The 288,358-nt window shown below is 43.4% G+C and overlaps 5 protein-coding genes across 7 annotated transcripts; 3 read left to right on the forward strand and 2 right to left on the reverse strand.

The window, feature by feature from the left end:
* Positions 1-3,066: 3,066 nt before the first annotated feature.
* Positions 3,067-76,785, reverse strand: LRRC1 (leucine rich repeat containing 1; the record flags this gene model as incomplete). Its single annotated transcript, XM_082481870.1, has 14 exons — positions 3,067-4,295; positions 6,210-6,346; positions 7,928-8,100; positions 8,980-9,095; positions 18,972-19,055; positions 20,136-20,254; positions 23,161-23,305; positions 25,154-25,228; positions 25,978-26,041; positions 27,602-27,658; positions 42,624-42,713; positions 45,876-45,954; positions 60,971-61,088; positions 76,627-76,785. The coding sequence occupies 14 exons, from the start codon at positions 76,783-76,785 to the stop codon at positions 4,137-4,139; spliced, it is 1,575 nt and encodes a 524-aa protein (XP_082337996.1). The 3' UTR covers positions 3,067-4,136.
* Positions 76,786-108,438: 31,653 nt separating this feature from the next.
* On the reverse strand, positions 108,439-126,669 carry LOC309669602 (elongin-A-like; the record flags this gene model as incomplete). Its single annotated transcript, XM_082480323.1, has 11 exons — positions 108,439-108,635; positions 108,774-108,892; positions 110,170-110,293; positions 110,800-110,980; positions 111,808-111,905; positions 112,511-112,684; positions 113,534-113,633; positions 115,101-115,797; positions 117,512-117,624; positions 119,354-119,410; positions 126,592-126,669. 11 exons carry the CDS (start codon positions 126,667-126,669, stop codon positions 108,574-108,576), a joined length of 1,803 nt encoding a protein of 600 aa, XP_082336449.1. The 3' UTR covers positions 108,439-108,573.
* Positions 126,670-130,883: 4,214 nt separating this feature from the next.
* KLHL31 (kelch like family member 31) lies at positions 130,884-138,700 on the forward strand. Its single transcript, XM_082481863.1, has 3 exons — positions 130,884-131,046; positions 133,360-134,563; positions 137,113-138,700. Exons 2-3 carry the CDS (start codon positions 133,392-133,394, stop codon positions 137,843-137,845), a joined length of 1,905 nt encoding a protein of 634 aa, XP_082337989.1. The 5' UTR covers positions 130,884-131,046; positions 133,360-133,391; the 3' UTR covers positions 137,846-138,700.
* A 36,871-nt stretch (positions 138,701-175,571) lies between these two features.
* GCLC (glutamate-cysteine ligase catalytic subunit) lies at positions 175,572-211,927 on the forward strand. 3 transcript variants are annotated; one of them, XM_082481399.1, is made up of 16 exons: positions 175,572-175,792; positions 190,493-190,605; positions 191,973-192,155; positions 194,950-195,063; positions 195,787-195,845; positions 195,935-196,071; positions 198,929-199,003; positions 199,892-200,008; positions 200,861-200,999; positions 201,536-201,648; positions 202,313-202,405; positions 203,129-203,233; positions 205,456-205,537; positions 205,634-205,737; positions 205,841-205,961; positions 210,212-211,927. In XM_082481399.1, exons 1-16 carry the CDS (start codon positions 175,643-175,645, stop codon positions 210,415-210,417), a joined length of 1,911 nt encoding a protein of 636 aa, XP_082337525.1. In that variant the 5' UTR covers positions 175,572-175,642; the 3' UTR covers positions 210,418-211,927. The 3 variants fall into 3 exon arrangements, with proteins under 3 accessions (XP_082337525.1, XP_082337526.1, XP_082337527.1); XM_082481401.1 differs by having other exon boundaries at positions 175,775-175,792; positions 190,493-190,594; XM_082481400.1 differs by lacking the exon at positions 203,129-203,233.
* A 37,176-nt stretch (positions 211,928-249,103) lies between these two features.
* Positions 249,104-285,346, forward strand: ELOVL5 (ELOVL fatty acid elongase 5; the record flags this gene model as incomplete). The annotated part of the gene is made up of 8 exons (XM_082480546.1): positions 249,104-249,143; positions 267,997-268,062; positions 269,999-270,186; positions 277,174-277,251; positions 277,876-278,047; positions 279,588-279,712; positions 281,603-281,737; positions 283,408-285,346. 8 exons carry the CDS (start codon positions 249,104-249,106, stop codon positions 283,537-283,539), a joined length of 936 nt encoding a protein of 311 aa, XP_082336672.1. The 3' UTR covers positions 283,540-285,346.
* Positions 285,347-288,358: the final 3,012 nt, after the last annotated feature.

The raw sequence follows: 288,358 nt of genomic DNA on the forward strand, positions 1-288,358 counted from the left end.
TCTCAAAAGCTGAATTTGTGAGCAGCAAGCAGTGAAACCTGTTAAGTAGCTAATCAGCTAAAAACGGTTCACCCAGCGCTTGTAAAGTACTCGTATTAGAGAAGCAGCAGGATGATCAGCGCGTCCTGGACACAAACAAGTCATTTGCTGGAAAGGACAGCGGTATGCAAGTTTCCAGTACGCACTTTCCCACAATACGCTGATTATCAAAAATATGGCATGGAAGCCAGAAAAATAATCTCAACACGCAATTTATATGGAAGTTGCAGAAAAAGCCTGGAGCAACACACAGGGGATGGAAAAATCTGTTGCTACGCTAACTACACCAACAATGGTAGCAAGGCTGCTTTTTTTTTTTTCCCTGTTCTTGTAAGACTACGGAATTGTGACTTTCAATAAAGAGAATCTGCATGCAGTAACTGACAGGTTAATATTAAATCCACTCCACCACTATGGTCAATTGGTTTTCCCTGGTTACCCGTTTATAGCGAATAAAGCAGCGTGCAAGTTTTGCAGTGTTTCTTTCCTTGCAGTAAACCCACCTCCCCAAAGACTTACTAAGCAATTGAAAAAGTAGAAGTTTATAGAGAGGAAAAAAAAAAAAAAAAGTTATGCTTACAAAATCATATTCACTTCTCCGTCTCCTGTTAGCATCAGCAAGAGAAAAGAAGCAGAGACTGGGAAGGACACACACTGCTTCAGCATAACAAGTATCATCGGCTTTTCCTGGTTATGAAATACAGGTAAAAGTGCCTGGAACTTTATTGACACTGCTGGGAGGAAAAGTGTATGTAAACCACTTTACAAAATGGCACACGTATGGACCATTCCAGAGAGGAGGGACTGCTGGAGGCTATGCTGCTGGAGGTTTGATCGGGTGGGATGACGCACAAGTCACTTTCATAATAAAAAGTGATGTGAACCAGACACTGAGCATTTGGGGGGGAGAGAGGGTAGCCAGCCACTTGTCGCTGTTTGCGCAGGGAGTATCCGAGCATCTTTTCAGCCCTGAAAACAAATGACACTTCAGCTGCCGTCATTCCACACCACCAGTAGCTGTTGTCATACCTCAAGTTTTTCCTAGCCTGGAAAAATGCACTTATTGCCAGACACAAACACCCTACACTAAATTGTGTACACCGCTGAACTACCTGCAGCAGAGCGGGATCTCAAATTGCCTCACTCACAGAGCATCAACAAAAGACATTAACGAGATACAGCGCTATACAGGGTTAGTGCAGAAGACTGAAAAATACACCTCCTCTTTCAGATCTCCCCAGATACTCACTGAAAAAAACACTGTAATGAAAATCCAGACTTTTCTCACACAGATTCACAAAGTGAAGACAGACGGCAGTGAAAGGCAAGGAGCACCAACACTCCTTTGGGGAGCGGGATGGGCTGATGATGGACTTCAGCTCCTCCAACCTCTCGTCAAGCAACTGTTGGATTCTGCTCCGAGCTCAATTTATTTTCTTTTACAAATGAACGGAGGCAAACACCTTCAATAAGCAATTCATACCACCTGCCTTTGGCTGAGAGGACCACAAGGAGATGATACTAGGGTGTAGGAACGTGAAACTGCCCCAAATGAAGGCAACGAGCTTGGATCACCCGTTTCTCTGTAGCTAGAGAAACCAAAACAAATATTCATTCCACTATTAAAAAATAAATCGATTGCTGAGCAGTTACTTCATGTCAAAGCCAATGCAGTAAGTAGTGCCTGTATTCTGCATAGTTTTGGGGCTGTGGTGCAGAGCTATAACGTTTATGTCTTGTTCCGACTTCAGCAGGAGGGAGTTAATTATTTTTATCCAGTGGCACATTAGGCAAAGCCCAAATCCAGGCTTTACACATTCATTTCATCTAGCTGATGGAGCTCTCCTCTTTATGCCTGGAGCAGATGCTGGGAAGACAAAAAAAAAAAACAACAAAAAAAAAAAAACCCAACAAACCAAACAACCCCAACCAACCAAACCACAGCCTCCAAATAAAAAACTGTCATCACAGAGCTCAGACTCTGCTGCCTTTGGCTTTGGTCTGTCTTTTTTAGGAACTCATTTTCATCTCAAATGGGTTTGCTGAGGTTTACTTGGGCTGCGGGTACAGTCTCCTACATTTTTAAACTTCTGTTATGTCGATCCCAGTAAGTACTTTAAAGAGAAAATTCTACCTAAGATTGGAGTCAACTGTACCAAAACCTCATTTTCTTTCTTGTTTTATTTTAAGAGCAGTTTGCCAAAAACAACAGGCAGAGCTCTGCCTTGGGAAGAATGAAATCGCGCTACCCCAGAACTAACCTAACACCTATCAACCTGCAGCAGCTCCTGCAAAGAGGAGACCATACCTCAAAGCTCAAATGAGGATCTTTGGGATGAGAAGAAATCATAAAAATGAATGTATTTTGCCAGGACAGATTTGAGTATTTGGAGATGGCTTGCCATACCCGCTTGTCCAATAGCAAGAAGAAAGCAGTGCCTTTTTTTAAAAGCTTAAAATCAAAATTTAGAAAGTTAAATTACAAAAATTATCACAGATTGCTGTCACTAATTTTAACACAGAAGTTAGAATGACTACCCTGATCTCCTCCTTTCCCATCTTCTCCCAGAAACCCTCATACCACCAACACTCACTGTAAGAAATGTTCAGCAGAAGGCGGCACGTGGTTAGCTGTATGTGAAGTGTCAGGTCTTTAATTTTGTTGAAATTTGGGTTCATTGCATTAGGTCACACTGAATATGTCAAATCTTTGCTCTGAAGTCAGACTGCTCGAGACCCTGCGCTTAACAAGTCAGTGGTCTTTGTTAACTCATGGCACACAGAGAACCCAGAGACACCAAAATCAATCTTTAGGAGCCTTTTGCAAAATTGTTACTTACTGAATTCAACTTGGTTAATACTTACCTTTATAAACAAACCATAACCCACAGATTTAACAAAACCTTGACATCAGCATTGGCCCACTGGACGTGCAACACAGTAACAATGATAGTAAATTGCAGTATCAATTCATACATACTTTAATTGCTATTTTAATGATACAATAAATCTACTGAAGCTTTTAAAGATTATGTTTTTATTATGGTTTTATATATTTATATAAAACCACCAAAGCACTTTAAAGAATCATGCTTTCTTGTGTAATACATAAAACTAGTTTCATACTGTGCTTCTGAAAGTCTATCGTGCTGTTTTTCAAGTTATTTTACAGATGGCACATTTAAAAAAAAAAAAAAAAGAGAGAACGGAAGCATGAATTTCTAGTGACTGCAATGCAACACAGCATCCAAAACAAGATGTTTCATTACAACTAAGTTAAAGTGTGAGTGCATTATGTAATAAACAATAGCAGTTTGGTCATTTTAATCTTAATTCTGCTTACAACAAAACTAACATTTGTGCTTCACGACCTAAAATCCCATGATATAAACATAAATTCTCTGTTGTAAAAATCCCAACAAATTATTGTTTGAAAAGAAAAACATATCTAAAACAGGAGACCAAGTTTAAATCTACTCACTTTCCTCGAGAATTGTTACATTTAAGACTAATATGACATACAGGACACAATAAGGCACAATGGGTGGTACAGACAAATGAATACAGTTGTCCATGAAATCATTCTCTTCCACAAATACTAAAATATGTACCGCTCAAGATAATTTTTCTCTTAAAAATGAAATACATCATTTTTGTTATGAAAGTCCTATACAAAAATTTAAAATTTACACCATCTGAGCTGCCAAAAAAATAAAAAAGTGTATCAATTTTCCACAAAACTATATTTCTCACCAGCACATCCAGCCACTGGGAAAAAGATACCCCAGCACTCTGGAAAAGAAAAGCATTATTCCCCCTGTGTTTAAGACAAAAATATTGTATTCTGCATACAGTAGTGTATTATACTTAAAAAAGCCTAGCACTAGTAAAATTACAATATCGATTTGGAAATTCTTGGTTCACTGCCTGGATGAAATAAGGCACTTTCTTCCAGTGGGCAGCACTTTTCACATATATGGAGATGATGAATCAGGTTCTGGTTAAAAACAAAAAGGGGCTCAGTGAGGTCCCAGAAGACGACAGGAACGTTTCAACAGCAGGGGAAGACACAGGAGGTAAAACCTGGAGATAAAACTCTACACAGAAGTGGTCACTCTGTCAATGGCATTATTGACCTCGTTTTTGTTTGAATCCAGTCCTTTAGCAGCATTCATATCATTCCGTAAATTCTCCACTGTCTTTTTCATGTTCTTTAATTCTCCAGGGTGTGGAGTGGCTCGCCTTAGAAGTGTTCTCTAAAAATAAACAGTGCAGTAAGTGGTTTTGCCTTCGTCTCTTTGAAAAACAACACACACTTTCAAGGCTTTAGAATTCACATACCAAATATTAGGTATTGCCTTTTTTCTCTTCCCCCCCCGCTTTTCCTTTTCTAACTACGATGCTCTGTGTTGAACATTATTTTCATAGCTGCTTGTTTATGAAGACAGTGAAAGAGGTTTTAAGAACTGTCTAGGAGCAAATTTTTTCCTCTCTTGACCAACTAATCTGAAAGCCACTCAAGTGAAGTACAATTACAAGTTATGATACGAAGATTCCTTCATAAATATAGTTGGGGATTATTTTTTTTCCCCTAAAACCACCCAAGTGATTTAAGATCACATTTCAAACAGAAAACATTCAGCTGGTTTTGAAAGAATCCCACAAGATCTCTTTACAGTGTCAAATACATGTTTGCGTGGAGCTCTGTATGTCTTCCAGCCCCACCACACAGTTTGGTTCTCCTGTCAATTGAGAACAAATATCTGAAGAAGAGGGAGCATTTCTCTCCCGTCTTAGGCACAAGAACATCTAACATCATTGTGCTGAAACCTTTACAAGGAAAACAAAATTTAAGAAAACCCCAGTTACCATCCAGAGTAGAGACCAACAGAGCACCAAGAATAATTGCACAAATATGTATCAGTATAATACGTACATACATGCAATTACTTTTCACTGGCATAAATGTAAACTGTGCAGATTACAGCGGAACTGATGACCCACAGATAGGTGCATTGGTCAAGACTGCTTTGGAAACGTGCCCTTCCTCCTCCCCAGTAGGATTGTAAACAACTTTTTCCCCTAAGAAGGTTCTTGCCTCAAGTCAAGCTGTAATACCATGACTAAAAGCAGTTATCATTAACACCTGAGCCCTCGTTATTGTATGGATATCCTCCGGTTGGCACAGTTGTTAAGAAGCATCCTTCTGAACTCCCTTATCAGGCAGCCTACAAACCACACTTGTCAGAGACATTTCGTTTCTGCTGCTTTGGATTAAGAAACCACCTTACTTGAAAACCTAAATGTTCATTTCCCTACTAACTAAGAATTTTTACAGCCGCTTTTTAAAGTAAGACCATGTTTCTCGTGTGCTACAGTCCAGAAAGTGCCCTGAAGTATCTCAAGATGAGCTCTAATAAGGACCACCCGCAAGTTTTTAGAGCATCAGAGAAGCGCGCTGAAAATCTGATTGAAGTAGTCTTAATCTTTACAAAGAGTTTTAATTGTTAATGAAAGTTAGTAAAGCTACAGATCACATTGCATTTTGATCTTCAGGACATGCAGAGCCGAACTTAATGGAGAGGTCTTATAAGTACAGTGACAGATGTTCCCACATCCTTTGTTTAAGTGGGAAACTAATGATCAACGTTCTTGCTGTTTATGGACACTATGGTTGTTACAACGCAAATGGTGGAGAAAAAAAAAAAAGAAGCAGCAAAGAGAGAGGGAAAGAAAGAGATTGGAAATAGAAACTAGAGAGACAAACAATGGCAAACTTAACAGAGACACATGCCAGAGTGCTGGATTCCTAAATTAGACCCTACATACTGTCAGGCAGTAAAGCTTCACAGATGCAGGGAAAGATTCTATCTTGTTTCTGGAAATAAACCATCCTGAGCAGACACAGGAAAACAAAGCAAAACAAAGACTGTCCTGCATCAGAAAATGAAAGTTATATTCAAAGCAGGGAAAAAAAAAACAAAAAACAAACGGCTTTTTAAGTCAGAATGAAAAGTTTCAGCAGTACACACGAACAGTTTCTGCTACAAACGTATGCAAAAAGCATGCAGTCACAGCTGAAATATTTGCAGCAAGACAGCTCAGATACTTTTACACTTTTGTGTTAAAGTCACAGTGTCTGCAGGGATCCAGAGGCTGGGAAAACATACCATTTCATTATCGTCTTCATCTTTTTCATCTTCTAAGAAGCGAATTGCACTGACTCTGTTCACTGCCCGCTCGTTCCATGTTTCATCTGACATTTCATTTACCAAACTCTCCAGTGCACCACATCGTGGTAGGTTATCTGTTAGAACAGCAGAACATAACTAAAGATTCCCAGCAAGTCTAAAACATCAACATGCTGTATTGTTAAAAATTGCAATATCCAACCAATTACTCATCCGGGATTTACAACTGGCTTTTTCTTTTTTTTTTTGAAAGAAAACAAAACTTGCATTAATTTTCTGTTATCAAGTACACACAATAAATAGTTTCTGTATACACAATAAATAGTTTCTGTATAAGAGAGAAATTTCTGCACTTGGACTGTTTCAAGTTTGTGGCCGTTTTAGAGTACTGATTATATAATTTAATATACTTGCCACTCGACATGCCTTTTTCCCTGACCATGGCTGCCATCTGACATTAGCCGTTTCCCTAAATGGCACTCCATAACGCAGGATCATTGCTTTCACTGACCTCTTCCTTTTAGTATTGCTAGGCGTACACGTCCAACAATCTAAATTCCAAGCCTTCTACCCTTGAAGTCACGAGATTCATTTGGACAAGAGGAAATCTGATTTCTAGTAGTGAGGCTTTTAGAGAAAGTCAGCCTGCCTCAGCTACTCCTCTTGAGCTAGCTTAATCTTCTCTACAGGTAAAGGAGTTAATTAATTTACTTATTTTAATTCTTAATGCAATTTGTATTCTTAAAATCCAGAAGCTGACACAAAACAGCCATTTGTACACTTCTACTGCTTTAATAGTTTCCATTTGCTCCAGCTGCAAAGTATTCCAAGAGTGGAATTAATCTAGGTAAGTTTGGGTTGGGTACCTACGATACAGATAATCTACAGTTGAGCTTTTCTCCTCAGACCCCCTTTGTACTCAGTGGAGAAGAATCCACGTGATTTCTTTTAAAAGTCTATTCTTGGATGGGATAAATTACTCTCCAGTGATTACAGCAAAAGTTTAAATATTAGCTCAGATGAATCCCCTTGAATGTTCACACATCGCTTGAGGACAAAAAACATCCAGAGGTTATTGGAGCAGCAATCCAGCCAACGGTGAAAAAGAGTTTATGGTTCCACCTGACCCAGAGGCAAGTTTCAGCACAAAAGGTAAAAGCAACTGATACTGCAATTCTACACTTGTTAAAGAACGTAATAAAGTTACTGTACAGCATCTTTGCTTGAAAAAAAAAAATTAGCTTGCTAAAAAATAAAATGACTACTGCTTATTACTAGCTATGCAACTATTTTTCTGCTAAAGAGATTGTAGTTGGAAAGCCACCAATTTTCACTACATATATATATATTTAAGATGTATAATCAATGGGCACAAATAGGGACAGTACTACTTGGCCCACTGGTTAGCCTCAGAACAATGATATTATCAAGAATTCCTCTTCCAGGTCTATATTTTATTTATTGTAGCTAGTGTCATTGTATTTTCAATAACACTCACAGCCACGTTTTTCAACTCTTCTGAAAACTAGTATGACTACAAAAAAAAAAAAAGTGTAAAAGTTAAAATTCAACCAGAACTTTGCCACTTTGCTCATTAGAGTTTATGCATGCTTTACAAACCTTTATGGAACAGACAACACGGTAAACAAAGATGAAGTACTTCTACACATAATGAAAAACTGACTGCAGGCACTTACCTTGGCAACCAGGCTCAGAAGGCATTTGAGGAAGTAATACACATGTTAAAATCTTCTCTCCTGTTTCAGGGTCTGTGTCAGTCTGAAACGTCAGCAAAGGCTGGGACTGGTTATCAGACAACCACAAAGCCTTCAGCTTTAAGGTAGTCAGTGAGAGGGGAAGATACGTCAACCTAGTTCAAAAAAGTAAAGTAAAAACGTCAAGGCAAGCTCCAGGAGATTTAACAGATAGTCATGAAGTTGACTCTTAAGTATATATCCCTGAGTTGGAATAAACAGCATTGCAGTGTTCACCAACTCCAACTACTCCATTCTTTTAAAAAGACTCTGCAGCTTGACTTTATACCATAATTCTCTGTAGCTGTGAGTAACAGATAAAGCCACGCTGAGCTCTTTCTCCTGCGGTAAAACACCCTGGAAGGCAGACAGCTGCTTCTGCTCTGGAGCCTTATATACATACAGTTGCCAGAACAGAAATATGTCAGTGCCTATGAGACAATTACATTGCTTAGATGAGAGGCCATTTGCTTTTCCTTTTTTCTGGCCCCTGTTTAACGTCCTACTAAGCAACTGAACTAATTTGCTGCTTTACGCTTCAATCCCCTCCTTTTTGCATTTTGATGTCTGAAGCATGTCAACTAAGATTCATGACAAGCCACAAGGTGAAAGTGGCATTATTTGTTACTTGGACTGTATCTCTGAGGTAAGAAACTCAGTATTAGTGTTACCTGACGTTAAGGCTGGTAGTTTCAGCTGAAGCTCTACCAAATTGCCTAGACTCTCAGTTTTAATTAAGAAATCCAGAGGGGTTTTTTTTTAAATCCCATCTTTTCCTCAGGGTCAAAGCAATTCAGAAAATGTACTCATGACAACACACAATTTATGCTACTTTGGGACAAAGGAGAAGACTACTTTGACAATTTCAACAGTAACACTAACACAAAAGTCATAACTGGTTTTTTGTTACTTCATTCTTGGATGTAGTGTCTTTTGTTGTTAGAAAGAATTAAGTAAATCCAGCAAAAGAAAGTGGCAATACAAAAACCTCTTACCTGTTTCCAGCAACATCCAGGACATGAAGTTCAGCGGCTTGTGAAATTTCAGAGGGAATTCGAGATAATCTGTTGTCACGTACAGAAAAGACGTTAAGACTGCAGCACCCCCCAATCTATATTAGAGAAGAGAGGGGGGGAAAAAAAAAAAAAAAAAAAAAAAAAGAGAGAAAGTCTGGTTTTGTTGCGGTACGATAGTATAAACAAAGGCATGCAGTACGGGTCACGTAATATGTCATAGCGCATTCAAGTTACGATGCCTGCCAGACGCTTCACCCAGAGGTACAGACTGCAAACAAGTGTCAGCTTAAAAGAAGCCTGACCTGAAGCAAATCTGTTGGAGCAGTTTCTTGAATATCTGTATCTGCAAATAACGTATATCTTTACGAGCAGGTCAGGTTCTAGCTACCTTGTAGAGCCTTCCACGCCAGGCAAGAGATCAGTAACCGCACAGACGGCACTGTGTAGACAGCCCCCCCCCAAAAATACTAACTTTAGCTTTCAACTTTTTCTAGCTCTACGTTTTACATATTAATTCTTTCTTTCCTCGTGGCAACTTTAGATACAAGCAAATGCAATGGGGCTTTAGGCAGGGCAAAATGCTAAATACACCGATCAACTCCCAAAGTTTATCGAGTCCGCAAAGAGTAAGGAAGCGTTCACAAAAAAGTAGACGACTTCATGAGTAACATCTTTGATGCCCTGTTTTATTAGGAGCATCTAATTTCAAGATGATTCCCAATTTAATCTAATATCCTCTGTCTCTACCAGTTTATCTGAACGTATTCCAAAGCTAATTTTCAGGTGCAAAAGATGGGATTTTTGAGTCTTTGCCTTTGATGCAAAATATAGATATTTTAAGGGTCATATTTTCAGTAAAAAAGAAACCCTCTAGATTTGATTAAAAAAATCCACATTCCACCTTTTTGTTCCAGATGGCAATTACTAGTCCGATAAACAAAGAGCCAGAGGAGAAGGATCTGGGGGTTGTGGTAGACAGTAAATTATCCATGAGCAAGCAATGTGCCCTTGTTGCCAAAAAGGCCAATGGAATCCTGGGCTGCATAGGGAAGAGTGTGGCCAGTAGGTCGAGGGAGGTCATTCTCCCCCTCTACTCTGCACTGCTGAGGCCACAACTGGAATACTGTGTCCAGTTTTGGGCTCCCCAGTTCAAGAGGGACAGGGAACTGCTGGAGCAAGTCCAGCGAAGGGCAACTAAGATGATTAAGGGATTGGAGCATCTCCCTTATGAGGAAAGGCTGAGAGAGCTGGGACTCTTTAGCCTGGAGAAGAGAAGGCTGAGGGGAGACCTTATTATGGCGTACAAGTATCTAAAGGGTGGGTTGAAGGAGGACGGAGCCAGGCTCTTTTCAATGGTTCCCAGTAACAGGACGAGGGGTAACGCGCACAAGTTAGAACACAGGAAGTTCCGTTCAAATACACGGAAACACTTCTTTACGATGAGGGTGACAGAGCACTGGCACAGGCTGCCCAGGGAGGTTGTGGAGTCCCCTTCTCTGGAGATTTTCAAGACCCGCCTGGATGCAGTCCTGAGTAATGTGCTCGGGCAATCCTGCTTTAGCAGGGGAGTTGGACTAGATGATCTCTAGAGGTCCCTTCCAACTCTGAAAATTCTGTGATTCTGTGAAACACTGAGATTATTAGTTTTAGCAACTTGAAAGCTGCTTCAAGTAGCTCTTTGTTCTTATTCACAAAGGAAACTTACCTTTGTTTGCTTATCATACAGAGCTTCAAAAAGCACTGCTGCTTGTTTGCCAGTTCCAAAACTCACCATGAGAAGGGGGAAAAAAAAGCATTTCTTCTCCTACTTATCAGAGGCGAAATATCCCAAAACCTTTTGAAGCTTTCAGGTTAAGCGGACTTAGAACCTAACTATAGACAGCAAACCTACTGAAAGATCTTAATTCAAGAATTAGAGGACTTCTATAGTCACACACACATAAGAAGGTTCTTCTGTCACAACAGAGCCAACATGTCACTACACCTTCGTCAGGAGTCCGCAGAACTGAGCTGAAATTATTTGTGTGCTGTAATTGTCAGTTCTGTCTTTGCAAAATCCACAATTCAGTCCAAACCCAAGTTTGAGATTGCAGAAAAATACCACAAAAGCTTTTCCGCGAGTCAAAGTAAAAATTGTGTTGATTTAACCTACACTATTGACCAAGAAAAAAAAAAGCCATTTTTAAAAGGATGCAACTGTGACTGAGAAAATAAAACAAACAAATGGAGCACTTACACCCCACTCACCTTCCTTTGTGTCATAAATACATGTTAATGGCAGAAAGCAGCAATCAGCTGCTCAAGGCTTCTGATTCACAAGCTATTTACAGTGCAAAGTTACAGCACAACATCCTCTTGACAAAACAAAATCTGTGATGGTTTCCCTTAAATCACTGCACTCTAAGACGCAGCTATTTCAGAAGAGTGTCAGCTGTCCCAGCCCTGAGCGTACACCAGGAGCAGCAACCTGCTTAGCCATTTTGGCTTGTGAATCAAAGCCTTTAGAAACCAGTGTTCAAATTGCAAGCAAATATTTCTTAGTACAATAATTCCACTATTCACTTTAAAACGAGTATAGATTCTTAAATAATGTGCCTTGACACATTCAGAGAATACAGTTCCATATAGGAAAACAATTTTTAAAAACAACAAAGCCCAACATATATATGCATATATACACACAGTAAGTGTCTACTTGGTGTATCTAACATGAGGAGCTGTGAAAAGCAAGAGGTACAACTAGTGAACGCTGATGAGCTGGCAAGTGATGCCCTAACTGACACAAAGTGTTCGCTTTTCCATGAATGAAGTTTGCGTTATTCAGTCTTGGAGTATGGAGATCCAAACAGTTTAGCCAAACAAACAAAGTAAAGCCATGCAGCCCTGATGAGACCAAAACTTCTATACTTTTGACAATGGAAAAAATGCAGCAGTGGAACCGGCCGGCCTGAGTCATCATGCATTTAAAGCAGTTTAATGAAAGGTAACAGTAGAACCGTGGACTGAATAATACTTACAGGGTTATCAATTTACCTGACCCATAATTTTCCAAGCGGCTAACAATTAAGAAAATACAAGAGATGTTCAATTTATTTTTCTTTATCCATACTGGACAAGAGCATGCCAACAACTGGAGACACAACATACATTCTTCTACTGCCAAAGAGGGTTAGAACTTCTAAATTATTTTAACTTCAGTTATTTTAACTTTGCTCTATCAGTCAATAGGCAATTGTGTAAAGGTGGTGTTTCATTCAGAGGTAGTGAAGACCTTTTCTTTTTTTAAAAGGGTAGTGGGGGGGAGATAACAGACAGCTACTGTTTTTTTTTTTTATGAAACTGTTTTTAGAAAACGCAGGCAGAATCTAACAAGCAGCATCGGGTGAGATATCACAGAGGGAAAAAAAGACAAGCTGTCAGTTTGAAAAAAAACCTACAATCTTTGTAATTTCCAAAAAAGATGGCACCCATCCAGCAGTACAGAAAGACATCAGGTCCAACGTTTGAAAACCTAAACATGAAGTGGTACCACTGAGGCAAAGTGCACACACTAAATGGCATGCTGAAAGGAAAACATCGTTGTGACCACCATGAAGTAATACGGTATCAGAATGCCGCTGGTTTGGCTGAGAGTCATTAACTGACAAAGAGCCATGCTTTCCAAGGGTTTGATCACATGCTTACAACAGACTTTGCCAAACCACCGCATAGGCACCAAGTACACACTTGAGACCACAAGCCCATTTAACGGTTAAGCACACAGTTCATTTTGAGCACAGACTTCCATTAATGGGGACAAGCGTGCTTAGTTCTAGGCACATGAGTAACTGTTCCCAAGACTGGTGGCTTAAAGAAGTCCTCACGTTCTTCCGTAGCGAGCTAGACATCAGGAAAAGGTCTCGAATGAGTTGTGCATGTCTAAGTCATACTCCTGAGATTTATTTCATTCTAGCAACTTTAATTTAATGGTTAGTCACTTGTCTCATCACACCATCTCCAAAGAACAGTCAGCCTAGATACAAAAAAAAAAAACAACCAACCAAACCAAAAACAAAACCACAACAACAAAACCCACACATCAGTCAGGCAGAAAATGATCATTACTACAAAGTGCGAGTTTTGAGATCACTGATTTTACAGTAAAGTCTCAACAAAACTGCTTATTTGTATTCAGATGGATTTGCTTCAGAGGATGAGCGTCACTAGAACCCCTCCGGGTTCTACACAAAACTCTACCCCTACGGAGGACTTTTTTTGCTCTTTTCTTCTGTCTCAATCTGAGGCTCATCCTTCTAACTGCTTCTTTGTTCTGGCGATGAAGTAAGACTTGGGCATACACAGAGAGAATGTGTCATGGTTTGAGCTGCGAGAACTCCCCTCTATGTTCTGATCATGACCCGCGTTCACCACCCAGCCTCCTGCTTTTTTGCCATCCACACACCCGCTGCCAGTCCATCTCAAAACAGTCCTCCAGAACCACAAGTCTTATCAACACCACTTCTCTACTGATGTTTCTCATGACTCCTCCTCTCTGCTGCAGACAGACTGTTGTTTTGACACCTGCATCAGTTCTGTATTTTTGGTCACCCGACACTTCCTGTGCTTCTCTGTTGCAATAACTGGGCTATTTGATTTTTCTTGCTGATGACACTGTCGCAGCTTTCTGGAGGTAAACCCAAGAAAAGTGTGCAGATTCATCCCTCTCCTCCCATTTAGATCCCTCCCAAAACCTCCTATTTGCCCCCTCTCTTGAGCCCAGCTCTCAGATACGGTCATTCATCACCACAGACCAAATTTCACTGATTATGATGGCGCATCCTCACATTCTTGGTGCTCTAAAGCCAAAACACAAATTAAAGTTGGGAAACTTAGAAGACTTTCAGGTTATGTTAGCTGAGTAACATCTTTTGATCTCAGCATCTGTTAACTGCTCAAAAGCTATGAATCAATTCTGCTGTCCTTTACCAGTTAGCATCTTTCACACAGGTATAAACAACGCAAAAAAACAAAAAGACATTATGACAAATACTACCATGATTATTCTTTAGCATGTGACTAACGTCCTGTGATACATCTCTTATTCAACGCCCAATACTTTATACAACTCTGATAAATGTATTGGGAATTTAAACACAGTTCCTATTGTGTTGTAAAACATTTTCCAGGGTGTCATAACCAAAATTTTGTTTGGATTCAAAGTAAATAAAGTCAGAATTTTCCTTGGTCCCAGACACAATAGATTAGTTCTTTAATTGCAAGCACAGAATACATTTAGAGGTGGAAGAAACTGCCCAATTCACTACTATTAGCTATTATTCAGTTATTATTAACTTTATATTGGCTAGGAAAACCTTCGGCAAACTCACTGCACCACCGGTGAATAGTAGGGGAGAAGCACAGCAATATTACTTCTCTGCCCTCTGACTCCAGACAAGTTTTCCTGCATTTTTGCTTAGTGCCTTTTTTCCCTTCGAGACACACAAACACATACTTCTACACAAATGAGGGTAAGGACGGGACATTGGAAATGAAATCCAGAAACAACAAAGCGGCCCCAAGTTATTTAAGAAAAAAAAAAGAAATGTAAAAAGCGCAGTTATTGCCAAAAAAACCCTTGAAGTTTTACCTACTGTAGTAATAATTCTCACAATATACCTCAGAGCCAGGAAGGACACATTACCAGATCTCTGCAGGTTGTAGAGACACATTAACAAAAGCACATGAACTGGAAAACATTCCAAGGAGGTTATTTATGCAAGTGCCAAAATCAACACACCAGTTTCACCAGCGTTCCAGTGCCAGGGTGGGATTTCAATACCAAAGAGTCACCAGGCAGGTCTTTCAAGTTTCAGGGGAAAAACATTTGTAACTATGAACAGGTTTAGACATCCTCAGTTCTTGCCGAAGTCCGTTTCACCACTCAGTTCAGTGAGAGAGGGATTGAGCTGCAAGATGAGATACTGAAGATGGAATCTGTCAGTGACTCAAGTCTTGTCAGCTGTTCCACGTTTTACCTTATCCATGAGCACCAGATACAGAAGAACCTTTGAACCAGGAAACCTTGAAGGGGTATTTGCATACAAATTCCTCAATAATCCCAAGTCAAGAAATCTTACACCAAAAGATAGAGACTGGTTTTACAAATGTGCACGGAAACAATCTGGCAATGTAATGGCTTGACAAGTTGACCCAAAGTCCGACCCTAGTAAACTGCTAACAAAACAACAACAACAAAAAAACAAACCACCAAACAACCCCCTTCCCCAAAACAGCAAAAAAAAACCCCAAACTATACCATCACAAAAAAAGCTAGAACTCGTAAGTTATCTCACCAGGTTATACTACAGCAGGCACATCATTTCTGCCATCATAACTATAAAAGCTCTCTTTGCTACAGGAATAATTCTGAAGGGAAGGACAGAGACACCAGCCAGTAGATGTGACATTGGTTACATGTACTCTCTCCCTAGTAGAGTTCCGTTTTTTCTATCCATGTTACCAGACTACATGCCTTTGTCCCTCTCCAACAGAAACCAGTAAAGGCCTGTCCCACGCCCATTTCTCAATAAGGATGAAGACCACAAATGCGCAGGTGTTCTAGCGCTCTGTGAGGCAGAGAAAGAACAAGAGAAAGAAGGAAGGAAAAGAGGGAAAGGAAAAGAGGGGGAGGATACCGACCAAGAATCTCTGCAGTGCACACTCTGCTTCTGCATCTGATTCTGCTTCTGTGAAGGGGGAACCAGTGTATCAGTAATGCTGATTGATGTGCAAAGGTCTGAGACCCCAATCTTCGCCATACTATCGCAGGAGACATCTTAAGCCGCGCATAGCAGGCAGGGGTGTTCAAAATCACTACCGTCAGAAGCTTGTGCCTGGCTTTAAATACTAATTAGTCAGTTTGAGATGAAAATAAATGGAAAATAAATAGATCTCACTGTCAAGCAGAACCTTCTAACAGACAGAGAAATGGTGACGCATTTTTCAGTTTTTCTTAAGTGCTCTACCATTGCATTTGTATTTATTTTTTTTCCAAGTCAGTAATGATGAGAAGGAAAATGAAAACTGAACATTTCACCAGGACACCAATTTGTTTCTGTCATCCAAATTGAAACTCACCATTGGGATCTTCGCCACTATCAGCACCCCTGAAGCTGCTCCTGCGGATGTTCTGCGTAACAGCAAACACTACTTGTGACACCTGTGCACTCTGTTTACGCAGAACATTTTTCTTTGAGAGCTATGAAATGTGACTCTTCACTGAATTCCTCTGAATTTTAACTGGAAAACTTGTACTAGAGAAATGTTCACGTTTGGTTTAAAGCAAAAAGCTACTGGTCAAGAAAAGTACTACACCAAAAAAACCCCACAGCTCCAGGACCAGATGAAACACGAGCAGAGAGCAGTAGATTTCTTTCTGTTTTCGAAACTAGCATTTCAACATTGTTAGAAGGTCATCTAAAGACTTTGAGGGAAAAGTGTTTTATTGCACAGCCGAAGCACAAGGAATTGAAACTGAAACTTGAAAAATTGAAACTGAAGTGTCTCATTAGCTAGAGAATAGGTTCTGCAATACGTGCATATTAACAGTATTTTTGAGACAAACCATTGCATCAGTTGTTTATGCTTTCTATTTATTACCATTACCACCTGGGAATTCACATCCACCGCTCTACAGGGTGGATATGACCCTCCAGCCTTCCTTTAAAAATAAAAAATAAAAGAATTTTAAAAATCCACAGAGCAAAACATACTTCAATGAAACATTCTGGAATTCTCACGCTAACGTATTTTCAAAGCTTTTGCTCTGATGACAAAGATAGATAGGTGGGGAGACCTTCACAGGAAAATAAAAAAGTCTGTTTCAGAGAAGTGGATGCCAAGGAGCTCTGTTTCCTCTGTTTCTCTGCCAAACTCCCAGGGAGCCACCCTCTCCCATCTTTATTTCCGGGACTTTCTACAGCTCCTCAGCTCACCTCATTCCAGATACCACGTTCCATTTCCTCATCACCCACCTTCTCCAAACACAGATTCATCCCTGACTTTATCCCACCCCCTGTGCAGATGTCCCCTCCCCTCTGTCCCACATGCACTAATGTTCTCCACACATGTTCTTCTTCACTTCACCCTTTGATATCTTCACCGACTCAGCAATGCTTTCCACCTCTGAAACCCATTTCTGGTTCCCAGTCCCCAGTTTCTTGTTCAGTATCAATCCCTTTATTGTTCTGCACTGAGCCCTTGATTCTCTTATTCCCCCTAGAAAGGCACATTCCATATTCACTCTGCTTTACCTGCTGCTGAAGCTGAGCCTTCTCCTCTCACCTGCTCCTGTCCCTGCTCCTTCCAAGCCACACTGCTCACCCTCATGCACCGTCCCCAATACCACGAACTTCATTAACTAAGAAAAGTGCTCACACACTACATAAGCTATGAATGGCCGTTCTGGAAATAAAGTGTGTCAGTAAAACTTTACACACAATAACAAACGCAGAACACTTCTGCTTAAAGGTGGACTAGACACAAAATTGTACGAGTCTCAAGTACAAATAGCTTAGCACACGTGTGTAATGTATTAAATTAAGTTCTTTGTACAGATGTGGAAAAGTTTTCTGCTGAATGAGCACAAGATCAAAACTGCCATCATATCCCAACCCAGAAACATGGTTTTCCCAAGGTCCTGCCTCTTGCTACCATTTATGCAACCCGTCCGAGTACGCCCTCTGCAATTTTCTGTTCAGAATCAGCACCACCTCTGCAGAGGAGCCACTGTCCTGCTGCAGTACTCACATTTCTTCCCTCCCTCACCTTCCCCTCCCGTCAAACACACACTTACAAGCCAGTCTGTAAAGGAGCAATAAGGGCTATCGTGGAGCCCCCATCAGGTGACAGACCTGTCGCAGCTCAGACCTGGGCCATCGGAATTGCTGCTGCCAGTGCCATGGCAGCATCCCCTGCCCCTGCTCGATCCCTCCGCTTCAGACCATCGACTCTGCCCCATCTCCTGGTTCCCAACCACTTTGCTTCCTCCTCACACCTTCTCCTCAAGCTGTCCAAGCTCCCAAAGTAAGCACGCCTGAGCAAGAGTGTGCGTTCACTCCTCTCAATTCCCACCCATCTGCTGCCACTTGCTCCTGAAGTGGCTGCAAGTGGTGAACAAATCCTACGACCTCAGAGTCCCTTGTTCGAAACAGATAGGAAAATGAAGGGGGAGCGCCACCTGGGCAAAAATTAGAGACAATCAGTAGCGCAAACAGAACCAACTCGCAGTCCCGTGCTCCAGTCAGGGGATGCTGCTTGCCCCGATCTCTTTCCAGAATTTACTGCTGAACTAAAGTAAGGCCTTCGTTATATTTAGTTTCACAACAGAAATTGTAGCCTCATTTCATTCTATATACTGTTACCATAGACAAGAATTCCTAGTGATCATAGCTGTAAGATTTGAGGTATCAGTGATCTTGGTCATATCAGGTCCTCATATTTAAAGGCAAAAGTAGTCCTGAGAGCTCCAAAACCAAAAAGGCTGTCAAAACAGCCTCTGAATCATTTTTCAGAATATAAAACTTTCCCTTTGCTATTGCTCACGAGAGTGAGGTAAGAAAGACTCCAGCAGTATTTTTATACTATACGCAGAAGAGGCATATTGATGTTCAAATGTATTCACCAACAGAACTCCCAGTCTTCAAAGAGTGCTGGACCGGTCACCCACACTGGGAATGACTAGTTACAAGCTAATTAGATCCAAGCCTTCTTGTTCAACTGCAAAGACATTTTGCACTTCCAAGCCACCAAATTACCACAGCTGCCGTTCAGATTTACGCTGTTCAGATCTAATGAACAAGTTTCTGGTTGTGATCAGTTTGGGAAGAATACCCAGTGGATCAAAGCTGCCTGCTACTTCTTGTAGGCATTTGAAATCAAGAGTTTTCTGTTTGTGTAATCACATCTGTGAGAGCTAATTATGCAAGACTTACCTCTTTGGGCAAAGATGTTAATTTGTTTCTATCGGCATTCAAATTGTTCAGCTTCTTTAGTTTTCCAATGCTCTTCGGCAATGACTGTGCCAACAAAACCAAAACAGAATTTGTAAATTCAGAGTCACAACAAATCTTATCTCACTTTAAAATTAATTAATTTTAATAGACTCAAAAGACTTATTCATAGATTTAATAAATTATTTATTGAATTTAATAGAATTTATTTAATTTAGTAGAATTAATAGACTGATCCATTTTCAAAATTGGAGTGTAGTTAACCCTCATTAGTACCAGGCCTTCCAAGGGAGATCCAAGGTTTTATCTTGCAAAAGAAATGTCCAGGAATGTCAGTTTCTAACACAAATTCACTCCTGAGTTATATCTGCACTAAGATTATAGATGCACAGCAGCTGTTAACAGAAGCATGTATGCAGAATGTCCATGTTATCTAACTTTAGGCTCCCTAAATAGCTAATCGAGAGGCCAGCATCTAACTTAGGTGCTATGAAATGACACCCGGAGAGGCATCTTTCCAACAGGCTTAAGCTCCTAACTCAACCAAGCACCAACTCAACTTAAGAAACACTCAAGCCTAGATTTTTGTAAACACTTCTACTCTCCGAGTGTCAGTGTCACATGAAGGCAGTTCCAAAATAAAGGATGGAGACACCTAATGGAAGGAAGCCTGAGATTTTATTTTAATTGACCACATGCCATATTTAATACTTGGCTGGAGCAGATCAGCAGAGCAAGGAACAGTAAAACAGCAGCTCTGCAGTGTTCCGGGCTTCTATTCAGTTCCAGCAAGTTTGATCCAGATAACGCACAGCAAAAATTTGCAACAACACAACGCGGCACAAACACCGCATTATAAACACAACAAAGTAAGTGAAACCTGCACTCCAGGTGCTACGATTCCCTTACTGGTCATGAAACATTCAAGAGTGAATATGTAATTGCAGAGGCCTTTGGAAGGGAGGACTGTTGCCACACACAACTTGATCTTCAGCATTCATTTAACAAGTTGGAAATAAGACGCGTTTAAAAGAAACTCGCTCCTTAGCGGTAGCAATGGTGAGCAGCCTTATGAGCTAAGTGATTCAGCACTTAGCAGGAGATCTTGTTACCACCAGCCACTTGAGCAGCCACGACCACGCTTACCTGCAGTTGGTTTTCTGTTAGAACTAATTCAGTAAGGCTTTCGCAGTCTCCAATTGAATCTGTTAGTTGAATAAGTTTGTTCTGGTCAACCTTCAAAATGGAGAGCCTCCTCAGTTTGCCTGGATAGAAAGAACAACAAATTTGTTTAGCTTAGTATCCTCTGATACCTGCCTTAATTACAAAAACTCATTCTGCTGCAAAACTTTTAGAAATTCTCTAACACAACGAAATATTTTTTTCACGTTAAAAAAAAGAATCCAAGCACTGCTTCGCTTGCTGCTTGCACTATTTTTGCAAGTTTACAACATCACTGAATTAATATTAAATATAAATATATATTTATATCCAGCATTCAAGCATATTGCAAAGTCTACCCAAAGGCCTACAAACAGGATAAAATTATCTATTTTTTTCCTCAATTATAAATGTTTATTAATGAAGAAGTGTTCAGAAGATCACCTACGCCTACACAGACACAGTAAGAAGGGCTTGCACTGAAGTGAGAGCCCAAACCCAAACAGGACTGAGGTCTCTTTGTCCTAATATAGAACCCAGTTAGTCAGACGTGAGACCCAAGTTTATTTTTTGGAATAGAAATCAAACTCCTTTGAAGGCCTTCTCCACAGGAAGGACAAAACACTATTTCAGAGCAGAAAGCTCACCTTGTTCTGCTCCTTTGTACCAGAATGGTCTTCAGTGCAAAGCAGAGCTGACCCAGGCAGAGCCCAAGGCAGAGAACTCAGGAGACATCACTAGGTGCTGACACCTCCCTGCCCACCCCAACATGGTCCAAAATAGCTGTCACAGGCTGGAACATCAAATTCACTGATGATGCTAAATCATGAAGAGATGACTGATATATAGAAAGATAGCAACCTAAACAGAAACCCGAGGTTCAGCGAGGAGAAGTGCAGAGCTCCACACCTGGGTGGAATAAACCCATGCACCAGTACAGGCTGGAAAGTGATGGGCTGTACAGGAGCCCTGCTGGAAAGGACCTGGCGGTTATGGTGGGCACCAGGTGGAATATGAACTAGCAGTGAGCTCTCACTGGAAATAAAGTAAACACTGGATGGACTATATTAGGAGAATTACAGCCAGCAGATCAATGGAAATTACTATATCCCATCTACTTGGCACCAGTGAGGCCACACCTGTAAAATAGTGCTCGGTTTCATGTCCTGTCCTGTCTTCCCCTCCCCGACTCCCCAGTTAAGTGAGATACTGATGGGGGTCCAGCACAAAGCTATCAAGATGACCAGGGCAAATGTGAGCTGAGGGTCAGAGCTGGCTTTGTTGACTCTAGCAAAGAAGCAGCCAAGGAAGCATCCCGGAACAAATCACAACTACTAGAGCCATTACAGAGATGGCAGAGCCAAATTCTTCTCCGCAGTGGCAGACAAGACAGCAATGGCCACAAATCACAGCAGGGGCGGTCCCAGCTGGACATGAGAAGAAGCTTCCTCACTGGGAGGTGGTGCAGCACTGTCACAGGCTGGCCAGGGGTGCTGGAGCCACCTCCATTAGGGGCTTGAGAGACCTGGTGAGACATGGCCACAGCCGACCTGATCCGCTGGTAAGACCCCTGCTTCAAGGGCTCTACAGATCCACCAATCTGACCAGGGATTTGGTGATCAGCTGAGCTCCTCCCAGGAGCTTCCACAGAAACCAGTGACGTTCATTTCAACCACAATACCAGATTCTCCCCTTTTCGCATAGTAAGTTCCAATATTACACAAAACGAGTAAGTGCTGTAGCCCTACCCAATGTTCCAAACACAAGTAAGCTATTATATTCAGATAAGGAGCAATTTTTTTTTTTTTGGCCTTTGTAACAAAATCACATCCATAAAATGTTACAAAACGCACGTGCAAACAAGGCCTGGCCTGAAACAGCCTGGCCCTTTACAGTCACCTTCCCCGGCAAAGGACCTCCATTTAACGGGCTTCTCGAGAAGCAGCAGCTCCTCTTGTTCACCAGCTGGTGTTACAGACGAGCTCCCCTGCAGCAGGATGCGTGGGCTGCAGCCTTTCAGAACGTACAGCTCTGTTTCTGATGTACCACAACTGTACTGGTCGGAGAGGGCCGCTACAACTCTCTACCAAACCCACAGTAGTTATCTATAGGACCCACAATAATCACCCCGCTCCCCCAAGTTCAACTTCTAGGAAAACATTTATCTTTTAGGCTCATATGGAGGCAAGGGGAAGGTCTGTCCATCCTTTTCCACATCCCTGGTTAAACCACATTCACAAGTCCTCCTTCCCCTACACCTTTATTTAAAAATAAATAAATAAATAAATAAATAAAAATCCTGGCAAGGAGAAGGCACGCTTTTGCAACATGAAACTCTCCAGAAAAACAGCTGATGAGTCCTGGAGAAACAATGCCTCGCTGGCTACTTGTCACAACTACTGCAGGGGTACAAACGTTTACCGTAAAAAAGGCACTGGTAATGCTTCAGAAAACATTCCTCAGTTATTAAACCTCTTTTAAGGGGTCAGGCACAGAAAGGCTGTAGTTTGGATCCTCAAGGGAGGGGAGCCACGGGCTGAAGCTGGAACAGCCTTCCACTGGGTTCAGTATAGGACTAATCACATTGTCCAACTGAAGATCATGACACATCCCCACTAAAAAGGAAGTCTTTTTTGTAGTGATACTGTCAATCAGTCTTATCAAGTGACCTACAGCATGTTACAAGCTAGAATTTTACAATGTTACAGAGTTATGATGGTAACGTGGACACAGTAGGAACAGAGAGGATATATTAACTTTTATTTTGTTGGGGTAGGTATCAAGTGAAGGCCAAAAAAGGATTACAAGATAGTCATTACGCAGACAATTAAAATGTGAAATTAATAGAGCTATGCATTTCATACTAAGCCAAAAAAAAAAAAAAAAAAAAGCTGAGACAAGCTCAAGCTCATCTCTTGCACAAAAAGACTTCGAAAGACTTGAAAACAAACGACTTCCAATTTACCGTGGATTAAATGGTTCTGTGTGATAGCATGCACCTTGTACTTACCAATACCATCAGGTAAGACCTGAAGTAAATTCTGAGAAACAAGCAAGTCTGTTAAAGAAGTCAGACCACTAATTTCTTCAGGAAGGCATTCCAATTTATTTTCAGAAACATCCAGGCAAAGCAGGTTTTTCAGGTTTCCTACTTCCTGCGATACAAGATGAAAAATTTAAGTCATGCCCAAACACGTAACAAAGCAATTTAAAAAATGTACCATCGCAATGAAATTCCAGAAAGAAAAACAATTCTCTGTATGACCTCTAAATTGGCCATTCTTTGTATGACTTCTAAATGCAAAAAAAAAAAAAAAAAAAAAAAATAATTGCATTTTATATATGATAAACCAGCCAAGTGATTCAGTCACAGTTTTTTGTTCTAGCCATTAAGGCTGGCTTCAGCAGTCAGACAAGGTATGCTGAGCACACCCAGGCAAGCACCAGCCAAAACTGGAGTTTTCCTCCAGTCAAGACTGCAAAGTTGTTTTTTCAGAACTGCAGATTATCAACCTTCACGTAATTAAAGTCTGCCCCTCCCAATTAACCCTAGGCAAATGAGGATTAGTTTCTCCTGGCTGATACAGCAACATGCCATGACATCTAGGGATTTCATATCTTCACATCTCCCAACTGCAACAAATGTAGAAATAGGAATTGGGAGTGTTGCTCTAGCAAGCATATTTGAACTGCCAAGTTATACTGCCATCACCTACAATTATTAATGATTAATTTTTTTACAATGGTAATCTGCCAATTAGCTTAAAAGTCTGACAGAGAAATACCTTTGTCCCGATTAGCCATCAGAGCACCCTCCCATTCCTCATGTACACAGACACCCCTTTACACGCTCTAGAATAGTTCTCGGTTTAGTCACACAAATCATCTTTCAGAGAACAGAACAGCGGCAGAAGTGTCCTTTAATTTTACATACATGAAATTTTCATACAGTGACAGCCTTGATCCTAACTCACACGATCGGTCCTTTTATTTTGGAAGCATTTGCCTCTCAAGAGGATCTTTCATTAAACACACACACACACACACACATCCTTTATCCTACAAGTTCATCTTTTGGACATTAGACAAAATACACAATAATGGCCAGCTTCAACAAAGGCAGCTGCTGAAGTCACACTTGACCTTTTATGAATGATTATCAGTGTTTAACTACATCTACTTAAAAAACTATTGGGCCAAGACAACAACAACAAACTCAACAAAGCCCACTAAACTGTAACTGATTTCCAAGTTACACTGTTGACAATGAGATCAATACAGCAAATAACTGCAAAGTGCGTGAGGAACAGGGGAAAACAGGTTTTAACTTGGCTCGAAAGGAAAAATAGGGAAATGAAACCATCCTACATGTTATCACAGTTCTTAAGAACGGGAATTTAGAGTACTGTAAGCTTTAAATGCTAAGGCCCCTCATCCCATGACTGATGTCAGATGGGGATTTGCCTGCATAAATCAAAATTTCTATTTATGGCAACAGTTCTATCACTGTATTTCTCCCAAACACTGTATTTGAATGGAAGAAGATGACTGCAAAAAAAACCCCAACAACTCATCCTCAAAATTGACAAAACTCCGACTTAGATACATACAACAGGTGAGAGTTAGTTCAGCCAATTAGTGGTTCCCTGATCATTGGGCCAGGACTGTAAACAGAGGATGTGTCATCCTCTAAACTGAACAATGTGCCTATCAGGAAACAATTCCTTTGCCAAAATGTTTTAAAGAAAATGTCCGAAAACATATGATATGATATGATATGATATGATATGATATGATATGATATGATATGATATGATATGATATGCAATCCTTTGCAGAGGAAATTATTAAGAGAAAATCCAAATCCTTACACATCCAAGACAAACACAGGCAAAGTTAACTGAGAAAACTATTCAATTTTAGACAACCTCCCTTTAGGTATGAATGAAAAGGTTTTCTTTTAAAAGCATCTTCAAAACAGTATTGGTGGAGCTCAACTTTACCTGAGGTATTTCGGCTAATTGGTTTCCATCCAACCAGAGGTCTTTAAGATTGAAAAGTGCACCAATTGTTTCTGGCTATAACATAAAAAGTAATAATGTTAAGTAATCAGGAGCTTCCAGTAAAAACCGAACGGCCACCCCGTAATTACAGTCTGAGTAAACCAATCCGTACTCTGAGCGCTATTTAGAGGTACCACAGTTAAATGCAACAAGGGTGACTGGAAGCATTTGGGAACTCTGTCATACAAATTAATTGTTATAGTTTAACAAGCTACCACACTTTACCTGACATGCACTAACAAATTGCACGCACACTCTTAATCCACTGCAAATCCAACATTTAATTGAGTCATCTTAAGGGAGATGACAGATATCTTTTGGTAGATCTATCTGCCACACAGCCCTCAACAGTTTGCCTCAGCCCTTCCCAAAGATTCCTACTCCCACCCTGGAAATAGCTGAGCTTTCATCTGTGCTCAGCCCGTCCAGCTCCCTGCAGAAGCCCGTGAGTTCACTGTAACTGCAAGTGCAGACAAGAGTTTCTGCCCTTCTTCCACTCCTTTTTCTTTCCGCAGAAAAAGTCTGTGCAGCGCTCCCATTTTCTAGAGATCAGCTGCAGTTTTTTGGGTTAAAGTAATATTGTACTGAGCAAGACTAAGCAGATACGGGAAGTACCAACTCACTGCCAAAATTCGTCTGTACATATAAAAAGACCTCCCTCCATACATTTTTCTTTCTTCAATTTTGGACATCCTACGACCTATTTAATCTAAATGATGCGTAAAACAAGACCAACGTGCACTTTCGGTGGCATGATCTCTTACCAAGTGATAAAGTTCATTGTTTCCTAAATCAAGTTCTTCTAGTCGCTGCAGCTGGGCAAGTGATCTGTGAGATGAGATAAGTCAAAACAAAACCACATCAGAAAAAACCCAACAGAAACCCCATGTATTTGAATGAGCTCATTTTACTGAAACTCGTACTTCAAATTACAACGTATTGTAGACAGACAGTTATTTTACTGCTCGTAGGCTATTTGCAGTAATATCTTACTGAAAAAATAATTTGGTTTGTCAGTATTACTGTACGCCCTTGAAACTTAAAACTTAGTATAGCAAATCAAGTCATTATTCTTTATTTTAACCATCGGTCCCTTGGGGTGGACAATGCCATAGAGTTTAGCACTGTTGGTCAGATTTATTTTTAGGGGAAATTTACAGTTACACACCTGGACAAAAATTCCCCACAGTGATCACATGTAACAGCATGACCCAAGACTCAGTAAATCCATAATTTATCTTCTCAACATGATCTATCCATTTCTGAAGTATTTCAGGTTGGATTTGAGGACGCAAACAGAGGGAAGGCCAAAAGGATGTAAAAGAAGTTCTCTGAACATTCTCCTCCTACTTCAAAAGCAGTCTGTTGTAGAGCTCTTGCTTACCTTCCCCAAAGCCGCCGCAGCACGAAAGCTAGTGAGATTCATCAGCTACATTACTGACAGTCAGAATTTTCCAGGAGCAATAAAACTGTCAACATTTGTGATAGCTTCATTCTGACACTGCACAGCAAAACTTAGCTCGCAATTCCTATCTTCTGGCCGCTGACATTTAAAGTGCCTTATGGCTCACTGCTATAAACAGCCACAACCACGGTACTGGGTAGATTGACAAGAAAAAAGGACCCCAAAGCAACTAGGCAACAGATTCTGATTAAAATAGGTTAAATCTATTACAGTATCTATTAGATTATCTAAACGAGCAGAACAGGAGTCACCAAAACTCTTGCAAGAAGCAGCCACGTAGCAAAGGAAGAAAACTCCTTCACTAGACAAAAAAAGAGGCAGCCAAAAAGGATCCCCAAACTGTAAGACACCCAACTAATCTTACAAAAGACCACTGATTCCTCTGCCACAATGCAGACAGTATCGAGACAGCCAGACCCTTCCCCCCGCCCTCCCAAAACCATTGTGGGTGGAGTCAGACTTCAGACATCAGCAGGCCTAATTTGTCACCAAGGCTTTGATGTCCAGGTTTTGGAAGTTCTTGCTTCCTGAGCCCCCAACACAAACGCTTATTTAAATGTTCTGAAGGTCTAGAGTTGAAATCTATTACCCTATTTTCCCAGGCATGGAATTTTATCATGAGAACAACCCAAACCACCACTCCCACTGCGATGTGCTCGTTCCATGCGTGCGGGAAGAAAGATTTGGTGCTGCTGTATTTTATAGTTACGTAGAGCAAAAGCAATTGATACAGACTGCAGGCTCCTGCAATCAGAAGTAATGGATGTAACCAGGTGTTGCTTAAATCAAAGCTGTATCTCATAAATGTTGTCAACAGACACCCAGTATTTTTTTCTAGCTGTCATTGAGTTTCATATGTTAGTAGATCTTAAGAATAAAAACATTTTATGTTAATATAATGAAACACATTAAATGCCACTTACTCAGGTAAATATGTCAGCAAATTTTCTCTAAGTTCCAGTGAAGCCAGGTTATAAAGACTAGAAAAAAAAAAAAAACCAACAAAGCACATTTTAATGGAAGAAAAGTGTGTGCTTACACCAGACCATCATGTTGAAAGGCAGCATACAAAGACTGGAAGTTTTTGCTTGTTTCTCTGTGATACTTCAACACACTAAAGCTAGAAAGTGAAGAGACAAAACACAAATTTCTATTTGTTAAAAGGTCAGCGGTGGCAGGTTACTGAACAGAGCACAGTCATATGAATTGCATTTACTTACTCGCTTGCAGAATCTGGCGCGGGCTACCAAAATTACAGAGCATCAGGTAAACCCATCACTGTTCTAACGACGGCATGCTCATTACTGTAAGTGACATTACGCTTCTAAGCGGCTCACTTACTCCATATCCCAGGCTTTTACTAACATCACCATAGCAACGTTGAGATTTTTTTCAGGGGTTTATTTATGACTAAATGGAACACAAGGAGTCAGACATTATCCCAACACTATAATCTGCTCTAATCCTCCAACGTCCCAGGGAAAAATAAAAATCAGATACGGTGACTGCAAATAAGTGGTTTCCTACAACAGAATATGTTCTGTCCTGGTGTGCAGGTGAGGGGGACAGCGTGCTAGGCCTTAAACAAAATCTAGATTAAAAAGGGAATTCCACTAAATCAGAAATATGTGTTAAATCTAAACCTACAATGTTTTTGTATGTACACCTTAGAAAAAAGAAAAAAACCAAGCTCTTGTGCTCGGACCACTTAAAACTGAAATATTTGTTTTAACTTCAAACAATACTCACATACTGAATTACAAGATCATCAGTTAGCCCCAATAAAAAAGCAGCTGATAATGTGAATAAAACTAAAGAAAAACCATCATATTGCAGCTCCAATACAACTATGTAAACAGGGAAAGCAACATAACTGATGTAACAAGTTATTAAAGGGAAAAGAAGATTTTTCACGGATTGACTTCAGATGGCGTCTGAAAAATACATCCTTATTTCAAGCACTGATTTCATACTGCGTTGAGAAAACAGTGAATTAAATTTCACAGGAGCTTTGATTATGGTCTGAACAGTACTCCCCAGCTTTTAAAATAATCACATTTTACCCAATGGGTTCTGCATTCCTCCAGAGGAAATACAGTTAAAAAATACCATGTAGGTGAAGACATTTTAATAGACACCTATTACCAATTCAATTAAAAGATAAGTGAGAATAACTCAGCTACTGCCACTCAAAATCATTGGACAGAAACCAGGTAGTAAGGAAGCCTTCGTTCCAATGACACAAGAGAAAACTCACATACAAATATTAACACTATAAAAAACAAGTCAAGATGGGACATGGTATCCGACATCCTCATGTAAACCAAACCAGTGGAGGAGGAGGAGAGGGAAGAGGCGATGGAGAATCGTTTCTCTCCGAGAGGAACGTGGGTCTGCTCTTACTCACATTGCCACCCGCAGACTGCCATTACATTTTTGTTTACAGGTTTGCCAGAAACCTATTCCAATTTTCCTTTGAATTTCACACTTTCTCTTCAGGCTCATATTAGGTGAGGCCCATGATTCACTTTTATCAAGAGAATACAAAAAGGACACGCACAGCGCCAAGCTACCTTGTAATCTTGTGTTTGCAGATCACCTCACATCTACTTATCTCCCTCCCCATCACGTTGAAGTGTCAATGAGTAAAACGGTGCAATCTCTTAATTTCTCTTCTTACATCAGATACCACTTCGGCTGTGGTTAAAAAGAAATCTTTGTCAGCAAAACCACGTTCAACAGCAAGGACTTGGGAACCACCACCTTAACCAGCCTCATCGTATCATTAAACTGGGGCAGACCAGTGAATCAGCTCAGGAAATTGATCCTGCTTAAAAATAACCCAGCAAAAAAGAGTAACGCAGATCCCTAATCCAACATAGAATAAATCCCCTTAAACACCTGGGCCAGTACGACTGCCAAGACGGTGCAAGGAAGGCATGTGGACTGCCCAAGGCAGCGGCGCTACGAGGACTCCCTGGGTGGCTGTGCCCTCGTGGGAACCCACCAACAGCTGGCTCGGCATCCAACTGCATACCGTGCGTTTCGGAGACCGACTGTGGCCGATCACAGTCCCAGGCTAAGTTATCTTCTTATAGGAGTCAGCTACCTACGGGATTACATTTTCACCTCTAGTGACACAGCTTTCTGGAGGAGAAATGCTTTATTCTACAGCTATTCTCACCCACAGCGTGCTCTACAACTCTACCCTGGAACAAAACAAAGACACTGCCCTCCACCCCTTTAATCTATCCCTTCTACTTCTTCCAAGGTCTTGAGTCCAAACCCAATGTAAGGGGACTCCAACAAGTAATGTAAAATAGCGACGAGGTCTGTGAAGTTTATGCCAGCAAAGACCCCATTAGACTGAAGTATTATGTTGAAGGTGGATCCATCTGAAAGCCAGGCCAGAAAACGAGAGGAAATTTTTGACTCATCACTCTTAAATTTCAACCAGTTACAGAAGCGGCTCCCAGCAAATCTACGTGCTACAATTTAAAATGGGAAACGTGACAGTTACCATATAAAATAACACCATATAAAATAACGCCATATAAAAGGCATGCCGATGTATTGAAGCACCAATCTTTGACACATTACAGAGCAGAGAGATAGCTCTTCCTTAAATTTACCAACGGGTTAACACATTGTATGTTCACTAACGTTTTTTCTGTTTTTAAGGTATGTGAAGAAACAGGATTTTTAGTCATTTGCACGAAAAATCCTACATTTCTTGCTATTGTTCAAATATCTTTTCTCATTCAGTAACACATTCTCTCCAGAAAGTGTAATTGTCATCCATATTCCAAAGGAGAAAGAAAAAAACAAGAAACTCAAAAAAACCCCTAAGCACTTTTCCAAGACTACTGTCATGAAGAGCTATTTCACAGAAGCTTGTAAAAAGCATTAATATCATAATAATTCTCACCGCAAAAGCCACCACACACACCTCAAATACTGAGCGTGTGTGTGAAATTACTGAGCAGAAGGCAACAGCCAAACCAGGCGGAGGATGCAGCAACTGAAATTATGACAAACTTTCACATCTCCGCTTCCCAGATGATTTCTAGTATAAGGGTGGAACCAAGTCAAATTTAAAGGTACAACATGGCTAAAAGCATCATTTTCAGTACAAACCAGATATACGCTTATTCAGAGCTGTACCTAAAGTAACTGTAGATACCGGTATCCATCATGTGAGCTAGAAGAATGAAAAGAAGAGTGTGAAATCAATAAGAACAAAACTAATAGCAACAAAGTAGTCCATAAATGCTGGAGATGTCTTCCCTGAGCGTTCCTGTCAGGATTTGAGAGAGAAACTCGGAATCCAACACAGTCTACAGATAGGGAACACCGCAAATAGTCCTTCATGTCAGCTGCAGCGGTCTCCTCCAAAATAAAGGTAAGACTAGAACCAGACACTAAGATCGGAACCAAAGCATGTTCTTCTTCTTCCACAGCAAGTCAGTTTTTCTTTGGATTAATTACAAAGGGATTATCAGTAGCAACATGCCCTATAAAACCATTTCAAAAGCGGACAACTCTCTGGACAACAGCAATTCACTGCAATAGGTAAAACAACATCAACTGCAGTTAAAAAAAAAAGGAAAGAAAAAAGACAGAGAGACATGTTTGCCTTGTTAGCTTGGATGAAATTACATTTTCAGTGTACCACAAACATTAAATATATTCTTGTAAAGTTATAAAATGCAAAACTGAGATGAGTTATCCTAGTGCTTTAACTTCATCAGGGAAAGCTGCATCATTACCCTATTCAAGAGGACAGAAAGTCAGCCTGAAGAGCGACAATAGACAACACTATATATCCCATTTTTATCCCAGTCTTATCTTTATACCAGTCCCTGCAAGAGGACTGGGAGCGTCCAAGCCCTTGGGGTACGCCTGCAAAGGCTTCTGAGGAAAGCAGTGGGAAGCACAGTAAGACATACGCTATGTTCTTGTGAAAATGAAGTTAAAAATACAAAGGTGGAAAGACAAACGTGGAAAAAGCTAGGAGAAAATGAAGACAGATGATAAAAGGACTAATAAAAAAGCTAAAGGTGCTCAGTCAATGGAACTGGACAACAGCCTTCTCTTCTTGGAGTAATAAAAGTCACATATTTTGACCTTATGTCAAGAGCACCGCACAGCCGAGCATGCAAGACAAGAAGTCGGGCTTTGGGAAACAAGGAAGCAAAGCTGGAAGAGATGAAGATCTAAACCACCTGCAGAAATGAATGGTCCCATCTGTACCCTTTCCAGCTAGTTTCATCTGGTTATGGGAATGTAAAATCCCAAATGTAGTTTTTCCTTATGTTTGTAAGACTGCAAAAAGAAGGCGAAGACAGGAGAACGGGCATGGTCCCCATACTTACACAGAACAAAGGAAGGTCCTACACAGTAAGGATGGCTAAGGTGAGAACACAGTACAGATTCTGAATTTGGTCTGGTATTACTTTTTCTATGCAGCAGTGGTGATGTCTACAGAACACAGTCCAAGGATGCAGCATACAGAAATGAGAGATGAAGCCCACGTTCTGGCTATTTCCACCAGTTCCAAAGGACTTCAAGTTCACTGGGCCAGCATCTGAAGATTACTGTTACTTTGATAATGCCTGCCCCTGCATCTCTACAGAGCACGTACGCTTTGAAACATTCATCATGATACTAGACTGGGAAGGAAGGGAGTTTAAACTAGGCAAACTCATTTTCTTTTTTTTTTTTTTGTGCAGAAAAAAACCTTTTTTTCTGTCTATCAAGGGTCTTCCAAGAGATGAGAAGGTAACTGTGGTACTCTGACAACAGCATACAGAATGCATGAAACTCACCACATTTGAATATATTACAGCCCATCACCACTGCCCAAATAAAACTACCAGTAACATGTATGACCCTGCCCCAGGACACACCAGTTAGGTGACCAGTCACTCATCTGACAGGATGCTATTAAGCTACTCCCATCCCACAAGGCTTCTAGCTACAGACCAACAATTCATTGAGAACCTGATGTTTAGCAGCGTTTTTCCCCCCAACGAAATGACAAGGTTAATCAGCCACTAGCCAGCTCTCAAATATCACTTACTCAGACCATAAGTATTTGAAGGTACAGCATATACCTTTGGGATAGGCTCCTGTTCCAAGTTACTCTCAAAAGAAGCCTCTCTCTCTCACCCTCTCTTTACTGACTGCATCATTTACTGCAGAAAGAGCCTGAAAAGAACAGTCTCCAAACTCCCAACTCCTACACTATTCAAATCCTGGGCTGCATCAGAAGCAGCGTGGCCAGCAGCTCGAGGGAAGTGATTCTGCCCCTCTACTCCGCTCCGGTGAGACCCTACCTGGAGTACTCCGTCCAGCTCTGGGGCCCCCAACATAGGAAGGACATGGACCCGCCCGGAGCAGGTCCAGAGGAGGGCCACAAAAATGATCACAGGGCTGGAATACCTCTCCTACGAAGAAAGGCTGAGACAATTGGGGTTGTTCAGCCTGGAGAAGAGAAGGCTCCACTGAGACCTTATTGTAGCCTTTCAAAATGTAAAGGAGGCTTAAAAGAAAGATAGAGAGAGACTTTTTACCAGGGCCTGTAGTGACAGGACAGGGGCTAATGGTTTTAAATTGAAAGAGGGTAGGTTTAGCTTGGGTATAAGGAAGAAATTTTTTACAATGAGGGTGGTGAGACACTGGAACAGGTTGCCCAGAGAAGCTGTGGATGCCCCATCCCTGGTAGTTTTCCAGGTCAGGTTGGATGGGGCTTTGAGCAACTGGATCTAATGAAAGGTGTCTCTGTCCACAACAGGAGGATTGGATTAGATGATCTTTGAAGGTCCTTTCCAACCCAAACCATTCTATGATTTTTTGAAATTAGGTGGTTAAACTTGGGTGGTTTCAAGAGCTTCTGTAGCACACACCCCTTTCCAGAGCTAACTACCACTTCACGTCTTCCCTGAGTCTGCCTTATTTCACCTACACACAGTTACATTACCTGCCAGCACCACATCTTTCCTCGGTGTATGAAGAACCAGTTCCATGTGGATTTTTCGTGTAACGACGCAACAAAAGCCAAAATTAGCCTTACAGGGATGGATTATGCTTCCTGAATTTCCTAAGGTTCTGTGAACATATAACCATGTAGTTCATGGTCTATACGCTCCCAGTATGCATTTTGCCCTCCTTTTTAAAACATTCAACACTATATGCTTATTTTGCTCCCAACTACTGCTTAATGCTGGCATATATTTAGACAAAGTTATCATGAAAGAACCTTAAAATTCATATCCATGAATTTTACCTACAAATAGTAGAGAATTGCAGCCAGTTTCCTTTTCTCAATAAAATCATTTCTCCAAAAAGTCTAGCTTAAGCTAAAAGCATTTTTTTTTTTTTCTAAATGTCAGCTTTAACCAGTCTCCTCCCTCTGTGGTTACACTTTGGTTATGGAAACCTGTTTTACAGTGTGAATGACAAAGAAGAGCACTAATGAATTTTTATGAGAATAATCCGATAGAATTTAAAGAGAGAGACCTTAAGCCCACACCATGGAATAGGGGAGAACAATTTTTGCAAATTCTTAGCTACTGAATCACAGAAATTCTTATGTGAGCCAGAAAAGACAGGAAGCATTAATTTCGTAAATGAGGGCACTTATCCATTTCAAAGCAAACTATCTTCACACGTTTTACAGTCTTACCTCAGAATACAAGGGATGCTGTTAAAACTGCTGCAAAGCAAGGTAACCAGATTTAGTTTTGATGAATCAGTTATTATGTCTCACCACTATTGCTAAAGACGGTTCTTCTAGGAGCCATCTTTGAGAGCATTCCCCCTCCTTCTTTTCGGAGGCAAAGCAACTTGAAGTAACTTGTATTCTTTCAAGTTTAGGTCTAAAGTGCACAAGGGAAAAGGCACATGAGGCTTTCCTTAGCAGTCCACTTCTGGAGCTTCACAAGCAGGACAGTACTCGAGTCAGAACAACTCTAGCAAGAAAACCTGAAAGCAAGGATTATGTTCCTAATACTTGCAATTTTCTACAGAGATAGGAAAAGTGGATGCAAATTATGGGAGGAAAATAGTCCTTTCTTGGAAGACTGATTTTAAATACGCAGAAAAGAAAGTTGACAATATCATCATCCTAGACTTAAAGGACAAAGACACTGAAAGCCAGAAGGAAGAGCATTTGCATAGTCAGTTACTTGAATTGAGCTGTTAATACCATTAATTGGCTGGTAAAAAGCTACAGATGTTCCACAAGTGAAAACAGAAGGATAAAAAACATTAGTATCCTGTCAGCCACTAACTGCAGGAAAGACTAAACAGATGGCCAGTAGTGCAAGTCACATCCTAATTTTAAAAACAGTTCTACAGTTCTACAGTTTATGGCCAAGGAATTCCCTCAATATTTAACAGAAATAGTCTAAACTGCTAATTAAGATTAGTTTTCTACATAAGATCGGTTTTCAAGTTGCTCGGATCAGTTCTAGTCTCTCTCTCCCACACACAGAGCAATGACCATGGTCCAAAAAACGGACAGGAACACTGAACTCCCTATGACCTTCAAAAGACATCATTAAGAACAGAGATTCATAACTACGGCTCAGCCTGTTCACTTTTGAATGCTTTAACTGAACATTCTCCAATTTGCTCATCAAGATGACTGAAACAGCTTGGGCCAATTCACTGTTACAACAAGATCTCACTTTTAAATTCTCTTCCATTCTACTCATGCAACGTCCATCTTCAGTGACTTAAACAAAAACCGAATTGCTTTATTTCAAAAAAATATTGCTAAACGTATCTTAAATATTTCTTCCTTGTGTAACATACAAGATGCACCATCTCTTATTTAAAGGCCAGATGGCACTGCATTCACTTTCACATTGTTTAGCAGTGTTCTCGAAATAAACTCTCCAGTTCCTTAACATTCAGTTTTGCCATTTAGCAAACAGCTGTGATTAACACCGAATGCTCTACCTACTCAAACTCTGTAAATATTACTTGCCATGCTAAATTCAGATAAGCCAGAGTGAGAGCTTTTAACACTATTTATATCAGCCTAGCCAGACCACCTGCAGTCGTCCTTCTATGTATTTGCAAGACAAGCCTCCCCATCACTTTTGTTGTTATCGTGTAGGACCGTATTTTCATCAGGCATTATTATGCTAAACCTTAAAACAGAATTACATTGTCCTGTTCCACACAATTTTAAGAGCATTTGCCATTCTGTGTTATGCTACCATTTGCGTAATCTACACCTGAGGCATCTTAGCGTACACTAAGAAAAACAGAGTCAAGGACTGGCCCAGGAATCCCTTACCAGAAGCAGCACGCCATTCTGATCTGCTTCTGGATCGTCTGCATTGAGCGCATCACCCTTGCCTTTGAGGAACTTTTATTCTCCAGCTACCCCTATTCAGATCAACGTTAAAGATTCTGAGTTCAGAAGTTGCTGAAAAACTTCAAAACCTCTAGAATTAAACACACACATATATAAAAAACCACCATGGTCAGTGACTTTGTTTCTCTAACACGAAATCTCTGGATATTTGTGGTTCCACAAATCTCGAAAAGCATGCCTATAACAAATCTTTCTGCAAAACAATGCTCGTGAGCGCAGTAACATTTGCTCTATTCTTTTCATTATGTCACTGTCATAATGAAATGCCCATTTCAGCATTCTACCTGCTAGCTGTAGATGTTAAGAGGAAAATTCCTCTGCTTACCTGGGAATTCCCTTTCAGTAGTAAGGTCCACAGATCCATGCAGCCTGCTTGCAGCTTGGGGGTAAACCAGACTCATCAGTCATCGGTATCAGAAGAATATCCTTCCCATCTAAGGAAATTCACCCCTCCCCACATCAAAAGTCTCTTAAGCCAAAGTAAAGCTATGCTACTTTCTCGCATCACGAACTGTACAGTTCTCTGAAAAAAAGGCAGGGAGGGAGGCTGTGAATGATGGGGATACTACGAATCATGATATTACTACGATCCTTTGTTGAATCCTCAGGATTTGGAGATCATGTCCAAGTAGGAGACCATCTGTACATCTTAGGAGGGGAATAAGCAAAGATTCTATGGCAGAGGAAAGCTTTTTTATTTGCCATGCTGGAGTTCAGGAAGGGAACTTCCAAAACGCTCTACCTGCCAGTCAGTAATAATCTCATAATTTAAACCTTAGCATCCAAAAAAAAAAAAAAAAGAGGTAATCTTTATCTTTTCCAGGCACAGACAAGACTGCTGAAAAAAAAGGTGAAAGCTAAAATCTGGATACGAGTTAGATGTTTGGCGTGCTGATGGGCAGCAGGCCTTAAATTATAATTTAAAGAACAGTAGTGAAGCTTGGCACTTTGCTTCAGCCGTTAAAGGAACTTGCTGATTTTGTTGTCCCCACAGAGTTTGACAGATAACTGTCTTTTTCAAACAGGCATTTCATGCTGGAAGGGCTGGGTTTTTAACTAGGGCCTATTCCTTGCGCAGCACCCATCTGAGAGTCCCATGCTAGATTAAACATCAGAGACTCACATAAAAGGCTTTCCAAAGAAGGTACCTGGACTTCATTCAAGCCTAAGAACCACAAATAGATAAATAAACACACAAAGCTGACACAATCTCTCTTCTCTTTCCAGATGTTAAGCCACGAGAGCACTGTATGGATCTCTAGGTTCCCACATCTTTGTGAGTAAAAAGCCAGCATCACAGGGGGTGTGGGGGGGTGGGGAACTAACCCTGAAGCCAACACTACAGAATGAACGCATATGGACAGAGAAGGTGCTGGGGACAGACAGGCATTAGATTATTCATACTACGGTAAGGTATGCCCTAGGAAACCTTACAGACAAACACCTTGATTTACCCAAATACCCTTACATGGAAATAATCTGATTTTGGAATTTCAGGAAAAAAGTCACGCCCCGTGTTTTAGGTGTTAACAGGAATAAGGAAGTATTGAAGAAAAATCCTGGAAGCAAGTGGAAATTCCTAAATGCTACCCACGCTGGGAGGAACAGGTTATGCTTGCTCGTTGGGCAGCTCTACAGACACACGCAGTCCTGCAGAATAGGCAAGTAAATTAGACTTGCTCTCATTAGGCTGAGAAATGCTGTAAGAGACACTCCCACTCGCAGCTTAAATTGTGTAACTTGTTTCTCCAAATGGTTCAGCTAGCCAACAGGACAACTCCTGCTCCAAGCTGCACCCACCTAATTATTAGCTAAATTATCTCACATGCATTAGCTTTCACTGTTTTACTCCAGACAGCAACCACACGCTGAGTTAAAGAGAACACAAATCACAGAGAAAGACAAAAAATAGCACCGGCAATATTAAGACATCTAGTCTGTTATCAAGTCCTAAAGAAATGCGCCACACATCTTTCTAGTGTGCCCTAAAACAATACATGAGCTTAAAAGAGGAATGCTTCACCTAACAAGGGAAAACTTTCAGCACATATGCCAGTCCTGGATAAGCAGGTTGAAGCGGTCACACAGAAGAAGAAAAATTGACACACACTGAGCGTGGCGACGCACAAGCAAGAGGAAAGCAAAAGGTTCAAGTGAGGCCTTGCCTACATTCTTCAAACATCCAGTTGGGACCTTTAAAAACACTCCTTTTGGCAACACAAAGGAAAAGAATAATATAACAGGTCTATGCAGAAGAATTGTTAATGGCACAGGAAAAATATTAACAGCAACTCTACATAGAGGGTGACAGAGCACTGGCACAGGCTGCCCAGGGAGGTGGTGGAGTCCCCTTCCCTGGAGATTTTCAAGACCCGCCTGGATGCAGTCCTGAGTAATGTGCTCTGGCAATCCTGCTTTGGCAGGGGAGTTGGACTAGATGATCTCTAGAGGTCCCTTCCAACTCTGAAAATTCCGTGATTCTGTGATATCAATGGCTTGAACAAGTTCAGACACCGGCCTGGGACAGTGGAGCTGAGCGCCGGCATTCATCTGACACATCAGACCATGTGAAAAACGAACTGGGTATCTGCATTCATGAGGAAGCCACGCTTCCACTCATGGTTCACCGCAAGGCAATTCAAGTCTATTATCTGCCATTAGGAAGAACGTCCTAACTAACCTTCAAAGTATTGCCGTTTGGAAAACATTTGCCATTACTTTTGTTGCTTTCCTCATTTAAGACAGTAGGGTAAATTTGCAGTGCCACAAGATTTTAAGTAGGTAGCTTAAAAAAAAAAAAAAAGGGATACTAAATACATACTGATCACTGCACTACATTAAGACAAATTAGTGATTTCACTGGCTGTATTAGGCAGTTTCCCAGACAAGAATATAAGACTAAGAATTTAGGATGATTTGCTCCAAGTTTCCATATACACTAGCAGCCAGAAGACTGGCAGCAAGCACCGGGACTTCAAGTTTTTCCCAAAACAAGCCCAAATGTAGTAGAATAAATCACCAGTATATATATATTTGCTCACTATTGACAGATCTCATATACAGCACATAGGTCCAGCTAAATTCCATCATATAACACCATGGATTATTATCCAAAGTACACAGAAACTTCAGTAAGGCATTTGTAAACATACCCAAACACCTCTAAGAGCTTTACCTGGTCTCTTCAGCCAGAAAGGCACAATTTTTTGGGTCCCAGCAAGTGCAGAGGGAAAAGAACAGAGAAGGGAATGAAGAGCGCAAGTAGGCAACCTTTGGAGAAGCCGCAGAGCATTCCACTGCTTTTACCAAATACAAGGTTGTCGCCTGCACCATCAAATCCACTTGTTTGAAAATTTTGTGAACTAAAAAAGGAAAGCTGCACTTGTTGGTGGCCACACTGAAAAAAAAAATAATCTATTACTTATAGATCTAATGCTAAAAATTAGCTAAAAATTCACTCTCAGAGGTAAGTGACCCATAAGGACTTCAGGTTGCAGTTCTAATTGGCTACAAACAAGACCCCCCCAATAATTTCCAACTCTAACCAGACAGGCTCCCCTTCTCTCTGTTGCCAAGACATTCCCCAACAGACTTCAGGAACAGTTACATTTTGGGTGGACACCCCAGGAGTTTCCCTCATGTTACGTTAATATTCTTCCGAGTCGGAAAGCATGCATCTTTAGCCCAAGCTTATCATCAACTTCCCAGCTGCCATATTCCCACCTATCGTGAATACCTGACGAACCAAAGACAACAGCCCCACGCATTTGTCTCTGTCCCTTTAAGCATAAACCTGATAGCAGAAATTTCTACTAATGAGATTAAAATGTTTTTGTAAAAATCATAGAATGGTTTGGGTTGGAAGGGACCTTCAAGACCATCCAGTTCCAACCCCCCCACCATGGGTAGGGACACCTTCTACTAGACCAGGTTACTCAAAGCCCCATCCAACCTGGCCTTGAACACCTCCAAATTACACTACTTGTATTCTAGATACCTAACCTGGGAGCACTTCCCAGATCAAAGCTGGCCTGTCAGACTTGAAAAAAAGTCTAGCCCTCCAGGAGAACTCACCAAGACCACCAGGACAAGCACATGGCTCTTCTCAAAGCAAGTGAGACACCCCGGGTTTTAGCTTCAGTATTGGGAATAAGATACAGACTTTGAGGGAGGATGGGTTACACTGCTCTGTTCTGCAACAGCTCACATAGAGCTGAAATAATATCGCAGCATTTCCCCAGATTGTTTAGGATCAACAATAGGTAATTTTTTACCCATATTCTTGCACAGCTCCACATACTGACATCTCTACAAATGTTTGGTATCACCATTTCAGCCAAAGTTGTTTCTAGTCAGTTGCTCCAAAACAGAGGCTATCACCACTCACACTACCAACCAACAGGCGGGACAAGCAAGAAGCCAGAGCCACCGCAGCCAGTGACCTCTCAGGAAAGCCAGCAACCTTCCCCTAGCTGCTGTCTGCAAAGCAGCAGTCCACCTCATGCTTTGGGAATCATTTCAGCTTGTCACGTTTCTTGTATTAGTTTTAAGAATCCGGCAGGATCCCAAATTTTTGCCCTTCGTTTTCAGTAACCGCAAAGTCTGAACACGTCTGTTCTTAGCTGCTGGTGCTGCAAAAAGCTGCATGAGAAGTTTTGTGAACTTTTACAGAAAACGAAGAATGTCACAAAAGCCCCGGCCCATGCAATTTTTAGGTAAGACTTTGCCATAGTCACTGGATGCACGTTAGCTGTACCTGTTAGTGCTTGTGGAAGGTTTCAAAAGACATTTTCCACTTCTGTTGCTGCTGGAGTGGTGCCAGCTGAGAGCTTTCATACCCATGGGAAGTGGCTAAAGCAATGCCGGTCTGAACATGACTACATCGCAGGAGCTCTTAATAATAAGATCCCTTCTGGAGGACTCCTCTGTTTAGAAACAGTTGGGTTTTACTGTTAGGGACTTTGCTGACTTTCCAAAGAATCCATGTTAGAAATATTCCACTTTATGAAAGGATGCCCAAGATTAATAGGCCTCTGCTGATACTCGTGACTCAACATCTCAGTGACTGTAGCTTTCTGAAGAAAGACGGAAGTGGTTTGGTACATGGCAACTTAGAACAATATGGGCGAGGTAACCATATAGGCAGGTACAGGTTAAAAAAAAAAAAAAAGCGGGGGCCAAGATAGAGAGATAGAGAACAATCAGGTGCCGCAAGACATCTCAAATTCTCTAAAATGGTACGTTTCTGAGTTAAAGCACAGATATCTTAAGTTCTGTGAAAACTGTTCATTCCTGAAGCTGGAATAGCAAGTTAGACTCTTCAGCCTGGAAAAAAGCACCTGGGGATACGGTAGAAAACTACAAAGGCATCTACGGCAGATCAAGTGCATAGGGATCAGCTGCTCACTGCCTCTTCCAATACAAGGGATCATAGGCAAGGTAGGTAGAACCAGGCTTAAAAAAAAACCAACAACAAATCAATGCAAGGGGCAATAGACCTGTGCAGCTATTTGGCAGGGGAGAATACTAAAGATGTCTACGTAAGCTCAAGGAGAAACTGGACAAGTACGTGGAAGAGAGATTCGTTATGGGCGACAAAGTAGACCAACCAAAATCCGAAGCTCAGGAAATCCTCTGAGCCAGAAACAGTCAGGAGATGGAAAGAGGAGTAATCAAACATGCTTTTCTTAATCCTCACTAGGCATCTACTTCCTGCAACTGTAGAAGGAAGCTGGGTTAGATGAGCCTTTGATCTGAACCAGCAAAGCCATTCTCACATACTCAAGTGTGGAGACATGGAATTACCTCTTCTCCTTCAAATTGGAAAAGATACCCTTCTCTCCAGTAGGAGGAGAGAGATTTCCCATCTGCAAGCGTGGATGTTCATTTCAGTCAAAATGAGACAGACAAACAGTGTTCACTTTACTTGCCATATGTCTCCACTTTGGAAGTCCGTCCTTGCAAGCCTGCTCTACTTTCGAGAGTTAACAAACACATCTTAAAAGCTTATCAAATTTCATCTTGAGAGCTGTTCCGTGAGTTTTCATCTCCACAGCTCCCACTGGAGGTTTTTTTTCAGAACCAGAGTGCTCCTATAGCTAGGAATCTTTTCATTTCCATCCTGATCACAGCCAGCTTTTACCCATCTGTTCTTGTGCCAACAATTGTCTGGTTTTGATCTAAGCTGCAAGCCCTCCGACATGTTCACAATAATGGATCAATGGTCTACTACAATGAAGGAAAGGTCAGATCTGCATCACCAATCGCCTATTTAATTTTGTATCTAACATTCCAAGTTACTCCAAATCCTGGAAAAGAGTCAAAACATACACACACACTTCAGATTCTGCATTAGCCTGCTAACGTCAAGTGAAAACGCAAAGGGATTTTTCTTAAACAGACCTCTCAAACTAGAAAGAATGTAAAAAATAAGTGCAGACCTGTAAACAACTTTATAGGTGTATTACACACAATTATGCAAGTCATTTATACATTAAGCATAACAATAAAGAGAAAATAAATTAAGATAGTAATAAAGTATAAAAAAAACTTACTTCCCAATGTTTTCAGGTAGTGCTTGCAGAGAGATGTCATTTACCGAAAGACACGTTAGATTCTGTAATTCAGGAAAGCTTTCAGGCAACCTATGGAGATATTAATTCAAATCAAGGACTTCCAGCAGAAGTATTCATATTCATGTAATACATACTGGAAAAAAGAACATGCAGTGGAAAACAAGTCTATTTAGCAAAGACACACAGAGGGGGGCATGCCCAGACTCCAGCATGACTCTCAGAAAGTTCTAAGAATCATAGTAAGAAAAAAAAAAATTACTTAGCGACTTTAAAGTTTCTTCTGCGTCAAAGAACAGGTAATATCCCTGTCTCCTAGCTCCTTTCTTCCCTGCCCCCAATTTGCAACTTTAAAAAGCTATAGGGTTTGAGAACATTTTAAGTATTTTACCATATTTTTTTTTAAATCAAACATATTCAAACATACTTTTACTATCACCTAGATGATTAAATAGTTATTTTTATTACAAATTATTTTTATTCAGTCTTCAGTTACATACATGATTACAGCATGGCCATTTCGTATTAGCTACTAGGCTTCTCTCCAATGGCTGCTTTTTGACGAAACAGTCTGTTCACTACGAAGACTGCTGTTACAGCATTTCACACTTACTGGTTCACAACACAACAGCATGTAATCCCTCCCTTCCTACACTACAAAAATGCAGCCATACGCAAAAAACTCCCAAAGTTCCCAAAGCCTTTGGGTCCATCACCCTGCAGGTCTTCTGCAAAGCCCGGCTTCCCCTCCTCTCGCACGGATGGATTCCTGTACCACTGCTTGCCAGCAGCCGGGTTGCACCAAGCAGCTCAGTTTGGAGGTGCACAGGAGACTGGGCAGGGTAAAAGGGGCAATGAGGTAGAGGAGGAGAAGCCCCTGGCCCAGCCATCCACCTTCTGCTCGACCCCCAGAGCACGCAACCTCAGCTCGAGCCGCAGCATTTGGTTTGGTTCCTGCCCTCCCCATCACCCAGGTCAAGGCACACGCTATGACCTGCAGGCAACTAGCCAAAAGCAGCCACGCACCAACAGGTACATACAACTGTGAATGATGGGGAAAGGGAAAAAGACAAATTTTGATAAGGGGGGGGGAGGGGGGCGGGGTGTCATATGCTCAACTCCGTACTGTATTGTCATTTTATGGACCTTATTAACAGAACATGCTCAATTATCTCCAAAATGTGCGCTCCGCTGTAACTATTCATTACCATTTAGGCTCTAACAGGTTTAAGACTGGAGTTAAATGGTCTGATTATCTTTTGGTCAGCCTTGAACCAGACAGGTAGTTGGACTAGACGATCATTGTAGGTCCCTTCCAACTGAAATATTCTATCTACAGCATCTAATGGACCTCCAGTCTAATTACAGTAAGTGAGCCTGCTTTTTATTAATATAAACCTGAAATCATCTGAAAACAGCTGGAAAAATCATCTGCCAGACATTTTTAATGCTGCATGTTCATGAATGATTAAGTTTGACAATGAGGCAACATACTCTATTAGTGGTAGGACATTGATTGGGAAGATCTCTAACTGGCTTTTAAACTTAGAGGAAATAAGGACAAGAATCAATGGCTAAAAAAAGTTCCAGGTTATCACAGAGAAAAGGAAATCACTACTAGACTTTCCCACTCTGCCTGGGCAAATTAGTGCCAAAACCTACAGCCTGTTGTACAAGCAAAACTGAAATTCTGGATCTCATCACAGAACACACCTGGCATTCATTTGTAAACAGCTCCCGGTATCTGTGTTTTCTCACTTAGTAAACTGCTTGGAGTGATGTTTTCCAGGACACGCGTACAGTTTGGAGCCACTTTATCAAGAATTTTTAAGAATCCCTTAAACTCTCAACAAAGAGATCTATTTCAACCCCGTATAAAGGCCTTTCAACTCTTCTGTGAATTCCACTGGGCTGTAGCTGTGCGCCACAACTACTGTTTAAGGCAACACACTATTTGGGACCCAGGCTTTACTTTGCATACAAAATGCAGAAGGATGACTAACACACTACTACGGACAATTTTGATTTCAGTGCCACGAGATGCAGCTCTGAGCTTTATGTACTGCACACTGATGCCTGGGAAAACGCTGTTTGGTGACTCTCGCCGCTTGCGTATCTAAGCATCCGTTCAGCCTTCAGTTTGCTTTACCGGATTTTTGTGGTATTCTTATCCTCGCTATATAAATGGGCTACAGCGGCAGAGGGATTAAGATCACAAGTGTCCCTTTAATGCTCAGAGATGTGACTTTCCACAGAACTTAGGACACGCTGTGGGCGACATTCAAATCGCGCTTCTGAAGAATCTCAGCTGCACACGCGGGAGAAGCCGTCTTGCAAAACCGCTGGAGCAGCTTAAGATATTACAGACACTCTCCTGTTTGTTAGCACTCCTGCGCCCCAGCCAGCCAGCTAATCGTGCAAGTATTCCCAGCCCATCTCAGCGCAAAGCAGAGCAGGTTGGCGAACACCCACTGCGAATACTCTTGGCTTATGTGACTTGCTCAGCATCACAAAGGAGCTCTGTGGCACGGGGTGGTTTAGGAAACAGTTCTGCAAATAGTATTCAAAGCCCGTGACTAGCAGATCACCTCTTTCTCCAGCCTCATTTCACTAGATAAATTCCAAATTCTTCAGCAAATGGAACAAAGAAATGTAAACAAAACTCCTATGCTAAAAGTCTGCGTAATCCCCAAACTCCGGCTCATCAGACCGCAGACTGGCAGCAGCTGTAGCAGCCACCGACATATGTGATGCATTTTTACCACATGTTACTGCATGTCACTGTGTCCCAATTGACGGGGCGGTGATGAAATGCTAGTCCAAGCTTTAATCATTAGTAAAAGCCATTATCGGCAGCAGCTGATCTGAAGTCTATTCTAAACTGTCAGGCACCTGGGCTTGTGCCAGTGCATTCGTGCTAACCACTGCCTTATCTCTCCCCAAGTATGAGCATGGTTTTCCTTTGCATTTAAAAAGAGGAATGAAAATTACTTAAGAGACAATCAGATTTACATTTTTCCTGGTTGGCTAACAAATTTCATCCCCTCCCAGGTAAGATGCACATCACTTTTTAAACCTGAACTTTTGCTGCAGTCCCTGCCAGAGACAGACATTGTTGGCAAGATTTCATAGAGATCCTAGATCACAATTTTTAAGGGCTTATTTAAAATTGTAATTGTTACAGCAAGTTTGTAATTCTGGTATGGCAAGTACTAAGAAGAAGGTAGAAGTTACCTAGTCAGTGGATTCCCACTGAAATCTGCTACCTGTAGCGCTCTGCAGAATGAGATGCTTTCTGGTATTTCAGGAATATCTGCAGAAGAAAAAAAAAAAAAGGAAAAAAAAAGGTCAAACAACTGTACTGCATCTACACTGAAATCATTGCCTCATTACATTCAGTAACTTGCTACTGCAAGGAGTTATCTTGGTATCTTTCAAGACATTTCAACATGCAAGACTGCTTCATGTCCAAGTACACGGCTGTTGTGGCAGAGCCATTTTGTGCTTTTTCACATCCCATTTCCCCCTTCTGCTCCACACTCGCCTTCCTGATCCTAAACTACTCACCTGTCCTTGGACTGATCTTTATCAGCCTCTGCCCATCGGAAAAACAGGTTCTCCATGTGCTAGGAATGTCCTAAAGAACCAACTAAATTCTGAAGTTCTTGTAATTTGATCAATACACGCCCACAATCTGTGCTGGCAGAAAGTAGGTGGGGAGGGAAAACAGGGGACGGAAGAAGAGAACGTGCAAGTCTGTCCACCTGTAACATACACTCATGCGAGCAGAACTGGCCTCCCTCACACTACAGCCAGGTAATTTGAAAATATTATTCAAATTGATGGGTCCTAAATAAGTGCTAGTGCACTATTTCAGATGGTCAGAAAGTAATCAGAGACATTTGTATGTGAAAACAGGTATTTTTTTCAAGTATCTTACACGTAACACATTTACCTACCAAAGTTCGGCATGCTATCTTTAAAATAGAACTGTCTTCTGTGCCTCTTACATCAAGTTGTATTTCCACGAAGAGGCAGTGGGTCCCCTGCTTAAGTCCTTCTTTGCTGTCATTGAGATCCAGCAAAAATGAAACAAGTAAGTTTGGTTTCCTTGTTTAACAACTCAGATTTTTATGATTCACTATGAAAACAATTTAAAAAAGAAAAAAAAAAGGCAAATCTTAAAGTAAAAACCAGACTTCTGTTTCCAAATTCTTTCGTATTTCCATCCTTTTTTTCTACAGATCATTACATCTACTCCATCTCCTCTTCCTGCTGTTCTCATCACAACAAATGCTTCAGGAAATTTCATAGATTTTCCTCATGCAAGTGGCATCACTGATCTCAGAAGCCATCAGTGTTCTAAATATGTTGAAAAATATTTGGAAATTAGATCTCTTCCTACCTAGCTGAGTAACTCAGAATTGACTACCTATGTGTTTCATTCAGCTCTTCTCTCCAAAAGCGGTGAGATGGAGGAAGAAGAGTACCTGCTCATCATGTTCATCTCTTGCCAGGTAATCTGAGCAAATGCATCTATTTTGAATGATTCCCAGCTCAGAATTGAACCCAGAGCCAGCAAGAACATCTTCCAAACCCAAAGGTCAGTTGTGAATGATCAGCAAAAGAGGGGTAGAGGAGCATCTCCTGGGAACCTTCTTCTGTTTCCTACATGAGTGGGAAGGGCTGGAGGGAAGGAGGGAGATGGGCACCCCCAAAGGGGTTTCACTCCATCCCAAGAGGTGCTTCCTCTTAGACTGGAAGCAAATCACTCTTGCCTCACAACTTCCAGTGCTCCCAGTACACTTACTAGGCACAGCTTTGAAAACAGCCGGGGCAGATGGAGAAACGGTTCCTAATGATTACGAGTAGCTCTGGAGTGGTCTCATCACCAACCCAAAATACGCTGCATATTCAGAAAATATATTCACTGTTTTTAAATACCAAAATAATGAATGAGAGGGGTGAATACCCACAGCCTGAGACATCAACCAACCAAGCTGTGCTTCCACACCACCAAACAAAGCCACCTGGGGTGAGGTTTGCACGGAGCCGTGTGCCCAGCACAAATAGTTCCCTCAGCACACCTGGTGAAGGAGAATAAACTACTTTTAAATCTAGACAAACCCTAAGGCCCGTCAACAGCAGTAGTTGTCCCATAAAATGTAATAGGTGACTTTAGAAACTAAGTCCCATCAGAGACGTTTCATATGTTCTTACCCACCCACCCCTTCATAACAGCCCTGGTATTTGAGGGGAAACAGTTGACCTTTCCTAGGAATCCAACAGCAATGAGATAAATTCAGAGTGAAACATCAGGCGAGGCCTTTGAGGGGAGAAGGAACAGGTCACACCAAGTCCCCAAATCAGGACTAAGAGAGCTCGCTCCCCTATGGCAGCTTGCTTCCCAGGAGGACCAGACCACGTGGCAGGACACCAGCCTGGCAGCAAGGCCAGAGAGGTGCCGGGGCCCCAATTCGGGACCCGGAGAGCAACCGAGCCTGGTGGTCAGGCTCTTCAAACCTCTTGATGGCTTTCACCTCATACACCCAGCAAAACACATGCCAGTGACGCAGTCAACAAGCAGATCCTTCATGAAGAACCTCAGAAGTAGCCATGCAGCTACTGCAGGAGCCGCAGGGCTCCTGAATTAAAATTGGGGACGCTTGAACAACCAGCCTATTGCAAAAAGCGTCACATTCACAAGCGTCTCTGCTGACCTCACTTCAGGAGTCAAAACCTCACACTTTATTCCTCTCATATGGTAGGGACAAACAGGTCTGAATAGTGGCACTTGAGCAACCTTAAAAAAAAAAAAAGTATCATTAAGATTGCCTGATAAAATGGTGACCTTAAAGCAATGAATTCTCAAAACACTCTAAGTGCTTTAAAGCATTTGCCTGTCACTAACGCTCCAGAAAGTAAAAGCACTGGTGTCATTGCAGGGACATTGCTCTGTCTTGCAAAACAGATGACAAATAAACTACTATTTTTTCTTTTTTCTTTTTCTTTTTTTTTAATTAAACATTCCTGTAGAAGCATTTGCTTTTGAAAGGGTGTTCTAAGAAATACAAAGGGTACACAGAAATGGAAACCTTCCCTTTCCCTACGTAGAAACACACATAAAATCAAAGCTGCATTTATATACAGAAATGGTTTTACCCATTCCAATCCTCTGTGACTGAGTGTCACCTGTAGAAGACTGAATTTGTACTACGGGGTTATTGAAGACAGAGGTCCTACATGCACTCGGATAGACGACGTTACTTCTACCTTGCATTACAGCCCGGGCCAACGCCGATACTGAGCTCTGCTATGCTAACCAGCAGCAAGTGAAGTGTTTGATCCACCATCTAGTCTTCAGACCATCCTTCCCTGGATAACTAGCTGCAGAAGTCCTGAAAGGGACATCACTATTTCAAAGCTTCTGAAGGTTCAGAATAACCCGTTTCTTTGCTACCAAGCCAGCGCCCACAACTTTTATACACGCTTTCCGTGGGTGTGAATCATTCTCCCAGATAAAAAAAACAAATAAAAAGCCCCACAAAAATCAAAGCTCAAGTAGAAGTAACTATGCTAATTTGTTTGGAAAAGAATTAAAATATATACACACACACACATAAAAATGTAACATATAAAAGCAGATGATAAACTTAAAGCCTCAATGACAAAGTTTCTGAAACTAATCATGCTACTGATTTCCTCTGCTAATGTGTAGTTTCACTGCCATATTGCGAATAATTTCTCTTCTACTTCTGTATGACAGACTATGAAAACCACAAAATAGGCCTTCTCAAAGACTATTTTGATAAGCTTTTTCTTTAAAAGTCTTGGGTATTACCCGCAAAAGCCAACAAGTATCTAAGCTAAGTAAAAATCGCTCCAATATAATATACTACTTGATATAAGACAGTATAGGCACCACTTATAGTTTGGATGCATTTGCAAATTACAAAATCTGTTCTGAAAATGAAATGCGCTTTCCCATACTGTGGGACTTCCAGACTATGAAGTCACTACCTGAGCAAAAATCTTCAATAAGAAACAGTAACAGGCACAGGGAAAAGAAGGGAAATTCCATTTCTATATTAACCCTTTTTTTTTTTTTTTGGCATGTAAAGTGCATTTTCCTTCCTGCATGGATACCTTTTTCTCTATCTGATTCATTTTTCTCCTCCACCTAACTGGATAAGGAACAGACAAAAATTCAGTACAACTCTTTGAGGATCATTATACATTTATTAAGTTCAACAAGGTTGAAATATAACTTGTTTTAATTGCGAGGCATCTTAAAAAGATTGCTCAGGCAAAACAAAACCGAGTTATGAGCAGATACTTTATCACTGCACGTGAAGACTGCTGTAACATTGCATTGATTAAATGAACTCAGAAGAGAAAGGGCAAGGAGCATTTTAGTATATGACAAAAAAAAACGGAGTGATTATTAAAGCTGAGAAGGTGATGGTCCATAGTAGAAGCATTGACATAATCAACTGAAATGCAACAGAGGATATTGAAACATATAAAGAAGTCCTCCGGTCTCTTGATGGATTGAGCAGCTTTCACCACTACTGTTGACTGCTCGATTTCCTTCCAGATGTCAACAGGTACATCTCTGCCAATATCGGCAGCAGTAAGGTTGAATGCTTTTCTTGCCATTGCTGCATGACCAGCTCAAATCCTACTTAAATATCTAGGATTCTTCTAATGCTACACACTGACGAACGCTCTACATTTACATGATGCCCCAGATGTTCTGGCATACAGATTGTGCAGCATTGCTAATAATAAAGCCATAAACCAAATATAAGCCCTGTGACGTGTGACAATACAAATACACTGGCAGCAAAAAGAAGTTGTGCCAGCAGAAGTGGATGAAAATCAAGCTTGGCAGTCATGTACATAAGAGGGCAGATTCCACACACACACACACCACAGCCCCCCCACCACCCCTTTCAAAATACCTCTTCAGATGTTTATCATTCTAGTTTGCACAAGAATTTGCTAATGATCTAGCAAGTCTTTTACAAGTCACTTAAGAGGTAAGTTTGACACTAGGGAATTCTCTACTGTCAGAATTTTGTTTGGTGCTAATCTGTTTTGGGTTTTTTTTTTGAAGATTTTTACAACAGTGACATCTCTCAGTCCCCATTCCCCCACCTTCCTTCTTCCGATGGTTGGGAGGGTGGGGGGAAAGACAGCCTTCATTTTATATGGATAAAACCTTTTGTACGGCACATTTTTACAGCATTGTATATCAAATTTCAAGAACTGGCAATATTTTTTTTCTGTCTACCCAAAGGCTACACGGCCATCATCCTTTACACATTCTGTAATAGTGACCATAATTTCCAATACCTAATCAATATCGAGGCCAGCAATGGCCAGGAAGGTCCTAGGCTGCGACAGGGCTACCAGACCAGAGCTATTCAAACAGCGGACTCCACCTCAAAGTAAAAAGTGTTTTTACAACAACTTAGCTGAAGTCTCAGACATGCCACGTTCCTGAGGGAGAGTTTACAATGTTCAAGAGTCTTTCAGGGAGCAACTACCGGACACTCTTATATTTTCCAGCTACGAAGGTGACGCAGAGCACTGTGCTTTAGGAGGGCTGGAGCTGGCACACCCCAGCAAAAGCCAACTGCAGAGTCCTGATCTAGACAGATCATAGCAGAAGGCCCACCACCAGACATGTACAACACAGGCAAAACACCTTAACCACTTAGCGATTAGTAATTCATCAATGTATTAAGCAGTTGATTAGTTTATACCAAATGTATAGCCAGGAAGCTCATTCCAGACTCCAAGAATGGAAATTCATGCAGCATTATCCCTCAGGAGAGAGAGAACCAGAGGTGAACCAGACCTCATCCATCCAATTGAATACACAGAAGAATTTTTTCCCTGCATCTTCTTACATATATAACATACAATATCTACTATAGTATATCACACATACACACACAAACAGAAGGTCCAATAAAGCATTAAACCCTGCAGCGCTCCAGTGAGAGCCCAGAGGTTCTCTTCCCACTTCCACGGAGGCTCCTCTGTGCCACCCACTGCAGAGGGCTCCCCAAGACTCCAGACTGCTCTCCACCTCCTCCATCTTCCCAACATGGGGAGAAGAAACCATCCACTTAGTCAAATACCTTGCAAGAAGGAATTTTTGGGGCAAATACTTGTTTGTCTTTACAAAGGGCTCTTCAGCTGCAAAGCCCAGCCGAGTGGGCTGTTGTCTCGCAGATGCCATCACCACATCTCTCTGCCTTCCTCAAAGCAGCCACGTGCAGCTCTGAGAGGTTCTGTCTCCGCAGAGGAAAGAGATGGAGGAAGATCACTCATCCTCTCCCTCTATTTCCTCATTAAAATCATGATGGTGATCTGACAGGCTTTTTTTTTTCTAGAAACCAGAAGGTTTTGCTGCTAGCCCTGAAGTCTGCAGTGATCAACCTCTTTAGATAAATCTTATAATTTCTGGGGCGCAATGTGACAGGAGTCAGGCGGTTCTTGCAAAGTCTATTGAGATGAAGTGGCTCTCCTACAGGTTGTAACATTTTCCTCTTCAAGCTCTGAGTCTGAGCATATACAAAATACAAGAGATACGGCTCTTTTAAGACCTGTCTGTACAACTTGAAGGAAAATTCACAAACAGGTTCAGGTTGGGTTTTCTGAACTAAATCCCTTACTGTATAATTAACAAGCAAGGTACACATCTCATTCCTCCTCCTCATTGCTTCTGGATACGTCCCTTTCCCAAGGGAGGAGAGGAGCAGGGAAAAACGATACTCACAAAACTGCATTTCGTGGATACATAGATATCGGGCAATTTACTTGAAAGAAAACTGCGCGGGGACATAAAAACAAGCTGTTTTTTTGAACAGATAGCAAGTGGTAAATCAACAGACTGTCCTTCTGGGCTGCAGGGAGAAGCAGTAACACAGGACCAGGAGCTGTAAATCGGAAACGGGAGGAAAAAGAAGTGGGGGGGAGAGGGGAGCTCAAAGATCAGATCACAAGGAAACAACGGTTCCAGGTGAATTAAGTGGAAGAGCCCAAGTCTGCCAAGGAATTTAGGTCTTCTACCTTTCTACTGATACATGCCAATGAAGAGGTAAACCAGGCTAGGAGACGTTTTTGTAAGGATTTCTATTTTGGACCTCGAGACTAGCAGGAATTAAATACTTTTAGTCTGAGAAGCAAGAAGAAAAAAGAAACTAAAAACTAGTATTCTACCTATGAAGCTGTGGATATTAAGTGTATTAAGTGTTTTAACAGCAAAGTTACAGATTTATTGGATTAATTCTTCAGTAACTTCATAGTCATGGCATCTAACCTTCTCAACAAAAAAGAAACCAAAATCCAAGCAACTCTGTGGATATAAGAACTAACAACGCCTGTTTGTAGATTGCCATTTTATGATCTCTAATCTAGACTATCCAGAAAACGAAGTATTTATTTTATGGCACTCCCATATAGATTGTCTGATGTTTAACACTTTAGCCGATACTTCAGCAGGCCAAAGGTTTCTGTCTCAAACTTGTCCTGCTGCTTTCAAAAAAGAAAAACCTCTCTAAAAACCCCCAAACCAAATAAAACCACACCCGCAAAAACCCAAACAAAAAAAACTCTTTCAAAATCCATAGCCTTCTTTTGAATTTGGATGAAGACAGACACTGTTGACAGATGCGCAAGCAAGAACGTTTGCAAAGTTTCCTTAGAAAAAAAACAGTTAAATCTGGCAGAACATACTATGATGGAAAAATCCACTTTTCTGTAATCCATTTAAAAATAACACCTTCTAAACTTCTCTAATTAGATTATTCCATCATGAGATTTCACTTATCTTCTCTTTCCCAATCACGGTCGGGACTTGCTGCTGCTTCCTTCCCTGCTCGGATGAGCCTCGCTCAGCAACGAGGTCCAGTCTTTTCTCTCTCACCTTACTTCTCCTGCTCCATATAAAGCTCATCTCCTCCTCCAACTCACCAAAGTAAAATTCATTATAGAGACACAGATTCACAAATTCCAATTTCTACATCACTTTTTCAAAGTGAGCAAGACCTGCTACACATCTGTGGGATTCTGCAGTGCTCCCAAATCCAAAAGCAATTTGCAGTACCTTTCTTTCTTCCCCAGTAGTACTTTGCTTTGTACATCGACCCCTAAACTTCATATGTAAGACATGAAGATGATAATGTTATTCAAGCACAGGTTTTACACTAACCTCAAGGGAGGGATGGGAGGCAGTACAAAGAAAATATATGTCACTAGCAATTAGATGAATAAAATAAACCCAAACAAACAAAACCAACCCCCTCCCCCCCCCCCAAAAAAAAACCAACCACCCAACACAACTGCTAGCAAGCAAACATCTAAAAGAGTGAAACATTCTGTTATCTCCAAGTCTGCAACAAGGGAGCTTTGCTTTCATTAGCACAAAAAAAAAAAGCACAAAACAAACAAACAAACAAACAAACAAACAAGAAATAGTCACTGGCCTGACCCAGGCTAAAGCTTAAGATCATCTGCAGTAGTGTTCTCCCACCATACAAACCACAGTAGTCTCTGGTGGGATGTCCTGTGGCTTTCAGGTGTTCACAACCAGCATTGCAGTGAGTGCATTCACAGGACACTTTCTCATACTGGGTAAGATGTGTCCATTGAAGAGTAGGACAGCAATTCCTGTCTGTCCCTCAGTACTCATCTGGACACAAAGCAGTTCAGAAAGCAAACAAGCATATGTCAACAAAAAAGATGCATTTGCCAACTACACTGCCTCACAGCACAGCTTGCTGGCTGCTTTTTCTTTTTTTTTTTTTTTTTTTTTTTTCCTTGTCCACCAAGCAAGAAAGTGTCAATTCACATTTATTTCTCAACATTCTGGGTTTTGCTATTTACCACCAGACTTGTACCAGCACATCTGCGTCAGGGCAGCTGGTGGCAGGCAGAGAAGAGGAGGATGTCACGGACGAGGTCTCTGCTCAGATGCTGTGGAAGTGCAGCAGAAGTGGACAGCCAGATCCGAGGTGAGAGCATGGGGCAAAAGGCAGCAGCTGTCAGACGAGAGAGCAGAGCCCACGTGGGGCTGCAGGACAGGATCAGAAGTGCTTCTGCCTAATTAGCTTATGTCCTCACTGTAAAATAGCTGGGTCACCAGCCCAGGCTGAACTGGAACAAGTGTTCAAACCTTTCCTCTGTCGGTATTTCTAGTTTGAAAACACCGGTTATTCCTGCTTTTGGTGGGGGAGAGGAAAAAGGGGACACTTACCCACCTTGTGGGCAGGTGGGAGGTAATCCTTTAGGACTACTTCAGGACCGATGACAGGTATGTCTTTGAGAGCAGACTGCTGAATTGAAAAGGGGGAAGCGCTGGCGTGCATGCACTGACACAAACAAGTGAGCCGAAGCCCCAGAGAGCGAAGCAAAGATCACACACCGCTCTTCAGTGGCATGGACTGATGCTCCGCAGGTCCGCCGCCGCCTGCTCACCCGGCCTTCTACCGAAGCTTTAAATGACTTGTTGAATCAAATGAAGCTACCACACAACACACAATGACTGTGGTGTCCTGAGGATGACTTAAGTTCTCTAAAGAGACTTTTAATTAGGTTGTAAAGCAGCTAAAAAGAATAAACACTTCAAATAAAAAGCAGTAATATCAAACTGCCTGCACCTGAAGGTAGAACAGTTAAATACCATTGCTGCTGATTTCTGAAAGGACCCTGATGACTGAAGACAAAATAAAATAAAAGTTTCTAAATCTGCAACTGTAATCCATTTTGGAAGCAAGGAAAAGGTAAAAATAAGGCTCACGGAGCCTTCTGGGCTCATCTGGGACAATGGTCTGTAGCTGCCGAAGACTGACCTCCAAAAATCTTGGACACCACTGAGACCATCAGCCTTGCACAGCAGCAGCTCTCTCCTTACACTACAGTGTTGTAACGATTGAGATGCTTCTGAGGAACCATCTCTACTGTAAGGGTAATCTTGAAGTAACATATCTTTTGTGATACCCGTAATTATTTTCACATAAATGATAGCATATTTGCCATAACTGTTTTGGGAGAGGATTTTGGAATGAGAATATCCTGAGGTCACGAGACTTGTGTCCAGAACAACTGCACTATCAATACAGTCATAAGCTCAGTTTAACCAGAAACTACAAAAATGGGTAGCAACTAATATATCATGTAGCCAGAATCCATCTCTACAGTAGGTATGAAACTGTACCCATTAAACAAACAGTATTATTCTTATTGGATATCAAAGTAAAGAACCACGCTGAGATTTTGGTATCAAGCATCATGCAGAGTCAAATACGGCTTAACAAGATCTGCCCCCACACAGATTTCCTCAGCAGATACCACAGCAAACCCATCGCTCCTCAGCTCACAAAAGTAACAGATCTCAGCTCCGCTGAGAGCGGAGTCAGCAACAGAACCAGCATAACCCATCTACGAAGATTACCAAAATCCATTTAATTCTGCCATCGCACACGCACTTGCATCTTTTCCCACGGATTTGCGATCCGGGGCTTGGACACTAGACTAAACTGCATGGCTACACAGCACTTCCATGGAGGAAGAGCCAACTCGAACCCCCTTACCTGCCACCAGCTACAGACCGTTAGTGCAAATCTGCCCCTACACAGCAACTACATCGACGCTACGGGCTTGCATGACCAAGCCCTTGGTAGCCACGTTCAATGGAAGCAAGAGGAGTAGCAGCAGAGGAGCCTGACAGGCTTTTGGCACAGAGAGACAGCAAAATGCCGGCAGACACAGAAGTGCAAGAGGCTCATCTCCTACCTAAGCAAGGGGGTCAGTCTTCATCCGAGAAGGGGGTGGGCAGTGGGACGGTTCGGGTGGGAAGGGCAGGAAAGCCACCCCAGTGCCTCATACCCAGCAGGCACTGTCCAGCGTGAAAGCTCACAGCGATTTTGTTCTTATCCCCAAAAGAGCTGAATGAAACAAGCTGCTGACAATCTGTCAAAGGCTGGAAAAGGTGTAGGACATTAAAAAAAAATAAAATAATCCAGACTTCCACACCACAGCTGTTAAGAGAAAGTAGGGGGGGGTTGCAATTTCTTTCTGATAAAAATCCTACAATTAAATTAACACCTTCAGGGCATGCAATATCATGACAAAAACACATCAGTGGAGTCTGGAGGATTTAATACTTGTTGAAGGCAAACAAAAAAAAAAAAAAAGACACCTCTTCTTGGAGAAGAGGGATACTAAAAAGGAATGCACCACGTCTGCAAGAACACAGCATACATCCACAGCATACATAATCCCAAATATCAGCATGCATTAAATTAACTACAGAAACCCCTCCTGTCTGGAAGAAGCTACGGAACAAGAAAAGCCATTAACATTTTAATGAATCTGGGATGGCAGGGCCCGAAGCTCTAAGAGCTCAGCCTCCTGGGGTTGCGCAGAAGAAAAGGGGGGAGGGAGAAGAAAAGGCGGGATGAGCAGCACGGGCAGCGGCCTGCTACGATTCCCAGGGATCTCAAACAAGCCACACACGCTTTGGGAGACAGTGAAGAAGCTTAATGAAGCGCCAGCCAAGGCGCAAGGAAAAAACTGCAGAAATTTGAGCACTTCTTTCTCCCTTTGGAGACTGCACTTCTTTTCCGAATCACGGGGTCTTTTGAGACTTGTCCCGGGGAGCGCCCAAGTGCTGTGGGAAAACAATTAGCACACAGGCGCTTCTGATTGTGCCTGGAGCAGAATCTCTCCGCCACCGTGTAGAGCAAAGACCTGCGCTGCAGCTCAATGCAAAGCACAGGAGCCTTACCCAAACTTCAAGGACATCAAGCAAGGAGGCTCCAGCGACCCAGCGTCCTTGCAGAATTCACCGGTGATGTGAGAATCCAGGAAAAGATTTACCCAAGCTTGGGGAGCCTGAGGGAGCCAGCAGTCGTTTCAGACACACAGCAGTTGAGCATCTATCTCAGAAGATGCTACAGGGAATACTCCGAGTCTCAGACGTGCTTTGCCAGCAATTCAAAAGCTCAGGCATCCACTTTCGAAATTCTACAAGTCTGTTTTCTTTTGCCTCAGAGCGAGTACATCAGCTTTTTGAACAACCTAAGACCAAGGGGCAGAGATAAACTGCGTCGCCAAATAACCTTCAAAGTCTTCACCATCATGATGCTGCTTTCTTAGCACAGCCCCCCTGCCCTCTGATATTCCCGTTCTTGATTTATCCATTCAACCAGTGCTCAGATAACAGCCTCAGCCAGACTACAAAAGCACGGTGGGGATGCTTCCTAGGAAATCTGCATGAACGCATGGGCCTTGCAGAGGAATAAGAAATAGCATCAACATGCAAACAACCCAGGAAAAGTTTGATATTATATGGCTCCTAGCCTTCCCCAAACCCTTCTGCATCACTAAGGCTCTCATCTTACCCTCCCCAGACTTCTCTCACGTACACCCAAGATCACAGGCGCACCGCTTACATCTGCTGAAGATTTTTGAGTTTTACTTAGAAGGATTTTTGTAGCTCTAGATTAACCAAAAAACTGCTTAAAGGATTAATTACGTAACATAACACATTTTTAACATATACGAGCATGTCTTGGGCATTTTAAAACACCTGGGAATTTAAGAAAGCCACACTTAAAGAGTTTCCCTATTCAACTTTCCTGAGTGCCTACGAACTAGGGCTACTTACGCAGCGCGTAACACCGCATCGCACAGGCGCCCAGAGCTGCCTCCAAAGAGCTGGGAGGGATCCTGCCGGGGATGGGGAGGGATCAATCCCACCTCCAGATGCAACACCTCAACGCTGCAGAAAATGCAGCTGGCCACCGTGGCCTGGAAGCGCACCCAAGTCCAGCCGTACGATATACCCACCATCTCATGGACCTTCAAAGATCATACGCTGACCAGAGGGTTAGAAAGTATGAGAAAGGAAGACACGTTACCATTTTATTATCAGGGAAATGGAAGTACTTTGCCTATTCAAAACCCTCTCCTCCTCCTCCTGTGATGAGAGGTTAAAGTATAAAGGGATACTCCTGAACACAGAACATTAAATGAATTTATATTTGCGTTGTTAAGCTCTTGAGGAAACAGAATGGCCAGAACTGAAAGCAATTAGTGCACCGAACCAGACAGCTAAAACAACAAAAAACACAGAACAATGATCTCTTATTTCCCCAGTTCAGATGTCAACATTACACTTTCCTATTCATGCAGCATACTGTGTTTTGAAAAGCTAGGCTGTTTTTCTCTGCCCGAAAGGAACACAAAGAGTTCCTAGTTGTTGGGTTGTTTTGGTTTTTTTTAAGTACTTTGGCAGTTAGAAAAACAAAAACCAGTGGAGTGCAAACCACCAAACAGGAGAAACCTTTGGCAGGTTGAGAATCTGCTGACATATTGGAAGGTGGGTTCAAAATACAAAGTTAAGAAATGAAAATACTGTAAATCTCCAAAATCTTATGTGAGAATTCCCTCTGCCAGCATCCCAGACGGTGTGTGTTTTGCCTTTTAATTTGCAGAGCTGTGAGACAACCGTAACATGACTATAAAGCGGAAAGAAACATCAGTCATCTTCTGCCGTGCCCCCCCCCGCACCACCTCGCACGGTGCGTTTTTCATTCGAAAAGTCAAGTCGCGCAATAACCATGACATGATTAAGCAGAGGGAAGCAGTATCAGTCACCTTCTGCAACGAACCACAGAGGAGAGAAAGTAATGCAATAAAATGGGCAATTAACACGGAACCTTGGATACAGGAAAGCGACTGCTCCCTGCCACCTGCATTGGTCCAGCCCATCCCTCGAGAAAACACTTCCCTGTGCAGTAACTTCCAATGACACACACGCATCTACCCAACCATAAATGTTCACACCATCTGTTCTCGTTACAGTTGAGCTCTCAAGCCAACTTCCAAGTCAGGCTGACAAGAGTTCACATGGCTCTGATCCACCAGCTCTTTTGCAGCTAGTTATTCATTTGCAAAGAGAATTACTAAGCCAACAGAGTGCTTCCTTTTGTATAAGGTCTGTCACAGACAGTACCCACTCAGCCAAACTCAGTAGCCAAAACACTGAGCCAATTAATGCTCGTGTATTTCTAAAATGTTTTAACTAATGTGTTTCTTCTGTCTCACAGATTTTTTTCCAGTTTTCTTCTCTTACAGGGTTTTGCAAATGTGCATAAAATTATATGGTTCACAGAAATTTTTCAGCAACTGCCTGGAGACTCATTACGCTTCATCAATTATGTTATCAGATAAAGATGGCATTAAAGGCACCAAACAAAGATGCAAATTTCGGATAGTTATAGGAAGGTAAAGCCGCCACTGAATATTCTTCAGTGGCAAAGGGTCAATGTGAAGTTAAACCGTAAAGAAAAAAAGGCTCCCTGTTGCACTCTTTCTTCTCTTGAATAGCCACTTAACATCCCTCGCTTATTTACAAGGTTACGCATCCTTGCTCTCTCCCACCTCATCCATCACATCCATCTCGTGCACATCCACTGCATATAAGGAAGCAAAAATATCTGACAGTTGCTCTAATTCGGTAACACGGATTCGCCGTTTCTAGATCACCGGGTCATAAGGCTGTTTAAAGGTGACCCACCAGCCCCCAAACTTCTTGCAGAACTGGTAAGTTCACCGGGCCACACAACAAAAAAAAAAAAAAAAGTTTTCACTCCCTCACAGCTCAGGACAATATAAACAGCAAACATTACAACCGAATTATAAACCCACATGGTTTCCAACAACACATTTTAAAAGACAGTTTCTCCCAGCAACCTTTTCTGAATTTCTCTCTGCAGGTGACAAACAGACTGATTCTTCTGCCAGAAGTACAACCAGAAATACCAGCACTCTGCCTCTTGCTAAATCACAGGTAAAGAGGGGAGCAGAGAGAAAGAACTGGACTTCTAACCCATAGGCAGCCTTGTTTTGGACAGAAAGGAGCTTTTTTCTTCCAACCTCTTTTTTTTTTTTTTTTTTTTTTCTTAACTGCTAGGCATTTCAGAGAGCTTGGGGAAAGAAATCAACATTGTGACAGATACACATAAAAATAGGATGCAAAACATTCTATAAATCGGAAAATAAAGCAGGCTTTCAGAAAGGCAGAACTACAGTCAAGCGTTATTTTATTACTGTATTTCCACCACCGGCTCTCCTCTGTTCCTTCCTCCCCCCCCCACCCGAACTACGGGCAAATCCATGAATTACATGGAAAAGCGTTCTGCGGGACATGGATGGCAGCTTGAGAGATAGAAAAACCCTACTAACCCAGTTCTATAGACCATGTCAGAGGACAGTATAGAATCAAACAAGTTAACGTTGGAGCTTACCATTTCGAGACAAATCAAGCTCCACCAGCTGCATGAAATTCGCTATTTCTGGGGGGAGCCGCTGGATTTCATTATCACTAAGTCCAAGCTTCCGTAACTTCACAAGTTGGAAGAAAGGCTGAAAGAAAGAAAAAATTCCGTGTCAGACAATATTCACACAACTCACATATAAGCACGATAAATGATAAGCAATAACTGGAAGCCGCTTTCAAAATTTGAGCTAATTAAAGTTATTGCTTAAAATCAGTTATGCAGACCTCTGTCAGACCTGCATCAGAATGAATATTTTGTTTTAATTTTTACATGCAAACAGACTATAATCTGTGTTTTACCTAAAATGAAAAATTATTTGGAAAAAAAACAAAAGCCATCTGTAAAGCTCACTATTAAAGATCAGAGCAGACAGACCCTAGCGAAACCCAGAGTGCTTGCTTCAAAATCATTAACGGGGTGAGGTTACCCAGCAGGGTAATTAAAAGCATCCTAATTACACGGGGCTCATTAGGAAGTTAATGCAGAGAGACACTTCTAAAGGACAAACCAGAAAACCCACAGAGAGGGACTGCCAAGGTCTTCTTCACTGGCAAACACCATAATCAACCAGGTTACGGAGCCGGCCTCCCTCGGGAAGACTTTCTTTCCAGCCTCAAACATCCTCCGCTCCGTGGCCCAGTTTTGGAAGGACTAATGCAAGTTGGGCGGGATACGCACGATTCCAGGTCTTCCCAGCTTGAAGAGGAACCCAACCCAGCCCTGTCCCTACGTTGAGGACATGGCCACGCAATGCTAGCGGGATGCTAACTTTCCCTGACCCCCAGCTACGGGCTCAGAGGGTCTGTCACCCCCCCAAGACAAAACAACCATCGGAGGAGACAGGCCAAGCTACAAGTCAGGTCAACCCCAGGTGCTGGGAGCAGCTGGTGAGTGAAAGACAAAACGGTTATTAAAAACCAATTAAGATGTAGGCATCTCTAGGAAAAGCTGGAGAGCCCTTATCTCATCACAGCTTTCCCCTCTTCCAGCCAGGCCTTTTGAAGGAGAGCGACTGCAAGTGGTGAGGATTTATGCGGAATTAAGTGACTTTACATGCAAGTCGTCTTGACCATAACTGACTGGACTCCTCAAATTTTGGAAGGTTTTTGTGCCCCTGGACTGCAGCGGCAGTTTTGCCCAGCAGTCAGAACCTGTGCATCTCACCCACCCATGGCCCATGTGTGTGCCTGCACCCTCATGGGTTTTGCCCCTCAAACCAACAGGAAGATGCTAGCAAGTTTGGGGTGTCTACCTACATTTAATCACCTACAATCCTTTATTGGAAATTAGCACCTTTTTTATTATTGTTTTACTTTTTTGTTTTTCTTTAGGTGCTGGAGCGTGTGCTCTGAATGTCTCTCATTTCTATCTTAGACTGATACAAGAAGAAGCAGTAAGACAGGCATCTTACTAAGAGATAAGGTTAAAATCATCTTATGAATTTGTATTATGATACAGGCTTTCAATCTTAGTCTGAGCATCTTATGCCCAAGATCATAAACCAGGTTTGAAGTGCAAGGTTTTGCAACCTCAGCCCCAATCTTTCAATACACTTTTTTGTTCCTTGTCACAGAAAAATAAAACACAACTGAAATTAATGTGTTTTCCCTCAAAAACATGGGTTCCTTTTAGGGAATAAAAAGGATAGAGCTTTAAAAAGTTTATAAAAACCTCAGCAGCCAAAAGATGCACCAGATCTAAATGCAAAAACTCAAAGGCATTTTTTGAGTCAGAGCAGCGGTCTGTCCCCACCAAGTATTAAAGGCTGTTGATAACAGAGTTAAAATTGTATGAGGGAGATAAAAACCTTTACAGTTCCACATTTCTAGCTCCCTAAAAACATATATTACAATTTTAAAAGCCACAAGTGTTTTTTCTTTGTCTTCACAAGATCCATAACTGCATTGTCATATCATTAACATTTTTTATATTCTAAAACAAATGCATCCCTTTTGCTAAATATTTATTAATATGACTAAACCAAGAATTCATCAGAAGCTTAGAAAAGCACTTAAAGATACTTTTGTGAAAACACAGCAGGAGCACACTCCACAGAAGTGATCCCAATCTGTCCTAACACTGTCCAAAATAAACACTTGCCAAAAAGTGTTCCTCAGACAGTGTGTAGCTGCTAAACTATATGGCAGTTATAAATATTAGTGTTCTACTACAAATCTTTTCATGAGCAACAGCTGTCCTTGCCAGAGATGCTCTACAATGGCAAGTGAGAAAAGACAGGAGGAACATGGTTGAAAGACAGAATGGTCACAGAAAGCTATGAAGACCTTGGCATCCCTGGGAAGGCTGGAAGGCACCCCACCACACGTCAGTGTTGTATATGTTTATTAAACGTGTAACAAACAAAATTGCACAATAGCTAAAAGCATTCCTGTTTCTTTAACTGAATACCTAAAAGAAAAATGAACTGGGAGCTTTATTTCTAGTTTGCATAACAACTTTTAATGAATGACACCGTTTCCTAGATAAAATCAGAAGCTGCAGTTATGTGAATGGCATTTCTTTGAACTTGTTTTTTTCCTTTAAAGTACAGAACTCAACCACTCTTGCATGTTTAGTACATCCTATTCCCATTTCAGTAACTATTCCTCCTTTATACAAGGAACATCATTAGTGTTCTAAAGCACTACTGGAGAGGCAAGCGCCTCCTTTTTGCCATGTTTGTTCTACCTGTCAGAAAGACCACAGGGGGAAAAAAGAGAATTAAGAGCTTACTGAACAGAGTTCAACATATGTAAATATACGTATATATAGATATAAATAGCTGTAATTTCTTAAATATATGCCAAGCAGAAACATGTTCCTAATTCAATGTATCAGACACAGTTCAGTCTCTATTTGAAAAGCTCTCATGCGAACCAAAGTGCAGTGGGGTTGTTGGCCAGAGCAGCACATCCACCCAGCACGCTGTAATTGCAGGTTTTGATTGCAGACCCGACGTCCCTGCGAGTATCTTGGCAACACTTTTAACGCTGCTCAGTTTAGCCAGCCTAATTAATAGCACTTCAATGAGACAAATAATTCCATAAGCATCAGCGCTAAAGAAGCCTACAACTTTCTACGTAGTGGCAATTCCCAACCTTCGGGGGAAGCTTTTCCTGCTACCAAAGAGTTGGTGGAGGTTTCTCTTATACGGATTTCCTAAGAACACACATCTTGAACGGAGTCCTTCTCATGCTGGAAAACTAACCAAGTGTCTCTCCTCCACTCAGCCACGTATTTTTTAAAAAACTTAATTCTGACAAAATTGGGTCGATGTCAGCCAACAGAAGAAAAATAAGAAAAAAAAGTTATAAGTGTATGACTCACTGAAAAGTATAAACAGTGTGATCCCACAGTCCTCATTTTTTATACCTTTTTTTTAAAAGAATACCACTACAACTAGCATTCGATTCTAAACATAAAAGTTAACAGAATTAAGCCAAACTAGTAGGAATGATAAAACTCGAGATCTTCTCCTGCAAAAGTGGCCAAAATACCACATGTTGTCAGCTTTCTTTCAAAGGTTCACTCCTGCAATAAAAAACACTCATGCCCGAGAATCTTGCCTGAATGCTTCAGCACCTTTCCTGATAGAAATAAAAAAAAAAAAAAAACCAAAACATGGAAATAGACAAAAACAATAGGCAATTGAAATAAAAAAAAAAAAAAAAAAAAAACAGGAGGGCACGAAGACCTAGTTGCAGCTAACTCTGTTTAAGGGGAGAAGCAACATCTCACTGCTAGAGCCTTTCCAGCGCTAGAGATGGCACAGGTCGCATAACAATGTGTACTGTGTTAAGCAAAATGTTTCCATAAAAAGGCTACTACGAGCAGCAAAGAGAATTAAAATTGGAACTTTTATGAAATCCACTGCCTAATTTTCGAGGTGGGCCAGCATGAGCAGCAGAAATTAGAACAAGACGGAGAGGAGGAAGAAAACTGCAAATTAACTCTAGTTTCAGGGTTATATTCACACAGGACAGAACGAGATTTTTTTTAATTTTTTTTGGTGCAGGCACTTGAGCTGTTGCTGACAAGCTTAAAAATTTGTGAGTACTTGTTCTTATGTCAAGTTTCCCTTAGACACCAATACAGATTTTCAACATATGCATGCTGCCTCAGCTTTAAAGGCTTCTTCAGGAAATTACAATATTACATTCAAACAGGAATTATGTAAACTACCAAGACAGAATACATTACTAGGTCCCGTTTCTTAAACGCCATCTATATTTATTTCACCCATTTTCCAAACCTATAGCCGAACCGCTAAAGGATGTCTGCGCTGTAGAATTAGAAAGTGACACACAGTAATTTAAACATAGTTTAACCCCTAATTGTATTCCTGCTTCAAATCTTACTTGAAGGTGTTTCTTCAGGCAAACACAAGCAGAAGCTGCAATTTGGTTTTGGTAAGTAAAGCAGTGAACAAGATAAGGCATCAAATTTGTGAAATAACCTCGCAGCACAGCTGACACAATGGTCTCCAGCTCCCCAGCCAAGTCCCCAATCACTTGCTTTTGGCTCCTAGAAGTTATTTTTCTGCCTGCACCATTGCATGGCTTCAGCAGGAGAGCAGGGCAAGCCCAACCTTTCTTTAGGGTACCATGCCGCTTGGTGGTCAGTGCCAGCAGTGTGCCCAAATAGCCAAGAAGGCCAATGGCATTCTGGACTGTATCAGGAATAGTGCGGTCAGCAGGACTAAGGAGGTGATCATCCCCCTGTACTCGGCACTGGTCAGGCCCCACCTCAAATACTGTGTTCAGTTTTGGGCCCCTAACTACAAAGACATTGAGGTGCTAGAGTGTGTCCAGAGAAGAGCAACGAAGCTGGTGAGGGGTCTGGAGAACAAGTATTATGAGGAGCAGCTGAGGGAACTGGGGTTGTTTAGCTTGGAGAAAAGGAGGCTGAGGGGAGACCTTATTTGCTCTCTACAACTACCTGAAGAGTAGGGGACACTCAGTGGTAAGGATTCCAGGGGATGAGACACTCGATGCCCTACACTAACCAACTGGTGGTATTTCAGATATTGCTTCTGCTCCAAAGTCAGCTACTGAAGATACCAGCCAGCTAGGAGTTGTTGAGAACCATGGCCACACTTAGACCCACAGCGAGCTGTAACGCGCCCTGCCCTCCACTTAAGCCGTCGGGCACCCCCAGCAGAAAGCCACAACTCACTTGTAAGCAAAAATCTCCTTCTAGGATGCAATCTTGTACATTGCCATCTTAAAATCCATCCTAGAGACACCCACCAGGCACAGGAGTACTGAGGAAAACCAGCAAGAGCACTGAAAGGGGCCACCTTCCCCTACAAGCACATTCTAACCAGCTGCACAATGAAACACTGAGGAAGCTGGATCCTGCTCCAGATTCACAAAGTGTGTAATGAGTTCCCAGAAGACTCCAATGAAGTCTAGTGTGGGTGTTATCAGCTTGGCATCTCCCACAAGCCTACCATCAACATCAAGATCCCTCAAGTTACTCCACCTGCCTTCTTCACCTGCAAGCAGGGACAGCTGATGAGGGCAACAGGGTTTCACAAATGTGGATCCTTCATGTTCCTCTGGGCCAAACACACTGTAATTTTCAAATAAAGTACTAAGCGAGACACTGAAACTATTTCTGAGGGCAGGAACTAATTCACAGCTCAGCACAGCAGAGTCACATGCAGTTGACGGCTCTGTATCGAAGTGTTACTGGAAGCAGCTACTGGATTCCTCTCAAGCCATGAGGAGATGTAGCAGCAGCTGGTGATGGACGATGGTATGCAGACCGCTGCCCACTTGCTAGGTGGCAAGCCGGCAAATGGACAACTGCTCCATGCAGCTGAGGTCTCTAATTCTGTCTTCACATGTTTCATGGCAAAACCAGAACCGCTACAGATTTTTGGAATGGTGAAAGATTGTTTCACATGCCCAAACCATGTTCGTAGAATATGCTGAAGCTGTACTTTGCTCTTACAGCGTCCTAGCACCGACTTTGTCATCATGAATAACAATGAAAGATGGCATAGGGGCAGACATTCAAGCAGGAATCCATACAAAACACTAATAAAATTTCACATTAATAGATTTCACGACAAGAGAAAGTATTAATCAAACATCACAGTTCATGGGCACATACCCTAACCAGAACCAGATGTTGCAACTGCTATCTCCCCCTCCAATGGATGCTTTCAAGCCCAGCAGGAAGGATCAGCCAGGCAGAAGCACTGTGGAGTGTCTACAGGAGACAGAGCAAAAATGATAACCGATGCCTCACTGAAGCTGGCATTCAACATCTACCCGCTCCGTTTCCAGCCCCATTTTCAAAGCACCTGCCATTTTCTGAACTACAGCCAACAGTGGGCCAGTGCAGGTCCTAGTCTCGGTTGCTACCATCATTTTAAAAAACGAACAAGGGACTACCCACTCTCAAAAACCAATACGCTGCAGCACTGAATTCAAATGCTGCTCTACTGAGCGACGCATCGAACAGGTTGCCTCATACTGTTTCCTGGCAGGAAAGGATTTATTTTCTCTTTTATGTCAATTAAGCAGAGGCAACAAAGGTTAAAGAGCACTTGATGCCATGGCTGTTAGAGTACAGCGGTGGGAGGGACTATCTCTGCCTTTGAGAGAAGCCAGAAAACATCTGCTACAACGAAATATGGATTCATTGCAGTTAAATGCATTTTCCGTTTGGAGAAACAAAAAAAAAAAACAAAAACCACATTTAATCTCACTAATGAATTTGCAGCATGCATTTTTCCAGCACACAAAATTGTTGGCAGGCGGTAACATCTTTTTTTAGACCAACTGATATAATTAGAAAAGTAACTCTATGTATAATCATAAAATTTATTTTAGAGCTACAGATGTGTAATCCTTTGCCCACAAACCTTGTCTTACCTGTGTACATCACACAGAGAAGGGGATGCTACCTATTTACTACAACAATACATCCCTTACAGAAAAAAAAAAGTTGAAAGTATTGAAACATAACAACCTAATTACTTTCTTCCAACTGAGGTAAAAAAAAAAAAAAAATCAGTAGAACTCAGCTGTTACTACAAAAAACTGCCATTAGAAAATATTTCAACCCAAGCAGACTTCAAAATCTTCTGAATAACCTCAAGGACATTAACAGGGAAGTCAGACTTCATAGGAGACACCAGACTAACTTCTCCCTCTGCTCCCATGGGGCTGTGGTCTTTCACATTTGATGTCAAAAGGCATAGCATCTTCTTCAAGTCTTAAACAATACAACAGAAAAATCAGGAAGCCAGCAGAAAAACTACACATTTATCTGGTAATAAACTTATTTGGAGCCTTCAACACAGTGTTCTACATTTAGAGGGATGTTAATATAATTTTATATCATAATTAATATAATTTTATTTATTTTAATAATTCAGTCATGCAGTGCACACTAGTACTAATTGACTAAGCTCACAAAAGGTTTTTACAAAAGGTAAGTATTCTCAAGACACTGAAGTTGTAAAGTTGCAGGTGTTCTTAGTATTTTACATAGCATTTGTCATAGCATTTGTCATACTGAAAAAAAGATTCTTGAACTTTCAGTAAAACTACCTTTACTGTGTGCGTACAGCCTACTTCAGTTTCACACAGTGGCACAGTTCTCTCTCTGATATTAACTGGAACTACATGCTTGTTCGAATCATATACTGGTATTTCTTCAAGAATTTACAGCAAGATGTGCAAAACACCATGACACTATCAACATTAAAAGTAAAACGCGATTAAAGTGAATAACAGTGAAAAACATGTCAATTCTATTTGCATCATTAAAAATATTAAAGCTAAAGACAGGTAAATTCCTTGACATGCCCTCTACAGAACCATAGAACAGTTGAGGTTGGAAGGGACCTCTTGGAGATCATCTAGTCTATCCAAACCCCCTACTCATAGCATGAGTCACCTAAAGCAGATCACCCGGGACCATGTCCAGTCAGGTTTTGAGCATCTCCAAAGATGGAGACTCCACAACCTCTCTGAGCAACCTGTGCCAGTGTTTGACCACCCTCAAAGTGAAAAAAAGTGTTTTCTTATTTCAGACAAAATTGCCTGTGTTTCAGTCTCTGTCCATTGCCTCTTAATGTCACGGGGCACCTCAAGAAGACTTTTGCTATGTCTTTGCACCCTCTCATCAGGTATTTATATACACCAGTAAGATCCCATGAGCCTTTTTCTTCTCAAGGCTAAACTATCCCAGCTCTTTCAGCCTCTTCTCATGACAGATGCTCCAAGCCCTTAATAGTCTTTGTGGCCCTTTGCAGGATCTGGCCCAGTATGCCCATGACTCTCTTCTCTGAGAAGCCCAGCACTGGACACAGCACTCCAGGTGTGTTCCCCCCAATGCTGGCCAGAGAAGGATCACCTGCTGGGAATACTTTTCCTAACACAGCCCAGGATACCGTTGGCCTTCTTTGCCATGAGGGAGAACTGCTGACTCATGGTCAACCTGTCAACCAGGTCACCCAGGGCCTTTTTCTGAAAAACTGCTTTCCAGACGGCTGGCCCCCAGCCTGTACTGGAGAATGGGGTTATTCCTCCCCAGGTGCCTGCAGGGCTTTGTATTTCCCTTTACTGACCTTAATGGGATTCCTTCTCTGACCATTTCTCTAGCCTGTCAATGTCCCTCTGAACAGCAGCATAAACACCTTTCTTATCAACCACCTCCAAGTAGATCCCTGAACATGCCAAAGTCTGTTTCCCAAAGTCCAGGGTTGTGATGTTGCTTTTTGACCTATTCCCTCCTCTCAGGATCCTGAACTCCACCATCTCACAGTTACTACAGCCAAGGTGACCATGGTCACTACAGACACTGCAACCCTGACCTTCACATCTCAACCCGTCCGTTCTTGTTTATAAGTATGAGGTCCAACAGAGCACCTCTGTCCATTGACTACTTGACTACGTGCCTTAGGAAGTCATCAATGCACTCCAGAAAACTCCTGGATTGCTTATGTCCTGCTGTGTTGTCCTTCCAGCAGATGTCAGGGCACTTCAAGACCCACATGAAGACCTGGGCCTGCGAATGGGAAGCTTCTTCCAGCCAGCTGAAGAAGGCATCACCTACTACTTCTTCCTGATCAGGCAGTCTACAGCAGACACCCAAAACAATGTCACGCACTAATCCCAACCTGCTCTCAGCTGGCCCATCATCCATCCCAAGGCAAAGCTCCACATATCCCTGCTGCTCTCTCACATGAGGGGCAACTCCGCATGCTTTCCTTCCTGGCCTGTCCTTCTCAGAAAGCCTGTTTTGATCCACTGCAGCACTCCAGTCATGTGAGACTTCCCACCACGTCTCTGTGATCCCAATGACATCTATAAATTTGAAAAAAAATGAAATAAAGCTTCTGGATGTTTACATCTTAAGAAGGGATGGTTATAACCCGTAAGCACAAATTTAAAGAGGAATATCGTATGATATCATCTCTTTCCACAGCAGATTACTGGCCATTGACCAAGCAAGCGTCTTTCAGGCTTACGGTTGCATAATGGCAGAACCTATAGCAGAACAGCGAAATTTAGTCTAAAAGGTTTTTTTCCTGACAAAAAGGTGTGGTATGGGAAGAACAGAGGGACTTTTTCTTAAAGAGCTTTCACAGGATTTTGGTACGATAACAGCATCCCTGGATTTCAACACCACATACAATAAAAGAGATACAGACGCTGCCTAAGCCGAAAGCCAAGCAGCAGCACACCATCGCCTTCTCTCACACAGAAACTGGGGCACGGGAGGGGGACAGGGTTTAACCAGGTCTCTCGGGGAAGGGGTCTCACATCAATCAAACGACTCTGCCGAGAAGCATTAGCATATAACACCAAGAAGAAAAATTACAATTCTCTCTCTCTCAGGGAAGTGAAGGGATTCAGAGTTGCATCAGATCAGGTTTACAAACACCACATAAAAATAATCCCCACAAGAAGAAAGAATTCAGCAGACTCTTAAACTAAACTATGCGTACATAAAACGGAATTTTTTTTTTTTTTGCCATTGGAGTCTCCACATAAACAACATCTGCAAAACATCTCACGGGAAAGTGGTTTTTATCCTTTGAGTAGAACAACTGAGCAGCAGCAAGACACAACAGCAGCAAAACAAGAGTTACAAGCTATTTCCACCACCCACCAATGCAAAGAATGCTAGTGATTTAATATAAAAGCCAAAATACAATACTGCATTCAAAGGTTCATAAAAAAAAAAAAATCTATTTTTTTTTTTTACAAAACAGTGGGGAAAAAAAATATGCAGAGATCCAGTTTTGGCCTGCCAATTCCATGCACAGAGAAATTAAGTTGACAGGATGTATCAGCCCTTAAATTCTAATGTACAGGAGCAGGAAACAACATTTCATCAACTACAGACTGATCTATAGAATTGAAAGCATTTTATTTTTATCTGATGCTTTTCATTAGAGAAGCTATTGAAATGCATCGTGCAGAATGTGTTATTTTCTTCTATCAAAGCAATTTGCCAGAAAGCCTACTCTTCAGCGAAGTATAGTTTTTGACGTGTAGCAAATGACATACTACACATTACAGCTTGAGTTGAAAAAGCCCTCCAGTTTTCACTCCTAAGGAAAATAAAAGTGGTCCAGGTTTAGAAAAAAATACACAAACTACATTTCTAAGTCGCTCTATGCACACTGGCAACCACGCACTATGGTTTTTTCCAATCAAATCAGACACACTAAATATTCAACAGAGGGCACTTAGGATCTAACACAGGAGAAGGAATTATTTAAGCAAGTTAAGAGACACACTCCACCACTGGCCCGATACAAAGCCCTTCCTTCTGAGACTGAAGGGTGCAGCTCTTTAATTTGTCTTGTAAAGCAGAAGTGGTGAGAAGCATGCTGACAGCTAGAAATTGCTGTTCTGTGGGAAAACAGCCACATCTGCCAAGAAAGGCCAGAGAGACCTCAATATTGTGGAAAACCACCAGCAGCTTAATAGCACACAGCCTGCTCCTCCAGTACATCCCACCAGGCTGGCTCATCCCGCAGAAAGGGTAAGAGCAGAAGAGGGAACCGGGGAGGCAGCAGAAAGGAAGGGGAAGAAGCAGAGTGTAAAGAAAAGGGAGGAAAAAAAAAAAAAGTTTGCAAGGGCAGTCAAGAATCCAGCACAGAAGGGACAGGAGAGGAAGCAAAGAATGAGAAACATAAGGCAGACGGAGCTGTTTAGGTCGGAGGAAGTAAGCAAGATCCTGGGATATCAAGGACGGGGGAGGATGGGAAAGTATGAACATGCGGGGCAAGGAACCCGAGACACCAGTGGTAACAGCAGAGAAAGGTCGCTGTCAACACAAGCACAAGTTCTCCATCACGTAATCAGGGAAGGGAGGGAAGGGCTCCAGGGGTCCAGCAGAGCAGTTAAGGAGAGCTGGGGAAAGAATCAGAGCACTGGCACGGGAAACTAAAAGGATCCCCATGCAGCAGCAAAAGGATATTTGTAAGTTACTGTACAAACAAAAATGATTAACTTGTATTCCTGAGAAGCTGACGGGTACAGCTTCAGAAAAGAATGTATTTGTGGGGAAAAGGGGGTCAGAGAAACTGAGTTCCTGGTCCACACATGCATTAACGCACAAGGGAGCAGACAAGGGGAGGAGTGGAAATAATGGGGGCAAAGACATCTCCCTCTGCTTCTTGGACATTTCTTTTCAGATGTTTTCCAGAGGAACCCTTCCTACCCCTCGCCCTTTAGAAAAAAGGTGAAGAATTCTACCATACCTTTTGGTCAGCCAACACAACATAAACAAAACCAACGGAGTAATTCTTTCAAAATAATGCACGTGTTATTTCTTGTTTCTCCTCTCCTGCGGACACTTCAGATGACGCTCACAACGTGCTACACCGCAATGCTGCTGGGTCTTTCTGCTTGCCCTTCCCCATCGAGATGCTACAGCAATTCTTTAAGTCATCTTCTGTCTTTTGAGGGGGTTCTTGTGTGTGTCTGTTTTGTTGGGTTTTTTTCGGTAACACCCTAACATAGGTCATGCTCTACTGTCCTCTGGAATAACAGAGGCTTTAAGTACGCCAGCAAAGAGTGCAGATTAAGCAAAGCCTAAGACTACTTCTGTACCTCAAAATGGAGGTTTTAGGGTGTATTAGAGTATATTCTTTTACTGGTGTATTGGAGCAAACTGACCAAAAAACGCTTTTCACTGCTACTTTATAAAACTGGGGCAGGGAGAAAGAGGGGCGAAGAGGGGAAGGGTGTGCATCCGACACAAGTTGCCCCATCATCTTGAGAGAAGTGCAGCGAGTTCATGTATTCCAACACGCCACTGATATTTATCTGCTTTAGAAAGCTTAACATTTGAAGGGACGAAAAAAAAATTGTGCAAGTGGAAGGAAAGCAGATTTCATCTGGAGATAAAACCATCATGGGTGTCTCAGACTTGCCACATGGCAAAGCTGGGAAAAGAACTCACCAGTATCTACTTGGTTTCAGAGAAGTATTACAAGACCTCCTGCCTGCTGTCATTGCTGTTTCAGACTGCCCCTGCCCACACTGGGAAGACGAGGTCTGAACTACCAGTGCATAGAACGAAGAGCAGGGCAGCAGAGTTGGGGTCGTCCTCATCCATCTCAACCACTGCAACTTCTGCTGCAAGTCACAGATTGCCCCTGTGGGGCAATTCTTCACTATTTCAAGGTGAGACTTCACAGTAGCAATTTCCTAAGGAGGATCACAACCACCTCAGTGGCACGAACACCTTATCGGTGTCACGGGATATATTACAGCATCAGCACAGCCCACAGATGATTCATCAGGAATCAGCACAGATCACTGTGAACTTCAGGACTTCATCAAGCATGGGAAAACATCTAACGAGCCGGCCACTGAGAGTTAAACAAGTCTCCTGGCTTGCTTAGGCCTCAACTGAGCCCAAAAACAGTTCGATTTTGTGTTACTGCCTTTATGCACATAAAGAAGAAACCTAATGGAGGCAAAGTCAGACTAATATATTATATTACACTAGATTAAGGGCATAACGACCACTAAGATCTATGCTGACCTAACATGTTTGTTAATTATACGCCCTAATGACTGCCTTCACGTTTTCTCTGCAAGAGGTATGGCGTACCCCTACTTTTTGTACTTATTTCCAATTCTGTCTGTAGTTTGCATCGACACTACCCTTTTCAAAGTAAGGGGAATGAACAGTGTACCCTGTAGCTACCTTCCAAGGGGAGATCTTCCACTATTCTCCTCAGCCAGACTCCTACAGCAGAACTTTTGAAACCTATTCGCTGGTAGAAATTTTAAACAAGGCTCTCCCCATCCACTTCCAGATTCAATAGATTAGTTTCACAACCAGGATTGCAGCTGTATTTTTGTACCCAGAACTCCTACAGAGTCAACACAGCTCCAAGATGATGGCACTATATCCATTTATCAGAAAACATTAATAAGGAAATGACAAGAAAAGTTCATAGGTCCACGCAGGAAGCCCTAATAAAAATGCCTTCCTGCATTGCTGACAAGGCTTGAAGTACTCAAGGACACATCCTACAACTATGTCTCTGTGGTTGTATTTCATTGGATTCCTCCTAGTCCAGCTAAAAACCCACAAACGTATTCTGACAGTATATTTAGGCACTCGTGTAATCTGATCCACGCACATACAAAAAAAAAAATCTAACTTCAACTTTTGCTTGATTCCACTGCAATGCCAAGGAGTCTGGGTTGTCGGTTGGTTTTTTGTTTGGTTTTTGGTTTTTTTTTTTTTTTTACCACCTCAGCTATTTTTTACATGAATGGGACTTAATATGTACTCACATGTAAGTAATGGGACGGAGTGGTCTTTTTAGCCATCACGGACAAAAAAGGGCTATTTCATATATTTCAAGGAAGAGGAGAAACAATGAATAGTTGCACTCTATTTACAGAAATAAATAACATATCATACCATGAACAACAGACATCATCGTTTACATTTGTCCACAACAGCCAGTTTGTACGGGATTTATTATTTCCTTAAAAAAAAACGGAGCGCCATAGGCCTCGATGGGATTTCAGTCACACGCGCATTCAGTAGCCCTGCAATAAGAAGTGCACAAGCCTGAAAGCCAACACTAAGAAGAAAAGTATCGTATGAAAAGAAAGAGGCTCCCGAGTCTAGCCTGTGCACAAAGCCAGCAGAAACTGCTGGAAGTAAAAATAGCACCCACACAGAGGCTATGTAAACCAGTTTTGCTCCACTTCAGAAGGATAAAGAACTCAGTCACAACAAGATGCAAACCTGCGCCGAGGAGTTTCAAAAGAAAAGCCAAATTCAATACGTCAGTTCAACCGAACATGGTTACTACCGTCTATAGGAAAACTTCTCCACCACGACTACTTTTACCACCTAGAGTGAAAAAGCAGTTTATGTGACAGAACTGAGTTTAAAAAAAGAAAAGTAAGACTGTTTAAGTTTTGCTATGAACAGACCAACTTTGATTCAGGTGGAAACAAAGGTGCTTTTGAAAATTCCTCTGGCTACTGAGTCAGTTCCTTGGATTCCAAATTAGCAAGAGTTCACACTCTTTTAAGGTGCAGCTTCCAGATAACACTTCCCCTCCAGTATCAAACTCTACCAACCACAACTCACAAAGGCTTCTCAGCTGTCCAAAGTTTAAAGAGGAAACGGGGAAAAATGCCCTTGGTTCACCGAGGCAAAAGTCAAGCGCATCTCCCCTCGCTCCGTATCCGTGGGCTCAAATAGTGCCTCGCTGGAATCACCCCCATGGAGCTTCTCCAGCAAAATCAGCAAGTGCCAGCCGGGGAGTCATGCTGGTGGGTACCACCTCGACCTCTCAAAACCACATTGAGTTGAAAGTGAATTCACCTTTTGACAACACTAACAAAAAAAAGCATTATGCGCAGAAATCTGGCTTAGGCGTTTCATGCAAGAAGCAAAACACTAACAACTGTGTGGGACTTAACTCGAAGAAGAAAAAAAAAAGAAAACAGGAAAAAAAAAAAAAAGCTTATTCGCCTCTTGTGTTTTGCATGAGGAAGTTTCCAGGAGTGGAAGGCAAAAACGGGAAGGCTGTTCCCTGCTAGAGGGTTTGGGGTTTTTTCCCATGTACAGAACAGATACTATCTATCGAAAGGGGAAAAAAGGGGAGGGAGTAATACCCTCCAAGGTCTCGTAATTCCGATGACGTGAATGTTAATCACGACATATATTCACATCCCGTGACTCCCGCCCTAACCCCTCTGCCCTCCAAACAGTACTTTCCCCCCCTGGAAAGCCGCGATTGGCCGCGTTTTGCTCCAGAAAGCCCATTTACCATCAAACACCGCTGAAATGCAGAACGCTCACCCCCGACTCCGGCTCTTCCCTTAACTCCTGGGGTCGCTCCCGGGCTGACGGCCCCCGACCGCCCCACACCGCCCGGAGCCCGACGGGGACCGGGATGTCACACCACCACCACCCCCTCCCCGCTCCGGGGACATCCAGCAGCCCCTCACCGCAGCCTCGGGGCGGGGAGCTCGGCGGGCACCTGCCGGGTGGCGGCGGGGGCTGAAACCGGACCAGCCCCGGTACAGGGATGGGGGGGAGGAGGGAGGGGGGTGTCGGTCGCCCCGGGGGTCGCCCCCCCGCCGTGTGCCGCTCACCTTGGGCAGTTCGCGGAGCTGGTTGGCGTCCAGTAGGAGCTCCTCCAGGCTGCGGCTGTAGCGGTAGATCTCCTCGGGCACGGCGGCCAGCGAGCAGTGCCGCTTGTCGATGGACTCCACATGGCGGTTGCACCGCCACAGGGGGATGCAGTGGAACATCGCCCCGACGGGGTAAAGCTTTGGGGAGGGGGGGGGAGAGGGGGGAGGGCGGAGAGGGGGCCGCGGGGCGGGCGGCGCCGCCGCTCACCGCCGCCCCCTCCTCCTCCTCCTCCTCCTCTTCTTCCTCCTCCCCCCCGCCGGCCGCAGCAGCCGCTGCCCGCTCGGCGGCCGCGCAGCGCAGGTCCCGGGCAGCCGGCGGCGGCGGCGGCAACCCGCATCCAGCGCGCCGGCGGCGGGAAGCGACCCCGGAGCGAGCGCGGCGGCTCCGGGAGAACAATGAAGCGGGAGCCGGAGGCGAACGGGGCGGTGGCGGGGACACCCCCCCCTCCCCCCCGCCCGCCTGCCCGTCCGTCCGCCCCTTTCCCCCCCGCCCCTCTTACTGCTCCTCGGCGGGCCGCTGCCCTCCCCGCAGGGACATCGCGGGGCGCCGGGCGCAGTGCCGCTGCCGCTGCTGCTGCTGCTGCTGGCGGCCGCCGCGCATTCCCGCGCCTGACCCGGAACACGGGCGGCCTCTCCCTCTCCCCCTCCCCCTCCCCTCCTCCCCCGTCCCGGCTGACATCAGCGGGGCCGGGCCCTACCGCCCCGCCCCGGACCCGCTCCCGCACCCGGCCCGCCCGGGGGAGGCGGCCAGACACCCTCAGCGCTCCCACCTCCCCCCCCCCCCAGCACCTCCACCGGCGCCGCCTCGCCCCGGGGCAGCCGAGGGCGGGCGCCCGCACAACTTTCAGCTGAGGAGTTTTACCCCCTCCGTCCGGGAGCGTAAAGCCCGGCACGGGGGCTGCTGCGACCGAAGGGGGGGGCGCTGGGGGTCGTAACACCACCCCCCCCCGGGGCCGGGGTCCGCCTGCCGTCGGGTGGGGGAACGCGGTGGAGCGGTGTGCGCCGCTCGTTGTAGCCGCTTTCCGAGGTGGTGGTCCCTACCTGCGGTGCTCCCAAAACATGGCCCAGCGGGAACGTCCGCGGAGCACGCGGACCTCTTCTCTTCGGTTGTTGGAACACGGCACTGGCGGGAAAGTAACGCAATAAAAATACATAGAGCGCTGTCTGGGTACCGTGGCCGCGGATGATGTTTTTCTTCTCAAACTATATTGTTGTGCCATTAAAAAAAAAAAAAAAAAAAGAAAAAAAAAAGAAAAAATCAATATACTACCTTCAAGGCTTTCTGAAATTAGGGTTTTTTCTTTTTAAATCCACTTTCAGAAGGGGTAGCAAAGGTAAATACACCGCCATGCCGGGCTCCAGCATCCCCATGCCTCTTTTAAGAGACGTTTAGATGTGGCGTTGGGGGATATGGTGTAGGGGAGAACTTTGTAGAGTAGGGTAGATGGTTGGACTCGATGATCCCAAGGGTCTCTTCCAACCTAGACAATTCTATGATTCTATGATGCGCTGAGCTCTCGCGGCAAAACACAGCCTCCAGAGGCTCTCCCCCTCTCTGCTTGCACAACAGCAATTTTGCCATCTACACAGTGACATAAAATACTTTTGAAAACGGGCACTCAACATCAGAGCTGCTCTTGAGATATTGCTGATTTCTTGCATAATTATAACTGGGCGCAGACACAGGAACAGGGGAGAGGGGGAAGGTTATTGTGGTCACCTCTGTTCTCCAATCCCTGCACGGTGCTGACAGTCTTAAAAAGTTGCAATGTACTTGTTGTTGTTTTTTCTTAAATCAGCTGATAAATCTTCCAAGCTACACTTGTTTAATTTCTGCGGGAATTGGTGATCTGCCTATTTTGGAGTTTTAAAAAGGATATTTTAGGAGCTTGTGTGCTGTTACTCTTTGCTGAACTACAAAACAAGAAACTTTCAAAATGTTACCATTTTCCTGTCAGTACCTTAAAAAAATCAGTCAGAACCAACAGATTCTTTCTTCAATCAATATACCCAGTAATTAAAAAAAAAAAATATGTGGAACCTCCCAACATGTCTAAATAAAGTATGTAAAGAAATCTGCTAGCCCACGGGGAAAGAACTGTAAATATTGCTGACCCGATAACAACTGAACTGAAGTGGTTTTTCACAAAGCCACAGGAAACGATCCGAATTCTGACCATACCACGATTAAAAAATGCGTGTTGGAGAGAAAGCGTCAGCATTTCACCTCTAAGGACCATAACTGGGTTTCCAACATAGTTTTCATCCCCTACAAGTGTATGAACCATTTATAGCGCACACAAAAAGAAGGCTGTGGTTGATGTTTTTCATCCCGCGCTTGAAAGGAAGATGATCGCCGAATGGTATTCTGAGCAGGGCTTGGAGATCGGTGCTCTCAATATACCTACAATATTTTCAGGCAAGGATTTTCTTGGCTCATGTAGTAGTACTCAGGGAGGGTGCGTTCATAAACCTGTTCACGTGTGGTTGGAAACGGGACGGGCACGCACTGGCGCTCTCAGGCCTTCCCAGCCCCAGGGCAGGAGATTAGATAACTATGAGACAGGAGAGAACCAAACAAAGGTGGTGTGTGCCGGCCCAGAGCTTGGCCAAGGTGGGCCTGCAGGAGGCTGACCAGCAGATCTCAGAGCCGGAGGTGAGGAGGACCTTCACTATCGCTCTCAGCAGGTCCCAGCCAGTGGCCAGCCGGGTGCTGGCAGTGCACTTGTTCCAGCTGCTGGTGAGGCTGGTGCTCCCTGGGGGCAAGCAGAAGGGCCAGGTTCAGAAAATCGCGCTTCTCGCGGCAGCTCCGACCCAAGCTCTGACACAGAAAGTCTTGAACCAGACGAAGGGAACACGGTGCTCTCAGCAGAGACCAACCAAGATCTGCTACCAGGATTGCCTAGCCTCAATTCAGTGACCATTACATCTTCTTGGTGCCTCTCTTCCTAGGGAACCCTTCGGAGAAGTGGGATGCAGGGAAGCTGTGCATCAGGGCAAGTGAATAAGGAGGGCTGTGGCTGACTGCCCCCAGTATGCACAGGACATGCAGTTCTATATAGGAATACATCGTAGGGATGGGCTGGCGTGAAAGCATTTAAAATGGAAGAACAATATGACTTGCCTAATTGCCAAAGGGGAGGGTGAACAGGTTGACTCCTGAGCACCAGCTCTTAAGAACAGGCTTGTGAGTGTCACTTCAGGTCCTGAAGATACCCTGCGCATCTCCTGCTCGGCTGGAAGCATCTACATTGTCCCACAGCTGAGCCTGACACCAGGCAAGAGCTCCAGGGGTGGCACACATGCCAGCTTGTGGTGCTCTCTGTCCCACCATCTTCTGTGCTGTTTGGGAGAAATGCCCAGCACACCCTCCAGGCTCTGGAGGGCTCCAGATCCCGGCACACTGATCTGTCTCGGAGGCTTGTAAACAGTTTGAGCCTTTCTTGCATGACAAAGACATGGAATCTGGCATGAGATGTCACTTCTGCTGTCATGTGTCTCATGACTAGGACTCACTGTGACAAGTCTGGACAGTAAGAGGAGAGTGACAGTGACCGTGGGGTGAGCCTGGGTACATTAACGAAGGATGAGGCAAGCTATTTGCATGCTCCTCATGAGTGTCAGGGAGTCCAGGGGACACAGTGATGGCAAGAGAGCTTAATACTTATTTGTGACATCTGCCTTCACCAGCTGACACTCAAAGTGAGGATAAAGAGCCTCTTGCCCTTCTCTGAGATGGACAGGTACTGTCGTAGGGTCTTTGATAAAATCCTTGGCAGCTCAGGACATCGAATCAGTGCCAGTGGCCCTGGTCCACTGCACACCTGAAGATATAGCCTGAGGCTATGGTATGGAAATAGGCATCAAGGAGGCCAAGAGGCAAACCAGTGCCTTTGTTGAGGAAATAAGTGTTCTCACAGCGAAAAGCATCATCCTGAGCGAATAAACCTGCTCAGCTTTGGTCGGTGTAATGAGTTACTAGTCTCTATTGTTCTGCCGCACCAAGAAATAGCAGCAATAAAAAACCCTTCCCTAAACCAAGAAGAGACCAGCTCTGTACCCTGTGTGGCCTGAAGAAGAGTGACCTCCAGTTGGGGCAAGGTGGGAGAGGTCTTTGAAAAGAGGTGGGAAAAGAGAATTGTGATACAATAGAGTAACCAGAAGCTTTAACCAGGCACCCAGGAGGAGTTGTGAGCAAGCCGAGGAGGACAGCAAATTGCCAGGGTTCGTACTAACACATACCTGACAAACTTCTTACTTGGGGCAATTGTGTCCCCCAGGGGTAGAAGTGCTGCCCTCTCTGATAGCAGCAGTCCTGCTGCGGTACACATTTCCACGGTAAGCCAAGGTGTGGCTCGCATGCAGAAGGAAAGGTCTGTTGCTCTCCCAGTTCTGCAGGGGATTACCTGGCTCCAAACTGCCATTTGATAACCATTTGGTCTGCTTTAGCTTCCTTTTTTTTTTTTTCTTTTTGAGCACTGTTATTTAAATCTTTCCTTTTCAACTTTATTTTCCCCCCTTTTTAGTACTTCTAAAAGTATGGTAGTACTTTTATATACTGGTTGGCTGAATTTTAGTTACTTGGGACAGCTTAGTTTTATTTTTAAGACTCTCCCAACAATGCCAGGAGCCTTTATGCTGTACAAAATCTTAAGGGAGGTAACGCCACTACCTCTTTGGGTAGAGCAATGAATGCGTCGCAGGAGCAGCTTCATGCTTCTGTCCCGGCAGGCTGCTTTCTTCAGCCTTGGGTGGACAGGGTCAGACTTCTACCAACTCCCCTTTGGAGGGGCACAGGAGAAGTCCGCTCTCGCCGTGATACCACAGTTCCTATTTCTTCCTGCCATTCCTACGGTGATCGGGCGACCCACGTCAGGCTTTGTGGCAGGCGCTGTTGCCCCATTAAACAGCGTTAAGCTGTATATTAACAAAGGAGAAATCGTTACCAAAGACATTCCTCTTCCGAGAAGGATTTACTGTTGGGAGCTCGTTGCACTCCCAGTTATTCGCAGCACACAGGCAGCAGGCTGGGAGGAGGGTGGGAGGGGTGGGAGCAGTCTCTCCTGCATGGGATTGCCGGCGGGGATGTGTTGCGTGGAAGGCATCACCCTGCCGAATAGGTCAGTGCTCCCAGGGCTCTCCATCAGGAGGGACGGCAGGGGTACCAGTTACACTCACTGTCAGATCGTAGTTGAATTTTGGGAGACAGGTCATGACCGAAAAATGAAGGTCTTCTAGGCTATCGAACAAAGAGCCATCCCCCAGTCACTGCCAGGCTGGTCTGGGGACGTAGCCAAGAGCTTCTGTGCTGAAAATCTCTATTTCTCTTTCTGGATACCATCATCCTGTGTGCTCCCAAACGAAAAATTAGTTTTATGTTACTTTTAAGGAATTCAGACAATGAAATGTAAAATATAGATAAGGCTGGGCTGATCTCAGGAGTATTCCTGGAAGTTATTGTTTGAAAAAAGCGAGAGCAAGGTCACGCTGCAGCGCTCCCTCCTTGGCACGGCTCGGACGGGCTCCTTTCTGGCTTGGCAAAAGGCAAGTCAAGCAAACAATGCCAAGTTTTAAGTTGAGATTCTTATAAAAAGGCCCTAAAGCAAGGATATCCATGGGTTTGGGTGAGTGCAGAGGAGGTTAGTGCTGCTAGAAATGAAGCAGTGATAGTCAGAATCAGACACTGACAGTAAAATACGTTGTGGGGTAGAGAGAAAAAAAAAGAGAACAGATGGAAATAGATTTTAGCACCAGCACAGTTTAAGTAGTTTATAAAGCCCACTGTTCAAAACCCACTTAAACTAACACTAGGAAAAATACAATAAATAAAAATAATAATAAAAAATCAAGCAGGCCAAGTTCTTGAAGCCTGTTCTGCATTCGGGACTCCTTCCCTCCCCCAGCCATATTTCCCGAGCCTCATTAGCGAGAAAGAGATGCAATTACAGTGCACAGAGAAGCCGGGACAAAACCAAAAGAGTGCGAAGAAGGGAAAAAGACCCAAGTACAATAGCACCAGTTTCGGGGGGGGGGGGGGGGGGGGATAATAATCTAACCAGCACTCGGTTGCTGCTGGAAGAGTAGTTACCCACCCCTTTGACCAAATTAAACGGGAATGCTGCTGAACCCGCAGCAACCATACTCCAGCCTGCAGAGCTGCTGAGAGCCAGGCCTGGCAGGGCGCTGGAGTTAATTAGCGCTGACATACTTCTCTTTTCTTAGTTTTGCTGGTGGAAGGCTCCGGTCCCGTTTACTCTTCAGTTTTTGTCTAAATTGTTTGGAAGGGGGTCGTAAAAGCAGCGGGAAGGCGTGACTATAAAGCGTTCCCATATTGATTACAGAGCTACAAATACAGCTGCAAATTGTAGTTACAGCATCACAAGTGCCACATCCACAAAGTTTCTGTACGTCTGAAATAACTGATACGGAACGATATTAATGTCTTAATAGTGTAAAGACACACCGAAGAGTCGCAATGAATTATTATAGCCATCATACCAAGCTTAAGCAGCACGTGCTCGTGGCAGCGCATTTAACGCGTTCACTGTGGTTTTGCAGCGTTATAAATAGCAACCAGTGAGCAAAAGCAAAAGCTGTAGCATCTCTTCTCCTCTCCACCCCCACCCCCAAACAAATCGCTCACGGTAACGTCAGCTTTTATTTGAACACAATGAGCTGTAATCACATGAGGTATTACTCTGATTTAATCCTATTTGCTTCAGTTTGGTTTGCAAGGAGTGGCCAGTAATATGAGGTTGCATTGTGTCCTATGGTTTCTTATTTCACACCAACTTTCAAGGGCTGACACCCATCATCTGCTTTGGCCAGAAGAACAAAGCGATGGGTTCTGGCAGGTAAGGAGAGGAGATTTTCCAGTGGCTCAAATGTTTTTTTTTCCCTTCTTCCTTTTTTTTTCCCCCCTCCCAATTGCCGGACTGGCTGTCAACAGCTGCTGGATAGATGCTGAGCCCTAAGTATTTTTTCAGGTTGTCGCTATATTCAGCTGGTCCAACACAACCAGACACAACCTCCTGCAGCAAATTTTGCTTCTCCAACCACCATGAAGAGAACAAGTAGAGACACGAATTCAGGTCTGTGTTTATTTTTTCCAGTCAACACCATGATGTAGCTAAATACCACTTGACTGCACATAGCTTGGTGCTCTACTTCCCATGGCCAACAGAGACAACCACGCTGCCGGGTTTGGCATGAAATGAAACGGCAGATACCAGCCCGAGGTAGGTCACCCTGCCTATCAGTCCAGCCTGGGGATTTTGGTAGGCATTAAGCCGCGCCTTTCGTTTCGTGCCATTTCACGATCTTTATCCTCTGAATGAGGAGAGACCCGCAGCCTTCAGCAGGCTCTGCCGGGGGAGCGGGGCTGCTGCGGGCTTGCGCCAGCGCAAGGGCAGCAAGGAGGAGCATCGCTCTGTGCGTCAAGAACTCCTACCAGGAGCGTCCTTACGGCCATCATTTCAGGTACCGATTGACGGACCTGGAGAATGTGCTACTGATTTACGAAGCAGCTAGCACTGGGGCTAACAGAAATTTGACAACAATTAAAAATATTTTGACTGGCTCATAGTTTTTTCAAAACTGGTTGGGGTTTTTTTTTGACATGTGGTTCCTAATTTCGTTCTTCCTCTCATCTTAGCTGGAAGGGAAGTTTAAGGCCCTTAGAGTAATCAAACGGGGTCTTAGCTACAATTACACACACATGCAATTCCACATTTGGTATTCATAAACGCAAGTTTGATGTTGCGTCTACTCTTCACTGATTTCCTATTATAGTTATTTAGCTCATATAATGCATGTTGATTAGACAGTTGTACTTCAGTGACTTTTACCATAGAAGATTGTTTTTCTTCAAATTATAGAATACCATGTTAGAGAAGTGCTATGGATCTTCAGGAAAAAGAATGAGGAGATTTCTGACGTTTCTCCTTAAAGCAAGAGGAACTGATAGATGGTGAAAGTTGCTTATTTAAGGAATAAGACCCAGGATAAAGGAAATATAACTGGAATTTATTTGGACTGTCAAATGGAAAAATTGTAGTAAGCAGTTGCACCAGGCAAAATATTTTTTCTGCCTTTAATTGTGTCAGAGTAACAACTGGCATTAAAAGCAGATGTCTGAATCCAGTGAGCTACCAGGTATGATGTAACCGTTTAGTGAGGAGCACAATTGTCTTCAGAATTAAATACTTTTCTGAAGAGACATTATGCGAGTACTGAAAGGTAAGCTAGCAATTTAGGACATATATGCAACAGCTCAATCTTGTAGTTAGAAAAAAAATATAGTTTAAGAAAATAGCTAACATTAAAAAAAATACAATAATAGAAAAATAACTGCCCCTACAGTTGATAACAAAATGGTAAAGCTTGTGTGTCCAGGTCACAGCATTTATTAACCAGCTACCCAGTTCTGTAAAGCCTGTGCTACAGTTGTCACAAATGATGGCTTTCAAAAGAATTTAGGTCAAGTAAACACTTGGCAAACAGACAGACTGTGGTGAACTGGAAGTTCATGCAGGCACCTTAGAAGCTCTGCAGGCCAACAGAAGGAGTAAATGGAAAGCAAAATGGGCTGGAGCGTGACCCTGGCATGCCTTTATCGAACTCCTACCAGTCCAGCAGTTGGACTAGATGATCATTGTAGGTCCCTTCCAACTGAACTATCCTATCCTATCCTATCCTATCCTATCCTATCCTATCCTATCCTATCCTATCCTATCCTATCCTATCCTATCCTATCCTATCCTATCCTAGGTCTTTTTATGAGAGAAGAGGTGTTGCCAGGTACCAATCAATGTGCTCACTTAAGACTGTTTTGTACTCGAAGAAAGTACTTGAATTAATTTGATTGTATGAACATCTGAGATGACTGAAAACGTTTGAAAATGTGTGGATCAGAAAAGAATCTGGTGATCCCGTTGGACACAAATCTGAAAAACAGGCTTCTTCCAGCTGATACCAGTGGTGCAATACACATCTGGTCTTGCCCACTGGTGGGAATCCTTGCGTGGAAGCACCATCACTCACTGTGAATACCGCTTAGCATTCATTACAAAATGCCTGCTATTTCTTCAGCCAGCATGCAAACACACATCTTGAGCCTGGACATTTTATTAAAATTTTTCATTCTGTATTTCCGTTTCCAGTTTCTAGCACTTCATGCAGACACCCTGCAGATGCGTTGGCCAACAGGAGGCCAGATGAGGGTGAAAGGGAAACCCGGTCGTCTTCGGCATTCTCATTGCAGCCACATTGTTGGGAAGAAGCGGCTTGTAATTTTGCAGCCTACACATCCATACGGCCTTGCTGCACACGGCGCCGGGCTCTCGGCTCATGGCACAGGTTTGACTTCTCATCCACCTGAAATCCCACTCCTTGTTGCGGGCTTTAGGCCGTTCCGACACGTCAGTGCTTTCAGGTTTAGGAGCTGTACGGATGGGGTTGTCCCTGGGTGGAAATGCTGCTGGGATGTGGGCTCCTCCACAGAAACAGAGCCCACCCAGGTACCCCTTTTCCCATATATCGCTTTTCCCCCAACTTTCCCAATACAGCCACGCTCATCCTGTGGAAAATGGTCTCTTCCCAGCAGGAAGGACAAGCTGCCCCGGAACAAAATCTCAGCAGAAATCTGATCCCAGATACAGATTTTGGACCTAATGCAGATCTGGCTGGATGATGCAGTTTTTCCTCAATTCTTTTGTCTCGTTCTTCCTCCCTGTCCGTCTCCTACAGGACTCACATGAGATCACGACGTTTATTTTCCAGAGGGTGGGAAGCTCTACGCTATAATCTGAATTAATCTCGGGGCTGCAAACTAAAAGGAGAGAACGGTGAGAGGACACAAATAGCTATAAATGAAGCCAAAAAAAAAAAAAAAAAAAGAAGTATTTTGGCTTTTCTAGCTCCTGGAGACACACTGTAAACACCAAACGGGCAGGTTCTCCTCCCGCACACAATACCCAACCACTGCAGGTTTCCTGTCTTTGCTTCCCTGCTAACCTTCCTCAGCCGAAATCCCTCCCGCCCGGCTGAAAACAAAGCCCCTTTCTTTACGGTTGGAAACCTCCCTAGGAAGCAGAAGGGCACCTTTTCTCCTTCTGTCATCAGGAGCGATGGGAAGAGCTGATAATCTCCATCATTAGCTGGCCCAGCACTTCCTTTTGTAAGATCTAGTTTCTACTTGCTCAAAACTTCCCCAGACTTCAACTGTCAGGGTAATGTTTTCTACCTTGTAAGTCTGACTCAGAGTCAGGTATTTTAAAGAAGGTTTCAGCTAAAACGATCAGCTGGTTCTGAGAACACGCTTACCAGAAAATACATTATGCCTTACCTTGAAAAGATGCACAGTAATTTTGCTACCGTGATCATTTCCTTTGGGAAAAAAACAAAACAAAACAAAAAAAAAAAAAAAAACAAAAAACCCCACAGTCCTTTTAGCAGAAAGGGTCACTTAGCAGAGAGATCAGTCTCCTGTCACCGGTGTGCCTCTTGCTGCCGCAGCCGTGAAACTTGTCCAATATTCCTCTGAAAAAAATAAAAATCAGTTCGCATAGGCTCAGCAGCATGCGTACCTAACAAGCCTGATACTTAGCGGCTAAAAATCCCCAAATCCTCTGTGGACTCGGTCAGCTCTGTGCCCCCAAGAGCGGCAGGAGGGCTGGGGGAGACAGGGGATCTGCCTGGCTGCGCTGGGGCAGAGGGAGAAGGGGGCTGCCTCCACCGAGGATGGGGCACGACGTTGGGGGACACAAGGGACAGGGGCTGTGGGGGGCAGCAGGGGCAGTAGCAGGGGAAGAGAGAAAGGGAGGGGGCAGGAGAAGGGGGGGTGGCAGTCCCCAGAGGCACACCCCCCAAAATGCCCTTGAGAGCCATACCCCAAGGCAGACATCAGTGATTCCTTCCCAAGGAAGGGGATGACCTGGGTCTGCTGGTGGCAGTGGGGGCTGCCACCCCCAGAATCGGGTTTCCAGCAGCAGGTGATGTCCTGGGACGCCTCCCAAGGCCTTTCCCCGCAGCGGGGTCCCAGCAGGACCCTGCAGCCGGGACATGTTCCAGCTCACGGGACACCCTCTGCTGCAGAGACATCTCCCCAGCCCCGTGCTGGAGCAGAGGAGACCTTGCAATGGGCTCCTTGCAAGCACTGGCTGCAGCAAGGTGCCGGTTCACTAACCAGATGAAGCAAAAATGAAATTCCTCGCAGGTCTGTCATTAACATAGCAGGAATTTTTCTCTATATAGGGAATAAAGGCCCATGACCCGTAGCCTGGCACGGCTGCACAGTCAGTGATCTGGGACACGGAGCACCAAACAGGGGAGAACTGCAATATGTTTGCTCAGCCTTGTCCCATATTATAGCATCTCAGCCCCTCCCCGCCCCCCCCCCCCCCCCCAAAAAAAAAAAAAAAGGCTTATTTTGAGGTCAGCCTTACAGGCTGCATCCACACTGCTTATTTTGAGGCAGATTTGTTGCCCATGCAAGCTACTTACTTTGGGGACTGCTGCCATTTCTCAAGAGGTAAATCCTGGCTGCACCCTGAGCTTTAAAGGGCTCTGCTCCTCTCTAACGAGCTGTGTAACAGTTCAGCAGCTTCCATCTGTCTTGTCAGGCCTTCTCTTGGCATCCAGCACACAAAAAAAAAACACGGCCCCTGCTCATTCCTAGAAGGGACAGAGTGTTGCCCGCTTGATGAGCGGATATATTTGCAGGCAGTCTGAGTACAAGCTGCTTAAAAGGAAAATGTGCGCACAGGGATAAGGTTTCCCAGCCTACGTGAATGCAGATGTATCTGTAAATGGACATAGATCAATTATTGATTTTAATTTGAGCTGCATCTGGGCTTTTGTACTGTGGAAGCAAAATCCTCTGTGTTTGCTGTAAATCTAGGGTTTGCTGCTTGCAAAACCCTTAATCTCTTTTCAGCACTCCAAGTCAAATCTCCAGTTTTGCAATGACTAAAAGCAGTGTCCCACATTTCCCAAAGAGATCTTCAAAAGCTGCAAGAAGAAAAAAGTAGGTAGGTACCCCAAAATCACAGTGGGCTGCAGCTCTCCCGGAATGACCATGAGCACCAGAGGGAAAAGTGGCAGTGTCTGACCTCAGAACAGAGATGTTGGGCTCCAACCCCGTTTCTTCTTCATCCGTATTCACCGTCACCATTAGCGTGGTCCAAACTGCCCCTCAGAATGACAGAAAAGGATCATTAATTCTTCTCCACCAAGAGGGTGAAGGCCGAGGACACTGCAGGCTGTCACCGGTTCCTAAGCAGTTTAGAAGCCAAATTTTCTGAAAGCCAATAAATTAGATGCACCATCAGTGCCATTAGCCTAAGGCAAGCAAATTTCACAGCGGTATCACGGTTTCTAGGGCAGCAACGTGATATTTAATTTGCTCCCCCAGCCTGGTCAGTCCTGCAGCAGGAGCGGAGAGAGCTCATTTCCAGCCAGCCACGGCCGGCTCCTCAGCTGCCAGCACCTCCAGGATGGGAGCACTCCTGCCTTGCACGTCCTCTTCCAAAGCTGCCCTTAGATCCTCGCTGTGTCCACAAAGCAGTCTGCTCCTACCACACTCTGCTGCTTTCCCTTTTACAGAAACATCAGTGCGTACTTGAGGTTAAGGTACCAATCTCACAACAAGCGTTGTGTCATCCAGATCTGCTGTGGTGGTTTTCTCTCTGTCTTTCTCCCCGCTCACGTGAACGTTAGGTTTGTTTCAGAGTCTGGAAACCAGCTCGGTTACAGAGCTGGGAGCAAATCCTAGGACTCGGAGTCCTCTCAGGAGCACCCCAGGTTTCTGCCCACCCGGGCAGCTCTGGGCATGCTTCCCCTTCCACAGCAGGCACGATGGGATGCCAAGGGGTGAGCAAGTTTCCATGAGGATCTACAGGTCCTGCAGAGCCCTGCGTGGAACAACAGCATGTTCATCTCTTTCTGAAGTACTCATCCAATGCTGAATCACTGAAAAGAGACATTAGCGAGCGGATAAATGAATGCATACCTGGCCCCAGTCACCTCAGGAGACTTCAGCAGCTACAGAGGCTGATGCCCGCTGGAGATAACGCCTCATGCACCAGCATGGTAGGAACAAAACTACCATGCTGGTACATGAATTGTACATATCTAGTTTAAGTATGTCTGTTTATACCAGAAGGCGAGTTTGCTTTATGAGGGAAAGAAGTCTAGCCTTAATTTTTCTACTGAGTTTGTCCTCTGGCAAAACCTGCTTTCACGATTTCAAACAAGTGTTTACATCGCACAAGCTGCCCCTTGTTGGAAAGATAACGTAGTTTAACAGCGGCTTAAACTAGAGAAATTAAAAGGTAGAAAGCTAGAAGAAGTAGATTTATTTTTCTTGAAACTTCAGACCAAAGAAAATCAACTATGTAGTTTTTCATTAATATGTTTTCCACGTTTCATGAACAAACATGAAATCCACGTGCGGCTACAGACAGCCCTTTGGCAATCCTTCTGCCAGCTCAGATTTTTATAAGTTGTTGGAGAGTGTTTGACAAGCAATGTCAAATCATAATCAGAAGACCGGAGTGTTTGCCAACGAGGATGATGCCATTAGTGCTGCAAGAAATAGGAGAAGGATGGGCGAGAGCTTTAGCTGCCGGGGAAGCTCAGGCAGAGAAACGCCCTCTGTGATGGTGGGCTGGAGCACCTCTCCTATGAGGACAGGCTGAGAGAGTTGGAGTTGTTCAGCCTGGAGAAGAGAAGGCTCCGGAGAGACCTTATAGCAGCCTTCCAGTAACTAAAGGGGGCCTACAGCAGAGCTGTGGAAGAACTTTTTACAAGGGCATGTGGTGATAGAATGAGGGGGAAAAGATTCAAACTGGAAGAGGGGAGATTTAGATTAAACATTAGGAAGAATTTTTTCACTCTGAGGGTGGGTGAGACCTCTGAGGTTGCCCAGAGAAGTTGTGGAGGCCCCATCCCTGGAAGTGTTCAAGGCCAGGCTGGATGGGGCTTTGAGCAACCTGGTCTAGTGGGAGGTGTCCCTGCGCACGGCAGGGGGGTTGGAACTAGATGATCTTTTAGGTCCCTTCCAACCTAAAAGGTGGGTGGTGATGGCTGCGGAGAAAGCAGGCCTTCTGAGAAAACACGAGGGGCAGCCCTCTGGGCAGGTGTAGCAGAGTGGTCATCACTACACGAACAATGTAATTACCTACTGCTGACGAAGTCTTCATACGATCAGATCAGGACTCCTGTGAGCAGAGGGATGAGCCCTTGGGAATTCATTGGAAAAACCGAGCTGTAGTCAGAATCCACAGTAAAAACTGCAATAAACTCTAGTGAAGGTAGCACTGGAAAAAGAAAGAAATCTAATGAACTTCTCTGTGTTTAGGAATGCGGTTGTCCTGCAAAGCAAGCTTTTACATAAATAGCAGTTCAGTCATCAAAAAAGAGGGAAAAATGGAGAAAGGAGCAGATTAAATACGTGTTCTGCATCCAGGAGGAGTTTAATTACCTTGAGAAGTGAAACTGATTCCATTGCTTTAGGGGTGGTAAGCTTGGAGTTTGGCAATACCCAACACGCACAGAATATTTTTATGCAACGCTCTGCAAACTGTCAACAACACGTGGCCTTCCAGCTGATCAACCTTTGCAGACCTTGGAAAATGAGGCCATCCAGTGGCTGAACGTTATAACTGGGATTTTCATCAAGGATTTATGTCTGTGGCAGAACCTCACCAGTTATGCCAAATTTTTGCCCTTCACAGAGACCTGAAGTAGGTCACGTGTGGAGCAAAGGCTTTTACAGAAGCCCTCTCCACTGGGGTAAATTCAACTTAATAAAAGGCTCGTGATTGTAACAAACGGTTTGAGGCCATCAAGAATATTGCTCTACCTTTCTTTCTCTGCTTCCCTGGGATCAGAAGCTCATGCTTTTATTTATATTACACTTTTTTTTTTAAGTTTTCAAATCCCATCGTGTTTCTAGCATGGCCTCTAAGTCTCTCATTTAGTTACAGAGAGCAAACACGGCTGTGAGTTTTGGAAACCCTTAGCACCTAACCAGTCTCTCTGGAACCAATCAGCACAGCAAGCGTTGCACACCAGGCGGTTAGTGGTTTAGCCTCAGATGCACCAGATTTGAATATTTACACCTAACTCCTATTACTGTAATATTCGAAGACCGATTGCAGCAATTAATCACATTTCCAAATACATATTGTAGGAAAGAAACTAAAATATTAATAGATCAAATTCAGGCTTTCCTGCCAGGAAATTGCAGCGACCGATAACTCAATAATATAACATCCCAGGACACGAATATTGTGCCTTGTATGAACCATAGCAGAAACAGAACAAAAATCAGTCACACATCTACAGGAAATGGACCACTGGTGCTTCTGCACATTTACAGGCCACCTTTTCTCCCGGGGAATGGCCCCACTATATCACTGCCGGCAGTAAGTAACATCTCACCCAACATTAGGCACCTAATTTGGCAACTGAGAATTGCAGAACTGTGCTGAAGGCACTTTCCAAGATGAGTCAGGTAAGGCCGGTGATTAGAAACCCCTTACCTTCCTCAAAAGTTGATTTGAACTAATGTTGCTTAGGACTATATCTACATGCCCCAGAGTAATCCCTTGAAGATTTGTCAGGTAGCCCTTCGTACAATCCATAGCTCTGAACCAGCAAAGCCAAGTACTGCAAACAGAAGAAATAAGAGCCCCCCAGGACTTCTCCCATCTCCCATCAGTCCTCTTCAGCGTGGAGTGCACGGGGCAGGTCTGAGGGCAGAGAGATTTGTGTGGTCTCCAGCTTCTGCTCCCACTGCTCTTTCCTACCCTGGCAGAACATCACTGCAGTGGTGGTCAAGGCTCCCCACCTGGATAGATGTAACCTGCTTCCCGGTTCACTCTGGGTATGAAATTTCATCGCAGTTTAAGCCTAAATCTGGACTGTTTAAGCCTAAATCCATGCTCCCTCTCTTGCGTGAGAGAGCACTAATGCTCATGCAGGCACATTATAGCCAGTTCAGGCAAGCCCATCCAACCAGAAACCAGTCCAGCCATCATTAGTAGTTGCATCTGCTCTCTGAACCACTTCAGTTCCCAATTCCGTAGGAAAAGTATGGATTCAATACAATTTTCATCAGTTGCATGTTTTTAGACTCTGAGGCTACACTTTCAGTTTAAGCTTAAACCATGAGACAAACAGCTACGTTGGGCTTATACCACCATGTCAGAAACCGACCCCAACGCCGTTGTGATCGACAAAGGAGAGGGTGCAGCCCTGAAGCTCCCCAGCATGGCGATTCTCTCCTGCTTCGCCAGGGCTCTCGCAGCCCAGCACGGGCTCGGACACCCTTGAGGGCTTCAGGTCGCTTTTGGCCATCCTAAGCCACTCTGCAGGCTAAACCTCTCCAGTTGCAAGCTTCTGCTGAAAAAAATGCTCTTCTCCTTCCTCTCCCCTTCCCCAAGCCCTCCTGCACCTTGGTCGCGGCAGCGGGGTAAGATCAAGCTTCACCCAGTGGGAAACTAAACCAGTATGAAAAATACAAAGACAGATGAGTTTTTTTACATCATTGCCCTTGAATGCTGAATCAACATACCACATACTACATGAGCACTAAATCTGATTCAAGAAAGGAGGTGGAAATATTTGGTCAGCAGTTTAGGAGTCGATTTTCACGGATTTGGCTCACTGTTAATCAGAAAACCACTCAGCTTGGTGCAAAGAAGGGGGCAGGAACATACCGCAAGAGAGGAAAGAGAGACTGTGGCAATGCCACTTTTGAACAGCTCACGTTGTGATATTTTACACTTAAAGAATTTACAACTTTATCATTTGGGAATCATATTTAGAGCTCATAAAAACCCAATAAAGTGGTGACCAAAGAGCATGCTGCGCATTCCCAGGAACTGACTCTCTTTGAAAAAGAGCTGTAGTTTTCAGGACTGACTCTTCAAGAACTACAGCAAATTTTTCTTCTCTGGCTTGGGGCTCATGAAGAGCAGAATGAGAATCCTATCGTGGATGTCTGCACACTTACGTTAAAAGTTCCTGTATGATAGGCTGTATTTGGGGTGGCCATGCCTGCTGGCTAACGACATATAAACTCCGGCCATCTTTCACGTGTTGTAACACGGAAGCAAAGAGCATGAGTGAGGAATTCAGGTTATTTTTTCCCATTAATGTTGGTGTTCTCTGCCTCTCTAACATCTTGTACCTTTTCTGGACCGTTAGGGTCGTGCCCAGCTTAATTGATTTTACTTATTGGTAAAAGTTGGGTTGTTTTGGGAACAGGTGGTTAAACCAGTGCACTAAGCAAAGTCAAGTCAAGGTTCCCAGTGAAACCGAATTGCCTGACTTTCCTCTTTGTTCCTCTGCAAAGGCAATTTTAATTACATAAACTTCCCAGAGCAGCTCATGAGGAGCAGCTAAATTACAGACAGCAGGCAGGGACAGGTGGGGAAAAGTGGCTTGGAGCTCCGAGAGGTGTTGCAACCTGTGCTGTAACGCAAGAGAATTGGCAAAGCAACCAAATATCATCAATACCGGGAGCTTCGGGGCTCTTTTCAGCACTGTGATAAGTTTTTGACGTAGCGCCCCCATCAGCTTGCAAGAACTTCATCCTGCAATTAGAGAGATCTTTTCAATTAGCTGAATCTTATGGCTAGATTGTCCTGGCTTTATGCAAGGTATCTGCATTTCGCTGAATTCATTATGAATGCAACCACAAAGCACGGGCTTATTTCTCCGGAGGCTGCCTCAGATTGTACGTTGACAAATTATATATTGACAGAGAATACAGTGACAAGCAATTCATCCTTCCGTTCCTTTCACCAGTCCATCAAAGACAGAAACCCCACTGTACGCAGGCTGGAAACGACAAAACAAGCACATTAGTTCCCTCTCATGTGTCTAATTTGCTTTCAAATGCCGATTCTCAGCTCTGAGGCATAAGGGCAAAAACATTCTCCTTTTTTCTACTTCAAGTGTAAGGGGGGGGGGGGGGGGGAAATTGTGTATGTAAGTACTGTAGGTAAAAGAAAAACAACAGCAAATTCATATTTTGATTTTTCCAATACTACAAAATTTACATGGCCATTATTGACAGTAGAATTAACCTCAGATGTCTGTGGAGGTGACTAAATCTGCCCCCCCTGCCCCTCCCCCGGCCCTGTAAGGCATCAAAACTGTTCTTTTCAGTTAAAAACCTTCAAAAAAAAATTATGTAGTACCCACGCCTCATCCTCTGCAGGTTAATAAATAAATAAATTCATCCATATTCTCCCTTTTCACCGAACGAGATGCTATACCACCATAATTTTCTCTGCTTCAGCCTGAGCCAGTGATCTGGATCAAACCCAGCTGTCTGTAATGAGACAGAAAATACACGGCAGAGAATTGCTTGCTGTTTCCTGCTGAGGTTTGAAAATGGCGAGACAACATATACTGTGTTTTGAAGAAACTTATCTATGCTTTCACCAGAGTGGCTTGCAATTTTGAAGTCCCACTGAATACAGCTATACTTACCATATTGAAAAATAACAGACGTATATCACAGAGCTTTGTTTTTCCACTTTGGTGACAGTGGGTTGTTTTTTTTTTTTATTGGACTTAATGGACTGTGAATATTGCAAACTGAGCAATTTGTCTGATGGTCTGAGTGCATATTGCCATTCCTGTACTTCTCAAGTCTCAAGCTCCAGCATAAATTTTCTAGACTAAATCCCAAGAGCTGAATACTAGCACAGATTTAAACAGTTCAGCTTCACAGCTATCGTTCGCTGACCGGCTATGGAAACGGCCTTCACATTTGCCATGGCTACTCGTCCGCTGATACCCATTCTGCTCAAACACAGGCATTAATAAAGAGATAGGATCTTGCCCTCATGCTCCGAAAACAGATTTTGAAGGGATTATCCAACCAATGGAAAATTAGTTTTTCTGAGTTCAATCCGGCGTGCCCTCCCCCACCCACCCACCGCAACGTTAAGAGACAACATCTCCACTCAGATTTATTCTCCAAAGGCCGGGGGATTTCACTGGATGACTCCAATTAACATTCCCATAAAGCACATGTTACCATCTCTGTGCCCTGGCAGCAGCGGGTTTCTCTAACTTTCTGGAACACCTATTTTGCCATAAGCGTTGTCGCATGCAAGCAAGAGATGTTTAGATGATGTCTGCTATTTGGAGCATCTAAAAAGAGGATAGGTATAAAGAGCTGATGGGGCTCCCCGCGAAGAGAAGCAGCGAGCCTCAGAGCCTGTACGCAAATGTGCTGCGGCAGATCTTGAAAGCGGTGTCACTCTCCTTCAACCTTTTTGCGCTTAATTTTCCGTAGTGGGAAGTGGCAGGCCATTAGCAGCACGCTCAAGCGAATTGCTAACTCACCGCGAATGAAACCCAGAGGTCTGCTGCCCGCCGCGTCCACGCTGCCAGCCACCGGGCTGTACCGCAGGGGACGATGTCACGAGGGGACGTATTTTTACATAGCCAAGATGTAAAACGATGGAGCTCTTGGAAGGCACTCGAGGAAGTCTTCTCTCTAGCAAATCTCCCTCTTACTTAATAGGGACAAGAAGCGGCATCTGATTAAAGATGTGAGCTCAGACGTCGATCTCTGGTCTTTGTAGGCTGCTATGCCGAGGCCACCGGACCTCCGAACGGCTGAGCCGTGTGTGGTCTTGTATGGAGATGAGCACAGCTACTGCTGCTCTGAAGTATCTTGTCTCCACTAGAAAAAATAGCACACAGGGGGAAAAAAAAATAAAGGCAAAACACCAAAAAAAAACCCAAACAGTTTTTTTTAAAAAGCTGCCAAAAGGCATCGGAGCCAGAGTTAGGTGAGCAGAGGGCAGCGTGCTTATCTACTCGCTTCAAAACAGGCACAGCCCACGCGTCGTGCGAGGCTGTGAGCGGAGCGGTGGGCGAGCAACACCCGAGAGCACGGCAGGTTTCGGGTACAGAGAAAGCTCCGTTTTTTGCAAGGTCCCATTTTCAAACACAGGCACTGAAATTGGACTTTCTAAACCTGAATTTGAGGCATCTGCTTTTGGGAACACAAGCACCTATTTCACACTTAGCGACAAATTGGCAAGTCAAAGTGTGAAGAAAACAAATTTAGCAGGCTGAAAAGTATGAGCAAACACTTGAAGACAGCAAACACATCCTCATTTTTGAGCACGTCGACAGCATCCCGAGTATTTTGGGATGCATTAGCAGGGAACAGCTGTGTCTGAAACTAGGAAGCTTTAACTTCCTGTAGAAGCGCTCCAAAAAAGAAAAATGCCACCAGAAATACATTTATAAAATTATCCATAATGGGGAACAGGGAATGGTTTCAACATGGGAACTAAGGTGACACCCAGAAAATGAGACAGAAAAGCAAAGCACGTGTGCGCAACCCAAAAAAAGGCAGAATATACACTAGGGCATCTCACAGAGGTGTTTCTTTATGCAGTGTTGCGTTGCCGTATTCCATTGGGAGCTGGTGGAGGAAGGGTCAGGATAAAAAGGACAGACAGACTGCCTGCAAGAGCTGGGAGGACGGAGGAGGTACTGGGGTGGGGGTGAGGACACAGCATGGGTTAACGAGCCTTTCATTTCTGAGGAGAGGCTGGAAATGCCAGTGGTCTTTGGGCGGAAAAGAGGTAGAACCAAAATCGCCGTACTCCATGTTACGAGGAGAACCGGCAAGGCGAGCAGCTACATTAGCTTTTTGGATGACAGACTGAAAAAACGGTATTACTTTTAATCTCACAGTTGAGGATGAGCCTGATGTTTCTCTGATTTTTAAGGCTGCCCATGCTTGTGGCTTGGCATCAATCTGGAGAAAAAAAATCCTTCTAAGCTGCATGCTGGTGTGCTCAGAAAGGGGTTGTTAAAAGGAAATGACCTGGACCATAATTTTCATAATTGCCCGAGGGAGTTCCAGAGTCAAACCATACCCAGCTTCGGGAGGAGACAGGGACCGAGTTCTCACAGCCACTTCTTGCAGCACTTGAACCCCTCTGTAAAAAGCCCTCCTGGGCCACGGAGCAGCCGCTGGGAAGGATGGACGAGCAGGGACAGGAGCCATGCTTCAAGAAGAGCAGGAGGTGGGATGCACGGCACCCGCCTGACTCCTCACCACCTTCAGGACTGCACTCGCATGGTGACACCGTTATCTTTCTCCTGTCAAAATTCTTGCCAAATTCCGTTGCCTGGAAACCATGGTATAATAACCTGAAAAAAGCCAAATAGCTTTAAACTTAGGTAAGCAGGACGTACCTGAGAGCACAGGAAGAAAAAGGCATCCCGCTGCTGTCTCCCTGTAGGTCAGAGCCTCCCCTTCCCCCAGCAGCGGCACGCTGGTAGCTGCAGCGAGGCGAGAGCCAGGGAACAATGGGTGGGCATCCAGGAGGAGGGTCAGAACCCAAGGAAAAGCATCTTCTCTCCTATGGGAACAGCAGTGCCGCGGGAAATTGTCACTCTTGGAGGATTACAGCAATTCATGTCTGTTACAAAGGCGTTACTTTTAATATAGTTCAACAGATTGTTATAAATGATGGATAAGAGATGAAGCCGCCTGTTCCAGAGTAAGGAGGGAAAGACTGGTAGGAAGAATGGTTGTCTCGTCCCCTACAAACCCAGGATCCCAGCGGGTTTTAACTACTGAGAACTAAGAAGCATGTAAACCACTGTGACTAGTCAGAGGAGCACTAAAAGCATGGTCTGTCACATCTTTGGTTTTTCCCTAAATCCTCAGGAAAAAAATACTTTCTGTGCGGTAAGTGCCAGAATTTTGAGAAAATTATACTGTGTGTTCAGTGTTTAACACTGACTTATATGCAAAATATAGCTCAGTCTTACTCAAACAACCGAGACAAATGCTTCATACATTATGCACGAGTTCTTCCACAAAGCTCTTGATACAGATTATAGAGAATCAAGGCATGCTGTCATCTTAGTGTTGAAAGTTTTGGTAACACTGAATGATTAAATAACTTCATAGTAGGCCCACTCCAAGGCTTTCTTGAGGAATCTCTTCCCTAAGCCTCTCTCATAGGCAGGCCAAAGTGATTTGAGCCCTCGGTAATGAAAAATGTGTTGCTGTACCAAACAGCAGAGGGAACACAGGTACAGCTCAGCGCAGCTCTCCAGATTGGGAGACTTCTGGAGAAGGCATTTAGTAGAGACTGGGGACATTTCCCTTCTTAGGCACTGGTACCTTTCTGAGAACGTTAAAATTTAACATCCTCCGAGGACCATTAAGAACCTATTAGGACTTCTAGAATAAAAGCAGTGTCTTGACATTTCCAGTTTCTGCCTGTTCTAAAAGTATTTGTTCTCCAAATAGTCACTGGGAAAATAGGTTTCAGAAAATACACATTTCCCTGGTTTGTTAGGCCTGAAGAGAAAAGTAGATGGAGAATTCCAAGAGGCAACATAAGGCTTATTTCCTCGTGTATTTCTCCCCTTCTTAAAGCACTGAATCATTTTTGCTATGACAGTAAAGGTCAGGGAGGCTGTCAGCCTCCTCATGATGCAATGCCCCCTTAGCAAAAAAAGGAATTTGAATTGGTGCCAGTTGATTAATCGGCCAGTGATCAACATCCAGATCATAACAAAACCCCGGGAGACTGGGCAGAGAGCTGCTTGTTATAATGAGGTCCCTGATACATTGTTTTTGCGTTTTCAGAGCCACATGGAGTATTTTTCTCCTTCCTTATAAAGGTAGGGAGATTGGTACCTCTCCTCAGGGTCTGTGGTGTTCACCCCTCAGCCGCAGAAGCAAACTCAGGTCTCAGACTTTCCAGATAACTGGAGAACTTGTTTTGTGCACAAACCTTTGGGACTTCTCTACAACATTTAATTCTTTCTGTGCCTTTCTAAATGCCTAAGCCCAGAACTCAGCTGTCAGCACCGCTCCAGCATGATCCTAATGCTTTGAAAAGTCACACTTTAATGCACCATTTTAGTGTTTATCTAAATTTCAGACAGACTAATTATCTAACTTTCAGGCTGAAAGGTCTGAACGCATTGAAAAGCACATCAACACAGGTGACTGGGAAAAATGTGTTTTGCAGAGAGCTGGCTACAGCACATCCGTGGGAGAGAAAAGCTGAGAACTCCCTGAGCACTGTGAAGAGCTGTAAGTAGGGAAAGTGCCTTGTCTGGTGAAAGAAAATTATGAAATATACAGAGCGAGGTGGCAGGACGACAAGGGCTTCAACTGTTTTTCCCTTCAGAGAAGTCAGCATCTTGAAAAGAGGGAATATTGCTTCCCAGTCAGGTCTCAGCAGCTTCCTCCCCTCTTGCAGCGTAGACTCCTTTCTTCTTCCAGAGGCAAGCAGCAGCTCGCTCCTCTTTGCTTTTGCCTGAGCAGCTTATTTTCCTGCTCCTGCGGGCTTCAGCAAGCAGCATCCCTTCTTCTGCAGCCTCAACAATTCCATAAACATTAAGGGAGAGGGCCTGGAGAAGCGGTAAAAAGCTTTGTCTACTGCTTGGATACCCACTTGCATTTCTGTAGGAGGACAGCTACGTAAGATTTTCCAGAGCTGTTCAGCCCTCTCCCTGAGCAAGTGCCATTTTTAGGTTGTCACCAGGGATAAGAAGAGGCAACTTCTCTGTAAACAGAGTTCACGAAACATACGCTGCTGAAGGCTTCCACTGGCACTTCCCGCAGTAAGCACACCATTTAGGGCCTCAGCTACAAAGATGACATTCGTGACTTTGTAGTTTCACATTTAAAGCAGGGATAAAGTCTTGCAAAAAAAAAAAAAAAAAAAACAAAACAGAAAATAAAACAAAACAAAACAAAACAAACAAACAAAAAAAACCCAACCCAACCTTCTGAACTATCTTGACCTGAATAGTTTCTTCTTCTGAATTTAAAAGAGACACTTGAATTCTGAAACTAGATTTCTATGCCTTAAAATATTTGGTAATTTCCTGAATATCTGATGCTTCATTTCTGAAAAACTATGACAGCCTCATCATGTATTTAATTCTACAATCCTGGCAATTCCAAGTTCCATTTTTAGTATCATTTTGGTCCAGGGCCACATTGGTGAGGAAGTTGAGGAGGGTTAAATGCACAGGACCGTCAGACCTCAGATTCTCGGACGCTCCTGATCTTTAGGGTTCTAGGCCACGAGACTTGGACTTCGTACATTCATCTGCAGAAACAGTCTTCTCAGGTCGTCTGGGATTAGTACATTCTTTGCACATTTGGAAATACTTGTTTTTCATCTGCTTTTTTTGTTGTTTTGGATCCCACCCCTCCACAAATTATATTTATTTCCTGAAAAGCCTGCAACTCTGTCTTTAAAATGCATGTAGTCACAGAGGCCCCTTTTTGCTAAAGATTAAGGTTGAAGTTTTAAAAACAACCCAAGACATGTAACCAAAGGAAATGACTGTACTACAGGATAAAACGTAGTTCAGCTCTATGCAAAAGTTGAGAGAGGGAGAAGATCCAATAGCTGTGTAAGGATGCAACTCACACCTGTGCAAAACCAAATCAAACAAGCACATGAAAAAGCTTTTACTGGAAACTGTAAAAGAGAGGAGGATAATGCACCTCTGTACATTGCACATCCCTTCCATTAAGCAGGAGGAAGAATGATTTATTCCCATTGTGATGCCAAGCAGCACAACTGCAGAGGGCGATTCCACCACCTTCCTGAAGAGTTTCAGTGCTAAACAACGGCAGCCCTTCTACCGTTGTAAGGGACGCACTGAAAACCAAAGGCAAATGATCACACCAAGAAGGGCTGAACCCAGCCCCTACAATGGATTAAACCTGATTCATCGTGAGGACACATCACCATTCTTTTTCCCCCAATTGATTCAGCAGATGAGAAGGGAAATGCTTTGGGGGCTCGAGGGAAGAATTGCTCATATGGAAATTACTGATAAAGAAGAAAAAAAAATCCACAGTATGTTCAGCCTATGAAGAAACAAGAAAAAAAAAAAAAAAACAAACCAAACCAAAAACATTTCAACAAGGGCAAGTGTAGGGTACTGCACCTGGGGAGAAATAACCCCATGCAACAGTACAGGTTGGGGCCCAACCTCCTGGAGAGCAGCTCTGTGGAAATGGACCTGGGAGTCCTGGTGGACAACAGGATGACCATGAGCCAGCAATGTGCCCTGGTGGCCAAGAAGACAAATGGCATCCTGGGGTGCATCAAGAAGAGTGTGGCCAGCAGGTTGAGGGAGGTCATCCTCCCCCTCTACTCTGCCCTGGTGGGGCCACATCTGGAGTATTGTGTACAGTTCTGGGATCCCTGGTTCAAGAAAGACAGGGAACTGCTGGAGAAGGTACAGAAAAGGGCCACAAAGATGATTAGGGGGCTGGAACATCTCTCTCATGAGGAAAGGTTGAGGGACTTGGGTCTTTTTAGGCTGGAGTAAAGAAGGCTGAGGGGGGAATCTTATTAATGCTTATAAATACTTAAAGGAAGGGTGCCAGGGCGATGGGAACAGTCTTTTTTCAGTGGTGCCCAGTGATAGGACAAGAGGTAATGGGCACAAACTTGAATATAGGAAGTTCCATCTTAGCATGAGGAGGAACTTCTTTACTTTGAGGGTGGCAGAGCACTGGAACAGGCTGCCCAGAGAGGTTGTGGAGTCTCCTTCTCTGGAGATATTCAAAACCCACCTGGATGCCATCTTGTGCAACCTGCTGTAGGTGACCCTGCTCAGGCAGGGGGGTTGGACTAGATGATCTCCAGAGGTCCCTTCCAGCCCTGACCATTCTGTGATTTTCCCATACATGATGAACCAGGAGAGCAAGCTACTCCTCCTTCCTCCCTTGCCTGGTAGAATTAAGCTTGCAGGAGCAAACATTTCTAATCTGGAAAGAATTAGACTTGTTCCTCCAGTGGCAATAACTAGTTACAACTGCAGGAAAAAGATATTTATCAATTCTGCTGTGGACACTGCCCCTGGTAGCTCTGTGGGAGGATGGAAAACCTCTGCTCAGTGGCAGGGGTGGCTGCAAGGGGAGACAGCAGGCTGTGTAACCCAGGCTTTCAATCACCCACTAAAAGAATGAAAATGTAACAAATAAAAGAACGAGGCAACCCTCACTTGTTGTTTTGGTTTTATTTTGTTGGTTCCCCCTTCCTCCCTCCCAAAAAAAAAGCAGTATATCTCGGAATGTCTTCTTACGCATCAATCCATCAACATTTTTCACCGCACTAAATCCTGGCACAGACATTTTCCTGAGCTGTCAGATGGCAAGTCCAAGATTCACACTGCATGAGGGGATTTCTTTTCTCTCTCCTGAGATTATCCTGTGACTACCAGAAATCCTCAGAGATCCCCAGGTACCTGACAGCCAACAGCACCATGCTCAGAGCTGAAACATCCTCCCTGCAACTGGGATCCCAGTTGTGCCTTGCTTTGGCAGCAACTGATCCTTGGAACAGCAATGACTGACAGCAGCATGCACAGGGGCAGTTCACAGAGGTCTCCAAATTCTTCCAGAAGAATCATGCCAAACCCTAAACCCCTTCCTGTATTTGGCCTAGGACTTAACCTACCATTTGAACGCCTACACGGTCCCCAAGAAGAGCTTAGCTCCTGGAACCTCACACGCCTTCTGAGCAGGGTCTCATAAGAACGAAGGCTTCACCTCAAAACTGTTTTCTCCTCCTGCCACAGGGGCTGTTTAAATGGCAAGATCATACATCCTTTTTTAAGTGGAATAGCAGTCAGGCCGAGCTTTCTTCTTGGGCTCAACCACTAACAGGATGGAAAACACTCCTGAATACTATGAAACAAATGCTGGCAGGAAGTGGAAAGTGGTTTCTTTGCATGAAATGGACAGTTTAAGAAGAAAAGGAACATTCTCCATTTGTGGTCTTTTCCACAACAGCGAGGTTTTCCTTTTGTGACCATATTTTTCTCCCTTTACTTATCTAACTTGCTGGAAATGAACATGGAACTTGTCCATCACCTGGAGAGAAAAGCATTGTGCTGCTGGGATGAGAAGGTCCAGAGATACTGCAGGAGAACTAGGAGCCGCAATGTGTTTCTAAGGAAGAGAAGGCCATTAAGCACTTGTGATGTTTAGATTTCCTGTGAAAATAGCTACTTATCTGAGAGGGATCACAGGTCTCCTCCTCCAAGCTGCCCTGAGTCAAGCTCAGCTCTCCACCAGGGAGCTCAGAGCCAATCAGCCAGAACACAGAACAGGTCAAACACACAACAGGAGGATACAGGATTTATCAGGAAGAGGGATGCTGCAACCAGCCTGGGGAGCATGTAATAAAACCAACCAAAAGTCTTTCCATGCATCCACCAGAAGGAAACTGATCCGCCTCAGGTCAATATACTCCAATATCATGCATTGTTAGGTATGTCAGATGCCAAGAACACACAGACCTAGCAAGAACTCCTCTTTACTGGAGTAACTGCATACAGGGATGGAAGGCAGGAAACTGCAGAAGCATCTACATTAGCGTTCTAGTTCAGATTAAGAGGGTATGCTTTTGAAGCAAGCTTTGAATTTACCTCCACATATGCTTTGAATTGTGTCATGAAGCAGTGTCAAACCACAAAACCAGGATTCCTCACAAGTGAACTGGGAGATGCATTCCCAGACCCCTGACACACCGCAGCCTCAGGTGGGCATTCAGTCGATAGGAACAGAGCACAGCACATCTGAAGTGAAAGAAAAACCCTAGCCTAAAGCGTCTGTAGCACCAACTACTTTATTGTAAAGAGATTTGCTTGTCTATAGTATTTTCTAATGGAGAAATTGTCAGGAAAACAATCTGATCCCATGGGTACCTTCTGCATATCTCTTACCAGAGATGCATCTATAGCCTTTGAAGTGAGAGAAAGTGAGAAGAGGAAGTGAAAGCCACTTAATCATGAAGTCAAATTCGCCCTCCACACAGCTCTCCCATCACTGTCAAGGACAGGATACGAATTCTCTCTTACTTAAGAATGCAAGCCTATAGTTAAAACAACCACTTATCCTTCAGTCTCCCAAGGAGACACTCCATCTATAGCTGTCCCGCATCTATAGCTGCTCCAAATGGTTACAGCTATGTTCTCTAATGCCAGAGTCCAACAGAAGGCTTAGTTATGGCTTTGTCTTTTCTCACATAAAAGAATACCATCAACAATAACAGCAAGTAAAAGTGATTTAGCAAAAAAAAACAGAATTCTTCAGCCATTCACACTACACTTGATACAAGCCTCAAGCTGAATTAAGCTTCCACCACCAGCTGATTAGCAACTATATAATCACAGTATCACAGTATGCTAGGGATTGGAAGGGACCTCAAAAGATCATCTAGTCCAATCCCCCTGTCGGAGCAGGAACACCTAGATGAGGTTGCACAGGAAGGCGTCCAGGCGAGTTTTGAATGTCTCCAGAGAAGGAGACTCCACAACCTCCCTGGGCAGCCTGTTCCAGTGCTCTGTCACCCTCACTGAGAAGAAGTTTCTTCTCAAATTTAAGTGGAACCTCTTGTGTTCCAGCTTGAATCCATTACCCCTTGTCCTATCATTGGTTGCTACTGAGAAGAGCCTGGCTCCATCCTCATGACATTCCCCCTTTATATATTTATAAACGCTAATAAGATCACCCCTCAGTCTCCTCTTCTCCAAACTAAAGAGACCCAGCTCCCTCAGTCTTTCCTCATAAGGGAGATGCTCCACTCCCTTAATCATCTTAGTTGCCCTACACTGGACTCTCTCCAGCAGCTCTCTGTCCTTCTTGAACTGAGGGGCCCAGAACTGGACACAATATTCCAGATGCGGTCTCACCAGGGCAGAGTAGAGGGGAAGGAGGACCTCTCTCGATCTACTAACCACCCCCCTTCTAATACAGCCCAGGATGCCATTGGCCTTCTTGGCCACAAGGGCACAGTGCTGGCTCATGGTCATCCTGCTGTCCACCAGGACCCCCAGGTCCCTTTCCTCTACACTGCTCTCTAACAGGTAGCTCCCCATCCTATACTGGAACCTGGGGTTGTTACTGCCCAGATGTAGGACCCTACACTTTCCCTTGTTGTATTTCATTAAGTTATTCCCTGCCCAAATCTCCAGCCTGTCCAAGTCTCTCTGGATGGCAGCACAGCCCTCTGGCGTGTCAGCCACTCCTCCTAGCTTAGTGTCATCAGCAAACTTGCTGATAGTACACTCAATTCCCTCATCTAAATCATTGATGAATATATTGAATAATATGGGCCCCAGTACCAACCCTTGAGGCACTCCACTGGTTACCGGCCTCCAATAATGACCAGAGCTGTTTGATGGACAAAGGGTGGTACACTGGCCACTCAGCCAGGTTTAAGTCCTGAGAAGCTCCTCCCAGAAGCATTCTTTACGGATGTATATGACAGACACTGCACTACCCTCCTACTAGTCAGTGCTCGCTTTGATCCCAGAGACACCGAAAGCTCCCCACAGAGTTTCCACACACCCGTTTTCATCTTTCATTCTTTTCCATGCAACTATAATCATAGAGAAAAACCACAACACAGTAGTACATCTGCTGATTTAAAATCAGTCTATAAACAGAGCATTTGCACAAGCTGTTATGCATGGGCAACTATTTTACCTGACTGTAAAAGCCACTTTTAGCAGCAGTATTTTTGTAACCTAGCTGAAAATTTATAGGATGGTGAGGAAATTCACACATAAGGTGCCTTGAGTAAGAGACAGCAATTGGTTTCATGATGATCTTACCCTCACCCTGTGCTTCAGGAGTTCTAACACGCCAATTCCTATAGAATTAAAAAGCAAGAAGCAAAACCTACTTACAGCTACTGAGTGCAGCCTATAGACAATCCCACCATTTGTAATTGCACCTTCAAGGAAAAGCCAGTCTTACAATTCATGCAAGTGAAGTGGTTTAGATGAAGCAACTACAAAGAAGTCTCTCGTTTCTAAAAGCAGTCATTCATAGACCAACCCTAAATCAGCAGTCCCCAACTCCTGAAAGGACAGCTATAGCTGACCAAATAGCCTCTTCACTTTGAACACAAAAGGCTCATATTCAAGGTTGTGGGACAGGCCTCCTCACAACAGGCTGAGAGCAGCAGATCAGAGTATAGTGCAAGTTTTCTCTCATCTCCAGACTTAAAATGGATTACTCTGCATGAGTTCTACAAGATGACCATAGCATCAAACTGATTACATTCTTGGTTTCCCTCACTTCTGCTTGTTCCCAAAATACTATCTCCCACACAAGGACTTAATGCCTTTAGATAGTACCACACAAGAACAGGTCTGGTTTTAATTATTGTACCAAAAATGTCCCAACTCAACTGAGCTCCTGAATAACACATGATTTTTCATTAACTCACTGTCATGGCCAGCCCTGGCAGAATATAAGTCCTGCTTTTCAAAAGCAATTTAAATATTGTCTTCTTGTACCTTTCCTTTAAAGGCTCATTGCCTAAGTCAAGTGAAAGGTCTGAAAAGCACGTGGTATCCTGAGTAATGATATTTTGCAGCCCACTTCGAGCAGGTCAGAAGTTGAGTTCCAGAACTGTCTTATAGACCACTCTTCTGTTTCCAGAAGAGAAAAAACTAAATCCAACCAAATCATGCTTTTAAAAAAGAAAAATATAAAACTCTCCCAAGGAAAACCTTCAGTGAAACAAATCCATTAAGTTTCCAAAACATTTTGGTGCAAGAGATGCCAAGACTTCTTTGCAATTGTGCCTAAGTAGACTGCCTTTCTGCAAGGTCAGCTGTGGGTATATTTTGCCAAGGTTGAAGTTAGGTGCTTCCATGAAAAGTTTATGCAAATATATACATAAACTGATAAAGACAGCATCTATAACCGATGATACCAAGCTGTTTGGGGAGGTAGACACACTGGAGGGGAGGGATGCCATCCAGAGGGACCTGGACAGGCTGGAGAGGTGGGCCCAAGCCAACCTCATGCAGTTCAACAAGGCCAAGTGCAAGGTCTTACATCTGGGTGGGGGCAATCCCAAGTACAAATACAGACTCAGCAGGGAATGGCTGCAGAGCAGCCCTGAGGAGAAGGACCTGGGGGTGCTGACTGACGAGTAGCTCAACATGAGCCAGCAATGTGTCATCGCAGGCCAGAAGGCCAACCGTATCCTGGGCTGCATCAAAAGAAGTGGGGCCAGCAGGTCAAGGGAGGTGATTCTGCCTCTCTACTCCACTCTCGTGAGACCCCACCTGGACTCCAGCTCTGGAGTCCCCAACATAAGAAGGACATGGACCTGTTGGATCATGTCCAGAGGAGAGCCACGAGGATGATCCAAGGGCTAGAGCACCTCTTCTATGAGGAGAGGCTGAAAGAGTTGGGGCTGTTCAGACTGGAGAAGGCTCCAGGGAGATCTTATAGCGGCCTTCCAGTACCTAAAGGGGGCCTACAGGACAGCTGGGGAAGGATTTTTTACTAAGGCATGTAGTGACAGGACAAGGGGGAATGGCTTTAAACTAGAAGAGGGCGGGTTCAGATTGAACATTAGGAAGAAGTTTTTCCACTTTGAGGGTGGTAAGGCACTGGAACAGGTTGCCCAGAGAGGTTGTTGAGGCCCCATTACTGGAGATGTTCAAGGCCAGACTGGACATGGCCTTGGGCAACCTGGTCTAGTGGGAGGTGTCCCTGCCTGTGGCAGGGGGGTTGGAACTTTATGATCTTTAAGGTCCTTTCTGACCTAAACCATTTCAAGATTCTGTGATTCTATACCAGTCCATATAAACTGATTTGTCAGTGTGTACTGACCTTATTTCAATTCAGTTTTCCTCATTCATGAATAAGAAAGCAGCAGTATGAAAGGACTCAGATGTTCCAATTTTTATTGCAAATAATTGGCCCCTGCAATGTTTCATAACTATTTTAAGTAAGGCAAATTGAAGAATGTTAACATTATTTTCATTAGCTCTAGCATGATACACAAATAGTCACGTCAGATTCAAATATGAAGCCTCATTTTATCGTCGTCCAGCTCTATTCTTCAATGCTTTTAAAGTTTTCCTCATGATTGGTGCAATTTCTTCAATAAAAAAAAAAAAAGACCAGTTAGGGTTACAGCTGTCAGTGACTTAAAATGGTATTAGCATAATATTAAGAATATATCAAAAGACAGCAATTTAAAACAGTTATCTTGATAATCTTAGGAAATACCATTTACTTTTGATAGGCTTCTTTCCATCCTGAGTCATTATGCTTGAGCTAGAACTTCCACTGTTGCTAGCAGGAATGGGATTTGACGATGTGTTATTTCTGTCTCTGCTTTCTGCAATCCTTGTTCTTTTAAAAAAAGAAAGTAAGAAAAGTTGATATCAAACTACTAATTGATCTGGCTCATTTTGGAAAAAAAATTATCACAAACATTTAAGACTTTATACATTTAAAAGTCATAGGATAATTCAGGTTAGAAAGGATCTCAGGTGGTCATATCCCATTTCCATTCTTGCACAAGTTTTCCATTTATTAGATCTGATGCATCTTATTTGTCTCTAAATTATCAGATTAATGAAAAATGTTCCACCTGCTGCTCCTGCAAAGGGATAATTTTGGGAGAGCGAGTTGAAAAGCAGCTATGCCAACATGGGAACAACCATAGGCGACAGGGACAAGGGAGGGCACTATGCTCACCAGCAGCCATAGCAGAATAAGTGACCACAGCTTAAGATACCCACGTTCATGCAGTATGAATACCCTCCATAATGTTTATAGTCCAACTGCTGACACATCAACACATGGGACACTTCTAAATCAAACTGCTGACTTTTCTTTCAGACAAGAACAGATATTCAAACAGTAAAAACCAGCAGCCTGTCTCCACATAGTTGAGACAGGAGGAAGAGGTAGCAGCTGGTGCTATGACTAGTTTATCTCCCTGTTGCAGCCATCGTCTTGGATACAAGAGAGCTCATTAGGCTGGCAGGAACAGTAGGACAAACATCACATCTCAGCTTTGGTTCTCATGGCTGTTGAACTACTCTGAACTAAGATGTCACAAAGAAAATTTGGCTTTGTGATGTACAAAGGAAACATTTGTGGAATCTCAGTTTTCTGTTCCTCAGTGATTAGTGTTGGCTACTACAGACCATTCCAGACACCCCTTTAAGCTGCCAAAATAGAAACACACCATACAAGAGCATTAAAAGTTGCTGAGATTCACTCTGGTGAGCTGCATCACTCCAGACAGCTGACCGGTATTTTATGAAAGCAGGAGAACATGTGAGGCTACTAGGCAAGTTTATAAACATGAAACATCAACACTGGAATCTCCCCAGGACATCAAGTGGCATTAGTGTAATCTGGAGAAAACCAACAGCATTCAGTCACTCTCCAGCTGGGCAGGTGAATTCATTGCTGGCACTTTGGAGAAATGTACAACAGCACTGCATACATAGCAGAGGAGCACAGTAGACTTAAAAAGGCAAGTTAGTTTTTAGTCACTAGCTGCATAAAAAAGGAAAGTAAGTAGATAGCTATTTATAACTTCAAAAATATTTTGGCAGCAAGCTTTTGTATTAACAAAGACATCTAAACTCAAAAGCATAGTACAGAACACTTACTTGCACTTGTCTATGGGATGAAGTTGGGTGACAGGTCCTGCTGTCCCATGTATTTCTTGCTGTCGGCGAATATTCCTGGGTGGCTTTGCCGCACTGGTCACATAAGCCATTTTTACTTGCCTGCCTAACACAGAAGCAAGGAGCAGAGGATATGTGACTTTGTTTACACTTTATGTTTAAAGCTCAGTTGATAATATGGTTGTGTGGCAATTTCTACACTTTAATTGGGAAAAAAAAAAAATAATTCAGAAAAGCAGAATCTGGTACCAAAGGAGTAACTGAACCATAGCAAGTCACATACAGACTGCATACAGTATTTCTTCATGTTAACTTTGGTATTTGTAATTATATTTGCAGTCTTTGCATTCTTATTTGGAATCCTCAGTCTAACTAGTAAGGTTTGTCTACAGTATGCTGCAAATATTATGTATTAATGTATCGTATTAATGCTTGCATTTGTTTTTTAATTTATAAGTTGCTCAAAAGGAAGAGCGTTCTTTCTTAATGACTTCTCCTAGAGGTACAGCATTAGTGCTCAGTGCAAACAAATCACTAAACCCCACATATTAAGTGTCAAGAATAGCAGGACAGACTGGGTTTGTAAGTGGAAAAGCTAATCACAGATTTTACCTTTTGGTTTCTCAGACTGAGCTGAAAGAATATTTTTTGTAAGCGCCTTCAGTTTTTCTTCTCTCTGATTAAACAGTCTCAAGTACATTTCACGCCAAGACTCATATTCCAGGAGGCTCTCATTTTTAAAATCTCTCTGGCAGTGTTTCTTCCACAAGTGGTCAGACTCTTTTGTAAACATCTAATTTGAACACAAGGCATCTTAAATCAAAGATTTTAAAATAACATTTTCAAGACTACCCGTTAGCTGAGCCTGTAGACAAAGCCCAGTTCCCTAGTGGAGAAAGGTTCAGAACAAGTCATAGAATCCCACTACACATGCTGTCATAGATACCCCCAACATGGAGCATGGCAATACCATGCAGATATTGACATCGATCTAGAAATCACATAGCTTCCAGTAGCAGAGCTCTGTATTTGAGTTAGTGAGCCACACTTACAGGCTAGACTTGTGTTTCCAGCACAGGCTCAGGCCACACCAGCTCTCAACTTCAGGCACACAGAGAAAGGGCCAATTTGCACTACGAAGTGCTACATGCTCAGAACCTCAATATCCAAATGCATCATGGAGCTAATGTCCTAACAGATTTTAGTAGATCATAAAACTACCACACACATGAAATCTCACCCCAGATACTTCCCGATTGTTATGCTTTGCAGCCTTAACAGTTTGTAACTTGAAAATGCTTCTATTATGACTTCCCCATCTATTTCAATGGTAAATACTGTGGTCTTTTTTGTTTTTCTGCTTATTTTTAGAAACAGAAATATTTTTCTACCCCCACTGGCTTTCACTTAGTCATCAGTAGTAATTCTCTCAAATGCTTTAAATCCTGACACTCGAGAAAGGGAGGCTTGATAATGACAGCTGAGGTCAAAGAAATAAGTAGGCAAGACAGAAAACCAGTGTAACCCATGGAGAGTCTTTATCAAAAAGGGTGCAAGGAAGGCAGAAACAGATGCCTCATGTCCTCTGTGGTTTCCTGAATTTAACAAGGCAGAATTTACCGGATTACATTCCTCTATTCGAAACAACTGCTCTGGTGTGCAACGTGTTAGCACAGGCTCAAGAATTTCAAAGGGCACACCTCCTACTTCATGTAGTGCTACAAAAGAGGACAGTATTTTCAGTATCTCATTTATTTTATCCAGTGAGTAAGACCACTCACCAAACAGTTTAAAAATAAAAATACAAGTTAATTTTAGAAAGCATTAACAGAACATGTGTTTTGAAGTCAGGCTATGAAAATATTTATAAATCAGCAGTTCCATACTGACTAGCAGTTATATTTGAGGATGGAGAAAGCATCTTTGAATAGCTATTGCTCCATCTTTACCAATATGCATCACTCCCCTCTCTGCCTACACAAGGGAATAAACAATTTCTTGATCACTCATTCCAATTTATGTAAACAAACATCTTGGAGGGAAAATAAAGTCAGCAGGCTTTTTGGCTTATAATTTATAGGACATTATATTTCAACTAAAATTAGAACTTTAAAAAAGGTAAGCTTTCAAAACAAAATACATTTTATCATGGCTGTAAAAAAAAAAAAAAGATTAAAGGATTTAAGTGCCTTTAAACATGCTCTGAGTCACCTTCTGTAGGGAGGGGCAATATCTTTTAGTAGGCCAGTTGATGGCATGGAGAAAAAAAGGAATCTGATACACTTTCAGGCACAGCCTACTACAAATCCCTTAAAGTACTCACAATCAATACTATTTTGAAGCACACGGATGCACTGTTCATACAGTGTAAGCATCTTTGAAAGACAGACTGCTTTAGAGCCGGAGTAAACTTGCATTTTGGACTTCAGTCTCCGTCCTGTAAATTGAGTAGTCTCACTGACTTGCTGGGGTGCTTCTACAACAGGTGCTGGGGAAGCTGCAAACAAAACATCAGGCAGGGTTTCCTTTACCTCATGACATTTTACAATGCTTTAAACATTCAGCTTTGAGAGAAACACAGCTGATAAATGAATATACACGTGTCCTTTCTTGAAATACAAAGTTACTGCATTACAGTTTGGGGCCCTTACACGTATTATATGTTACAGAAGTCCATTCATCATCTAACACCAAGACAGCACATACGTTGCAAGTGAGTTGCACCAACTCAAACCAGCCTTACATTATTTAGCTCAGGTCTACATGAGATGTATTCACATCTCTATTACTCTGTTACCAGTCTACAGCACACTATTGACCTTCCCGAGTTATCCTAGCAAAGCCAGAAACTGCAATAGCAGTGATGTTTCAAGACCAGAGTGATACGAAACCACTGAAACCTCATCAGAGGTGGTAAGAGAACCACTGGCATTTTGTGTCACCTACTTATAAAGGTGCTAGCAAGTTTCTACACTGAAGCTTGACCTAGTGCTTCCTGTATTTGTTTCATCTAAGACAATTTCTCCTAAGGCTTTGCCTGCTATAAGGTATAGACAGGAGTAAAAATAAATGGAGCCTGTAAAACCACCACCTGATCTATGCCCTCTCTACATCTGTGATAACCTTCCACAGTATTTCTTTATTCAGCAAGACATAAGAAAGAAGCCTTTATAACTCCCTTCTGCTTCAACATAATTTCTACAGATGAGAAAGTGAAGATGAAGCATTTTTTTGCCACGGACAGATAAGCTAATATAGTTTATTAGGAAAGGAGATAAAGACATTTCTACATAGAGCTGTAAAAACCTGCAGTATTTCACATTTATCAGCCTTGCATACTACTTACCTTTAAAGTCTGCAGCATATGAGGGAGATGAGATTGAGATGCCTGTCAGAAATTTAGGCAGTGGAGTATTAAGGAGATCTTGGAGGGATGCCACCTTGGCCTGTGCAGAGTCAAGTACACATTGCTTCAATGTTACAAATTTGGGTTTACTGAGGCTTAAAATAAGCTAAAAAAAATTCCTTAAACAAACCCCAAAGTTAACTAGGATAACTAGAATTCTTTCTTTTCTCCACTAAAATTTACTCACTGGATTACTTTTCAGCATACCCTTTCATACTCTACTTACCAAGACTACATCACAAAAGGAACTTAGTGGGATATCTGCAATCAGTGCATGAAAAGACATTAAAGAACAGAGTAGCTGTGTTCAGCTAACAGGCTTTCAGATAAATCACTATTGAGGTTAGAGGCATGCAGTGAATGAGACAAAACTGCAAGAATACAAAACCACAATCAAATGTTTAAAGGCAAACTAAATGGCATCCTGAAAGACAAGAAACAGCTTTATACCTGGTTCTATCAAGTCTCATATATCATGCTGGATAGGCCACTTAGCCTAAAATTTTCACAGATAACCCTTTAAAAAGGGATTTAAATATGCAGCAGCCTGGTAAGTACAGGTCCCTACAAATGCTCAGCATTATGTGCAACATCTAAATTGGGTCTTAGGTGTCCTCCAATTATAAGCTGGGCACTTACAGCCCAAAACTCGCATCTCCCTGAACTTCATTTCAGTATTTTAATAACTTTTCACAATTGCTTGAACATCCAAGATTTTTCCTCAAACAGTTTATGGTAGAGTATCATACACAAGCCTCTACAATATTTCTCCATTTGAGAGAGAAGATATTACATCCAGATTGCAGATTTTCCACAGTAAATAAAGCCTGGAGCTTTCACATCACTGTAAAGATAAAAGACTGAAAAGACCTCTAATTCCTAGTGCACAAAAGGGCTTCATTTAAAGGTAATGTTAAACATTAACACATGTTTAAATCTACCTTGGCTCAGAGGAGCTACTTAAGCTTCTTTCACTTCAAGGGACTACGATAGTTCACACTGCAAACATGTATAAGCTATTTTTTATATGCAATACTGTGTTTTACTTCAATGCACTAAAAGAAGAAAGTTTAGTTCCAATGCAGACCTTAACATTCACTATTAAAAGAACTACAGCATCTGACAAGATGACTGTGCTATACACAAACAGCTGCTACAATCACAAATCAGGCTGGTCAAGAACAGAAGGAGACATGTTTCCAGAGGTAAGTACCTTTACTTTGTGGGTAAAGAGAGATGAGCTGATACAGATCAAAGACTATTGCCATATTGGAAGTCAGCCTAAAAATACAAGACAAGTTGATTGTAAACTGTCAGTATGCATTAAACAATCATTTTTTTTTCCCCTATTATTGCAATTATTGGCAATTGCAATGCAGCCAGTATGTCAGAGCCATGCAATCTGTTGCTTAAAATAAATACAGCTGGATTTCACTGAAAATAAGAGTTCAAAGCACTTACTCATCTGCAGGTTATTTGCTATTATCTCAGCCATGCAGTGGTTTACCTTTTTATTGGGAGTTTCTGACTGATCACATTTTTTTACATCTTCCTCTCCCTCTTTTGCATGTGAAAATTTTGAAGTCTTTTGTGGTAACGAGCTGTTCTGTTCACTGCATTTCTTTGTCTGTTCACCTGTAGAACAAGTCTTCCTCTTTCTTTTTTTGGTAACCTGATCATAATTAAGATATGATTCAAAAGACATAGTAGGGGGCTCAAATTCCTCATCACTAGATAATTCAGCTTTGCTTTTTATGACAAGTTTTTGGTTTAGTTTCTTCACATGCTTAGGGTTTCTCTGTTTGGAAGCACCCTTACTAGGCTTTTCCTTCAGGGGTGATAAGTCTTTATTGGCTACAGAGGAACACTGCTTTTCTGAAACTTTCTTGCTGTCTGTGGAGGTTCTCTCTTTGAAGTCACTTTCTTTAGCTTGAGGATTGTTACCCTGGGAAGCATGCCTAGAATCACTGCGGCTACATTCTTTATGATCACATTCTTTTTGACACTCAGAATCTCCATTTCGGTGGGTCTTTTCACTACAAGTACGCTGCTTATTCAACTTTTTAGAAACGGGAGCGCTACTGGAGCTTCTGGAGGCCAGTGAAGATGCTGTGGACTTCTCTGAAAGTTTAATCTCCTTGGAAATAGAAGATTTGGTCTCATCTTTTTGTTTTTCAGTATTTTGTTTTCTTCCTCTGTGACCACTGCAACAGTAAAAAAAAAAAAAAAGAAAATCACATCCTATGCTGTATCTGATGCTAAATTCCTGAACAATCAATCTTTTTACCTATATTAGTAAAACTAAAAGCATTAAATCACACCATGTGTCATAATTTTACAAGACACAGAACTGTGCTCTGCTGAGCTCTTATTCTTCCATTATCTGTACAGAATCCCAGAGAAGCACTTCTTGGGTCCAGCACCACTAAATACTGCAACAAGAACTGACAACAAGACAAGTGGGGAGTAGGGACATAACCATCAGTAGGAAAACATGCCTGACACAGTACTGCTTGCTTTTAACAGGTTGGATACCACTTTTTACAGTCTTCGCTACATGCTTTATAACACAGACACGGTACTTGAAATAGCTAGGAGACAGAGAATTTACAACATGCTCTGTAGGTGATGAGTGATTATAACACGTCAACCTTTCTGATTTGCTTATCGTGGGTTCTGATATTTCACTTTCTCATTGTTTGAATAACATCAGATTTAAAATGGACTATTGAGTCAATCTAAACCTTTGGCTTTCTCAGCTCAACTACCTCAAATTGTCAGAGGTCTGCAAAACATCTAAAGCACAGTTAGCCTGGCCATGGCAGTGGTAGCTGCTTAATTCTGAGAAGTTGCATCTCTTCAGTGACACCTCCGATATTGGAAGCCTCTCTCGGTCCACGAGAGCATTACAGGAAAGTCCTCTATACAACCAAAAATCACTGGAGAGCTGCCTCATTTAACCACCACCTCTGGGAAGAAAGAGCAAGCTTCCCACTCCCCTGAAGAAGTGCAGAGCAGTGCCCACCATTGGCTTAGTCCTGCTTGTATCAGCTAGGACCTAAGAACTTGTACCAGTAAAAAAAAAAAAAAAAAAAAAAAAAAAAAAGAAAAAAAGCAGTTGAAGTCTCTGTCCCAGCTGGCTAATTGACTGATACTGGTTGCTATGACTTGTTTTCTGGTATTTTACATAAGATTGTCCTGGTTTCAGCTGGGATAGAGTTAATTTTCTTTCTACTGGTTGCTGTGTTTCAGATTTGGTATGAAAGGAATGTCAATAATGCATATTGTTTTAGTTGTTGCCAGGTGATGTTTATATTTTTCCAAGGACTTTTTTCAGCTTCCCACAGAAGCTGAGAAGAAGCACAGACAGAACAATGGAATGGCTAACGGAACATTCTGTACCATAGCCATCATGCTCAGTATATAAATGGGGTTAGCCGGGCAGCAGGTACTTGCGATCACTGCTTGGGATGCTGCCAATTCACCAGTTTACTGGGTGGTAAGAGTGATTTGTGTCTTATCTATTCTTTTACCATTTTAATTATTATTGCTATTTTCTTTGTCTGATATTGTTCTATTAAACTGTCTTTCTCTCAACCCACAAGGTTGGGAGGTTTGTTTGGTTTTTTTTTGTTTGTTTGTTTTTGGTTTTTTTTTCCCCCCCTTTTCCTTTCCCCTCCTTTTCATCCTACCCTTCTGGAGGAAGGGGGAGAACCGCATGAGTGGCTGTGTGGTTCTTGCTGCCGGCTGGAGTAAAACCACGACAAAGACTCATTTCTCTCATTCAATTTATGAATTTGTCCTAATGTATATTTGTCATTCCAAACACTTTCCTAAGCTTTCTAAGCTGCATTTTATAGTTACACAGTTACACTACAGTATAATTAACCTTTTTTCTAGAAGTTAGTTCACACCTACCTTTTATTTTCTGGAAGCATAAGTTTTTTCCATTGTTTTATCAGGGTTTTAGCTACATTCCCAGCAGTGGCATGTTTCCTAAAACTGTTAACTGTCTTGCCTATGCCAGTTTCCTGTTGAAGATAGTGCAAGAAAGATGAGCAGAATAAATCACAACTAACATGCCAAACAAAATCCCCTCTAAAACTGCTACAAACAGCATTAGCCTGGTAGTCAGAGCAGTCTTATGACAGCCAAAGAAATAAATGCGCTCTTTATACTGCAAGCACAACTGAAGGAAAGGTAGATATTTATAACCAAATATGGTGAGCAAAATGCAGTCTTAATTCATAAAACTAAGAAGTCATTTTCTTCCATTAAATGTATGTATTTCAGGAATTTCACTTGGCTGGAATGCTTCCACCCACAAAATGAATACTGCTCCACCAAATTAGATTAAACAATTCAAATTCCCTTTAGGCTTATGCAGGAACATTCTAGCACATAGAGAACATATGTGATGGACACATTGTCGTCTAACATGCATCTCAACCAAGAGTAGTATGGGGTAGAAGGGTCAGAGGTGCAGAGTTCACATGACTAAACTCAGTCTCCATTTCAGCCACAGGAAAAAAAAAAAAAAAGACATTTAAAACCTGTCATTTTCTGTTTTCCCCCAGTACAATTGTTTTCACATTACCATTGTGCCTTCAAGTCTTGCTCTAGTGAGTTTGTGTTGTTCAACCACAACTATCTTGCAGACTTTGAGTGTATATAGAATCACAGGTGGTTTTTTTTTAATCCTCTTGTGCAGTCTAAGCAAGAGCTATACATGTGCTACTCCAACATAATCAACTCACACCTTAGAAAGGAATTCCTTAAAATCACTTTAAGGATATTTACCTTCTATAGTTTGAGCAATACTGGTTTGGTAGGTCAGAGTATTGCAAATAAATGCAAGAAATTTGGTGGGATTGTTTCCTGAAGCTGTTTATGTTCTTCAAATGCATTACAAATATGTAGAGTCCTTAGTCGTAAGACATCTCTTTCCTCTATTTGACTTGAAAGCTTCCAAAGTCTGTCACATTATAAACCATGCAAGTTTGCTGGGAACACAAGTTGCCTGCAGAAGCCCTTTGTCATTTTAAAAAACTAATTGCAATGAGATTATTTTATTTTCTAATAAAAATACATAAATATTGCTGTATTCCAGTAGACACCTACCTGTGTTTAGGCAGGCAAATGTCTTCATCTAAACAGGCTAGCCAAATATCTTAATTACCATATTTTTCTCTTACTCTTCAAAGAACTCTTGCAAAAAACACTTTTTCCCAAAATACAGACACATTGCCTTTAATAACTAGAAGCTTCATAGACCAGTGTGAGAATTTCTAATATAAAATTTGATAGTATGCAGCTTGGATAAGGATACAATTCACAAGTATCCTTACCTGGGATGCCCGCTCTTTAAATGCAAGAAATTAACATTGAGCTGCTGATAAAACACAGAAGACTTAGACAACTGACCTAAAGAATGGTTCACCCATATTTGTTTTGTCTTAAACATTGACTTGAAAGCAGTTTTACAGTGAGAAGCCGCTAACCCCGAGTAGCAAAGTGTTCTCTATATGCTCAGATTCCTGCTCAGTACTATCACTGATGGCATAATACTGCATTTGCAGTTGTATGCCTGGCTTCCAGCTGGCTTTTGGAAAAGGCTCCATGGTTCCTTGTACAGACCTCTAAATGAATCTTGATTAAGAGTCAAAATTTAGCACATTCACTGCTTCCATGATTGCAGACCCCTGACCTTTACACAGTAATTCACTATGGAAGAGTTTAATGTCTAATTGGTTCACTTACCATTAGAATATCCAGTGATATATCCAAATCCTGTAGTACCTTGAGTGTTTTTATAATCTGGAAGGAAACATTAGATTGTTTTAAAACAAATATTCATAAATTCTATTTTGTTTTTCTCATCTTCATTCACATGTTTAATCCAAAAGCACTCAATAGCATTAAGAGAAATATCCAGTAACTCGAGGAAAATGTAAGCACTCCTTTACTGCACATCAGGGCAGTGATTGAAGTCTGTGCTGTGAACCAGTACAGTTCTGCCAACCCCCAATTTCAATGACACCACAAAATCCAGTAGGTATGAATTTACCACTACAGAGATTACATCAAAGATCAATAATATAGTAGTACAGGCTACATACATGTGCCCACACTCCTTGTATAGGAGCGACCCTCCCTTGTCAGAGCCAATAGAAAAGCTGCATTATCCAGAACCAGCACCATGCAGAAATCAGCAAGTCTCCCAGCAGGTCTCCTAGTCAGCAGCAGCACCAGTCCTTCATCAGCCAGGGCCAAGAAAAGACAACACGGCTGGTGGGAGCCCAGTTTGCAAAAAATACAGTTTTGAAAACTTAGCTGCAATTTGTACATTAACAAAACAAGCTCAAGCTGGAACAGCTGTTTTGTTTTGCACTGACAAAGCCTACACCTGTTACAAAACTCAACATTTCTATCAAAGCAGAAAAGAATTTTTTCAAATACAAAATGCTCATCTTCCTATAAGAAGTGTTTCAATAAAACTAAAGTCTCATTTATAGGCAGAATGTAAACTTCTTTGGCAATATAATACAATTTCTTTGGCAATGTGTATACAGCACCCCAGAGTCTTGCAGCTCATCACACACAAGCAATTTGCCTTATCTTTCACAAACTTCCAGAAAGCTATGTTATGTAGATGACAGAATTAATGTGCAACTGAAGTAACAGCATTTCACAATATTTTCACAAAGCCTAGTCAAGTTTTTCACATTGTTGCCACTTCTAAATGCAATGGCAGGAACCCGCAGGAATGCAACACAGACTACCCAGAAACTTTTTAACTATAACAACAGCTATGCTAACTTAAATAACTGATGAACTGTCATTTACTGTATCAGATATTGCTTCTGAAGTGGTGGTGCAGGAGGTGGAAGAGGTAGTAAAATAAGCGAGTAGCAAATTCAAAGAAACAATTTACAAATTGCACTGGAAGGATATTTTTCTCCACTTTTGTTTTAAGTTTCATTGCTTCTATAATGCATTAATAGTGGAATCCCACAGTTGACACTGTATTTCATTGTGTACAGTGGGCTCTACCTACATGCCTGACATACAGTTCTTCCTGTAAATCACCTACCCTACAACAGCGTTTCTGAAACCTAGAGAAGTACAGGAGAAATGCTTCACAGCCTGGAAAAACATGAGAAAAGCTTTAACAGTAAGGCATACACCTAGTACCAGAGGTAACAAACCAACTCTCTCCCAAGAAGTCCAGCTAACTACAAAATGGCAGGACACCTACAAAAAAGGCTTCCTGACCAAAATTTCGGAACCCATACAAAAGCCATGTGAAGTTCTGCTTATCTCCTATTTTAGAGGAAGACACTCCCTAAGCCACCAAGCTGTGTTAAGAATATCTGCAAAAAAGTTAAAAACAATTTTGCATTTCAAGAGAACTACTCTTCCTTCTGAGAACAATACAAGCTTAACATTTAATTTTTTCCAGATGCTTCACAGGTATAGGCTACATATTTCATGAGCTAAACACTTTTTCTAAATAATCCCATCAGGGAAAAAATGTGTTGCAAAGATGCTTAAGTAGAAAAAAAAATAATTGCTCACAATGTTAGTGACAAGCATTAGAAACTATGTTATCAGTGTCACATTAGTTCATTAATTTTATTTAATTAAAAAATATATCCCCATTCATTTAATTTATTTTGCAATGAAAAAGGAAGTAACTTGTTGCTGACAGGTTGTATTGTGCTATATAGGATGACCAGATACTCAAGCAGCGCAAACCACTGGGAAAAAGCCCATAGGCCACAGACAAACCTGTATGTGGAAGAATACTAAGAGATGTTTTCATTCAGCTACAAAGAAAATGGGGGTTGGGGGTGAGTGTTTACTCTTGATGGGTTTTAGACTAAGTTAATTCAGAAAGCCAAGTTCATTTTGGAAAAACAGATTCAGGAAGCAGGCAATTACTATTCATACAACTTCAAACCAACAGGCTAAATTACAAAAGTACCTAGATGACAAGCATGTCCAAAAATCAGTCAACACATTTTAATGAAAGCCAAAACTTTCAAAGTTTTGTAAACCAAAGACCACACTGTTCATTTTGCTTTCTTGAAATGTGTGTCACATTGGGCAAATTAAGACAAACAAGACAGTTTCATTAAAAAGAAAATAGAAAGCACCCATCAAACCCTCCGACAAGTCTCTTACGAGAAGCAATCCTGATCTCTCAAAAGCAGGGAACAGCTCAGGCTGCAGTGAGATCAACTGCTAGCTATGTACACGACTGCCAAATGAGAGAGCTCTACTTCCCTTGTACTGTAACAGGGCAATGTAAATGGTAGCACCCAGCCTGCCGGCAGGAATCACCTGTCTCTGAGCCCCTGGCATTTAGAACCAAACTTAGTTAGCCAGAATCAGGAAACAAGCAAATTTAATTTGTGGCAAACATCAGTAACAGCAGCATTTATCCTATTTACTAGAGAGTTCCGGTTTCTCTATCCAAGACTAGGAGGGGCTGTTTGCTATTTAAAGCACAAATACCAAGCTCCAATATCTATCAGACTTTGGTGAAGACCACAGAAAGGTATACCATGGAGCACAAGACACAGTAAAGCCTGTCACTGAAACTAAAGCTTGTTCGAAACACAAACTTTGGCATCATGACATTTAAACGGTGCACCATTACAATTATTACATAAAATAAGGAAGAAAAAAAAAAGTCTTTATCTGAAGTCTGTTCTGACCAGGCCTTCAAAAACAAAATGAAAATTGACAGTTGAGGTGGTTCACTCTAACCATATACTTTACCATAGCATTTGCAGCCCATCTGGCTCTTCTTATCTCACTGAACTGTACCCAGTAATTTCCCCCCCCCCAAATCCTTCAATACATATATAACCCTCCACTGTTTTATTTTACCTTGTATACCACTATCAGCTACTCCCTTATGGAAATTCTGTTGACTTTAACCAAGATTGTAATTTTTCTGTAAACTTTACCAAGAACATAAGTTACCTTTATATAAAATTCCTGAACTATTCTATATAGTTCCTAAATACCAATTTCTAAAGAATATTCCAAAGCCTTTAGGATTGTTGTTTTTTCCAATAAATGACATTCCAAGCAAGCCCAAGAGACTTGTCTTCATGCAGCATAAACAGAAAACAGAAGCAGAGCCTTATGGACAAACTGAGAGCTGGCACACACATAGGTGCGAGACAAAAGTAAAGGTGACAACAGGAGCAAGAGCAACCTAATATGAAGGGGAGGAGGGAAAGCAGGTGGGCATGTGGAAAGCAAAGGGCAATGGTAGTGGACAATAGGTAAGAAGCATGTGAGCAAACAAAAATTTCCAGAGTATAAACTGAAAGCAAGTGATGAGAACAACAGATCTCAGGGGCACCAAGTTTGGTCTCTTCTCACTGCACAAATGTTGCTCCATCATCCCTTATACAAGTATTGTACAGTCTCCTCATTTTTTCTAGCTGAGCCTGGACCCTCAGAAAGGATAGGACCCATTAAGAGGTCCCCAGGCCATCTGTGGACAACAGACTGATTCAACATTTCACCATGCTAACTCTTTCCTGCTTTCTCTCCTTCCCTCCTCACTCACTAGCCGCACCTCTCTCAAAGGGATCCCTACTATTATTTAGTTTATTCTCTTCTATAACGCAGCCCATGAAATTTCACCAAGTCCATAACTTCTGGCTGAGCTGGATGCCTCATTTGAAAGAGCACCAAGACGTTGAAGACAACACATTAGAAAAACCTAACACATCCCCAAGCAAGTCATTCCTATGCCCTCGGGGGTGAAGTGGGGGAAGGAACAACTGCTTGCCTAAAAAAAATTTGTATGGTTTTGTTTCCAGCTACTAAATCTAATTATCTCTTTCTGCTAATTAAAGGAGTCTTCTTTCACAACACAGCAATGCAAATGCTAGTCACATACTTTACCTTGGTTCTTTAGTTTCAGTAAGTTATGCTAGCTAGAGTTATAGCCATTCTCTGGCTGTCTTATTATCTTTCCAGCTTGGTAGTGCTGTTTTTAAAAACAGTCCCCAGAACAGGACATAATATTCCCGTAATTGTCCCTCTAATACTATATAGCGGTAATAACATAACCCTGCTAAGCTACCCAAAGATAGCATTTATTCCATAAGCCACTGCATTGTAGTGCAATTTCATGCTCAACTGGTAATACATCAGAGCTCCGAATCATTTTCTGAGTCAATGCTTTCCAAAATACAGTCTCCTGAGTGACCTATATTCGCAGCTCCTAGCTGTGACTTTCCACTGAGCCATGTTAAAATGCGTGTTGCTCAAATGAACGTAGCTTAACACATGATCAAAGTCAGTTTCTAGAAGAGTCTCTCTTCATTTGACACAAACTACTTCAGTATTTGTAGTATTTCCCTACAATGCCTGCTGTCTTCTAAGTTAAGAGAAATTTGAGTAGCATCATGTCAAGAACAGATGCATAATCACTTCCTGCCCCCCCAAAAAGCCACCACAAACCCACAACCAAAATCAGGAATCAACTGTTTTCTGATGAGGTCTGGCACTTATTTTTGGTGAGTGCAATTGAAACCCATTTTATGTATTGCATCAGGTCCATAGCATTACTACTGTAATCAGAATCATACAGAAGAAAGTCTTGAAAGACTTCCATATATTTATGAGTGTCAGCTGAATATAATCTGAGATAAATTTGGCAATACACATCTACATAAAGTCTCATCAAGTGGCATGGATCGTGGCACCATCCTTTAATTCTACAACAATTACATCTCATATGCAACATCATGCAGCTGCTCAACACATTCCTTCATGATCAGTGTCAATGAAGACCATTTCATTTACCTGTGTAAACAATAGCACAGTATTTTTCCTGTCCTGCTGAACTCTCCTAGTACCTTGAGCATCATTCAGTACCTAAATCATTAGTTCTGTTCATTCCTTGGTCAATTCTCTGAAAACTCACTGGGGTAGCTATCAAACCTCACACACTAAGAAGCTTTTGACATGAACAATCAATCTTCCCTGGTTACTATCAGAAAGTATTTAGTATTAAAGAGTACCAAGACAACTATTATTCTCAAGTATGGAACTGAAATATTTGACAGCATCAACACTTACCCACATACACATGTGTAATATTGATTTATTATTCTTTCCACACATACCTAAAACTTTCCTCTTTGCCTTTAAACATGATAATCACGTTTTCCATTACTAGATTTACTTTCTATTAGCAGTGTAATGCACTGCTAACTTATGGCTAACAGTTTCTCACTTCCCCTACCACCCCTTAGCCCCTGTTATCCATAAACATTTCTATTTCACTACACACAGTTTTACCAGGGACAGCAGAAGTGCTGCAGCACCACCATTAGTCCCATTTTATACAGCACCTGCTTGCAGTCACGGCACATAAAAACTATGCCTCTCCTCCCTTAACAGAGCAAAATCTGCCAGGGCTATTCACATTTTTCACTTGAGTTGAATGTGTTTTGAAACTTACTGGTTTGGGATCACTTAAAAATTTATTACCTCTAGAATTGTTTTTTTCTTTTCCCTTTCAATCTCTCGTTCAGAATAGCATATCAACACCAACCTCAAATATTAAAAAAAAAAACAAAAAACAAAACAAACAAAAAACCCCAAACAAACCAAAGACCAAAGATCTGATCACTTCGGTAGCACAAGAAATCTTAGGTTAATTGAACTGCAAATTAAAATATCTGAAGAAGCACCTGCACAGATATTTGCATTTTGGACAAGTATAGCCTACAGCTCTGGCATTCAGGAAGATAAACCATTATTGGATAAGAAAATAATTATTTCCTATATAGGCATGCACACACACTTTGAACACACAGTAGATATGATTAATAAGCAAGCTTTTCAAGTTCATTAACTACCAAACACAATGCAGATTAAATTTTACTGCCGCCCTCCGCCTCCAAATACTCCCACAAACTTGTATTGAGTTCTAACGTCTTAGAAATCTACCATGGCAAACGAGTTCTGTACTTTCAAACTGTAATCCCCCCTCAAAGAAAAACCCCACCTTTTCGAATGCGCCTTCAGTGAAACATAGTTTATTACTTCGTAGAACAGTAAGCCAAATTTGGCGCGTACTGCTTCGCTTCCATTTCCTTCATAGTGCAGGCTGGGGGTCGGAGAGCCATGGAAGGTGTCTCCTTCCCCCTCCGGCCTGGAGCCTGTGCTTATCTCCCTGTCTGCCTCTCAGTACCTCCTGAGTGTCAAGAGCAACTTCCACAGGCTGCTCTGATTCACCTCCCCACTGATGTTTGCTTGCTTCAAGTAGTCCTTATCTAGTCCTTGCAGCGACCCCGCTACCCTACAGCTTGCTTCATTTCTTTCAGCGATAACAGCAGCTCTGTTCTTCTGGCACCAGGAATAACAACAACGCAGGGCACCACAGCTCCCGCGCCTCTTGCTGCACGCCGCTAAAACCAAGCGGAAACACCTATTTCACCAAGAAAACGTAGAAATTAGCACTTTATCTGCTGTGTTCTGACCCTCCCACCGGGCACCTCGCACAGGCAGCACGACCTGTTCCATGTAACACCTCGCCGTGGTTGCCCTCGTCCCCCTCACCTAACTGCACACAAGGCCCCTTTGGTCACCCACAGACAGCTCCAGCCCTCACCCACCCAGGAAACCACCACGCATGACATGACGGCTCCCCAGCCCTCCTCCAACCCCTCCCGGCCACGACAAGAGAGGGGAAACAAAACGGAGACCCAGGGCCGGAGCTCTCCCCTCACCTCAGCTCCAACCCCCCTCTCCCTGCTCGGCAGCCCGCGCCGAGGGGTGGTCAGGGCGGGCCCGCACCGCCTCAGCGCGGCGAGGGCCAGCGGCCTTGACCCGCCCGGGCACGGGCCTCCGCTGGTGCCTTACATATATACACGTATATAGTATACGTTAAGAGATGGGGGCAGCCCCCGGGGGGACCCCCCCCGCCGGAGCCAGCGCGGCCACAGCGCCGGTACCTCTGCGGGCTCCCGCGCGCAGCCCAGCCGCTCCTTCAGCTCCAGCACCCGCCGCGCCGCGCTCCGCCCCTCCGCCATGGCGCCGCGCTCGCCTGCCCTGCCCGGCCCGCCCCACTCCGCCCAGGCTGCTCAGCCCCCGCCCGCCCCTCTTGTAGCAGCGCCCGCGGCGCCATAGGCGGCGGGGGTGCGGCCCGGCCAGGCCCCGCTTCGCGGGAGCCGGCTGGCGGCGGCGGTTCTCCCCGTCCCCGCCGGGTCCCAGCGGTGCCCGCTATTTGCTCAGCTCTCCCTGGACGGGAGAGCTCTCCATGGACGGGGGTCGATGGGCAGCGCCCGAAGCGCGGCGGGGCCCTGCTGAGAGGCGGTGCAGGCAGCCATGTCCTGGGGCCGGGCCAAGGCTCCGGTCAGCAGTCGCATGGAGGCAGACACAGCCAACGGCGCCCGACACGAAATGACTGTTCCCTGCCGGGCAGTTTGCTGATCACAGAATGGTCAGGGTTGGAAGGGACCTTCAGAGATCATCTAGTCCAAACCCCCTGCTAAAGCAGGGTCACCTACAGCAGGTTGCACAGGATCATGTCCAGGCGGGTTTTGAATATCTGCAGGGAAGGAGACTCCACAGCCTCCCTGGGCAGCCTCTTCCAGTGCTCTGCCACCCTCAAGAAGTTTTTCCTCAGATGGAATTTCCTGTGTTCCAGTGTGTGCCCATTGCCCCATATCCTGTCACTGGGCTCCACTGAAAAGAGTCTGGCGCCATCCTCTGGACACCCACCCTTTAGATATTGATAAGCATTGATGAAATCCCCTCTCAGTCTTCTCCAGGCTAAACAGACCCAGGTCTCTCAGCCTTTCCTCATAAGAGAGGTGCTCCAGTCCCCTGTTCATCGTCGTAGCCCTCCACTGGTCTCTCTCCAGCAGTTCCTTGTCTTTCTTGAACTGGGGAGCCCAGAACTGGACACTAATCCAGACATGGCCTCACCAGGGCAGAGTAGAGGGGGAGGATGACCTCCCTCGACCTGCTGGCCACGCTCTTTAATGCACCCCAGGATACCATTGGCCTTCTTGCCCACAAGGGCACATTGCTGGCTTGTGTTCAACTTGTTGTCCACCAGGACTCCCAGGTCCCTCTATGCAGAGCTGCTTCCCAGCAGGTCAGCCCCTAACCTGTACTGACAGCCAAGCCCCTGAAGGCATGACTGTGCCCGCGGGCATGCTCCTGTGGTCCTAACCTGCCAGAGAAGGCAGCACTCAGGCTGAAGAGGGCATCCTTTTCTTTCTGTCCTGCCTTATTTACAGCCTGATGGCTAGTGCATTTATTTTGGGGGGGGGGGAGGGGGACGACATGGGGTGCTTTTGTGCTCTGCAACTTTCAACGTGACTCCTCTGTGGTTTACCTAAGGTCACAAAAAACGTAGGGCAGGGAATCGGTCTTTGGTGCTGCGTGAACTGCATTGCTGAAACGGGATCTTTGCCATGGAGTTTGCTGGGGCTGAGCAAGTGCGTGAAAGACTCCAAACTGAATGAGGTCCTCCTAAAAAAACCTATGGGTTTGCATTATCTCCTTGGAAGTTAATGTAGATATAATTGTGTGAACCGACTCGGGCAGGATGCAGGAATGACCACAAGACCACAAATGAAAGACAAAGAACAAATTTAATCTCAATACCTCATGAATCAGGGGGTCTCCATAGCAATGCCTGGGCAGAGGGACACAAGCAGGGGATGCAGGCACCGCAGGGCGGGAGAAAGTCCTTGTTAGCAGGAGCACGTGAGCTCTAACTTGCTGTTCTTGCATGCTTTTCAAGGGTTCAAGCAGGCATAGTTTTCCACTGTGCTTTGATCTTCAACAAGACAGTATGCTAGATAAGGTGTCCCTGAGTCCATCCCAGGCTTACGTTATCTAAGTGCGGGTATTCTACTCGTGAGTATACAAGGCTGAACAACAATTAGTGTGATATATGTGTTGTCCAGCACTCCAGGTGCAAGTCACTTGAGTGTGTTTACAATCTTCCTCCCCAATCTTCCATTATTTTCCCACAATAATTAACATAGACATATAGGACATCTTTCACTCTTCAAAGCAGCATTTGGGGAAGTATTAAAAAGAGTGTATCCAGTCAATTACAGGGGAATTTTAAGTAGGCAAAAGTCTGGTATTTGCACATTAGGGTTACTATTCTTGCAAAATAGATCTTATTACAGCTTGGCACAGCCTGTAGCAAATTTATCAGTAGAGAAACCAAAATAGTTGGTAGGGCAATACAGTAGGTAGAGAGCTCAGGTTGGATATGGACAAAACAGATCTAGGTCCATGTTGCAGACTGGATCTCCGGTTCCCATGCTCATCTTATATTTTACAGAAATAATTAACTCATCTTCACAGTGTGCAGAGACTTCATCAACCCTACCTTAAAACCGGCCATCTGCAACTAGTTACTCTTTCTTTTTTCTGGCCCTAATAATATGAAATTACTTATACAAAGTGGCATTTATACAGAAGAAATCTTGGAAGAGATTCATCCCACACGAGCATTATGGTTAAAGTAATCTTTGAGCAAGGAAATTGAGGCTCAGATTGTCATATGGATTATGCAATTGAAGCTGGGTTTCCCATATGTTGTTTGAAAGCCTTAATTATCAAGTTACTATGTTTTCTAGGATGAGGAGAATCTCCTTGCTGTACTTCTGCCTGGTTATTCTCAAAGATCATGACTTCACGCCAGCCAAAAAGAAGAAAACATTTAAAATCTCAAAAACTTTCTTAGAACAAGAAAAATGTTTCTAGCACCAGATCTAACTGTAGCATTTCTCATATCGCCTGTCATAACTTTGGCAGAGGAAAGAATTCCAAGTGTATTTCGTTCTTCAAAACTGCCGGTGAATGCTGATTGTTATGAGGATTCGTTTGTTTGGCATCGATGCGGGACTCCTGTCAGGAAGAAGTGGGGTTGCCACACACAAAAATATAGCTCCAATAATTGCTCTGTCACTACATGCTCGAGAGCTGTGTTGTGCCATCAGCTCCGCTCCAAGGCTTGCAAACTCTCATCTCATCCCTAGGGTCCTCTCCATGCCCTACTGTCAGTGCTGGGTGAGTTTCCGAGGAAAGAATGAAACCAGAAGTAGGGTTTATATGAGCGAAGGAGAAGAGCTAGGTGAGCATTTCGGGGGTGGATTGATGTGAGAGGCTTGGCTGGGCGAAATCAGGCAATGAACTGGGAGCGAGTAATTGAGTACTGGGGGAGGTCTGCCTCGAGGGGGAGGTCCGAGTGACCCACCTGGGGTTGGGTGCCTTGCTAAACACAGTTCCTCAAAGCCGCCTTCTGTGAAATCAGGGCCTGTGCGTGTACAAGTAGTAGCTTGTACATTTATTCAGCAGCTTAAAAAGAATACCAGTTTATTTTCCATCTTTTTACTGAAAAGACTGCAGTTCTCACTGAAATTCAATATGCTTTCACAGTTATCTCCAATCTGCATAAGGAGCTTCAGACTTCCTGAAGACATTACTGGTGTGATTACTCAACACATTCAGATTAATGCATTTAAATATATATTTTTTGTAACTATTTATCATAGTGAACTAAGTATGGGCTTTGGGGGTGCATAGTATTTGGCTGAGTATATACAAATGGCTCAGAGCAAACAAAGCAGTCACGATCTAAAGCTGACCTGAGTTTTGTTCACATCTTTAGTTGACCGAGATACATCTCCCTGTGGCCTTATTTGTGCCGCTTGCATTCTACTAACAAATCAAAGCATGCTGACATCATAGAATAATATAATCACAGAATGGTTTGGGTTGGAAGGGACCTCCAAAGATCAATCTCCCTGCCAAGGGACATCTTTCACTAGGTCAGGTTGCTCAAAGCCCCATCCATCCTGAACTCGAACACTTTCAGGGGCATCCACAGCTTCTGTAGGCAATCTGTTCTAGTGTCTCATCACCCTCATCATGAAAAACATCTTCCTTGTGTCCTGTCCCCCTCCCCGAGCATACTGGCTTTTGCCCAGGCGCCCAGCTTTGATGCGGGGAACCCAGTGGTCCGCGTTCACCTGGGGCAATTATTACCTGCTGTGGACCTACCTACTGTCTTCATGTTCCCCTTCCTTTCCTCCCTGGTACCTGTGCATTTGGAGGGTCCAGGCTTGTCCCCCCAGTCTCTGGAGGCCAGGCAGCCCTGGGAAGCCGAGCTCCGGTGGCTGGGCAGAGGCAGGGAGCGAGGCATGGAGAGGAGGGGTCATTTTAAAGAGCACCCGAGCACAAGCTCCAATCTCCTGCTCACTGTGACAGCAAAGCGTCACACTGGAAACCACGAGCTGGGACTTACAAAGTGGCCTCTGATCTTTCTCTCTTTTTTCCCACATTTCCTCTCTTTTTATCTTCTCATTTTTCCAAGGAAGAGGCATTTTCACTGACAGCGTCTTGGACAGGTCTGGGACACCATTTTTCCGAGGAGGGTAAGGGGTTTTTAACTCCTCACTTTGATAGTGGTTAGAAGTAACGTTTTAAAGGAGGGGGGAAGGTTGTTTGTTTGAATGCATTGTTTTGGGACCCTGAGTGTCCTTTGGCATGAGTTGTTCTTAAGCTAAAATAAATTAGGTAAAAGCAAACAGCTATACAAAGCCAAATCAACCAGGGTTTTCAAAGTTCAGTGACTTGGATTTATGATAGGATCATTTGATTTGTTTCACTGGTTTTGCATGTCCTGTCACTTACGGGATTATACACTAAACTAGCTGGTGACATTTCTGCTGATGGAGAAGTGTTTTTCAGGAAAAAAGTTTGAAGAGTGGACATTTTTTAACAGAGAGCTTAAAATGTCACGGATTTAAATGAGCTCTACAATGATGCAGTGATGCAATAAACATTAAGCGCTGCATGTATTAAAATCTCTAAGTTACGGGTCTCTAAAAATATATAGAACCACAAATATGACTGCTGAAAAAGTATGCCCTTGCCAGCTATAAAGTTGTGGCTATTAATATGCAAAGCTATAACTATGTGGGTAACATACAAAAACATCCGAAAGTTTCATTTTGCTTTTATTCTTTGTCAACAAACGTACATGATGCTTGGGATAGCATAGGTTTTTGGGGAAATAAAAGTTGTGTTAAACCACCAAAGTGTACTAAAACACCAGCTATACCTTCTATTGAACCTGTCTTAAAATGGCAAGCTGCTGGGAGGTTGCTATTTTGGGAGGTGACTCTGATAGGTCTCAACAGATGCAGCTCCTGGAATGCAGCCGGAGCCGGGGGAGCCGAGCAGCAGCTGACCCCAGCCCTGGCACACTGACATTTTGGGGATCGCAGCTCACGTCAGCATGGGCTGACACTGACACTTTGGGCACACATGGCCTTCTCCCTCGCCTGCTCTGCACATGGTTGTCACCCAGCAGCAGCAGCAGCAAAAAAAAAAAAAAAAAATCATCCTGGTGCTCACAGGCAGCAACCATTCCTTTCTATAATTAAATTGCTGGTTTGTTACGTGCTGTGTGCTTAAGAAAAAATTGATGTGCTGAGATTTTAGATTGAAATATTACTGGAGTTTTTTATTAAGTTACCTAAAATAATCCAGTCGTTTGTTTTATCGTTTCATTTCTTCATGAATGAGTGCAAGGATCACAGAAAAAATTACTTTAAAAAAAAATTGTTTTAAAATCCATAGATAAATTGAAGATAAATGCTATATTTGAATATATTTGAATGCTGATCTCAGCAACTCCGTTTTAACTATGTTACTGAAGATCAGTGCTTTCCTTCAAGATGTATTTGCACATACATATATTTATCTGAAATAGCTCCTTTGAAAATTACTTAGGGGCCATCTCACATTGCGTTTGACAAAGTCTTGGCCCTTCATTTCAGCAAGATCTGGAACTTGCCTAGAGTTGATAAGTCTAATTCAAATATCCGTTCTAACGTAATGGGAGTAATTATTAACCTTCACGCATAAAGAACTTGTTTAAAATAACACGTCCTGCTAGTGTTTGCATGACTTTTTTTCTCAAATAAAATCCTAATTAGACAAATTCCTAAAAGTAGGATTACGTTTCAAATTACTGATATTGAAAAGCAAGCAAAGTGTGCTATGAGTAGAATGTGTTTGCGAATCTGACATGAGGAGTATCATCAGTCTAGAAAATCAAAAGTTACAAAAAAATGGAAGCAATTTGGAACAGATACTAAATCTAAAATCAACATTACATCAGATTAAAATTCACTTTGTCTTTACGTTTTATGTTGCCTGTTTTTTTAAAGAATTTCTCCCACTCTTAATATTTCCTGGTCAAATTCCGAACTTGTCTGTAAGTCTGTACTAGCCCTGGAGCAAGGATGACAAAGTTGGGGGCCCATAACTTTTCTGTGCTTCAGTCTAATGAATTAACCTCTAGAGCCGGTCTGATTTAAATGTGTATTTACAAGATTCTACACTCTGGCAAACTCATTTAATGTTTAGGAAGAGAATTTAACTCTTTGAATATGGTTACAACAGGGGGATGTTATTTTTATGACCTTGCTATTAAAAAAAAGAATTCTTTTTAGGCATTGTAGGTGTATTCTTCATAATTTGAGTATCCACTCTTATTAATAAGCATCCACACTACAATCTAGGACAATATAATAGTTCTTAGGAAGATAGATTATCCTGTCTGTTGTGGTTTTGTGGCATTTATATGTATTGACAAAGGTTAGATTTCTTGCATAATCACTCCACTATTAAATTTCACAACTGCAGTGTAGCTCTAAATGTTTTAATTTTATTTTTAGCAAGCTCTTGGCTGTAATATTTCATTGCAGTCATGGCCCCTAAGAAGAAGAATGTGAAGAAGAACAAAGCAGACATCAATGAAATGACCATCATTGTGGAAGATGGCCCCCTCAGTAAACTAAACGGCTTGAATGGACTTTTAGAGGGAGGAAATGGTTTCAGCTGCATCTCATCTGAAGTTTCCGACCCATCATATAGCCCAAATCTCTTGGAAGGTCTAAGCAGAATGAGACAAGAAAATTTTCTTTGTGATTTGACTATCAGTACCAAAACCAAATCCTTCAGTGTTCACAAGGTGGTGATGGCTTCAAGCAGTGACTACTTCCACAACATCTTAAAGAAAGATCCCTCCACTCAACGAGTAGACCTCAATGACGTATCCCCGTTGGGTCTAGCTACTGTTATCACCTATGCTTACACTGGAAAACTTACTCTCTCACTTTATACAATAGGTAGTATTATTTCCACAGCAATTTATCTACAGATTCACACTCTTGTAAAGATGTGCTGTGATTTTCTAATCCAAGAAATCAATGTTGAGAATTGTATGTATATTGCCAATATTGCAGAGACATACGGACTAAAAACAACCAAGGAAGCAGCGCATAAATTTATTAGAGACAACTTTATTGAATTTTCAGAAACGGATCAGTTCTTAAAACTTACTTTTGATCAGATTAATGAACTTCTTGCAGATGACGACTTGCAGTTGCCTTCTGAAATTGTTGCATTCCAGATTGCAATAAAATGGCTGGAATTTGACCAAAAAAGAGTAAAGTTTGCTGCTGATCTCTTAGGTAACATCCGTTTTGGTACCATCTCAGCTCAAGACCTTGTCAATTATGTTCAAACTGTGCCGAGAATGATGCAAGATGCAGACTGCCATAAGCTCCTAGTGGATGCCATGAACTATCATTTGCTTCCCTACCACCAGAATACACTGCAGTCCAGAAGAACGAGGATCCGTGGAGGTTTCAGAGTCTTAGTTACTGTAGGGGGACGCCCTGCTCTAACAGAAAAGTCTCTTAGCAGAGACATCTTATACAGAGATCCTGAAAACGGATGGAAGAAGCTGAGTGAAATGCCTGCTAAAAGTTTTAATCAGTGTGTGACGGTGATGGATGGATTTCTCTACGTGGCTGGTGGGGAAGACCAGAATGATGCCAGGAACCAAGCCAAGCATGCAGTCAGCAATTTCTGCAGGTAACTGGTTATTTATTTAAAAAGGATGGAGAGACCAGTTCCAAACAATGCAGGTAGATAGACCAAGGTTGTTTGTGATGTGCAGCTTGGACTGCTCAGATAAATAGAAAGGGGACAGAGTTGGGAAGGTATGGATACTATTCTATATTGAAGTGTGAATGAACAGAAATATGCAACTGAAGTTATGCAAAAACTTCACCATGGTTACACATGCACAATGGGAAGTGAAGAAGACAGAGAAAACTTCCTCCAAGTGGAGGAAATAGAAACATAAATAGGAAGTTCTTGGATGTTCTAGGATACCATTAAAATGAATCAAATCAGACAAGGTGAGACTTTTTAAATTTCAGAGCTTCCGATGCCTCACAGAAAGTTCTGCAAACCACCCTTAGGTATTATAATCTTGACTTTCTGTGCACTGTCCACCGTATTTTCAACAGCTTTTATACTACATTTCATATCCTTTAGCCCTTTTGTTTATTGAGATTTTCGAAACAATTTCACCCTCTTTTGGAAGGCTATATTTCTCTTCTACATGTGCTCCAACTAATACCTCACTTCTGAAGTAGTACATTTCCTATCTATAGTCATCCAAGGACTGCACTGGTGAGAGCAAGGTCAGAAGCATTCATAGGCTAACATGCAGTATTCAAGTGGATGGTATTAATTTTTGAATAGTTCAGCCTAAAAGCAGGTGACACACAGTAGCTTGAAGCAAAGGCTGGAGACAACTCAGCTTTTTATCTACAAACAGGCTATGGACATGCAATGGTGATACACAGCCACAGTCCACCAATGCCTCCTTTCCTGCTCTCAGAAGGAACATTCAGATAACTTCCCCTGAAGACATCAACCAATATGCAAAATGAATGAATAAGGAACCTTCTCTAGATCATTTTTATTGTGTAATCTACTTTGTCAGAAAAATATCTCACATAACCTGCTGGGAAGTAGTTCTGAGGAGAAGGATCTGGGGGTCCTAGTAGACAGTAAATTATCCATGAGCCAGCAATGTGCCCTTGTTGCCAAAAAGGCCAATGGAATCCTGGGCTGCATAGGGAAGAGTGTGGTCGAAGGAAGTCATTCTCCCCCTCTACTCTGCACTGGTGAGGCCACAACTGGAATACTGTGTCCAGTTTTGGGCTCCCCAGTTCAAGAGGGACAGGGAACTGCTGGAGTGAGTCCAGCAAAGGGCAACTAAGATGATTAAGGGATTGGAGCATCTGCCTTATGAGGAAAGGCTGAGAGAGCTGGGACTCTTTAGCCTGGAGAAGAGAAGGCTGAGGGGAGACCTTATGAATGCTTACAAGTATCTAAAGGGTGGGTTGAAGGAGGATGGAGCCAGGCTCTTTTCAATGGTTCCCAGTGACAGGACAAGGGGTAATGGGCACAAGTTGGAACATAGGAAGTCCCGTTCAAATACACGGAAACACTTCTTTACGGTGAGGGTGACAGAGCACTGGCACAGGTTGCCCAGGGCGGTTTTGGAGTCCCCTTCTCTGGAGATTTTCAAGACGCGCTTGGATGCAGTCCTGAGTAATGTGCTCTGGCAATCCTGCTTCAGCAGGGGAGTTGGACTAGATGATCTCTAGAGGTCCCTTCCAACTCTGAATCTCCATGATTCCGTGATAACAGAGATTATGCTGTTGTTCTCACGATCTTCCGCTTTTAAGCTATGCCTCACATTCTCACAAGGAGCTGTGTGCTTGGTGCACACCTTGGTGGTGGGGAAGTGGCGGGGGAATCTTTGTGGTCCATGGCTGAATGGGTTCTGCTCCCTGTTCTGCCATTAACTTCGAGCATGTCAAGTCACATCAGTCTGTCTTTGGACTTCCTTTCAGAACTGTAGATGACAATGGGATATGACAGCTAGCAATTATTATTTACTTTCCTATAGTCTTTTTCTCGTGTGATTCTCTGGTAGCCTCAGCATGCAATGGGAGAAATATATGGGTGTACTAATGTACCTCACTCAACTCCTTCAGGAGTGCCATTTCCTACTTCAAAAAGTTGTTAATTTAAATATCAGAGACAGAGAATGTTATTTCAGATAGGTATGGTGTTAGGAGGCAAAGATGTTCTTTCCACATAATTCTTACTCCATATGAGTGGCGGGGAAAGAATATGTACCATTTAGGAAGTACTAAGAAGACGGAAGTATAAATCACCACCTAACATTTTTTAAAACCCTTTGAGTAAATTTTGACATCTTTGCTGTAGGTGTAAATTGCAAAAAAACCTTCTAAAATTCCTATTGCATGTTTAAAGTATCTCTTTCCAGTATTCTAATGACGTCATTATACAAAATCAAATTACAGAAAAGAGTCAGATTTACTGATACAAACAATTTTTTTCTCTAATCAAAAGCTAAATTTATTTGGAAATTTCACCAGGAATACCGGTTTCATTCCACTGACTTCTAATGGGCTAAATAAGTAACTAAAATTTTAGCAACTCCGCAGTTGCAGCAGTAGTGGGACGGAGACAGGACTGTAGAATTTAGCAGAGCAGTACGTGAGACAGTTACCCTCTTTTTTTAATGCTTCCAGATATGATCCTCGTTTCAACACCTGGATTCACCTGGCAAACATGAATCAGCGGCGCACCCACTTCAGCCTGAATGTGTTCAATGGCCTCCTTTTTGCAGTGGGTGGTCGCAACTCGGAGGGGTGCCTCTCCTCAGTCGAGTGCTACGTGCCTGCAACTAATCAGTGGCAGATGAAGGCACCCCTGGAGGTGCCCAGGTGCTGCCACGCCAGCGCAGTGGTGGACGGTCGGATCCTGGTCACGGGAGGTTACATTAATAACGCTTACTCTCGCTCGGTGTGCATGTACGACCCCAGCAAAGATAGCTGGCAGGATAAGTCCAGCCTCAGCACCCCAAGGGGGTGGCACTGTGCAGTGTCCCTTCTGGAGAGGGTCTATGTCATGGGTGGGTCTCAGCTGGGGGGGCGAGCCGAAAGGGTCGACGTTCTCCCCGTGGAGTGTTACAGTCCTTACACGGGGCAATGGAGTTACGCGGCACCCCTCCAAACAGGAGTTAGTACGGCTGGCGCCTCCACCCTTAACGGGAAAATTTACTTAGTGGGTGGCTGGAATGAAATAGAGAAAAAATATAAGAAGTGCATTCAGTGCTATAACCCGGATCTCAATGAATGGACAGAGGAAGATGAGCTGCCCGAGGCCACTGTGGGCGTATCTTGTTGTACGATATCCATGCCCAACACCAAGACCAGGGAGTCCAGGGCCAGCTCAGTCTCTTCTGTCCCAGTCAGTATTTAAATACGGGTCTAACCAGCAACAAGGAAAAATGTTTACCAGCACAGCAGTATAATTAACCCTTTAAGTATCATTTTTGTGCTTATATGGAAAAAAAATAAATCATTGGCTTTGCAACAGTTTTAACAGCGCAAATTGGCCAGTTTTCATGATCTTCAATACAGGTGGTGTGAAACAGCATATTAGAGATAAGATGAGTTTTCTTAGCAGGCAGAGAGAGTTAACCCATAACTGTAGAATTTCTTTCTTTTCCTGACTTTGCCACTGGCTTACTGTACTAGCTGTGGCAAATCATTTAATTTCTTTGTGCCTTGGTTTCCTTACCTGTAAAATAGAGATAAACATGCTTCAGAAGATTGTTGTGAGGCTTTTTTAATACTGAGTTTTAAATGCTTTCAGAATTCAAATTAAAAGTCAAATATTACTAGTAACAAATCTTAACATACATCAGAAATGTGTCACGTCATCATAAAATTGCTGTTTTGTTCTTTTCTAAGCATTTTCTATTTTGACAAACAGAAGGAAAAAAAAAGCCCAAACCCCAAAACTATAGCATATAGCACGTGCATACTTTCCTTTTGGGGCAGTGGTAGTCACAGAAAATTTCTCAAAACATTTTCTCCTTCACCAGTTAGAAAAAGATCCCTATCTTCTGCCATGAAACTCTTTAATTCTCATATCTAATGCTGTGATAGAGCTTTCAAGACCTGAATCCACAAAATACCTTAGCTCCTGTAAGCATTGTGGGCGAGCCCCAAGGGCTGGCCCGGGTGCCAGGTTGCTCTCCTGACTTCCATGTGCACACCAAGGAGCAGTCACTGCCCCATCCTACTCCTCCTGCCAGGGAGACTCTGCTGTCACTCCAGGTGGAAGGCATGAAGGTCAGTCAGTATGCCTCCTCCTGTTCTTACACTTTCCATCTGTGTAGGAATGTACCTCCGGGCTATCTTCTCATCCGAGAAGGTCCTTACCAATGCAAGGAGCTAGGAGCTGCCAGAGCACTGTCAAAAACTGGAAACTGAGTTCATGCCAGGAGGCACCAAGGGCTGACAGTGTCTAAGAGTAGAAGAGATACACAGAGCATCCCTCCTACTCAGTATTATTCTGACAGTGGAGTGAGGAACAAAGACGGAATAAAGACTGCAGGATCTACCTTTAAGAGTAGGGCATACGTGTGGAAAATGGTGAATAATGGGAAAACCAGATGAAATCAAAAAGACTTTCCTTAATAGTAACAAAGAGATACCTTAACACCTTCTTACCAGGTGTAGCCACAGCATCACCCAAACTAACCTTTTCCTGGGCATACCATTATACGACTCCTTTTGAAGACTTCATTACAGCCTTATTTATTTTTTGAGGAGCTTTTATTCATGTTTTTTCCAAAGGCTAGACTAATGCTGCGCCTGTTGAAGTCTGTGAAATTTTCCCAGCTCAGATTACCTTCCAAGACCTTTTCTTCTTAATTTCAGCATGTGGTGGGGGAATTAAGCATGAAACCAAATCCTATTCCCTTAGCCAAAGGGATATGCAGCCTATGATGTCCCCTGAGAATTTGATACCAAAGGCCTGCTGTCAGCATGAAACGTCTACATCCTTCTGTTGGGGAAGGAAAGAAGCAACACAAGGAACTAAAATGATTTAATATAACCAAAAGAGTAGGAATTAACTCACCTTAACCAATTCATAGAGGCTTCACATGGAGTTTCCTCAGATTATCCTTGACACCTCCAGGCTCCGGTGCCAATGAGACGGCACGCTCTCAGCAGTGTTTACAAGGCAGCCAGATTTTTATCGCATTTGCAAAAGGGGAACGCTACAAAATTGTCTGTAAGTGTAGGTATTGTTGAGGCAAGCATTTTCAGGACTCATACTCTGCTCTTTGTAGCTTTGTTGCAGCTGCGTATTGAGCATCAGCATGAGCGTGACACAGGATTAGAGATGAAGTCATTTGCTTCATTGGTTGGGATTAAACTCCATGGCCCTCACTCCTGTTTTCCAGTTCTTACTGGAACTTAAGAGTTCATGTCTGTATCCTGAAAACGCAATTTTAAATCCCAAATTCTATTTTTGACTGCTTCATGTTATTAGAATATACTGCATTGCAATGACTTTTAGTCAGAGTAGTGCTGTCATATAGTTTTAATTAATTTAATTTGCATACAGTTATTCTTTATCCTGTTTAATTCTCATTAATTCAAACCCACAGTCACAGAACAAAACATGGAATTGTGTAACAGAGTAACATTACTTTGTTTTAAATATGAAAATGCTGTTCTTGCCCATTCCAGTCACCAGAAGTTTTTGTGGATGAGAGCAAAATTTCTCTTTTCCCGAGGTCATAACCATGTGTTCCATATAAAAGTATTTAGGAAGCTCTTTGAAAAATCCATCTTCTCCAATACTTTTTCTGCAAAATTTTAGTATTATTAGATGAAATTGCTTATCCATCCAGTCCAATGAAGACACACATGCGCATATCCAGTTATAACCGTATACAGACTCAAGTTGTTTAGTGTGTCTAAGTTACCCATTTAGATGGCATTTAGGAATTGAAGAAACAATCATTTTGGCCTCAGATAGACATTGGATGAAATTGTCATATGCAAGCGTCTCTTTTTCCCTTTAGGAATTCAATTCCAAAATGCTGTGAGTAGTCAGATGTTGCCGCTTGCTTTCCTGTTTGTGAGCCAACACTTCCTGTGCATCAACAACCATCTCCTGTTTTTGAGTGGAAAGTTCTTTGTGAATGATGGGCTAAGTGCAATGAAAGTACTCTCTTACTACTTAAAGGGTTAAAAACTTTGGGGGCCAAATCCTTTTCATCTTACTCACAAAAAAGTTCCATTGACTTCACTGGGGCTGCAGAATAAGATGTAGAGGATTTTGAACTCTTGGCCAAATTCTGGCAGCACAGTAGACATAGATGCCTGCCAAAACTGTCATACCTAGAAGGAAGACTGCTCCTCAGCCTCCACTGCCCTTGGCCACGACAAATCCATAAAGACGTGTCCTAGGACAGGAGCCAAGCACCACTGGCCATGTGGTCCTTCCGTAGCACAAATTAGATACATACTTCAGGCCAAAAATCTTAGGTAGATTAACAAATGGTATTGTTATCAGTATAGCACTTCAGTGCTATACTGATATAAATACTGCTATACTGCTAAAATTACTTTATATTATTTTCTCTAAACATCTGTTTAGGCTTCAACTGCACATTGAGCCAGGATTTGGCCCTTAACATGTGACGGTATCAGCTGGACTTAATATTATTTTGATCATACCAATGTACTGAGCTATTTGTGACATTTTTATGTACAATCTTGTTTTGTTAGAACTGTGAAAAATGGTTTGTATGTTGTGTTTTATGGGATGGTGTTCTTTCATTGTCCAGTACCATATTTTCAGTCTCCAGATGTTTAATAACAACATCTCAGTTGAACTTGAAATATTGTATATCACAAAAAGAAATGTTAAGAATGCAGTTAGGAACTACTGTATATGGTGATATTAAGTAGAGCAGAAAGCTTCAGAATATATGAGGTGCAGATTGTGAAAACACTACAGGTATCTGCTTTAATGCTATACTGTGTTAAAAAAAAAAAAAAGCTGTTACTTTCAAAATTCCTTATGCCCATGCATTTTATAGTTGACAACATCTGTGCTTCCAAGGAATTCAAATCTGAAAATAAGCTTTCTTCAGTGTGTGAGTGAAACAGTTTGATAATGTTTTGTTTTCTTGTTTATTCATGCTTGGGTAAGTGCATGGGAGAGTGTGTTACCAGGTTGTGAGGGAAGAAATCACTGTCGGAAAGTTATTCTGAAAGGAAGACTTTGTGCTTATTCTTAATCAAGATGAGGTCATGATCATTTAATCTCTTCCTGAAGTTAACCCACGAGATCATCTGTGGATTGGTCAAGAGTCCAGTAAGCTCAAGTGCCAACTTCTCGATGGTCAAAGAGGGAAGCAGACAAAATTAGCATCAACCAAAGCTAAGAGGTGTTGAAAAGTGTTTTGTGTTGAGATTTTCAAATGTCAGTTCTTGCAGGAAAACGTATGTGATTAATGAAATGACTGAATGAGACCATGCTTTATATTATTCTGAAACCTAGTTAGTTAATCCCACATTTTTAACTCTTTCCAAACCCATGCTGGGTTTAGGGGGAGTTTTTCACTGTTAATGGCTGGGTTTGGTAATTCTAGTGGCAAACCCAACAGTCAAACAAATAGTTATATGAGGATGCATACCTTCTTAAATTCAGTGGGACTTCTCCTATATATAGTTATTCTCATGTGCTTATGTTTGAAAAATTAAAATACAAGAATTAAGTCCATGGGTAGACAAATATCAGTGTCCAATGAAAGCCAACATAGAGGTATATTAGGCTGATCCTCAATATCACTGTTCAGCTACCCACTTACTATGCAGGCACATGAAATTTTTTAGAGACTAGATTTCTAGGATTATTTCCTTGGGGATGTCTGCTGAGTGAAATCCTATGTATGCTCCAAGTTTTTTTTGTGCAACACACAAGATGGGAGATGCAAGAGGCTCCAAACAGTGGAAAGGGGAAGATGGAGCCCCTTAGCACAGTCAATAGACTTTTTGTTTCCATTTCTCAATGATGTTTGAGAAATATGTCCTGGAAGGAAGCACCTACTTCAGCACAGACCTTTCCATAAGTAGCCTTTCTTCAAGTTACCTAACTGAGGTGGCCCAAGCCTTTCTTACGAAAACCAAGATTCAATTTTCAATTGCCTGTAACTCGAATTCTCAGATGAATTGAATATTCAATCCTAAAAAGGATGGTTTACTCAAGCTGGGAGATCTTTTTCAAATTCTGAATCTACATGCTTGGAGAAGGCAGTTGAAGCCAACAGTCCTAGCATAATCTCCTGACCTTTTTGCAAGGATTCTTCTAACCTTTTTGTTAAAGACCTACTTTGTACAAGTAATCAAAAACATTATAATGCACAGATTTGTACTTTGACTCCTCCATGCAAGAGGAGGATCTTTTGTCCCTTTTATTTTCTCTTTTCTTGTCCATAACTGAATGACTTGCGGGGCACCAAAGATGCACAGATATGAACAGTACGTAAAAGCTCATCTGTGAATCTAATTCAAAAAATCTCATCACTGTTGGCCACAATAAAGAAAAGGACACATTCTGCAATGCCTGTTGGAAAAAAAGGGGTGAAAAATGAGTCGTTGGTGCTGATTTGCAAGTGTGGCTCTGCTCAGAGCTTTGTTCCCAGAAGTTCCCTAAAGAATAAACGAAAATACATGCAATTTTATATAGCTTGTGTGAGAAATTCAGTTAATACCAGATGAGTTTTGCCATGCAAAAGACTAGTATGAGTTCATTGTTATCTCAATGAAAATTAAATTTTCATAAAAATATAGGCAGTTAGCAAACTTATGTGGAGTACATAGTTGATTTCTGCTGGTAAGAATGGGAGCACACACATTTAGATACACTGGATGTTACACTAGTTGCTGCCTTGGCAGGTTTTTTGTCAACAAGAAAAGTTAAAAATACAATTTATTTGTGTAAAGCATTTCCCTGGCTTATAAGTGTTAGACATATTGCTTATACAAATAGGTTTTCTAATTATACGCTTTAAGGATGGACTGTGATAACACAAGGGAACATATTTCAACAGAAAAAAATCTCTAAGTGTAATGTGAGAATGTTACTACTTAAAAATTAAAATTTGTAGTGCAGCAGTTGTCATTAAGAGGAAAAACAGCATGTTGGTGTTTTCCACTGTATGCTTTAAATAAAACTGTCAACACATGGCGTAAACAAATTATTCTTATTGTAAAATCAGTTGGAAAGTGCGAGACTCCCTTTCTGACGAACGCCTGGTTGCAGCTGAAATATGCTTTGTTTTCTGAGCCCCGTGCTGATCCTTGCTTTCATATCAGCCAACTGGAATGTTTGTTACACCCGGGCTGTCAAACCACCTTCACAATAAGCTACACAGCGTGACACTGGAGCCATTTTTATCTTTTTCATTTTATTACAAGGACAACAACTTGCTTTTTGACAATGAATTTCACAGGCATCTGTTGTGATCAAAATGCCTGACAAGAAATGATGATAAATCAGATGTCTGATTAGCAGTTGAACATGTTTTCATTTGGATTGTATAACAGTATCAGAAATAAAAACATCTAAATTTCAAGGGAAAACAAATTAGTCTGAGCAATGAAGTTGTGCCACAGATAAGAGGGTTTGAGGTGCCAAAAAGTGTTCCCTGTGTTTTGACACCAAGGGCTTGGTTCAAAGCATGCTTTGGCATTCGGCAGATGTCACAACCTGAAGGGTTACCCAGCCTGCAGCTGCGCAGAGATCATGGCTGTGGGCTCCTAGGATTCCGTCATACGCAAGGACACAGAGGCTTTATCCTCTAAACTTCTCTACTTTATTACAGGTTGCCACAAAGACCACAAAAACTACCGTCAGCAAGTATACAACCACAAAATTCGCCACTAGCGAATATACCTATGGGTAATAAATATGAAGATTAATAAAGTGAATATGAATTAATGTATAGCAAACTATTACAAATTATTAGCAGCAATCAGTGGTACAGTATCAATCAGTAGTATGGTGTCAATCAATAATAGCATCAAACAGTACGGTAGTACAACCACTGACAGCAACAACCAGCTGGGTATATACTATTACAGATTACTACAACTTATCATTAATGAAGCAGACTTATCAACAATAATGTAACAACAGATATACTTAATATATATATATAGTATTTACATGAGGCGAATTAGACTGATTTCAGGACCCAAACCATCCCAAAAGGGAGGAACAAACCAATCCTGCGAGTGGGACACCCAGCCATCCACAAAAGAGGGGAGGACAGACCCAGGCAGTAAGATAACAGACAGGGTCTCCCTTCAAGGCAGACCCTCAACATGGAGTCTGGAGTCAGCCAGAGTCCCTGGTGAGAGACCAAGAGCTCATGGAAAATTCATGCAGGATTCAAGCGGGAAGTTCTCAGAGAGAGAGACTCCATTCTGGACAAAAACTAAGTCCTTTTTATAACAGAGAGACATAAGAGGGTGTAGGACATCCTACTTCAAGCAGCCAATAGATGCTTTTAATTTCTGTTTTTCACCTGTAGCAGCCAATAGATGATTCTGTTTTCTGTTCTTTCAGAGCAATTTGATTTTCCTATGCTGTTTTCTACATTCTCAGATGACAAGTTGCCGTTATAGTCCCTTGGTTTTGCGCTTATTGATGGTACCTTGGGATGTCTCTGGTGTCTAGGTCCCCGGCTGCACTTTGCAAGGATGCGCTATCCCCAGGCTTGCAGTCCCGGGCTGCCAGTATGTTTCAGCAGACAATTTCTTCTATTCAGTGATTTTCCTCTCCTAACCAGGCCACCTTTATGGCTGCTCGCAACCAGGTCAGCCAAAGCAGCCAGGTGAGCCTGCTGGCCATGAACCAGGACCCATGCACATCTGGAGCACCAGCCGGGCTCCTTAGGGCATCTGAAGAGCCAATATGTGCATGTGGGTGTGCTCACCTATGCCTCAAGTCTGGAGGTCAGGACTCAATTGTCTAAATGTACCTTGTGCAGATGGCCCAGGTGCTGCAGGGCATCTCAAATGGCATTAGGTGTTGGTTTGGGGGCCACTAAGTCAAGCCTGGAGGAGAGGATTTATTTGCCCCTCTAGTCCCTACCTGGCAGTCCAGAAGTGCATGGCTGTCCTGTCAGTATGGTAATGCGTTGTCATGGTTTAACCCCAGGCAGCAACTAGGACCAGGCAGTTGCTTGCTCACTCCCCCCGCCCCAGTAGGGTAGGGAGAAGAGGGAGAAAAGGAAGGGAAAGGAAAGAAAAAAGAAAAAAACTTGAGGGGTGAGATAAAGACAGTTTAATAAAACAATAAAGTAAAAGGAAAATAACAATAATAATAATAATGGTAAAAGAATATACAAAATAAAGTAATACAACAGAAGTTGCTCTCAACACCCGATGCCCAGCTCATCCTGAGCAGTGATTGCGGATTCCTGCGCCCCCAGCCAACCCCTATCTATATACGGAGCATGACGTCTATGGTACGGAATATTCCTTTGGCCAGCTTGTCCTGTCTGTGCTCCCTCTGAGTTTCTATGGGAAGCTGGAAAAGTTCTTAACTAATGTAAACATCACCTGGCAACAACTAAAACAATATGCATTATCAGCATCATTCTCACACCAAACCCAAAACACAGTAGCTACTAGAAAGAAAATTGACTCTACCCCAGCTGAAACCAGGCCATATGTCCACTACTCCTGGCTGCCTTGGGTACCTGCATACCTGCAGTGTCTAAAATGCACTGAAGCCATTGTTCGAAAACGGCTGCTAAATGTAAAATCACTGTATGATTATAACTTACTGTAAATACCCTATACAGACAAATTATTATCAAAATTTACATTGCTGTTCTCATCTTCTTATCTCAAATGCTGGTAGAAAGCTACTCAAATGCTAAGTACAAGCTTTTCCATCAGGGGAGAAGTGATGATGTCTGAATTCAATTATGATGTCTGAATCTGGTCCAGGACAGTAGGATCACATGTTGTTACTACCCAATGACTACTGTGCCCTTTTCTGGGCTCCCCAGTACAAGAGAGATATGGAGCTACTGGAGAGAGTCTAGTGAAGGGCCACAAAGATGACGAAGGGACTGGAGCATCTCTCCTGTGAGGAAAGGCTGAGAGAGCTGGGACTGTTCAGCCTGGAGAAAAGAAGGCTCAAGGGGGATTTCATCAATGTATATATAAATATCTGAAGGGAGGGTACCAAGAGGACAGAGCCAAGCTCTTTTCAGTGGTGCCCAGTGACAGGATCAGTGGCAATGGTCAGAAGCTGAAACACCAGATGTTCCCTCTGAACATCAGGAAACATCTTTTCACTGTGTGGGTGACTGACCACCGTCACAGGTTGCCCAGAGAGGCTGTGGACTTTCCATCCTTGGAGGTACTCAAAAGGCAGATGGACATGGTCCTGGGCAACCAGTTCTAGGTGGCCCTGTTTGAGCAGGGAGGTTAGACCAGCTGATCTCCAGAGGTCCCTTCTATACTCAACCATTCTGTGATTCTGTGATATCTGGGTGGTAATTTACCAGTGCAAAGAAAGTGGTGAAAACAGTTCTTGGGGAACAAATGTATCTCTAGAACCTGCAGCGTATATTATATAGATAGATGGGTGACTCAGAAAACAAAAGATTTAGGGAACATAAGCGGAGAACTTCTGCCCAGCAAGCATGAAGTGTTGAGGTATATCAGTAAATCATTTCCCAACAATCCTCATACTCTGGACTTGAACCTTTGATTGTCTCAGATGTGTCCTTTCGTGTGAATAATGCTGTTGCCAGAAAAAAAAAACAAAACAAAACAAAACAAAAAAAAACCCGACAGTGTTGCTTTGCTTGGCATGAGGAGATTTCTTTGTATGGAGGCATAAGGTGTAGAAAGAGATGTAGTATAAGCTGTATTATTCACTTATTCTATCCAAAGTTTTGCCATTTGGGAGGAAACATAGCCAAGATCCCCGCAGTATGAGAGGGATTGCAGCTTGCTCTTGTGCAGAAGGGGAAGAGCAAGGCTCTTCCTTGGTGTCCTGCCCAGGCCAGTAGCACACAAGTCCTGCCTTTACAGAGGGAGTAAAGCCGATGTGGCATTGCTATGTCCTCACCACAAAATGGCTAAAGAACATGCTACTGGCATAAATCTTCTTGCTGAAGCCAGAGAGGGGAACAGGGAAGAAATGTTAAATTTCCAACAAAATCTTCTACAGCAGCACAACTATCGATGATCTCTTGTCAAGAGCAGATAGTAAAATGATCATCCAGGGCTTATCTGTAAAGAAAAAGATAGAAACTAGCAGAGAATCACAGCGGTTTATGACCTGTCTCTGAACTGGCAGGCCCTTCGTCCTCTGGTTATAATCTTCCAAATAGTCCAAGTATCTGGGGTGGAAAAAATAAAGTTAAGTAATGTCAAAGTGAAGAATAAGAAAGTAAAGAATAATCTATATTATTGTAGGGAGCCAAAGTAGAGCAGATCAAGATTCAGGGATGATTTTCAGGAAGCAAAAGGGATGATTCCGCTTCAAAGTTCAGGGATGATTTTGAGGTGTCAACCCATGAATCTAGGTGGTAAAAACTGCTAAAAAGACAGAACTCACAGGGAGACTATGATATAAAAGAAAAAAGATTTTAAGCAAGTCTTGGCAAATACATAATTTTCCAGCATCACTAAAGTAAAAAACATGGATTAAAGTAAAAATTAGTTGGATCCTTTATTTTTTATATTTGCCTCGTTACTTAGGGGTCTGAGAAAACTTATTTTTCTGTATTGCAGATACATTTCAGTGCTCATTATGTCATCATTTTCCTTCAAAAACAGTTGAATAATATGAGTGAAATATTCACTTAACAAAAGCTGTTTTTTCCTAAAGTTAATTGAAGATAATTTAGCTGTAGGTCTTACATAGATTTATGGTGTCCATTATACCAACTTAAACCCAGTATGCAGAGGTCTATAAATTGGTACTTTTCTTGGTTTTGTGAAATGCTTTTAAGGTAAATGTTACACAAACCTATGGCAATATATTCTTTTTTTTGTTTGAAGGGCACCATGTATTCCTTAGTAGAATCCCCATGTAGTGACATGAGAATAGCCGTTAAGATCAGTAGGGTCAGAATTTTGCTGAAGCTAATTAGAAACAGCCAAATCGAACAGGCTGCTTTTATTTTGTGTTATTTATGTGCAGGATTATTCCGAGCCAAATAGCGAGTTTGTTGAAGTTACTTATCTAAACAAAAAATCAGAATAAAAGTCTTGCAGTCTGCAACTTGTGTCCTTATCGCTTCAACTGGCCACAGAACAAATCACAACTTCTCATTCTACGTTTGGTAATGCCATCTTTTGACTATAGTGGAAACGGTTATATGGTGAACACCTTTGATAAGGTAGCTCTCCGAAGAGCTACTCAGATAACCATGAATGTCACGTTGCTTTCCTGCATGTAGCAAAGCCTGCCTTTCTCAGCCTAGGTTCATGTCGGCTGAGTCCTTAAATTTCTTGCCTTTAGTCAAGGATACACTCCTTACTCAGTAAATTAAATTCAAACTTAAATTCGGCGCCTGATCCTCTCACATTCTCAGTGGAACATCGCTCACGCAGGATCTCTTGAGGGCTTTGCTCTGCTGAGCTGTTTCAGGAAGGAGACGCTGGAGGGCACCAGAAGGACGGGGCTGGCAGCCCCCGGGGCGAGAGAGCTGCATCATCCCTCGGTGTGGGCGCGGTGCCACGCTGCTGCCGCGGCCGTGGGGAGAAGCGTGTCCCCAGTGGAAGGCTGACGGCAGAGGGAAAGCCATAAGACACTGTCCTGGTTTGAATGACACCGGACTCATTTCTCTTCTCACGCTTGGGAAAATTGCACTTTTAGAAGGCTCGAGTGCCTGAATTTGTGAAAATATTTTCTTTATAGACAGCTGTGGTGTGTGGGTTTCAAGGTCTTGGTGTTTTCGAGGTCTACGGGTGCAGGGACAAGGAGGAATGAGACCCGGGCATTTGACCCAAGCTGGCCAACAGCATTATTGCATACCATGAATGTCACATTTAATATAAATTAGAAAGTTTGCTGAGAAGATCTCTCTCTTCTATGATGGCTGCCATCCTGAGAACTTCTTGCCCCAGTGCTAGACCCCTGAGGCCTTCCCTTCCTCCAGAAGCCGTAGCGCTCGCAGTGTCTGACATTTGCTGTCCTCTGCTGGGAGTGCACAGCTTCCAACTGGTATAATCGGATGAGTATAATCCTCGTATATTTTATATTGGTATCGGTATCAATATTGGTTCTTTAGTATTATTAATGTTAATTATCCAGTCTTACTCCATTACATCTGTTTATATTTCAACCCTGGGTTACCTTGTTTTTCCCTGATTCCCCTTCCCAGGTGGGGAGGGGTCATCAGGTGATAGAATAATTGTCTAAATGACAATAAATTGTTGTGGGTTCCTCAAACCATAACAAGCACTTATTTCAGCCATCAGTGCTGGTGGCAGAGGGGAAGGGGGAGAAAGAGAGGAAGAACATCAAAGGCAATAGTTACATCATGTAAAAAATATTTCAACGGTGATCTGCCCACTTGCCCTTGTCTCATGTCCACCTACTGTCCGCAAACATTTTGGGAGAGAAGACTATAATTCTGGAGGATCCCAACAGGCTAGTGCAATGATCTGAAAAATGCAAGGTGTAATTCAATGAGGATGAGCTGAAAAACTCTGATTCGCTAATATCAAAGTGCACAACAGCACATGAGGTTTGACAACATTTTCATTGGGAAGAGGATGAACTTCTGGTCACCACAAGAGAGCATCATCCCTGCAGTCGCAGTGAAAAGGACACTCAGCCTTGACTAGGGAGGACGTACCAGCTTTTGTCTTTCTGGCTTACACCACAAACTTTGTCTGCATGTTTCAGATATGTGATCTCACCACCAACCTATCTCAAAGTTTCTCTTGCTCAGTCTCCTCTGTCACAGCTGTTCCCATTTGAATAAATAATTTAAAATTTACCACTCCTGCAGAGGGAGGGTGAATAGATTCTTTCCAGGCTCCCAAACCAGTGCCCTAAATGCTGATATCTCAGCTCAGGACAAGTTCTTGCAAGAACATTTTTTGCTTTCATCCCAGCGCAGCATGAACACATTTTTGAAATTACCGAAGTTTAGCAGATGGGAAAAACAGTTATTTCCCATGTTGCTGGGAGAATGGTGCAGCCAACAGATTCCTGGCCCAGCTGCTGGCTCTGAAGCTGTTACCCTGGTCTCTGCATGCACTTGAGAGTTCAGCCAGTGAATTATAGCTTGCTATAATAAGACTGTTCTGCTTTCCATTAGATCACACTCGCTGGAACAATAGCAAATGCACTGAAGCGGCCAACGTGGCCGTCGGTGACATTTCAGGGTCTCTTTGCTTCATTGCTGGTGTCAAACAAGTTCTGGCAAAAGGACATCTTGGTCACATTGTCAGAATTAACAGATCAGCTCTTCTGAAGGAGAAAGAGACATATGAGGCCAGGTGAACAGCAAAGGACTCAGACTCCAAAGGAATCTTAGCAAAAGCTGAAAAAAAAATGAAAGCAGAGATCATAAATCATGTATTAAAACTTAATGCAGAGCTCTTTTGTGGTGTTATGTGAGTAATAAATAACACCCTAAGCTGTTAGCAGCAGCTTGAATACTTCTTTATCAAACCATGCTTTGGAACAAAAGAAACGCCTCTCTCCTGGACTGAAACTGTTGGAGGGAGTCAGAGAAAAGAGACTGGTTCACCCAGCAGAAGCAGAGTGAAAAGATATGTCAGCTTGGGTCACTCTACCGGAAGCTGGTTCCCTTCATATGAGAAATAAGTGTTGAAAGAATTCCCATGTGATCATATCTCTTTGGAAGGGCAGACCACTTGAAAAAGGCCAGATTAGTTGTGCAAATCCTGAACCTGAGTAGTGACAGGCTTCAGCCGCTGGGTAACCTACGTGTTTTCATATCTGCTACTGCTCCTTTGAAGCACTAAGGGCGACTCAAGGTCAGGAAGCATAAATTTAGGCACCTATATATGCCTATATATTAAAGCTCCAGTAATAGGCAATACAGCCAAAGGTATTGCCAATACAGGCATATAAAGTGATTATTCAGTCACCTACAAGGTCCTGCTTTAGGATGAACTGAGTTGCTCCTCAGGCTTTACTGACTGCGTTGCTAGAGACAAGATTCCCACATAAATGTTCAGCACCATCTGAGCACTGGGAAGGTGTCCTGTCTGGCATCCAGCCCTCCCAGAAGGACAAGGGTTTCTCTTGTGTTATAAGTGCCAGCCACGTGTCTCGGACTTCTGAAATACTCCAAATGGCACCCAGATTTAGGCAACTGGATCAAGCCACAGGTCTCCACTCAGCCACTGATCTCCATAGCCAAAACATAGACAGCAAGCATATTTTTATATATACCTATGATGTAGACATGTTAATTTAAGGACCTCCACCTTGAACTGAATTCCACTCTAGATATTACCTATCTTTCTCTCACTTGAAGATTTCATTAGCTTGAAGTCTTGTTTTGAGGCTGTTGTGTCTTTTAATTGTAGAAGCTCTCACACTTTGTTTCACTCACCTGAAATACTGTTCAGCAACCGTTCATGTTCTTAAGCCTCAGCAGGCTGGTGCAGAACAAATACACGTTCATGCAGGTAGCTCAGCATTTAGAGACTGCTTTTGAACCTTCCTAACTCTGGCTTACTTGTCTTTTGCAAGTAAGTCCCTGGAAGGCAGCCCTGTGGCCCTCCTTCAGAGTACAGAGGTAAAAAATACTTGGGTAGTCATGGGTGAAGCAGGAATGAAAGTATGTGAGAGCACCAGAAAAAGCAGTGAAGTGAGGACAAAGGAATGTTCAGCATTGATAACCAAGGACATGAATGGAAGCAGTCAGACTGGAAAACGCCGAGGAATGAGTTGTTCATCTACATCATGACCAGAAGGCCCGTGCTTCCTCAGCAAGAGAATGGCAACAAGGATGTCACACGTGCCATGGTTCCTTCTGCTGTCTCACCAGGAAGATGAAGATACCCAAGAAGAGGAGTCACGGACAACAGACAACAACCTTGCTGGAGATTTATGGAGAATGAAGCCTTTGAGGATGAAATGAGGATCTGGCATTCATTGTTCATCATTCAGTGTAAGACTGAACCAAATTCTGGAGAGCATCAGCTGGGGAGTGATTGTACCAGTTCATTTGTTTTAAAGCTTTTCTCCCGGCCTACATTACTTGTTTTGTTTTTTTTTTTTGTCGTGGAATGAAACACAAACAAAACCTGCCTGCCATTCCCACTGCTCTGCTGGTGAGTCACTGAGCCGCTCCATGGCTTTGAGCAAGGAGCTAGCTCACTCGCTCTCTCCAGTTGCGCTTTCTGAAAAACAGGATAATGAGTTACGCTTTGCTGATAATGAAAAAGGGAACATGAATGGAATTGTTCCCAGAAAGTAAATTACTAAATAAATATGCATTAACAAGTGATCCTAAGACGAGAACATGCTTGTGGGAGCAACTGCATTTTCACTAAGGCCAGTCTTGAATAATGCCCTGCCTTATGAAACGCTGAGAGTCACTGTGACAAAGCACAAATTGTTACTATGGTTATTAAGGTGATGGTGACTCTTTACATTCAATGATATGGGAAGGATTAGAAGTAGGAATGGCCCTTTTGGGATTTTTGTTTCCTCCTGTTGTTGTTGTCCATGGATGCCCCTCCTGCGGGTACGGCTCAATCCCGCTTCTCAGTCGTATCCCACAAACTGAGTGACTGAGCTTACCCAGGCAACCTTTTAGGGGGGAATATATTTTACAGACATTGTCATAACAACTCCCAGACTCTTCCTTTTAGAAAGAATACCACCAACATTCACACGTTTGGGACAGAACCAGTACGGTAATGCATTCTCATTTATTGACTTGCATTACCATAAATTTTACAGACTCCGGTTTGTTGACTAAGACTTTTACTGTGCATAACAAAGAAATGCTTTGACCTGAAGAACTGGGACTGGGAGCCATCAGGTGGAAAGCAACAAGAAACAGAGACAATCAATCCTAGGCAGCAATCTCAGCAAAGCAACCGCTCAACCATCATCAGGACTTTAGCAGGCCTGAGGAAAAGAATGGGCTGTTTTTGAGGTGTTTATAACGACTTTTTCAGAGAAGAGAGAGTGGCTGTGGGGAAATACACCAAAAGTGCCTGTTTGAAATTTATCAAGTTGGAAATGGAAATTTGTGTCATAAGCTGATAAGATGTAGGGCTTGACCTCTAAATGCTGAAAGGATTATTTCAGAAGTTGTTTTATCTGAGCAGTCACAGCACGCAGAGTTGTGGTGAGTTCATGGGAATAAGCAACTAATTCTGTGAGCAGTAAATCCGGTGAAGCCTTGTTTATTTTGAACGAGTGTCTTATTTTCTTACCCACCCAACACAATAATCCTGACAGCTCTCCTGACCCTAAAGCTCTGTATGACTTTCTCCTCACCTCAGCAGTACACTCTTCTTTTCACGTCCTCTAAATACCAGCTAGGTGAAGGGCAGCCTGAACTCCCTCCGCTTCCCGACAAGGGGCATGTGCTGGCTGGCAGCCCGATACCCATGGTGACCGGTCCTGCTGCAGCTGGTGAGCACACACTTCAGCTTTTGCCTCATTAAATTTCCTTTCTTATGTAGAGCCGGTCTTCAGAATTCCACTATTCCACTATTCTTCATCTCAGTCGATCCTCCTAACTAAGCAGTAAAGAGAGAAAAGCACTTTTAGTCCATGATTCATCCCATCCCAAAATAGATGTCTAAATCAGGTCACTTGAATCATGGTTAAAAGTGCCAACTAGTCTCCACTAACTGTAAGGACAACCTAAGGTGACTATCTCAGATGAAGACATTGATACTATAGAAGTCTAAACTTAGGTGAAATGAATCCTACCCTAATGCCTTTGGGCTCTGTGTCACACTACTGCACGACGTTAAAGTGTGACAGTTGGTTTAAAAGTTATTGGAGTGGGACAGATGGATGGACATTGTGACACCAAAGCCTTCCTTTTTCTGGATGCTAGGCTAAAAAATCAAAAAGTATTGGGGAAAAGTAAGAAAATAAAAATATATTTATGCATATTTCCACGGAGAAAGATGCTCCATTGAATTAATAAATTATTTGTTGTGTCACTCATTCTGTTCTAGATTCCATGCCTGTACATCACGTTTAAATATTTAAGATCTGATATCCCACCTAAGAAACTGAATAAAGCTGTACCCAATAGTTCCTGCATAAAATTCACATCTGCTCATTAAAGTAGAGAATATATGGAAAAAGATAGCAAATCTCAAATGAGACAGATTTTTTCTTTGAAAAAATAAATTCAGAAAATTACATGTATCGCTTTAATAGCTTTTTTTTAAAAAAGAGCTTCTATACAGCAGGTTTTTCAGTCTTCGATCCACTCTCTACCCCTTTTGAGCTCTCTCCATCTGCTCAACAGCCTCTGTATGTGTGTGAGTGGTTAGAGTGAGGCACCCCAGTGCTGGTGTCACCACCATCTTCCCAGCAGTTAAAACCACCACACATTGTTTGACAGCAAGTACCAACAAGTTGACCTGTTCTACAAAGGTGAAGTTAGTTCACTTTCCTTTTTGTCTTTTGCAAGCTTTTCCAGGAATGAATGTATATTTTTCCAGTCGTACACAAATAAAGAAGGTGATGAGAGAAAGAAGATGAAAGAGAAGTCACACAAGACATATGGGTTCCAACAAGATAAGAATATTTAGTTTTTCTGTGTTGGAAACCAGAAAAAACAGCCATTAACTTGTAAAGGACCTTGAAACTTTCTCTTGCATGCACCCTTTGAGGACAGCCCAAGTTTCCACATGCCTCTGTTTCTCCAAGCCCAGAGCTAGCCTACTAAGTGCCACCGTGCAGATGCAGAAGTGCTCCACAGCTCTGAATTGGTTTCTCAACACACAAAAAATTCTATTTTGTGCAACTTCATTGTGAAAAGGCTCCTTGAAGCACACAGTTGTACAATAAATGCTCACCACTTAACTCGCAAGTGAAATACCTGGACAGCTGGCATGGGGGTACCTCCCAGCATCTCCTACACACCACTTCTCATACTCAGCCTAGGTTACCACATGCTCACCTCCACAATTTTGGCAATCATTTGGCGATTGCATGTGCACTGTCCCTGCAAGGGGCAAGCAAGGATCAGAAAGATTTTGCCAAGACTCATAAATTCCCGGTGGAGTTGGGAGGTAACAGCCACGCCCAGGCTCGGCCATCTCATGTAACCTCACCCCATGAAGAACTGCAAGCCCCCACAGCTGGCAGAAGAGACCACCTTGCATCCTCCTCCCCAGTCCCCCACAGAGGCAGCTCTCTCCATCCCCTCCAGCTCTCCTCCTGTGGGTACACGTGTCTGTGTGGCTGGATGGAAAACCCCATCGTGACCCCAAAGCAGATTACAGCCTGCAGTTTTGTTCCTGTTGGCTGAGATTTCAGCTGGATCAATTCCTGTTGTTCAGACCAGGCTTGTGCAAACTCAAGGGAGAGGGTAGGAATGAGCAGGTGAGGGAGGCAGCGCTACATCTTTTAGTGCCAATTCTGGCTAATCTCAACTTAAAAATATAATTCCTACCCCTGAACCAACTTCTCAGCTTTAGCAGAGCAGTCCGTTTCAGCTTTTTCTCCATGAATGCGGAGGGCACATGATGGCTGCTGTAACTGGGCTGCCCAAGTCATACAGTTTGCAAAAAGCAGCAGTTGTGTTGAGCTGGAATGCAAACTGAAAACACCAGGAGAGGAGACTCTGAAAGCATTTCCTTCAGAAAAGTTGCCAGGTTTTTTAAAAGCTAAAGGAAGCAGTCAGCTGCCCACATTGCACGGGACTCCTCCTGGCAGCCCCCAGGACACACGGGCTATTCTTTGGTGGGACTGGCAGGCAGAGGATGAGCTCACAGGCTGACCCCTCTGGATCCAAGGGCAGACCTGCCAAAGCTCACGCTTTCCACCCTTCCAGCTCTGCTGCAGAAAGCCCAAGCTGCCAGCTCACGGGCAGCCAGCACAGCAAGGCTGGGCCCTGCCCACCACCCCAGCCCAGCAGCCAAGTGACCTGCCACATTGCCGGGGGACACCTCTGGTTTGAAGCATTGGCCAAAAATGCTGTGTGCTTAGGAAATGCTGTTTCCAATGAATCTGCAGTTCCCTGGGAAAGATCAATCTTTCAGCAAATTCCCCTGACTGCATCCACAGGTACCTGTTCCCCCAGAGCCCTGACCTGGTGGCCCTGTTCGTGGAAGGGTGAACGGGAGGGGGAAACCTTCAGTGGTCCACCAGCATCAGAGGGCGACAGTGCCTTAGGAGCATCTTCTCAGTCGCAGGGAACTGGCTCACAGAAATCCCATTCAGCTTGCTGGGCCCACTGAGGGTTGCAGAAAACTGCCATTCTGTGGCTCTTAAGATTGGAGTACTGAGGATTTCAAGAAGTGTAAACAGAAAAAAATAGAAAAAATGAGTGCATTCCTTATATAGTATTAGAAATACATACAGTTCAATAAAATGAAGACCTTCTCCAATGTCTTCAGTACTGTTTGTTTCTTCTTAGCCTGGTGATGGAGCGTCAGCTTTCTTCTGCTGATAGCATAGCAGAGTTGTGCAATGACAGTCCATCCCAGTGCCACGTGACTGTAGGTGTTTCATGCTCAGTATATCGTGCAAATACAAAGTTATTGGTTTGCTAGCAAGTTTGCTCATGTGAAACGGGGCCAACAGAGGATGACTGGGCAGAAATTAGAGGGACCTTTCACATTATAGAAGGGCACATGGCACATGGGATGTACCATGGCCTGAGACTAGGGACATTCAGCAAATCTAGAATCATGTTACAAAAAGATTATGCTTCCAAATTTAAATTAAATTACCCTGAATTTCTGCTTTTTTTTGGAGAGGATTGTTATTATATGGATAACAGCACATACAGTTTTTTGCTCCGTTAATTATGCTTCAAGTTGGTTGTGACTAAGCAGCTTGACAAATTCTCATTCTCCCCTCTGCAAAATGAATTAGTAGGTATAGGCTGTATCAGACCATGACGCATGTAAAAGGCACCTCCGTGTGTTCTGTGCCTTGACATGGGCAGGAGAGACCCAGCCAAGCCGCTCTCCCCCCAAGGGCTCCCAGGTCAGCCCAGCCTGGCCCTGTGCTGGTGAACTCGTGGGAAACGATGCTACACTGTGACCTCCCCATGAATACTTTGAAGGCTGGAGCCTCCTCTGGCTGCACACCCCCTTCTCCCCACAAACAGAAATTCACTTTGAAAAGAAAGTCACCTGAATTTAATTACTGAAACTATTTTTTCTCCTGAAACTATTATGCAAGCTGTGCTCCCTGGAAGTACCAAAAGTCTGTTTACTTCTGCATTTTCCACTTGAAGCTTTTGGAAATAATTTGCAGTTCAGAGGATTAAAATAAACCAACTCACTAGTCAGAAGAGAAAATATCAGTTGTCACAATTTGTCTGTCTTAGACTACTTCTCACTGGTCTTGGTAGGAAAGTGGCAAAGTCTGTGGCAAATTTGATCTATCAATCCAAATGAGGAATTAAAGTCATTTAAGAAAAAGTGCCATGTGGAAAACAAGCAGAGCACTTATGATCAATTAAGGCTAAAGGTATTCATTTATTCGTACTCCAGAAGGCTGTCCTTTGGACTCTCCTGAGGATAATACATTAACATTAGGATGAAATGCTGGGATTCTGTCCAAACTTTTCACCTGATATTGAATTAAAAGCTACAGATGCTGAATCACTGGTCTTTTTTATTAGCTCAGAGAAATAACATGACGTTGCTCGATGATGGAGACCAGCCTGAGTTTTACAAAGATAAGAAACAGATTCATTTCCTCCCAAAAGAAGTCCATATCTTTCTGGCTCTATTTGGTGATATGTCAGCAGAAAAAAAAATACACTGATAAAAAGGATCTGCTCACTTCTTTTCTTAAAGAAGATCTGATCCTTTTAGTTTATTCCAAATAGCATCATCTTAGGGTGGTGAGACACTGGAACAGGTTGTCCAGAGAAGTTGTGGAGGCCCCATCCCTGGAGGTGTTCAAGGCCAGGTTGGATAAGGCTTTGAGCAACCTGGTCTAGTGGGAGGTGTCCCTGCCCATGGCAGAGGGGTTGGAACTAGATGGTCATTAAGCTCCCTTCCTACTCAAACAGATTCTATGATACTGGGTCTCTGACTACCAAGAAATTGGAGACCTGATTTTCATAGCACTGTTGCCACGTAGTGATGTAGTTTACCATGATAAGCATGCCATATTGATTATGTATAACCATAGTATGGCCCACAGATACATAAAGAACAAACAAAAAAACCCATCCACAATTTTTAATTGTTTTCAACTCCAGGTGGTCTGAGGAGCAGAAAGCTGAGATTTCATGGGAGCAGAAGAACAGCTATTTGGTTTGGATGGAAGTAGTCAGCTTGTCAGAAGTAACAGGGTGCACGGTCAGTATTGCCTGAAAGACAGCAGCTTATTGGATTCCTATGAAATAGCGGTATTAAACTTTCAGAAGCAAAGATCCAACTGGTAGGTTAGTAATTAAAGCACAGCTTGATCCAGGAGAGATCCTCTATTTGGTCAGTGCTTGCCAGAAAATAACTAAATATTTCTGTAGGTTTTTTGCAATTGCAATTACTTTTGGTGCCATCCTCCAAAATAACGATGTTACATTTCAAAATTGCAGTTTCTAGTTGTAGATCTCTGAGTGTTTCAAAAGGATGAGCATATTTAAAATAGACTACGTCCTTAGTGCAGTCAAGCAAACATTTCCCCATCAACTAGGACATATTCTGTCTTCTGATCCCTCTCAGGTTTAATACTATTTTGCATTCTGCTACTGATTGGCTCTGTGGGTCTTGGAGGAGTCAGTGTGCAAGTGGGACAAGTTATCAAATGCAGAAATCTGAGATGCAGAAATTCACTTCCTTCACAAATACAAGTGTAATATGCTATTAAATAGTAGCTATTATCTTTATTTTACAGTGGGGAAATGAAGTGATATGCCTTAAGGAAAAAGAACATTTCAATGATAAAATCAGGACAGAAACCAACAATTTCTGACTGAGATCTGTTCAGTGTTTTCTGACTGGTACCATACACCAAGTTAGAAACAGCATTTACAGGAAAGCGTGTCCAGCAATTCATATCTGAGGATCCTCATTTGATTTTGCAAAACTTTCATACAGCTGAAAGTTTTCACCCTTGGTATCGCTAAGAGAACTTGCCATTAGCAAATGTTGACAAAAATAGTTGTCATTGCTGAGAATAAGACAAGACAGGAAATAAGTCGTCTTTTTGGGGGGGTGTCAGTCGCTGCTGAGAACATGAACCGGTAGGAAATATGCCAGATTTCCTCTTAACAAAACTACAGTTGATCCTTCAGGAAGCTCTTCAGTGGCTATGAATTTGGAGGGGAATTTCATGTTTGGAGAGGTGAGGGTTGCACTATATGAGAAACTCCTCAAATTCCAAACGTGCAACAAATGTAGGTTGTAAATGTTCAGGAGACCCTGCTACACCAGTCTTTGGAGGTAGTTTCTGAACTCAGGGAGGTCTGATGGACTTGCCATCCCCGTGCAGCACTGCTACAGCTGCTACATCTGGGCCAGCCTCACGCTCTTGTGAAGGCTCCAAGGCAAGGATCACCACAAGGAGTGAACGGACCAGCACAAGATATACACTTATCACAAAGAAATGATGAAAAAATATCTGGGCAGTTCTCTGTTCAGTTCATCTCAACTTCTTCTGGAGCTGGGAAAAAAGAGGTTTCTTTTATCAGCATACAATGTGTGAAAGGCGGTGGGAACACAGGTGTCTTTAGCATCCTTTTGGGACTGACTCCCTGGGGAGGACAGCCTATCTCATAATGCACAAGTTCAAAGGGCAGAGGTCAGTGCTGTGAATCAAAAATGCCTTAACTTGCTGATGAAAGCATAAGTGTCAACATGCATGGTGTATACATAGGAGGTCTGCATTTCCCCCTTCCCTTTAGTAAACCTAGAGGTTATTCACACACACACTCCAAGCAAACGTGGGTCTACACTGAAAGAAAATTATTGCAAATTTAGTCCCTCTAATGTCATGAAATGCCAGAATTAAGCTTTCCTTTAATGCGGCATGCTGTTGTGTATATATTATGATACACTTTTTTAGTGATACAACTACATCCTGCTCATTGCATGAGGTCCGTGCTTCATTCAGTACACAGGAACAGCTGAGATTTCTTAATGAGAATCTGGGCAGGATTTTTATTAGCACTGTCCTTCTGCACCCTCTTTTGTTTACTGAACTCATTCCCAGTACATCTCTGAATAGAAAATTAAAAATGTAATATATTATGTCATTATTCTGAAAGTGCAGCTCAGCTCAGCTGTAGCTGAGTGCTAAGACTCAGTAGTCCAAGATAGGAAACTAAAAAATGCAGACTAAGCAAGCTGTGAAAGCCTAGTTTTCAGGTCTTGCCTCCCCCAAGTTGTGTGACACAGCCATGTACAGCTGCATTCACTGTGGCACTAATCCTACTCTCCTTTAAAGTTCCCCACTCAACCCCAAAAGCTGACCACATTCTGCAGCAGACACAGCAGAGACCTTTCAGAGAGCAGCATGTTTCAGCCCAACCCCAGAAAATATACATCTTTTACTCTCGCTGGGCACAGTTCCATCAATGTCCTCAGGCTGACTGACTGTAAGATATGTTTGCACAGTACAGAATCCTACAGAATACATAATACCTGAAGGTATCACAGGTAAATGTGAATTTGAAAACCTGGAATGTCTTCTGATCTATCCCAGAACTGACCAGCATATCCAATGCCTACATGCATGCACACAGAAGAACAGGCTCCTCTCTTCAAAGGATCCTGAAGGTGGACAGATTGACCAAACCTCACAGAGCAAGGCAAAGCACCCATTCCTCCTGTTTCCCAGGGGGCAATATGAGTGATGCATTTGTGGCACCAGGAGCAGTGGGGAGAGAACAGCCTGTAAAGCAGCAGCAGCTGCAATGTGAGAGTCTCCACCTTCAGACTGCCAAGAGGTTCAATATGCCACACCAAAGAAAAAAGCAACACATTTAGCTTAGATATTAGGAAGAAATTTTTCACTACAAGGGTGGTAAGGCACTGGAACAGGTTGCCCAGAGAAGTTGTGGAAGCCCCATCCCTGGAGATGTTCAAGGCCAGGCTGGACATGGCCTTGGGCAACCTGGTCTAGTGGGAGGTGTCCCTGCCTGCAGCAGGGGGGTTGGAACTCGATGATCTTCAAGGTCCCTTCCAACCTAAACCATTCTGTGATTCTATGATAAATAGCCTGTTTCTTAAAAAGAAGCTAAAGTGGAAACCCATAATCCATTTAAAGGTTTCAGAAGAGAATCTGTTCAGGAAAACCAGCAAGTATGCTCCCTGTGTGGGTTAGCTCCTTCACCCATGACTTTTTAATATAACAGCTCTAGGGGATCTTGAACAAAGATGCAGTTTTCATACATAGATGTCCTCTTGAGTACTCTAAGATAGCCCACCCAGCCTCCAGCCATCAGTGCAGAAGGCATGGGGCTCCAATAGGTCCTATGTTGTCTCTGCAGCACTGTGTGGATGCCTTGGCTACCCTTGGTAGCTTGTGTCCAGGCATCTGCCTTGCTCCCCATCAAGAATTTCACTGGGGTTGTCAGTGTTTTGGCGTGCATGGCCCATTTGCTGCCAAACACCCAAGGCTCCCACATACCTACCAACTGCACCTGCCTGTCTAAAGCAGGGTGCCAGAAGCAACAGTGAGTCATTGCAGTGTTCACCCCAAGACACTGTTGTGTGAGGAACACGGATTGTTCTCACTGTGTTTTGTTTTTAATGGGGCTGAAGCCGTAGTTCCCACAAAGCTTAAAAAGTGGAAAAGAAAACCTCAGATGACCTTTCAAGGGAGGATAGCTTGGGAGGTGCCTTTTCTTTTAAACTAACCTCAGCAGAAGAATGAGGAAACAGTCAGATAAGTGTTAAAATGAATGATGAATCCACACATCAGATAACTGACCCAGTTTTGAAATAATATTGTACTTTATTATTTTAGATTGAAAAACAGGACTGTTCAAAACTTAAAAGATTAAAACTGCTCCAACTGCAGCCAATGGAAATATTGTCTTTGACTTCAACAGAAACAGAAAATGTCTGAGTTAATCTGCAAAAACTTTGAACACTGGAGTGATTACTAGTTGCTGCCAATTGTTAGCTTTCCTCCATTTCAATCATGTTAAATCTTTCATGGGCGGTACATTTCATTATCATTTATTTATTTGCTGTCTAACTTCATAGTTTCTCTACAGATTTTTGAGAGGAAGATGAAAAGCTGATCTGCTTCCAGAATCTATGATAGAAAAAGGCCCATCTAAACAGACAAAAAATGGAGAAAGAAAGCCTACTTAGATCCTATGAAGAAGGCAAGAGAGATTGCTGTTATTTCTTGGAGGGAGCTGAGAGATGAGCTTACTAAATATTCACATTTTATTGATCATCTTCTCTTAGAGCAAAGCCTTGTTGCTGCTGTCGCTCTGGCTAATCTGTCATATCACACTCCCAGCTTTATCCACATATACTCACTCTGTGAAAGAGAAATCCATAATGGCAAAGAAAAAGAACATGTATATGCAGGATGGTGCTGAAGGTGGACTGTGCATGAATAGAACTTGGTCTTTTGTTATTCAGGGATAGTAGCACATTGCCACAAAACAGATTTACCAGCTTGCCACTGCTTTAAAGATCTTGTTTCCTTTTCCTCCTCTTTCTTTCCCTAGATCCACACGCAGTCACACAGTCCTGTTCCATCCTTTGCATCAGCTTTGGTGCTCTTGAGTATGTTCAGGGTTTGAGTCAACTCCATATGCCATCACAAAACGATTCACCTTTTTTCCTAGTTTAATATTCTTCTTGCTTGCAGTAAATTGAATTGGTTTGGTGCAGGGTCAGAAAACACAAGCCAGTGCATGTGAGGGGAGGAGGGCCAAGGCAGGAGGAGAACAGGGAGAAGGGCACAGAGCCTCCTCCTTTATGTGGAAATGAGCTGTTAGACCATCTCAAGCCCAAACGTGTAACTTTACCCATGGCAGCTTTGCTGCAGACACTTTAATTCTTTGTTATGTGCCCTGTAGATTTGTCTTAACAGCCATCTGCAGCCCATCAGTAATTATATAGCCTGGCTCAGAGGACTGAGCAATAATGTGATATACAGTGAACATAAAGAACTCCAAGAGAAAACTGTCTTGCAGACCAGACATTAAATGTGTTTAGAAGCCTAAAATATAGAAGAGGAGGAGGAGTAGTACTGAGGTGTTTATGAAGCACTTAGGTATCCCTTGAGAGCTGTGCATGTCTTTCTAGTTGTAGCATCTTTGTCTTCAAGAACCTGGCCCTCACCTCCACACAACCTCCTTGGTCATTTAGGACCGTGTCTTTCTTTCTCCAACACAGTCTGAGAAACAAGTGTGGTAACAACACCAGAGCCCCTGCAGCCCATGGTCCACAGCTACTTCTAACAGCAGTGTTTACACAGTGTGTGGGAGCAGTGGTGAGACAGCAGCCGGCAGAGCTGTTCCCTCACACAACATGGTTTCTCCCAAGGAGAAAGCAGAGCTATTGAGCTCATGTTCCACTCGTTCTTCAGGACCTGAAGCTCTATCCAGGAATACAAGCTGCTGAAGAAAGATAAAAGTGGGACAAAATTATTTGAATACCTGAGCTACCCAATGGAAGGACAACGTTTCCTTTTTTGATATAGTTGGTCTGTTTGCAAATTGGCATTTCAGCTTCATTAGTATTTGCTGAGCTAGCTAACAGCATGTTTTACTCTTGAGATGCCTGGAACATGCTTAGGCTTATTAATAAATTTAATCTTCTGTTCCATATAGTAATAAGCAGGTTTCTACTTGGCAGTTTGAACAACTATTTCATGATTTAGTGAAAGCCTTTTCCTTGGTGGAGTGCCACAGAATTATACAGCTCTTATGAAAGGAAGATTAGAGAAGACTGGTGGAACTGGAGTCATGAGAAATTTGAGAACAAAAGTTTCTCATGGGATAATGCACATGACCAAAACCTGCACATGTGCATACACTAAAAGGAGGTTATAAGGTACCATAATTCCCGTATCAAAGCCCAAGAAGAAAATAACTAGCATTAGACTGAATGATTTTCAGCATGGAGTCTTTTGGCTATTTCTGCTGTTCTTCCTCTGCCCCATTGCACGATATGTGGATCTGTGCAGGCCCAAACCCTGTCAGCAACAGTGCCTTGACGCTGCTACTCTACAACCCTAGTTTTGGAAGAAACTGGCTGGCAGCAGCTAATCCCATGAGCAAAACCCAGGAATCCTGGTGTCAGAGCCACGGAGCGTGGGAGCACTGCGGGTTTGGCAGGCGGACGATTGCTTTTTTACACAACTGTGCAAAGTACAGTTCTTGTGATAAAACATTACAGTACATTACAGGTTATTTGGGGCAAGGGTTACATTTCCCCTAGACTTATCTTGGTGCCTGATGCATTCTTTGGCAGAAATGAGGATTTGGACAAAGATTAAAGAAGATACGGATGTGAACAGCTGGGTTACCACATGGAGGCTGTATTCCTGTTACTGGCAGTATTAGCAAGGGTTAGAAATGTGAGGCATATAATCATTTACAGGCATAGGAGAGAAACCAGGCAGTTATTTTCTATAAACCTCAAATACCGGAACAATGGACCCTTGGGGGATTTAGTAATGTGAAGCATGGTTTGGGTTCCAGCTCTTACCTCACCTGCCCAGCTTTAACTATTTCTTCATACTTTAAGTAAAAATCTTCCTGAATAACACCTGTAAGGCATATATATATATCACAGAGCCTGAGCTAAAACAGGGAATATAAGCAACTGAAACATGAACCTTGAGCAAAGCAAGGTTATAAACACAGACTCAATTCTATGACGATGTAGCACTATTTTAAAAGCTTTTCACATATCTTTATTATTTTATGATCATAGCTTTAGTATGTTGAATGGCCAAGAGAATATGGTCTGTCAGCCCTCCCAAGGGAGAAAGTCTGCGAAGGGGTGAGGACACGGTACACACTCCATATACACGCTCCTCTGACCTTCTGCATGGGGAGATCAGTAGGTCACCTACTGAGTCCCACTTCAGGGGTTTGCCGGGGGATATGCAGCTCAGACCAACGGCTCCCTCAGTAGTCCTGACCTTTTCAACAGTCATAGAATCATAGAATCATAGAATGGTTTAGGTTGGAAGGGACCTTGAAGATCACTGAATTCCAACCCCCGTGCCATAGGCAGGGACACCTCCCACTACACCAGGTTGCCCAAGGCCACATCCAGCCTGGCCTTGAACACCTCCAGGGACAGGGCCTCAACAAGTTCTCTGAGCAACCCATTCCAGTGCCTTACCACCCTCAAAGTGAAGTCCTCCTTGGCCCAGCGCTCTCCCCTGCACTTCTCAGTGCTTCTGCCTTAAACTCCTTTCTGAGTTACAGCCCATTAAGGATGCAATCTCATGAGCGCTTAAAGGCTGGCTTAGAGCAGGGATGCCACTAACCAGTTCCTGGCTCCTGTTAGCCACACAGATGCAAGCAGAGGGGACGGGATGAGAAACTGTGTGCACCGAACCACTGCCCAAGTCACTGCCTGGGGGGCCCTGCTCAAAGAGGAGCATGTGGTGGGGACACAGTGGGGAGGGAAGCTGCATGCCCTGCCTCCAAGCACTCTGCATCCTGCAGGCAGCCTCTCCTCACAGGCAGGCTTGTCACCCTCCGCTGCAGGAGTCCACGGGGCGCTGTCACTACTCTTTCTTACGCAGTAACTTAGTGGCAGACCTCATGGGAAACTGAGGCTCTTACTCTAAGATAACTGGATCATCCCCTGGACCTGGGGGCCTACAGTTAAGGTAAGCAATAATTATTCTAGGTACTTAAATTAAGCATCCTGGATCCCACCCAAAGCAGCTTAACATCTCTACTCCTCAGCTTGTCTACCTGTACACTAGACCACTTGCTGGTTCCTCAGAAGTGCTATAAATAACAACAGCATATTAAAAACTGCTATAACTCTAAGTACTATGCCAACTTTTAAAATGGTATCAATTAGTCCACTTAGAGAAATTTCACAAAAGGCTTTGTCAATATCTTCTGTTTGACCTCTCTTTGAAGTGGGGTCTCATGCACAGTTCTAACTTCCCTCTGGAAGTGAGACACCAAGAGGTACTTGTCTGGTGGAAATGCCTTGGAGGTATGACTACCTGATTATCTACAAAGAATGCATTATAACAAATACTGAGTTTCTCTCTCAGTGTTCTCCTTTTTCAAGGTTTCTTCTTACTATTTTGATTTTGCACTGATTTGCTGTCTAAAACCTTTAGAAAATCACCAAACAACCAATTTCAAAGAGACAAGGAGAATGCCTTTCCAGTATTTTTCAACTTTTCAGTAGAACTTTATACTCCATATAAAGTAAATTATACACAATATACAATACGAAGTACACAAGATTAAAATACTTTGTAATTAAATATTTGGAGATAAACTTGCAGCTGAGGAATGTGTCATTGATCTCTGGAGACAATTCAGTGTGTGATTACTAGCAGTCTGTTTTCTCCACTCCTGCTACTTAACGTATCCTGTTTTTTTCACTGTATTCCTGAACAAAATACTTCAGTGTAATATTATGTCGGAAAATAGATTAGTCTCCACTAGCTATCCAAAGCCAGAAGAACTAAGGTATGGCGCTCAATAGAAATCTGAGATTGCTTTTTGGGAGTTTTGTGATGGCCATAGCTAAGTAGTACTATTATATAAAAGCCTGTAAGTAATTATTTTTTCTTGCCATGTGAAAAGTGGGTTAGTCTTTAAGGAAAATTATGTCCTGCTTATTAGAAAAATACCAAAAGGTATTTGCTGACTGCCTCAGTCTTTCTAACTAGAGGCAGTTCTTGAGACTAAGCTACTGTCTGGGACTTAGTACTTTGGACAAAAATCAATAGGAGAAAATTTATGTGTAATCTTTTTGTGACTATCCCTGCTTCAAATTGACAAAAAGATTAAGTGTTCAAATCAGATCCATTTTTTAGACTCTGGGCTTACTTGGGGGTCTGGAAAGCTTTCACTATAGTTTTTGAAAAACTCTTATCTTATCAAATCCTACTCTGCTATCTCATTTTCTTCCTGAAGGTTAGGTTGTTTCCTGCTTCTGTTTTATCTAAGGTACAAGCACCTGTATGTATGGCCATTTAAAACACAAGAGGATTATTCCCATTTGCTTCATTGTCACATGACCAAAAGCCCACAGAATGAGCGATCTTGTAAATATTGACTACTCTCACCAGGAATCAATCCACCATAACTTACACCGCAGTAACAATATTGAATGATGAAAGGAGACAGAACTGCAACACACAAAAAGCTCCCAGGCAATGAACAAATACACAAAGAAGGGGAAAAGCAGATCTTGACTTGGGAAATTTGTGGTATTTTAAGCTTTGCAGGTCTAGTACTGTGGCAGTTCAGTATCTGAGCTGAACCTGACCTGAATGCATCTGGGTACAGAAGAATCGGAGATTCATATTAGATAAATACATACATATCAGACATTTACTTTCTCTGGCAGGGAAACTCCAGTAGGTGAGGACACATCAAACTGCTCCCAGGATGGGAAAAACTTGTGGCTCTAGGTTGCTGCCTGGCAGAGGAACATGCCTCCAAGTGGGACCTCTGAGCCCAGGCCACTTGCCATGGCCCATCCTAAGGCAGGAGAGCAGCACGGTGCTAAGGCCACTTTGCCCCTCCATGGCCTGGTGTGTACTTGGCACAGCAGCTCACTGGTTCTGCATTTATTTTGCAGTCTGGAAAACACTTAAGGCTAAAAATTGGTGTTAAAACCAAGGTAAGAGCTGCTACTAATGCATCTTTCTTAGGAATTCTGCTTTTTTACACTATAGATCAGTATTTTAGTCTTAGCTGCTAAACTTCTCTGTATAAAATAAATATGCTACAGTTTGAGTACGGCAGGAAAGACAAGGCTGTTGCTAAAGAGAAAAATATTATTTATTTATTCTACTTTTCAACTAACTTGCAAATACTCCAACTGATATTCAGCTAATACTTGGGGTTTTGTGGGTTGTTTTCAGGAGAAGTTAATCATGGAGTTAGGACTTCTTGGTGTATCCTCTCTCAGTGCAAGAAAAGTGCACAGACCTGCACTCCTGCCTGTGGTGGAAATCCAAATAATCCAGGAATTCAGTCTCTTTGATATGCTGCACAAATGTCCGAATTCGGTCCTTTGTAAAGCTTAGCTGTCAACAAAGCCTTTGGAAGGACTTTTCCCACAGCCCCAGTTTCAACCTCTATTGTTTCTGCTATCTTATGCCTAAAAAGAAATTTTACTGTTTCTGAAATTGATGATGAATTAAATGACACATTAAAGAAAACAACTTGGGATGTAGAGAGGATGAGAAGGTTGTCAGTCTTCTGCTTCATTACTGAGCACCTGGCATTCCTTTATCTTATCTTACATAGTTATTATTTGCTAAGAAAAACCAATGAGGTCAGCCTGCAGAAAACAATATGAAGAGAGCCCTCTAGTATAGACTCTTCAGCTTAGAAGATGCTGGAAAGGAGATAAACTGGGAAATAATTTGGAAGTTCTTGCTTTCTTTGGAAGAACTTTGTATCTTGCAGGCATCACCAAAGAAGAACCTCTTGTGGAGAAGTGAAGACAGAGTGACATCTAAGTTGGTAGGAGAGGACATCTCCAGGGGAACAGGACGTGGCAGAAGAAAAGGCGAACAGGATGCAATGAGCATCAGTCACCACACTAGACTACTCTGAGAGGCAGCAACTCAGCATTTTGCACGCAGAATAACTCACACACTACAACCTCAGTTATTACCACTAGCAGCATTCATAACATGATTAGATATGCCAGACTCAATCAAGGCACCATGATCATGTATTGCGCACAGCAAAAGAATATGTGGGCTACCAAGAAACTAGAAATTCAAGTTCTTTGCAAAAGGAACATGCTGATACAGACCAAAGTGATGAAAAAAATGTGATGATTTTCACTTTTGACATAAATGTATGAAACGTTATAGACTGAAATGCACAGTTCATACTTGTTGAAGTAAGTAAAAAACTCCAACTCTCAAAAACAATTGTATGAATGAGAAATCTCACAAAAAAATAGAAATGCACCACTCAGACTCATGACAGAATTTAGTCCTACTGCAGTTACAGAATTACAGAATGGTCAGGGTTGGAAGGAACCTCTGGAGATCATCTAGTGCAACCCCCCCACCAGAGCAGGGTCACCTACAGCAGGTTGCACAGCACAGCGTGGTGTCCAGGCGGGTTTTGAATGTCTCCAGAGTGGGAGACTCCACACCTCTCTGGACAGCCTATTTCAGTGCTCTGCCACCCTCAAAGGAAAGAAGTTCCTCCTCATGTTAAGATGGAACTTCCTATATTCAAGTTTGTGCTTGTTACCTCTTGTCCTATCACTGGGCACCACTGAAAAAAGACTGTTCCCATCCCCCTGAAACCCCCCCTTTAAGTATTGATAAGCATTAATAAGATCCCCCCTCAGTCTTCTTTTCTCTAGACTAAAAAGACCCAAGTCCCTCAGCCTTTCAGTTGTTTCCACGCATCAGGTGAGAACAAGAAAAAGAGGTTTTAAAGCAATACCGAGAAGTCACAACAGTGTCTTTCATTCACTAACTGAGAAATTCGCATGGAGAGGAATCAGCATTATAAATTTGACTGGAATAAGTCTTTTAGTCATCTTCCTCACTGCAGAGCAAGAAGACCTTCACTTGAAGATCCTTCAGAAGATCCTTCACTTGAATCTTTTCGATGTTGTGACTCCCCTCTCCCCACAGATAGGTTATTGGATCCAAGTTACTAGTTAGCAGGACTTTCTGCATCAAGAAATAATTGCCTGAGCACAGATCTCTCCAGTGCCTCAGAAAATGCCTGGAGGCCTCCTCACTTAAAAGGAGGCAGTTATTACATCTGCTGCTCACCTGAGTCAATTATACTGGACACAGGTGCACATCATAAATTATAGACTTGGAAGCATAAAATTTTGATCAAAAAAAAGGCAATGGTCTTTTTTTCTACCAAACATACCATTCCAAAACTTTGAAAGTAGATTTGTTCCATCTGAAGCCTTTTCATCTTATTCAGAGAATAACACAATATTCAGCAATGTCAACTCAACAATCACCTTGAACAATGCTGCTTTAAAAATTTTTGCAGATGATTCATGAAGCAAAACAAATCTTTCTTTCTTCCCTGCAGTAACAGCCTCATCACAAGACATCTACTTTTTACTTATAACTTCTAATGACAGCCAGTACAAGTAGAAAAAAAATACTCTGTAGGAGTGGTCTCACTCATGAGTCTACACATCTTTCATCTCTCCCAGAGGGTATATTCTCAAAGTACCAAGCTACTCTATTTAGACTTAGCGGCAGCTGATTTGAACGGCTTTGCAGATACAGAAAAGACAAAGTGGATTGTCCTCTGGAATCTAGGAAGGTAGGAACATGTGAACCTTAAAGGCAGCTCCTCACTGTTGCAGGTGCCATGTCATATATTCTCCTCCACCAACTTACTGTCACCAACTTAAAAGTACATGGGCCTTTTCCCTTGTCTATTCCAACTGTAAAGCATTTCCAGATCCCTACTGATCTTCATCTAAATTCCAACACCTGATGGTTTTCTGATTGTTTTCAAGCAAGGATCAGTAGGACCTCCTATGATTTTGTAACTTCAGTCATCTTTGTTTCTTGAAATATTTTTGTTTTCTGGCACAGAGATTTCTAGGTGCTGTCATGCCGCATCAACACTATCACAAACAAACAGCTGAATCTCACCTGGAAACAATTTTTCCATCTCTGTAAAAAATAAATAATGTTTCCTTTTTACAACTTGACGCAGACAATTTGTGTTCCTTTTCATAGAAGGCAAGGCTTCTCCAGTAAGTTTCTGTTCTAAAACAAAGCAGAGAGGAGAATAAAAAAGAAAAGCTGGTATTTGGTTAACTAGACATACAATTGCTTCAACTCAACACAAATTTAAAAAAAAAAAAAAACACAAACAAACAAAAACAAAACAACAGAAGATTGAAAATATACTAAAGTCATACTCCCTGGTCACATTTCCCAAATAAATGCTATTTTGCTCTGTGATCAGTGGATAATGCTTCAGGAATGGGGAATAGTCCCTGCCTGGGACTGAAAAGCAGCTACTCAAGAGATAAGGAAATAATAAAGTGGCCTAGTTATAAAACAGATCTTGTCGGAGCAAAGGGAGGGTTTAAGGGGAATTTGGGCTGAGTCTACTCTTACAAAAGTTCCATGTGGCTAAGTTTAGGCAAAGGATGTTTTTCAGGAGCAGATATTTCTTCTTCACAAAATGCTTTTCTAGCAAACTTTTTTTTTTTCCAAGTTGAATCCAGATTTTACTTTAGACTGTCCAGAGAAACTAGTCAAGTCTTGGGGCTGGGGATATTGGTATGGAGCTAAACTAATAACATCATCCAAAGTACTGCCTGTATGTTTAGAGAAGCTTTTTTTCATATTAAGTGTACTGGAAGTAATTATACATGATATTAAGTGTGCTGGAAATAATTATACAACATTATGCATGTAGGCAGGTATTATACAATGGTGGTTGAAGTCATATTTTATGTGATGCGCAAATGAACGCTTCAGCATGTGATGCTGTCAGCCTTAGAATGGCTTGTACTCCTCCTCCGTGCCACAGGCCCCTGCAAAATAAAAAAGGCTATAGATAGCCTAGCACTGCCAGAATACATACATTAGAAATGAAGGTAAAAAGGCTTCAGCTGAAGATGGTAAACACCTCATAAACAGAGCTGCCTTGTCACATTGTTATGCTAAAGATTACAATGTGAGAAAACAGAGTTTACACTTTTATCAGTTTTACTGGAGCAGAAGGAAATTATCTTGGATTTCTGTTATAAACAAGGTACTAGCTCTATAGTTGATAAGACTAAGCACACAGGACTGGAAATAGAGCAGATAATAGCACTGAAATAACACAAAAATGAGCTGAGTTTAAACGTGGAGAAAGAGAGATGATGAAAATGTGCTCTTGAATTTCAGGTCAAAGAGTAGCATTAGTGGTCAGCTGAAGAGTATGGACTGCGTAATAGCAGCCTGCGTTATAATAAAGCTAATCTTGGTTTGGAAATTTTGTGTATGTTGCTGGAAATGTTTACAGTCAGTTATACACAGCAGCACACTCAAAGCAGCTGGGATCATGCCCAATTTTTTCAAAAACGTCTCTCAGCAACACAGGGCTCTCACTATCAGCCAAGTGAACTGGGAGCATGGATAAATAACCCAGACAGGTTTGCCCAGATTCATAAGATGACAATGTTAAGTTCGCTCTGATATAATAATGTTTGCTCCAAAACCAGGCTTGACTGCCCCAAGAGAAGGAAAGCCTGCAGAAAAGCCATTAGGTTCTACTTGGCCATATTTGTCACTGCTGGGGCTCCTCAGGTGCTCCAGCTCAAACTTAAAGCTGTGGAAAATCTGAGGCTGGGTGGCAGCATAGTGCCACCGATGTTGAATCTTGATCTTTTGGTGCAACTGTCCTCAAATATGCAGGGCGGTGCACAAAGTCTCTTTGTCCTCTCAGATCTGAAATAAAGTACAACTCAAAGTTTGTGTGAGGGATATGCCTCATCAGACTCCTGTTGCCAAGTGTGAGATTTTTCACCTCCTGATTTTTAAAAAATGAAAAGGGCTGTGGGATCTTTTTAACTAAAAGAAAAGATTGTTTTCTTCTCCCTCAAACTAATCCAACAAGCCTCCTCCAGATCTACAACAGTACCAACAGCAGAATTGCTTTCAGTTAGAGACCAGCAATTAAAATTTTAGCCAGAACTGTGAGTTTTAAAAAAGTCATAAGACCCTAAAACGAGCGCATTTGAAATGAAATATTTGTATTTTAATTATAATAAAATTGTTCTTGTTCTGTCAATGCTGCTCTTTGTATACAAACTTAGGTCATTAAAAAAGTAACCAAGATATAAAAAATTTTACTTTCGAGTGGTTTTACTTTAATATTTGATATTTTCCACTAATGCATTTTAGATTTATTATTGTAATGTGTTGGAAACTTGTCCTATCCTTGAGGCATCTCATATCCTGGAAGAAAGACAATTAGGCAGTTCTTGTCATAGTCATTCTGTTAATTAAATATCTAATAATACAGTTCATCCATTAGTGGGCTATACTACAATTTAAATCTTCTACTAATCCTCAAACCCTTAGCTATGCAATCATACCGCATACTAGCCGTGCTTGTCCCTGAGGCCTTACAAAGAAAGGGCTCTGTGAATATAACGAAAACAAGGGTCCAGGCATAATGATTGGACTATGGCAGGGGGGTTGGAACTCAATGATCTTCAAGGTCCTTTCCAACCTAAACTATTCTATGATTTTGAGCTTCTCAGAAGTGAGAGACTTGCTCTTCATGCATTGTGCAGTTCCTGATTTTTGTCTCTTCATTTAGGAAACAGTTGAAGTAGCACTGATAGGCATTCTTTCTATTTTGTATCAAATGTAAAATACACTCATGACATGCCCCTGCTTCCTCTTTCCTGAGATGACACCAAGCTGAGTGTTGTGGTTGGCACGCCTGAGGGTCAGGATCCCATCCAGAAGGGCCTGGACAGGCTCAAGAAGTGGGCCCATGTGAACCTCATGAGGTTGAACAAGGCCAAGAGCAGGGTCCTGCACCTGGGTCAGGGCAACCCCTGGTACCAATACAGGCTGGGGGATGAAAGGATTGAGAGCAGCCCTGCTGAGAAAGACTTGGGGATACTGGTGCATAAAAAGCTGGACAGGAGCTGGCAATGTTCACTCGCAACTCAGAAAGCCAACTGCATCCTGGACTGCATCAGAAGGAGCGTGGCCAGCAGGTCCAGGGAGGTGATTTTGCCCCTCTACTCCACTCTCGTGAGACCCCACCTGGAATACTGCGTCCAGCTCTGGAGCCCCCAACATAGGAAAGACATGGACCTGTTGGAGCGGGTTCAGAGGAGGGCCACAAAAATGATCCGAGGGCTGGAGCACCTCTCCTGTGAGGACAGGCTGAGAGAGTTGGGGTTGTTCAGCCTGGAGAAGAAAAGGCTCTGGGGAGACCTTATAGCAGCCTTCCAGTACCTAAAGGGGGCCTACAGGAAAGACGGGGATGAACTTTTTATCAGGACCTGTTCCAACAGGACAAGGCATAATGGCTTCAAACTAAAAGAGGGAAGATTTAGACTAGATATAAGGCAGAAATTTTTTACAATGAGGGCGGTGAAACACCAGCACAGGTTTCCCAGAGATGCCCCATCCCTGGAAACATTCAAGGTCAGGTTGGATGGGGCTCTGAGCAACCTGATCTGGTTGAAGATGTCCCTGCTCATTGCTGGGGGGTTGGACTAGGTGACCTTTAAAGGTACCTTCCAACCCAAACCATTCTATGCTTCTATGAGTGCTGTTCCGATTCTCTCCAGACAATTCTCAGACAGCCAACTCATCTTTAACACCTTCACTAGTTGGGCCTTTTCTTGGCACAGCCAAACACCAGCTGAAAGCCAACATGTTCCCGGGGGAGAGATGATGTGTATCTCTCTGGACTCTCACTCCACCCACCCAACGCATCGGTAGGCACTGAATTTTTGGGGGTGGAAGACACTGGCTCTGATTCATCTCCATAAATACACAACGGCTTGGGAACCTTCCCCTCAGGACCTTTATTTAGGCCCGTTCCATCACACCTTTATCACACAAGACCCCCAGGACCGCTGAGGTGATGCCTCCCCAACAGGCCGCCGGGCTGGCCCCGCCCCCTGGGCGGGGTTTGCTGAGGCGCCTCAGCCCGCCCACAGCAAACCCCGCCCAGGGGGCGGGGCCTAACGGCGGAAAGTGCTGAGTCACGGCCTGACGTACGGCCGCCGTCACGTGTGGTGCCGGCCTCGGCTCTCGCCGCCGCTCCAGCGGCGCAGAGCGCACCCCGCAGCCTTCGCTTTCCTCATCCTCTATCTCCTCCTCCTCCTTCTCGGCTCCGCCGCCGTTCAGGCCGGCATGGGGCTGCTATCGCAGGGCTCGCCGCTGAGCTGGGAGGAGACGCGGCGGCACGCCGAGCACGTGCGGAAGCACGGCATCATCCAGTTCCTCCACATCTACCGCGCCCTGCGCGACCGCCACAAGGACGTCCTCAAGTGGGGCGATGAGGTGAGACACCGCCGCCGCCACCGCCGCCACCACCGCCACCCCTTCCCAACCCTCCCTTCCCCCCGCGCGGCCCGCACCGCCACGGCCTTGCCGCGGCCTCTACGACCCGGGCGCAGGTGGCGGGGGTGGGCGCTGCGGTGCGGCGCGGCGCGGCCCCGAGCCCTGCCCGCCGCCCTGCGGTCCGCGGCCGCTCGCCGTTGCTCGGCGAGAGGGGAAGGTTGAGGCTGCCCGGAGGGCCTTTGTTTCCCCCCGCACGCGCGCCCTCCTCGCGCACTCGCCGCCTCCGGTTGCGCAGTGCTGTTGCCCCGGTATTGCCTTGAGATTTATATTTGTTTTTTTTTTTTTTTTTTTTTAACCGCTAAAGCAAGTTTCAGCGCTTCCGTCAAGCGTCTGTAGGTCCGCCTGAGGTGTATTGCTGGGAGCGGCGATGCCTGGTAGCACTTGCTCCTTCCCGGGAGTTTGTTTATTTTCCCTGGAGTGAGGTCCGATTTAAGCGTGTGTGTGTCTGAACTCCGGGGGGGTGCCAGCTCAGCCTCAGAGTCTGTTTTCGGGAGGGGAGCGAGGGAAGCAGGGACTAGAGGTGGCCCGCCGCGCATCAGGTCCCTCTGTGGTCCTGGCTTACCCCTGTGGAAAGGGGGCTCACCAAGCCTTGCTTTACCCCGGAGTCTTCCAGGTGTCTGGCATGAGTCAGTCTGCTTTTTGAACGAGGACGATCGCTCGGGTTGTGACTTGAACTTTGTTACAGGTGCTTTGTCCCCAAGGACTGTAACTTTATCCACAGGTCTTACGCGTGTCGCTGTGCAAACCTGCACTGAAGTGTGTCCCCTGACTGACCGCGCTCTGCAAGGAGCAGAGTCTCCCTCCTGTATTGGTGTAGGATTTCCCGAGGGTCCTGGCTTTCCCTGGAGATGGGGAGTAGCTTAGTGTGTGCTGTGCTAGAAGCCATCCTTGATCGTGGTGTTGGTGTGGTCCAGTGTTTGTCACTTGGAGGTGTCTGTGATGACTGCAGGGAAGTTGGAAAAGCAGAGTAGGAAGAGAGCAATGTGGGGGCTTCACCATCACGTCTATCTTGTGCTCCATTTCCTTTTTGAACAGCAAAAGCAGAGAAAACTTTGAGTGGTAACAATAGCTGTTCATAGATGCTCTTTGCCAGAGGAAGATGCTATTCCCCTTGTGCATCTTGAGAGACCTTGTCTCTTAAAGTCTGTTCTTTTAAGGAATTGCTGTCATGCCTCACATAACTGAGCAAGGCAAGCATCGGAGCACAGGAGCTGTTTTCAAGAGGAGAGAGTGGGGGCTTGTCTGCTAAAATCTGTCCAGTGAAGGGAACGATGCTGCCAGCACGTCTAGTCTACACCTCAGGGTTTTGCAGCCAGAGTAGTGTAGACTCAGGAAATTTTAAATGTTATATCTATCCCTGTCTGACGTCCCTGTGTTCCTACATCTCTTGTATGAAGAAGTTACGCAGACAGAAGAGCCTCACAATCTTAAGTTCAGGAATACAAACAGAGCAGAGGCTCCCTATTGCTCTGAGACTTAGCTCGAGGGTTTTCTCATTAATCTTTAAGATGGGGTACTCATTTTTCAATGGGTGTTAGATTTTAGTTGTCCTTGCTTTCTCAGGGTGAGATTTCACAAGTTAGATAAGGTTGATCCACTAGCAAGCTGGTTCAGCTTCCCTCCCCTTGCTCCAGGCTCGTGTTTCTTCTGCCTTCTTTGCATTGTTACTGGCTATGCGAGTTCAAGAAGTTAAACCAGCAGAAAACTTTTCCCATTCAGTTTTCTAGGGTGGTTTGTTTTCTCAGAGCCTCTGCTGATTCACTGCTAGGTCCTTTGCTTAATGTGAGGAAAGTAGCAGGTACATGTGGAGAAAAGGGGCAGGTGGAACCATCCCCTGCAGCACCCGTGGTTAGTCACTTGGTAAGCGTAGCTGTAGGGTGAGACTGCACCCCAGGAGCCTCGTTCTTCCTTTGGTGTTGGGACTGTACTGAAGAAAGTGTGCTTGGTAGATGGTGGTGTGTTATGTTTAAGGAGATTCACAATTTCCTTATGTCATGCCCAGTGTGGCAAGTTAGAATTTTAAGAGCAGTATGATTACTGCCATGTTTCTGATATGGAGGTAAGAGCCATATTTGAAGTGCCTGTGAACATTCAGAGGTTAGGTAACCCAGTTTATCACCTACCTCTGATTTCTAGAAAATGGTAATATACTCAGGTGTGGCAACTTATCTTTGTTCTACTGCATTATGCAATTTTTTTTTTTACATAACGCAGCATTTAGGAGTGTGTTAGTGTACCAGATACTTGTTGCCAGTCCTCTTCCTATGCAAACACAAAAACACACCTGTCTCCATAACTTATTGCAGCTGTGCTGTAGGTGGACTAGTGGGAAAAAGCAATAAACTTGTTTTCCATTTTTCCTCCCAAATATCTAGTTATTAGAAAGTGGCGCCACATTTACATGCAGCTTAGATGAATCAGCTGACTAGCTTGGAAAATTTTCATAAAAAGCTTTTAGTGCACTTTGACCTTCATGTATAAAGTCATAGCCTGAGGGTATTCTATTGTCTTAAAAACCTCTTGAAGATAGAAATCAAGAATGAAGATGACAGCCCTCACGTAATTGTAGAGATTAAATCAGAATAAACAAAATGACTGTTGTGTTTGAGAGCTGTTTCTGAAACCATGTTTTGCAAAAATGTATTTTTTTTAATTCACTTTTAAGGAATGCTTATGGAGGGTGTGGGGAAACAACTTTCTTAGCATATACTGAGTTTGTCTTTCAGGGCAGATGTGTGAATACTTTAAAGATTGTCCCCATCTAGCTGATGCCATTATGAAAAAGAAATCCAGTGTTTGCTCGTGAGAACCAGTCTTTGCTTTGGATCTGTTTTCAACAGGACTCCGCTTCGCAGTGTGTAAGACTCATTATAAGAGCTGTGATGGTCCTCTAGGGTGCTTGTAACCTCGTAGGGACTCCTTTCCCTGTCATCCCAGGGAATGAAACTGTCGGGAATCATCATATGCTTTCTGTTTCTTGGGTGCCAGACAAAAGTGTTGAGGCTAAGTGCTAGTGGAGTGTTTGTGGTGGCATTTGTTTTGAAGGAAGTGAGGCAGCATCACAACTTGCATTGCAGGGTAGCGTTCCCTAGTGCTCCCATCCTCCCCTGAGTAAAGAGCTGGAAAGGTCAAAACACCAGTTCTGCTGCCTCTTGAAAAGTCAACTATCTTATTGCTTACAGGCTTTGTAGAACCAAGGGGTTTACCAAACAGCTGTTGTGTCTTCTGGAGACAGTTCTTTTTTTCACTCTGTTTCCCACAACCGTGAAGTCTTTGCAATGGTGGGAAAAAAAAAAAGCAAACCTAGAAATGTGAGTGTAACAGAATAAGACTTCCTTAAAAAAAAAAAAATCTTTCTAAAGGTCTCTTTGAACCTGTGTTTGTAGGCAAAGGTCCTTTGCCTCTTAATCATCCTTCTGCCTCATTTAAAATTGACAGTTGGCCTCCCTGTTCATGCTTGGCTTCTCCTGACAGTGGAAAATACAAAACACTGAACTCTCTCATTATCCCTCATTGAACCCCTCCTTATTCTTGCCTTAATGCCCACAAAAGTTAAGCAACAATTAGATCTGCTGAGGAGATCCTGTCATGCTAACCAGTACTGTCTCATGGTCTCCTTGTGTTTTCGTCTTCCTCTCCCATCCAACAATGTATGCTTATCTTTGGATTTGCAGAATAGCGGTTGTTAAGTTTAACTTTTTTTTGTGTGTGCAGCAGATGCAAAAACCTGCAACTCTTCAGTACTGTGTTTTAAAAGTCCAGTAGAGTTAGTAGGTATTATATGAGACAATTAGTTTGTGCAGCTTGGCAGATGTTAGTGGTACCAAAATAGTTTAAAGGGGTTTTGAAAGTAAGGCAAAGCCTATTCTGCTGCTTCCCAGCTTTTGTCCCAAAAAGCTCTCTTCTGTGCCAGTGCATTACCAATCTCTTGTGCTGTTTAGTGCCTCTCGTCTGCTGGTTGCATTCCTTTTGCTGACTGATGTTGCTTAAATTTCACTTTGCAGCTTAATGCAGACACCCGGATCAGACAAGTGGAATGGCTGGCCCTTGGCTAGGATCACTGCCATTGCCGTGTGCTGAGCATGCACATGAGTGTACGAATCACAGTACTTTGTGCGTAACTACATATACGTATGTATTCATACATAGATGTATTCATACTTGATTAAGTTTTTCTGTGGTCTGTTTTGCTGCCATGTGGGACAGGTTGGTTGTTCTCCAGGTTGAACACCTGTTTGGACTGGTAAGAAATGACAGAAGCAAGAAGAGTTGGAAAAGGAAAATTGGTGGGGACAAAGAAACAATAAAGAGTAAGGAGGAGCTGCTTCAGCATATGAAAATGTCAAGAAAGGTGTGCTGGAGGGAGATCCGTACAGAAGGAGGGGTGTAGAAAGGAAGCATGGGCAAAACATGACAGTTTTATTTAAAAGTATATGTGAATGAAATGGTAATCTGACTTGCCCAGCCTTGTTTAGTGAAATTGGACATAATGACCCTTTTGTTGCATATGAGCCTTCTTCCTGTCAGTGTTGGGACATAGCACACAATAAGCATCTGTAGCTTTTAGAAAATTGTTTTCTTTGTGGAGACTTGAAGTGTAATTTGGAGGCCTTTAAACAAGGTTTGATAATGAATTGTATGAGGCAGCCTAAAAAAATGTACCACTGCACTGCTTTCAAGTTGAAGACTTCCTGACTTAATTCTGTTTTGGGGTGGCTTTTTTTCTGCATGTTCTCGTTCTCAGTCTTTTTTAACCTTCTTTTGGTCTGTCTTCTGTATTTTTGATTGAATTCCTCCTCCTTATCCATTAGGGTTTTTTTAAATTATACCTTGTAAATAAGTTAAATGAGAACTAAAATGAACATTTGCTACTCAGCACTTCCTTGTGCAAGACATGAAGCAGCCCTTCTCAGATGCTCCAAGAAGAGAAGCCAGAGGTTTCTTACCAGAATGTGCCAAAGGTGTTGCTTTTCATTAGAAGGTGCATGACTCTCTTTAAAACTTTCTTCTTTTCCTAATGAAAGGCTGGGCTGTGAAAAGCGCTCCTTTTCTTTTTGAATGATTCTTCCCAGGGAAGTTGCAGTAATGTATTGCTACGGTTTAGAGCCTGTATGGGTTTTTTTTGTTTGTTTTTTTCAGGGCAGCAGCACTGTGTAAATTATACGATCAGTGATGTTGCATTATAATCTGCATAACTTCAAACTGGTAAAATTGCTACATCTTAAATAAATGGATTTGTATTCAGATACAGTTTGAGGCTCCTGTTTGTCTGTCCCCCATTTAAAACCAGGAACAGAGCCTAGGGCATTTTTTAGCAATGGTGAATCCAGCTCACCAGCTGCGTAAAATATGTACAGCTACCATCCCTAAAATACACAGATGAAGTTTTGGTCGTCTCTTCTCTAAAAAACAGAGGTAAAGCTTGGTGAGAGACACTGTCGTGGTTTAACCCCAGACAGCAACTAAGCACTATGTAGCTGCTTGCTCACCCTCCCCTGGTGGGATGGGGGACAGAATCGGAAGAGTAAAAGTGAGAAAGCTAAAGGCAGTTTAATAGGTACAGCAAAAACTGCATGCATAAGCAAAGGAAGACAAGGAATTAATTCACTACTTCCCATCAGCAGGGAGGTGTTCAGCCATCTTCAAGAAAGCAGGGCCCCATCACATATAGCAGTTACTGGGGAAGACAAATGTCATCACTCTGAAGGTTCCCCTGTTCTTCCATCTTCCCTCAGCTTTATGTGCTGAGCATGACGTCATATGGTATGGAATATCCCTTTGGTCAGTTGGGGTCAGCTGTCCCGGCTGTGTCCCCTTCCCAACCTCTTGTGCACCACCAGCCTAGTCACTGGTGGGATGATGTGAGAAGCAGAAAAGGCCTTGCCTCTGCTGAGCAATAGCTAAAACATCCCTGTATTATCAACACTGTTTTCAGCAAAAATCTAAAACATAGCCCTGTACTAGCTACTATGAAGAAAATTAACTCTACCGAAGCCAAAACCATCACAGACACACGTGTGTGCACAGAAATGTTCAACTAGAGATGAGAAAGAACTGTGTGACTGACCAAAGAAGCAGTAGGTTCAGGGAACATCACAGTGTACAGGGAAAGGTGGTGTTCTTTTCTCATTTTACAAGAAATTTGGCTAACCTGATGGAACAGAAAAGCAGCAGATGTCCTTCTAGGATAATTACTTACTTTACAAAGCCTAGATGTCCTGTGGAACAAGATGCTACATCCTCACTTTGAAGCCAAGATAGACACTTTACATGGACAACAAGAATAGACAGTTTATTACAGTTTCTTTAAACTCCATGTGCTGCAAGATGTATGTTCCTCTATCCAAACCACTTAGATAATTGTTGAGTGACCTGTGGGGTTTCTTTAATGTTCATCTGAAACTTTCTAACTAGCTTTTTACTGTATATCTTATAAATAAAACAATCACAAAAAACAGTTGTTGTATTTTCCTGGCTGTTAATAATAGATCTTCTTTAAAAAAAATTCAGCCAAGTCATTATGCAGACTCATCAATACTGTGATGAGCTCACATTCTCACTTTGTGAGAGAAGCTGCTGCAATATACCAGTGTACCGAAATTGCTTTGTTTTAAAGCTTTTCCTGGGAGTCTTGTACTTACAATAAAGCTAACATAGCCTGAAGTCTTACAAAAATGTTTTTTTTGCATTTGAGCTTTTGTCACTTTAAGACAATCATTTGTAGTCTCCCCCTTCCCCCAGCAAAATTCCCTTAACAGAATGTGTTTTTGAATTTCTTTCATGCAGAAATTCCTCGTGATGGCCCCCTGCCAAATGTGGCATGTGTGGATGCATCTGAATGGGAGCTGTCTTAATCGATGTACTTGCCTGCTTGCCACATGGGGGGAAGCAGCACTCGTGAATGATTTGGTTATTTGTCACGTGTCTGCCTGTTCATCCTTTCTCTCTGAGCTTTATTTAGCTAAATAAAGGGACAGTTGCATTATTTGTTTACAAATAGATTTAGCGTGTCCTTAATACGTTTTGTAGCTGTGCCTGCTATTTTATCATAGTGGTGTTTCTGGGGCAGGGTCTGAAGGTACGATGTTAACGCATCAGCTCATGCTGCTTGGCAGCCTTCAGCGTATATATGCAACCTCTAAAATGAGTACACTAATAGATGCAAATATAACTCCTTAAATCTTGACTTGAACAAGATAGGTACCCTTGAAGAGTTTACTCCTTCCCTGGATGCTTTAGCTGATGGTCATGAAGCTACTTTTTCTGCCTGGCTTTAATCCTCATGTTAGGGAAAGCCTAAAGTGAATTACACCTAAACCTCTAGCTTTCAAAACATGCATGATGTGTTAAGCACCCAGATGACTGATTATTTTGCTTCAGCTTCCTCCCCCTTGGGTTTTCTGTGGCCAGGTGACAAGGTGTGTGTAGGTTGTAGTGCAGCACCGCTGACCTACCTGTGTTGTGCATGTGACAATGCAGTAGTGCACTGTAGTTTGTATGGAGAAGCTTCTTCAAAAACTAATTTTGTGATTCATGGAAAACAGTTCGGAGGGGTTTTTTTGTTTTTGTTTTTTTTTCCTAAACAAGCTACGATTTGTCATAAATGGTGACCCATGCTCATGGTATGCATTGATTGCCTCCTTCCTAATCTCAGCTCTTAATAAGAGAAACTTAAATTACGGGCTGTTTGTATATTTCTGATAGAGAAATGTTGTATTCACAGTGAACTTGCATCTGTGGATGTCAAGTGAATTGCTATGGTCTTGTCATGGGATTGTTGTCTATTGCTTCAACATAACTCCTCTTTTGCCACAGGACTTCCTCTTCTCCTTGCTGTGCAGACACATTATTTTACTTAACAGTATGAGGCTGAGTAGGAGGGATGAGTACAGGGAAGATTTTGTTGTTGGTGTTGCACGTTTGGTTTTTTTTCTTCTTGCCTTTTGATGCAAGAGGCAATTTAGAAGCTTGCAGCATCTTGTTTCACGGTTGAATAAATGGTCTTTTAACTGTTTTATTAAAACTGTGGGGAATAGAAAATATAGTTGCGCCAAAACCACTTGTTAATTTCTGCTTTAAATCTAAAAATTCATAAGTGAGCGTCTTGAAGTTGTCTTCGCTACAGAAATCTAAATTTAACATTCTAGGCATCTTTTTATAGTATTACTTCATGTGCTACATAGCATAGCAGTCAAAGAAGAGACACTTTGTTCACTAATGTGCCACATCTTGTTCTTCAGAAGCATGCAAATGATTATAACCTCTAGACTTTAGCTGTCAGTAACCCAGCTTCCTGGTTTGTGGTATGTGCAGCACAGGACATTCTCTAGTCACATCTTATCACGTGCTGAAGAAGAAAATCTGCAACCCTGACGTTGGCAAGTGGGAGGGGAAACGGGCAGGAGCACTTAGCTGGGGTGGGCTGTGTTTACTGAGATGAGAGCCCCTGCATCTTCTTCATTGTCTTTATCTATGGTCATCTTTAACATGGTGTAGAAGTCCTTTATTTTTTGCTTATTGTCAATGTACTATAAAACATCAGTTGTGTTTTTGTTTTAGGGCATGGTTTCTGTGAGTCGGTTTCGTATAGAGCTGGAGATGGTGCTTTGTTTGTTTGATTGGCCGCTTCCAGTCTGCTTAATCAAAATTAAGCATTTTGGGAACTACATTTGAATCTTGGTTTTGCTGTTCGTAGCAGATTTTTGAAATCATTGCTATGACAGAGAATACCCATAGTAACCTCGTGAGCATGGAAGTGTTCTGCCTTGTGCCAATGTGCGATTCGGGGGCTTGCTGGCTAGAAACAGGGTAGCCAGCTTCTGGGGCACTTCCAGGCTTGTTTGCCTCCAAACTTCACTCCCTCAGGGCTTAGACTTGCCTTTGTGGGCCAGCAACCTTTCATTAAAGGTACATTAGCAGCTGGTTATTACTGTGGCTCTGTGTTTTATCACAGCAGTGGTGAGAAAATAACTGCATTAAAAAAAATTCTTTAGTATTATGCTCTACATCTATCAAAAGTACATGTACCTACGGAAAAAAATCTGCTTTTTCCATCTTAACACTGCAAATTTGTGGCAGAGATTCTTTAATGAACAGTCAGATTATGAAAATGTTCTCCTGTAGACTGTCATTTTAATGATACATGGTATTTTGATGATGCTTTAACTGACCAATAAATGTATGGAGGAGCTACTTCTGGTTTTGGTTTTGTTTTTTTTTTTTTTTTTCCATAATGAAGCATAATGGAACCAGTGAAACAGGGTTTGTTTCTTTGATGGTCTTGAGAAGAAAGTTTACCTCCACTTTATTTTCTACTGTATATGTAAATATATGAGGCTTACTGTGTGAAAATACTTATATTAAGTGTTGTAGTGGCTTTTGGTAATAGTAAACAAAAGCCATGAGACCTCACTGGGCGTTTAGGGAAAATTTCCAATTTCTCTTGAAGGTATGTATGAGGAGGCTGCTATGATTGCTCCAAGTACGTGGCAGTAGTTGCGCAGTGGAAGCAGAAAGAAACGGTCAAAAAGATTGTCCTTGAGGAACAGTGGTGGTCCATGTGTCACCTGTGATCCGTTTTTTTTAGAATCACAGAATGGTTTGGGTTCAAAGGGACCTTCAAAGATCATCTAGTCCCACTCCCCTGCAATAAGCAGGGACATCTTCCACTAGATCAGGCTGCTCAAAGCCCTATCCAATCTGACCTTGAACGCTTCCAGTGATGGGGCACCCACAGCTGAGATGGATAATCAGGAGTGTGGTAAAAGGGAACTGTTTTTCACAGCTAGAGAGTGTACAGACTTGCATTGCTTTCCTCTCGAAAAAGCTCCCCTTCAGATCATTCTTAAACTATTTTCCTCTATTCTATAATCTTCTCAGTGCCTTACTTCTGAGCTTACCAAAGTCCAGACTGTATGCTTACCTGTGCTTTCATATGCAGAAATACCTTCTGGCAAATACTTTGAATGTTTAAAGGATTTTAACATTAACTCTGGAGCAGAGGCTTTACTCTCAACTATTAGATAGGTTTTGTTCCCAGTTTACTTAGCATGATGATGTTAAATTGAGTATGCAAGGTGCAGGTCTGATGTTGGAAAGCAGACCACTGCCAAGGCAAGTATTTGGACAGTGATTGTATGTGGGATGTGCATTGGCTTTTGTTCTCCTTGTTCTGTAGAACTGCTGCTAAAGAGTCACTTGACTGATACTTCTTCATTTTTAAGTAGTGTGCTTTATGCAGACATAATATGTGGAATTATGGTCAAATAACGCAGGCATTCAAACATAATTTCAGACACACTTATCCATTTCCAGAGAACAATCATCTTTCACTTTGCCACCAGGCAAGTCCTGCATGACTGTTTGCCTTAATGCATGGAGAGTGATTTGGCTCCTCACCAGTTGAGGGCCTTCAAGGTCTCACTTGTGGTTGTATTTACAGAGGTGATGTCAAAGAATTTTCAAAAGCCTGAAATTTCCTTGGTAGCCAACTGTGAGAAATAATCATGACAAGTGAAGTAATGCTGTTCTGGGTGCTGTCTTGCTGGCAACCTAATGGTGCCTACCCATCCCTAGAAGATACAGTGGTGGAGCGGAGCTGGTGTGGAAGTACTCTGTAGATGCAGTACATGGCAAGTCGGTACTTGAGAGGAAGGAAGCCTGTAAAGAAGAATTTTTCTTTGTGTTGGTTCATGGGTAGATCTGTTATACTCAGATTATTTGTTTTAACTGAGAATTTATTTGCTTTTAAAATGCATTTAGCTTTGAACAATTTTTTTAGGCTTGCTCTCTGTGCGTGTGTGGATTTACAGCTTTTGCTTTGTGACCTTGCTGGCCCAGCTGTTGTTCCTTCTCCTGGTAAGGTGCTACAGCAAACATGCAAGCTGTGCAGACCTGGGCTGGTCAGAGAGGTCTGTCCACGGAAGCGGTGTTGAGTGTGTCTGTCCGCAGGGAGAACCTTTCATCCTGATCAGCCTTGCAGCACATGCTGGACGGAGGATAGAGATGCATAGTAGGGTTTGCTGTGGGGTAAGAGCACCAGGTGGGGACACAGGTCCAAAGTGGTCACCTTTCTTACCATGGCAGGGTGTGTTTTCCTGGTTGGCTCTTAGCAAGGCTGCTTGTCAGCCATCTGCATCAGTAGTTTGACCTGATGTGTATTTTGTTGCTTGCTCAAGGAGACTAGTTAAAATTAGGAAGAAAAGTGAACTCAAAAGAGCTTGGCAAAATGATGAGTTATGAATGTTGGGTGAAACCCTACATATTTGACTTTCGGATTCTTGAAGCTCTGCCAGGGTGCTGATGCTTTCAACTTGGCTGCAATTCTCTGAGCTTTATTGTGGATAGAAAACATGTGAGAAGTCTGTGAATGACGAGCTGAAGTTAAATGTAAAAATATGTGAACTCTGAATTTGTTTGTTTCTTTCTAGCTGTAGGCTAAATCTTTTGATGAGCTTAAATTAAATTCTTTAAGGATGGCCATTCAGTCAGTCCCTCTGTTGGCAAGATACTCTGTGGGTTACTTGGAATTGTTGGCAGCCATCTGAAATTTTGGGGTTTTTTTCTCATTAAAATTAATGGCAGATCTTCTCTATGTTAAGACAGCTTTGAAGATTTAGTCAATGTTTCTGGAGGCAAGAGTAGTAGTTGTTTCTAAAGCTAGATGTATAAATGTGATATATTAACTACTGCACTCGGATTATGAAACATTTTCATTTCTTTGTTTTTTCCACCTTGGCTTAATGTTTCTTTTACACTTTCAGCTTATTTTCTTTTGTGAAACTTGTAGTGCAGTTTATAGAGAAGTGCAGTGTTCATACCACCAGCTCATTGCAGTTACATTTAGAGAGGGATTTTTAAGACAGTAGGCTAATCACAGTAACATATTAATGTAATGGTGGACAAATGTTCAGCTTTGGGGTCTCTTGAAGGCAGCTGTACTTCCTTTGCCCTCTCTTCTGCTATCAGCCCACATGGGCGGTGGGCTTGATGCCCATTCACACGTCTGTCTGTATGATTTGGAGAATGGTGTCCTTGTGTACGTCCCATAGTTCAGACTGGGTCTGAGTGAGGATGATGCTTTTCCAAAGCAGGAGGAGATAGTAGGAAACTGGAAGGTGTTAGAGAAGGCCCTTTTTATTGCCAGTAATCATGGATCAAGTGTCACTGGAGAGACTGGTGCTAGGTAACAAGTAAGTTGGTGCTGGAGTGCGTTCTGGTTGACTGTACTTTTCCAGTACCGTATTCCCCACCTGGAATACTGTGTCCAGCTCTGGAGCCCCCAACATAAGAAGGACATGGACGTGTTGGAGCGGGTCCAGAGGAGGGCCACGAAGATGATCACAGAGCTGGAGCACCTCTCCTACCTATGAAGACAGGCTGAGAGAATTGGGGCTGTTCAGCCTGGAGAGGAGAAGACTCGAGGGAGACCTTACAGCAGCCTTCCAGTATCTGAAAGGGGCCTAGAAGAAGGCTGGAGAGGGCCTTTTTACAAGGGCATGTAGTGATAGGATGAGGGCTAATGGCTTCAAACTGGAAGAAGGGAGATTTAGCTTAGATATTGGGAAGAAAATTGTCACTACGGGAGTGGTGAGGCACTGGAACAAATTGCCCAGGAAAGTTGTGGATCCCCATCCCTGGAAGTGTTCAAGGCCAGGCTGGATGGGGCTTTGAGCAACCTGGTCTAGTGGGAGGTGTCCCTGGCCATGGCAGGGGGCTTGGAACTAGATGATCTTGAAGGTCCCTTCCAACCTAAACCATTTGGTGATTCTACAGTCTGTAGTTATGTCAAGTAGATTATTGTGGCGTAATACACACAAACCACAAAATATATCACTCAAAGAAAAGCTGTCTTGCACAGAAACGAGAAATCATTTTTCTTTAGGGGATTAAAATTTGATCTTAAATATAGAGAACATGTATAATTGTTGAATAAGTCCCTCCAGAGTTTGTGTCTAATCAGATTCTGTAGAATTACAAACACTCTTGGATAATGCTGCTTGTGATTTAATCGCAAATCCCAACAGAGGATTATATTTGTTGTCGCGGTAGCTAGCAACAACTCTTCCATGAACACAGAAGCAACCAAAGAACATGAAGCCCACAAATCTATTTACCGTGTGCTGGAAAACACTACACAAATTTCCTGTGTTTTGGCAAGCTGTTTTCCTATACGCATCAGACTTCTGTACAAAATAGAAGTTGCTGTGAGTTGGTACACTGCAACATCAGCATCTTGCATGAGTCTGAACTCCTGGGGCTGGAGCAGTGGTGTTTGGTAAGTACCAGTGGATGCATTTGTAGGCACTGGCAAAAAACAAAACTGAGGAGCACAGTGCCAAACTTCTGACAAGTGCTGGCTGTGGAACTGCAACCTGAATTTTTAACTACAGGTTGATGTTTGTATTAGATGAGCTGTGAAGGTCTTGAGGCAGCGGTTTGAGAGCCTCCAACAAAAGGCACTGCCTATCACCGCTGGTCCAGCCAGGGGGTTTCAAAACCAGTACCCTTCTGATGAATTTCTATGTGCTACTTCTGCTTTTATGTGGTGAGCAGTACGTCACACTTGGGGGCTATTTTTTCTGCCACGCTTCCCAGAACAATGCAAAGCATCCCCTGCCAAATAGGTCTCAAATAGATTATATTGGTAAGTATTGAAGGGCTATAAGGTCCAGGCAGCTGTTTGGTTGCTATACTGGGTAACGCTCTAAAAGTCTTCACAGGAGCTTTGATAGCAAGTATGCGTGGAGATTAGAAAGTTTGACATGAGGGTGTTTCAGATTTGGCTGCTTTCAGATAATCTCTGCTGGGGAAACAATATTCTCCAGTGTTGGGATTGCAGTGTTGGCACTGCTGTCATTGGCAGCTTGTTGGATTGAGGTCTCCACTGATGTGTCACCAGGAGTGGCTGTGGGTCGCAGCCTGGAGCAGGGGTGAGGAGGCAGAGGTCTTGGGGCAAGGTACGCTGCTGGGCAGGAGGGGAATCAAAGGTGGCAGCAAAGCTGAATCAGGAAGGGGTGGAAAAACCTCTGCTGTACCAAGAGCTGGAGTGCATTAATAAATAGCAGGACTGATGCTGTGTCTAACAACTGTGGGCTTTTCCCTGGTGTAAATGAGGCTTTGTCGTGCTACTCTTAAATAGTTCCAACAAGTGATGGGTGTAAATTAATGTCTTGTTTGTAGAATGAGTCGTTTTTGTTGGGTTGTTTTTCATCAGCAGCAGAGACTGTAATTCATGGGATGACAGAGAGATGTTTGTGGTTAATAGCTTGCATAGGATTTTAAAATTTTTGTCTGAAAAATAATGTGGAAGCAAATACAAACTTGGGAATCTTTTTGCAAAATATCCACAACTAGACATGGAGGGAAAAAATTTTCAAGGTTGATTTCAAGGAATTTCAGTTCTTTAGTTAAGATGAAATAAGCATCCATCCATCCATCCATCCATCTTCTGCGGTATTGTTTACTGCATTCATAGTTAATGATGGTTTTTAAGCTTCTGTAGAGAGAAAGTTCAGTCTGGCATACCTCTTTTTTTTTTTGCCCCCCCCCCCCCCCCCCCTTAAAATTATGTGCCGATGTGTTTGTGTGCGAACAGAATCTTACCATTTAATTGTTTATTTTGTTTTTATTATTTAAAAGGTGGAATATATGTTAGTAAAATTTGACCACGAGAATAAGAAAGTGCGCTTGGTGCTCTGTGGTGAAGAAGTTCTTCAAACACTGCAAGACAAGGGGGAGAAGGTAAACCCCAAGTGAGTAGCTGGTTCCTGTTTCTTTTTTTTTCTCTTTTCTCCTGTTATGTCTACAAAATTCTGTACAGTATCATGGCTTAACTTTTGAGTCTGCTGTTGGTAAAACCATAAGCCACAGATACTGATATTTTCAGATAAAGTTGGGGTGCAGGAAGTGAAAGATTTTGAGCACACTTGCAGGCAGTTCACACACCCTTTGCGTTATAACTTGAAAAAAAAAAAAAAAGGATGTAACAGTGAGCCCACAGAAGTTGCAGTTTGCGTATTTGTTTTGTCTTGCTCTGGTTTTGTGTCTGTGTGTACACCATAATCACATACTACACCTCCCCTGCCTCATGAAGAATGTGTGTGTCCACTCGCCCCCGTATCCCTGAGGACAGGAGCGAGTGAGGGCTGTATAGGGAAGCCTGTTGTCTGTAGGAGCGTCTCCCATTTCTGGCAGAATTAGGAAGGTAGGTGTAAGGACAGCAGGGCAGTTCTTCCCCATCCTCTCCCATGAAGTTTTCAAGAATAACTGGATCATATTCCTACTTTAACTAGCCAGAAAAGTGTGAATTGCCTTTTAATTGATGGCAGCAGAGAAATGTGACCAGAGACAGCAAAGCGCCTTCACTGAAGAGAGCTGAATGCAGGTCACAGCGTACAGGAAGGTGGAGAAACTCTGCTGTTGTGATGAAAGGCTTTTATGCCCTGGGCCTGTCTGCTTCTTTCAAGGTACCTTAACCACATCTTCCAGTAAGGCTTCCCTGTCTGTCTTCCTTGGTAGAGGGACTATCGAAAGCCTGCAAGAAGGAATCCTTCTGCTTTTATGCTCAGAACTACTACTTCCAGAACAGTAGGGGAGATGTGGCTCTGCCTCTGGTAGAGTGTGCTCCATAGAGATGGCACAGCTTCACAAGTGCCTTTTCAGGGGTGACTAGGTACACTCAAACTTCATTTCTTCTCTTAACCTAATACATTTGTGAAACAGGACCGGGTATTCACAGGCAGTAGAAGGAAGAAATTGAGGATAACTTTTGCCTTGCCTTGTACTGTGGAAAAGGTTGAATGTTCTGTATTTTCCAGTTCCAGTTAAAACCTCAAGAAACAAGGCATGAGGGAGATACTAAAGGTGATTGCAGTTTGACATAGGCAAATTCTACTTACTGCACTTCACATCAATACTTCCTACTGCCAAACTGTGCCTTAATTTCTTTTTGCTGTCTCCCAGCAGTGAGGTACATTGGAACGTATGTTGTGTTACTCTATTGAATAATCAGCTTCAGGAGATTTTTCCTGCAGGTTCATTAATTTTTGAAATTCTCACAAATAATCTATTTCTTTTGAAGTTGTAGTAATATCTAAACAAGGCTTTTCTTTTATTATAGCCATCCAACACTCTGGCGACCAGAATATGGAAGCTATATGATTGAAGGGACACCTGGGCAGCCGTACGGGGGAACCATGTCTGAATTCAACACTGTGCAAGACAACATGAGGAAAAGGCGGCAAGAGGCTGCTTCTGTGCTTAAAGAAAATGAGGCTGTTTGCACTGTGACATCATTTCCAAGGTGAGGCGGTTGTTGAAATGTAATGCTGTTTCCTCTTCTCCACGTATGCTTTTTCTCCTTATTGCATATAGCTAAGCTGTACAATGAAACCGAGCAAAATATGATTCAAAGTACTTTGACTTAACGTTCCAGTTGTGTTTCCTAAAATTTTTATTGCAGTGAGACAAACAAATAAGCATCTTTTATATTTTTAGGTTACTTCTAAGCTGTGGTGATTTTATATTAGGAGAGAATAGCTGCATATTCATAACATAAAGTATTGTATGTAGAGTTGTCTGCTATCTTGAATTGATAGGGCAAATCCTATGTAAAAGGTTTCTCTTTACCTATTTTGCAAGCTTTGATGTTTTTAAATAGCAGTTTTGTAAAACGTGGCTAACCTGATCTATTTTTTAACACTTTTTCCACTAAAGCACATACAAACTTCTTCTGGTGGCTTGGAGCACACAGTAGAACAGGAATGCTATTATTCTTACAAAATGAAGACTTAAAATTTCTGTAGTACTGTACTTTTTGAATCTAGAAAGGAGTGCACCTCTCCTGGATTTGTAACACCCTTACATAGGGTAGATTTACTTGTTTTTATTGTTGTAAAGAGACTCCTGAAGAAATGAAATTCAGGATGTACTTCATTACCTAGGAGAAACTGTACTTTTTGACTTTCCTTTCAAACATAATTCGAGGCAGGGATTTATTACGTTCATTCTAACTAGCATGGTGAGTCAAATGAATGAAGATAGTTATGCTTAAAATAGCGGAAAAAAAAATAATTGCTGTGCAGTAGAAGAGAAGCAGCTGGCCTTACTGGCTGGTTTCTTGTATAGTACAGAATGCAATGGCCTAAGTTCTTGCTGAGAGCAGGAATAGTACAAAATGTGACTTAGCCATGAAGTTTAGGTACCAAAATGCCTGTGTTATGCTCCATGAATACTATTTTAAGAACATTTTGTTGACAAAACATGCTTCCTCTTTATGGGAGCTACACTAGATATCTTTAAGGTAATAGGAGCTTATTTAAAGTCCAATGGTTAAGTAGCTCTCTGTGTGTTACAGAATTGAGGTGTTTTTTTCCCTACAACCTTACAAATAGGTTGTCGTTTAGTGAATTTTTCAGTCTTGCAAAGAATAAAGGGAGAGTTCTTCATCGCTTTGTAGATACAGATAAATACTTTTTACATCACTGTAGGAGCAATACACTGGACTTCAGTGAAATCCAGTAAATAATAAAATGTAGTTTGTTTACTACTTATGGGTCATCCCAAACACAGTTTTCAGAGATTGCTCTCCCTAGCCTATTTAGTTTCTTGTTTCTGCCTTTTGCTGCCTTGCCATTCAAGTCCCTGTTGGTTTGACTGGAGCTTTGCTAACGTGTATTTCTGAGGTTTTGTGGCTTTGGGGGTTTTTACTACATTCTCTCTACAATAACGTACATATGTCTCTGTGCATCTGTGCATATACATGTGTGCATCTGAAAAGGCAAAAAAAAACCTTGTTAGAGTGCTGACAGAAGAAAAGTAAAGAAAGCTTATTCAAATTCAAATAATGCGGTTAAAAATGAATAAACCTGAAAATGCTTAAATATTAAAAAAATACTACCTTAGAAGCTAAATGAATATCCCTAGTTCTTAAATTTGTGAGCCCTTGCTACTGGACCAGAAAGCTGTTTTCTTTCTTGAGGACTGGAGTGATGCAGTTTACAATGTTGCACTTATGTAAATGATGAATTTGGGTTTAGATGTTGTAGGACAACTTGTATACTTAAACCAGGAAGAAGAAACCAATAATGAAATACATGTCGAACATAATATTTCCAGAAATGTGAGTGTTTCCTGGTATTTTGAGTAGTTTGCTTGTAGTTCTGTCAGCTAACCCTTTTTTATACATCCAAATACTAGAGCCTCTTGAGATAGCACAGTCTTTGTATTTTATACTGTGCTGCATGGAGAAATTAATGTTCTGCAACTTTACCTCCAGCTTCTCAAGTGCTCTTTTGTCTCAGTTGTACTGAAAACTTACTTATTCTTGTTTCAGATGACTACTAAACTTACAATGGAGGTTCCAAAGAAGAGGCTTATATTCTGATTTACTTGCATATCTGTCAGCATTTTACACCTAATAGTCTAATTTTTCTTTGCTTATTACATTTCTTTTATTTATGGGTTTTTCAGAGTTCTAAAATAGCAAACTGCTGTGCGACTTGAGATGTGTGTATCACTTGAAACTACCTCTAATTCTTACAGAGTTCATTAGGAGGTTGTTTTAACAGTGGTAGATTGTTGGGGGCAGCTCTGGATAAATTACTTCAGCAATCAATGTTAACCTGTACCCTCTAGAGAAACTGCTTAAGGGCCAGAATGCAGCTGCATGTCAGTATTGATGACAGGTGCTAACACAGTAAAATGTGTGTGTACTCTGCATAATACTGTAAAGTTTCCTGCTTCAGCCACCGAAGAGATCCATGTTTACTGTCCAATGTTAGAGTAGTGTTTGTTTTTTTTTTTTTTAAAAAAAAATTGTTTAACCACCACAGAAGCTGGTTATTAGCCAGTACTGACCTTTTAATGGCAACTGTTTTAGTGGCAACTGTTTTAAGACCTCTTCCTGGCAATTCCACATGCATAGGTAGCAGTCTTGAAAAGCACTTCAGAAATACTTAAGGTAGATGAAAGCTTTTAAAAAAAAAACACCTCTTCTTACTCCTTTGTCTGCTAGAATCCTAATCTCGATCATCTGACCATTTTAAAATCACAGTCTGTTTTAATTATAGCTTGAATCTTGTTGTTCTGTTACATAGGTTAGGGTGTACTGGGTTTACACTGCCAGAATATAAGCCAACGCCAGTAGAAGGAGGAGCTTCAAAATCCCTCTTTTTTCCAGACGAAGCCATCAATAAACATCCCAGATTTAGGTAAGAGTATTTTTGAGAGTGTGAATGAGAAGCTGAATATTTTTCTGTGCCTAAATATCCTGGGCATACATTTCTTTACATTGCTGGAATAGAGAGCTATGTGGCTAGTTGCTGCAGTTACCACAAGGACTTGGGCAGAGATGGTTGTGATGACATGTATTTTCTGTCAAAGTGACTTAAGAAAGTAAACTGTTAAATTCAAGTAACTTTATATAGTTCACGCCATTATGGGGCAAAAGGTGTTCATTATGCTACTGCAAAATTGTTTCCAGTTTGAAATCCCATGGCTAACCACTTCTATCACAGTTAATCCAGCTCTTGCTCAGGCATGTCACAGCAACATCTCAGTGTACTCAGTAACTTGCCATAGTTACTCTGAAATGGAGCATGGTGTCAAACTACCCGTGTAGTGTGAGGGGAGTTTTCATTGTGAGGTGAGGCTTAGGAGAATGAAAATCATTCTACTTAAAAAAATAAGTGTGCCTTTTCACTTACCATTGTGTTCTTCAGGTCAGTAGCCTTCTACTTCTGCCTGAAAAATTTGGCGTTGTGTCTGTTATAGTTTATCTTAAACTAGGAAAAGAAGTATCCTGAAGAAAATGCTCAAAATAAATAGAAATTTCACATTCTGAAACCCTGAGAATTGCTGAGAAACTAACTGCAAAAACATTTGCATAAAGAGAAACTGTCAGGTATTTCAGCAAACTGTTGTTGTTGTTGTAGTACACTGACCAGAAACATTCGGCACCGAAGAGGAGAGAAGGTTGTGATAAATGTACCAAGTAAGTAATTCAATCTGTCTTCTTTCTTTTTCAAAATAATTGTTCGATCTAATGCTCTGGGTTACTGAGTGCCTGCATTTTTCACACAGTATTTAAAGATAAGAACACGCCATCACCATTTATTGAAACATTTCCTAATGATGATGGAGAAGCGGCAAAGGCAGCAAAGCCAGACTATATATACATGGATGCTATGGGTTTTGGAATGGGAAACTGCTGTCTTCAGGTAAAATGCATCTGCTTTCAAGATGGTACTGAATGTTGTCTTCCCTAAATGCTTCCCTTTTTAAGATTTGCCTTATGTCTGGTTTCTTTAGCTTAATTCATGTGTTGTGAACCTGCCCAATCCATATGGGTAGCTGTCTTCTGTTACTGCGTGCTGGGGTCTCCTTTTGGTTCTATTTTCTCCCATTAATGCAAGCTCACTTTTCATTGTTTTCATTCATTTGCCTGAGTTACTACTATGTTACAGTATCCTCCGTTTTAAATCTGGGTGCTGTATCTTGGGAGTGTTTTAATTCTTTCAATATCTGTTTTAAATGGTTTCTCTATCACAGTAACCTGATGTTAGGGGCTGATGGTTTAGGTAATAGCAATGTATTTGGCTGTTGATAAAATCTGCCTGTTACCACCACCGTCTTGGAAGCAGAGCTAGGAAGAGGCTAGTGTTAAGTTTCTAGGGGATTAAAGGAAATTCTCCAAGCTCTTGTTTTTTTCACAGCACTGGTAGAAATAACCCCATTCAAAGCATTTCCCTTTGAGATTGAGAAATTACAAAAGCTGAATAAATAAAAGGTTCTTGACAGCAGCTAAGTATGATTTGTCACTAAGGGTGGTAAACTAGGGAGAATCTGATGAAGTAGAAAAGTGTACATAATACTGCGTATTTTTACAAAGCATAGTTTGATACGGTCTATTTTGTACCATCTCTTTCTTATTTAAGACCAATAAGAGAAATACAGCCTTACCCTTCAGCCCTTTTATGAACTTGTTTAAAAATGCATTAAATCCCTTTTTATGGAATACCATTTCGCTCTTCCCCATTCTTGTCATCAGTGCTCAAATTCGGTAGTTTTGTTATCTTGAAAGGGAGAATGAAAACAAGGCTGGCAGGTGCTGTAAGTAGCTGCTTGTGTATCAACTGGTAATTCTTGATAACCGACTAGAAAGAAAACATGTATTCCGCACCTATTTTCTGTAAGGTAGTTTGCAGAATCCATACTTCTGTTTTTTCCTCACTATGTACCAAGCTACCACTTGGTTTGCTATATTTCCAAGGTTAAAAACAATGCCCTGATGAGCTCGGTTGGGGCAGCCTGCAGCAACGGTGGGGTGGGAGGCGCTGCCCCTATGCACGGCAGGGCAAACTGTTGCACTACTGCCTCTTTTGAGGCTTCATGCCCCTATGCCTGCTGAGCCTTGTGCTCGTGCCTGCTGCTTTCTGCAGTCCTTGCAGTGCCGGCAGCCCTCCTCTGGAGAAGACTGCTGTGCCCTTTTCCTCTGTAATGGGATGTTTGGCTAGAAACCAGGTGGAATCCCAAATTTAGTGTGATTTGGAATAAACACAAAAAGGGAGGGGAAGTGGATATCACTCTATCAGGGGAAAAAGTATACGTGCCTTGTCCCACTAAACCCCAAGGCAGGTTCCCTAGTGCTGGAAGTCCAAAATTAGTGATGAGAAATCATACTTAGCTGCTTCTCTTCAAGAGAGTTAAATAGTCCTGTCTTTTCAAAATACATTTTTCTTTCTTTTTCTGATAGCCACTTGGAAGGACAGACACAGAAGAAACACTTTCTTTACCACACACCCTTTTTCTGACTTGGGATGTTTTAATGAATGTTGGCTGCAAAACACACACAAATCCAATGTTCCCTCAAGCCCTCCCCCCCCCCCCCCCAAAAAAAAATCTGCCACTGAGCCCACCAGTGAGCTCGGGAGTTTGGGGCTTTTTGGTCTTTTTTGTTGGTTGGTTGTTGGGTTTTTTTTAAAGCTTACTTGGGGTTGGGTCAGGTTTCAGTGGCAGACTGAGAAGAACTTGTGTGTTTTGTGGGACTGTCTACTTGTAATCCATAGAAGAGGAAAATCTGTGTTCGGCTGTTGTTCTTCAGGACAATAAGCAGTGATGGTGATTTTAAAGCTGAAGCCTGTTGCACAGTATTTGCTAGTGGTACAGGCATATACGCCCATCTGAGTTACCCTCTGTTCTATGAATATGTAAACTGCGAAGAAGGAGAGGGAGGCTTTTAATTTGTTTAGCGTCTCCTAACAGTTTTGAGGCGATTGATCCCCCTCTGCATTTTTAAAATGCATAAAGTGTCAGTTTAGAAGTCTGGAGGGTAAGGTCTGCTACTAGAAATGTGTCTTGTATTTGATGCTGCTCTGAGCAAATTTCACCAAATGTTGCAAAGGAGTTATATTTTCCAGTGGCCTATGTGTGGAAGGGCTTCAACATCATGGGTGGCTTCTGCAAATAGCATTTATTTTCCATCTTTTGCTGTGTCCTGGTCTCTAATACAGGCAAAACTGGACATTTTTTTGTTAAACAAAAGTTACAGTAAGCACAAAATACTTACTTTTCACAGTTTGACGGGATCAAACAAAGGTGTCGTAAAATGTTCTTTAAAACAGGATTAGCAGTCACATAAAATAAATGTTACATCTACAATAGTTTCTGACTGTTGTTCTAAGTATGTAGGTTCCTGGCTTATTTCCTGGAGGTGCATTACTGACCTGTGTGTATTGTAGGTGTTAACTAAGTTTTCTTTGGTTCTTCCAAATGTTTGTATGTTTAGCCTCACAGCCGAAACATTGTAGTCTGAAATCTTTTAATGAAGATGGAAATGCTGTGGAAATGAGCTTGTGATATAAATGCTGCTGATGGATGGGGTGAAAGTTTGTCTAAGAATTGGGGGGTGGTAACCCAAACAAAAAACTCCACCCAAAATAAACCAAACAAAAAAAAAAACCCTTAAAATTATTGATATTTAAAATGTTTTATTATACCATTGATTCTAAATTTAGGAAGGCTGTGCTTGCACTATGATTATAGAAAATGTGACAGCAATTGTACTTCTTCCAACAGGTAACATTCCAGGCTTGCAGTATTTCTGAAGCAAGGTATCTCTATGATCAGCTGGCCACAATCTGTCCCATTGTGGTAAGTAATGGACTTTTATCACATCAGCTCTTCGTTGAGTGAAAGCCACTACATGTAAAAAAAAAAAAATTTAAATTAAAAAAAAAAAACTTGAATCCTACTCCCAAATTTGATACTCTGGGAGAAATCAGTCTCTTGCTAGATTGTCACATGAGCAGTGTGATTCATTTGATGTCCAAGTGACACCACAAAACAGATGATGTCTGTTTCTTCTCCTCTGCTCTCCTTACCACATGCACAAGACTCTTGTTGAGTAGTTCTAGAAATACATTTGGGGCCGTTTTTCATGAAGACAAGACAAACTCACTCCTTAAACCAATTTTTAATTTTTCAACTCTGGTCTGACAGAGAGTTTCAGCTTAAGTTGTTTAAATCTGTCCCTTTTGTAAGCATGTGGTCATAAACAGGTGTTTATAGCAGGTGTTATAAAAATGAAATAGTTGTCTGGTCTAGGTAGTGAGCAGATCCTTCTCTGAGTGAGGTAGGTTCAGGCTGTGTTGCTAAGGTGCTTGGTCAAACAAAAATAAACAAAAAAAGATTGCCAGGTGAACTTCCAGAGTTCGGAAGTGTGTGAGCAGAATACTTGCTGATTTGTCATGAAATTGTCTCTGCCTATATCATCTTTGTGTTCATTAAATGCTGATCTGTAGAGGTAATAAATCTGGAGAGTGTCAGATGCCACTTCAGTAATACTAACTCTTCATCTAGGCATTTTCTGGAGATAGCAGTTGAGGGATCCACGGTCGTATGGGCTTTGGCTGTACATTAAACTGAAGTATATACTTCAGTTACTTCTGGGCCAGCAAGTTTCCCTTTCCAGTGGGGTTGTATTACGCTTTTGGTTCCTTAGCTTGTCCTTTGTTTTCATATCATGCTGGTTTATTTTAGATGGCGTTGAGTGCTGCATCTCCATTCTACAGAGGCTATGTGTCTGACATTGACTGTCGCTGGGGAGTAATCTCTGCGTCTGTAGATGATCGAACGCGAGAAGAGAGGGGGCTAGAGGTAAGTAATGTTAGGTAGTAGATGTCTGGGTTTTTTCAGGCAAAAAAGTTAAATATCCTTTAGTGTCAAATTCTGTTTGTGCTCATCAGAATCCCTAAGAAGGGAACGTGGCAGTCTTTGTGGTAAATATAGGAGAGGTGGTATAAGCATTCACCTTGGTTGTACAGTTTACACTAGCAAATATATATTTTTAGTTAGGTATGGAATCCCATTAGAACTCCACTTATGCCTCCACCGCTTGCTAAAAAGGTCCCCCTGTCATGAAACTTTCCAGTCTGGGTTTGAGCCCAAAACGCCAAAAGCAGGTGCTGCTGAGTAATACAGTATTATAAAGTAGAACTATGTGAAAAGAGCCAGTTGTCAGAACTTGAACTTAAGCAATTTCTCTAACCAGGAGTTGGCATTCAAGGCACTTACAAAATGATAGTAAATAAAAAATAATTCTAAAAAATCTACTCAAAATACTTATTGAACTACCCATTTTAAAAGCATGTGTAACAATGTGCACATAGTGAAACTATTGGTATGTGTTGCAACAGGTAAAATAATGCCTTCCAGGTACTTGGGGTAATGGTATATTACATCAGGAAAACGTTTCCAGTTTTAGAGAATTCTAGTCAATGTGTAATGACTGTTTTTTCTCTCACATACATACATCTGCAAACAGAATAGTCATAATTGCAGGATCGCTTTCTATTAAGCCTATTTAAGACTCATGCTTTGAATAATTTTAATTGAGGCTGTAGGGTTTTTTTAACCAGGATATAATTCTCACATAAGTGTCATTAGTGAGCAAAACTTAGGTAACTTTGTTAACAAGCTGTTAAAATATTGTATTCTTAAATTATATAGCCACTGAAGAACAACCATTATAGAATCAGTAAATCCAGATATGATTCCATAGACAGTTATCTATCTGAATGTGGTGAGAAATACAATGACATTGATTTGACAATAGACAAAGATATCTACGAGCGCCTAATAAAGGAAGGTAAGTGTTTGCTTCATTATGAGCAGGTTAAGAATTATGCTTGCAGTGTGTGGGGATATTTTACGTTTTTGTTCTTGTTTGTTTCAGTCATTGTGCATCACTCAGAGTGACTCCTACTCAGGAAGTATCTGTGTAGCATGGTCTTGAGAGTTTTTTTTTTAAAGTAACAGAATTTGTAACAGAAACTGTCCCTAATTCCAGCTTGAGAAACTCAGTGTTTGATGCATTAATGTTGTATCTTTATGGAGAGAGGATAACTGATTTAGGGAAGATGGCACAGAGGTGCATCAGAAAACAGGAAGAAAGGCAGCCACACCAATATTCAGCTGCTATTTCCAAACAAGAACCTGTTCTTTTTTTTTTTTCTTCTGTTTAATCATTTCCTTCCTTCCCAAAGTCATCATTTAAACTTCAACAGGATGTGGTGGGTTGAGGTAGTATTGCAGAGTTGGATGTTTTCAGTCTTGTAGAACAAATCATTTCCTAGAACCTGCTTTGCTATGTGTGAATTGTTTGTTTGAATTTTCATTTTGTAGGTATTGACCACCTTTTGGCACAGCATATTGCACACTTGTTCATTCGAGACCCATTGACTTTGTTTGAGGAGAAAATACATCTAGATGATGCAAATGAATCCGACCATTTTGAGGTTGTGTCTGATTTAGAGGAATTTAATAAATATATACATAAAATTGCTTATTCTTTATAGTACTGCTTCATTGGAGGATGGCTATATTTGCTAAGATTTTTTTTCCTGAATTTTTCACTTCAGCTGGTTCTTTAGCGTCTTTGCAGTTATAAGCACACTTATTTCTTTTATTTAGGAGAAGGTGGTGGCTTATATTTTAAACCAAATAAAATATGAAGAGCCCAAATTATAGCTATGTATGTAAGTGTTATGGGGAACCATCTATTTTTATGGCTTCCTAAAAACTGTTTTGTATAGCATTTACATATAAAAGTCTCTTACACAGCTTTATGAAATAATAGCTGTGGTAATATTAGGTATATTTAGTTTGGAATGCATCAACCCTTCATTAACAAAAAAGTCAGCTAAATCTCAGCCCCCTAGTATCTTACACATAATCCTCAAACAAAATAGCATAAGAAAGTGTAATGTATTTGCTCCTAGGATGGGTAATTATACTGTGGTTTATAGGAAGTCATGCCACTTAGTTTGGAAGCCTTTCTCTAACTTGATGGGCTGTTCCAGGGAAAATATTACGACTCTAGTTATCTGCTTATTTTTCTTTGATTATATGATAGAATGATGCATATCTTGATTGTGACAGAACATTTGATGTGCTTTGCAGAATATTCAATCTACAAACTGGCAGACAATGAGGTTTAAGCCACCTCCTCCAAACTCAGATATTGGATGGAGAGTGGAATTCAGACCTATGGAGGTAAGGAAGGCATCGGTATGCACAAAAGTTTTCTTTTAAGTGGAAAAGTACCAGGCATTCTGCCATCCAGTATCAAGCCCTTATTACTTATGCTGTGTTTTCTCCCCTCTGAATTGCTAGATGCAAGTGAAGTGGACAGCAGTGTTTAATCAGACATGGGCTGTGGGAATGTAACTGACAGGAGAATCCACTGCTGCACAGCAAAGCATGCTAATGGATTTGGGCTGATGGGGAAAGGAATTAGGCTTGTATTAAACAGTAAACAAAGCCCCATTTAGCTTGTAGGGACTGTATTTCTCCAGTACTTTTCCTGGTGCTGAACAATTCCACTGTCATTGTTTTGTTTTTCACAAGTTATTTTATAGCTGTCTATTTCTGAGCTCTCTGAATTTAATCCCTTTAAAGTGGGAATTTAAAAGCTATTATACATTTGTAACTACACAGAGAGCCTGAAGGCGCAGGTTATTAGATAGTCTTTTGAAACGCAAGTGTGTTTTGGCATTGGATTAAAGGGTTGAGTTTGTTGAAGTGTGTGCATGCGTTGTGCATTTGAAGTCACTGCTGATGATTCCAGCTCATGCATCACCATCTCTGCTAGTAGAACAGGTGTAAATACAAGTACCAACGTGAATGTGCAAATCAAACTGTTTTAAACTCTCCCAGATATTTATCTACATCCATGAGTGTGTTACCACTAAAGTAGTTTAATCCTTTCATGTCTAGGTCCAGTTAACAGACTTTGAAAACTCTGCATACGTTGTGTTCGTCGTGTTGCTAACCAGAGTGATTCTGTCATATAAACTGGATTTTCTCATTCCTTTGTCTAAGGTAGGTGTGAAAGATCAGATCTATTGGAGCTAAATGCAACGTAGTGGCATCAAGACTGATTTTTATCATCTGCAAGCTAGGAACTAGTATTTGTACACTTAGAGAACAGTCATTTTTCGCTTTCAGTCAGTTTTCATCTGTACCAGTCTTTTGAATCAATTTCATCTCTACAGTATTAAACAAATATTTTACTGCTGTGTCATGTCATTAAGCTTATAGATAATTGCTGTGGGAATTTCTGTGGTGCCTAACAGTGTCTGACTACTGCAGAAATGTTGAGAAATACCATTGTCACAAGGCTGTTTTGAGTCTGGGAAAGGGCATGTTTCCCCCATTTTACATGTGGGGAAAGTAACTTGTGGATGTCAAAATAAAAACTTTAGATATTTATTTTAATATGGCTGTTGCCTATCTCTTGTATACTTATTCTCTATCATGTTTGTATCTGGTGGAAAGGAGTGGAAGGTGTCCCTGCCCACGGCACGGGGGTTGGGACTAGATGATCTTTAGGATCACTTCCAACTCTAAGCATTCTATGAGTCTATGCTTAGTGTGAGACAGCATTTGTGTGAAAACAAATACTGCTGATTCCGGTCACGACTGTGACTTGTGTTTGGACAGACCAGCCATGCAAAATGTGCTTTTTCCTTAATCTCACCCTCACAATTGTTGAACTGTTTTGGGTGAAACTGTCCTTGCATGTCTTCTTTCTGAGGCATCTGACCAGAAAATGTCTTTTTAAATGGATAGTCCTGCAATGTTGTAGGTAACTTTAGATTAGGTCTTGTAGTTCAGCAGGCTTCTGATGGACCGTATACTAGAAAATACTGCCAGCACTGGCTGCAGCATAGCAGTAGTATCCTGTGGCTTTTCTTAGTGCTTTTAATTAAAATGGAGAGAAATACCGAAGTAGTAAATTAACAGTAATCATGCCATACAGTTGGTATGATCTCTAAAAATAGAAGTTTTCTTCCTGATGTCAGGGAGTTCTGACTTCATAAATAATGTGGCAATTTAGCACTGACATTGTATAATTATATTGTTATTTGGAATATCTCAAAAGCGCAAAATTTTTAGCTAATGAATACCAGTTCAGACTGAAAAAGAGATCAGATGCTGAAAGAACCTGAACAGAGTGGGGGGGGCTAGAGGGGCATAAAATTGTTTGAGCTTGCCAAGCAATTTGGCAGGTAATGCAACATGGAATTGCACAACCATTGGTAAGCCTGCCTCTTTCATGTAAAATAATACGGGGTTATGGGGCTAATCTCACACTAATCTTTGCTGTCTGATTGAGTGCAGTTGTAGTTCCGTCAGCTAGGACTGGAGTTCTTTCAAACTTTCAAAACAGCCTGTTGTGTAAATAGGTTTCATAATATAAAATGAACAAAAACAGACTTTTGAAAGCAAAGCTTTGAAAGGTAAGAAGTAAGTGAATATTTTGCATTGGCTTTAATTAAAGGTCAAAGAAAGAATTCAGGAAATCATATCCCTTCTTCTGAAGACAATACAGTAAAGCTAATGTCCGACAGCTCTGTGATGTTAAGTCCCTGAGAGCATACCCACGAAAGAACTTGGGTGAAATCGTCTGTCCAAAAAGACAGAGCGATGCTTATGTCATTGGCAGAGCGCATGAGCAGTGCTTTGTAGTTTGTAGACTTTTTGAGAAGCCTGCAATTTAGAACGTCTTTACTAGCAGTCTAAGTTATCTAACTCTTAACAGATTTTTGGGTATGGAATAGATACAATTCCCATACAAAGTTACTGGAATTCTGTTTCTGAAAGTGCATTTAATACAGTGATAACTCTTTTAAAGACTTCAATGATTGTGTTAATAAAAGCAACAAACTATGGCCAGGGAAATGGCAATTTTCTTCTTATTTACTCATTTAAATTCCATCTAAATATGCAAAGAAGTCTCCCAGGTGGGATGCAACCTGTTAATCACAGCTGTTCCTGTGTTTTCATCCAAACTTAAAAGAGCATATTCTAAGATAATACCATTACCTTTTCTGCTGGAGACCTAATTTCATAAAACATCATCTCTTTGTGGTTTTGCCTGGGACCCCTGAAGAATGAAATAAAACTTATGTCCACAGCTTGGCCTTGTGTAACAAAGTAATAAGAAACATAGTAGAGGTTTCAACTAACAAGACCAAAACGTGAGTGTTTGGGAGAAATTTCTAAAATGTCACAAATCTCTGAAATACTTCTTTTGCCAGGTGGATGAAAACATGAAGGTGGCCCAGAAAAGAGATGCTGTCCGGCAGGGAATGTTTTACTTCAGAAAAGATATTTGCAAAGGTATCACAACAAGAAATCTGATTAACACTGTTGTGGGTGTTTAGTGCATCTCTTGCCTCCTAACTGTTTCTTCCTTTCCCTTTGTCACCCATGAAGGTGGAAATGCTGTTGTGGATGGATGTGGCTCTGCACAGAACGGGACAGGCACCGATGCAGAAGAGTACACCTTAATGAGCATTGATACAATTATCAATGGGAAGGTCATAGCCTCTTCTACCTGGAACACACAAATTTTCCCCTCCATTCCGCCCTCCCAGAAACCAGATCGAGCGTGTTTTATGCTGACTCTGTTCTCTTACGCAGGAAGGAGTCTTTCCTGGTTTGATCCCTATTTTGAATTCCTATCTTGAAAACATGGAAGTGGATGTGGACACAAGGTGCACCATCCTAAACTACCTGAAGTTAATAAAAAAGAGAGCATCTGGTACGTTTGACACTTTTGGACATTGATTTTCCTGGCATTTTTCCACTTAGTAATTGGGCTGTTCTCTAGTTTTCAGTTGGGTAAAACTGGTGGCAGCTGTGGCTGGCTGATTAAGTGTTGAATTGTAGGAGCAAAGGACTGAAGTGTGTTCCCTGGCTTAAATCTGGTCCTGTCTAATTCTGATTATAAATGTTTCGTGATCCATTTTAGAACTTAAATTAGCAGCAACTGATACAGTTACGCTGCCCTCCAAGCTGTAATTTTATCTCCAATCCAAGATTTCTCTTTTCAGCACCACTTACTGCTACTTTTGCCAGTGTTTTGTCCACTTTGTAGTAGTTTGCACATATACTAATCCCCTTGCCTATCACTGGAGCGTTGTAAGAGTATGGGAGGCTGGATCTGATAGCCTGGTGTTACTGGTGTGACTCCAAAGGATTGATAAGACTAAATACTGGTATGCTAGAGCACGGGACCTAGTCTTTAGCTCCCTGATAAGAGAGCCCTTCTGTAAGTAGCAAAACTCCTCCAAGGCAGAGCAAACCAGGCTCTTCCCCTGTCTTCCCCATGTTGCAGTGTTTTTGAAGACAGGTGGTATAATGACTCTTTTATGCTCCTCATTAAACTGCAGCGGTATAATGAGTAAAAGATGCAGGCTAAATTTTAATTCAGAACTGGGTGCATAGCACAGTCTGCAGCAGCTTTGTACCTTTCTATGTGTAAATTCCTTGTATGCCTGCCCTGCTGTAAATGTAGCTAGACAGTTAATGTTAGACTCATAGGTCAAGACATTTTTTTTCTTCTCCCCAATTTTAAACTAAAGTGTTGCATTCCTTCTTAATTCTTGAAAATTGCTGTAGAAGCTTCTATGTAAAGACCTTTTTAAAGCTGAGGTGGAAATAGGGACTTTCTCTTGCCTTGTAATTCAGTACTTTAGCAGTACTTCAGAATGGTAACAAGTTTTAACTAATTACAGCTTTCACTGTAAATGTTCTTTCCTAAGGCTGCTTGTTTGTAGGAGGCTTCTGTCCCTCAGGTAATGTAGACAGGAATTTGATGCTTGGCTTAACTGAGGGAGAGAAGAGAAACTGGCAGGAAGAAAACGTCTGAGGCACATCAGCCCTCAAAATAGCAATACTTTCAAAATATTCCATTGTTTGTTGTTGGGTATTTTTTCATTCAGAAAAATGCTGTTGAAAAAACAAGGAATACCTAAATCAGAAGTTTTTTTCTAAGAGCTAATGACCTGGGCTTGATACCCTGTGGCAGCTGTTGCCCTTCCAAAGAATCATAGAACGGTTTGGGTTGGAAGGGACCTTGAAGATCATCGAGTTCCAACCCCCCCCTGCCATGGGCAGGGACACCTCCCACTAGACCAGGTTGCTCAAAACCCCATCCAGCCTGGCCTTGAACAATTCCAGCGATGGGGCCTCCACAACTTCCCCGAGCAACCTGTTCCAGTGCCTCAGCACCCTTGTAGTGAAAAATTTCTTCCTAATATCTAATGTAAATCTCCACTCTTCCAGTTTGAAGCCATTCCCCCTTGTCCTATCACTACATGCCCTTGAAAAAAGGCCCTCTCCAGCTTTCAGATACTGGAAAGCTGCTATAACGTCTCCCCAAAGACTTCTCCTCTCCAGGCTGAACAACCCCAACTCTCTCAGCCTGTCTTCATAGGAGAGGTGCTCCAGCCCTCGGATCATCTTCATAGCCCTCCTCTGGACCCGCTCCAACAGGTCCATGTCTTTCCTATGTTGGGGGCTCCAGAACTGGACGCAGTAGACAAAGAACAGCTTTGTTACCTGGTACAAAATTGCAGGCATTGCAAAAGTCAGCTTGTGTATTTACGCAGACCTAAAAGGTGTGGGAAGGATGTAGATAAGAATCTAGGGTTTATATCTTAACTCTGTTGAACTGAAATGATTTTTAAATGATGATTCACAAGAACTAGAATTCACAGAATAAAAGGCATTAGGTATTGTATTCCTGTGCCATGATGTTTCTCAGTTGTGAGTTTTGGATTATTCCTGTTTACTCTCAATCTTAAATCAAATGCTGAACTGCAGCCTGTCTAGCATGAGACTTGTCCGCAAAGAATGGCCATTTTTCAGATTTCTCTCCTCAACTGGTGAACACAGAGCACTCATGAGAGTTAAACGCTGGCACCGTAGCTGCTGTGGCTTTAATCTTGCCCTGACATAATTCATCTGTGATTCAGTCGCATCTCGTCTCGCAGCACAGCTAGGTATTGCCCTCCTGGTCTCCATCTGGCTGCTGTGTGACTGCCACCGCTCAGTGAGACTACAGGTTTGCTAGGAAGGCAGCAGCTGCTGACCACCACCAAATATTAATGAAAGCGGCATTAAGATAGCAGCATCAGGTGGTCCTTGTCCTGGTTCCTGGCAGTCTGCACTGTAGGCGCTTTCTTGGCCTGAAGGTGGTGCAGTAATCATGGTGCTTGATGAACATTCACAAATATGATTTCCATAATTGTTGCCTTACCCTTCTTGAAGCAGTTACACTTTTGGTCCTCATAAAGTCATTTAATAAGAAATGTCACAGTTCTGTTATATGCTCTTTGAAAAACTTAACTGCTGTAGTTTTGCATGTTTAAATGTTCTTCCCAGTTATTTCATTATATGCCCTCTAGTTCATGCATTGTAGGGTAACGTTTCTCTACTCACTTCTCATCAGCATTCTTGATTTTGCAAACTTCTCAGGTACATTGCTTCCAAACTTGCAATTCCCTTTGTTTTGTCTCTGCTCGCTTGGAAGTCCTCACACTTTTTGTCAGTCTGTGGTGCCTTTTCCTGTTACTTGTCTGTTCTTTGAGAGCTGCACGCTGTGTTCACGATGAAGGTGGTGCAGATTTTACACCGTACAAAGGATGGGGTGTGATTGGGCTGCCTGACCACTAGGTGTCCGTGTTGGTGTTAACTGGACTGCTCTTCCATCTCCTGCGCTGGTGCAGTGGCTTTTAGTCCAAAAATGTGTCTCTTCGTGTTCAGCTCCACTCATTTCCTGGCCCCACCAATTTTCTTGCAGGTCCCCTGCTTCTCATTGGTTTGAGAAAGTTTTCATGTGAGTTTTTAGTGCCTTCAACAAATAATGCTTCTTAGGTGGTTTTTTTTTCTGCCTCCTTTTTTTATAGAAGTGTAAACTCTGGCCTTATTTCTTTAAAACATCAATTCTGGTTTTTGAGGGAAATTTTTGTTTCTAACAACCTTTTTTATTCTGCTTTTTTTTGCTGTACTTTTTGCAATTTTTCTGATTTGTGTTCGTATACCGCTGTTCAAAAGCACTGATCTTTAAGCTGTCTTGGATGCTTTTTACTTTTTATTTGTGTGTTCCTCCTTGCTTTCCCTAACTTGATTCCTCTTACTTTTTATAATATTCTTAAACTAAAGATTTTCATAGTGGAAGCCCTTGACTCTTTCCACTCTTGCAAGGACACTGAGGTTCCAGTAGCTAGGAAAGAAAATTTTTCTAGGCTCTTCGAGCATCCCATCAGCCTACCTTAATGTTTTACTGTCAAAGTTACCTTAAACTTGTACTAGTTAAGGCTTGCTTGCATTCAGGAGCAAACCTAAACACTGGTATCCAGCTGACCTCCAGCTCCTACTTTATAGGGATGCAGGTCTCCCGCAAGTGGTGTGTGCCATTTGATGACCCCATATGGAAGTGTTGGAGACCCTTAGGCACCTGCTGACTGCCCTGTGGACAGCATGGTAATGCAGAGGCAGCGTGTACAAACCAGGAGTTGGTATAATCAGGAACTTGACTATTTTTTGCTAGGGGAGCTGCCAGAGGGAGAAAGAATAGTTAGTCAAAGTAGGCAGAACAAAGCTAGCAGCTGAGTTGGATGGATCACCTACAACATTGTTATGTATATGTAGTTGTTGTAGAGGTGTCTATTTGTTTGTCTCAGCCAGATTCTCTATTAAATGACATGTTTAAGGCCTTTTGCTATACAACCTGTTGGTGACACCTGTTCCAGCAGCTACTTTTCTCTGCGCTGTCTTGTTACAACATCTGAAAGTTTGAAGATCGCACCAGATGAATGGGTTTTAGACTATATGTCAATTTGCTTAGGCCTGCAGTTTAGCCATATTTTAAAAAACTATATGCATAGGAATGTGTTTCTCGTGAAAGCGTGGACTATTCGCTAATTGTGTATATAATGCATAGAGCTTTAGGTGTCGTACTGCTAAATTAGATGCATAAACTGTGAAACTTCCCCTTGCCCACAGGAGAATTAATGACAGTTGCTCGATGGATGAGGGAATTTATCGCACAGCATCCAGACTACAAGCAAGATAGCGTGATAACTGATGAAATGAATTATAGCCTTATTTGGAAATGCAACCAAATCGCACAAGGCCAGGCAGAGTGTCCTGAACTATTAGGGGTAGGATTTAATAAGAAACAAAGTGGAAACAAAACTGGCTCTTTGTAATGAGCGAATGTTTCTTAAATAATAGAAAGTTTAAGCCTTTTAGCAAAGCACTAGCAAAGATACTGTGAATCTGGTACAGTTTCATGGTGTGAAGACCAAAACAGGGATACTGCACTATAAAATGGGCCAATCTGCCTAAATATTTGTTTAAGGCATCTTAAAGTGGGCATATTCTTATTGTTAAGGTTTATACAATGTACATGTAAATAGTAAGATATTTTTATGATTAACATCAATGTATTTTAATAACATTGTATCTAAAGTTATTGTGAATTAGCTTGTAACTTTTTTATGCTTATTCTAGAAAGAAAAATTGTCCTGAACAGCTTTGTAAATGTAATGGTACTTGTATATTATATGCATTCCAGTTACTGAATGTTTACTGTATTTTTTTTTAACCTGGAATGTGCTAAGTAATTTACCTTATTGTGTAAAAAAAAAAAAAAAAAAAAAAAAAAAAATCTTCTGGACCTGCCTGAATTGCAGATACTTCTTCCTTCCACTTGGGTTTTGAAAGTATGTAAGAACAGATAAATGCATGTGCATCCCATTTGTTAAGCTTTACAGCGGTTTCTCAGTTGCCACAAGACCTGCATCCACTCATAAACTGTAAAACTGAGAGGAACGGATCTGTCTTTATTCAGATAACACAAGTCTGCCTGTCTGCAGAAGCACCGTTATTTTTTTTCCCCTCTGAAGTAAATTTGTATGCTAGCACAGTTGAGAAATTTGCCCAGTGATTTAATAAAAAAGCAGTAATGGGGGAGACATGGTGAAAGAGAGGAAGAAATGAGAGCTGAACATAAAACTCTCTTTACAAAGGAACCAGAGAGACCCGCTCTGGCCTTCCTTCCATAAGTGCTCTTTCTCCCACATTGCTGCTGTTTCCACAGTCCACAATGACTGCAGCACAAAACCAAACACCTGTCTCCATTCTTCCTAAAGGTTGAGTTTCTTATTTATCATTCATTATTATAAATATTTTTGTCAGCGTGTTTGTCTCCTATAAGGTACTTTATGTAGATAGCCGAGGTACCCGCATAACTTAATCCCCTCTAGAAAATAGTTATAAAGAAATCATGGAATGCACTAATCCTTTCAATTGGGAGGCAGTGCTGGGAGTGACTGTAAAGTATTTAAAATTTAGCCATTGCAACTTGTAAATAAAGCAAACTTAAGGGGCCTTCTTGATTTAGCTTCCTAACTGACTTCTAGAAGTGAATTGTGTTCTGGGTAGATTATGCAAAGTTTAATGCAAGCATATATAAATACCTAAGGTGTAATGATTTTTTTAAAAAGAACTAATGGAGAAACTGCAATGAAGAGGTGCACTAAGAAGAAGCTTTTATGTACTGGTATTAGACTTTATTCTGTGTTCACAGGTGTGCTTTAGAGAATAAAAAGAATGCTTTTTTTTTCTGCGGTGGTGAATTTGTTTTAATGAAGATGTAGGCATATGCTAATTTAGTTTCTGTAATGAGGAAATAAAAATAAAATTTGCAGTACATGTTGGTCACTTGCATGACTTAAACTCACATTTTCAGATGCGGAGAAGGAGGCATTGCGTACCTGGCAAGTACAGCTTGTCTTACCCAGACTCGCATTGTTCACAGTGAAACTTCTCAGGACTAACGGCAAATGGTGTGCCACCCCTGCAGCAGAGAAGTCCGCACCATTGTCATGGTAGCATCTGTCTAACTGCACAGCACCAGGTGCTGTGCTTGGAAGACCCCTAAAAAAAGTTAGAATGCTTTCCTGCTGGTACTGCATCAACACATGTCCTTATTCCCTTTCAGTTGACATTAAATTACCCTTCTGGCCTAGTAGGTGGCTAGTGTCCTCTAAGTGAGAGCAAATTTTGTCATGATGCCTAGAAGCTGTGGCTGGAAGTTGACCTCATGAGTTCTCATATGCATGTTTTCAGAAAGGATGAGAAATATCAAACACAAAGCTGCTGCTCGTTTGTTGAGGTGTCCATGGTTGCAGTATCTTAAGCAGCTTATGGTCCCTGGATGAAGAGTTAAGGTATGTGCGGCACGGTGAAGGTCCTTGCAGGGCAAACCAGAGTTGCTGCAGGGAGGGGCAAGTTTAGAACGTACCTTTGAGATGGCTGTGTGGTATCTGCACCCACTCCCAGCTGGAAAAGCAAGTCCTAGGCCAAGCCTCAAGCTCTGGCTGACCTTTTGCAGAGAGCATAAGAAACTCCCTTGGGCTAGGAATTCAGGATTTTTGGTCCTGCAGTCAAATAATGACCTCTGACAGCCACCTGACCCAAGGGAGGGGAAGAAGCACCAAGCACCTGAAGTGACGGGTGACCGATTCCTTGCCTAAAGACTTTAGTAACGTGTCCATCATGGCAATTCCCATGATCACGGATGTTCTGGCCCCAGTTCAGCCCCAGTAATTTGCTTCATGCCTTCCACTCGGTTTCCAGCTAGAAGGTCCTGTTGTGATTTCCAGAAGTCTTAATGCTATAAACAATACACTGGTGCCCAGTTTCCCCTTGAGAGTCAAACTACTTGAGTACTGGTGTCTTTATTGCTGGATTATTTTAGCTATGCTTTTGTCATGGCCTAAATCTTCAAAATGTGGCTCCTTCTGTGTGCACGTGGAGCTCTGCAAGCAGTTTGCCTTTCTGGGAGTGGAGCAGCAAGAACTTCATACAATCCTTTGGTCCTGTAGAGGACCTCGACCTGACCTCTGTGAAACGAGCGTCCTGCACTGGGGTTTCTTCAAAGGTGACCTCATCTTTTGTTTGCAGTCATTTTGCTTAAGATTTTTAAGTGGATAATATTTGCTGTGATGATAGGGTTTTGTAGTGAATTTGAGAGATCTCCTGCTACATGGGAAGCTGGTCGCAGGAGCGGTGGCGGTTGAGGTTATTTCAGCAGCTACCTGGATGGGGTGAGCTGGGTTTCAGCAGGAAAGGATTGCTGCAATCCCTTCGCAAGAGCCGGGCCTGTCCTCGCCGCCTCCTAAGGATGAACACCAAGACGGATGCATGCAAAGATACACTGGTTGGGATGTTCTCTACTCCAGGAGAGCAGAAGAGGGGACAGAAATGGAAGCGTTCCCCTTGCTGCAGTGGGGATCAGAAGATGTCTGTTGACTGCAATGCTGAGCAGTGCAAGAAGCTGTGCTTTGCGAGAGAATAAAAGCAAGAAAGTGCCATTTGAGCACGACAGCAGAAACCCGGGGTCTCACGAGGTCTGAAAGAACTCATTGGAATTTTCTTGAAGCCACTCTGGGGAGAAACAGCATTTGGAAACAGTCATCTTTGTGATGAGTGTACTGGTACCCTGACGGAGGTGGCAGAGTCGCAAGTTTTGTGACTGTCCTGTGAGCCCAACCAAACCTGTCCCCTCTGCCTCGCTGCTCTTGCCGTAACCGCTTCGTTGTGCCCCTTGGCCGAAGGGCACCAGAGTGTGCGTGCTGGCGAGCGCCTTACAGGAATGAGATCTCGTTTAAATTAACGGCGAGCTCGTTGACAGCCTCTCCTACCTGTAACTCTGAAACACACGCACCGAGAGGAGTCAAGTTTAGTAGCGGAGCACGACGCCATGGGGCACCCCGTGGGTCAGCTGGCGTCAGCTGTCCCCGCTGTGTCCCCTCTTGCCCACCCCCAGCCGACTCGCTGCGGGGGACAGAGTGGGAAAGAGCCACAGCCCCGCTGGGTTGTCAGCCCCGTTTTAGCCACAGGTGCAGAGCAGATCTGCTGCCAGGATGGGGAAGGCCACCCCAGCCAGCGGCAGTCCTCCGTAACCAGGTGGCTTCACAGTTCATCCTCCTGCAGCCTGCGCGGTGTCACTGTGAGTGAGAAGGTGGGATATTGGGTTTCCCCCCTCTGATTATGTGTGCTTAATATTTTCTAAATCGGGATTCATGGAGCTATACATTTATGAATTGAATTGGGGTGTCCTTGGCATACCGAGGTGGGAGCGGGTGTATTCCCCTGGGACAGTCACCTCCAGCATCCCCCACTCCTCAGGTGAGGGGAGAGTGGCGCTTAGCCTTCTCTTATGTAAAACACCATATAATCAAAATACTGTACTCACACCAAATAAGCGGAAACCCCCCACAGCATCATGAGATAGCAAAGCTCTTTCCAAATTCTACAGAAGACATCAGGAAGGAGGAAGGGGCAATGAAGCAAAGGGAAATAAAACGGCTTGTTTAAGGTTACACAGTACCAAAAAAAGTGAAAATCCCTCTGGGAACCCTCCTGAAACTCTTGTCCTTTCCAGAAACGTGCTGGAACCACAGGCTGACACTGGCAGGGGTGGTAGGAGGATTCGGTGCTGGATGGGACCGGCCTTGGGGGGCGCAAGGAGAGCCATGGCCACTTAAAGCCTCGGCAGAGCTGGAGCCCCAGGGGCTGTGCATGGCAAATTCAGAGCAGTAATCTCCAATAAAAGCATCGGACCTAAGGATTTCTCTGGTTTTGATCCAGCCTGTCCTCCTTCTTTGTGCAGTGCTCCACGTATGTAGGTATAACTGCAACAGGAATTCCCATTGCTTTTTTCCATCGCTTCATTTAGGAAAAATTGCAAGTGTTAACTGTATTTTCTTTTGAAGGCCACAACAATTCCTGTGTGTACTGGATAAAACAACTTGGTGAATCTCAAATCCTTGCGATTGCCACAGCGTTACTTTTACTGACTGCTGGGGGCAGGTATCGAGATGTCCCCAGGTTGTGCCCTTGGTGCCTCTCGGCGGCGGTTCCCACGGCCCTGGAGCAAAGCCCTGGCGATGGTGGCAGCAGAGCTCCTACCTCTCCCTGCTGCTGGTGCTAAAACCCATGGAGCTCTGCTCCACTGTGCCCTCCCCCAGAATCTGGAAGTTTAACGTGACCTGTGATGTTTGTCATCAAGTTGCGATGTCCCAAGCCCCTGGTCCCAGAGCAGGTCTGTTTGTGCAGAGAGGGTTGGGACGAGCACTGCTGTGGGCTCCTTCTGCAGATGCCCGTGCATCATTTTGGCTGGGATTCCCTCACGGCCGCGGTGTCACCAGCCACAGCCGAGATGCTGCTCCCTGCACTTTACACACACTCCTCCTTTCCCACATATCGCTATGATTTGGTGGCAGCACAGCCCAACTTCTCCAAACGCAGTTAGCAACGTTTCCCAGTCAAGTCCCGAGAACTGGCTTCCCGCATGGTTTCCCTAATAAGCAAACAATGAAATTGCACAGGAAAAATATGTTTCGTTTAGAAACCTGCAATTTGTTCATACCGTTTGTTAGAAAATCAAGTAAAGCTAATGCAAATTTCCTTCTTTTCTGCTACATATATTTGCATGCAATATAATGTTTGCACTGCTGCGCCTTAGTGAGCTTAGCTCCTCTCTTCTTGGGGGCAATTTCTTGGTTTCTTTAAGGTGGCCACTCTATTTAGTCTTTATCCCTGGGGACCTTCTGAGCCTGAGGAGAACAGCAGCAGGTATGCCAGCAGAGCTCTGAGAGACTTCTGTGGATACTGGGAAGCCAGTGACGCCCTAATCTGCAGTTTTGTAGCTAGCAGCATTCCTCAGAGCCTAGTAAAAAAGACATTTGAAGCCAGTATTTAAAGTGGGAACACCACATACAATAGCTGTTCCCTGGAATAAGATTACCCGAGAACGAAGAATCTCCTTCTCACGAGATTCTCCTAGAAAGGTGAAGCCAGGAAGGCTTTGCCGACTTCGGGGGTCTCTGTCCATTCCCTCGCAGGGAGGAGGATTCACTCTGCAAAGCAACGGGAGAAGCAAATGCAAGTTCCTACACCTTTGCTTAGCTGTGGGTCCGAGACGTGCCCTCCTCCCATTGCTTTGCCTGCAGCCCAAATTAAAAAGGTGGCCGCAGTGCAGCAAACGGCCCTGCTCAGGCAGGAGCGCCCCGTCAGCGAGCGCGTTGCCAGGCAGAAGCTCACCCGGTTTCTGGTAGGACTTGACAGATGCCATATTTATTCCAATGGAATCGGCAAATTATAATGGAAATTCTTTCCTGAAAGTGTCCCTGATTTATTTTATCGATGCCCTCCCAAATCAGCTTGGGGAGCGTACAGGCTGTAAGGTGGGTAGCCCTAAAGGTGAACCTTGCACAGCTGCGGGCAGCACTGCTGAGCCACACTCCACTTTGGGGTATTTCTGGGTCCTCCTCATTGAGATACCACCGTCCTGGACCGAAATAAGGTGGTGTCCGCTATCACCGTACTTGGCCGGAGCTGCCGGGAGGTTCCAAGTGCCGGCAGCATCCCTACCAATTGCCCCGCGGCGGGGGGGAATTCCTGCTGCCTGCACCGCTCGCCCTGCCGTCCCCGCTGCAAGGGCTTAGAGGTGGGAGTGACAGCATCTCCTCGCCCAAAAACCTTTAAATGACACAACGTCTCTCCAGAAGAAAAATGTAACTGTCCGTAAATGCTGGCTACAAATTGAACAACGGGGCAAAAGCCTATGGCTTAGGTGAAGCAAGAAGTGGCTATATAGTCTTCTCTAACTTAGAAAACAGCCTAATAGTTAATTTAGCCCTTGAATTTAGTCACGGATCTCAAGGATATTCCAAAAACTACCCCTGTTACATGACCTAAAGGGAAAGCCGTAATCAACCTGGCAGCGAGAAGCTAAAAATGACCCCAGTGGAGCAAAGTGAGGGTAATACCCAGAGACGTGCTCAAAAATCACAAACAAAAGTGTTGGTGCATGATGGCTCCTTGTCATGGACTTCCAAGAGCTTGTGTTCTGTCTGGAAAAACACTAGTTTATAAAATATTTAAGCAACAACAACTGTTCTTACTCTGGAGAAGGTCCAAGCTCCTATTAAATGCAATTAGATCAAAAGAAAGCCGATTTTTATGAGGATGATAGTACAGATTTTGATGAAGGCATCTTGAAGAGTGCCCTGTTACCTGACTACAGCCAGTCCACGTGGAAGTGAGGAGTCGCTTCATGTATGTTGCTCTGGCAGGTCGTGTTCAGAAGAAGAGGCTGGGGGTGGTGGGGAAGAAAGCATAAAGGAGTGAAGCCTATTGGCATCACGCCTCTGAAACATCCCACTTTCTCCCCACTCTCTGATTTGCACCGGGAAAGCAGCTGTGCCAAGATGACCTCAAGCTCTCCAATATTTTTCAGTCAGATTTATTCTTTCCCTTAAACCATTTACCGGGTTGGACTGTACGCCTTCCCATCCGTTCCCATCCGTGCGTGCACAGGCAGTGCTGGACATCTAACCCCTGCCAGCTTACTCACAACATGGGCATTCAGAGGCCAAGAACTTGCAGTATTTTTCTTGGCGGTGTAAGGGACTGGGACTCCTTGCCCAGAGACCATCACACAGCTGCCTAATGAAAAACAGGAAAGTTTTCCAGAAAGAAAAGAAAAAACCCTCCCCACGGAGGGGAAGCAAGGCTCGGCATCACCCGCGTTTCCTACCCTTCACCCCACCCTGCGGCATTCCAGTGCGTTACTCATCCCCTTGGCATCAGCTGAAGTGCATCGGATTTTAAACAGCACTAGGACAGAGGATGGCCAGGTATGTCACCAGGGGGAGGCCAAGCCAGCAGCCGGCTCTCCAGAGCACCGTCCCCCCCAGGTTTTGGTGAGCAGGAGATGTGTCTGAGTTATACGGTGTGTCTCAGACACAAACCCACGTACCCAGCGCAAACCGCTTCTGCTTGTCACTCCTCACCCCGGCGGGATGAACCAGAGCAACGCAATACCAACGCCGACGTGATGCCCCGAGCTCCGGCAGCGTTTACGTGGCCAGCAAAGCGAAATAACCCCCGGCACGGAGAGTGGAAAACCAGCCAGCGTCTTCGCTGGGGTGTGCTCATGGTGTAGGCAGGGATGAGGTCAGGATGAGCTCCTTGCTGAGCCCGGGGCCAGCCCTAGGTGGCCTCCTAAGTTAAGAGGCAACGCAGTGAGCTGGAGAGAGAAAATAACTCTTCTCTGGGGAATAAAGAGAAAAAGGAGCCAGAGCCACAGCAGTATTTCAGGTCCAAATCCTCTGTGGACTTTGGCCCAGGTGTCTCCTCCTGAGCTTAGCCCCAGCCCGTGGCAACCAGTGCAAAGCTCTTCATGTCCCGGTGTCCCGGGCACCACTCAGAGAGCTCATCAGAGCAACTCGGGTGACTTTGCAGCCCTCGCCTGCTGCTTTCCACCAGGGACAGGGTGGAGGGGAGCTGTGGCTGGCAGTGGGGCCAACTGGGAGGACATTCCAGACGGGAGTCCTCCAGGGAGACGTGCAGCGTAAATGTCCTACGAGCAGGGCAGACCCGGTGTGTGTTTTTAAAGGGTATGCCATAGCACAGGCTGGAAAATAGGCCAGCCTGTCCCTTCCAGGCATTCAGTTCAGTTGCACAATTGCACTGCCGAGAGCAAAGTTGCCACTGTCTGAATTTAAATGTGTAACATCCAAGTGCTTCTGGACATGACATACCCTGAGGAGCAAAGTGAGAGGAACAGGAGGACTCCTCTTTCAAACGCAGTTAGGTCTTGCTCTTAAAATACTCACTTCTAGACAACAAACTTCACTCACCGTTTTAAAAAAACCCTCTGAGCCTCATCAGCAAATGGCACAAAACAACATATTTCAGATTTTTGTCTTTTGCACTTTATTTATGGCACAGCCTGACTGGCACAAGTCCCACTGCTTCTACTGGGGGAGGGATGGGGCCATTTCCAGAGGCACATGTGAAAAGCAGAGCTCCAGAAAGGAGCATCCACGTCTTTCTGGCAACTCATTCCAACCTTCCACTTCCCAGTCATGCCAGCACATGTGGTGTCACTGGTATTTGCCCATTCCCACTCAAGCCGCAAGGGTTCGAAGACGTGGTGTGGCTAGGAGGGGAGAGGGCAGTCTTGCAGCCCGTTTCGGTCCCTCCGGCTGTGACTCCGGTTTCCAGCAATGCGGCGTGTTTGGCCTTGCCATGAGCTGATAAAATGTGATGCTTGCCCTGAATCCAAACCCAGTGCAAGGACAAGTCGGTATTTCTCATCCTACCTCGGAAAAGCAAAATCCACGCAAAAGAAAGGAAACTTGGAAGATTCAAACTGTGCAACAAGAGTATCGAGGGAAAAGCTCTGCAGGCTGCTGTGTTTCTTGCCGGCTGCCTTCTGTGCTCGTGGTTTTTTACAAAGCTTCGTAATGGTTTACAAGAGATAGCAGGGCATCTCGGGGAGAGGAACGCTTCCTCCAGGACCGTGCTGTCCAGAGGAGGGGACAATCTGCCAGGGGCATCACTGGCCAGGACATCAGCGCAGCAGCTGTGTTCTGTTTCCAGCTCTTCTTCCATCCTGAAAGGGAAGTTTTACCTCCCTTTTGTCCTAATGCAGCCTACAGAGTTTTGTAGCGTGAAAACTTTGGTGCCAAACACGTTTGCTGCTGCAATAACATGCTACAGCACCGCACAGTGAGATCCACGCATTTTAACAGTTGGTGGTCTCGATGCTGGTCTAGAAGAGCCCGTGGGATGATGTGGTGTAGTGAGTCTGATGCTCTAATCGCTGTTAAAGTGAAAAGCATTATGATCAATTTTATCATCAAACCGCTCTGTCTTTACATTTCCCTGGCTGAGCCTAGCGTTTGAGAGAGATGACGCAGTGACAGCCTCACTCTCCCATTTCCTGTACCACAAACAAACACAGAGCATGTATAAATTTGGCCTGTACTAGCTACTCCTTGCAAACGACTTTTACTGGTGGAGCCCACTGGCAGATTTTGTTTATCTGATACCTACTGTGAGAAGACAGCTGTAGGCTGCGCCCTGGGACACCACAGGCTGCCTGTGCCTCCCAGGGGACATTATAGATGGCGCTGAAATCACTAAATTATAGTGCTGTGTCTTCATGGCATACCCCCAGTTGGAGATCAGTTGCTATGACAGACCCTAAACAGGAGCTGGTGATTTAGCAGCCACTTTCAAAAAGTTCTTTCGATGGGGTAGGAAACACTGACACAACACCAGGGTCCCAGTTTGGTGGCCTGCTTGATGATTTCTGTGGGGATAGGAATGAGGAAAAAATCTGAATTCACATGTACCCAGCAAACCCCGGACGCTACATCCTAGAGATCCCATGAGCTCTGCCCTCTTCAAGAAGCAAAGCTGAACCACATTGAGAAGAATTGTGAAGATGGCTTTCAGGGAAAAAGGTTAGTTTCATCATTACTTCCCTCTTTGCCAGCCTTACCTTCTCCTTTAGGGCCCTCCCTCCCCCTTCTATCTCCCTCTCTCTTCCCAGGTAGGACACAGAATCATGGAATGGTTTAGGTTGGAAGGGACCTTCAAGATCATCTAGTTCCAACCCCCCTGCCATGGGCAGAGACACCTCCCACCAGACCAGGTTGCTCAAAGCCCCATCCAGCCTGGCCTTGAACACCTCCAGGGATGGGGCTTCCACAACTTCCCTGGGCAACCTGTTCCAGTGCCTCACCACCCTCAGAGTGAAAAATTTCTTCGTAATATTTATTCTACATCTACCCTCTTCCAGTTTGAAGCCATTCCCCCTATCACCACATGCCCTTGTCAAAAGTCCCTCTCCAGCCTTCTTGTGGGCGCCCTTCAGATACTGGAAGGGGCTATAAGGTCTACCTGGAGCCTTCTCTTCTCCAAGCTGAACAACCCCAACTCTCTCCACGCTTGTCTTTCATCCAAATGCTTCTTTTGCTCCAGCATAAGCTCTGCCTCCTGATTTTCCCCCGCCTGCCTTAGAACAAGGCAGCTGCCTGCCCCTCTGCAGCTGCACGCCATCAGCCCCGCACCCTAAGTGTGCAAAGTGGGAGGCTGTGCCTGCTTCCCACTGCCCACGCGCTGGAAGAGACCGAAAAACCTGTGCAGCCAGACACGGGCATGAGGCACCCAACAGTCCTCTTAAAACGCCTCATTACTCTGCAAGGCTTCGGCAGCCTGGACATGGGAACCAAGAGCCTGAGCTACAAGCCTGTGTGTGGCTGTTTTGTCCATGGTTAGCCAAAAAAAGAAAAAAAAAAAAAGGAAAAGAGGGAGATGTTGAAGAGCTCCAGTTTGGCCAAGCTCAGCTCATCCGACAGCTAATCTCAAAGAAACAAGCTGAGATTTCAGCGTGGGCCGAAGGCGGCAGGTCTGGCACAGAGAGTGAGCTGTAAATTGTCTGCAAGGAGACAGGCAAATGAAATTCTGCTTTTATCCAGAGACAGGAGAACAGACAGCAGAAATGCAGACCCACAGGCCATGCAGGAGAGGTGAGAAGACGAGGAGAACCCACCAAAGGCAACCTGATAAAGCAAGGAGATAGTCAGGAGGGAACTCTAGAGAGGGCAGAACAGGAGAAAGCCAGGGAAGATTAGATAGCAGGGAGGGTTCGGCAGTGTCTGTGAAGCCTGATGGTCCAAGGGAGATAAGGGGGCCGTATAATTTGAGATAGAAGGCCTTTTTGTATGCAAAATTTTATCTTTAAAAGAAAATTTTAAAAGAAAAAAGAAAAAAGAAAAGCTCCTCTAATTTTGAGCCACTCCTTCCAACTTAGACATCCTCATATGATTGCCAAGGAATGCTTTCATATTCTTACCTCGTTAGCTTTGGCACGCAGAGAGGCAGGCAGGAACTCCTCTGTGTCTGGCTACCGCAGAACCGGTTTTGGACATACAACCGGCAACTCTTTTCCAGAAATCCTAGCAATTCCTTCTTCCCGAGGAAAGCCAGGTTTTCCATCCTCCCTCTACTTTTTTCTGTGTGGCAGATAGAAACCAGAAAGGAATGAAGCATTTCTGGGGTAAAAAGGTACTTTTACAGGGAGACTGAGCTAGTGGCCTCAGTCGAAACATCAGGGCTCGGCGCTGAGGAGAGGGAGCTTCTCGTGGGTGAGGCTGCAAAGCAGCTGGGTCCAATAAGACCAACGCAGCACTGTGATGATGACTGTGTCCTGCAGCCGTGGGACGGCGGCTGAAGCTTTAGGTCGCTTATGGCAGTGATCCTAACATGAACTTAGGCTTTTGCAGGCTTACAGCAATTTTTTTATCTAGATCAGGCGTGATAAAAGTCCATTTATGTCGACATTTTTTTCCAAGGTGTGTTGAGGCATCAGACCCTTGCTCATTTTCTGTCTTCTACAGAGGTCTGAGCTCCAGACTCCTCTCACATTTGACATCCAAGTTTCCCGGGCTTCTCAGCACACACCTCTCCAGACAGAGGGGAGCACCAAGAGACCCGTGAAGGTCCAGTCACTGCCCAAACCAGCAATGCCCAAGTCCCAGAGGGACTCAGTTTGAAAGGTAAGCAACAGGCAATGGCAATCCACAAATTGCAATAGTGGCCACTTTCTTTTTTTCAAGAAGGGCTTAGCAGAAAAAGATGTCTTGAAGTTCATATGAGACCCTTGTGGTTAGGGCACTTCTCAGAAAGTGGAAGGTCAGATGCTCTGCTGCCCCAGAGGGTTCAAATGCACATAATTGCCACACAGAGTACCTAAACCAATTCCTTCACTTATTTTAAAGGGTCTCTGGAAGGATGGAAATTCTCCATCATCTTTATTGGACTTTGCTACCACGGAGAACAAAATAGAAGATACTTTTAAACCTCTGTATAAATCTGCAATGTGCTGACATCTTCATTACTGTGTGTTCTTCCTGCCTAATCTCAAAAAGCATAAACCAGAACAAGCGATGGCCAAGGCCAAAGGGAGTTTTCAGAAAAATAGAAGGTCTTTAATGACAAGGGAAACAAAGTAAGTTAAAACTTGTTCTCTTGGAAAATAGGCATCTGGGGGGTAACATGATAGGGGTACATAAAATTAAATCATCTAAGTAAATTGTGGAACTGATCACTGCAAGATGTTAAGGCAGCCAAAATATGTAAGGGTTTGGCTTGTGATTAGCCAAATTAATGGAAAAGACATATGTAGCTACAGTAGTTAGATAGTGTCGTCATCATCATCATTGCCATTATTATTATTGTCATTATCTGGTTTAATATTCAGCATTCTGGTTGCTGTGGTCTGGGTGCCATCTCTGTCTGAGGAAATCCCCAAACCACAGGCTGCTGGAACGCGGGAAGTATGTCAGGGAAGGATAATTTTGTACCGGCTGTTTCTGGTGTTCTTTCCCTAAGCATCCACATCTGCCAGGAAGAAAACATTGTCTCTCTGGTCTGACTGAGTTACGTTCTTACACGACTCAATGTTAATTGAGAAGAGGGCATAGGAGAAAGGAAGGACTGCAGCCTAGCAGGCACACGTTGGTTAGGAGTCCTGGGTTTTGGGACCCAGATCAGTGTTCAAGCAGTAACTAGGAGAGTACAGAAAAAGAGAATATGGACCACTCAGTCCTCTCCCCTGGCAGGTAATCTCCCAATCACCAGGCCTACACATGCCCTCCTCTGGTGGGAGGCTTGACCACGCCTGGTGGCTCCTCCTGTGGGGTGGTTGTTAGTGGCTGAGCATGCAAGTGAATTAAAGTCTTTGGCTTTCTGGGTGAGCCCTCCAAACACAATAGCATTGTACAGAAGACAACTAGACCAGCTGCAGCCATGTTGCCGTGTTCCTTGACAGAAGGGTGAAGCCTGCCCAGCCCTCTCAGCAGTCACGCACAACAGGGAGGTGCCTCGTCTCCTGAGAGGACTCAGGGCTCTCGTGGGGCTACCTCGCTAACAACCTTGACTAAATGGGATGTAAGGAAAACCTCAGTGTTTCCTACTGACTTTGGTATTCAGCAGCATTTTCAACTGTTTTGCTCCATGCTCCTGCTCTAGGTGGACTCAGTCACTCATACATTTCTCCCTAATTACTCAAGTAATGCATTCATCTACCTCTAGTTGCTCTTTCTCATGCCCCAACTATTTCCCAATCATGTCTTGTAATCTGATTTATGGGTACAGCCCACATCTTGGGCAGCACTGCTCTAAGAGACTGTTAACATTAACTAGCCCCTTTGATGGAAGTACTGGTTGCTCTGAACCGTGGAGACACCTAACCCTACCCATGAGGTGGAAAAAGAGTTTGGGGCTTATATACAGTCCTGGCTGGCCATATATGCACAGAAAACATATAGTTACCTTACTCCCTGCGTGGTCCCAGCCTGAGCTGACCCGCACTCTGCAGATATGGCCCAAGAGCTACGCAGGTGGGCAGGATATGGCCACGCTGCTCAGAGGGGGAGAGAGTTCAACTGTATGGACACCACTTGCGCTGGCCTCAAGGAGAGTCAGCCCCCTCGGACTGTTTCATTTACTAGTACAGATGTAGCATATGTACCTCCCACCAGCTTCAACTGGCGCGAACAGGTTGTATCTATAAATTAATGACATCTAACTTTCGTGTACCCAAATCTCTTATTGCTTTTGCCACCAGACTCTTTAGAGAACCAGAGGAATGTTATGCCTTTGTGGTTATATCCAGCAGTACTTGATGGCACATCACATACTGTACAGGACCCCAGGAGCCCTTCACAGATGAGGAGGCTGGTCAAGCACTGCAGCTCCAGGGAATGGCAAAGCCTTAGAAATTTATGATTCAACCTTGTGAAAATCAAGCAGCATTTGAGTCTCATATAACAAATGTTCTTTTTACACACTGTCTTCAAGTCCAACTTTCTGTAACACGTCTGAAAAGCTACATCCAGACTTTGTGTCTGAAACAGCAAACAGATGTTCTCATGCATGAAGGTCTAATATCAGCCTGTTCCCTGCCGTGTGAGCAAGAACTGATTTGTTTTCCTGATAAAAGAAAGTGCAGTTCAAATGTATCACAATTTAGAAATTACAGAACAGAAGCACCTAACAGTTGAGGTTGGAAGGGACCTCTGGAGATCATATAGTGCAACCCCACTTCTTAAGGCAGGGTCAACTAGAACAGGCCACTCAGGACCATGTCCAGGTGGCTTTTGAGTATCTCCAAAGATGGAGAGTCCACAGTCTTTCCAGGCAACTTGTGCCAGTGTCTAACCACCCTCACAGTAAAAATGTGTTATCTTATTTGAGATGGAATTTCCTGTGTTTCAGTTTGTGCACATTGCTTCTCATTCTGTCAGTGGGAACCACTGAGAAGAGGATCTGCCTTCTTCATACCCTCCCATCAGGTATTTATAACCACCGACAAGATTCCCCCTGAGCTTTCTCTTCTCCAGTCTGAACAGTCCCAGCTGTCTCAACCTCTCCTCATATGACAGTTGCTCCTGTCACTTAACCACCTCTTAGACACTTCATGGCACACACATACCACTCCCCCCCCAGTAAATTCATAACTTTCTTGTAGAGGGGAGCCCAGCACTGGACACACCACTCCAGGTGTGGCCTCACCAGTGCTGAGCAGAGGGGATGGGTCACCTGCCTCGACCTGCCGGCAATGCTTTGCCTACTGCAGCCCAGGATACCATTAGCCACCTTTGCCTCGAGAGAGAATTACTGGCTCATGGTCAACTTGTCCACCAGGACACATAGGGCCTTTTTTTTGCAAAGCTGCTTTCCAGCTAGTTGGTCCCCAGCCTGTACTGGAGCATGGAGTTATTCCTCCTCAGGTGCAGGACTTTGTCTTTTCCTTTACTGAGCTCCATGAGACTCCTCTCTGCCCACATTTCTCCAGCCTGTCCAGGTCCCTCTGAACGGCAGCACAACTCTCCGGTGCATCAGCCACTCCTCCCAGTTTTTTACCCTCTGCAAACTTGCTGAGGGAGCACTCCGTCCATCATCCAAGTTATTAACAAAGATGTTAAGTAATATTGGCCTTAGTTGTTTCAGAACAGAGCATATCTCCTTATGTGCCCACCTTGTGATGACTGATGCCCTCACGTCCTCCCTCCCAAATACTCCCACTGACGCTTGCTTTCATCTTCTGACTTGTTGCCCTCTCCCTAGAGCATTTTCAGTGCTTGGGGAAACTTTCCTGATCTTTTAAGCACAAACACAGGTCCCCTCTTCTTTCAAGTTCTCATCGTTCATACGGATTTCCAGTGCAAGGCATGTTTCCAGTGCTACTGACTTCATGGTCCACCCCTCAACTTCTACTGGTCGTACGGCCTTTGTCTAAAAAAGATCACACCTCAGAGCAGAGATGTGTTTCCGGTGAAGACTGTGGAGGGCCATGCAAACCATTGCCGGATGGTAACGGATGTCCGGAGCATTTTATATCAAAAATGAGGCAGGCAGCCAAATTTGGGTTCTCTCACCCGTGTTGCTATAGATGTGGAGTTACAGCGCTGAGGTTACCTCAGCATTATACCGACAATAAATGACAGCAGAAAGTCATCCAGCAGGAGGGTTTTGCAATTGGAATGGGTAAACAGATTATCTTTTGTTGTTCTTATCTGCTTATCCGTTCACGGGTAGTGTTATATAACCTACACCTGCAGTCAGGGTTTGTTTAAACAGATAAAGGCAATACCCTTAGAATTCTTTGCAAACACACTGAATTTATTTGGAGGGAAAAAAAAAAAAAAGTTTAACATTTTTATAAGAGGAAGGCAGCCCAGGAGTACGGCTTGCTTGCCTGCTGCCCAGGCCTTTCCGCTACAGCAGATGTTAGCATCAAATGGGCAGAGAGAGAAAGCTGTTCCTGAGGAGCATTTTTCCCCTTTTGAATGTGGCATTTGAATTGTGCTTTTTACAGGAACGGGGAAAGTAACTTGAAAGTCACAAAAAGCTTTAATTTTGATAAAAGCTTCGTCCTTTAGAAAATCCAGAAGGTATGCTAGGTGACTTTGCTGCATTTAGACCGTGTCCTTAATTGTCCCTGTTGCAGGAGGTGTAAGAGAATGGCATATAATTTCAAATTACTGCAACAGAAGACAGTGGTTATTGCACTACCGACACACGGACTTACATACATCGTTCCGGCAAGGTAAAAGATACTGCGGTGTAGCCACATTGTAAAGCCTTTTCCCACTGCCAGAGGACACAAAAGCGTAATTAGGTCACAAAGTGCTTTAAGTCCTTTCTCTTAAATTATTCTCATCCTTTGGTAGTTAAGACTAGAGAAAAATTTAAGGTTTTAAGGCGAAAGCTATTCATTTGTGCTGTTGTCATAGCAAAACCCAAATCATTTCTTGCTGCAAGCTAAATTTCTTGTGGATCCTGGAAGAGTGAGAAATGAAGCAAAGGAGCGTGCAGACATTAGAGCTCATTCTTGTGCTTTCAGTAAAGTCCTCTGTGGACCACGAAAACACATTTGTAGCTATCACCATATTCTTGGCTTCTGCGGATGCTGCCCGGCGAGAAATACTGCGCTAGCATACCCTTGGTGGTATTGTAAAAAATCACACGATCAGCTGAGGAATATTTCAACGTTAATGATACCTCATGCTTGTCTAACAGGCTAATTCGGTGACCTCGGAGCAAACACTGCGCTTGGCGGCCAGCTGGGAGGGGGAAGGGGAGAGACACAGCTTTCGAGAGAAGTGCGAGCGCACCCCGGCCGCCCCGCGGAGGGGCCCGGCTCTTTGCCGAGGCTGAGGAACGGTTCGCCGGCAAAGATGGGAAGCGCTGATGATGTTTTCCCCCAGCAAGGCATTAGAAGTGTTTCTCCCTGCTATCGATGCCACCATTTTCAAACATGAATTGAAAACAAAGGGTATTTGTTCTTATGGGCTTAAAAACATGTGGTTTGCTTTGTATATAGCATGAATAAATCTATTTATTTTTTCTTCTTCGTCAGACATGATTCTCTTTGCCCTTATGGTCATTCATGTTCAAACCCCAATTGTTTTCCCTTGTGTTTCCAGAGGCGTTTGTTTTTGTTGGTTTTTTTTTTTTTTTAAGCAGTTGTTCCTCTCTAACTGGACGGCAGCAGAAGTAAATCAGCTTCCACGTGTTCAGAAACAAAGGAACAATGAAACATTCAGCCAAGCTTGCCTCAACAGATTTTTATTATTTTTTTTTTATACTTCCAGGGCAATTTGCAACAGGAAAACCGCCGGAGACCTGAGAGGATTTGGGAGGAGGAGCTCCGAGTAGCAACCGTGGCTCCCCTGGGAGATTAGGGGCCAGATCCTCCCCTCGCTTAAGCTCCTGGAAGTCCTGCAACTACCCAAACAGAGCTGGGAGAAGAATTTGATCCGTTTTCTTGCAGTGGTATGCCGAGGGTAAATTACTACGATTAATGAGTTACTGTTTGTCAACTGAAGCGCGGTAGCCAGGCGTGTGAAAGCCGGCTCCAGGTTTCTCAGCGGTGTAAGCAAACTTCAAGTGTGTGGCCACTCGTCTTATGGTCCTGAGACGGGGCGGAAGAGCAGAGTGGGACCAGGGCGTGCAGGTGCCAGGATTTTGGGAGCCAGCGCAGCCGAGGCTGGCAGCCCACGGCTCCCCCAGGGATTGTTCCCGCCGGCAGCCGCCTGCCCTGTGGGGAGCATCAGCGAGCCCTTCCTCGTCTTCTTCAGCCCGGGGCAGTTGTGAGAGAAGACTTGTTATTTAAATCCCTGCAGCTGACATGTTTTACACGATCATCCTGCGGGCTGACAGCAAACGGTCAGGTAACAGAGGCCAACTGCCACCCGGAAAGCTGCCAAAGCACTTATGTCCTATTGCACACACGTGCGCTTCATTAAATACTGGGTGGCACTTATAACGCAGGGGTCTCTTCTGACTGGAAGCACGCAGCCCCCACAAAGGCTGGGGCCATGTTTTGGACCTCAAGAACAATTTCCAGTCGCGTGACCCGAAGCCATTGCAAAATTGCCTTGCCCTAAAGACATGAAAGAAATGGCAGAGGAAGAGGGAGGAGGGCATCTCCTACGCCCTGGCAGTCGGGAGCTGCAGTCATGACGTGGCATGAACACATCTCCCCAGCAGTTTAGGCCAGGACATGCAAAAAGGTACCAAATTCAGTTCAAACTGCTGAAGGTAATTATTTCAGCAGGTGGAATGCAATCACACGGGCTGGAAAACACCCAAGCCGCTGATTAGCAGCCTACAAAAAAAAGTTGCCAGGGATCAGTAATGATGAGGGCTATAGTGTTGAAGGCCAGGCTGGATGGGGCTTTGAGCAACCTGGTCTAGTGGGAGGTGTCCCTGCCCATGGCAGGGGGGTTGGAACTAGATGACCTTGAAGGTCCCTTCCAACCCAAACCATTCTATGATCAGTGGCTGCTGGGATCTGAGTGCTCAGCGGCTCTCCCACCATTGCCCTTTATTCCATGAGCAGCCACAGAGCTGAGCAGAAGCGGTGACAGACCCCAACATCTTTTGCTTCTGGTCTTTGCCCTTTCTTTGGGAGGAGGAGGATTCGGGTTTGGGGGGAAGCTGGGGAGCCCGTTTTCCTTCAGCTGGCTGCACTGTTGTTGCTAGCAAATGTTTCCAAGAAAGCTAAGCTTACAGATTCTGTTGCTGTTTTAAAATAAGATGGTTCTGGGTTTTGCCACTGGTACTTCAAAAATAGAAAGTTAAAATAGATTTTATATGAATGGCTGTATTCTTTCTTTACAGTTTTACAGTTTAGTTAGCCTGTATTCAAATATCACCTTCTTTCCCAGGCAGCATTTCCTTGTTACCATCTCTTCAAACCTTATCTGCTTTCTTTCTGCTCCTCGGCTTTGTCCTTTAGATAACTTCCCTTTGTTTTCTTTCCAGTGTCCTGCATCATTTCCACCAGCTTTCAGTTTTACATTCTGAGCTGCTTTTTAGATCCTTTTTCTCAGCTAACTAAAATGAACAGCCAATACCATAAATATTTGTGATTTTAGTGGTAAAAAGGAGGGAGGCACAGGAAGGAAGTACATATTTTTAGAAGAAAAAGAGGATGTTCTGAAAGTACCTGCAGAGAGAGACTAGCAATGCTCGTAACGGTGTTGAAAAAATTGTGTATGCAATGGATGAATGCTTTTATGATCTGGATTTACATGAGGGATGAATCTTGGACTGATGGAGGAACTTTGATCCTGACCACAGGGATCAGTCTGTTCTTAATTTAAGATGACAACATGACCACGCAAATTTAGTGTGAATTAAGGGACTTGTGTTCCTCTGGTGAGCGAGGCCCAAACACCCCCGTGCTGGGCAGTCAGGTTGCACTCAACAACTGTGGTTAGAAGAGTACAGACTGACAGCCTGGAAGAGACATTAGTCAGTGGGACAGTCGATGGGGGGGGAAAATCCTGCCCCGCAAATGGGAGAGACCAAAAAATTAGATACCAGACAAGGATGGAGGCAATTTGGGTCCAAAACTTCTGGTTAGCTCATGCCCATTCAGCCTCAGCCCGCTAGCCTTCCCGAGAGGTAAGAGCAAGCCTCCGGAGTGATGCGGACTGCGAAGTTGCACCAGGGTACATCCTTGGGTGTAGAATCAGGACAGCCATGTCTGGCCCTGGCTGCTAGAATTTAAATATTTACATTTAATTTTTAATAAAAATCTGGACTGTTTAAACACAAGAAGAGACTTGTAGCTCTCCCGCCAACCAAAGCTTCTGCTAGTGACGCTCAGCAGAGAGGTGGGCACTGAATAATGCCGATCGATTGGTTTCACAGTATCACAGTATGCTAGGGATTGGAAGGGACCTCAAAAGATCATCTAGTCCAATCTCCTTCCTTAAGGTACATGGTTTGCAGCAGAAGCCTCATAAGATACTTCCTTTCCAGTCCTTATTTCCCTTAGCAGAAGCCATGGTCAGGACCTCACCATCCTGTTGGTTGTGGGAACCCTGCGCCTCCTTCCAACGTCCCACCTCCTCTGTGCACCCCAGAGAGACGTCTGGTACCTGGGACCACTTGCCCTGAGGCAGGGCAGGCAAATTTGCACCTCAGCTAAGGCTAAAGCAATGTATAGAGGGCATGACACAAACAATTAATCCCTACAAAGCTGCCCTAACATCCACCTGGGACATTACCAGCAGCTTGAACTGCCCCCAGGTACCTTCCCAGGCGCTCCCAGGAGAGAAGGGAGCTTGAACCAAGCTAAATCCCAGCTTATCTCGGGATTTAACCAAAACCTCTTGGCCTCGCTGGCTAAAAACATGCCTTGAAGTACACCAGGGAGTGGCCTGCCATGGCACATCCTGAGGCAAGAGGCCAAGAGGCAGCGCTGACTAAGGCCACAGAAAACAAAACACGAGCTTCCCGGCAAGGGCTGGGCGGAACGCCCGCACCTGAGACGCCACGGCCGCCCTCCGAGCAGACACCATGATGGGAACACCGTTCCCTGCGCCCCCATTCAGCCGGTGAGCACTGGCCTACAAAGCCAGGCTGACCCTGCTCGCCAGCCACCATTTCTGGTATCTGCAATTTCACTCCTCTACTTATGGTTTTTACAGAATGCAGAAGTGCTGTCCAGTAAATAAAACTGAACTGAATACAGAATTTGGGTTTTTCCCTTCACAAGAGATTTTTTCAGACAAAATGGCATTTAAAAGGGGAACATGATAAATATGGGGTTTTTAATAGCTTTTACCCGAAGTGATGTAATTAGTCATGATCCAAGAACAGTTTGCCACGTGAAATCCAGTTTTTAGTTGTTTAAATCAATGCAAGGCTCATTCCTTCTCCTGTTAAAATCAATGGCAATTTAAGAAGAATCTGATCCCCTGGTTCTGTGAAAACGTAAACCAGATCTTTCCCTCTGCATCCTGTTCTTTTTTGAAAAAGAAACCCAGCAATCCTACACCGTGTTAAGTTTCCCTCTCATATATTTCTAAAGAGGATTCAAAAAACATTTTACTCTTTTGACTCAAATGTTTATATCGTATTACCCACAGAGCTGGATCTGTGGCGTTTCGGCAACTGTATGTGAATTTCCCAAAATACATGGGACTGGACAGCTTTCATGTAGGTGATGCTTTTTCATAGCTGTGTGACTTTGGGGGCTCTTACCCTGCACATCCTAACAAGCCTCAGGGACATTCCTGAGACCCTGGGAAGCGGAGCCATCGATCCCACCACCTGCGGACATGCTGCAATTTGCAGGGGTCAGTCATGGCACTAATTTGCTCTAAGGCTTCACTGACAAATAGAGAAAACGATTGAACTGGGAGAGGTCTAGTCAATACATGCTATTGTAGCGCTGCTTTCTTTCTCTTCTAGTTCTACGAGATCTGACAGCATGGTTTTCTTCCTCCTTGCAAATTCAGACAAAGAAAGAGGAGCGAATGCAGGGAAATAAACCTTTTTTGGGGAAAAAAATACAAAAGAATAAAATTAGAAAATATATTGTCTGGTTTTGAGAGATCGCAAGCAATTAAAGCAGAAAAAGAAGTCCATATTTTCAAAAGTCTTCTTGAAACGAGAGGTAGAAATGAGAGGTCTAATCCTAGGTACATTACAGAAAAGGAGACCAGCAGCAAATTGCAGTAAGCACGTAGCACCCACACCTGTGTCTGCAGTGACGACTGACACCGTCATTCCATGATCCCTTAATCCAGGGCTCACTCAAGCGGGAAGGAGTGGTCCTGTCTTCCCCTGGCTGCCAGGTCTCATTCCCATCCTCTCCTTTGCATCCACACCGACGCTCACGCAGTCTGCCAGAGCCCCATACTCTCTGAACAGGTTCTTTCTGATATCCCGTATGAGCAGGGTTTAATGTTTTAATACTAAATTACTTATCTGAAAATATTTGACATTACACAGCACTTTGGTTTAGCAGAGTGATACAGCTATATACTGAAACCACAACACAAGCGTAATATAGCAATTGCAATGCACAGCTGAATCACCACACGAACATGAACCCATCACCATTCTCTGTATGCTCACCGTCACAATGCTGGGCATCTCCAGTCGCCAGGAAGAAATAGGTGAGCTGAAGCCAGCTCAAGGCCATTGTCCTCTTCGCAGTTAATTTTGCCAGTTCTTCAATTTTTGTATTCCATGCTGGGCTGAGACATACATACGCTTCCCCCATGCTGGTCTGGCTGGCCCAGGAAGATAATTTCTACTGATTATTTTAGGGTAGGCCAATTACACAATCAGTTGAACCTCTCAACTGATACATTGATCTATCTACAACAAAGGTCACCCTCCGGTCCCCTTGGTGTTGAGGTAAGTTCAGCTTCCTTTATGACAGCTGTGATCACTTCCTACATTCTTTCCTGAGCTTCATGACCACACCATCCTTGCCTACCTCCTCTGAGCCTTTTTCCACAGCAGAGGTTCATTGATTGGTCTCACAGCTATACGGACCACACCTATTCATTTAATTAAGCATGCCAGGAAATGTGGCGAGGCACTGGAGCTCAGGCATCCGTGCTTAAATAAGAAGAGCAATGCCTTCTTGGCCAACAACGTTCCTGAGTTCCTGGGCATTATCCAGAGGTTAGTACAAGGAGGCATCCTTCTCAACTGAGAGGCTGCATGTGGACACCCTACTGCAGGTGGTCACCCTACAGTCAGTCTGACAGTGTGGGCACAGGCATCCTCAGTGGCAGAGAACAGCCTGGGACAAGTTTGATTCCCTTGTGTTGGTGTAGTTTTCTGCAAATCTTCCTTGTTTGTGCTGGGTTAGATTCCAGCCAGGGTTCAACCCCAACACAGGCAACAAGGGACACCTGGAACAGGCGGTTGCAAAGACTGACGGGTGAAGTAGTGGACCAGGCCTTTGACAGCAGCCAGATTGAGCTGACCATGGCACTATAGCCTGAAAAAAGATGTCATGGCACTGTTAAAGGGGAATACGTGCAAGGACCTCCAAAGAAGACCCCATCTTCTTGGGGAGAAAGGGCTCAGTGGAAAGCGAAAGAGAAATGCAGAGAGATCAGACAGGCCAAGATACTGCAAGGAGCTACTCCACAACTATAAGCCTACAGTCGCTTATTTCAGCCCCTCCTTCATTTTTCGGTTACCAGGATGTCCATGTAAGTTGTTAGTTTTCAAGGGAAGGGACCCATCTTACTGACCTGTGGCCCGCTTAATGCATTCTGGGGTATACTAGGAATAAAAATTATACACATCCAGTCCACCAGGTGAAAACTGAGTGTAAACAGCCGAGCTTCATTTTCCTAGAAGCCTTTACCCCCTGTTCAAGCTAAAATAGGATCGGAACTATGAACGTCTTTACTGCGTCCAACCCAGGCAAGTTGCTGCCACAGTTCTGCACACGTGCTATTAGGTGTGGGGATGCTGTACTGCCGTCATGAGCTAGGGATGCATATTTTATAAAGCTAACGTTATGCACATAATGCATTTGGAGAGCATAAGCTTTCTTTTTCATGACAAAATACACACCACGCATTGTAGAGTATGACAGTGCAGTAAGAAACACTGATTAACGTACGTACTAAACACGGGAACTAGTCTGTGGTGCTAATATACACAGAGCAGAATTCAAAGCCTGTCAGTGCCTGCGTGGCCAGTCCTGCCACCCCTGGGGACAGTCATCCTTCAAAGCCCGGGCGCTGGGAACGCTGAGCCTCCTCGTCAGAGCGATGGTCCAGATGAAACCAGATGACTGCGGCTTCTGAGACGGTCTGGCAGAGGCTAGGGTTGAGGAAAGGGCGGGGGAAAGGCAAGCACCATGTCTTGAAATAAAACGCGGGATCCAAGCGTAACAAAGCTATCATCGGCTGGATGCAGCAGGGGCGGTAAATAATCCTGCCCCCAGGTCGCGTCCGGCGGGAGGGGAGCTCCTGGCCGATGGGACCGGACCTCGCTGCGGCAGGCACAGCACAAACACAGCTGAGGAAGAGCCGTCAGCCCGCCTTGGCGTTCTGGCACTCGCAGGGCCAACATAAATTACCGCTTCAATGTCAGAAACCAGCCAGCTATTATTAACCGAAACCCGCTTTCATGCTTTCCTTTAAAGAAGACAACTCTCCACTATCAAAAGGGGGAGTTGGGCTCAGTTATTCTGCAGTTCTGGTCCTAACGGGCTTCACGCTGTTGCCGTTATTAGACAAGCCTTTACCACGTGGGTGGAAGCAGAAAGCCTGCCAAGATCTAGGAGACAAATAAGAAACTATGTGAAGAATGGGGATTTCTGATGAGAGCCTCTGATGATGAATCCCCTCCTACTATGCTCGTGAGAACGGGGCCAGAAGTCTCAGCTCTGAGCTGCTTTTTCCTCTGCTGTCTCACTGCAGTGCTGGAGCAAAAACGTGATGCTTACGAAAAGCGACACGATCAGTGATCCATACACGGGACGTAACAAGGCAACTACCTTGTCAAAGTGGTATGAGGAGGAGCGGTTAGAGCAAAAAGCAAATAGGCCTCAGCGATGCTTCCTCCGCCCCCAACCCCCCACCCCAAAAGTAGGTTGAAGAAACCAAGAGACATCGATGATGACAGTTTATTGAATTTGGCAGCAGTTCAAAGCTAGAACCTCTTGTCCATGGTGTGCGGAGCTCACACCTGCTATCTGCAAGAGGTGAGGAATGAGGAGCACAGACGCCTCGCATGGGATAAAAGAGTGAACTGATTATTCTTCCCAAATTTCAGAGGGTGCTCTACGCAGCCCACAACACAGAAAATAAAAATATTCAGTGAGAAACTGCTGTAATAAAATTACATAAGCCATGACACTTAAGGCAGGTGGCACAGAGGAATTATTTTTAAAAATACACTCCATTGAGCCTCTAATGCTTCTCCTGGTATATAATAAAAAGACAAGAAGAGCAGTTTACAAAGACCATCCATGCACGTTAAGTCCACTCAAAAAGCTCCGTTGAAGTGAAAGGTGAGGAGGGTGTGAAGATACCGCCTGTGCTGGAGCTCAAGCTTCACAACGTTTTTTCTCAGTGACAACTGCATCTGGAATTTAGCACATTTCAGCAAAAAGTAGGAGCTCGGACAATTTTTAACTTCTCTAATTTTAGCATCTTGGTAGTGATATGAGTACAGAGGCACTCTCATATATAGGCCTAGAAGAGCTTCTGGTGCCAAGGAGAGCTGTTAGCAACAGTAAGTGTCCCCAGTATACACCGATCTAATTTAGTTCTTGTTAAAATACATGTAAGGGCTCAGACACCTAAGCGGTTCCTGCAGATGAAGAAGTCCCTGTGCAGGAGCAGTAGCTAAAAGCTCTTGGTCCTCGGCAAAAGCAGAGCGTGCCAGCTTTGATCTGCAAAGGTTTAGGCTGTTGTACTTCGTTTCTCATTTCCAACAGGAGTAAGAGCACAAACAACTTAATTCCGTGGTTGAAGTGATGTGGTAACTCATTAAACAGCAGGAACTTGGCATTTCTGAGTTCCAGCTGTTCCAGCTGACACAGAGAAGCCATCCTGGAGATGAAAGGGTCTGGGGACATCCCACAGCAGCTGTTCCCACTGACACAGAGAAGCCATCCTGGAGATGAAAGGGTCTGGGGACATCCCACAGCAGCTGTTCCCACGGGAGGCTGGAGGCAGCAGTGAACAAATCACAGTGACTGCTCAGAAGTTTTTGGTCCTTACCATGTTTCAGTGAAATACGTGATGCCAAGGAGGGCTTAGGACAAGAACCTTAGAGGCTGACGTGTGCTGAAGGTTCAGAAAGTCTGGGATCACCCAGATGAAGTGAATTAGACCTTAAGATATTTAATATCCTTATTTTAATAGACAACCTGAAATGGGAGAAAAAGAAACTAGTGTGAGTCTTCAGCTTTGTCACATTGCAGGAGACAGTAACACTAAATACAAGCTATGTGCCTTGCACTACTGCAAAATTAAAATAAATTGCCAATTTTGATATATTCGGGGTTCTTTGGTTAATTTCTCTGAGCACAAAAACCCCACTTCTGGTTTCTGTTTGAAAACACAAGAAAAATCTGAGGTTGGATATATGTTGCTTCCGCTTTCAATTTTAGAAAAATTCAGTGCATAAAATTACTCCAACAATAAAATAAAAACAGCCACTAGTCCAACCATCCTAAGCCTCTTCCTTTTAAATGAGAAAAAGACACATAAAAACTTGGTATTTAAACTTATCAAAAAATGACAATACTTCTGTTAGACACTGATACAGTCAAACCAGAAAATGAGATCAAGTTCAGAGACAGAATCTTTTATCACAGAAATCATGGAAAAGATTAACCTTAAATGCAAGAGACAAAATTGTAACAGGACTGAAAAAGAGGAACTTGCCTCATTTAAAATAGCGTTACGTAAGAGAAATGAGGACAGACACAAAAAAAACAAGGACTCGGGCTCATAATTCTGATATTTTCATAAAAGTGGCTGCTCACAGGCATAGTCTTCTACTCGGGGAAGCATTCAACACAACCCACATCCCGTCATCAGCACACTGCAGCTAAGTAGGATGGATGTTGATGTGAGAGGCTAGTACATAGTTTCTGACACCAGTGTCATCATGTCATCCTCCTACAGCCTTTTAAATAAGCCAATAAATGCAAGAAACCCGGATAATTGTTAGTGAGACTGTTCAAGTACTACAATGAAAATTTGTGTCAAGGACTGGAAACAAAGATTGCAGCAGATAAATGAACGGGTTTTAGCAGATTACAGCTTGGGAATGTTATAAATGTAAAAAAATTATGTAAGCAGGAAGTTGGAATTCAGATAATAGACCAAATTTTGTACCAGAGGCACAGGAGAAATGTTAGGTGTCATCAAAACAAGCGTAAGGCTTAATGAAAAAACATAAAACTAAAAGGCAGGACTGTAAACTCAAATGTATTTGTTCATAAAAGAACAGTCTTTGGAGAAATGTCACCTCAGCAGCATAAAAAAAAATACTTATGGAAGCAAAAATAAATATATTAAAATATTGCTTTCATGCTGAAGTCATAAGTAGTTGCTTGTTATTTTTAATTGTTGATATTATTGGTATTTCTTTGGTTAAAAGACTTCTGAGGGAGGCAATGGGTCCAAGAAGAAATTAGTGAGACTGACCGGGGTATTTTTTTTAATATAATTTATTTTCAAACGTGGACATCAGGCTTGTTTCTTTGAACAACAACAGCACTGTGCCCCCAGAGACAGCAGCCTCCGCTCGAAGCGAGAACTCTTCTTCTTTCCCAGGACCCCACCACGACCTCCTGTGGACTTTAACACAAGGTCTTGGTTGGCAGTCGCAATCTCGATCGACCACTTGGGATGTGGTGATCTGTGTGGCTGGGGATGTTCATTTTGGCTGCTAAACTTGCACAGCAGCAAGAGTTTAGTATCTTTGGCTATGCTCAGGAAAATCTCACTGTGCCTAAGGGTGAGGGAACGGATTCGATCACCTTTAAGACCTTTACTTACTTATGACCTCACGATGAGTCCGTTGAGGCCTCTTTGGAGAACTACCAGGACTGTACCCAGTCCTCCCTTAGAGCTCCTTGGGTTATTATCAAAATGACTCCAGTGGGGTGCAAGATTTCTATACCCTTCTCCTATCTTCTAAATATTTGGGGTCCACTCTGCAAATACATAGTAGGAAAGAGTCCCTGCCCTGAAGAGTTTACAGTGTAAAAGTGGTCAAAACAAGCAAAGAGTGAGGGAGAAAGAGATGAATATTCATCGTTATTTATTTCAGTGCCTACCTATATTGCACCTGGGGGGAAAAAAAAAAAAAAACACAAAACCATGCCTAGGAGAGGAGAAGCCAAACCACCCCTCCTTCCCAGGGAAAACCAAACTACATTTCATCTAACAAGAAGCGAGCTTATGCTAAAATATCCCCTACACAAAACCTGACCTGGATAGGTGGCTATATCCCTCACCAGAGATTACTCCCAGTAGCTGGCAGAGCGCTGGTGGTAGCTTGCAGCCAGGGAACCCACCCAGGATCCGCTCACAGTTCTCCTGAGGTCAGCAGCAGGACTGGAACCACCAACAGCAGCCACTAGTTTGGGTGGCTCACCTTTCAGCTGCGCATCTTCAGAAGGCCCTCTGAAGATGGTCAGTGAGAAGGTGAAAAACCCTAAAATGCTGGTTATTTTGAATGTTCAATCTTTAACTTGGCATTTTTTTCCAATTGCTGGTAAAATACATTCCCAGCCTTCCTTCTTCCCAGGCTGTGCAAGCAGGGGTCCCAAGAAGACTGCAGAGACCACAAGGGCAAAGGCAGGTTCTGCCTTCCCGGGTGAGAGCTGGAACGATCCTTAGAAGTGGGAAAGGACATCTGAACACTTTCTATCAGGCAAAAAGGTTCCTCTCGCCTTGAGACGTGTGCTGAGCGAGCAACAGAGACAGAACGCTGGATTTGCAGTGAACCTATCTCCTGGGAAGAAGACAGGCCGGAGAGGGCTCAAGGTTATGAATTGGGGCTTTAGCATCCTGCAGACAGGAAAGGAAGCTTTGGGCTCGTCTGCACAGACAGTGATCCTGAAATAAAACAGAGTATTAAAATTGTATGCAATAGTTTTAACTCAGGACAAATGTCCAGGTATAATGGTTTTCTCAAAACGCACAGAAGATCTGGGAACACTTAAGACTGAAAGCGGAAAGGAGCTACAGCAGGATCTGAGTGCTCTGTAGGGAAATAGCCTCCCCAAAAACATGACTGCAGTAATGACTTAATAACCATACTGATTATTCAGGTAAGGGTTGGTGCCACAAAGTTCAGCAACAAGGCAATTTGAATGTATTTAATACTTGAAAAATTCCAACGAGGAATGACAACCATTCAGATTCACGTACATCTTTTCAGATAGAGCATTTACAAAAATACTTTGCCTGTCTCTTCTTTTGCATTAAGACAGCATGATTTACTGTTTGCTCTAAGCAGTGCGACGATGTTTTCTCTCAGTAACGGGATTATCTCCAACAGTTGACGTTGGCTATGATTAAAGAGAAAGGGATAGGGAGCATGGCACACATGAAGAGGGATCGCAAATGCTGCTCTTAACTGCTCCTCCAAACCAGAACATCTAATACTCTTAATGGAAATATGGTGTTGTACTCCTACCAGCTCCACTATACTGAGTACAGCGACAGGTCCAAACCCTGGCCCCACTAGTTTTGAGATAAAGCAGAAAATTGGTGACAGGCTGCAGTGGACAATGACGGGTTTATGATGTTGTTCTGGAAGACCGAATGCTGTTTTGAAGGATTAGATGTTGTAATCCGTACAGTAAGTCAACAAAAAGGCACCATAAAAGGAACGGGCAAGGAGCAGGCATCCAATTACTAATGCAAAATAATACACTTTATTCACCATACTGTGATTACCATTAGCTCTTATAAAATCACTCTACAGCAGCAGAAGCTGCTTGCTAGATGAAGTGATGATACACTTTCCTCCTTGAAGTGCTTCTAATTTTAACTACAGATGTGTGCAAATTGTGAAGGGAATACCCAAAAGCAGACAGGGAAAGAGAGAGGGGCTGAGCTCCCGGCGGTCTCTGGGATCGCAGCAGAGCCAGCGGGGACAGAGGAGTACCAGGGCGAGATCCAGCCAAGGTCCTCACCTTTGGGTGAGATGATCCTTACATCCTTCTCCCTCCCTGGCACCCTGCAATCATCGGCAAAACCCCTGTGTGGGCTAAGGTGAGTTGTGCCTTACTGGGTTCGCCCCAGAGAGAAAGGCATGGTTTGAGCACGGGGTTGTAAATGAGGTCCTCCTGATCACCACTTCTATTGCAGACACTGACAAAGAGGAGACAGACTGAGGAGGACCCATGGGCACTGCCCACATGGGTTAGCTGAGATCTGTGCCTCTAAGAAAAGGAGGCTGAGGGGAGACCTTATCGCCCTCTACGCCTATCTGAAAGGAGGCTGCAGAGAGGTGGGAGTTGACCTGTTCTGTCAAGTAACAGGTGATAGAACAAGAGGAAATGGCTTCAAGTTGTGCAAGGGAAGTTTAGATTGGATATTAGGAAGAATTTCTTTACTGAAAGGGTCATCAGGCATTGGAACGCGTTACCCAGGGCAGTGGTGAAGTCCCAATCCCTGGACGTATTTAAGGGTCATGTAGATATAGTGCTCAGGGACATGGTTTAGAGGTCGGCTTGTCAATGATTGGACTAGATGATCTTACAGCTCTTTTCTGATCTGGGAGATTCTGTGATCCTGTGGGACTGCTTTCTTCATGCCCACTTTGAAACTATCTGCTCCTTTATCATTTACTCATCAAAGACACCTTTTAATTCTCCGTGTGTGTCCTATGAGCAGCCCCAGCAGCCGCCAGTGCCAGCTGTCTAGCAGCGCCCATAGGGGCAAACCAGTTACCATATAGTGGCAAGACTCCCGGGGCTTATTATTTTCTCAGCTCAGGGCAATCAAAGCTTTAGCAGCCAATTTACAACATCAAATAAAAATGCACGTATCCCACGGAACTAAGGCAAGCAGCATCGACAAGAGTTGACTTCAATCAAGTTTCCTCTCTGATATGATGAGCAGCGTGGTGAGAGAGAAAAACATACTACCAACCAATGGCAGGGGAAGCTTCCTAATTATTTGACCTGGATTCTATTTGGCAAGAAACAAAATATTTTACTATCATGGGACACCATCTGTTCTGCCTTTGGGGTAAACCTAGCTCTCAAAATACACTGCAAGTCTGGTGAATCGGTGCGGGTCTTCAGTCTTAGAAAGTCATCGTTTGCCTCTGACACCACACACTGCAGGGAGGTGTGAGAAGAGGAAGAGGAAATGCAGAAAAGTAACTGCTGTTCACATAGAACGCGTTAAATTGGATTAGAATCATAGTTGGGGCCAAAAAACCTGCCTCCGCGCCAGCTTGTGAGAATTTTGCCCTCCGTGGCAGAGAGCAAAAAGCACCCTCAAAGGTTCATGACAGTTTGTAACGCGATCATACCTCAGAACAGAGAGTTAGTGTGTTCACACCAGTTTTGTGCTGGAATCTCAAAATAGCAGCTTCATCCAGCCACTTGCTTGTGAGACCTGCCAAGTACAAAACTGGGAAGAAAACCTCGGTTGGAAGCTTTTTCTATGAAGATCAAGTACTTAAAAGTTAGGCAAAGGTGTACAAACAGCATGAAGCATTTGTGGTTTGCACAACAGAAGAAAATGCCGTATTCAGAAGAGATAGACGCTGAAATTTCAGGCCTGATACTTTACTCCGGTGCTTGATTTAAAGAGAACAGTAATCACATCCCACTTATCTCGCTGATAAAGAACATGGAGCTGCTGCAGTCAGCCTGGAGGGAAGCCAAGGCAAACCCAGGCAGAACTGAAAATTCCCGTTAAGATGACTGAGTGGCAAACGATGGTTATTTTTTCTAATCAATTTGTTAATTTATTTCTGGAAAAAATGGATTAATCTGTTTCTAATCAAAACATGGAGCTCTTCATTACAGTGTGTATGATGAACCACTACGAAATCGGCACAGTTAGGATTTCTAGTAGATTTTTAAAAAAGAAAGATTTGGTAGCTCCCCCCCCCCCCCAAAAAAAAAAAGACTATTCAGGCTTGTTCCCCTGCAACGCACACTTCCATTACTTTATCCAGGCTAGTTTCAAACACCCCATTGATGGACCTTCCACTCCAAACTCTTTGGTCCCCCAGCGCTGCAGCCGCCACTGACTCTTCGCTTCACTTTCAGTTGTTCCAGCTGTTCTCCTCCTACCCATATTCTCAAACGCGAGTGTCTATTTAACCTCTTCCCTTTGCTTACCACTGATGGAGTGAGGATAACTGTATCCGGTGAGGCTTCTTGTCACCTCTGCTGCTGCTCCTACCTAGGCTGGGTCACTTAGGACTCGGCTTTTTGCAGTGCTCAGGTTCTGCCTCTTCTCTCTCGAAAAGCAGGATTACAATAGTCATGAGTTGCGGGTAAAAATTAAATGCAAGGTATAACTTATTTCAAACCTGTCCCAGCAATCCTTCTGTCTAAACCCCTAATGATGTTTAATTGGCCCTTCTCTGAACTCCAGCCTCATCAATCCCGCTCCAATAACGAGGTCTCTGAAGCTCATCCTGAGCAAATATACCAGCAGCAACTTCATCAGCGCTCGGCGGAGAGGTCAACGGCAATAACTGCACTCCTGACAAACATGCAGGCGCTCCAAGAGGACAGGTACAACACCGCGACTGGGTACATCTGACAGATGGTTGACACTGGCCAACCCCTACCTCTTGTCAAACGCCAAACGTTTAGTGCCAAAGTGTTTGGCAATGTTTCCTTACTTCTCCCAAACGGGTAATTCTGAAATTACATTTCCCACGCCGTGACCTCATTCGTGTTCTCCCACTGACAACAGCAGGAGGTCTCTGGAGAGGCCGGGAGGGGGAAGAACCGGCAGCTCAGCAGGCGGGCAGGGAATCTCAGCTGCAGCCGGGCTGGAAAAGCCCAAGCCATTGTCTCCCCCAAGCTTCATCCTTCCTCCCACCATGTCCCCCCCTCTCCAGTGCCAGCTACTCGACACCCCAGGTGTACATAACCTCATTAAAACCCCACTGCCAAACGAGACGAGCGGCGGAGGGAGCCGAAGCGGGTGGGTGTGTGGGTACCAGGCAGCATCCCTCTCCCACGCCGGGTACCACTCACTTCCTGGCTACCACCCGCCTCCCTGCCCACGCTCCCCACGCCCCGCTCCACCAGCCCTGTCTGCATCCAAAGTTGCAAACGGCTCCTGCTTTTTATTTTTAAACCGCCAGATTGAGTCTTAATTATTTAAGCACCTTCCAGATTTAGCAAGCTGTTTTGGCTGTGAAAAGTAACACTCGGTGCAATCATCTCTCATCAATAAACCACGGGAACAAACGGGTATGCCCGGTGGGAAGCAACTTTATTTAAAGCACGCTGGAAAGTCAAGTTCAGATTTACAGATGTGGAAAGACCTAACGCTGGTCATGTTTCAATGAGCTCAGGACACCTTAGCCCAAGCGAGAAAAAAAACAAAACAAAACAAAACAAAATGGGACTTGGGCCTTATTCCATGGATTTTGCTCAGAGCAAGATTGCTTTAGCCCCCTCAGACAAGAAGGGATGCCTCGGGAACATCAAAATTTGGCAAAGGACCTGCAGAAAGGCATACTCACTTGAGGATTGTGCTGGCTTGCGGGTTTTTTTCCCGAAGTGTTAAAAGACATAGGCAAGGACAGTTGCGAGTGCTCGTGCTTACTGAAAACTGCTACAAAGCCTCAAATCGCACATACAAAATTCACACAGGGGTTTGGTCCTTCAAAAAGAAGGGTAAATGGAGACTTGGGCTTTAAAACAAAAAAAAAAAAAAAGAAAAAAAAAACAACCCAAACCAAATAGCATTCCTATTAACCTCTTACTCTAATAAAGTAGGATTAAACAAAAAGCTATGCCATAGCCTTGATGTCTTCTTTGGAGAGAAACTTTTTTTCTTGTCCCTCAAACCAGGACACCCAATAGGATTGTTTCTGACTCCACCACGCAAACACGCTTGCATTACCGCGTCGCCTGTTTTCAGCCCAGCATCACCTCTGGGGATCAATTCTTCTGACTGGGGAGGTGATTCTGCCCCTCTACTCTGCTCTGCTGAGACCCCACCTGGAGTACTGCATCCAGCTCTGGAGCCCGCAACATAAGAAGGACATGGACCTGTTGAAGGAGGTCCAGAGGAGGACCACAAAGATGATCCAAGGGCTGGAGCACCTCTCCTATGAGGACAGGCTGAGAGACTTGGGGTTCTTCAGCCTGGAGAAGGCTCCAGGGAGACCTTATTGTGTGGCCTTCCAGTACCTAAAGAGGGCCTACAGGAGAGCTGGGAAAGGACTTTTTACAAGGGCATGTAGTGATAGGACAAGGGGAATGGCTTAAAACTGGAAGAGGGGAGATTTACATTAGATATTAGGAAGAAAATTTTCACTCTGAGTGTGGTGAGGCACTGGAACAGGTTGCCCAGGGAAGTTGTGGAAGCCCCACCCCTGGAGGTGTTTAAGGCCAGGCCAGACAGAGCTTTGAGCAACCTGGTCTAGTGGGAGGTGTCCCTGCCCATGGCAGGGAGGCTGGAACTAGATGACCTTTAAGGTCCCTTCCAATTCTAACCATTCTATGATTCTATGACTGTTTGCCCACTGGGCTTCACACCAGATTAGGTGAGGTTGCAACACACTGCTTCAGCTAAATGACCATGGACTTGGGACCATCATGTTACTCCCCAGAAGAAGCTATTGGATGTTGGGGTTGGCATGGTTATCCTTGACAGCTTCACCTGTACGGCTGCCTTCTACAGCCGCAGAGGAAGCTCCAAGAAACTCCTTTTTTCTCCAGCTTTCCAAAATTGCCGTTTCTCATTGAGCACAGACACCCAATCTTGAATAAAACCCATGCAAATTGCTGCTCCAGTCCACTTTCCTTTGGAAAGCAAAGCTGCTCTTTTATTTATGTAACATTTTCATTTAATTAGCAAAGCAATGGAACAAACTCCTGGGGGGGGGGGGGGGGGGGGGGGGGGAAGAAATGAAAGGTCATCTTCCAGCACAAGGGAGTACATAAGAAAAGGAAAGAAACTTTAATGCCGTTGGCCATACTAACGCCACGGCTCCCTCTCTATTGCCCCGTTAGGACCTTGTGGAGGTAATGAAGCATCTGGAGCGGGTAGAGGGGACTTCTCGTCCTCTGTTGAGCGTCCCAGCTGTTGGAGAGGAGCCAAGAAGGATGCTTTGCAATTCCTTCCTCAGACATCCGACACTGTGGGGACGGGCTCAGGATAAGCAGCTAAATTCCACAAAAACATGGGGTTTATTACGTGGCTGAGTTAAAATCACAGAATCATAGAATGGTTTGGGTTGGAAGGGATCTTGAAGATCACCTAGTTCCAGCCCCCCTGCCATGGGCAGGGACACCTCCCGCCAGACCAGGTTGCTCAAAGCCCCATCCAGCCTGGCCTTGAACACCTCCAGGGATGGGGCTTCCACAACTTCTCCGGTCAACCTCTTCCAGTGCCTCACCACCTTCAGAGTGAGAAATTCCTTCCTGATATCTAATCTAAATCCCCCCTCTTCCAGTCTGAAGCCATTCCCCCTTAAATCCCACGTATTTATTGCACCCACAGCTTATATGCAACAACACTACAATGTCGCAAAGCCCATTACTCCAAACGCAGGAAAACCGACCCAACGCCGTTTGCCGGTGACCCTTCACTCGGGCCCGCGGCTCATCTCATTATGACAGTCTTTAATTACAGGATCCCCTATTGTTTTTCGCTGGAGCCTCCCGCTTCCACCGCCCGGGCTGCAAACCCTCCATCAACCCACAGCCGCCCAATGCCCCCCCTCCCCCCCCGCCGCGGGGGCTGCACCACCCCCTCGCCCCGCTCCCGAACCTTCCGATTGGCCCTCCCCGCCCGTGACATCATAGCGCCTCCGCCACCCGTTAAGCCCCCCGCACCACTCTTACGTCACGGTCAGCCCACGGCCGGAGGGAGGGAGGGGGGGGAGGGCGGGGCGCCCCCCCTCCTCACCCCCGCGCGCGCCTCGCGCCCGCCCCCGGCCCCGCCCCCGCGGCGCCGCAGCGTGACAGAGCCGGCCGGTGCCCGCCCGCCGCCCCCAGCGCCGCCGCCGCCGCTGCCGTCAGGTAGGGCCGCGTCCCCCGGGCGAGAGGGTAGCGCCGGGGCTCCCCGCTGGGTTGCGGGATGCGGCGCGGCCGCCTGGGCACGGAGGAGGAGGAGGAGGAGGAGGAGGGCGGGTACCGGGTACCCGGTACCGGATGGGTGCCGCGGCAGGGCGGGCGGGGGGCGCCGCTCCGCCGGGCGCGCAACAAGTGTGGTGGCGGCGGGTTCGGCTCCCGGCGGCGGGCGGGCGGGCGGGCGGGCGGGCCGGGGGAAGGAGGGAGGGGCCGGGCCGGGCCGGGCTGGGGCGGCGGAAGGGCCGGCGTTTTCGCCGGGAGCGTCTTTCCCCGGTGCAGTAAGTCAAAAGCATGATGCAATCTCGCATTGCCATGGCTACTGCATCCCCCCCGGGCGGTGGCGGCTCCTTCCGCCGTGGCGGGGCACGGAGCCGGGAGAAATAATCCGGGCAGGAAGGGGGAACATCACCCCCATCCCCCTTACCTCCTCTCTTTCGGCTGCGTTTAACGGCGAGGAAGTGGCCGTGCACTGCCTCCCCGGGCAGCTCGGGGGGGTGGGGTGGAGGCTGACCGCTGCTACGGCTCCAAACAACAACAAAACCAAAATAAAACCACCCCAAAAGCCCGATCCCCCCCCCCCCCTTCCCCCGCGGTGCGGGTGTGGATCGCGGCGTGGATCGTGAGCAGAGCCCCCGGGGATGCCGGGGCCGGGGCCTGCCGGGGCTCGGAAGGGAAGGGAAGGGGAAAGCTTCGTCCTCCTCTTCTTCCTCCTCTTCTTCCCGGAGTCCCTAAGCTGGCTCACCGCCCCCGGCCGCCTTACTGGTTCGGAAATGGAGCCGCTGGTGTGGGGCGATTCCCGGGTCGGTCCGCGGGACGGGGCGGGCGCCACGTTAAAGGAGCGGCGCGGCGCTTCTGCGAGGGGACTCCCCGGTTTAAAGCCTAGATGTTTTTAAAGGGTACAGGCGTTAGGAAATAGGTGGCGAAAGGAAAGGCACGCCGTGGAAATGTGTCAGTATGTCAGATGCGTGCGGAGGGACTTTCTTAAAAACTTTATTACGGCTTTGCTTTTATCTCGTCCCGTCTCCTGGGAGCCCTCGGGCATCAGCAGCGTTAGAAGTTGGCAACGCTCGGGGTTATGCGGAGTATGGTCCTGGGCGATTTCAGGGTTATCTCCTTCCCTGCCTGCGCTGGCTGCTTTTCTGCCCTCATCCCCCCTCCCCCCTCCGGCCCCCCATTTCCCAGGGCTGCAGCAACTGAGGATCCGATCCCGCAGAACTTTCTGGCACTGACCCCGCGCTCTGAATCCGCAGACAAAAGGCCAGTTTTGCAGACCTGGGCAGGAACGGTAACACCTTGGCTTGCTCAGCAAAGGAGGGCTCCTGGCAGATGACAAGAGGCGTTTTTCCCTCCGGCAGCGAGGCGTGCTGCCCGCTCGGCGTCCCAGCCACGGTTGAACGGCAGTGCCCCATACAGCTAATTTGTATTCTCCGTGCTTTGGGTGATCTCTGGTGCTGTGGGATTCGGGGCTGGGGCGAAATAAATAAAACCACGGAGCCGAGAGCTCAGCTGGCCGCTAGCAATGGCAAGGGAGAAACAAGGCAGGGGCACGGCTGCAGTTAGGATGCTTCCGATCAGGAAGCTTCCAAAACCGCTCTGTGTAAAATGGAAACACGCCCTGCAGCTGAAACCAGAGGAGGGCAAGCCCGCGGGCGTCTCCGGCAGCGGCAGCGCAGCCTTTCGCTGGGGTGAGGTTATCTCTGCGAGAGCCTCTCTCCACTGGGACCTGGCAGCCATGGGCCTGCCGTAAGCGTTCGGCTTAAATTATCAAGGGTGGGCAGCTGCAAAGTTTTTGTAGACGCGGGCTAACGGTGTTGCTGCAGCGGTATTAAGCTGCTAGCGTAGAGGGAGGGGATTTACTTATTTTTAATGTGAACTTGTAATGCTGAAGAGTTTGGTGATGTAACTCTTGATGATACTTCGGTCTAAGCCCTGCTCGTTCCTTCGGTGCAGTGGCAGCCTGAGATTTTTCTCTGCTGTTAGAGAACTCCATAGCTAGAGATAAATACTGGTGTGTCCTCACTGCTGCTAAGAGGAGTTGAAGCTGCATCGGGGAGAGCAAGGCTGTGGCACGCATGATCCTCTGATGCTGTTCAGCCACGAAAGCTGGAGTTTCTTATAAAAGTGTTCATGTATTTGGGGTGCGCTAGACATAATCTGCTTTCAGAGTAGCCAAGGCATGTAATCTGCCTGGAGAGAGCTGTGCTGGCACGCATGGGGTGAGGATTTCCCTTGAAAACTTGCGATGCCTGGAGATGGCTGGGGTCGGCTGGGTGGAGATCCCTTCCCGGCTTTACATCAGCTGAGGAGTAGATGAAAGGCACCGCTGTGCTGCGTTTGCTGAAGTTTAAGAGTGGGTTTGCCCTCAGAAGACGCTGTTGCCAGCTGGCACGGGTCAAGGACGCTAAAAAGACATGCCAGAATTTTGCTGGATTTTACTGAATTTCTTACAAGGTATATGTTCTGTAGGTAACACGTGCTGGAAGTCCTTAGGAACTTCTTTGTGTTTTTTATCCATAAGCAGCTAAGTGAATTTATCATTAAGTGATCTAACTTAAGTCTCCTGTACTTTAGCATGCAAATGCAACGAGAGAGAGCAGCAGTGAAATTAATATGCTGTGGAGCTTTCTCTTGCGAGCTGGGGAAGAGTCTGGCTGCCGGCCTCTTTGCCTCACTCTGCTTTTTAAAAAGCAGTTGCGCTTTGTGTGGTTTAGTATCTTTTACATACCAGCAGCTGATCAAACGAAGTATCTTTGACTAAAACTCACGCATATCTGGTACATAAATATAGCATCATTAAGGATACTTAGTTTATGTGCTGTCTGATCAGTCTCTTACTGCAGTATTTTTAGTAAGTTGATGTTGTCTTTACATTTCTCAGCAAGAATTCCTCTTGTTGCATTCCTTGCCTTTAGGACAGCCAGAGTTGAAATAAAATATTTTGAATTCTCTGGTCAAATCTCTTCTTTCCCTGCTGACCTTCATTTTGTGTTGTTTACAAGAGGAATTAACTTTGAGAAGATAAGATGAACAGAAAAAAACCAAAATGTAAGTTGGAAATAATACTGTAAATCTTTCAGGCTTCTAGGCAGCACCTTTAATTGCTCGTTCTTTCGTGACTCGCTAGGAGCAGATTCTTGGAAATAAGTTTGAAGATTCCAATTTTTGAAACTATAGCGGAACTGCCAATTTTTTAGGATTTCAGGCTGACGCAGTGCTTGAATCTGGCAGCTGCAGGTGGAAAGACCAGTGCTCAGAGATCCAGAGCTGCCTCTTGGGAAGCGTGTTCCTTGTTAGTGACATTTGGTTGGTAATTGGTTAAAGGCTCTCAAGTACTGAGCTGACCTCATTCCTCTACCTTCCTCATTTTTGGGGCAGCAAACATTGCAACATCAAAAGCTTCTGTTTCTGCTGAGGTCAGAATAAAACCCCACCCGTACTGAGCAAGGTGGTGGTACTTACAAGGTTAAAATGCTCGTCTTCTGCCTGTCTTCTAGTGGTCTCAGCAGTCCTCGCTCCGGGGTGATGGAGTGAGTCTCCCAATTAACGCTGCCTGCGTCCCACCTGAGATGAATCTTGGGGAGAGGAACAGCAATTGCATATGGTCCCGTGTTAAAATAGAGTGCGTGTCCTGCTGTCCCCTCTGTCCCTCTTGGAGCTGGCACTAAAAGGATGTCACCAATGAGCGTTCATCCTTGCTCCTGCCTGCCACTGCCCAACAGGCAGCGGTGTGGTGGTGTGGGGCACCCACCGATCGACCGGGAGGGTGGACTCGGTGGCATTTTGGGTGTCACCTTGCCACCAGCACAGGAGATGGCTTAGGCAGCGCTCTGCTTGCTGCCTGGCCAGGGGCTCCTGCCACAGCGGCAAGAAGCCAGAGCTCCCATCCCATGTGCAGGGTCATCTCCTGGGACAGGTTGTGCTGGAGAGACTCCATCAGACTGGCAAAGCCTTTTGGAGTAAATGGGCTCTTGGTGGCGTGGTTTTTTTTATTCCAGATGTTGAGGGTTTGGTCTCTGACTTTGAATAGAGACAGGGATACTCTTTCACTGCTGAGGAGCAGAGCCATGAAGACCTCTACCTATTATTTCTTGGTGGTTTTTTTTTTTACTCCCATGAGTGGCCTGTTGTCTTGAGATGGGTCACAAGCAAACTCTGTTGCCTGTTCGAAGCTAACTAAAGCTCCATTTCGATTTGGCAGCTCTTTATATGGGTCATGAAGGCATGTATAGGTGATGCTGCTGTTTGCTACAACCTCCCTGGCATAACTGAACAATTTACTCATTTTGTCCTTTTAATCTCAATCCTCTTTCATCACCTTCTTTCATTGACATGTCTAAAATTAGTCGTAGAAGGGTGAGATCTATACAGCTGTTTAAAAACAGGAATACTTTTGGGGCTATTGACCTCAGCCCTTTGCCGTAATGCTTTTGTTTTCCTGTTTTTACAGTGTACAAAATTATGTTCTTCCAGGGTGCGACATATGCTTTTGAAAGTTGTTTGACTATATAATAGACTTAAGAAGTTGCTTACTGCATGCCAGTCAGAGCACGCTTCTCTGTGTGTGTCCAAACACTTCACAAAACTGACAATAATCCCTGTAATCTGTAGCTGTTTTGTCATATGCAGTATAGTCGCTAATTTGTTTTGCGATTCTTAAATGTGTTAAAAATGCCGAAGATTCCTGTGATCCAACAGGTTTATGCACACTAGCACTGGAAACGCTTTTTCCCTTAGATGGAAGATCACACACAAGGACAAATGAAAAGGATAATCAGTGAATATAGAAGTTAGACTGTTGTTTAAAAAGTTATTTCTAGTTCAGATTGCTTTGCTGTGGCCTTTTCTAAGGCTGTTTAAATTCGGTATTGCAGCAATGCGGTTAAGAGGGCATTGCTTAGGCTGACATCCCTGGAGCTCCAAAGTGCTGATTTGGTACAAGTGGTTTATATCTGGGTTCCTGAGGCCACCAAAGCCTGTTCCCTGTGTCCAATGGAATAGCAGTTATGTCTCTGATAAAGGTATTGCAAACAGTGTCCTGGATTGATTTTTTTGATTGACAAGTCAAATAAATGCTGCCTCTGATCTTACTATGGAGATAACCTGTAGAGCTGCTGTGGACTTTGTACGCAGTGGCTCTCCCTGGATCTGTTTAATGAAATTAATCTCCTAAAATGTATTGCCTAGGTTTCTCTATTTGTGTTTTGGCATTTTGGACACATTATCTTACAGGGTAAATAAGAGCACAAGAGCAAACTTGCCCAAAGTATGTGGTTGGTAAAAGCTTTCCTGCTGTGTTCGATGCGTTGGAGAATTATTTTATTTCCTCGATGAAGTGGTTGACTCATATGAAACGCAAAGCGTCAAGCATTTAGAAAGCACAATGACAGTCTAATAAATTCCCTTACCAGGTGTAGAGATTTTACAGATGCATGCTGCTGCGCATAATTGTCACTTCTCCAAGTGCAAATGAATCGTGCTACTTACGCTGAACTCAGTGCTGCGAATGAAGAGTTGGTCTCAGCATCCCATTGCATCTGGGTATTTTGCATGCCTTTATTAAGCAGCATTAGCTGTAGAGGTTGTGCTTCATTAACGATAGCGTTGTTGATGACCAAAGGCATACTGAGCACGTAGAAATAGAAAACCCTTCTGTGAACTTGTATTTATGCTTGAGTTGTCTGGATTTAGTTGACCTCCCTGTCAAAGCTTCACACCGAACATTTGCCTGCCAAGTGAGGTGCTTGGGACGATGACTAAATACGCTGAGTTGCACTAACATTTACAGGAGACAACACTCGCTTGTGCAAAGCTACAACACATGTGGAAGAAACCTTTTTTTCCCCTGCGTTTTCAAATTCTACCCTGCTCTTTGATGCCTACATCACCCTACCCTTTGAAACACTGGGTCAGCGATGTGAACAAAGTGACTGTTCCTCTGCTGTTATCGCTTGGAAGCGCTCCTCTCCCTCTGTGACCTTGAGAAAACTGCTTCTCTTCTTGCTGGCTGCCTTTGCTGTGACTGGAGGATAATTGCTTTCTTCCTATGCGCAAGTTCAGGCTCTCTGCTGTAAAACGTAGACTTGATTTCAAAAAGGACGTAGTCTTGATTTTGGGTAACACTCTGGCTTTTAAGGCATCTGCGTGCGGATGGACGTGGTGTCACAGTTCTTAAGGATGTTACCAGTGTTAGATGGGAACTAACAAGTATCAATTTGCAAAATAATGTGGTTTAGCTTATTAAACCAAATACACCTCAAAGTATCTTATGGTTTTAGGCCATATGTTTAGATAATTATTCATAAGCACGCAAGTTTGCATTGCTGCCTGTTTTGCTGTGTGTTTTGTTTCTTTTTTTTTTTTTTTTTTTTTTTCCTCGCTCTCCCCTTACTTGATGCTGTTACAAACTTGCTGGGAAGCGTTTCAGATTAAGGTAGTGTTTCTGCTGTGCCCTTGTTGGCTAAGGAGCCCCTAACAAGTGCTAATTACAGGAAAATGCCTTCTTCCCTTAGATGCTGTATGGTTATGGGTTTGGAGCAGACCACAGCTTGGTGGAGGAGCTCCTCTGTGAAGTTAAAACCGTGGCATCCGTATTCAGATAGAGGTCTTGAAGATCAGATCAGATCAGCTCTTGAAGCTCTTAGAAACGAGCAAAAGAAATCTACTTGTACATTTGCCACTACTTTTATCAATTGTCAACATAGGAGTCGAGTTCTTGAGCTGGTCCTGTGTCCTCAGGTTTGGTTTCACTCGAGATGATAAAGACTTGGGAAACTATAGACCTTTATACCTTAATCTTTATAGTGCTATTTCTATGCACATAATTTCATCGGAAAGCTTCTGTTAACCTTTTCCTGAAAGATTATCTCCTGCTCCCGGGTGGCTTTTAGAAATACTGATGTTTTGAATCATCATTTTGAGAATCGTCTCCTGGCCAAACAGTAGGGAGAACCTTTGACTTAAATAACAATAATTAAACCTTTAACCGGTTAAGAGGATGACATTCTCTAATGTTTAACATCGCCCTGCCCTTTAGAGAAAGAAACTCGAGAAACCTTTTTTGCATGCTGAAGTTCAAACGGCATCCTAGTTTGGGTGCATGGCACGTGTGCTTACCGAAGAGCATCTACGTGCTCCGTTCGTTCCCGTGGCTGCTCGCATGCTCTTGAGCGAGACCTCACGTGATGGCTGCAGGACAGTGCTGGTAGAGGCACAGGAATCTGGATGTGGCTTGGAAGGACAAAATAATTGTTAGCTGTGCTTGCGTTTTTGTGTGTGTGCTTATGTGGATCGCGGGGTAGCAGATACTCATGGTGAATGTCCAATTCCGGTTTGGTGGTTCATTTCTCTTGTGCAGCACTGGCACGGCGAGGTTGCTCTTCGCTGGTCACAGACCCTGTGAACTGGGGCAAGGTCTCAACTGTTTGTCCTAAATTAGGGTCATGCATCTATCCTTTGCGTTGTATATTTGTCCCTCAGTTCACTTATGTACAGTGGCCTTTTGGCATGTAGTTAAGCTTTACGTTAGTCTTGTGAGCTTGACTTACTGCACGCGTCCAGCCTTGTTAATGGGGAGAACACCTGCACTTGTAACGCGGTTCAGAATTATCTTTTTTCATTCACATGTGTGATATAGTGACAGAAAATAAGCTGCTAGTCCAGCAGGTCTGGTTACTTACGGATTTTTCTCTGCCTCCTTAACAGCCACTTGCGAAAGATTTGAGCAAGTTTTTTCATATTTTATTGAATTCTGACTTGCGGGCCACCCAGAAGGCGCAGCTTACGCCATGGTCACCTCTGCAGCCTCTTGTTTGCTCCAGCTACAGCAGAGGTGGCTGGGCTTGCCTGGCCCCGGCTGCCAGACCTGACCATGGGCTGGGAAATTTTGGGTGGGTGTCCCCATCACCTTCTGCGGGAGGTTAAAACTCAGTGTAAGGGCTGGAGGAAAACACAAGTGCGAGGGAACCCCAGCAATATGTAGGGGGGTGGACCCATTATGTAGAGATGGAGAGACTTGACAGTAAGCAAGTCAGTAAGGAGTACTGCATTTGGGAATCCCAGTTAAAAATGAGGAGAAAAAATAATAATAATACAGGTAGTCACAGAAAGGCCGCTGTGTTTCACTGTTGATCATTGCCCTGCTAATGCATGAGCTGCTGCCACCGCCTCTTCTTGTTTACAGGTAAAAATTATGCATGGGCATGAGCCATTTTTAGAGTCGATGGTGGTGTCAGACCACTTGTCATGACAGCTTAAATGGCTATAGCGCCGTCCTCTGGTTTTGCAGCCTTTATCAGGTTCCCGAGTAATTCTGAAACTTCCGGAGGTCTTTGAGGCCATACTCGGTCCTCCGCTTTTCCTTGACAGGTTCCTGAAACCTCTAACTTCCCTACCCTTTCTTCTGCCCTTTCAAAACCATCATTGTCTGCCTTTGAAGCAAGCAAACGCAGGCTGTGAGTCTGGCCGTGCCTTGCAGAACAAAAATAACATCCTTTCGTACTTCTTTATATTGATTTCTTGTTCTATCACCACCGCTAAGTGGTTGCATTAAGGTACAGGAAGGGACTGCTAATGTTATTTTCAAAGGGTTTTCTCTCATTTTTTGAAGTCCACTACTTAATTGCCTCGTTCCTTCTAAATTCAGTACAGAGCTCATTTAGATAAGATATTCAAATCTAACTCTAGTTGAGCAACTGCAGAGCTATCATGAATTTCCAGTTGTGCAGACTGAATATTTCTGGGTTTCACAAAACACGTCAGGCTCAAACCATGCACCAGCGCAGGTATCGGTTTCGTACAGCACAGTTCGGCTTTCTAAGCATTTGTGGGGATTGACTTTGTGCCTTGAAATACACATTGAAGAAGCTGTTAAAATACAGATTTGAGTCCTGAAGGACGCGCTTGGTGGGAACACGTGGATGTCGCCAGGTTTTAACCACTGTTTACAGAGTATGAAAAATGATCCTCTTGGAATGAGCGCTTTACCTCCTTTAGTGCTGTGTTGCCTCCGAAGGAGAGATGTATGGCCTTGGGAGGAGGTGACCGTCTTTCAGCCTACAGTGAAGGAGAATGTAAGTGAATTGCTAATTGCACACGTGAAGGAGCTTAGCGGTGAAGTTAAGGGGTTTTCCACCCCTCTCTCTCCCCTTCGTTTTTCCCTGCTGCTCCTTTTCTCACTTTGATATTTCTCTCTGTATCTATTTTTCAGGCTTTGCCTTTTAAAAGCTTATTCACCCGATGCCCTGGGAGATTATTTTGCAGAAGAGAGGAGGAGGGCTGGGTTTTGGGCCCTAATTGGCCACCGGCGGCTCTGACACGTCCCTCCTTTTACAGCAGCATCACTCTGCTGAGACCCCTACCAAATTCCCACCTAAGCTGTCAGTCATTAATGTGAGCGCAGAATGTTAACCAAATCTGGTTTATTTATTTTTTTTTCCTTCCTCTGCTCCTCCATCACGTACCCATTCTTGTGTGAGGCCGTGAATTCAAGCATTTAGCTTCACTAGTCCAGAGTTACAGGTGTATTTAAATGAAGAGTCCCTTCACTGCTATTTACTTTAGAGATGACACATCTGCGTGGGGGACTTGTATTCCAGGGAGATAAAAGCATTGTGGAAAAATAGCTTCCAACCACTGGAATTGTCTTCTGATATTTGAAAGATTGGTTCGTGAAAGAGGTTTTTTGCACAAGAGCATGTTTTGCTTTTGGCATGCAGTAAAAATAGAGCCGTGGTGGTGGTGAGATTCTGGAGGGGGAAACTTTCAGAGAGCTGCCAACATGAATAAGCACTTTCATTGCCTGAAGCATCATTCTCTATCCTACACAGTCTTTCCAAAACGTATATGAAATAGGTGCATGCAGAATGTAAAGGTTTGGTTTTACCTGCTGAGCAACTTTTAATATATTGCCATCCGTATAATAGATATGCACGGAGTTTTACTATAGAGGGTAAAGAGCTTGTCTTTTGCCCAGAGTTTAGGGAGTTGCTTTACAAGTGTGGCTGTTGAAACACAACTTAATTTTTTCCTATCTTTCGCTCGCTCCTGGCAAAATATGAGTGCTTGTAAAATACGCTGTAAGTTAGGTTATCACTTTGCTACAAGCCCCAAACTAAAGGAGAAAGCTTTCTTTTCCATTTGTGAATCGCTTTCTAATTATCTAGCAATGTGGGTGGTTTTTTTCATATAATGAATTTAATTATAAGCTTTGGACGTCAAGTAAAAAAATGCTTGGTATTATCAGAAAATCAAACTTGCCATTGAAATTTAGTCTTGGGCTACTGCACTCAAGGTGTGTCTCATATCATTAGTAAGGTTGTTGATTATCATTTTTTATAGTATAACATGCTTTAAGGCTGAGAATTAAAGGAGATATTTCGCCACTATCTTCAAAGTCTTCAGCTGCAGGCTGACCAGTGTGGAATAAGAGGTTTTGGTCATATTCACCATCTGTTTAGCATTTTATTTCAGTCTTTTCCTGTGTATTTCTTTTCATGAGTTCTGTTCCCATTTGGAATACTTTTGCTGTGTTTAGATTGAATAAAACATTCAAGTTGCCTTTTTTTTTTTTTTTTGAAAGAAATCTGTTGTCGGTCTCCATCTGTTGGGTCTCTCGATGGTTAATATTCTCCCCCTTCCCTGAGTCCTGCCCTGTCACATCTGACCTGCCTTCAGACCATCCCTAGTCCTGCAGTTTTCAAGACAGAGACACAGCAATGCATCTTAAAATGTTACCTTTGTATTCTGAACATTTCAGGGTCTTTTTGTTGTTGTTGTTTGCTTTTTACAGTCCAATAATCTGTTAGTTCATGCTGTTAGGATTGTATTTAAACGTATATTTAAGTTAGCTCTGCATGATGTTAACATACCTTGTATGACCTTTTGTTTCACGTTTTCTTTTTTCTGCAATTCTTTCACTCACTAGAACCATTCCTGTAGGTAAAATGACGTGTGTGCAATGCCTTTTATTTTGGCCTTCTCTTAAAGGCGTTTTAGAATTCTGCTTTAAAAATTCTGCATCTTTCTTTTTGCCAATCTGTTTTATTTACCTTTCTTTTTGCTATGGTCTCAGTTTCTTGCTGGGTGCAATGGCTTTGCTCGGCTTCAGTCAGGTGAGACCTCTTGGTCACCCCCACATGCCTGCCTCGTGCCAGTGCTTCTCCTGCAATAAATCTGGTGATGGGATGGAGCTGGCTGAAAGCTGATCTTCTTGCTTTGTTGCTTTTTTGGGGGCTACCTCTGCTTTCCTCCACCCAGGCAGGAGGGAGGGGAGGAATGAAAGCACTCCTTGCAGCCACGTCAAAAGTTGTTCTTGGTTGCTCCTGGTCATCCCACCCACCTTGGGTATGGTTTTATAGCCATGGACCTGGCGTGGTAGAGGAGCTGGAGTGAAGGTAAGGCGATGAGGTGGCTTATTGGTGGGCACAAGCCAGTGCCATAACAGGTATGAGCAGGAAAAAAGCCTCTGTAGAGGGAGCTTCTCATCTTTTGGAACAAGTTGCTGAAGATGTTGTTTGAGAGAGACTTTGCACAAGTGGTGAGGCAGAGGAGGCATATCTGGTACCCCCTTCTCCAGGGGACCACTGGTCTATGGAGGACAAGATAGCTGCAGGGGGGGGGAGGACGCTTCTCACCTGCTGCTTGTGTGGGTGTTGGTTTGTCCCTGTATCTGAAATGGGTATATTATACCAAATTAACGGTATTGACCCTGCCTTTGCTCCAATGCTTTTGAAAGCACAAAAGTATTAAAACCTTCTGCACCTCAGCACTAAAGCTGAGGGTTCAGTCTAGCTAGGTTCTTCACTGAAACAGGTTTTAGAGGTGGTGGGGTTTCCATGGCGTCAGGAATTTGTTGCCTCTTATTGAAGGAAAAGAGTGGACTTATTTTGCTGGAATCCGCTACCTGTCTTCTGCAGGTGCCTGAATTTTTTTTGTTATGAGCTTGTAGAAAACAGCGTGGCCGTTGCCAGATGTGTGGACAGTGTGCTTTTTTTTTTTTTCTTTTCCCTCCAGTAGTCTATTTAAAGTTCATAGGAAGAATCAGTGATAAAATCACACCAAGCTTTACCAATACAGTATTTCCTTTTAGTTGGTTAGTCTTTCTGCCCTTGAGTAAAATACAAGAAGCTGCAGTGCTTGCAGCCTGGAGCAGGGTCTTCTGATGAAGTAATATTTAGGAAAGCGCTGCCAACATCAAACCAAGAAAATGTACAGGTAGAAGTGCTCTCTTTTCTAGTCATCTTTTTCAGTGGCCCTTGTTACACTGATGATTTGGTACCATGAAACTTGCTGGTTTTTGGCAGTGGTTGGTTTGGCACAGGTCTGGCGCAGGCAAGGATGTTCAGCTCTTCGGGACCCACCAGACTTTTCAGCCCTGAGCTTCTGTAACAGAAATGCCATCAGCTGGCTGCGTGGGTTTGGCAGCGCTTCGTTTACAGATGTGCTAAGTGTTGAACAAGAAGGGAAAGGCGAGGGAATGATCCGTCCGATGTATCTGTAAAATATCTCCTGTCTATTCATCTGCCCCTTTACGAGGATGCGTAGTCTTTGCTCTCGGTACTGCTTGTCAGTCCTGGGCAGGAAAAAAAACAAGGTCAGAATCTCAAAATCTTGCCTTACATAGTGTTAACTCCTTTATCCTTTGGAAAGGAGATTAGATCTTCAAAGGCGGTTGCTTTTCTGAATGATGATCCTATTATTTTTGTCCTGTTTGGGAGGTAGAGGGTTTAACGGAGCGCCTAGTGGCAGGGTTTTGTCCTGAGCAGCATGGTGCCGTGGCATAACAGTTGGACCTGGAGTAATTTCTTTTATTCTTTTCTCTTAATTCTCAGGATGGTGAGAAAAGGAAGGGTTTTTGGTATGTTTTTCTAGTTAGAGCTAGCCGTCACTGGTACTTGCCTGTTTTTTTTTTTTTTCTTTTTGTTAGTACTGTTCACCACGCATGGTTGTGCGGTCTGGCATGGTGTTTAGCATCTTAAAATGCAGGCAGCAAGTGTTGGTGCAGCTGTACAGGATTAACTCATGTCTCATGGGGGTACAGCAGGAAAATAGAAAAGTTTTAAGATTGACTTCTTGTAGCGTGGCTGGCTGTATGAAGAAACAGCAGCAAGGCAAGCCGTGGTATGCATTCACAGTGTCAGTATGCATCTTTTCTTCTGTTAGGTAAAAGTGTAGAAATTCACTTTTATTGAGGAATGACATGGACCTGTTGGAGTGGGTTCAGAGGAGGGCCACAAAGATGATCCGAGGGCTGGAGCACCTCTTCTATGAGGACGTGCTGAGAGAGTTGTGGTTGTTCAGCCTGGAGAAGAGAAAGCTCCAGGGAAACCTTATAGCAGACTTCCAGTACTTAAAGGGTGCCTACAGGAGAGCTGGAGAAGGGCTTTTTACAAGGACATGTAGTGATAGGACAAGGGGGAATGGCTTCAAGCTGGAGGAAGGCAGATTTAGATTAAATATTAGGAAGAAATTTTTCACTCTGAGGGTGGTGAGGCACTGGAACAGGTTGCCCAGGGAAGTTGTGGAGGCCCCATCCCTGGAAGTGTTCAAGGCCAGGCTGGACGGGGCTTTGAGCAACCTGGTCTAGTGGGAGGTGTCCGTGCCCATGGCAGGGGGGTTGGAACCAGATGATCTTTAAGGTCGCTTACAACCTAAACCATTCTATGATTCTATAATATAACTAATTCAGTGTATTAAATGTATTTTTTTTCTGCGTTAGGGCACACCAGGGAATTTAACTTCTCCCACAGCACTGCAGGTAGCAGTGCAGCACCCCATACTCACTGGAAATAAAAGTAAGCACACAAATAAACACTTACCCTTAGGCAAGTTACAGTATGTTGACTTGTTTGTGTGCTTTTTCAGTGTGATCTGGTTTCCCAAATACAAGTGGTCCTCCAGAAGGTATCATTTACCCATCTGAACATAGGGTTTGTAGCTACATGTTAGCAGGGCATCTCAATCCAGGTTTTGTGTGCGCTGTTATCCCTGTGTTACCCAGTGTTGCATGGTGTAGTGTTACCTGTGTGACTGTCACCCTTGGCTTTCATAGTCGCCTTCTAATTTCTCAGCTTTTTCTTGGACCACTGGATCTCGTCAGCATGTGAACCCTCAGATAACCTTTTTACAGCTAAACCTTGTTTACTGGATAACTGTGCACAGCCAGTTCTTGCTTTGTATGGCGTTTCACGTGTGCATGAGTATCGCAAGTGCTTTTATGGGTTAGATAGCAAGCTTTCGTATGTCAAGCTAATAAATATAAATATAAATAAGATAACTGAGAATTATGGGCCTGTCCTATACTTTCCTCTGGGTTCAGACCTTGGCGCAGCAGCGTTTTGGCAGGGGGAAGGGGCTGGCTGGTGTCGGATGCTCTCTTGCTGCTTGGACTCGGTGCCACTGCTGTGGGGTGTTGGAGGAAACGAGGGTTCGTGTGGGAGGATGGCCCCACTTGTAACTCTTTTTTTTTTTTTTTTCCTATTTCTTGCTTTTTAAATTTTAACATGCAATTAGGAGATGGCGGCATTTAAAAAAAAAAAGTAAATTGGAACTCACTGAATTGAAGCTACACAGTATTCTTGAACTCTGCTGCTAGTAGTGGTCATGCAAGACTGGGCTTCTCCGTCCTTTGGACGGAGAACACTCACATACTGCTTGGGGAGGAGGGCTTTGGGGCAAAGCTATATAGCAAATGCTGTGCTTTGGCTTTCCTTCCAAAAAAGTCAATTTGTAGCCCGTGCGGTGTACATATCTTCCCTGTTTCCATCTAACCTAGTTTGCTACAGATCCTCTTTTCTGTTTCTTTCCCATTTAAAACAAACAAACAAAAAACAGACACAAAAAAAACCCCACCCCAAAACAGTTCTGTAACCCACAGCCCGGAGCTGCCTGCACAGTGTCCTTGCACATTTTATATTGCGTGCTATTACAAACACAGTAGCTGAATAAACCTGCATGCTTTGCCTTTTCCCTCCCCATTTTATTTCTGTAAATACTTTAGCAATCTGCACTTTATTACTATAGCAGCACCGTGCTATAAGCTGGCAGAGGCGAGGAGGTTTCCAGCATCGTGGTGCTGGGGCATGGGCGCAGCGGCCGGGCACAGGGTACCCCCTCCAACGTTTTATTCTGGGAAAGTGCATGCTATTGCAAGAAAGCATTTTACCGTAGCACTAAGGGATGTCAGATCAGCTGCTGCTAAAGGGGTCTTTGCAGCACGAGAGATCCTTATTTACAGCTGGACGCATCCTTCTGGGATGGAGAGAGATGGTGGTGTACCGTTTTCCTCCGATTCTTAGTACTTCCATGGGTGCATTTGTGTGGTTGCTTCCAACTTGCTCTTCTTGCTTGGCCATCGCTCTTGGTGTTCTCCTTCTGGCTGAAGTTATCCCGTGATGCAGCAAGGGCTGTTGACTGTGAGGGGATGAAATGCATGTGAATGTCCTAATCCTAGGATGCTCGGATCCTAATTTGAGCTAGTTTGATCTGCTGAAGAGTTGATCTGCTGAAAATGAGAATAAAACTGTAAGGACCTATGACTTAACTCACCTATCTGAAGATTATTAGATTCTGTTTTAATGAGGTATTGGGCACTGAGCACAATTAGTTATTCCATTTTGCAGAACCCTTTCTTGTATTTGTTCTGTGAAATACTTTAATTACCACAGTTGTCTTTATGTATGAAGATAATCATTACTGAAGGATTTGAGGGGGTAGAATGATGGGAAAAGTAATGGCATGAAATCATAGAATCACAGAATCATAGAGTGGTTTAGGTTGGAAGGGACCTTGAAGATCATCGAGTTCCAACCCCCCTGCCATGGGCAGGGACACCTCCCACTAGACCAGGTTGCTCAAAGCCCCATCCAGCCTGGCCTTGAACACTTCCAGGGATGGAGCTTCCACAATTTCCCTGGGCAACCTGTTCCAGTGTCTCACCACCTGCAGAGTGAGAAATTTCTTCCTGATATTTAATTTAAATCTGCCTTCCTCCAGCTTGAAGCCATTCCCCCTTGTCCTATCACTACATGCCCTTATAAAAAGTCCCTGTCCAGCTTTCTTGTAGGTGCCCTTCAGATACTGGAAGGCTACTATAATGTCTCCCTGGAGCCTTCTCTTCTCCAGGCTGAACAACCCCAAGTCTCTCAGCCTGTCTTTGTAGGAGAGGTGCTCCAGATCGTCTTCGTGGTCCTTAATTGGCCAAAGTGCTCCTTAACCCCCTGCATTTTCAAATGTTTTGAAATACCGTTGAGGTTAAACTGTTTGAGACTAGCCTCTCTCCTTTGCCCTGCGTTTTTTACTCTTCCTCCAGTTTTATACAAATCATTTATTTCTGAACTTCCTTATGCTGGTGCTGCAGGTGAGAGTGAAAGCTCAGCCCTGTGGGTCCCTGGGAGTCAGCAGCAGGCTGGAGGATCTGCTGCTGATGCAAGGTGGGCCAAAAATCTGCATCACTTTGCTAGATACAGTTGCAAAATAATGTTTAAAAATAGTTTCTTGCATTTTAACAAAACCAAAAGGCAAAATCCACAGCGCTCATGCTTCACCTGGTTTCCCACAAAATAAATGTACTTGCACTTTCAGATCGATATGGCCTATAATTTATTCTAAACTTCTTTTTATTGCTAACATTAAGCATGCTGGGGACCTAAGAGGCTATTCAAAAAGGGGGAAAAAAAAAAGGAATTTGGGGTTGGCAGCAAGCTGAAAGGCAAAGGGAATACATGCAAGGAGCAGTTAGGGCTTTGGGAACAGAAGGGAGAAACTGGAGAGCTTTGGAAAATGGACAGAAAATAGTTGACGGCTTTGGTTATCGGTGCTGTCTTCCCGTTCTCAAGCAGCTGAGCGTTTTCAATTCCAGTACATTTACAAAAGCAAACGGCAGCACGATTGCTGTGTTTTTGGAGGAGGGATAGTTTGTACTTTTAGAGGAGGGAAAAGAGGAGTCACCTCTGCAGTGGCAGGGACTGGGAAACATCACTTTAACGAGAAAACACAATTCAAGATTTCCAAAATCGAGTGCCTAAAATTAGGCTTTGAAGTCCTAATTTAAGAATGGAGAAAGTGGCTGTTTTCCAAGAAGGCTGAGCAGCCAAGCCTGACGGCACATTGCTCTCAGAAGCCAGCACGATTATTTAGATGCCTATTTTGGAGATTTTTTTGGAACTCAAGTTCAAGGACTTAAATGTGAAAACTGGGATCTGTTGTTTCAGGGAGCTCTCAAGCAGCAGGGTGGGAGCTGGAGGGTCCTGCTGAAAGGGAGCAGGCTCCCAGTGCTTCGAGCTTTCAGCCCAAAATGTTTTGTTGCTGCTGTTTGGTTTGCTTAAAAAGGGTGGCGTGGGACAAGAGACAAATCTTTATATTTTTGTGCCTCGTCTTTGTACCTGGAAACTGAAGTTACTCCAAGATGAAACTCAAGGAACAACATTAAAATCAGTGACGTAGACAGTGGGATTGAGTGCAGCCTCAGCAAGTTTGGGGATGACACCAAGCTGAGTGTTGTGGTCGACATGCCTGAGGGATGGGATGCCATCCAGAGGGACCTGGACAGGGTCCATAAGTGGGCCCATGTGAACCTCATGAGGTTGAACAAGGTCAAGTGCAGGGTCCTGCGCCTGGGTCAGGGCAACCCCCAGTACCAATACAGGCTGGGGGATGAAAGGATTGAGAGCAGCCCTGCTGAGAGGGACCTGGGGGTATTGGTGGATGAAAAGCTGGATGTGAGTCAGCAGTGTGTGCTCACAGCCCAGAATGCCAACTGTATCCTGGGCTGCATCAAAAGAAGCATGGCCAGCAGGTCCAGGGAGGTGATTTTGCCCCTCTACTCCACTCTGCTGAGACCCCACCTGGAGTACTGTGTCCGGCTCTGGAGCCCCCAACATAGGAAAGACATGGACCTGTTGGAGTGGGTCCAGAGGAGGGCCACAAAGATGATCCGAGGGCTGGAGCACTTCTCTTATGAGGACAGCTGGAGACAGTTGAGGTTGTTCAGCCTGGAGAAGAGATGGCTCTGGGGAGACCTTATAGCAGCCTTCCAGTACCTAAAGGGGGCCTACAGGAAAGATGGGGAGGGACTCTTTATCAGGGAGTGTAGTGATAGGACAAGGCGTAATGGTTTTAAACTAAAAGAGGGAAGATTTAGACTAGATATAAGGAAGGAATGTTTTACAATAAGGGTGGTGAAACACTGGCACAGGTTGCCCAGAGAGGTGGTAGATGTCCCATCCCCGGAAACGTTCCAGGTCAGGTTGGGCGAGGCTCTGAGCTACCTGCTCGAGTTGAAGATGTCCCTGCTTATTGGAGGGGGGTTGGGCTAGGTGACCTTTGAACCTCCCTTCCAACCCAAACCATTCTATGCTTCTATGAATAGTGTGCTTAGCTGTGGGACATCTTCTGAGTAAAGGAGCGTTGGTAGTGATCTGCTCTCATATGTGGTCAGCTGCAGAATTTGCTTACTTTCAGTATTAGAAAACATGCCGATTACAGTGTTTCAAATGGCCACTGGTTTAATTTTTCTGGGAGTCGATGTTCCTCTGAATTGGGAAACTATTCTAATTAAAAAAGAACCCTTGTAGTTGCTGCCGTTGAAGCAGTGTTTAATGTTGTGTGGCTGTTGGCAGGAGACTTGATGCGTTTTCACATGACCCCCTCTGGAACAAAAGCAGATTGTTTCCCTCTGTTTTTCTGTTACACAAATGAGTTCCTTTTGAAACAATTTCTTTTTCTGCAGATTCTGGAAATTGACACCAGGAGTAGTTCTTCCTTCGCTGTGCCTTTTACAATCTGCTGTCTGATAATGCTGGCACAAAACGCTGCTTTGGGGTGACAGCCCAAAAAAGCTGAGACCTCTGCAGAAGGCCGCCTTCTCTTGGGGAATGAGGTTTTCTTCCAATTTTATGGAAGGGTTGAACATGGAGTTTCATTTCTTCCTGTCTTTGCTGTAGCTAGGCGGAGTTTGTTTCTGCTTTCTTAGTTGTGTCACTTACATATCTGCATTTTCAGTGTCCAGCAAACAACAGTATATAGCAAGTCAGTTCTGAATTGAGCTTTTTTTTGTAGATTTTTGTATAACGAACCTTTGTTTTTGAAACAAACTCTCCCATCTGAAGTCTTCCCCTGCAGAAAGGGGAGTTGAAGTCAGGCGCAGATGCTGGGTTAGTGGGTGATGCAGTGCTGCGTAACTAAATCAATCGGTGCTGGATCAAAGGAGCGACAGACAAATTGAGTAAGTGGGGATTTCAAGCACCAAAATGAATTATCCACTAGGGAGTGCTTTTCCTGGCAATATTTAATAGCTGACAGATTAAAAAAAAAAAAAAAAAAAAAGAGGTGGAAAAAAAAAAAAAAGAAGAGCTTGCTCTGGATAACTTTCTTCTCCTTGGAAATTATATACTGGTTTCTCACAGTCTTCCTGATGTTCATGCTTCTGGTAGCACAGCATAGGCTTCTCGATTAAATTTCCTTATTCCTAGGACACCAGTGTACCAGTGCTGTGGCCATTCACACAGGCACTCCCAGGTGGTGTGTCATAGCTGATGGGGTGACGTAATCCCCAAAATGCACCTTCCTGTGAAGTGTGTACTTATCTGGGCTGGGCGGCCTGAGTCAGAAAATAAAACTGGTATGAATCAGGACTGCAAAAGACTTTTTTAACACTCCTGGTTATTTTAATCAAGCTCTTTGGTTTGTGCCTGGTGACCAGATTCCAGGGAAGTTTCTGTGCCTTTGTGTAGTCCAAAGACTTGGTGCAAGTGGAGGGGAAAGTCCTCTTCTGCCTGTGTCCCCGAGAGCCCCATGGGAAACGATAGGTTGGGGGTGCAGCCAGAAATCCTTGGGGAGTGCGTCAGCCTCCAGCCTGCAACTTTGCAGTGGAAGGGATGTGGTCTTCTGTAGAAGCCCAGGGGATGGAAATGCACGTATCCAAGCCCGTTGTATTTTCTTGGTCCCGTGGGAAGTCAAAGCCCCTGCAGGGGCCGGGAGGTTCCTGGTCCCGCTTTGGAGCAGGGAGAGGGCATCGTTAGCATCCTGCTTGGCTTTTCTTGCCGGACTCGAGACAAATGGAGATACCAGTCCCAGCTGACTAAAACCAGAGGTCCCGCTATTCATTTTACTTGTGTAAATCAGAAATCCCCTAGAGGCAGGGTTTTCACAGGTGGAAGAGAGATATTTCTTCAGCTAGAACTGAAAAATAAAAAAAAGAGAGATGAACTTTTTTGTTGTTAGCAACTACGTGTAAACTCATGTAATTGTTTCGGTTTGTGGTGCGGGTATGTTGACAGCTTATGTGTTGCTTACGTTATTTCCCCATAGCTAAAAATAGCTGTTAATATTAGTACTTCGGGGGGGAGAGGGAGAAACACCAAGAAATGAAAACTATCCTATCAGAAATGGATAAAATTATTTTAGTGAAAGTTCAGTACAGTTCAGCATAGAAAAGAGGAAACTGGAAGGGGATTTTTTGTTTGTTTTGGTTGGGTTTTTTTTTTTCTTAATGAAGAAGAAAATGACTTCCTCTTCTCTTGAGAACAGTTTGGTGTACGTTTCTCCCTGCTCATGGAAAGTGTCGCTACTTCTTTCCCACTTTAACCTTAAGGAGGTACAGCGACTCACGTACCACGGTGTATGTATCGGGTGCTACCAATAAATGCTGGCCGTGTGTGGCGCTGGCAGGTGACATTTGAATCACTCTCCTGTGCTGATGTTGGATGAGTTTTAGCTGGCAACGTCTCACCAGTAAGCAGTTTCTGGAGCTGCAGATGCTCATGCCACGAACTGCAGTGTTTTCTCCCTTGCCTCTGCAGCCCACTGGTAGCTGTTGATCTCGTGGGTTTACGGGCTTTTAATCAGAGCTATAATCAGTCGCCTAATCTGCCAAAGTGATAGCAGAGCCAGTTTTCTTTCCTTCCTTCCTCCTCCCCAGCTAGTGTTGCCAGCTGTTTGTTAAAAGAGCTTCGTAGTATTTATTTGAGGATTTCAATGTTGCTGACTTTTGCAAGGTCCAGTCTTCCTTCTCCTCTTCCTTTTCAATTCCCTCCTTGCAGAGGGATCTTGCAAGATGTCATCCCTTATTTGCACTTACAAAATGCAGAATTAGAAGAACTTCAGGTTAATCTGAATTTGTTATTTTAAGCTTCTGTATATCTAGATCCACGATTAAATACTTCAGTGGGAAATACGGCTCTTACACCAGTGGCTGCAATTTTTACATGTTAGTATTTTCCTTGTTAACTCTAACAGATGGTATTCAGATGATTAAACTATTTTTGTGAGCTGAAGAACTAACTTTCTCCTCTTCTTTCCATTTCAGTAGGTTGTAGAATGGAACTTCTGGATAAAACAATCAATAGCTACCTTGATGTTTGGCTTGGACCCAGAGGTAAGATTTGTCAAAAATTAAATAAAACAGATATTAAAGTGCAGATACTAGGGCATAAGAAACAGCTTCCCTCTAACCTCCTGACATTGAAAGGTGACTACTTTCTGTAGTACCTGCAAAGCATCAAAATGTATGATTCTGTAATAAATAAAAATTCTATTCAATACTTCTTATCTTTTGACCTGAAAAGCTGGTAATTTTTCAGCTCTGACAATCATAGGTCATAGACGTTCTTCTTACCATCAGTTAAGCTCATGTTGTTAGTCTTAGTGAACAACTTACCTCACGCAGATCTTTGCTGCCTTGTTTAGGGTGGGTTTTTTTAGAATTTAATAATAGCTTCTATTAAAAAAAATCTTTTTAAAATTTGCATTTGATGAAATAAAAATACTCTTGCCCTCATAACTAGAGAATTTCTCACTGAAAAAATCTACAGTTTGTGGAAAGCATTGCGTCTTTGAAACCATTCTTTTTAAAGAAACAATGGTTTTGGTAGTTTTTTCACTGGGAAAATGTCTACAGGCGGAGAACAGCAGTCCTGGTCATTGTGAGGAAGGGAGAGACGGGGGGACCAGGATAGGCAGTGACCTCACGGTGAGGGCTTCCACCTAGGGTAGGGATGGCCCCGTTCCTCCTGGTCCGGACCAGGGGCAATTAAATGTCAGCATCCCATATGGAGTGTGCATAGCAATCCTGCTCAGCAGCATGTGCTTTATTCCTCTGGTTGCTTTGGTAGCATCTTTTCTACCTTTTTTGTTTTGTCCCAGTGAAAATCTAGTGGTGGTGCTGCTTCCTCGCCGGACAAAGTCAGCAGCAGGTGGAACAAGCCGCTGATCCTTCAAAGTGTTTTTTCTGTTTGTTTTTAGTAGCTCGGTGCCCTTGTTGCCCTCCTCTTCCTACTAAACCCATTCCAATTAGCCTGGATGTTCTGTTATACTGTATTGCATGTGCTGGCGTGTGGTCTATATGTGCCATGTCTCAAAAATAATGAACCATGAAGGTGGCGAATCCAAACCATTCCCCAGTTTTCTTAACGACTTCCCAACCTACATTTGAAGGCCACATTTCTTACATTCAGGATCCACGTATGACCTCCTTAAAATTAAGGCAGGGCTATGAATGCCAGCAGTACTCGAGTTGTTCATTTATGGTTTAGTAAACTTGGTTTCAGTCCTTTGGGCCCACCTTAGTGAGAGCAGTGAAGTGCCATGCTGTTGCTGGGGATGGTCAACACAGTTGTGGTTCAGAAGGATCATGCACTTGTCTCAAGTGTTCCCCTGAAACCCTCTCATTTTGGGGGGTTTATGTGTTTTTCAACGTGTTGCCAACCGGCCTGGTTAGTCAGACTGGATTCGCTGCTCTGTGTCGTATTGCCCATACAAGGACTCCAAAATTTAATCCTTTTGAGTAGCACATACGTAAGTCTGACTGGGTTAGTATTGATTGGAAAATAAGTGTCAGGATCATCCACCGATAAGCACAAAGGTATCATCTGCTTCACTCTTGGCTCTGCCGGCTGTGTGAGGAAGTAAGGTGTGTACTGTTGGGAAAGGTTGGTTTAGGGAGAATAAGGGGGAGAGGGTCACTGAAGCTGTTCTTTATAATTTAAGCTCATCTGTGATATTCAAGATGGATGACAATTCTGAATGGTAATGAGTATTTAAAAATAATAGCGGTAACGATTTAAGAATATTTTTGCCTTAGGAAGAGAATTATTTCTGCTGTCTTTAACAACCGCATAACTAAAATCATGTTGTTTGCGAAGGTTGTTTGTAATTAGCAGTGTGGCCCTTAATAAAAGAGCTTGCTGCTCTTCCTTCGTCTTTCTCTGGTATTCCAGCGCTAGAAGCATTTTCGGTACAGCTTTTTCTGGATGCATTGAAGGCTTCCCCCTACAAAATCTAAGTGTTTGTATGCTTTTGTTTGTTTGTTTCAGATCCCAGAGTAAAAGGATGGCTTCTTCTGGAGAACTATACACCTACCTTTATCTTCTCAGTCTTGTACTTACTAATCGTATGGCTAGGACCAAAGTACATGCGGAACAAGCAGCCGTTCTCGTGCAGGGGCATTCTAGTGGTCTACAACCTTGGACTTACGCTGCTTTCCCTGTATATGTTTTATGAGGTAGGAGAAAAGGGGTTGGGTCGGGGCTATTTTGCAGTATCTGTTTTAATGATATTGGTTTAAGTTGAAAAGGGTCTCTGAGGAGGACAGGCCTCTGAAACCGGGGGAAACAAATGCAGAAATGCTGTAACCGTTCTTCAGTGTCACTTCTCAGGGGAGAAAACCGTAGTTGTAATGTTACCTCTAAGGATGGTATGAAACAAACCTTGTCTTAAATGTCTGTGCTGACCTACGAGGGCGCCTACAAGAAGGCTGGAGAGGGATTTTTTACAGGGCATGTAGTAATGGGAGGAGGGGTAAATGGCTTCAATCTCGAAGAGGGGAGATTTAGATTAGATATTAGGAAGAAATTTTTCACTCTGAGGGTGGTGAGGCACTGGAACAGATTGCGCAGAGAAGTCGTGGATGCCCCATCCCTGGAGGTGTTGAAGGCCGGGTTGGATGGGGCTTTGAGCAACCTGATCTGGTGGGAGGTGTCCCTGCCCATGGCAGGGGGTTGGAACTAGATGATCTTCAAGGTCCCTTCCAACCTATGATTCTGTGACCTTGGTTAGCAATGTTTCGAATGTGCTTCTGTTGCTCAGGGCACAGGAAGGCCTGGTCTTTCAGCACAAACCCAGCTACTCCTTCAGTAACTCCTTCTTGCCTAGAAGTCCTGTGCAATGTGATTGTGCTGGTGGATTGGACCAAGTACTTTGTAGAAAAGCTACGGCTTGATTTGGAGTGCAAAATGTGTTTTATTTAAATGTATTTAATCATGCACGCACTCTTTGCATCTCCTGCAATAGCCTCTCTTGTGTTCTCTTAGTTTTGCTGAAACAAATGCATCAACGCTGTTGTGATTAATCTGCTTCTTGGAAGTTAAGATCTGAACAAACAAATATATTTAAAACTGAATTGGACTTTCTGTGGACTTGTTTTCTTTCCTAACAAAACAAAGATTTAGGCAGTATAAAGTTTTCCACTTCCCAGAGAGCACTTTAGCTGCTTTTACTCGGAATTCTATGTTTTGTATTAAAGTGAAAATGAAGAACTACTGAAGTGCAAATAAGAATGTGGTCAGAAAATGATTGAGTGTGTGGCTTTAATGTACACAATACTCTGGCTTTCTTTTAACCAAAAGCGTTTTTTCTTTCTGTAAGGAAAGATTTTACTTTTAACATGTGATTACAAGCTAGAGCTAAAACTACTCATCTCTTTTTTTCTTATTTTTTTTTTTTACAATTGCTTAGAAGTATATGCAAGCTGTAATTCTCCTTTAAGTTTGTAGTTAATTCTATGGTGTTTTACAAGGTGAGCGTTTAGATAGGAAGTGATTTTAAATTTAAAATTATTTCCCTTGTGTAGTTGAATTGTCTAATCAAAAATTACTGAGTTGGTTTATTAAGAACTTTGATACTTAATTCTCCGTGGGAGCAGTTTTGGATTCAGTACGTACTTGAAACAACTAGTGTTCTTGATGAGCTTACATTTCTAACCTCCCTGTCAGAATGTTATAATCCAGAAAAAATTGTGTGTTGATCTGTTTAATTTGTCTAAAAGTAGTGTTGGTTTTGACTTCACGTATATCATCTGCATTATTTTATGCAGATATTATTTATAATTGTATAATAATCTGCTTTTTCAACCTCCAGTTATGTTATTGAGGGCTTAAAAATGCAGACTTTTCTTCAGTTGTACTAAGTGTGGATAAAACTCTCAGGACAGCCAATCTTTTTTCCTTGAATACTTGGAATAATACTCATAGTTTCCAAATGAAAATTACTGGAACATTCTGCCATGTTACAAAACCTGCTGATAAATTTAAACAATAGAAAAGATCTGAACTGTTGGTCTTATAAATGCCTTTTTCTTGCTGACAATGAACTGATTACCAAGAAAGGAGTATTTATTGTATGCTGAAGAAGTCTTCGTACTTGTAACCAGCTGAATAACTTCTATGTTGTGAAGGAATGAGACAACTAAAATACAGTGGATATTAAGGTTTCTCCTTCGTAGGTAGTAAAACACTTTACATCAAAGTGACTATTGCTGGTAATGTTGCATTATCTATATGGAAGTGTTGGTATTGTTGTAAACATACCTTCTCTTTATAAAATGGGAACACACAAAGCTACAGTGTTGTGAGGACTATTAAACTCACGATAGTTGCAAAGAGATGTGTTTGGCAGCACTTAGAAGCTAGACGCGAGGGCAGGTGATGTTCTGCAACAAGGGGCTGATCCCATAAAAATGCTGCCAAGTAGCGAGCCGTGCTGACGGGACACCGCAGCGCTGGGTGTTTGCAGGGAGAGGGCCGATGGCACAGGGGACAGGGGAAAAAAATCAGCTTCCTGCACCTCCAGGGATGTGCTCCTCCGGCTGTAGGGCCTCCGCAATCACCTGTGTCAGTGCAAAGCAGGCAGTACCCACCCTCGCTCGCATCACGTCAGTTGTGGAAGTTTGGCTTTGAAGGATTAGCTGTACATCAGGAGCACTTTATAGTACACGTACTCGCTTTTAAGATAACGTGGTGAAGAGCAGCATTCAAAAAATAGATGTAACTCCCTCTTCCTTGTTGTCACTTTTAAGTTTCAGCTGGACTAAACGTTTTTCAGTTCTAGTTTGAGGGAAGTCAAAACATCGCCACTTAAGAACTTGTTTAGTAGCCTGTCTAAAAATAAGCTGCTCTAATAGCTTGCATATGATACACCTGAAACCTTGCCCTGGAGTTTTTCCCTGAGTAATAGCTGTGGTGGTTCGGGTCATGATTCATAGCACCACAGCTCAATTTAAATATTATATGACCACAACAAGATGTTAAAGTGAGGCATCCTCCCAACTAGGATGAGAAAGATGACCTACGTGGTTTTCTGACCTTTACATCTGACTGTATGCAATAAAGTGGGGAAAAATTTTTTTGCGTTGTAGGATTTATATAACTAGCTATTGTGTACTTGCAGCATTTCATCTAGTGATGTAATATAATAGAACCTTATTTTAAAATCACTAGGTATCTTATACCTCTTATTTGACATTCTTAAGATAGTAGTTTCTGTGTGTACTTGCTATAAATTATTTATTTGGGTGTTTGTTAGCAAAAGTAGCCAAGTGATCTGGACTTCCGTTTGAGAAAACTGGTCAGTGCTGACGGCTCACTTTCTTAAGTGGTCTCCTTGCTGTCCTTTTTTTTCCTTCATCTGAAAAATTTATTCCCTACTGAATCTACCTGAGAAAAGTCTCCGATTTTCCTGAGGGAGGTGGTGCATATGCTGTAGGAAAAGCATCCTGCGAGCCCCAGCCTGTTTGAGGCAGGAGGGGACTCGGTGGAGAGGTGCTGTGGCACCAGAGCGGCGGTGGCAGCTCGCTGTCAGGCTGCTCTTCCCTCTCCCCTTTCCTTCTCTACAGGTCCCAAAGCCCTTATCGCTGTCCTGAGGTGACTGCATTCATGTAAAGATAAAATTTCTTATCTCCGCCGGCATTAGCTTTCTTTGATCAAACCTGTGAACTTCTGCTTCTTTTCACTCTAATCTGTCTCTGGTTTGAAGCTTGTAAACCCATCACGCCTTGACAGCGCAATGCAGTGCCGGGTCCCTTATCTGCCCCTCTCCAGCGAGTCTCAGGCTTTGGTTTTATCACAAGAAAACAAAGTCCTCCCCGGTAACGTCTCTCCTACAGCCCAGTCCCACTGGTGTTAGTGTGCTGGTTTATTTTGGTAGCAGAGTTTATAAAAGAAGCATTTTAAAGAATTCAGCAATGGAATTACCAAATGAAAGCAACGTTAAAGAAAACTTCAGTGCAGGAGAAGGAAGTTGAGTTGCTTGAGCACAAAAGCAACTTTGAGCTGCAGAGTTTTCTCCAGAGTCGAAGGATTTAATGATGACTCTGAGTACCATTTTAATTGGCTTATGAAGGAGATGTCTCTTTTTGTGTCATTTAAAAATTGCGTACTGTGGTGAAAATGATTATAGTCAGCCTTTTGCAGACAGGTTCATTTCTCAAGAGATGTGCCTGTGGTTGTGCATCAGCAGTGCCATTAGCCAGCCCGGGCTCCTGCCAACCTGAAGATGAAGGACTTCCTAGGGGCGGCGGGCAGGGAAAGGTTGTCCCAAGCCTGGGGTGGCTGAGGAGCCACCAGCCCATCGCTGGGAGGATGAGGAGTGCTGGGCGGGTTGAGACCTGCTCTACAGTAGCTGTAAGGGGGGGTTAGGAACTCTGGCCACCCTGGAAGCAGACCACAACAAGCGTGAGCGATGACTTAAATGACTAGCTGGCAATTTGTGACACCTTCGTTTATTGCTTTCTAGGTGGCATGTGAGCCGCTCCCCGCTGCTGTATCACAGTATCACAGTATGACAGTATGCTAGGGATTGGAAGGGACCTCAAAAGATCATCTAGTCCAATCCCCCTGTCGGAGCAGGAACACCTAGACGAGGTTGCACAGGAAGGTGTCCAGGCGAGTTTTGAATGTCTCCAGAGAAGGAGACTCCACAACCTCCCTGGGCAGCCTGTTCCAGTGCTCTGTCACCCTCACTGAGAAGAAGTTTCTTCTCAAATTTAAGTGGAACCTCTTGTGTACCTCTTGTATGCCCAGCCCCATGCATAACGGAGCCATCTGGGAACCATTCGTTTTCGGGTCTCAGAGTGGCCCCTTGGTTTTGTTTTCTGAAGCTTTCCAGCATGTGCTGGAAGTATTGTGGGTGCAAGAAAATACTGTTGTCAGGCAAAACAGCAGCAGGGTAACTTGGGAAAAGGATTATCTCTGTGGGTTGTATGTTGCAGCGAAGCAAAGGTTTGTGGGCAGCGGTAACAGCTTTTCACCATTTAGTTCCTCCTGGAAAGGGAGGGATTAAATTATTTTTGTAACTATACTAACTATTTATATGATAAAAGATATTAGCATTTCCTACAAATGTAGCTTTGCTTCTATCTTTTAAAACCCCTGTGGCTCCTAGCATGTTATTATGTGCTCTCGAGGAAACAAGGGAGTACTTGGGTTTAGCTGAAGCTACCTATAGCCACACTGATGGCTTTGCCCTTCAGAGAGGTGAGACCCATCCAGACACTTTTGGTTACAATTTAGGTAGTGAACCTGTATCACTTGCAGGGAGAGCTCTGTGGGTATCACTATGCCAGCCTTTACTTGGGAGAAGTTTATGGACCACAGTGTTAGCGATGGATGATATTTGGATTAATTACAATGTAAACATTGTGATTATCCGTCTATTCCTAAGACTTCCTTGAACTTTGAGAACAGTATGAAAACATCTGTAAGCTCTTAACAACGTGATCGCAGCACAATGCGATCTTCTGTCTGAGGGACTGGTGGGCAGTCACGAAGCCTCACGGGCTTTCCCTCGGTGCCCTGAGAGCGGGTTTGGTGCAGGGCTTGTTCTGGAACATAGCTGGTCCCTTAGCAGGGTACCAGTTTGAAACCGGTGCGCTTTGCACAGCCGTGCCTGCTTCACGGCCAGGAGAGGAGTCCTCCTGTGTCTGCCTTCCCTTTGCTGCTTGGATGGAGAAATTGCTTGGGTCTGCCACAGATGTGCACGGCTGCCCCGCTCTCACTGTGGCAGAGCGGTATTGATTTATCTCTAATACACGAGATAATTCCTGGTCTACATGTTAGGATATAACTAGATGTCTTTTTTTTTTCTTTTTCTCCTAAATAGTGGCAATAATTCTATTTCAGAAGGTCAAAAATAATGACCTAGGCTGACTGGGTATTTTAAAAGCTAATTTAGGTGGAAAATGAGGCATGAAAGAAATAACATTAGGAAAAGGTAGATAGTTAAGTGATAATCTTTATTGTACGTTTTAGAATTAACTTCCTGTTCACAGTTCTGAGCAGCACTTAATCGTACCAGTTATTGTAGTCCTGTGATCATTTTTAATGACTTACGGTACAAAGAGTTTTCCACTGTGGCCTTGCAAAGCTTTTTTTTATTCTGCTCGAGCATAGATAAGGCTGAAAACGGACAACTTGCTGGTGCAGGATATCTGTTTCTGCCTTTAAAATGTTTTTTTGGCATACCTAACAATTCTTTTTTTTTTTTTCTCTTGGGAATTATCTAACTTTGTTACTCCTCTCCTCGTGCTATTCCCAAGAGGAAAAACATCTTTATAAACAACATCCAGTGATCCCTCCTGTTGCGATATTGAAGGGGGGCCTTGGTCCTGTCCTTGCACCTGCTCCCTCCTCCCGTCCCACCCTCAACCTGCCCCTCCATCTCCCACCCGTGAAAGTGTGGGACATGGACATCCAGCTTTCCTCTTGCTTCTCCAGAGGTTTCAGCCAGCCCCTTGGCAACAGGCTCCCTGTCATCCTCTCGTGATTAATAGCTGGTCGTTACGCTTAGAAGGAATTCCGTCATGTTGGAGGTGTTATTTGTTATGCCAGGAAGTCAGGCAGGCAACGGCGTATCCTGCAGAAGAAGTCACTTGTACTGAGAAGGATGTAATGTACTTGGGATGAGTGAATTGTTTAAAAAGGCCTTGAAGGATTGCAATACAGTAAAACATCAGTTGCTAGCTGCTAAGGAGAGCAAAGCCGAACATTTGCTCTGTTAAACGGTTCAAGAAGTTGTAGTCAGCTCTGTGTATAAGATTTCTTAAAAATATATTTATTTTTTTTTTCCCAAAAATAATCAGAAGGAAAAAACATTTACTTTACTTTGGTCGCTCACTTTCTCCAACGAGATCATCATCCAAGAAGGAAAGACATTTCTTACGAATCTGTCTGGAATATGACTGTGGCAGACACACGCTATGTGGGATAAGTGGGGGATAAGATGCTGCCTCCTGTTTTTATTCTGGTCTACCCCAATTGGAAGAACTTGTTAATTCACCCTCTGCTATGGTTTGATCCCTGCTTGGAGCTTGAATTGAACCTTAATGCCACACTCGTGTCATGGGGTTCAAGGGCACCCCAGATGTCTGTCGAGGTTTGCGTGTGCTGCGGGGTGCAGCCTTCTCCCCAAATGACACTTTATTCTTTGATCTTCTCAGCTGGTGACGGGAGTATGGGAAGGAGGATACAATTTCTTCTGTCAGGATACGCACAGTGGAGGAGAAGCTGATATGAAGGTAACGTAATTAAGATTTATGGCTAATAATGTTTCAAATTGCTTGTGTGTAAGTGGACAGCAGAACAGTATTGATTGTGCAGATTTTGTTCAAACAGCATGCTTTTTTCCTTCTTTTGCAATACAACGGACAATGCATTGTCAAACATGATAGTTAATCTACAATATGTTCATGGTTGGTATTTTGGTGAGTGATTTTTCAGGTGTTCCCAGGTCAAAAAACATGGACGCGGTCTTCAGACTGTGTCCAACCACTACGTGTGGTGACTTCCCTTCTCTTTCTGAGATGGGGTGATGATTTCTTCTGGTCACTGTCCAGACCTCTCCTTTACAGAGAGCACAGCAGGACCAGCTCTGGTTAAATATTTTCTTGTTTCTCCCAGGACACCCCAGGTACACAGCAATAGCCTCATAAAACTGTCTTTGTCATCCTGTTTTCAGTTGTAGCTATGTGTTTGTACCTAGATCTTCTGCGAAGAGACCTGAGGCTGAAGCATTACAGACGATCTCAGCAGTGTCTTCGATCTAAGTAGTGCAGGACAGAATCTGGATTTTAATTACTTAGCTAGTGAAAGGGATCAAAGGCCCCACAATGTGCTTCTAAAACTTGTTTCCTGCTTTCTAGATCATACGTGTCCTGTGGTGGTACTACTTCTCCAAACTCATTGAGTTCATGGATACCTTCTTTTTCATTTTGCGGAAAAATAATCATCAGATCACTGTTCTGCATGTCTACCATCATGCAACAATGCTGAACATTTGGTGGTTTGTTATGAACTGGGTGCCTTGTGGTCACTGTAAGTACTGGGTTATGGTGGGAAACACTTGCAACAAGTGCCCTGTTTTGGTTTTCTTTTGGTCAAACCAAACACCTCTGGTACCTTCAGCTGCAGGATTTGTTCTGTCCCACAATAAGCCGCTTTGCTGAATTGCAGCTATTGCAGATAGTTGCAGGTATTAAACTGCCCACAGAGCCTCTAGAAAAGGCACGCCAATGTTGTTTGCAGAATTTGCCTGACAGCGTGACATTTATCAGCTGCAGGTCTGATACCTGTCAACCTTGTTTTCCCTTTTTTGTGGTGTTTGCAGACCCTCTGATGAAACAATACTCTTTTCCGAGTCAGGACCAGAAGCTTGTTTCAGCTGCAAGATGGCTAATAGTGACTCTCGTCCCTGTATCTGTCAAGTTCACTTGAGATGTTACTTTCTTAATTTAATCCCATTACACCAGTAGCCATAACAAATGATTTCAATTAAAATCTTGTCCCCTGAGTGCTAATGAACTCGAGCGAGTACATCTTAAGTGGAAGATTTCCATGTCTCTCTTGTCTAAATCCTGCTAACCTCTGGCTATCTTGCTTTGATTCTTTAATTTCATTGCTGTTAGCCGACATCTAGTTTCCTAACTGCATTAGCGTGGCTTAGTTGTGGTTCAGATGTCCAGTTTGTAGATACTGGTTTTGTTGAACACTCATCCAAGAGCAGCCTTTTCAAATCCAGTGGATGTGAACGACTGGCAGTGCAGACTGAGAGGCTGGGTTGCTCAAGAGTCTGCTTTCTGAGCCAAACAACATAGAAACTCATATTTGTTTCGTGTTGTCAGCACGACAGTGAGTAATGCTGAACTTATAAAAAAGTGTGCATCTGGAACCACATTCTCCTCCAGGGAAGTCAATCCCTGTTTATACAACAGTCAAAAGTGCAGATACTTGGAGTCTATCTTGTGTTTGTGTGGTCTTGAAAATACTTTTGGGCTATTTCTAGTGATGTGTTTTTCTTCTTCCTTTCCAAGCTTTATGTTCTGCTTGGTCATCACAGTGCTACGCAGTTTGGTGTTTAGCTAAAAGTTTCTTTAATGACTGAAGGTGCTGTATACAAGGACAAATAGAATGGCGAACGTGCAGTTTCTGAAGATATCTGCTGCTTTTGGTTATAAATGACAAAATAGGCTTCTGCCTGGAAGGAAGTGAAATAAGCCTGAAGTTAGATGGGTGAAGTTATCGATTGTTGGGCATGTTTACGTGCCTCCTTTCTATCAGCTTCCTCAGTTCCCTTGAGAAGCCGGAATGTAGATGTGAAAAAGAATAAATCAAGGAAACAAAACCAGCAGGCTGGTAGAAACTGCACAGCTGCAAAGCAGCTCAGCCACTCCGTTGGGTGAGCAAAAAAAAAAACCAAACAGGGGTTGGGGAGGAGGAGGGAATCTCTTGCCTTTCTTCTAAGAAAAATCATATTTTAAATAGTAACATTTTGAATTTGTTATTTTTGAAGGTTCCATGAAACAGCGTGTTCCTGGTAATGCAGTGTATGTTCTTTTTCCTTTGCGCCTTTTTTTAGCTTACTTTGGTGCCACACTGAACAGCTTTATCCACGTCCTCATGTACTCCTACTACGGATTGTCTGCTGTTCCAGCAATGCGTCCTTATCTGTGGTGGAAGAAGTACATCACTCAGGGGCAGCTGGTGAGTGATTAGCGCTTCAGTGCTTCAGCAGACTCTTGTATGAGTGATGGAGTCCTCTTGTCTTTACTGAGTTAGGGAATTTTGGTGGGGGGGTGGAAGAAGGGAGAATGAAGGCTGGTGCCCTCTACATCTTTAAATGCCTAAATCACCTTAGAAATGCAGCTTCTGCACCTCTGTTCGCTCTGTTTTCAGGGCGATGGGCAGCTGGGGACTGGTGGTGTACACGAATCAGTGCTGAGATCAGCGGGATCCTTCTCCACCTCCCCATGTTGTGTGGCTAGATGTGTTTGAGAGTAGCAGCGCTGGGTTTTCTGGGACTCACTAGCCAGGGAGGAGGGAGAAGCTTTTCTTCCAAGCCTGCTTGAGCTGACGTGTTCTTCACTGTACTTGATTGCTCAGGCTGATGTTGAGATGACAGACCAGAAACCAAGTGCAATGCAGTCCACAGCTAACAAGGCCCTTCATTCTAGTCCTGCAGGACAATGGCTTTTCTGTCTCACTTTTGCATGCAGTTGCAAATGGTTTATTAAAAACTGTTCAATATTTCTGGTCTCCTTCTGCACTTTAAGTGGGCAGATTTTTTTTCTCTTGTAATTCTGTGTTGGACTCCTTGCATCCATTTGTATTGTTTCCTGTGTGTACAGTGATGAAGTCCGAATGCTGTGTACTGGAGGTGAAAAGAACAAGAAAATTAAGCAATATGACACATGCTGTAGCGATACTGCACGAGAAACGGGTTTCAATGTGTATAACACGTCAGAACACCACAAGAAAATGTACATGGGTGTTCTGTCTTCCCCATTTTGTAGGTGGGGAAACTGAAGCCTTGAGAGAGACTTTTTTGTTATCTTCCCTGTGCCCCACCCCCCTTAGCTGTGAATATATTTATTAACATTTGCTGGTGATAATGAATAACATTTGCTGCCAGCAATTCGGAGTGTTGATTCTCAAAATCTTTTATGTTTTTTAGCACTCTTCCTTCTGGAAGGAAGGCTAAGTATTGTAGCAGTGGGGATCATTGTTGGGGGGGGTGCATTGCTATGTGGTTTGGTTTTTGTTTTTTTTTTTCCTTCCAGATTTATGCTCTATTCTTCATCCTGGTTGTTTGAGTGCTACAGAGTGCGAGTGTCTGGTTGCTTCGGTTGCTCCCCTGGCTATTGTCATAGCTGCTTTCACTCCCCTGCCTGCTCTGCATGCATAGCTGTTAGGGCAGCAAAACAGCAGAGCGCAGAACACAACAGTCTTTCCCTTTTTAAATAAACATTCCCTAATCTGGTAGCCTTCACGTAAGGATGAATTTTGCCGAAGGCCCTCTGCAGCACTTAAGCCCAAGCTCGGGTTTTCCAGAAGAGATAATTGAAGATAATTAAACCCCGGTTCTCCTCCCTGCCTCCCCGGCTGCCCTGCAGCCTTTACCCCAAAAATTCTTACACTGGAGCCGTATGTCAGGCAGTCCCTGTCTGGGAGAGGATCACAGGACCTGTGTGTAGACCCAGTAATCCCAGAGCTCTTGCAACTGAAGCGGTGAGATGCAGATCTGCTCTGTTAGGATGGTAGAGTCAGACCCCAGTGAGCTCTCACTAAGAAAAAGGGGGTCTTTGTTCCTTAGTGTATTCATAAATCAAGTCTACGTAAATTACTCTAATGATCTAAAATGGAACAACATTAATCAAAGGAAAACACTTAAACAGCAGAATACCACAACCTGAGTAAATGTCTGCTAACTCAGGTTTACGCTGTTAATAAGACAAAGAAGATAAACTTGTCAAGTGCACAGTATTACATATTTTTGACTCGGTTTGGAAATAACTAATGAGATTTTGGTCACTAATGGCTTTTTTCCTCCTTGTATTAATGTACTCCATTTCTCTTTTTTTTCTCTCTCCCCAGACTCAGTTTGTCCTGACAATCTTCCAGACCAGCTGTGGTGTTGTTTGGCCATGTGCATTTCCTCAGGGGTGGCTGTATTTCCAGATTTCTTATATGATTTCTTTGATCATCCTCTTCACAAATTTCTATATTCAGGTAAAAGTAATATTCGTCAACTCTTTGTAGCATTCTGCTGGCTGTATCTCATTGGAAAGCTGTTTACAGAAAGATATGCTTGAAATATCCTTTTGCTATCTCCCAGTAACACGCATATGTTCTTAAAGTACTATACTTGATGGTCTGCCCTCCAACTTCAAATCTTCTGATGTTTTGTATCCGTAATTCAGAACGATTAGCAATTTCAGTAAGCAGTGGCACAAAAAGGCGTTTTACTAATGCAATTTCAACTGCAGATAAGAGAGGGGAAGAGCTTTATGTGAGAAAGAGCTTTCCAGTCTGAAATAAAACAGCAGCCTGTGAACCTGTGAAGCACCCGAAGGAATTGTTCATTACTGTTCTTACAAGGGACCTTTGCAGGCATTTGTTTCTATTTCCATATGGAAAATTGGTGGTTTTGAGTTGTGTTGCTACAAAATTGATTTCATGTCTGAACAGATCCAGGCTCAGTATGTGTTGTTCTGAGCGGTTCATAATCAGGCTCTGTGCAAAGATGTGCCCATCACGGAATCACAGAATCACGGGGTTTTCAGAGTTGGAAGGGACCTCTAGAGGTCATCTAGTCCAACTCCCCTGCTAAAGCAGGATTGCCAGAGCACATTACTCAGGACTGCATCCAGGCGGGTCTTGGAAAGCTCCAGAGAAGGGGACTCCACAACCTCCCTGGGCAGCCTGTGCCAGTGCTCTGTCACCCTCACCGTAAAGAAGTGTTTCCGTGTATTTGAACAGAACTTCCTATGTTCTAACTTGTGCCCATCTTCAGAAAATCAGACCAACACAGCCTACTGCCCCCAAACAAGCAAACTCTGTTATATATTTTAAATGTCTCTTGAAAGACTTGAGCATTTTGGGTCTGGTAAGAGTGATTTGTGAGGGGAAGCGTAGCAGGCTGCCCTATCTCATCTTCCGGTACTTCTTAGAATCGGTCCCATCGTTCATATCACTTGCTGCATATGAATGTGCTAATTAAATGTGATAGTATATTCCAAATATTACTGCACTTTCTTCATCAATGTTACTCATATTTTAACTTTTAACCATTTAACTTTCTTTCACACACACATATTTTGGGAAACGTGCTCTTGTCAGGCAATTGACCCCGTTTGACAAAGACTAATTCATGTATATTTTTTCACTCTGAAATGTTTTTTGGTGTCCTGAGTCTCACTGATCCTGTTAGTTTTTGCTTCCCGTGTTGGCCAGTGCAAATTCCTTTCACGTTTCTGTCTCTGAACTTCCGTCACTGTTCTTGTTTACCCACTTCTCTTGGCTTTGTTTGGGATGGTCACCTGCGGTGCGTCGAACCTCCTTCCCCCCTTGTCGTTCCGAGTATATTCTTCTGCCACAGCCTGCTCATAAAATCGTTTCCCTTGTTCATAATTTACTGTTAACGCAACACTACCAACGCTACCATCATACTATCAAGCCTTTTTCTTTTCCAGTGAACTAATTCTCTTGCAGTGATGAATGAAAGGCATAGTATAGCCTTATACGCAAAAAAATGGTAGAGCTTTGTTAGACTGTGCCACTGTCACGAGGCCTTTAAAAGTGATGGATGCAAGTTTACTTTTGGGTTTCTTGAGTTACTGTGAGGAAGCGGTTATTTATATCTATTTAAGCAAAACCATGTGTCTTTCCTTATATTCTAGACTTACAACAAGAAGGCATCCTCGAGGAGGAAAGAGTATCAGAATGGCTCTACGGCCACTGTGAACGGGTACACAAACAGCTTTTCTTCCCTCGAGAACAATGTGAAACAAAGGAAACAAAGGAAGGATTGAAGACCAAACTGAAAAAGCATTTTGATAACCCCAACAACAAAATCATCTGATTGTAAGCACAATAAGAGTTGTGCACTAATACTCTAATGGCTACTGTAACTATTCCTGCCTAGAATAGTGTGATTTATGTAGGACTTAACCAGTGCAAACACCCTAGAAACTGTATGCAGAACATAAAAGTAGGTTAAAGTTTAAAAATAATTCTGGGCTGTCACTGACCCCGCTATAGACTGTGGAAGGGAGTATTATCGTAGTATCCGACACTGCTGTTGCCTTACTAGTCAATATGATAGGTGCTGAATTATGATTCACAATTTGAAAACACTGTAATCTAAACCTCCATTTTTTTTACTCTAGTTCATGCATGTGATTGTAGAGGTAATTTGTACGATGCTGGTTTCGGTAGATAAACACACATGCCTTAAATTAAAAAGCAGGGCCCAAAGCTTATTACTGGTTTAAAAATTAGGGTATGTTTCAACTTTTCAGTTGACTGACTTTTTATTAAAAAGTCATTTAAAAGAATCCATTGATCATTTTACTGTTCTGTACGTGATACACCATGTTACGTATCTCTTACGCGACACAGTGAAATTGGAAATGGCGCATTTAGTTTTGTATATTTGGCTTTAACTGACTCAACAGTCACGAACCAGATGGAAAAGTTACTTTACCTTTTTAATAGATCTTATTTTTTTATTTGAAGTGTGTCACTAATGTAAAATTAATTGGCGCTTACACAGTCCAGTAAGACTTAAGTATTGTCTCTAAGGTTTAGAGTGTATACAGGGTGGACCCATCTTTTCTTTACTCTTTTTTTTTTCTTTTTCTCTTTTTTTTTTTCCTGATTTCTGAGAATTATTAAATGCTAAATGAAGAGTGGTTTTTAATATGGAAACTGGCAGAATTTCAAGTGTTATTACCATAGCCATGTCCACATTTTAGGAGCTACTGTTTAAGTCTGTGACATATCCGAAAGTGTATTTAAAAATGAAGACAGAAAGATGCTTTTCTGATTGAATTGTCTGTATTTAAGTTGGTATCTGTACTGTTCTTCATGTACCATATGTTCATTTTTAAAATGTGCCTAACACAAACGTGTTTTTTTCCCAAACAAGCAAAATTAAACAGTCTAAGTCATACCTAATGTTTTTTAAGTGTTACTGAAGTGTGCTGGAAATGTCTGTTTCTGTAATGCGAGTTGTGTGTATCACTGGTAATGTTTTGGCTTGTTATCTGAGGATTTGGTTTGAGTGCTTGTTAAAGTTACTCCTTCTTGTAAAATCTTGCCTTGCACGTATGAGGAGTCGGTTGCCAAGCCAATATCTGTTGCTGGTATTCTGGTATCTGCCGTGGTGGAGTTTGGCTTATGAATATTTTATTCATTAAGCTCTGAAATATTGAATTGTGCAAGACATTCTGCTAGTCATTGCTCAAGTTTAACTATTTGTTTTTTGATATTTATATAAATGCCAGTTTTAACATGTTTAATTTGTTTTTTTTAAATTAAACCTTTTTAAAAATTTTTGCACATTTCTTAGGGAATTAATAAGTTCTCCTTTTAGCCTTGTGGGTTTTCATTCCTTGTTTTGAAGGAGACAGTGTCTGTTATGTTTACATTATCAAAGCTTGTGCGTGTCTTCATTTCTAGGTACTGGTTTGCAGAGTCTTTACATAGCTCAGTACAGCAGCTATAATGTTCAAAAATAGGCTGTCTAAATGTGCTAGAAATAAACCCTTGGCTCATCTGAATATACCTACATTGTTAATGTTTGACATAGTTTAATCATTAAAACACTTTTGATGATCTCTGCCTGAATGCTGGTGGGTTTGTACAGATTTATTGCATTGCCCCATCCTGTGTCAGGCCAAGGAGGAGCCGTCGTGGTGGAAGGACAGCTGCAGATATTCAGAGAAATTTAGCGTACCGGAGATTTGGTAACAAATTCCTTACAGAAGCCTTTGGCTGTTAGTGAATGCTGTTCCCTGGGCTGGCAGTAGAACTACTTGTTCGTGTGATGGATTAAACCCCGCACTGGGATTACTGACTCACTGAACGCGGAGCAGCCCAAACGGCTCCGAGGCGATGAGTGCCAGGAGCAAAGCTTAACGTGGCCGAGAAGGACTTTCTGCCTCAGATATCCTGTCTATAAAATGGCAATACTACCTCTCTCCTGAATGGGAGCATTTTTGCAATTGCCTTTTAGCTCCCCTTGCCCGTCGGTGATCATTTATGAGCCCTCTCCGATTCGAGTGTTTAATCAGTGCATTGCAACGAGCCCAGATAACCTCGTGATGGACTTAGTAAAACCAGAACTTATGTAGCTGTCTGTCTTCTCTCTCACAGGCTCTTGAAACAAGAAACATAGTCCAGGGAGATGGGGTTTGCACTTTGTGTGAAAGGCTGAGCGGTTTCATGCTCTGCTGCTCTCTTCTCGGAGGGAGCTCCAGATGCCTGAGATGGTCACAGAGACAAAACTGTCTCCTGCACTTGCAAATTCAACTTTGCAATTGAGTGTTTTTCTAGGTGGGGCCCAGTAAGGTGCAATTCATCGGATGATAAGCGAAATCTACAGGGAGTACGTAGAAGGCAGAAGCCACAGCACCAATCTGGCCTTCCCTGGTCAGCCAGCGGAGACTCGGCTGCTCCACTCCAAACCTAGCTGTCAAGGTCAGTGGCACACGGTGACAAAATGTGATGGCTTTATCATCGTTTGCCACCATGTAGACCCAGTGACTTTGTCCAAAACTGGCAGGAGATGTCGTCTTGGGAAGATGTATAGCATCAATAGGGTAGAACATTGTGGCTCCTGGGTGCTCTTCTACAGTCTCAGCAGCAACTGAAAAGTGTCCGAGAGCTGTAGGGGTTAGATCAGCCACCACTGTACCGTAACTGACAACCAGACTGGTGGACTGAGGCGGGAGCCTTGGGTCTGCCTGCCTGGCTCAGCTTCCAATGCGTTGCCTGACCTGGGGCAAGTAACAGCCTTTGGATTGCCTCAATTCCCCCATCGCCTGCAGTTTTCCTAACAGATATAACTGTGGTTGGTTTATAAAGTGGTGTGGATCATAAGAGTTCTCCGAAAGGACTTTTGAGTTGTGAAGGCTGGAGAGATGAAAAAAGACCAACTTCTGCCAATGGGGTGGAGAGGTTTCATGTAAAGTTGGCTGAGGAGAACAAAACGCTTCAGTACCTATTTGCAAAGAGCGAATGATGAAGCTTCAGACTGTTAGGTTAAGATGTCACTCAGCTCATGACCTAATCAAATCCCTTTGCATACTTAGGCCCTAGAGCCTGAGTGATGGAGAGGGAAGTACTTCTGTTAAGCTGTGAATGGGATCGGTAATCTCGAATGGCCAGAACATAGCCTTTCTTATGGTGGTCCTGGTGTGAAGACCCAAGTGCTGTGTGATGGATGTTCAAGTCACCCCTGGGGCTGGGGTCACTCAGGCATTGGGTTTCCTGAGTTGGCAGAGGGTAGTGGAAAAGCAGAGGACAATTCTGGAAACCCAGGAATTCTTTGTGGTGGATTGTGTATTTTACATAACACAAGGCAGATATTAAGTAAGTGCTGGAGCTTCTGATAGGACTTCTGCCACCAAAATCGGGCAAGGAAAGCCCCAAAGCCCCAAACGTAATGGAGATCTGTTCTGGGGGTTGCCTCTACCTTTGATATTTGGTAGCTGTCTTGAGGCGTAAGTTGATGATAGGAATGTGTGTGTGTTGTATGAGAGTGGAACATATGTTATTAAAAGGCGTGCGTTATTCAAAAAAGAGATGTAAAACTAAACTAGATGCTGAAGAAAATTATAAATAAAATGAGAGGCTGAATTACTTCAACAGTGTGGGTTCTGCTGGGAATCCCCTTGAAGCAATGCAGGGGGTGATTAAAATATGGAAAGAGATCTTGTGTTAGAGAAATGCTGCTGAGAGTTGTGTCGGTGAAGACAAAGGTGATTAGTTGTAATCACCAGGTTGTTATAAGAACAGGTTTAAAAAGCGAACTTGAATTACATTTTCAACTTTCAGTCCATTTAATTTAAATAGATGTATATACAAAACAAGATCCATATGTTTCTCAATTTCAGTAGAAGCTCAAGTTCCCAGGGGCTCCCAGGACATGACAGTAGCAGAGGCATTACATTTTAACTCAAAAGGTGCTAAAATCATATCAAAGGGGGGAAGTAAGTAAAAAAGGTCCAGTTAAAGAAAAGAAAAGTTTGTTTTGTTTAAGTCAGTCAAGCTGGGATGTAGAGAAGGAGGAAAAAGAATTACATCTTGTGTTTTAAGGATATATAATGTAGATACTATGTTTTCTATAGGAAGAATATGAGAAGTGGTACCTGGTAACCAGTAGGCTTGGTAGTCTGATTTCAGTATCATGAAAGGTTTCAGAATAAACAGGAAGAATCGTTGAGTACAAGTAAGTAAACAGAAGATGAGAGAAAATGTAACAGCTTTTCTAGAAGTGATCACACCTGAGTTACCCATATTGTTGTTTAATAAAAAACACTGTGTAGACAAAGGAAATACATCTTCCATCCAGCTGGAATAGGTACTTTTTTTAATCTTGGAAAGGATTATCTAAACTGGAGGGTGTGGTGACCAGCAGCAGGATCTATGGACAAGCAAGGGTCAAACTGATGAGAAGATGGTTTGTCTCAATGCTTTCAGCCTGAACGGAACCCATTAATAATGTTTTAGTAATGACCTTGGTATAAAAAGTAGGAATATTTGCAGTGATGTTTGTAGATGACAACATTAGGAAGCGCTGTCAGTGCCAAGGAAGATTACATATCCTACAGCAACCGCCAGATG

The sequence above is a fragment of the Vanellus vanellus genome (assembly GCF_965231255.1).
Source record: "Vanellus vanellus genome assembly, chromosome: 3".
Classification (NCBI taxonomy): Eukaryota; Metazoa; Chordata; class Aves; order Charadriiformes; family Charadriidae; genus Vanellus; species Vanellus vanellus.

Bases quoted from the DNA above. Each gene is read 5' to 3' on its own strand.
- GCLC (XM_082481399.1), top strand. From the start codon at position 175,643: ATGGGGCTGCTATCGCAGGGCTCGCCGCTGAGCTGGGAGGAGACGCGG. The intron at 200,009-200,860 runs GTAAGTAATGTT...TAAATTATATAG, and splicing joins GAGAAGAGAGGGGGCTAGAG to CCACTGAAGAACAACCATTA. The intron at 205,962-210,211 runs GTACGTTTGACA...CCTTGCCCACAG, and splicing joins AATAAAAAAGAGAGCATCTG to GAGAATTAATGACAGTTGCT.
- KLHL31 (XM_082481863.1), top strand. From the start codon at position 133,392: ATGGCCCCTAAGAAGAAGAATGTGAAGAAGAACAAAGCAGACATCAAT. The intron at 134,564-137,112 runs GTAACTGGTTAT...TAATGCTTCCAG, and splicing joins GCAGTCAGCAATTTCTGCAG to ATATGATCCTCGTTTCAACA.